General features: G+C 38.0%; 5 protein-coding genes and 1 long non-coding RNA gene across 16 annotated transcripts; 3 read left to right on the top strand and 3 right to left on the bottom strand.

The window, feature by feature from the left end:
• The first annotated feature begins 7,996 nt into the window (after nt 1–7,996).
• On the top strand, nt 7,997–14,623 carry LOC129723250 (transcriptional repressor p66-beta). Of its 8 annotated transcripts, none has more exons than XM_055677347.1 (10): nt 7,997–8,123; nt 9,117–9,789; nt 9,848–10,052; nt 10,206–10,361; nt 10,427–10,528; nt 10,603–10,837; nt 10,931–11,256; nt 11,318–11,777; nt 11,840–11,944; nt 12,177–14,622. In XM_055677347.1, exons 2-10 carry the CDS (start codon nt 9,143–9,145, stop codon nt 12,368–12,370), a joined length of 2,430 nt encoding a protein of 809 aa, XP_055533322.1. In that variant the 5' UTR covers nt 7,997–8,123; nt 9,117–9,142; the 3' UTR covers nt 12,371–14,622. The 8 variants fall into 8 exon arrangements, with proteins under 8 accessions (XP_055533322.1, XP_055533324.1, XP_055533326.1 ...); XM_055677349.1 differs by having other exon boundaries at nt 8,039–8,280; nt 10,603–10,801; nt 12,177–14,623; XM_055677351.1 differs by having other exon boundaries at nt 8,039–8,280; nt 10,269–10,361; nt 12,177–14,620.
• A 619-nt stretch (nt 14,624–15,242) lies between these two features.
• Nucleotides 15,243–16,543, top strand: LOC129723253 (uncharacterized). 2 transcript variants are annotated; one of them, XM_055677355.1, is made up of 3 exons: nt 15,243–15,689; nt 15,751–15,940; nt 16,388–16,543. In XM_055677355.1, exons 1-3 carry the CDS (start codon nt 15,648–15,650, stop codon nt 16,426–16,428), a joined length of 273 nt encoding a protein of 90 aa, XP_055533330.1. In that variant the 5' UTR covers nt 15,243–15,647; the 3' UTR covers nt 16,429–16,543. The 2 variants fall into 2 exon arrangements, with proteins under 2 accessions (XP_055533330.1, XP_055533332.1); XM_055677357.1 differs by having other exon boundaries at nt 15,247–15,689; nt 16,168–16,540.
• LOC129723252 (NADH dehydrogenase [ubiquinone] 1 alpha subcomplex subunit 5) lies at nt 16,473–17,228 on the bottom strand. Its single transcript, XM_055677354.1, has 3 exons — nt 17,069–17,228; nt 16,812–16,973; nt 16,473–16,751 (listed from the first exon to the last, which is right to left on the bottom strand). The coding sequence occupies exons 1-3, from the start codon at nt 17,087–17,089 to the stop codon at nt 16,563–16,565; spliced, it is 372 nt and encodes a 123-aa protein (XP_055533329.1). The 5' UTR covers nt 17,090–17,228; the 3' UTR covers nt 16,473–16,562.
• An 18,726-nt stretch (nt 17,229–35,954) lies between these two features.
• Nucleotides 35,955–37,494, top strand: LOC129722878 (tax1-binding protein 3 homolog). The gene is made up of 3 exons (XM_055676688.1): nt 35,955–36,248; nt 36,604–36,732; nt 36,796–37,494. The coding sequence occupies exons 1-3, from the start codon at nt 36,195–36,197 to the stop codon at nt 36,982–36,984; spliced, it is 372 nt and encodes a 123-aa protein (XP_055532663.1). The 5' UTR covers nt 35,955–36,194; the 3' UTR covers nt 36,985–37,494.
• An 11,475-nt stretch (nt 37,495–48,969) lies between these two features.
• On the bottom strand, nt 48,970–194,027 carry LOC129722080 (BMP-binding endothelial regulator protein). Its single transcript, XM_055675312.1, has 7 exons — nt 192,843–194,027; nt 151,376–151,589; nt 140,532–140,608; nt 99,823–99,922; nt 87,383–87,559; nt 53,705–54,144; nt 48,970–53,642 (listed from the first exon to the last, which is right to left on the bottom strand). The coding sequence occupies exons 2-7, from the start codon at nt 151,467–151,469 to the stop codon at nt 52,500–52,502; spliced, it is 2,031 nt and encodes a 676-aa protein (XP_055531287.1). The 5' UTR covers nt 151,470–151,589; nt 192,843–194,027; the 3' UTR covers nt 48,970–52,499.
• Nucleotides 82,678–84,199, bottom strand: LOC129722081 (uncharacterized). Of its 3 annotated transcripts, none has more exons than XR_008727548.1 (5): nt 83,754–84,199; nt 83,583–83,701; nt 83,339–83,508; nt 83,205–83,272; nt 82,678–83,131 (listed from the first exon to the last, which is right to left on the bottom strand). It is a non-coding gene; the product is annotated as an uncharacterized LOC129722081 (long non-coding RNA). The 3 variants fall into 3 exon arrangements; XR_008727546.1 differs by having other exon boundaries at nt 83,583–83,688; XR_008727547.1 differs by having other exon boundaries at nt 83,583–84,199.
• Nucleotides 194,028–246,857: the final 52,830 nt, after the last annotated feature.

Below are 246,857 nucleotides of genomic sequence, written 5' to 3'. Positions count from 1 at the left end.
TTTAAATTTTATATGCATGCAAAATACAACAAAATAGTTTAAATAAATAATTCATATAAACAAACAATAGAAATAATTTATATACAAAAACTAAGCAAAATGACACCAAACGAGGCTATTAAACAAAAATTAAACAAAACTCAAACATAACAATGGAGTATGTATATGCAAAATTTTTGCTTAGACATTTACTGACAATTATTTATACGCGTAAACAAACAACAGGCATCGTCAAACACAAATTGTGGACCTGGCACTGCGGTTTGCTGACACTAAAAAATAATACAATATAAATAGGAGTAAAGATCAAGCTGGCTCAGCGACCAGAGGATTTTATTGTGACCGTCGAAGAGTTTGGTCACAATTTTCCCGGAGTCGGATAAAAAAACTGAAGGTTTTTTTTTTCTATTTTGAGTGTTAACTTTAGGTGCGACTACTGCTCTCTTAGAGTCAGGGCAATTTGTGGAATGATTTTTCATGACAATAAGAGGATGTCTTTCCCACAAATTATATGACGCTAAGACAGTGAGCCTGTCCACCATCCGTCACTGTTCGATGCGACTACTGCTCCCTCAGTATCAGTTCAATTCATGAGATGATTTTTCATAGGAACCAGAGGAGCTCTTTTTCATGAATTGTGTGACACTAAGGCAGTGAGCCTGTCCACCTACCGTCAGATGCGACTACTTCTCTTTCAGTATCAGTTCAATCCGTGAGATGATTTGTCATGGAAACCAGAGGAACTCTTTCTCAAGGATTGTATGACACTGAAACAGTGAGCCTGTCCACCATCAGGGACAGCCGGATGCGACTACTTCTACGCCAGTTCCAGTACTCTTCGTTGAATGATTTGTCATGGTATTCAGAGGAACTCTTTTTAACGAATTGTATGAGGCACTGAAGGAGTGAGCCTGGCCATCCTGCCCTACACTCCATCCGAAATCTGTCCAAATTAGAATCGACTATAATCTCCTGATTTTCCATACTAGAGATCTTACATGCTTCTTATCGAAGTGGCTGGTGTTGCGTCAGATAAAAACCTTTTTTTTCGTCATCACCGTACATGTTGAGTAGAAATGTCTTACAGAACCAAGAACCGAACCGATTAAACCTATCAACCTTACTTTTTACTTTATCCTTTTCGTCACAAACATATTTTGGACGGATAAACAATTCTTGCTATCATCTCATTCAGGTCACTCAAACATTCATCTCATTCAGTCAAACACTCATTCCTACTTGCAATCGCAACTCTCAAAATTAATACATATAGATCATTTATGCTAGGGGCCCCCAAAACTTATTATTTTGCATCTAATTTTGATGCACATTGTGAGTTATCTCACTCTTTACGCGCTTCCAAAGACTCTCTCGACTTGCGAGAGAAAAATGAGTAAGAAGTACGCAGAATTATATAATTCACGAATAAGAGTGTTATGTCGACATGGCTGCGTACGTGCGCGAAGACTACCGATGTAGCCTGACACAACACAACCTTGTCGATGTCGACTTATGCTTATGCGGTTTGGAACTGTCAAAATCATCTCAACATAATAACAAGCATGACAAATTAGCAGAAGCAACAAAACATGGTAAGTATAATTGTTTAATTTTTTTCTACTCTTTGGTAGGATCTAGGAATAATTCGATTCCACAAGAGCTTTCGACTAGTTCGAATTGGATGGAGCAACGATGGCACGAAAGACAGCTAAGACGCAGAGGTTATAAACATTGAAATCGGAAATTAAATACAGTGATGTTTGTCGTGGATGTGTTTTTGTTTCGTGCTATTTACATAATTAACGACATACCGCTGATACATATCTGAGTACCCCAATTTTTTATTATATATATTAAAGTACTGGTTCTGCAACATTTTAATATTAACACTTTTTTTTTCATTCAAATCGAATAAACCCTGAAACTTGTAAGTAGGAGGAGAAACAAACTTTCAATATACGTCTCTCAAATACGTCTTATACGACCCTACCGCGAACTTAGGGAATGTATTCGAGTGCACTAGAAAGAAGATACTATCGTTCACTAGCTGTCGAGAGGGTCAGAAACATGGTTCAAACGTGGAAACTATTTCCAGTAAAACGATCGAGATGATCACTATAGGCTAACATTCTGGTTCATAAGATACAATGAATAAGTCGATGGTTCGTGGAGTGTTTATAAACAGTCGATTAGGAAATAACCCACTACGAATCAACTAATATTTACATAGATCGAACAAAGAGTGACTATAAGTTTGGACTATCCTAACTATAACCGGTACTTTATAGCTCGGTTGAATATTGTTCCGAGTTGAGAGAAAACTTTCGCCAGAAAATATGATCCGGCTGGCCGTTGCTAATAAAGATATCCCGATTGTACCCTTCTTTTTCCGCTTTTAGCTGATTTCTCAACCATTTACGTTTGTGCAATCTGTCGAGACCTGTTGAGGGATTAACTGCACGAGAAACCAATTCGTGATCTAATTCCTCATCAGTCAAATATTCCACTTTTATCCCATAGTACCATTCAAACAACAGCTCACTAGCTTGATCAAACGTGAGACGCGCTACAGCCATCTCAAAATTTTTTTAATCATTCACTACTAAATTAGGAACGGAATTATGAATTTTTCACAGACAATTTAAATAATAAAACACAAATGCACTTATAACGATTCGTTTTTTCACACATAATGACCTTTTTTCCACAAAATCTTTTAATTATTAAATCGATCTAATGACAATGAATGAACGATTGTGAAATGAATTTTCTCCAGGAGACCGTCTGAAAAAGGGATTTGCTTCTGGTCTAGGAAGCAAATCACTTTTTCTTGAATTTTGCGTTGGGCGCCAATTGTTACAGATCACTGCTTCTAGCTGCTTTTTATTCCCAGCTTTGGGTCGTTACTTTGGTCTCCTGTAGAAAATTCAATCGGGTGGACTTTCAACCCACCTATACCGTTGGTCACTGAGCGAAATTCACAGATTATACACTAATACTGAGCGGAAACAAGTCAAAAGGACTCACAATTAATTTAACAAAGAACAGCTTGAAAATTACAAGACCATACAAAATTTTTATTTAAATTGCTTTTCGCGGGAAGGGAGAGTTAGTAGGGATTTATTTTTACTTGCGCATATCTTTTTTCACGATGAGACGTCCGTCGGGCACTCCGCTCGGTGGGGGTGTAGATGTTGATTGGGTGGCTTGGCTGCGTTGCTGTTTTAGAGTTGCGGTGATTTCGCTGGTCGGATCCGGTCTTCTGGCCAACTGGGCGTTGTAGTATCGGACATTGCGGCCTCGGTGGTTATAGGTGAGGCGTCACAAGGGTAGCAACGGCTTGTCGATCGCTGGATAATCGGCTGGCGGGTAACCCGGAGGGTGTCACTGTTGCACTATGGATGACTTCAACTGGCTTTAACTCGCCTTTCACCACGGCCGCGGTTTTCAACGACGCGCCAAAACTTTGCGTACAAAATTGTTTTCCAATTTGGCCACAAAAGGTCTCACTTAGGGCGTTATTCCGCCAAAACTTCGAAACTGGATATTCAACGCGCGACTACACTCCTCCGGGTTATAATCAAAAATTCTCCCGCATATTTGCTATCCGACCTTTTTATTTACAACCTGTCCGCTTTCCATCGTAGACCCTCCCTGCCGCGTAGCGCAGTACCCCGTTGTTTGTATCCGACGACTCGAAGCTTTTATAAACTTATCGTTTAGTTTGGTGCCAGGGTTTCATTTATCATTATTTGATTTTTTTTTAGAACAATTTATTGACTTGACCTAATCTACGACTTGTTTTCTCCTAAATTTAAATTTTATATGCATGCAAAATACAACAAAATAGTTTAAATAATAATTCATATAAACAAACAATAGAAATAATTTATATACAAAAACTAAGCAAAATGACACCAAACGAGGCTATTAAACAAAAATTAAACAAAACTCAAACATAACAATGGAGTATGTATATGCAAAATTTTTGCTTAGACATTTACTGACAATTATTTATACGCGTAAACAAGCAACAGGCATCGTCAAACACAAATTGTGGACCTGGCACTGCGGTTTGCGGACACTAAAAATAAATACAATATAAATAGGAGTAAAGATCAAGCTGGCTCAGCGACCAAAGTATTTTATTGTGACCGTCAAAGAGTTTGGTCACATACCATAATTTAACTACGTTTTTCATTGTGAATACATCAATTTTACATTAAATATCATTGTCCAGAACAATAAAAAACCTAAAAAACATTGTTTTTGTCCTTTTAACCATGAAAAAATGGGTGTTGTAATGTATCTTAACAGCATTTTTCCCACACATTTAGAAGTCACTGGCTATGTTTTTCATGGTAAAGTGGGAATTAGCACTCTTCGTGAAGTCTTCGGCTTTCAGGCGAGCATTCGAAGCGACCACGCTTCACGTAGTAGGGAACAAACGGGTGAGTTGTAATTATTCGGTTTGCCGAGAGAAGCACTTGGCGAAGAATGAGAGAATGTAAGTAGAACGGAAAATAAAAACATTCTAGCCCACACTCATAGCAGGCATACTCTCGCACACAAGAGGAGAATCTCTCCGTTATACCCTGTTCACACTACACCGCATATCACCTGATATCAGGCGATTCGTGCTATCGAGGCCATATCGAGCTGTCAACGGATATCAACTCGGCTATATGCTATCGCGGATATCATGTTCGAAAACCAATAATAACCACATTTCCAGCAGTTGGCAACACGGCCAACAGACGTTTGACGCGTTTGACGGTCTTAGGTTTGACGCAAATTTCGCAACTCGCGTTGCATGCGAGGAAAAGGGAGGGAAATATTTTTTGCTGGAGTGCCTGTAAATATATAGAGTACACTGTCAAAATTCACATTTAACATTCAGAAGAAATGTATTAATTATATTTTGTATCACTTAAGCAGGTATTCAACGAAGCAAATATTTGCTATTTTTGGTACGGATTTTATTTTCTGCAAATAAAAATCGTACCAAAAATAGCAAATATTCGCTTCGTCTAATACCTGCTTTACCATTGCTTGAATTGAATAAATCTACTGGAAGAACCGATTTTTCTAATGCAAATGCTGCTAGCTCAGTTCTATTCACCATTTTCTCAGAAGAAAATAACATCAGAAATAAGGCCATGCATTGATTATAACTTTGATACACGATATTATGTTGTACTCTGGCATCAAAACGTTTAAAGGCTGTTGATAATATTTTTATTGGTTTTGAATGAAAGATGAGGGATTTTTCGTCAGGTTTGGTGTATGCACTTAGTGCAACTTCTTTACTGCGAACATGAATTAAAATTTCTAAATAATAATATCGATTTTCCTTATTGCTGTTTCCAGTCAAAAATATGTGTCTGGGAATTACATCCTAGTGTAACCTTAAATATATTTAAAAACTGCTACACATACGATTTATGTTTTTAGATTCATTGCCTGCATCGATAGTAGATTACATTTTAATTTTATGTGTAGTTCAATCAAGCTGGAATCGCGTATGCACTATACGTTTCAACTCAACCAATATAATCAATAGTATATCTTGTATTTCATTACATGTAATAAACTATATCAATACAGTTTAAAGTAAGACATTTCCATTTAAATCCTTCAACTTATTGTTATAAAAAGAAACATAAATTTTCAATTGGTTATGCAATAATGAATCAAAACTATGTAACGCACTTTCAAAGTGAATGTGCAGTTTTTATAATTATCAAAATATTCACACTTAGATTTTATTGCCGAGAACTCAACAGCTGATAAATTCAGCGAAATTTTCTACAATTTTTCGGTAGAATTTTCAAGAACTTCGGCAAATGAAATGTTAATACTTGCTGGTTGACGGTAAATCGATATATTTGCTGAATGTTCGTCGAAATATATTGCTACAAATGTCAGCTCTATCAGCTGTTGCACACTTAAAACTGGATCTCGTGCTCGGCAAAAAAGCATCCGAGTTCACTCGGCAACTTTGGATTCAACCGGTATTTCAGCAAAAAAAAATGCCGGTTGCCGACAGTTGTCAGATCATTTTGCCGAGACTTCGTCCAAAAAACTAAGATTGACGAATCTCGTCTCTATTTTTGCCGAATTTATCGTTAAACACTGTTGATGCCGAGGTCAGCAAAAACATTACTGGTATCTCGGCACAAATTTTACTCGTTGCCGTGTTTCGGCAATACAGCTGTCATTCTCATGAACGAGCTGCCGCCTTTTTTCTTAGTGCAAATTTATGCGTGTTACGGGTGAGCAAACAGGAATCGGATACAAGTTTGGCTGAAATTTGTGCAAATTAAAAGTGTTTACAATCCGGTAGCCGAAAAAAATGTAGTACAGTTTGGTGGGAAGTGGCTGGAACTCAAAAAGTGTAGTTTCAAATCGTGTGAATACAATATTGTATTTATTTTAGGGATAGGCATTAGACATAATTTTAGATTAGATGTTTAGCTCAATGCCCTACTGGCGAGCAAGATAAAGATAAGTATTCAAGATTTAGTATGAATAAATTTCTTTACTTACTAAAACTCATCGAGCTTATAATTTATCATTTGAAAGAAAACTACCTGATTCACAGCAAAACTGTTTTCTGCGATTGGATTCCACTGAAAAAACGGCTCTTTACTGTGCCGAACATTCAGCTTATATAACCGAAAGGTCGTTAGACTGGTTTGCCGCTTCTCGGCTGGATTTGCCGAGAGCACAGTCAACTGTGTATCGCGATTCTCGGCATAAAATGACATCTGTCAAATATTGGTTTTCTGAGATTCTCGGCAAAAGAGATTCAGCCGAGATGGTTGCCGAGCACTCGGCTGTCCAAATCTCGGCACAAACAATACCGAGATTCGGCGAAATTTTTTAAGTGTGTGGGAAGTTTGCCGAGATAAATCAAGGCTGTTGCTTAACATAAAATTAAAAACAGTAATCTCTTGAAAAATATTATGTGACATACAATAATAAGAACGTTTCAATTTCTTCGAGTGACTGAATACCATATAATCAAAATACATTACTATTTGAAAAAGCTAAAACATATTCGAATTTGAAATTAGTTTCTTCTAATTGGGTTGTTTAGCTATATCAGTTTTTTATATCATCTGAAAGCTCTGCATTTTCTGAGTAAAACGTGATTAAAAAAAAATTTCTATCGTTGTCCTTCGTTTTTTAAATCAAGGTTTAAAACTGCTCGAAATCTGATCGAAATCGCTACAATGACAGTTCGCCCATATACCTACTGTGATTGTAGCGATTTGGAGCGAATTTTAATTCTTCATTTAAAAATCGAAGGATAATGACATAAAGTTTTAAAAAATCACGTTTTGCTCAGAAAATTACACTCTTTCAGATGATATATAAAAATCGGAAATCCGTGAATAGCTAAACAACTAAATTACCAGAATTGGGTTGTTTAGCTATACACGGATTTCGGATTTTTATATATTAGCTGGAAGAGTGTATTTTCTGAGCAAAACTAGAGTTTTAAAATTTTATATCATTGTCTTCGATTTTTAAATGAAGAATAAAAATCGCTACAATGACAGTTGGTATATGTGCGAACTGTCATTGTAGCGATTTCGAGCAGATATCGAGCAGTTTTAATTCGTGATTTAAAAATTGAAAGACAGTGATAGAAAATTTTTGAAAACCACGTTTTGCTTAGAAAATGTAGCTCTTTCAGATAATATAAAAAACTGATATAGCTAAACAACCCAATTATTTAAAATAAAATAACGTAACCGTAACTATAGTAATAGACCATTTTACGAACTGACAGGTGTCACGGATCCTGCTGATATTGATGCTGCTTTTTCGTGCGTTATGTCAACGGTTCCGAGTTTTCTGTCAAAATTTCATTCATGAATTGAGTTCAGAAACGTCTCGTAAAATGGTGTATGTTCTTTGATAAATGTCAATTTAAAAAAATGGCAACTCGGACTAAGAGCAGAGTGATTACCTACAGATGAAATACCTTGGTGTGTAGCTCTGAAGGCAGTCTAAAATCACGGAGAAAATGCAAACGTCGCTTTTGTGAGAGAAAGAAAAACAAGCACTTGAGCCGTGGTGTTTTAAAATTGAAAAAATATCCCAGTAAAAGTGTAAGTTTCATATTGAAAATGTTACCAATGTGTCGGGAAAAGTGCCCTGTAAACTTTGCGCTAGTTGAACTCAGCTTTTGTGCCTGAAAAATCTGGAAAAAGTGTGATTAAAAAGTGATTCTATTATCAGTGTTCTACATTGCACATACATTAGCGGGTTGGTATACTTCTCCTAGGGCGATGGACTTTTCCTCCTATGGCTTTCGTTTGATTTTTTTTGTTTCGACTGGACGGTGGTGGCGCAGGGGCGCAGCTCTACCGTTTCGTTCGCCAGTGGTGTGTTGGGTAAGGGGGAATAAGGGTGGCATGCGTGAGAGCGATGAAAAATGTATAATGTTGACCTCACACACTGTCTCGCGAGTCGCGATTAGCAAAATGAGTAGCGTTTTCGCGATCTGTACCTGTGAAATCTATCGATGCTTATGCATTTACTATATTGATAGATGTAATTGACCGGCGTTGTTTTCACCATTTAAATGTTTGTAGTGTCAATTTTGTTGCACAACATATTCATTGCTAATACATATATGTAAAGTGCTATGACTGTATTAAATTTACAATAAAAATAAAAAACAGTTGACTTTTGCGTGGTTTTATCATTTATTGAAACAATAAATGAACGGAAACATCAATTAGTAACTGATCTTGTTTGATTTAATATTTAGTATTTCGGAATGTTTACAGAAAAAATATGTTTATTGAAGAGTGTTAATTGGAGATAATCAGCAATGTTATCCAAATTTTTCATGTGTATTTTCTACAAGAGCTTATGTTTACTTGTGTTTTTGTTGCGTTTATTGTTTTTTTTTGTGGTAGTTTTCATCAAACCACAAAGAGAAAATGAGTAGTAGAAAACCCTCTGTTGAGGAATCTCGTAAGTGCATGTAGCTTTTTCTCTATATTTTAGTATAAAGGTGAATTATAAAAATTGATGTTTTTAAAATGACGTGTTTTTGTGACAACAAATGTATTATACAAAAGTTTGCATTTCAGGGTTTACCTAAGGAAAACGGCATACAATGGAAAAAATGGAAGTTGACGATACTGTGGTAGATCTAAGCGTTGCTTCCGGTCGTGACTCTCTCACTATAACTCCAGCTACTGCTCGCGATTTGCGTGCGCTTACGCAAAATTCTGGTTTAACCATCACTCCCGCATTACCTCCCGCTACTTCGTCTTCGTCGGTATCCGGTAGCACATCGCCAATTCCGGGACGGCGTGTGTTACGACCTCGCACCGAACCAAAATCATATGCCGAGGTCCCGGACATTGTACTTCTGCCTGCTAAAGTGAACGGCCGTTCCTATAATGGTGCAGCCGCAACCGCTTTATCCGAATCGGAGGATGACGAAATGCCACCGGTATTTCCAATCAAAGAGCTTACGGCTGCTGAAATTTGGGAGCGGGAACGGGGGTTGCGTAAACTTCGGGAGGAACTGCGCAGCGAAGAAACTAAGTTGGTGCTACTGAAAAAGCTAAAGCAATCTCAACAGGTTATGATGAAGGAAAATTTAATCGTAACGCCCAGCAATCCCAACATGAACAATCCATTGGCTTCAATTCCGGCTTCTTTAACTAAAGGATCGCTCAGTGTAACACCTACAAATGCAGTTCCTTTGCCGGCCCATTCAAAATCATCTAAAGCTGTTACGGCTGCTCCTGTGAAGTAATGACTTTATAATAAGTGCTTTGTAAAGACTAGTTTAACTTTTTGTTTGTTCCAGTCGCGGCTCACCTATTAATATTACTCCGGTAACAAAACCACCCCAACGACAGCCGTCGCTACCGGGAGGCGCTACATTGACGCCAAGCACTCCAGGTCAACGTCATGCGATTGGACTGTCCCGAGCAGGGTCCAACCTCACCATAACACCATCGGTCACGATAACTCCAACAAATGCCCCTTCCAATAGCATGAAGCAGCGTAATGTGAGTTAAAGACTGTAAAGTTTCTCCCAGTAACATTCCTAATTGCAACAACCCACAGTATTCTTTATTAATGTAACTAATATCTTACTTCCTATCTATACACTGCTTTTTTAACACTCGCTCGATTCCTTCACGCACATGAATAATCCCTAGCAGCTGTCTGGTAACAGCAATGTCAGCTGCAATAACCTAATGGATACTAATTTGAAGGTACAGTCTGGTCAGATCAGCAATTCAGTATCTATCACACCAGCACCACCGATTCCTGCACAAATCAGTTGCACAACTGTGGAACCGATCTCTTTAAAAGTAAGCAATTGTTTTTTACTCAGCCTAAAATTACAAGCGTTACAACTTACTTTCAACCACTGCAGCGAGATCGTGAGTCTAATAGGGATGATCATCAGACACAAGCCCAACGACAGGCTGCGGCAAAACTAGCTCTTAGAAAGCAGCTGGAGAAGACTTTGCTTCAGGTATGTTCCGATATTGTTGAATCGCTGGATGGAAACCGAACAGTTTTATCTACAACAACTACTATTTCTGTTAGATTCCACCCCCGAAACCTCCACCACCGGAGATGCACTTTATACCGAACCCAAGCAATACTGAGTTTGTGTACTTACTTGGATTAGAATATGTGGTGGATTATTTGACAAAGGACAAGAAGCAAGGCCCTCCGCAGCAGCCGTATCGTTGTGCCCAGTGCAAAATTGATTTCACCCCAGTCTGGAAATGGGACAAACAGGGTAAACGAGGAAATCCCACATTTCAGAACAGTCCAGGTTTTGTGTTTTTGTTGTTTTTTGTTACGCCACCAACATATCACACATTTCTTATATATTAACACATTTGAAATCGTTTCCTGTTGTTTGTAGGTGGAAAAGATCTCAAAGTTATCTGTGAACAATGTGTTACAAGCAACGTTAAAAAAGCTCTTAAAGCAGAGCATACGAACCGTCTGAAAACTGCTTTTGTGAAAGCACTTCAGCAGGAACAGGAAATAGAGGCCAGATTAGCTACTCAAAGCAGTCCATCCCCTGTGGATATTCGACCTACACCGTCTTCAACGCCAAATCTTCGCGAGCAACGGGAAATGTTACTTGAGCAACAACAGCAACAAGAACGACAGCAAGCTCAAGAGAGGCAACAACAACGCGAACGTGAGTTGCAACAGCAACAAGAAAGACAAGCCGCTGTGCAGGTAACCAGCGGATCTTATTATAAATATCGGATACGTTCATACAACTTTTTTTTTCTGCAAGGCTCAACGCCAAAAAGAGCAGCAGGAACAGCTTCGGCAACAGCAATTACAACAACTGCAGCAGCAACAGCTTCAGCAACAGATTCAACAACAACAATTACAACAGTTGCAACAACAACAACAGCAACAACAGCAAGAGCAACAACAACGTCACCATCAGTTGCAGCAGCAACATGCCCATCTTCAGCAGCAGCCATCGAAATCGAAGACACCGACACCAACTCCTAGACCAACGCCAACTCCGCCAAGTCAGCAGACTCCCCCGCCGGCTTCAAGCTCACGATCTAGCCGACATAGTGCTACGGCGAATGCCGCTGCTGAAGCGGCAGCAGCACAACTTACTGCGCTCGCCGGGCTCAGTGGTCTTGGCCAGCTTGGAGCTCTCGGAAATCTGGGAAGTTTAGGCAATACAACAGCCGCGGCGGCTGCGATGCAAGCTTTCCAACAGCAGCTATTCAGAGGTAGTACAATGCGATCGGTCGTATGTGTGGTAATAACGACGAAGCTTTCATTTTATTTTCAGGAATACAACAAGGACTTTCAACAGGCAATCTGAATAACCTGCAGCACATGATGCAGTTCTCACCACTATTGTATTCATATCAACTGGCGATGGCTCAAGCCGCAGGTGAGGTTTTATAGCCAGATTAACATTTTGGGATTATTTTTACGAAAGACCCTTGATACTAGCTGCAAAATTTTAAAATGTGGCAAAGCTACATTATTTGTTCGACACTTTCGCTATTGATTCAGTTTGCGTTAGAGCAAAATCTCTTGACATGAGCCCATTAGTTGATTTTAGCTTTAGGACCTATCAAGGACAACAACTTTAAAAATTTTATATTTTTCTTTTGTTCCAGCTTTATCGGCAGCGGGCAGTAAAAGTGGTAATAGTGGAAGTGGTGGTGGAAATAGTAATGCGAGCGCAGCAGCCGCTGCAGCCTCCCTAGTGGATATGCAACGTGCGATGGAAATTCAGCGCCAATACTTAGAAATGTTGCCGCAGAATGGACCAGGGTCGAGCAGCAACCGTCAGACGAACTGGAAGTCCTAAAAAGCGCACATTTGCCACGAAGCAAAGAGGGGCTGAATCATACGGAAGCGACTGAGCAACAAACGCTCGAGCTGTGCTCCGTTATTATTATAAATGACAGCTTATTCAAACTATGGTGCGTAACACTTCTTTATTATATACCTACATTTTTTAGTTATATTTCAGTGCTTTATTATCGCGAGTAGGCATAGCAGTTGTTTTGTTTTGTAATGAATTTTGATACTGGTGGTAATTTATATTCAGTCAATTATAGCCTCTTGCCCATTTAGATTCATCTATGCTTGGTTCAGACGATAAAGAAAAACAATCAATTAAGAACATAGCAATCATATTTAGCTCTTAGCCCCCAACGTTGGTTTCGTCTGTTATTTAAAAATTCCAAACTTACTTCCTTTACTGAAGAGTAGCTTGGTTAATAAAAAAAATTAATTTCAATTGAATTCAGTGCAGAACATAACCAGCGCGTTATAGTAGCTGCTATGATTTGTTTCAAATTGACCTTGTAACTCAACTTACTTCGATATATGAAAAACTATGACGATAATTTGGAAATACGACGTCTGGCATGTTGGACCAGTATCGCGAAGCGATACGAACTGGGCTAATGTTTTCAAGATTAGATAAACTGAAAGTGTGGAAGCCCATTGACCCAACCATAGTAACGATGAAAGAACACTATTAGTGTAAGTAGGATTGCGACAGTAGGTTCTGTGCACCAAGAATTGACGACGAGGTTTGCCTAGAAATGAAACATTTGTTGAAACGACGCAGCGGGCGTTTATGACACGTTGCTCACATTCGTAAAAAAGCATCATGATTCGATTTACAAAACAGAAATTCTTTTCGTTATTTTTTATTATTCAAAGTACAAAGTTGCGGTGTGAGTAAAACTTGCGTAAAATTGATGCGCATAATTCACTTGAAAAATCTGAATTTTCCATAATCAAAATACTATAATTACAGTTTTAGTTGAATGTTGGTTAAACAGGTGGAATAAAATGCAGTTGCGAAAAAAAAACTATCGAAGTTTTTTGACGTAACTGTTTCAAATTTCATGTTATCATGTTATAAGGTAGTGATTTAGGGCTTGTTTTCCAACAGTAAACGTCTTAGTTGAGTTCAATATTATAACATTTATTGTAAATACCACGAAAACGAACGTCCCTAATCGAGGAAAAAAGCAATTTGGTGTGCTTTTGCAAAACTGCGAACTGAGAGACCATGAACTTGAACGCGGAATATTCTAACTGAATATTAAGGGGCACAGTCTAACATAATATCATATTATTCTCAGTGTTCTTGGGCATGGATGTTTCAAGTTGAATGCGAGCCAAACTTAATTATGATTAAAAATAAAATTAATGCGCATCTGTTTGAAAACCGAAAACGCATTCAACAGTAGTAATGAAATGCATCATCTTAAATTACACGTAACGTTTGAATAACTTTCTTATATCAAAACAAAGGATAAATAAATGTGTGTTTTATCGAGTCCGGAAAAGTCACCATAACACAAAAGTTGGGCAATACTCACGACAGCTTGAGTATTAGGCATCTTTTTTGGCGAAAACGTGATAATTACAGTTTTATGTAAGTCTACGAAGATTGACAAAAGTTTTGGAATTGTAAGTGAGAAGAAAAAAAAAAACAAATAAAAATAAAGCGCGACTTTTTGGTCTGAATCGTGAAAATGGCGCAAAAGTTTAGGCAATGTAACAAAATTCTAAATATAGGAAGAAACCCGTAAGATTAAGGAAGGAAACAGTTGTAGACAAATTGTAACATTTACAAGGCGAAACAAATGTTGTGAACTATATTGTCTGAAAATTTGAACGAAAAATCTCATTAAATCATAATAGTTTAACTAATTAGAGTGAAATAATCAGTTTTTATTTTGGTTTGTTTTCGAAAAGTGACAGCACTGCTCAATTCTGGTTCTTTCGAATCATACTATTTTGTATGGTTGAAAAAAGAATTCATACATATGTATCTACCATTTAGTTTGCCTTGCTAGTGCTCATGCAGTAGAGAAACGACATGTACGATCACGTCTTGTCTTATGGAGCTCAATGGAATGTTCGCCAAAATTAAATGTTTCCTTTTCAAAGATCGATTGAAAAGGTGGAAAATATATTGTCTTATTTCACTAATTCACATAAGGGATTTGTGTTATTGTAATATATCCGAATCACTATATACACAAAAAACTAAACCTTCAAGGAAAACCCTGGAGAACCGATGGTATCAAAAGATTTGTTTGGGTTTTCTCTACTACATACTTTAAAATCAAATTGGCAAGTTTCTTTAAGTAAACTGCGCATAATTGATGATACATTTATTGAACCTTGCATAGAAGTAATTTGCCTAATTTTTAGCAGACAAATAGTCTACAAATTTTCAAATTTATTTAATAAATTTAAAATCTGGCAGAACTTTCCACATGGCTCCGCGTAACGTACTGGGCGCAAGGCGCTTTCTGGATGCGTAACGTGCTTTCTGGATTGGATGTCACCTAATGAGTCCTAATGAATGTTCATATCAAATTTATATTTAGACTTTGACTACAAGATTTACGATTGCTTCAAACTTTATTTTCGCTGATAGTTTAATAAACTTCAGCAATGTTTTCTTTCGAATTCTAAACAGTAATAAAAATACCGCCAAAATCAGAATTTTCGATGAGAGTTGCTAGTGGTTTTCCAATATTTTTGTTAAAGGATATTCCGAAATATTTTTATACTTTAATAAACAATAAAAACATGTAGGCACGACAGTCGTGACGTTGCAACACAGTAACAGGAATTAATCAATGTACCTAATAAGACGAGGTTATTATTTAGTGGAAATACAGTCATCTACAACTGTTTTTGTGAGAATCATGAGAATGCGTTAGTTTTGAACAGGGTGCAAAATATTTTGTTTTTATATTTTGCTGTGATATTGTTCTTCATCAAATTTCATCACACTTGTGAACTCAAAATTATTTCTGTTGAAAATAAGCGATGAATTGGGTCACCCTCATCACTGGGTTAGAATTTTTGTAATCATCACTGTGAAATTACCATTCTCTACACAATCGTGACGTAAGATTGGATTATTCCCATGTTAAGGTTAGTGCAAGCTTTGAGAATCTGTGTGCGATTGATAAGAATTTTAAAGGAACAACAAAAGTATTGAGCGATGATCGAGTATTTCTCCCTCTCAATCGAGTAACCAGTGTGTCTCGTTTGCTCAAACTCATAAAGTGTACCATAATTTGCATCTTTCGATCATCAAAATGGTTAAAATTGTGTTTTTGCTGTTACTGATTATTGTACAGGTAGTAGGAATGTTTTTTGTTTAAAATATTTATGATTAATCTGGGCGATATTTTTTTCAAGTACTCTTCTGGGCATCCACCGCGAGTTAAGCGGCAATTTTCGTTGAACCTAGGAGCCACACATCAAGAAGGCGAAGGTACAGATGTGACAGCTGAAGCAATTGCTCGATTGTGGCGCAGTAGGAGCGGTGCAACGGAAGTGCAGGGTTCGGCTGCCTATAATCAACATTTCGGAGGATTTGAAGGGAATGGTAAAGCAAAGATCAGCGGAATGCTTACATTGACACATAATTATTAATGCGGTGAGCGTTGCTGCGAGGCTTCTTTGTCATCAGATGTCGTGAATCATGCAATGGCTTCATATGCTTTTGTAATAAACATGGCCTTTGCTATTCGCTGACCAATGTTTTTCGCATAGTTCTCAATTGGTTGCGTTTTTGTGCAATTGATTTCTATTCATGAATTTCTGGTTTTTTAGATTGATCTGCGTAGTGCCGTTTGTTCGAGCTTTTGATAGAATCACTATAAACTTTACATTCCACTTTTAATCTACTTAACTTTTCCATTCTATCAGTTTCACTTATTCACGATATGGAAATACGTATGTCGACGCTTACTTAGTAAAGAAGAAAAGTGAAGTAGATTAAAAGTGGAACGTAAAGTTTCACAGTATTTCATGTGATGTTTTCACTTCACAGATCGCGACTACCGATTAAAACTGAAAATTGTCTTTACATAGCGTGGAAATTTCTCAACCGGCAGTTAGCCTAGATAAGATATAGGTTCGGGTTCGGCTACATACTCTATTTACAAGTTTGATCTTGATCAGCCAACAATGTTTCGACATTTAATAAACAATGTTAATAAAGTTTCTTACTTAAGTTCGTGTATCTTTGCTGGTGGCCAAGCCCATTGAGTGGCCGGTGCTTGCTTAACTAGGGGTTCCCACGGCTTCCATCCGAGCATCTTGCGAGCCAATGTCAACTCGTTTTCCGCCTGAACGATAAGTTCTTCTACCTGGCCACAGTTGATTTTTTGCTCTATTTCTCGAACGGTCGGGGACTGCATAGGGAAAAAGTACTAAGATCTTGCAAAATTTAGAGCATATATATAATGGCTTACGGAGGCAACAATTTTGGCCCTATCGGATACAACCTGCTCCGTATAGCGGCGGTATGCTGCGTCTTGAGGCATTTTGGCGACGGCACGGAGAATTTTGTTGTACAGAGCCGTCAAAGTGTGATGCGGATTTTGGGCTACAGTTAGTCCGGTCAATCCGGTTGCCTAGAAAATAACATTGAGCTATGACATAATCGATTCCTAATTCATGTGTTACTTTGTCTCGCATTTATGTCGGAAATTAAGTAATGCATGGTTACCTTTTTGATAGCGCCAGACATATTAGCACGTTTGGTGGTGCTTTACTGCTTGTTAAAATGGTTTATTAGCGTAAAATTTATTCGAAAAATTAGTTGTGTACAAGAAACTTTTACTCATGCGATTACTGTCAGATTTGTGTCGATGTTAAAAATTAAACAACAAATACCATTATATCTGGCACTAGAAATTTGAGGAAGAAAAAATTATAATCGATTCAAACGCTACCTACATTTGAAAATAATGCAGAGTTAATGCATTCCACAGACTATAGAGCTTTCTGCGCCAGATCTAACCAATACAGGTTTAGTCGTGTATCCTTATAAAATCGATTTGTTTTCAACCAAAAAATCAGCTGATATTCAATATCGAAAAATATTTCTCGCTAAACATTTGAAAAGGGCCCATGTGCCATATGTAAACAAGCCACAATTTCACGTTTTTCAATGAATACAAGCTTATTCTACTCGTACAAATAAGATTTTTTGATAAAGAGTGAATTCTTTTATCAATAAATCTTTTTGGTAAGAGCAGATTTCGCTTGTATTGATCAAAAAACGAGAAAATTTGGCTTGTTTACATATGGCACATGGGCCCTTTTCACATGTTTGGCGAGATTTCACTTATGAATCCTAGTTCATTACTGTTACCTGTTTTAACAAACTTTGTTTTTGTGGAAAAATAGATGAAATAAAACTAAAAATCGGCTTACAACTTGAATAAAAGTTCGGGACAAGAGGAAATGTTTTGTTGATTATTTGCAATAAAAAATAAAACTTGTATTAGTGAAATCGGCCACTAATACTAGCGCAGATAGGGCGATAGGAAGGTCTATGTTACTGATACAGAGCGGTCTCATTGAGGCCGTTATAAATTGCATTTTCGTTTCATGTAACCTCCTTCAAAAATGTTGAAAATTTAAAGGTGAAGAAAAAAAAATTTAACCTTTTTTTATGTTATTAGTTTTTTAACAGCGTATATGCTCAGTTCAGTAACAAACATTCCTACTATTAATAAAAAATGTTTTTTTCTCCAAAAAACAACAATTATTTCTGAATAAAAGTAGAAAGAAAACCTTACCCAAGGTGTAGGGAAAGGGGAGAATAAAAAAACTTACTAAACCTTATTATGTGCAGAGGGGGTCGAAAATGACGAAAAAAAAATTCCACCTAGTTTGTGTATGACGCAAATATACAATGGAGACGGTGTCACCAACAAATTTCAAAGAAAATCTAAAGGATCGAAGAATTGAAATGTTAAGCCTGTAGTACACTCTTTGTCTAATGGTCAAATATTTGACCTTCTGACATAATGGTCAAATTTATTCGACATCATGGTTGTTGTTTACCCGTGTTTGCCCCATGTTAAAATTGGAGAGTGACAAATAATTATCTTTGACCAAATTTTTATTCGTCAAAAAGTGACAAATATTTGACGCTCGGTCAAAGAGTGAACTACAGGCTTTAGACTTCGAATGAAAATAGTATGCGAACCTAGGGGCAAGACACTATTCATATATTTCGAAATATTTCCAATATTCAATATTACGAAATATTTATCGGTGCATTTTTGGGCATCCCTCTATCTAGATCATAACTCATTGATGTTATATTATCGTTAGAAAGATGTCAATTGACAGATAAACGATAAATATCAAAATATATCAACCAATATTGCGTAATATTTTCGAAATATTTTTCATGAAAACAAAGGTGTCTAGCCCCTAGATGCGAATCCACCAGAAATATGGAATGAAGACAGTTTGTTGTATCTTTGTAGGCGTGCTGTTAACACGCCTCGATCAACCATACACATTGCCTTATGAAAGTTATGTCGAATTCGTTTTCGCGGTGTAGCTACACTCGGACTACACTTTTTAACCTGTGATGTTTTTTTCATTTTCCGGATTACACTTTTTCTGTCTGTGATTACACTTTTTCTGTCTCAGACTACACCTGAAAGAAGCAGTGTACTTTTTGGGTTACCAACACATTCACATGCATGTGTTAAAACTGGTTTTTTTAAACTGCAAAATGTAGTCCGGGACGGTGCAGCTTCACCGCGAAAACGCATTCGACATTATTTATGTAGCAAAGAGAGTGATATGACCGATGTGAAAAAATTCAGCGAAAATTCCATTCAAATTAAAGTTATACACGCTCCTTCAATTTTACCCTAAACTGAGTAATATCTACTCTGTTTTCTATTTCTATGCTAAACGTCAAAAACCGAGTAACACCGATTGTTTGAACTGAGTAATATCTACCCAGTTTTTCTCGAAAGCCGTATTTACTCATTTTTGCGTAATATGAGTGAATGTCAAAATTTTTCAAGTTGAAAAAGCAGTAGTTGTTCTAAAGCTAATATTCGACGTTTTGTCAGTCGTTTTTAAAGTGTTACTCATAACTGGAAATTGGTTAGAGCCCGAAAGACAACAAATTGCAGCGGCTGTGGATGCGGAATCATCCCGTAAACTGAGAGGTGAGAAAATTGTTGAAAGTTGGAATAACTTTGATTAAAAAATATGCAATCGGAAGGATTTCGCTGCCATCTTCCTCTCTGTGGAAAGTTGATTCCCGGTTACATAAACGAGCTGAAACCAGCGTTGCAAATCGAGCGAGTAGCAGAACCTTTCATCTCCTTTCTGCTGGAGAACGAGACATATGCTACGCTTCTCAAGTCTATTGCACACACGCTTTGGAAATACTCTTTCTTCTTCATGCATTTCCCTGAGTGGCAGCAATCACGCACCGACACGAACAAACTCTTGCGTATTGTTACTCAGCTACCGTAAAAGAGTACGTCAGTTCCTGCTAGTGAGTAGGAGTACTGGACTAAAATTGCTTGACTGTTTGAGTGCTTGAAAAACTGTGCTCGAAAACGAAAATGCTTTCTTCCCGACAGCCGACAGTGCGGCAACGTGAAGGGTATCGGACTGCTTCAGTAAGTTTTTTACAGCAGTCTAATGCAAAACCAGCCGAAGTTTGCTGCCGAAGTAGTCCGATACCCTATCATTTTTTTTCCTCTGCAACCATCGCAAAGCATCTTGAATCAATTGTCTTCGGCTGGTCGTTCTCGCGAGTTGGGGAGTAGGTATACACGAGTACACACGAGAAGAGTAGACGGGAGTGTGTGCATATGATCTCGGGAGTAAGAAAGAAAGCAGGAAAGAACGAGAAAAAGCTTGATTGGAGAATTCTCTACTGTGTGAAAGCGGCGACACCGAGAACCTCACATGAGGTGTTGTATGCTGGTTACGAGCGAGACTAACAACACTGGCTGAAACTGCACTTCCAAGATGAACACAATTTAAACACTAGTAACGACAATAGTTTACCTTTCAAGTGCTCCGAGTGCGGAATTTTATATAAACGATTCAAACATTTGAAACACCATATAATAAAAACACATGAACCACAAAATTATGACGCGATCGAGAACTCATCAAATGTTCATTTAGTGGTAGAATCTACTGTTTCAAAATCGCCTACCTCAGAAGAAGTAAAAATGGAACCGAACTTTTCGAGCATCACAAACGAAAACTTTTTTAAAACCCCTGTTTCTATCAAGCAACTGGCCCATATAATCAACGAGTTTGTAACCAAAATGCGGTGTGATGTTGTTGTACCAGAGTCCAAAACGCAGCAGTTAATCGAAACTACATGTTCCTTGTTAGAAAACTACGAGCTATAAAGTGAAAAGCATAAGCTTTGATGACATCATGTTATAGAGACAATCAATAACTTATCGACGAAAAATGTATTTTGCAATGTTCTAACATCCGAAGACAGTTTGGCTTATCTGTCTAGAGTGGCTCGATGTGCTATACCGACCCCGAAAGAAGACATTCTAGGAAGCACCAAGGTAACGAATGGTACGACTATTTCCTCGAAAGCCAATCGTCAACCCGCACGGATATGCCACAAGACCAAGATAAGGAAGCATGTCGCTCATTATATATCCGTGAAAGATACGTTGGCACTTATCATGCAAAATCAGCAAGCACGACAGATGATATTGAATGTGAAATCCGAAGAAGGTATTTTACGTGGGTTCAAAGATGGAGTTCGATTCCAGCACCATCCTTTTCTACAAGCCCACCCAGAGGCGTTAAGACTATCGTTGCATCTCGACGACGTAGAGTACCAACACCCGTTAGGATCCCGTGAAAATATAAGAAAAATGACAATTTTTAGTTTTAAAATCGAAAAGATTGATCCTGTCGTGAACTCCAAACTAGATCGCATTTATTTGACGCTCACTGTTAACGTAGTTGATTTAAAAAAATACGACTACAATCGAATCCTTCGTCCCTTGATAAATGTAACCAAAGCCTTAAATCCAGAGAAGTGCAAGTTTAATAATCGAAGTACGCTAGCATGATTATTACTTAAAGCTTATGAAATTTATTATTTTACGTAAAAACAAACCAAAATATTTTGTGAAATGACAATGAATGCAAAACCGGTTTGTGTTGAATATTTTATCGATTAACTGAAAGATATCAGTTATAACAATACTCAACGCAAAAAAATGCTTTTTTCCCCTCAAATTGACAGTCGATGACAGCTCATTCTGGTTCATTTTGACACTTACACAGCTTTGTATCCGTTTCTCCCTCCCAGGTCCAGTCCACATAAGCACTGAGGATGACTGTATGTCACAGTCGAAATATATATTTGCGCGGAACTCGGTATAGATTTTCCAAATATGAGAAAGAGAACGAGAAACATTTCGACAGTCCCGCATAATCAATAACCATAAACGGATGATAATTCATATGATTTAACTATAGCCCATACAGTCGGGATTATTTCCCGAACTAGTTGTTAGGCACGTTTTATGGTTATTGATTATGCGGGGTAGTACCACAGAGAACAGACTAACAGGCGACGAACAAACGGTCTGAAAAAAGTGTGTAAAATTTTGCATGTGTGTTATGCAAAATGGTAAAGTAAAGTGTGATGTCGCTACCATCGCTAAACAGACTGTATTTTCATCAGTGTATGTACTTTTCACTCCCGTTGGTACTGACGTTAAAATATATTTGCTAGGCCGTTCGCTATACGGCGACGGTAGCGACCAGGCATGTCCAAACCCACCACACCACTGCGGGTGTGTTTTAGGCGATGCCACGAAGGGTATTTTCATTGCCCTTCAGTGCTTATACAAAACGGAAACCCACAGTGTTCTAAATAAAACAGCCCTTCAGAAGCTTCGGCAAACACACAGGCCCGAGTGTTCCCGAATTCGCGAGCCCTCGGAAGCCCGCTTGCTAACACGTGTTTTCTCAAACGCATCATGTTTACAAAAGTACATATGAAAAAATATTGCAGGTGGTTGTATGCGATGGCTACCGTCAAGCTTTCCAATATTATACATTGTCGATCTCGCCGTGGCGACCAATGTTTGTGTGTTCCCCGAAACTGCGAGCCCTCGGTTGCCTCATGTGCCGAAGTTAAAACCCCTCGGCTCGCATGTTCACGAATGGCTCTCCAGTGTTTTGTCTTTAGCTAGCGACGGAGGGTATTACGAATAGCCCTGCGTGGTGTGTTTGTTAGCAGATGGGCCCAACGCGCTTTGGTGTGCTGTGTTTTCCCCATGCCTGGTAGCGACATCACATCTTAGTTTACCACGCAGCATGACGGGGGGTGTAATTAGGAGAGTATATTTTTGCGTGCGCAATCTGTTTCACAGACTTTTTATCGTTTGCTTGTTAGTCTGTTCTCTGTGGTAGTACCTCTAGTGTGAGATTTCGGTAGCAGCGAGAACGCCACTCTCATCCTTTATTCGAGCTGGTTTAACAACACGGCTACCAACTCCTGTTAAAACATAACCTCAAATCAGAAACGAAACCGGATCTCATATATTTGCAATTTCATTTGTATTTTCTTGGCAGTTATCAGTCTACTAGTTGCTACTGAAAGTTTCTAACCAGCTGCATTGTTATTAACTTCAAGAGCATCCATTTTACGCAAATATCGCAAGAAAAGAGGCACAATGGGTACGTTTGCGTTGCGTTGACGTTAATTCGACAGAAACGTCTGGGTTAGCTGCCAAATTGTCGCTAACGCAACCGCAATGTATCTATTGTGTTTGGGCCTAACCAGTCTCCTGTGTATACATATAAGCAAAGACGAGATAACAAGATACACAAGTGTCAGATCTTCTTATATACCTTGCGAACTTCGAGTAATGTGCATAAACTATCAAAAACGAGCTCGACAATAACAACTACAGTGCTAACATGCTAAATCGATAGCACGCATACAGATACAATTGATGTTTCTTGGATGCGTTGAGGGCGTTTCGATCTTGTTTTCAGCCACATGCTGGGAGCTGTGCGTCTTGTTATTGCTAGTCTTAAATATAAGCAAAAACATCATATCAAGAAGACTGGGAACTCAGCCTGAGATTGAGCGACAGTTCTGGCAGCGCAGTCTTTCGAGTAAAAGTGGAACTGACGCATGCTAGTGTGTGTGCTGGCGATGCGAATGCAAGCCGATCGGACAGGTTGGACCACCACATACGCCCACTCTGTCTTCGCAGCGAGTTATCACGAGTTTATGTAGCGAAAAACTTCAAAAAATTAGATTTTTTTTTCACTAAACGGTAGATTTAAACTAAGAAAATACAATTCCAACACGCTAGGTACCTACCCACTCCTGTAGAAGCATAACCACAAATTGGAAACGAAACCGGATCTCATATATTTGCAATTTCATATGTATTTTCTTGACAGTCTTCTAGATGCTGCTGAAAGTTTCTAACCAGCTGTATTCTTTTTGACGCCAAGAACATCCATATTACGCAAATATCGCATGAAAAACAGTCTACTGTGTATATCAGCCCAGACTAAAAATTTAATCTATCATCATTTTCCTAGTTCTGAAGTTCAAATCCAGAAGTCGCACGGTCGTTTTTAGTTTTGCGTTAAATCGCCAATGGGCGATTGAAATGACTGTTCGACTGACAGCTGGCGCTGCAGTAAAAACAGCTAGCTGGCATATCTCTATCTCATTTGCTTTGCTTTATCGCAGCTAACATTGCAGCGGGTCCACGATTTGCGGGCCCCGCTGCGGATGCTGCGTATGAAAAGTGAAGATGATATGCTATCTCATCTACCCACACGCTGAGATGTTAGCCCTTGAAACATGGCGGAATGCCAGCTAGCTGAGTAACAATGATGATGATGATTTGTAGACAGCATTTTAACCAAAGGAGGGAAACATGCTATCTCTTTCTATGTTGAATGAGTGAAGAGTCTTCCCGACAAAAGTGATAAGTATATGGAACTTTTGCCTGGCGTCTGCCTCGGGGCTTTATTTTTAAATAAAGCCCCGATATGTTACCTACTGTCAAAGGCGTGTAGAGTTTAGATAGGGCTGCCATCCCCTTGACTTCAGACGGTGTTATGTTATGAACAGATACGCAAAGAGTTGTGGAGAACGATGCACACCCCTGCAATGTTGTTACAGTGTATTTGCACAACCCCCGATCTACGTAAACCTTTACGGCAACACTGCCTATTGATGATTTCTCATTCGCGCTAAAACTAGTGATGGGAAATATCGCCCAAAACGGACATCGATAACAATCGATAATTTCGGGGATATTATCGGTATTATCGATAAGTATCGATAATTTGACAACTAACGTTTGCGGTAAAAAAATTTTTTTTAGATGGTGATGAAAAAAAACTATTTCAGATGGTGATGAAAAAAAACTATGACAGATAATTGAGTTGGATAAATTTTCAATGGAAGGTTATCATGTTAGCTTCCTCGTAAAAAAATATTACGTCCTTGCGTGCGGCCTTCCGGCAGTTAACCGGAACATTCGCCATGGCAGACAAAAACATGCGTGTTGCCATGTTTTTAAGCTCTTTTTTCTTTTTTTTTATTCCTCCTCCGTTTTCGCGACAAAATTGTTGGTATAGATCTTGCGCTTCAAGTTTGCCCAAAAATCCTCGATGGGAAGCAGGTGGGGGACATTGGGCGGATTCGCCGACTTCGGTACCACATCGATATTCAGCCGCTCCATCTCCTCCAACGATCGCTTCGAGTAGTTGGCCGACGTCAAATCTGGTCAGAAAACCGTGTCTTCGTGCGTATGGTATTTCTTGATGAACGACGCAACTTCTGTCAGGCACTTCGTACTATGAATTTCCCCGTTCACGGCCAGCCCGGAGCGAAAGAAGAGCAACTTTGACATCCCTTTCTCGCTGATTGTCAGCCACAGCCGCACCTTCTTGGGGAACTTGGTCTGTGAAATAAACTTTACCTCGGTGCTCACTTCCTTCGTGGGGGAGGTAAAATACGAAGAGCCCTGCTAGTCGTTGCCATCCAGGGTGAGATAGGTCTAGTCGTCCATCACCACTGCCACGTCGCGATTCGCCGGGAAAATTGACTTGACCATCTTATTCAACCGCTGTCGCTGCGTCATTGCCTGCAGCTCCGAGACCAGTGGACGGGACTGCCGCTTCCTGCATATATGTCCATGTTCTCCAGATACTTTTTCACTGTTTTAGAGCATGCACCAACCTCTCGTTAAGTGCACGCAGTGATTTAGCCACTTCTCCCTCGGTCTTCCTCTTCAGCATCCTTCGAAGCTTCTTGTCGCTCAGGGTCGTTGGCCGTCCGAACCGGGCTTTCTTTCGATACTCTGATCGTTGTCCAATAGTGCAAGATGTTGTAGATGCCAGAACCGGCATACCCGACGTCCACAAAGTGCCGCACGATGTCCGTTTCTGACGCGGCGGTTTTTTGAACGCGCACACTTCTGAACGGAGTAGCTTCACTTTTTTCGCCATCACAGTTAGAGTTTGACTGATAGAGCTGTTAATTTTTTTTGCTAGCTCATGGGTTACTACGATTGATGATGCATGAGTAGTTTCGTCAGTGCGATTAAAGGTAAACCCATGAAAAATCGGCAATTTTTGTCCATTTTTTTAACGCAAACGTTATTCGACAAATGCAATTTTGCTATATCAATTTGTTAAAAACAGAGACAATGATGGCCCATATAGAATGGATACGTTTGCGTTGCGTTGACGTCAATTGGACAGTAAATGTATGGGCTAACTGTCAAATTGCCGCAAACGCAGCCGCAACGTATCCATTGTGTTAAGGCCTTGAATGACAAATCTTACTGTGAATTAGATACTGTGAATGAAATTCAAACAACCGGACGAGTAAAACAGTTTGTTTTGGAAAGTCTTCGGGTTTTACGCCGGGAGTACTTTTCAAGTCGAAGTTCATTTTGAAGGTTGCATAATGAGGGAAATAATTGAAGCAGGCAAAACTCTATCAAATGGCCAAAACTTCACGAAAAATGAATCAATTCTGACAAAACAGGTTTCATTTTACTGGAAAACGGTCCTAGTTTCCTAGTATTACTTGAGAACTGGACATGACCACTAGAAATGTTTCGGATTTCCGGAGTGTGTGCCAAAGTGTACATTTTTGCAACGCGTAGAACTTTTTCTGACATTCTGTTTCACTCAGGTTTATATGTTGTCAATAAATCAAAATTTATTTCGGGTTCATTGGTAGCCAAAGATTGAAAGTTCGCCAAGGAATCATCGAGGTATGAATTTTATAAGTATGGAAGTTGATTTTGGTGCTTTTTTCCCTGTTGGGTACTAATTTTCTTTGAGCTTGCAGCACTAGCAGAATTCAATCGAACATTGTGGGTGTGTAGGTCTTATTAAACCAAGCAACTTTGCAAACTTGCGTTTGAAAATTTATCTGGATTAACATTTAAAAAGGTCAGATTATTTCACGCGGATTTTCTCTAAAAGGTTAGTTATGCAGATTTTCAAATTAACGTGGTTTTTTACGCGAATTTTTTAATTAAAGCGGTTTATTAAGCGGATTTCTAAATTACCATTTTTTTTTCACGAGGCATGTATCCCCCGCGTAAGAAAGCCTAACTGTATTTGAACCTTTTTCTTATGAATCAATATATCTTAGTAAAAATTATCTGAACTTTCCTTCAAAAATATAAAAAAATGAGTTTAAGATCCTTCTCTGAAAAAATATAATTTTAAAAACAAAAAATGATTTTAGAATAAATCGGTGATCTCAGATTTTTTTAAATGAAGTATTTTAGATAGACAATTTTGTTGCCGTTCTATGCGTTGCAAAAATGTACACTTTGACACACACTCTTGAAATCCGAAACATTTTCGGTGTAGGTTGGTCACACCAAGTTCCCAAGTAATACTAATATAATACTGTTTTCCAGTGAAATGAAACCGGTTATCAAAATTGATTCATTTTTCGTAAAGTTCTGGGCATTTAAAATTTGAGAGAATTTTATTATCTCAATTATTTTGTCTACCCCCTGTATAAATCAGCATACTTTTTTGGCGCAACAATTTCGTTGATTTGGATTTTTAGTGGAACTAAAAATTGGGTAACAGATACTTAAACTTAAACAGTTCCAAGTTGAACTAAACAATTACCAAAGAATTACCAATAGACTGCCGCTACGCATGTCCATCATATTATAAGAGTTGGTAAGCCAAAGAAAATGCGTTTTATTACAATTTCGTATCATTGCTTTTTATGAGATGGTGCAAAAAATTGGGATATTTTTTTAAAGTTCTCCAGTACTAAGTTGTCGAATTCATCTGTTCTTAGGAAACTAAAAACTATAAATACCTTTTTAGTTACCATTATTTCTCAGAAACTCAGTGTCACCCGGGGCGAACCTTTACACCACCCCCAACAATGCTAAATCTTGTCGAATAACAGCACCCAACAAATATTGTGAGTTTCACTGAAACTTATTCGCCGCGCTATAAACCGAAACTCTGAAACCAAATGCCCTTCTTGGTTGCCGAATCGATTTTATTTTCCTCGGGACACTGTAAGCAACAGCCAAAATTAAATCTACCTGTCTTGGCAACCCTTTCCAAAATCAAAACAAACTTCGATTCTGGCAGCACACTGAATGCGGCGTCAGGGGTGCCATTTTTACAGATTACTCTAATATAGATTGATATCATAATGCTTAAAACAGAAACAACGAAGTGAGTATATGATCCAATAGATTTTCCTCTGGTGATTAGTAATCCTTTTTAGTCTCCACTGTCTCCAGCAGTGATTTCTTCAAGGATTTTTCCGATTTTTTAACAATGAAGGTTGATGCAATTAAAAACAGCATACATCTGGCAACTTAGCGCGGCCTTTGATTCAAGCGCGGTGTTTGGATTAGGGACGTTGCGATACCATTAAACATCGATACTTAGGATCGATACCTGTATCGAGAGCAGGTACTGATATTCCGATAGTATCGAGGCTAACGTATCGATACCTAAATGTATCGTTGTGCGATACCAATTCATTCAAAATATAAGTCATAATTTTTTTTATTATTTATTCCTCAAGATAAAACGTTTCATTCAATTAAACCATTTATATAGACCATTTTACGAGACGTTTCTGAACTCAATCAATGAATGAAATTTTGACAGAAAGCTCGGAACCGCTTACATAACGCACGTAAAAGCAACATCATCAACAGCAGAATACGTGACACCTGTCAGTTCGTAAAATGATCTATAAATTTTACTGAATCTAGAAACACCAGCTTCTGCAGAAACTTAGTCAAAAGTCGATTACGCTTTTCCTTAATAATTGATCCTGTTTTCGAAAAGAGCCGCTTGCATGGCTCTGTAGATTTTACCTTCGGATCTGCATGACCGTAGAAAAGGATTGTTCCCGTAGGTTAATCTACAGAAATTTCTGTTAAATTGGAATAAGGAATAGTGATGGGAAACTTATCGATACTCATCACTAATATCGATAAATGATGGTCATCGATATTATCGTTAATTTTTTGACGTTAGCGATAATTATCGATATTATAAGGGTGAGCACAAGTCAGTGCGGCTGGTTACTGGAGGAGACCCAAAAGAAGGAGGCCTCACCTACCCTATCCCAGGAGTTGCTTCTGCCGCTAGGTATTTGTTGGGTTGCTGCTATTCGACAAGTTTTAGCATTGTTGGGGGTGGTGTGGGTGAACCTTTAGCCCCGGGTGTCACTGAGTTTCTGAGAATTAATGGTAACTAATAAGGTATTTATTAGGGTGGGGAATCGTTATATGGAAAAAACGAAACTCGATAGCAGAAAGCCAGAACCAAGTTTTTTGTTCTATTTGGGGCCCCAAACAATCCTGAATTTATTGGAAGTCGATTGGTTTTGTCTCCGCTTGGCGCATTGCATTTTAAATTTAAATGGAGATTTGTATGGAAAAACCAACTTTTTTGCATTTTCCATTCTAAAGAACTCAAAATGGCACAAACCATAGGTTTCATGAATTCAAATGGTAGGTTTTTTGAAAACAAGATTTTCTACATTTAAATCGACATACTCAACTTTCACACTTAGGTTTTATTGCCGAGAACTCAACAGCTGATAAATTCAGCGAAATGTTCTACAAATTTTCGGCAAAGTTCTCAAGAACTTCGGCAAATGAAATGTCAATACTTGCTGGTTTACGGTAAATCGATATATTTGCTGAATGTTCGTCGAAATATATTGCTGACATTTGTTAAAAACTTTACCGAGCCTAATCAGCTGTTGGGAAATTTGCCGAGATGAATTAAGTGTGTTGAACAGCTATAGCTCTTCTTAGGGACATTCTAGATCTTCAATGTCTTCTGCAAAGTGGGTCTCCTACGAAAGGCAGAAAACCAAAAGGCAGAATCACGAAAGGCAGAATCACGAAAAGCAGAATCACAAAAGGCAGAATATTCCATAAGGCAGAATAACGAATGGCAGAATAAAAAAAACCCGAATGGCATAATCAAAAAATGGTCTTTTTGCTTTTTAACAATACACACTCGCGGCCTTTGGCCGACTCTATTGTCCAAGTGTATGCTGTCCTTACTCGCTATCGCTCGTTCGACTTAACTAAGGGAAAGAAAACCTGTTTGAATAATTCTAGAAAACCAGTAGATCAGTTGTTTGTATGCGAGAGGCCGCCGCTTCCGACGGCGGGTCGGCGGCCGGCTCGGACCGCGGAAACCACGGCGGCTTTGTGCCGCCTCGGTTCCTTGCCCTCGATTATGCGTCTTCGCCGCATGAATTGTGTTATGTTAATTATAATAAACTAGCCGTTGAGGCTAGTGTAAGTTATACCTACCATCGAAAAATTACTCTCCGCGATGCCGTGAGACTCTTTAGGACCTAAGCCAAACCAGTTTACGCCTTTCTGATCTAATAATTATGCTTGATTTGCACCTCCCATCAAAACTGGTCATTGCTTGTGACCAGTTATTATGTCTGGTTACCAAATAATATTAAATAATAAAGGTAGAGTAGCAGCTTCGATACCGTGACCAGGATTCGCACCAATTTGTCATCAGGCACTTGGCTATCGTGAGGTTTTGCTACCAGTGATTCTGCCTTTCGTGCCCCTCGAAATTCTGCCTTTTGAAATATTCTGCCTTGTGTGTACGGTCATAGAGTTCTGCCTTTCATGATTCTGCCTTTCGTGCTTCTGCCTTTCGTGATTCTGCTTTCTGTGGCGAACCCTGCAAAGTTGTTAGGCATCTAATATACTATACTTCAACATAATGTAGTGCATTATTAGAGCATTATTGAGCTCTCTAGAAAGGTAAATGCAAAAAAGTAGGTTTTCCCATATGAGTTTTCATACAAATTTGAAATGCAATGCGCCAAGCGGATACAAAACCAATCGACTTCTGGTAAGTTTAGGGTTGTTTGGGGCCCCAAAAGGAACCAAAAAAACTTGGTTCTGAAAAATCGATCAATTTTCCCCACCCTAGTATTTATAGATTTTAGTTTCCTAAGAACAACTTAGTACTGGAGAACTTTAAAAAAATATCCAAACTTTTTGCACCATCTCATAAAAAGCAATGATACGAAATTGTAATAAAATGCATTTTCTTTGGCTTTCCAACTCTTATAATGTGATGGACATGCATAGCGGCAGTCTACTGGTAATTCTCTGGTAATTGTTTAGTTTAACTTGGAACTGTTTAAGTTTAAAGTATCTGTTACCCAACAAACAATTTTTAGTTCCACTAAAAATCCAAATCAACGAAATTGTTGCGCCAAAAAATATCCTGGGGTAGACAAAATAATTGAGATAAATAAAATTCTCTCGAATTTTAAATGGCCAGAACTTTACGAAAAATGAATCAATTTTGATAGCCGGTTTCATTTCACTGGAAAACAGTATTATATTAGTATTACTTGGAAACTTGGGACTCATGTGAGGTTCTCGGTGATGCCGCTTTCACACAGTAGAGAATTCTCTATTCAAGCTATTTCTCGTTCTTTTTCGCATTTACTCCCGAGATCATATGCACACACTCCCGTCTACTCTCCTCGTGTGTACTCGTGTGTACCTATTCCCCAACTCGCGAGAACTACTAGCCGAAGACAATTGTTTCAAGATGCTTTTCGATGGTTGCATAGGGAAAAAAAATGATAGGGTATCGGACTACTTCGGCAGCGGTTCGCTTCGGCTGGTTCTGCATTAGACTGCTGTTAAAAACTCACCGAAGCAGTCCGATACCCTACACGCAGAGTTGCCAATAAAATTTTCGATTTAACTGGAAAAAGGCTGAAGAAAAAACTGGGAGAAACTGGATTCCGAATAAATTTAAAAAAGCAAAAAAATGATTGTGAGTGTGCATTTCTGTTATGGGGACTGAATCCAGTGACAGTTTTTTATGAAGCAACTAAAGAGATAACACTTCGTAAAAAATTACTCATTTTAATCATAACTGTTTTGTTTTGGGCTTACATTTTGTTAAAATTATGGACTGAAAAATTTCTTCTAACAGCAGTGCAATTTAAAATTACGCAATCAATCTATCTCAAAATTAAGAAAATACACAGGGGTGTTTTTTTACGCGGTTGATCTTTTCGCTTTTTAAAGGTTAGATTATATATACTTAAACTAAACTTATTTGATACCGAGTACAAATAGTCTTCTAAATCACCTAAAAATAATCCGCGTTATTGTAAAAAAATCGCGTTTAGTAAAACGCATAAAAACGAACCGCGTAAAAAAGACCCCAGTGTAGAGCAACATTTTCTTCCGTTACAACAGTGAAGTTTAAATTTCAATTATTTCTGACTTCGCTATCTTTTGGTATCTGATTCTTTTAATAATTTTTTAACTGCTAGGTAACAGAAAATAAATTGAAATGTTTTTGCATGGTCTGGTAAATTCTATTTGTTTGGTTTTGTCTCAACCATGCAGTCTTTAATTTGATTCGATTTGATGTAAGATAGCATACTGAGAATGCTGTTAAGAATTGTCAAAATAATTTATCAATCTACAATATTAACGTTTATAAAATATTTTTGAAAATCAATCAGAGCTTCAGTGAATGAAAAACTGGATAAAACTGGCAAATATCTGAAAAACTGGAAGATTTTGGGAAAAAACTGTTTGACTGGATCACTTGAAAAAAACTGGAAGAATCCAGTTTAAACTGGAACATTGGCAACCCTGCCTACACGTTACCCCACTGTCGGTGCATGAAGCTAAACCGGGAAGAAAGCATTTTCGTTTTCGAGCACAGTTTTTCAATCACTCCTAGTCGAACAATTTTAGTCGAGTCCTCCTACTCACTAGCAGGAACTCGCGTACTCTTTTACGGAAGCTGAGTAGCAATACGAAAGAGTTTGTTCGTGTCGGTGCGTGCTTGCTGCTACTCAAGGGAATGCATGAAGAAGAAAGAGTATCTCCAAAGCGTGTGTGCAAAAGACTCGAAAGCGTAACATATGTTTCGTTTTCAAGCAGAAAGGAGAAGAAAGGTTTTGCTTCTCGCTCGATTTGCAACGCTGTGTACACTTTGGCGCACACTCCGGAAATCCGAAAGATTTCCAGTGACCCTTGGTCACCTCCAGTTCTCAAGTAATACTAGGAAACTAGGACAGTTTTCCAGTAAAAGGAAACCTGATTTGTTAGAACTGATTCATTTTTCGTGAAGTTTTGGCCATTTAAAAATTGACAGAAATTTGCCTGCTTCAATTATTTCCCTAATTATACAACCTTCAAAATAATCCCGGCGTAAAACCCGAAGACTTTCCAAAACAAACTGTTTAACTCGTCCGGTTGTTTGAATTTTCATTCGCAGTATCGTAAAATTCGTCATTCAAGGCCTTAACACAATGGATACGTTGCGGCAATTCGACAGTTAGCCCATACGTTTACTGTCACATTGACGTCAACGCAACGCAAACGTATCCATTCTGTTTGGGCCATCACTGTCTTTAACAAACTGTTTTTAACAAATTTATATAGCAAAATTGCATTTGTCGAATAACGTTTGCGGTAAAAAAATGTACAAAAATTGCCGATTTTTCATGGGTTTACCTTTAATCGCACTGACGAAACTACTCATGCATCATCAATCATAGTAACCCAAGAGTTGGCAAAAAAAAATTGACAGCTCTATCAGTCAAACTCTAACTGTGATGGCGAAAAAAGTCAAGGTACTCCGTTCAGAAGTGTGCGCGTTCAAAGAACGATACCCCGCCGCGTCAAAAACGGACATCGTGAGGCACTTTGTGGACGCCGGGTATGCCGGTTCTGGCATCTAAAACATCTTGACACTGTTGGACAACGATCAGAGCATCGAAAAAAAGCCCGGTTCCGGACGACCAACGACCCTACGCGACAAGAAGCTTCAAAGGATGCTAAAGAGGAAGACCAAAGGAAAAGTGACTAAATCGCTGCGTGCACTTGGCCGAGAGGTTGGTGTATGCTCTAAAACAGTGAAAAAGCATCTAGAGAACATGGACATATATGCAGGAAGCGGCAGTCCCGTCCACTGGTCTCGCAGCTGCAGGCAATGACGCAGCGACAGCGGTTGAATAAGATGGTCAAGTCGATTTTCCCGGCGAATCGCGACGCGGCAGTGGTATTGGACGACTAGACCTATCTCACCCTGGATGGCAACGACTAGCAGGGCTCTTCGTATTTTACCTCCCCCACGAAGGAAGTGAGCACCGAGGTAAAGTCTATTTCACAAACCAAGCTCCCAAAGAAGGTGCGGCTGTGGCTGACAATAAGCGAGAAAGGGATGTTAAAGTTGCTCTTCTTTCGCTCCGGGCTGGCCGTGAACGGGGAAATTTATAGTACGAAGTTGCGACGTTCATCAAGAAATACAATAAGCGCGAAGACACGGTGTTCTGGCCAAATTTGACGTCGGTTAACTACTCGAAGCGAGCGTTGGAGGAGATGGAGCGGCTGATTATCGATGTGGTACCGAAGTCGGCGAATCCGCCCAATGTCCCCCACCTTCTTCCCATCGAGAATTTCTGGACAAACTTGAAGCGCAAGACCTATTCCAACAATTTTGTCGCGAAAACGGAGGAGGAATCAATAAAAAAACGAAGAAAGAGCTTAAAAACATGGCAACACGCATGTTTTCGTCCGCTATGGCGAATGTTCCGGTTAACTGCCGGAAGGCTGCACGCAAGGACGTAATATTTTTTGTGAGGAAGCTAACATGATGACCTTCCATGGGAAATTTATCCAACTCAATTATCTGCCATAGTTTTTTTACATCATCATCTGGAATAGTTTTTTTTCAGTTTTTTTTAAATTTTTTTTTTACCGCAAACGTTAGCTGTCAAATTATCGATACTTATCGATAATATCGATAAAGGCCCCGGAATTATCGATTGTTATCGATGTCCGTTTTGAGCGATATTTCCCATCACTACACAGGAAACAGCAAGTTTGCTGCTTCGTTCGTTCTTCTTTACAGGGTTGTTTTGAGTCTTTTCGATACTGAGAGGTGTGTATCGATATTGATGAAGTATCGCTGGTAAAACATCGATACCAAATATCCGAGTATCGGAAGCAGAAGGATCGATTCTGTATTAGCATCGGTGGTATCGCAACGTCCCTAGTTTGGATTAGACCGCGTTCAGTTTTGGGCAAATCTCTTAATACCTAGCGGCAAAAGCAACTCCTGGGGTAGGGTAGGTGAGGTCTCCTTCTTTTGGGTCTCCTCCAGTAACCAGCCGCACTGACTTGTGCTCACCCTTATAATATCGATAATTATCGTTAACATAAAAAAAATAACGATAATATCGATGTCCAGCATCTATCGATATTATCGATAAGTATCGATAAGTTTCCCATCACTAGCTAAAACCTCAAAGAGAGCACAAGTGTTTTCCATACGCTAATAATAAAGATTCCGTTCAATAGTTTACCGCGTGTTTGTTAGTTCTCTATTCTGATCTCAATCTGAATTCCCATACGCGGTTTGTTCCACTCGTTGTAACTCTGCTTTGTACATTCCGTCAAGAGTGAGGTCGAAAACTCCAAGTGAACCGTCAAATCGAGGCTCCAAGTGTGCAAAGTAAACAAACTCATGCGTGTTACTTTTCGTACAGAATGTGTGTTGCGATCAGTTTTAATTCTGTGAATCACGTGCAATTATGGTTCCAACGAAAAATGTGTTCGTCATGCTCATGTTATGAGTGATGCATTGGAAATTATTATAATTGTATGAACAAGCACTGAAACTCAGTAATATATCCATACAAAGTTTCGAAATTTCATTACATTTTCTAGTGCGTATGAAAAGTCATGCGAAAATAAATGTGGTTGCCAGAATTGTTTGAAATAAAATATTAGCAAAGGGTTGCCATATTTACTGCTTTTCTCTGTGCGTAGCTCTTTATAACACAGTCTCTACCCTTGACCACCTGGGAGTTTTTGGGGGAATTTTCCCAGTTCTGATGTTCAAATCCAGAAGTCGCACGGTCGTGTTTAGTTTTGCGTTAAATCACCCTCTTCACACCAGCGCCAGCTGTATATCGTACAAAAGTTTTACTCACTAGCTCATCGAAAATGCACAAACAAGTTGACCTTTTGGCAACGTTGCGTCAAATCGCGTCGCAAACGCAAGTTGCAGTACATGTTTCTCTTTCTTTGTGGTTGGTTTTCGAGTTGTTTGCTTTAAGAAAAACGGACAAAATCCCGTGAATTTAGTCACCTATCCAACAGAAAAAGTTGTACGTTTTGGCCCGTTCTTTGCTGGTAAAAAATCAAGTTCCCAACGTGTGATTTGGTACTGCAAGTCAGCTGAAAGCTGAATTCCAAGTAGCAATCATGGCAAAAATGGCGTTTCAACACCAGGCGGGTACCGCAATGGAGTGCCTAAGCGTAAGTACCCTTCTGAAAAAGCATTCTCAATGTTGCCAAGGGTGCATGTGATGCGGATTGCTGTTGCTTGAATTTTGCAACAGGTTAAAGCCGTGACGGTCGTGACAGTCAATTTCCATAGGTTATAATCTGTTGTCGGATATCATCTTCGGCGAATGGTTTGGCCAACTTTCGATTGTGTTGGACTGCATAAAAGTTAGAAGTATATGCCTGTATAATTAATTCTGTTGTTTATGCACTTGGTTGGATACACGATGCATTCGATCAGTTTGAAATTAGTGTTGAATTCTAAAACAATTAGAATTCTTAGAAATTTCAAACTGTAGATCATTAAATATTTACTTATATATTGCAGATTCCTATAACATTGCACAAAGAAAAAGACGTAGATGAGGAAGGGCGCGAGGTTCTCAAATGTGGGTTCAAAATCGGTGGCGGAATCGACCAGGACTTCAAGAAGAGTCCTCAAGGATATACGGATTATGTGAGAATTTGTTTGCTTGGCAAGTTCAATATTGTTAGTGTTTACTTCTTCTTTTAATCAAAGGGGATCTATGTAACCGAAGTTCACGAAGGCAGTCCGGCGGCGAAGTCAGGGCTGCGAATGCATGACAAAATTCTACAGTGCAATGGGTATGATTTCACTATGGTCACACATAAGAAAGCAGTGAGCTACATTAGAAAAAATCCTGTACTCAACTTGTTGGTTGCACGGAAAGGAGTTACCTCTACATAAATTTGTTGGTTGGTTAGGAAGGAAAACCGTGATGTGTTACTGTAAGTATTTTAGACAGTGGAAAGAAGTTGGTTCACTAGGGAAATCATCTTCGCCAACGCTACGTTTCGCAATTCAGTTGAATTTCCCAAACGATTCATAAATCTGTGTCACCCGATGGCACATTCTAGTGGCAGTGATATAGTTAAGGGTTAATACAGTGCTGCCAAATTCCATCCATATATTGTCGTCTGGTTGGACTTTAACGTTGTTTATAGTACGTAGTATTATCTTCAGTTACAATGTATTGAGCGACATAACATTAAACATTCGCAACGAAAAGCAGTGGTTTAAGTAGGAATCATTCATAAAGAAGCAATCAAAGCGGAACACTTGCTGTTTTCTATTTTGTTGCATTGGTACTAGTAGAATTACGTGACATTACATTAAGTTTTATACAGGTAATAGATATAGTGTGTGCATATATTACACAAACCTATTTTTTAACAAAAATAAATTATGCCAAAGGAATGATATCCAGTTCTATAACATGAAAATTTGAGAAATCATTTTGACATTAAAAACATATGCTTCTATCACGAAAGCAGAAGGAAGTATTAACGCAATCGCTTTTATGTTAGGCAAAGTCAGGGGAATGGCAACATGATATCTCTTTCTATGTTGAATGAGTGAAGAGTCTTCCCGACTAAAGTGAAAAGTATATGGAAGTTTTGCTGGACGCCTGCCTCGGGGCTTTATTTTTAAATAAAGCCCCGATATGTTGGCTACTGTCAAACGTGTAGAGTTTAGATAGGGCTTCCATCCCCTTGGGCAGAGTCTATGTGTATATAGAATCGCGCAAAAAAAAAATCTATCGTTTCGGCAACACAGGTTTTGTGCTGTTTGTTGCCAGTTCTGTTTTTCACCATGCATAATCGAATATCATTTTTTGATATTCTTCACAAGGTACACAGTTTTGAAAGATTACACCGGTGATGTTTTGTTAAATTTAACTGACCAGTGAGGCGAATGCCAAATTAGGCAAAGCCTCTATAAAACAAAACAAAACAAAAAACTGACCAGTGTACAGGGGTGACATTGCGCATTTCGTTTCGAGCAACTCGAACAAAACTAAATGATCGCTGGGGGGCGTTATGTTTCGTTTTTCATGTTTTTTTTTCGACTTTGCGCGTTAGATGAGCCGCAGGAAAAATGACTATGACAGCTCATTTTAAGCTTAAAGCATAACTGGCAGTTTGTGACCTACTCGAAAGTAGCGAAAATCGTTCGAATCGAGCTGCGCAATGCCACTCCAGGTTTAATGTTGGATTAAAATGTGTAGTTGAAACTTCGGAAAAACAAATATTCTTTATCACGCTTAATTACAACACTTTTCATCCACTCCTAACATTATCACTTTGTTTATTTACGTTGCTCGATTGGTACCCTCGTTTGACACTGATTTGGTTCCTTTGGTTTCATCTTTGCGCGACTCTATATTATAAACATAGACTCTGATGTTAGTAGAGTTTTTAGTAACATCAGCAGTCTTGGCATACTCATCGTGTGTAACAAAGAGACTCATATAATTTGCACAGAACACCGAAGCATGTTGAAAAAACGGATGAGTTGATTATTTTTTTCGCACGCTGGAAGCAAATGCACATTGTGTAAAGAAAGCAAAATACGCAACATCAGAAAGCTTGTATTGTGAAGAGTAAGCGCATAAAGCTCCCGCAAAGAGACTTTCTCGATTGCAACTGATAAAATATAGATAGCGCACATTTATTGCTCATTGATAAGGGCACTATGATGAAAATTCTAGCTAGTTGAAAACTTTTGTAGCTGTTTTCTTAATAAAGTATTCTGTAGCGTTTACGTAGGGCTCTGCGCTATGCTCACTGTGTTATGCTCACAGAGTTTTTTGTTATTATCACGGTGTAGGTCTATGATAAATTTAGCCCAGACACAGTTAATTTATTGAACAGCACGCAGCTTTGGCTCGGCTACTCAAATGTGTAGTTATATTTCACGCCCCATACGCGCAAAGGCACCGCTCAATAAGGTTGTGCATTTTTTTCTGCTCATCGCAATGCCTACTAAAAAACCTAAATTAATCCACCTAGCGGTCAGACTCAGCCTTTCTCATTCAAACTTATTATTTGTAAAAATAAATTCACATGAATGCTTAAATCCAATAAAGGTATATTCACTCTTTGGGTTCTAAAATATTGATGTTGTAATTGAAGTATTTTTTTTTTAAAGGTGGCGGGGAAATCTGCAAACAGACACCTGAGAAGAGAACTCAGGGTGTGGGGATGAGACTAGGGGAGAGATGCTGGGGTAGTTACACTCGCCCAGACACCTACTGATCCCTGTCCCGACCCACTAAAACCCCTCCAGTCTCCAGCCCTGGTCTTCCCGGAACGACGGTTAAGTATTACGTCGGGGAGTGGCTTTTGTGCGTGATGCATCCTCTTTACTCTTATAACCTCCTAGCTAACTACCTGGAGACTGGTAATTAGCTACCACTGGCGTGTTGGTGGTTGACCCGCCACACACGTTGCAGCTCCAGAACAATCTGAGAGGCGGCCGCACAGACCGCGTTCCAGATGTCCGGGTCGTCGCATATCCTCCGGACTAGATTGTCCGGAGTAGTGCCAGGCCCGCTCACAGCCATCATGTTGCTCCTCGCTCTTGCGAAACGGGGGCATACGAAGAAGACATGCTCAGCAGTCTCCTCCTCCTCCACGCACTCGGGACACATGGGGGACACCGCGTGTCCGAACCTGTGCAGATATTGCCTGAAACAACCATGGCCTGACAGGATTTGTGTCAGGTGGAAGTTCACTTCACCATGTCGTCTCCCGACCCAGCCGGATATCTCCGGTATGAGTCGGTGCGTCCATCTGCCCTTTGTGGAGTTGGACCATTCCCGCTACCAGCGGAGCATCGAGAATGACCTTCTGGTACCTCGTATGCCCCTTGTGTCACGTTGGTCGAAACACTCTCTGTCCTCCTTGATGGCGATGCTGATAGGCATCATGCCGGACAAGACACAGATTGCATCGTATGACACCGTACGCTGAGCTATTGGACATCATACGAGATAGTGCTGCAATAGCCGATGAGGCCCTCTTACAGGCATAGTCGACGTGACTCCCGAACGTGAGCTTGTCGTCCACCATAACCCCCAAGAGCTTCAGGGATCGCTTCGAGGTGATGGTGCAGTCTCCGACTCTGACCACCGCCTGTTGCTCCGATTTACGGTTGTTCACAACCGTGACCTCCGTCTTATGATGCGCGAGCTCCAGTTTCCTGGAGCGCATCCAGTCCTCGACCTTGCGTATACAGTGCGCGGCCGTCAACTCGACCTCCTCGATGGACTCGCCGTAAACCTCCAGCGTTATGTCGTCTGCAAAGCCGACGATCACAACCCCTACAGGGGTAATTGAAGTATGAAATATGAAATTTGACGTAATGTTAGTGCTTAAGAAATAGCGAAATAAAAGAAATGACTCTGAATTTCGAACAATTTCATCGTTCAAATAGTACGATACCACATTTAAATCATGTTGAGGCTATATATATCGATCAAAGCAGGTATAGCTTTGAATAGTCTTTGAATTTCATTTCTTTCCAAAACTTTTGAACCACATATCAAATTGTTATGAAGTTTGATATTTGTAAGTTTGAGAGATGACTCGTTTGTATGACACTAGTTATGTTCAAATAAGTCGTGTAATACTTGAGATAATAGACTTTCGTTGTTTTAACAATTTAATACATAACGATTGCTTAAGTTCGATTATAATCAAATGAAAAGGGAATGTATAGGGAAGCCAAACTTTTAAACCACGTGTTCAATCATAATTCATCAGGTAACCCTTATCTAGCCCGCTCATCTGATATCAATATTGTTCAAATCGGTTGTGTAGTTTCTAAGATAATGAAGTTTCGTGATTTTCACATTTCGATACATTACAAATGAAGTTACAGTCCGATTACAGCAAAATTCAATAGGGTGTTATGAGGCAGCTAGACCTTTCATTTGACACTAATTTTGTGGAAATCGGTTCAACCATCTCTGAGAAAAGTGAGTGAGTCTAAGTAGTCTTCGGAATAAGTTTCTTTTCGTAGCTGGATTTCACATTTTTTAACATAACATTCAAAGTAATAATCCGATAGCAAAAAAAAATCAATAGGGTCTTATGGGGTAACAAGACCTTCCATATGACACTGATTCTATTAAAATCGGTTCAGCCATCTCTGAGAAAAATGAGTGAGTTTAAACAACCTCAGGATAACTTTTCTTTACATAACTTTTGAACCATATGTTCAATCATAACGAAATTCAAAAGTTAAGGGTTCTGGAGACAGCCCAATCATTTGAAACCAGTTTTATTGAAATCAGTTATGTGGTTTCTGAGATATTGATGTTTCGTGATTTTTACATTTTAATACATTGCCTCTAAACTAAAAATCCGATTACAATGAAATTCAATAGCAACCTATGGCGCAACTACACCTTTCATTTGCAATTAATTTTATGAAAATCGGTCCAGCCATCTCTGAGAAAAGTGTGTAAGAAAAAAAGTTGCACATACACACACACACACACACATATGCATATATACATACAGAAAAGGCTCAGTTCGTCGAAAGGGATCGAGTGGTATATGACTTTCGGCCATTGGGACCACTTTTATACCTTTGGTTTTTCCAGTGGTTGCTATACCTTTCTAGGAGAAAGGCAAAAAGGCAAAACTGATGTGATGCAATTTATGTGTTGATAGATGCACAGTGATGAGTGACTGGACAAGACTGAACATCAGGAATTCGCGTTGACAATGTTGCTGATATTTGTTTGGTTTTTGCGTGCGAAAAAGAAAGAAGGAAATATTTTTTGCTTTTGTCATCACGCACATTTTGACAATTACATATGAGAGCTCACATAAGTGCGAACAGCCCTCAAAATCTTTTTCAACGCCAATAACGTGCAAATTTTACAGACGAATTTTTCGAGTCTGTGTTTTTTTTTCAATTTGCCGTTGCATAAAACTTTTTTCAGAGTTTTGAGTTCGATCGTAGTGAAGTATGTTCGAAAATGTAATCAAAGCCTTAAATCCAGAGAAGTGCATGTTTAATAATCGAAGTACGCTAGCATGATTATTACATAAAGCTTATGAAATTTATTATTTCACGTAAAAACAAACCAAAATATTTTGTGAAATGACAATGAATGCAGAACCTGTTTGTGATGAACATTTTTTCGATTAACTGAAAGGTACAGTCGCCGTTCGATAACTGCAAGTCTTTTAACTGCAACGCTTTTTAACTGCAAGACCGATAACTGCAACAACTTTGCAGTTATCGGACCGAAATCCGTCAAATCTGAAGTCAAAGTCATATTTGACATTGAAGTGACAAATCTCGCGGGGGATTCTAAATGCATTCGAAAATGAAAATTGTTGAATATGTAGAAACATTTCAAAAGGACTTTTTCATTTCGATTTCGTTTACTTGTTGTCTCTTCGTTCTCTACTATTAAGGGGTTATATACCTTTTTGGTCGAGAAAAATGAGGGAAGTTTGAATTTATTTTTAAGTGCATAGCACCATTTTCATTGCATCAAAGTGGTATATTTCTGAAAGTACAGTTTATCAACAAAAAAAAAAATACGTTTGATTTTGAGATATACCAATTATCACTGGAGTAATGGGCGTCCTGATAGAGACTCAGCGGGTCAACCTTAATCAAAAAACTCATATTATTTCATTAGTTTAGAAGTGTGCCGTGTCCTTGAACGATCGCTTTTATGAGTATTTTGTTTTCAGTGCAAATGGGAACGTTTTTCCCAAAAAATGCACGTTTGAGCGCTAAAAATTGCATTAAATTTTATTTTGCGGCAAAATGTAACTGTATGTTTCAAAAAGCGATTGTTCAAGGACCGGTGAATTTAATAACGAAAATTAAAAAAAAAGATGAAAGAAATCGGTTCAGTAGTTTTCCCGCAATCAGGATTATGGCAAAGTCATTTTTCGGAAAACACTATTCCGAGATAATCGCGTGTTAAGTTTCAAGTTTAGCTTATGCGGCCGTGGCGAGGCGCCCTGCAAATCGCTCTAACTTTCTTCCTTTTGCTCAGATCTTTATGAAAATTTGTAAAAATGTTCTCAAGATGTTGTATTTGAAGATAATGCAACAATTTTTTTTTAGGTTTTTTGAAAGCTAAAAAGATATATAACCCCTTAATCAATGAAGCAAAATCACCATGTTATGTGGTTCACTTTCCGTAATTATTATTCGGGTTATTCGCGTTGAAAGAGATTTTGAAGGCTGTTCGCACGTACGTGAACACTCATATGTAATTGTCAAAATGTGCGTGATGACAAAAGCAAAAATATTTTCTTCCTTCTTTTTCGCATGCAAAAACCAAACTAATATCAGCAACACCGTCAACGCGAATAAGAGAAAAAAATATTCCTTGTGCATTGTTTGACTAGCTCTCACTACTCAGTGAGGCAGTGCATAGTAGATCACAAACAATATTTTGTGAACTAGCGTTAAAAAGACCATTTTAGGAACTGATAGGTGTCATGGATCCTGCTGACATTGATGTTGCTTTTACTTGCGTTATGTCAGCGGCTCCGAGCTTTTTGTCAAAGTTTCATTCATGAATTGAGTTCAGAAACGTCTCGTAAAATGATCTTCTGTAGTGATGAACTTTATCTTCGCCTACATATTGGTTATGTAAAGTAGTAACTAAAACGCAATAAATTATGATGCGGAAATATGAATATCAAATTGATTAATCAAAAAGCTTGCCTATTTTAGTTTTCTGCTATTTTTTGCCACTATTCCATTAAAAAAATACTTTTCGACATTATTGAAAACAATAATGGTAATGACGGACCCCCCTCTAAATTTTGGCATGTGTCAAGTGTTGCAGTTATCGAACAGCATTCGATAACTGCAATGTAAACATGTTGCAGTTAGCGAACGACGACTGTATCAGTTATAACAATACTCATCGCAAAAAATGCTTTTTTTCCTTGGTTCAAATTGACAGTCGATGACAGCTCATTCTGGTTCATTTTGACACTTACACAGCTTCGTATCTGTTTCTCTCTCCCAGGTCCAGTCCACATAAGCAGAGTCTATGTTTATAATAAGAGTCCCGCAAAGATGAAACCAAAGGAACCAAATCAGTGTCAAACGGGGGTACCAATCGAGCAATGTAAATAAACAAGGTGATCATGTTAGGAGTGGATGAAAAGTGTTGTAATTGAGCGTAATAAAGAATATGTGTTTTTCCGATGTTTTACTTACACATTTTAATCCAACATTAAACCTGTACACTGGTTTACTTAAATTTAACAATACTACAAGGTATACAGCCCTAGGGTTGTATGAAATGGAGACGTGGGACTAAACACTGTAATTAGGGGATTTTTTGTTACAAAATATACAGAGTCTGCAGACAGAATCAATGTGTTTGCTCAGCGACTGTACGTATTTTTATTTTCAGCCTCCCCTGGAAATCAATTTTTAAAATATATTCAACAACACTCGAAAGAATATCGTTTATATCTGACGATATTATGCCTGTAGTATTTTTTTGTTCAAACAACATGTATTTGACAAGGCACAAGCATATCGTGCTTGTTGAAGAAGCACCAAGAATTTCGCGTAATGCGTCAAAGTCAGAATTAACTCTATATCCTCAAAAACCAAATCCAATAATACTGACGTTATCATAATGAAAGGTTTTGTCTTATTAAACTCCGATTAAATCAAATCTATCTTACTTTCAAAATATTATGGAAGACCTTACAAAGGTTCATTAATTGGCGAACAGAAGAAGATATGGTAAACAAAATTAATAACAAGTTCCAACAAAAAATCGTTACAATCAACAATTCCATTTTTGTTTTTTGTTTGACAATTTTTTTCATTTGCCTAGAACTACATTCGCTGTATTACGATGACGTCTAATATACGTTCATTATGGAAAAGCTTAGAATAATAATATATCATCTAACAATTTTGAAATATAAAAAGAGATTCTGAATGAATCTTAGTGAATAAACCAAAAATTCACAAATTCACATTTGCAGGTTCTTACTCTTTTATGAATGTGTATATTTGGGAATTTACTCTTTCGATACTATCCGGTAACGATTATTTAGTGAATATCGAAAATAAAATTAAATAAATATCCGTTGCAAAAATTTACAATTCTTGTTGAGTAATTTATGGCAATCATATTTATTAGATAAAGCTTCAATCACCATCAACAACAGCATTGTAGTTTTTCCTCGATTGTACACGAATAAGAATGTACGAACAAAAGTGTACCACTGCAATACGAAAAGTACCGCTGCAGTACGAATAGAAGTGTACCGCTGAATGTACGAAACGAAGAGTACCGCTGCAGTCATAGACGACGAGAGACCTGCGGTTCTTTACTCCACTGGTATTGTTGCTTTCACCGGCATGTTTTCTTTCAAGACATCAGTTTTTATTAGGTTTTAAAAGCAGGTTTAGAAATTGTTCAAGAATGGGGTTTGTTTCAAACTTTTAGGAAAACTTTTACCTTCGAGACATCATGTTAGCCTAAGGTCATGGAAGCAAAAATTAGTCGACCTATTGGGACGGGGTGACTCTGTCAATTTTTATTTCGATATTGGTACAGAGAATATCACAGGGAACGAATGGTGTCCATTCACGTCGTCTGTGCTAGGAATGCTCGCATGTAATTGGTTCATTGTTCGCGTAAATTTGTCATTGAAACTTTTTATCAATTTTACAGCTCAGCAATTAAATTTGAGTGATAACTAGCATATTACAAAATTGTTACACATTTTATCTATCCAACAACATATTGGTTATTGTTATCCGTCATGTGGTTATGCTGTTATTAACGTTTGAAATCTGACGCAACATTTGCTAGTTTCATTTCCAATTTTACAGAATGCATCCCAGTATAGTAAACAAAGACGTAGTCCCACGTCAAAAACATCACCGGTGTAATCTTTCAAAACTGTGTACCTTGTGAAACATTTCAAAAAATGATATTCGCTTATGCATGGTGAAAAACAGAACTGTATAGTTCTTGGCAACAAACGGCACAAAAACTGTGCTGCCAAAACGATAGATTTTTTCTTCGCGCGACTCTATATACACATAGACTCTGCACATAAGCACTGATGATGACTGTATGTCACAGTCGAAATACGTATTTGCGCGGACTGAATTTCAATATTTATTTCTCAAATTTCTAGTAAAGTCTAACGGGATACTTATAATTCTTTCTTCTGATTTCTTCAATCTGACCTTTCATCAAAGTGTTAAATGACTCAAACATTTCACCCAATCATTGTCGTTAACATTCACTCTATTACGGCTGTTGCAATGTAGAATGTAATAAGCTTTATAGACTTTAAAATTATTTTACAATGGTCATGCAGTATGTCATTAGGTTAAATTTTGTTGCTTCCTTATTATGATTGCAACCGAAAAGCCCATCAAAGTTTTTTCAAAGAAGGTATGAGGTGTTTTGCAACTAGCATCTGCCTTATTATCCTGGATATAGCTTGTATAATACATAAACGAAAAGAGTATGTTAGTTCGCGAATTTTAACCAGACATTACTAATTGCAAAACCGTCAAGCCCCTCAACCTAGGAGAGGGACTTCACGGCTCATATCGTTTTCACAAGCTTACCAAGACAAATTCTTCAACCGCTTCAAATCTTTTCTCATCAATAACCACTTCAGCGCCAACACCACCGGAACTGTCACGATTCCTGTCAACTAGTATGTACTTTGTTTTGGCAGAGTTAATGATAAGACCAAAGCTTTCCTTTTGAAAGGTCTTAAGGCCTTCTCCACGGCTCTAGGGTCGATAGGGGCCGTTCCTAAACCACGGGGTCATGTTTTCATCACTTTTTATACCCCCCGTGGTCTTTCGTGTTTCCTCTTCGTACTGGACCGCGATGTTGAACAGTAAAGACCCAAACACAATAAGGCAATCCATGAGACAGTTGCGATCAGCTGATTTCAGTCTGTTTTCAACTCATGACAGCTTTATGTATGTTCGATCGGTCTCAACTTGGATGCAATCCGGATTCAGAAGCGTGAAAAACAAATGTTATTCGATCGGTAGCTAGTATCGCGAGTGCCAATCCTAAATACAACAATAAAAAATCACTTTTGATATTATTGCCGACATTACAAGATTTCTGTTTTGGTCATGTTTTGGTTTTGCAGCTTGAAAAACAGCAACAATAAAAAAAGTACAAGCAAAGAAACGTCACCCGTGGATTGCCTTATGGATACGTTTGCGTTGCGTTAACGTTAATTTGACAGAAAATGTATGGGCTAATTGTCAAATTGCCGCAAACGCAGCCGCAACGTATCCATTGTGTTTAGACCTTAAGTAATCCATCGTGGAGCGCCCTTGCCGAAAACCAGCGAGGTATTCGCCGGCGAAGTCGAGTAACGTAGTGCCTCGATAGTTGCAACAATCCAGTCGATGGCCCTCCTTGTTGATTGGGCATATGAGACCTGAACATTAACGGTCATCTTCGGGCCTCCACCGGATGACTCTTGTTTTCTGCCTTCCAGCACTACGAAACCGACGCCCCGTTCTGCTGCTTTGGCGCCACTGAAGTAGACGTGGAACTAGAAATAGTTGCAATAGGGTCTACTGCACGGAATTCGCTTCTTTCAAAATTTGGCCATCGAACCTCTTGAATTGCTGCGATTTCGACTCCCTGCTGAGCTGTAGTTCTCGAGCAAGCAATCATTTCATGATTCAGCTGCCCGCTCCGGGTTAGACGCTGTGGTACGCCGCCCCTAACAGGGACACAGCCGCGAAGGGTATCGTTTCTATTATTGTTGGATGATAATAGAACAAACCTGACTATAAAAGTGCCGATACCTTACGTGATTGTTTATATCTGTTTAACCCCTAAATGCGCAATGTTGTTTTGAAACAACATTACTAAAAACGTTTTAAAATATACGTTTTTTAGTATTTTTCAGAAATATAATTCATTAGAACAGCTCTCTAGACTCTAACGAAGAAAACTGAACAGCTGGAAGTACTGTATTCGAATGTTTTGTTTTTATTTTTGCTGTCAAAATTTCGGAAACGAAAAAACATGGCGAGATTTCCGACTGGTGGTGACTGTCTTTGAAAATAAATTTTAAAATAAGGTTAGGGGTTAGTGAAAATGTCTGAATTATCGGTAATTATACTAACAAAAGGTCAAGTTTAAAGTTACTATTAACAAAAGTAATTGTTTAGACTTTATTCTGCGATAAAGTCACAGTGTTGTTTAAAAACAACATGATAATATTTGCACATTAATAAGTAAATCTTTCAATTTTTTTATGCATATTGGTTAGTTTTAAGGCAGTAAATCTGTTAAACATAGATTTTATGTTTTCAGATGATTTTTAAACGTCGTGCGCCTTTAAGGGTTAAACGAACCCCGATTTTTTTCCCTTGTATGCTTCAACTTACTTGGAGTGCGTACGAGCAGGTACAGGTGCTATATTGCACATTTAACGATTCCCGATTAGTTAGCTGCTGGGCGAATATTGAATGGTTCACGTTAATAAAATAGAGTTTAGACATAACCACAAATTGGAAATTGCAGGACAATGTTTTCTTGTGAGGTGTACAACCAGGCACTCGCTTTTCTATTCGGAATAACTTGGAAAAATTAACAAAATTTCATAAATATTTTTTTGTATTTATATTTCATACCATGTTGTCGTGTATTGCAAATGTAGAAATGTTAAATTTTGCTCATATTCGAAGAAGCCCAAAAAGGTTTCAAAACACAGAATGAGATATTAATTACTAGTCTCAGTAGAAAAGAATTTTTGTTCGGGTTATAAATACTACTCGTTTCTTTATTATTCACTGCTCATCAACTATTTATTTTTAATGCAGTTTCTTTCAGTTTTCCATTCATTCAAATTGCAGCTCTGCTGGCTCCAATTACTTTTATATTCTTGGCGCACAAATATAACATAGGAACAATGCAATCGCGTTTACTAATAAATTCTAAACCACGGTAGGTAGTTTTATTTCTTCCGCTTATCTTCGCTCGTTGGTTTTCCCTTTTTCCAGTTCCACCCAATCTGCTGGTATAGTGTGTGTGAGAGTGTTTTTACCTATAAACACCTGATTTTTTTTTTATCAATTACAACAAACATTGAAACAGCAAAGACTTATATAAACATATCCTTTCTGCTGTTCTGACACTCTTTTCTGTTTTCATTCCGGCTCTCACTTAAATTACTAGAGTTTTGTAGGCATTCACTAAACATATTACATTGTTTTATATCAAGAGATCATTTTTACGTTGCTCGAATCGTCACTTGCTACCGATAGATCTGGAAAGCAAACTAGATTCATTTAGATAAGAATTTAATCGCGTTTTCCTTTTCGGAATCAATAGTTGTTTACTTCTGTTGTTGTCGCTTCTAGTTTAAATAAACTGTTTGGCTAAGGGGTAGTGTGCATGTGTTTGTATGGGTGCAGATGTTTGTGTGATGATTGCTGGTTCTATTCTAGTAAAATTACGACGACGATGACGACGAGGGCTGGTAAACATTAACTGGCAATTTACATTATTTATTGATTGTGCGCTTGTTTTTTTATTGTCTGCAATGGTAAATAGCAACTTAAGCCTTTTTTTGTAAGTTGGAAGGTTGAATCTGACTGATTTGTTGACGCTCTGTATATAGATCAATCTTGGATGATTTCGTTGTGCTGAGTTTACATTCACTGTTGATCATTATGAAGGATCACTGGGATTTTTTTCGTATCTGGTTGTTTACTGGTATATGAGTCTTAAATTTTACGATTTCTTATTGTCCGAAGAATATTTGAGTTTTTTTTTGTTCTCACATTTGTGTTATCCTAAAGTTTTAATTGTATACGTATGACTGCAAGAAATTAAATGGAATGTGAAAGTTGCTCACGTTTCGAATTTGATTTGAGTTCGGTGTTTTGCAGCAAATTTTGTTGTCGGAAATTCGCCGCAGTGATTCGTTTAATACTTGTTTTTCTGCTGCATGTGGGATGTATATTTGTTTCGACGTAGTATGGTCTGGTATTTTAGTTACAAATTTGAGAGAGAGCTAACAAGTTTTCTTTCGGTTTAGCGGTAATTTTCAGTTATTGACTTATTCTGATTTTCCTATATGCTAGTTTTCTGCTGTTGTTTTTCTACTACACTGTGATATAATTTTGCAAAATTGCTAAGCGCATAGAACAAAATAAAAATTGTGCTATTTTTGTCAGGTAATAATACTTTTTGTATGATTCTTACTCTCATGTAAGTAACATTCGTTTACCTGTATGGTGCTGTCTATCGAGAAATATATTGATTCATATATTGAAATTTAGCAATATTTCAAAAACAATTCTCATTTTTACACTTAGCATACGAATTTAGAGACAACAACAGTGTATTTGTTGTTGGTCTAATGAAATTTAAACATTTAAACCGTGTCATGTGAGCTTTCTGTGAACAAAAAATATTTTAGATTGCTATATAAATGAATACTGCTCAAGTTACTGATAGTTAAATCAGAACTATGAATTGCAAGCTTCGAATGTATTAAACTACATGACATGTATAAATAAAAATCTACCAACTCATGTCATAAATAAAACATGTTTCATTGGAGTTGCGAGAAAGATGTTCAATTTGTTATAAACTGTAACAACAAATACCGAGAGACTGTCTGTTTGCCTGTAATTAATTGTTTTCCTTCATCCCAATTGCAGAAACTGGAGCACTGGTTTTCGAAAGAACAGCACTTGAGTAACACAGAACACCTGTTGGCGGGTGTCGGTTTCACTTTTTTTGTTAAACTCCCAGCGCCAGACGGCGGCGGCAAATAAACCTGTCGGAAGTGGTGAAATGGACTTTGAGCTGCGTACGATTCGCCGCTCGAAGTTGGCCACAATTTGGTGCGGGAAAATCATTAGCAAAACGCCCCCTGAGTCATGCTGGCAGCGCCGAATTGTTGGCGGTCTGCCGCGCCGGCTTCGCGAGGTGCGGTGATTTGTTTATAAATTCACACACTGCACTGATGCGCTGGCTTGCCGGAGGTGAAGATTCACAGTTTAAAATTGATGTTTTGATACACCTCAAACATAACAATGTGGAGTGATTTTTGGTTTCGCAGAAAAGGGATTGCAATCTATCTCATAAGGTACGTAATATTGTTTACTTCTGTATAAACGATTTCCGATTAATTAGATACCGGGCGATTATCGAGCGGTTCACGTTAAAAGGATAGAATTTAGACATAACCACAAATTGGATAATTTTAGAAAAGATGTTTTCTTGTGAGATATACAAACAGTCACCTGGTATTCTTTTTGAAATTACTTTTGCTTAGAAAAAATTAACAAATGTTTCGGACTAAGTAACAAAATACATTTAAAATTAACTCACCATTTCTAGAATTCGAAAATCGCCCTATTCAATTTTTTATCTGACGATTTTGAAACCATTCGGCACTCAAAAACATTATTGACAATTTTGACACTAGAAAGCACTCCGTGTTCGTGGTTACTTGGACCTTATTCGACGCGTTATATTTTTCAGTGAACGTTGACTAAACTATATTTAATGGAGTTGCATGGTGACTACAAATTTTTTTTCATGAAAGTTACTACCGATTAAAAAGTCGTGAAACAAGTTGAAAAAAATTGTGCTACAGGAATCCAACCTATTTTCGATTGGTTATTTGCAAAATTTAGAAACAAAGGTTTGTTGTGTACCTGCTGCAGAACTCTTGCGAATGAGATAGTTGAGGTACCACAAATTACGAATCAGTACATTTCTCGACATACCGCACCAATAAGGTATTTTTTTAAAGTATAATCAGAGGCAATGATTTAACGTAAAGCTTACTTTAAGTTGTTCGGTGAATAATAAATACTGATGAAATTTAGCAACATCTAATCATAAACTGTACACTAATACAATAGAAATAGGTGAATAAAAAACCGCACTAACTACAATGAGACAAATGTACAAAAAAAAAAAAAAATGTCGATAATCCCCGCAAATAGGATGAGATTTTCGTCTAGCAAAACTAAAAGCTATATTTACAAAACGAGAACGATTTGTACGGGCTAGTGAGTTTCGTTCGCTTTGCATCACTTCTTTTGGCATTCAATTGTCAAAACAAATACAACTATAAAACTGTACTACAAAGTCTGTCTTATGCAACTAGGCTGGTCAAAAGCAATAAGTTACGCGTGGGAATTATTAAGTTAAAATCGCTGATACAAACTTATTAGAAAAGAAAAAGCGTTTTTTTCTAGGTTGTAAACAGCGGTTCAAAATGGCCTCGCAATCATTCGATCTCTCATTGAGTTGATTCCATCCTGCTGTAACTCACACGTTTCATCGTCACTAGTCGGTTTTACTGTATTACTCACGCGATACCAGCGCGTAACCTACTTGTTGGTCATGTTGCTTGAACCATCTATGAATACAAGGGGGGTGGAGCTTTTCGGCTGACCGGATCCGGCAAAAGTTTTGGTCTCCGCTGTTTCTTCCGATGTCGCTGGCTAGGCCGGACAATTGCATTTTTGTTCTGTTGTTTACCACGTAGAGCTGGCTGCTGTTGCATCAGCAGGTGGTGATGCGGAGAAATCAAAGAATTGGTTGCGTTTGGATAACAGTTGGTTTCTCGCCTCCAATTGGGAAGTCTTATACCTTGTCGTTGGCACTCATGAGCGTAAGCCGCTAAACTGTCGCAGTAGCACTGCTTGTGAGGACACTCGCACATATCAAACTTACATGATTCGAAGTAATGCTCCGGGTTCAGCTGAGAGTTACAGCTTCCGAAGACATCTGTTTTCAGGATTTTGCAGAAAGTGAAAAACTTTTTGGTTTTGCACTGAGCATTTTTAGCGGCAAGTTCCTTCTTCCTCGGTCGTGTGCAGACTTTCTCTCCACCAACCGCCCACGACTGTGCAAATTTCCATACGTTATCCGTCATGTTGACACCGGTTCTCGACACCAGATCATCCCGAAATACACCGTTGTAGTTTCCGCACAATCCACACAATTTGTTTTTATAAATAGTAGGAACTTCGACCTGTATAAAGTTACTGCCATCCCAGGTTAGTTTGATACCCAATTCGGTAGCCACAATCACTTCGGTGCCTTCCTCACTTTTGTAAACTTCCAGCATGTTTTCCAGCTTGTAAGGTAAATCTACTTTCGTTCCGTTAACCTTAATCCGCATTTTCTGTCCGAGATTCACCTTAATGTTGGCCAATTTCAGAGTGACGGTTTTAGTCCACGAAGATGACTTGGTAAGTCGCGCGTCATTAGTAACCCTGATCGAGAAACTATGATCCCTGCAGTCGCCCGTTAGTCGGTACTTACAGGATCCCTGGAAGCTGTAGAAGTTCCCGTCAAATGTTTTATAGTGTGGATCGCCAAAAACCGTACAAACACCCGGACTCTCGACGCACTTAGGACAGCATTCTCCCTTCGGAGTAACCAAAGTTTCGTTAGGCTTACACTTTGGTTTCGGGCATTGGATTTTCGCACAACGAACCTCTCCAGAACGACATTCGCAGGAAGCACATGCATTCAAACTCCAGGTTTCGCCGTTCTGAAAAATTGGTGTTTTATTCTCAATAATTTTTTTTTATTTAATGATAGTTCCAAGCTTACCTGGTACACCTTCCCCCTAACACTGCATGTGGATTTAACCTCCGCTTGCATAGGACATGACGGGCAACAATCAGCAAGTCCCTGGGTTTGATCTTCTACGGCACATTCTAGCAGAGGGCAGGTGTTTTTCTCGCAATACGACGTTCCGTTGCGGCACTCACACGTCGCACATTGATCGGCTGGGTATGTTTTTCCGTGTAGATGGACGGCCTTTCCAATGATGCAATGCGTTTGAAGGTTCCGTTTCATTTCTTCCCTTCGTTCCTTGCAACGGGCACAACATTCTCCGGGATAGCGTATCTGCTTCGAAGCAGGACATTGCAACACTGGACAGGATTTTTTCATGCAGGTCAGCTTCTGCCCGTCGCAGGTGCATTTGACACATGGATCCTCGCTTAAGGTGGCCTCCCCTGTCACTTGCTGACCGTTGAGTTGGCAGCCTGAAAAACGAGAAAAAAAAACGTAATGCAAGATAGGTGAGTTGTTCAGATAAATTGATTTAAAGTATTTAATGCACCGAAATCAGTTGATAAATTGCACTGTGTGGTAGAAGCTAGCAATACGAACTCAAAGTGCCGCTTAGTAGACAGAAGCTAGTATACGTTCAAAATTCGAAGTCAGTTAGAATTTGAAACCACTTTACAGCAGCGCTTAGTTCGATCCGATCCGTTTCAAAATAGTTGGGCGGTTACTCACTGACTAATGTTTGTGCTAATGCTTTACATTTTACTTTCACCCTCAAACGAAACCAATAATGAGTTGACAACAAAGCAAAACAATCGATGCAAGTTAGTTTATATTGGGATGGGGAAAAGCTTCCCTATTGAAAAGAAAAGACAAAAGGCATGAAACAAAAAGAACTTTATTAAAATGGAATTGCAAACAGAACTACTTTTTTGTCATTTAGTTCGATTCGGCAATGAACCAAATTTCCAGACAGCGTCTCCACGCCTTTGGGAAGCATTGAAAAATATTTTACGAGTCATCCAGTGTCCTGTTGTTTTTATTTGTGTATATCTCGTAGAACTGTGACGTATACGACGCTCCGCCATTCTCTGGTCTGCCAAAAAGCGTGGGCTGAGCTGATTTGAAACTATTAACGTTTCGCGGGCATACGGTAATCAATCATCATCGTCGCATTTTGAAATTGATTCGTGGCTGGGCTGTGAAGAGTTTATCAAGGTCGCGGAAACGTGCTCCGAAACAAAGTTTGGAGAGCGGAACAACCGAAAGAGTGATTTTTACAACTGCGATAAAGCAGGAAAAACATTTTATTTGATGTATTGCAAAGATTATGTTCCTATGGCAACATTGTTTTGGTTGGTGAATAATAAATTATAAGAAGAAGTAGTAAATATATTTGTTGTGATTTGAAACAGAGTCTATGAGAAAAAAGTATGTACCTAGGTATAACTTACAGTGACGAGTTTGCGAAACATAACTATACGATAATTCTACATTTTAATTTTTCCAGTTAAAATGATATGAAAATAAGTGAAGCTTTGCAAAAACTGCAGACGTATTACATGAATAGTTGCAGCATTTTTGCATACACGCTATTCAATTATTGTAGCTCAGAATCCTTTGGCTGTATATGAAAACTGTGCAACAAACTAATTTTGCTTCTGATGCTGATCATTTCTTCGTGTTCTAAATGTAGTACGTATGATTTTTTGTTGTTTCTCTGTGTATATTTTTGTCATAAAGCATTATCAGTTCATTATAACTCGACCTTAGGTAGTTTTCTAATACGTGCCCTGAGCTTGATACAGATCAGAGCCACTCGAAATGGTCGATCGTTCATTCCGATGCGGATTAACTATGTGGCTTCCCGGTGTGTACGACAATAAAGTTTATTTGCCACAGCAGCGCTTGCCTTAAGAACCAATTTCCATGCCATGGTTCGTACAACACCTTTTTTCTGCCGATAGTAAATAACTTAGCAGCATATAAAAATAAAGTCATATTTTTTGGTAATCTATGGAATCCCACATGCTGGGGCAATCGCGTCGCAACGCGCGATCGGTTAGTAAATATTGTTTCAAAATTTTCCATTCCGACCGCGCGCGTCGTGCGGAAGGCGTTTGATAATTAGCGTGTGAATTATGATAGCACATAAATTGAAAGCTGTACAAGCGTTCAAAGTGGCGCTCTGTTGTGGTATCCCTCAATGCCGAGATATATATGAGCGTCGCGCTCAGCGCAGATGATAAAGCAAAGAAAAATGAGAAAAGAATTTTGTCTATAAAATTAAATAACAGGCTAATGATATCGCGATAAATAATGCAAATGAGATAGCAGAGTCTTTTTAGATTTGCTTCCGTTATCTGTGCAATCGGAAGCAATCAGTTTGCAAGAACTACTCTTAGTAATATTTGACGTAATATTTATTTACGGTGAAAATCGTGTTTTGAGCAACAATTAAAACATTAAAAAAAATGTGTTTCAGATGAGAAGCTGAAAAGTAATATATTTGTAGCAAAACAGTGCATGACCATTTCTTGTTTTTGGACATCTTTATGCTAAGGACCGATGGTTTAAAAGCAGGACGGCGTATTGAGATAATATTTTACTTTATGTTGTCATCAACACTGCTGCTATCGAAGGGAAGGAAAGATTTCACTACTCTTAAATGACACGGAAATAGGTTTTTGAAACAGGAAGAATCGAGATATGCAGAAAATTTCGATCATCAGAGCCATGAAAGTGATGAATGATGTTTTTACTTTTAGCGTTTTTTGAACATAGCAGAATGATATTACGCACAGAGTAAAGACTACTGTCTCAAGCGAATTTTAGCTTTTCTGCCTAATTTAAAAATTAGCATCAAATCGAGAAAAACGCATTTTAAAATTTAGCCGGTACAAAATATTATGACTGTCCATGCCAACTGTTTAATTGAGTATATCACCTTTCATATAGGCTGGTACCTTGTCGTTCAGTTGAAACAGAGAAATCTGCAGGAAAACTCCACCCACCAAGCATTTTTAACGCAGTAGCCGTTTTATCAAAAGGTCAGTTGACAAACCGGTGTGAATTTGGTTAATATGCATACGCTGTGAATTATATCGTGCTCGTTGGTGATAAAAATGGCTTTAAATTTAATAAAACAATACGGAAGCACAAGTGAGGATGAGAAGGACGGCAAGACAATTGTTTTGTGCAACAATATAACAAAAATATTGTAAATTCATGATAACCTCACAATCCACTTTCCTGTTTTTTCTCATCAAATTCATGATGAAATCTGACTCTTTTATATTACTTCTAATCAAAGAGTTAAAAAGCATTTCTAAGAATGTGAATATTCATGACAGAAGGAAACAGTCACGTTTTTTGATCGTTGGGTTTTGCGGCATAACAAATGAATTCTTGTTGCCTCAAATATGCTTCGTAAAAAAAGGCAAAATTTGATGCAAGGGCCTTACGATCGCTTACCTGACGCCAGTAACCACCAGACTACAGCACACTTTTGAAAGTTAATCGAGAAAAAGTACAGTAATAACACTCTGGTTCGTGTACATACCACAGGTTGAAACATATTGGATATTAGCCAACTTCTCAATTATTTTGGATATTAGCCAAAATTGTTTTACATTTGCTGCCTACCCAAATGCATTTTTTGACAATCGGCTTCCATAGGGACCTTGTATAGGGTGTTTACCATCACGAGAAACTGTTATTTTTTCGATTTTGGTAAAAAATGGCATATTAGCCAATTTTGAAATTATTGGCAGTGTATTAAAAACGGTACTTTTAATCTGATTAGGATCTTAGAGGATTAGAGGATAGATGAACGATTGGCATTGGTTGTACCTTTTGACTAAGTGAAGTAGGTCGGATAAAACACAAATTACAAAAATAGATGATCCTGTTTAGTCTAGTCATAGGGCTGATTAACTCTATTTAGTTGGTTTAAATGCATTTTGTTGTCTTCTTTTGATAAATTGTATTATTTACATTCAGTTACAAAAAAAAAAAAAACAATAAATGGGTATTTCAAAACGTGCAAACATGAGAGCACCCCCCGCCCCCCTCACGCTACGCCAGTGCTTCAGTAACTTTACCTTCTTTTAATGTCAAAAATCAAATTCAGATAATACTACTAATTTGAAAACTTACCGAATGGTCTACAAATTCTATTTTTCTATCCAAACGGTTCTAAAAACATTTTTATCATCAATAGGCACTCGATCAGGAAAAACTCTTAAACTTAGTGGAGTTTCCGTTAGCACAAAGTACTTAGTAATCTGAGCCATGTGGTTATTAAGGATAAAAATATTTTTTAAGCCAAAACGGTCAAGTTGATTGGTATAGTGTCTTCAATAAAGTAGATCTACAAACAGTGATCTTTTGCAAGATTTTATTTGTAATTATATTTTTTTATTTGACAAAGACAAAGACATTACATTAATCATACAAACCCTTCTGGTTAGTTTTTCTTTTTTTTGAAAAGCTAAAATTTCACTTTGCCCTATTTCCCCATGATCAGACAACTACCAATGTTTAGCAAACCGTTTAGAGCTTTGTGAAAATAAAAATAAAAAAAAAATAAAAAAAAAATAGGTTATTGAGATGGTTATTTTTTTTTAATTTTAAAATTTTTATCTACAAACATTCTCGAATACGTCACACCGATCAAACAAACCGTTCTGGCTGAGTACCAAATTTCACAAAAAAAAACCGTTATAGCACTAAAAATATATGTCTGCATTAATACTCTTTTTACATAAACCCTTTTTACAAATGACTCGTGATATACTCAAAAAAATACTAAAAGCACGAACGGCCCTCTGCTCACAGGAACATCTCTGAAAATTCTCAGCCGGATCAGAAATGGTCGATTAAAAAGGTTGCCGTTTTTTGTTGAAAGTGCACCATAGCATAGCGTTCCAAAAATACTGATGTTGGATGATTTTCCATGCAGTCCGCCATTAAGAAATTTAAAATAATTTGTCTTATTCTCGCTTTTTGGAACCGATGCTTATCGAAGTCAGATACCGTTTTGACATTTAAAATTGTTTTCCATACAGTATGTTTGATTGATTGTTATCTTCTGCGTTTCATAGCGCAACTGTTAAGGTCTAAACACAATTGATACGTTGCGGCTCCGTTTGCGGCAATTTGACAGTTAGTCAATACATTTTCTGTCAAATTAATGTCAACGCAACGCAAACGTATCCATTGTGCTTGTGCATTCACTGTTACAAACATAAAGTTGAAGGACAAAAACCCGCACAGATTCAAGCTGGTTTGGATTAAACTAACTATAACACTTGACCGTAGTACTTTCGCAGTGCAAGGAACGCCCTTCACGCTTCAGACTGCTATCCTTTCCACAAAGTATGACAACTAACTTGCTGCTGTACTTACGCTATAAAAATGACAAATCGTTTCCGTGCTTAGCTGGTGTGCTGTGTGTTCAGTTGTTAGCTGGTGAACTTTCGTCTTAACTCAATCTTGACGCGGATTGATACCTATTCTGTTGCATGCCTACAGCTAGGTCATAAGGTGGACAGCTCGGAGGCCGTCAAACCCCGCACCCGGTCGATATAAAACAGACGCAAAGCTTGGAATCTACTGGATACGCATTCCGAACAGGCTGGTGTTGTTTGACAATTTTTCATCAGTGGGCGACCAATATGATTTACATCTTTATTTGTCTCAATTCATTAGCATTACAAAGAACTTTGAAATAGGCCAGCCACACTACGTGAAGTGCCTCCTTCAGCTCGCGCTGGAATTCAATGCCAAGTGCGCTTGCGTACAGACAAATCAATTGGATGCTTGTAGCGCACAGATCACTTTCAGCCTTCGCGTTGATCTCTAATTTATCGTTGCTCACTTCCTATTACCACGCGCCACTTGTCCTGTAGCACAATTAGTTTTGCCGCAGTAGGCAGAGACGCGGACAGGCTTTTTGTTCGTTTGAAAGAGGTTCTGTAATTTCGATCGTTTCTGACGTTGATTATTTGTGGAACTTTTTGCTATGAATTGCGATTTAAATCCAATTATCATATTGGTATTTCAAATCCGAAATTATCATAATAGAAACCATCAGGAATAAGCCTTCTCAATCTCGGGTAATCCGATTTAGAATATTGTCTTCTCATCAAAACAAACTGGCACCAATTCATTATATCGGGTGCTAAGCGACTCAGTGTTGTCATAGGGCATCCGGTTGAAACGAGATGATCACTCATTAACAGATCCCAAACAACACCTCTTGTGGCATCTAATGTCTAGTTTCGTTAATGTAAATAGCACAGTACATTGACAGTCGTTTTGCACATCTGAAACGGAAGGCATTATAGTATTTATAAATATACATAGCTGAATACGATGCCGTAAACATTCTCCGCTATTCTTACTCGCCGGGAAACTTTTAAAAGCACTTGCGGTCAACATCCTTGCTGATATAACCGAACCGTTTTGTTGCATAACGAATTCCATAACCGAGTGTGCTCTCTCTATCTCTGTGGTTGACATTGAACGTATATCTAAGCTTTGGTATTTTATCTCGATGTCGTTAAACTCTCTTTGTTTATAAATATGTAGGTACGGGCAAGCTACACGAGCGTACGACCTCATCATCATGCGCTGGCAGTGGGAAAGATTTTGCAGTGACATGATAGTCGACGGTGCAGTGAAGACCCTTGAAGCGAAAACGTCTTTGCATTTGTCACAGCCAAATACCGGGTGGATAAACATCTACCCTTTATGGAACAAATTCCATATTTTATTCGAGATTTGACATTGAATTTTTCAAGTCCGAGAACCATCTCGATTTTTTTGTGTTTAATGCTATCTTTTTTTCTGATTTTGGTTCAAGAATGAAAGATAAATAAAAGCGCAGCTTTACGACTGTGTGAAGATTTACCAATTACAAACCTTTGCCAGGAAGAAAATCGGCTAGCCTTATTGTTCAACAATGTTGTATTAGGAAATTTCACAAACAACTCAATACAGTTTAGTTAATGTTTCTCGTTTCTTTTGTATGCTTACTCAAACCCTCTAGTGCTCAAGGCCAAATCTCGAAGCTGATCTCGAAATACGATGCTGGTCTAACAAGCCAGTCGTCTTAGGCTCGAGTCTCGGCTCGGGAGAGACTGTTAGTGTCAGTAGGATCGACAGGACACTCATGTACACAGCAGTTGGCTGCGAAGTCTATGTATCAATCAACAGAAGACCGAGTTTCGAATCGTGGAATGTAGCACCAACGCTTCTGTACAGAACATGTACAGAAAAACGAAAAATGAAAGAGAGAAACTTATTACAGCAAACAGTGGTCGTGTCTATCCATTGCAGCCAATCCATTGCTTACGCTTCAAATCATTACAAAGTGAAATATAAAAAGCATGAAGAGTAACGTTCTCCATTGGTACGGATATTACTCTCGCACAAGATCACTTTTCGCGATTTGTTTGAGAATTTACGCCTGCACTATGAATATTCTTCGTTGTTCACTTTCACTTTCACTTTGATTCTAAATGCGAAAAAATTAAAGAAAATATTTACGATTACATGTAAAAATCATTTTTTCTCACATTCTTTTCAAGAATACATGAACCACCGCAATTTAGAAACGAATTGATATGGAAGTGCTGTCGAAATGAATCACAAAAGGTTATTTTTTGATATTTGTGTATCGTTTATAAGCATATCTTTAACCATTGATCGTTGTCAATTTTTTTGTTAATGAATAAATTGTTTTTATTTAAACAACAAACTTCAGTTCATAGCTACCGTTTTGTCAACTATAAATTAATCTTACCCAGTTTTTTTTTTTTAATTTACCATGATGAAAAATAATAAAAATAACAAATCTGGTTATTACAAAATTGTCTCCAGTTCTGCTCAATCGAAAAGTACTGAGGGAAATGAAGAAGACTGGAAAGGTGATGTGGGATTAAATCACTGTGAAAGATTTTTTAGTGTGCCTACAATTACAAAAATAGATCAATCAAATAATATCGTAGTATTCGGATAAAAGGCATTTGGCAAAGTGAGAAAGTTTGGTTCCATTAATAAGGAAATGCTTATGATCTGGCAAGATTTTTAAATGTAAGTTCATGAAAAGTTAGGTGGTTAACTTATCATTTTAAGAACATGGGGAATACGTTTAGTTACAATGGAAATAATAAAACCTAAATTAGTCCACCTAGCGGTCAGACCCAGCCTTTCTCATTCAAACTTTTATTTGTAAAAATAGATTTACATGAACGCTTCAATCCAATAAATGTATATTCACTCTTTAGGTTCTAAAATATTGATGTTGTAATCTATACATATAAAAATGTAGTCCGGTCTGTCTGTCTGTTTGATCCATATAGGCTCGAAAACTACCGAACCGATCGACGTGAAAATTTGTATGTAGGGGTTTTTGGTCCCGATAAAGGTTCCTATGATAGTTTGAGACCCCTCCCTCTTCTGGAAAGGAGGGGTCCAATACAAATGAAACATACATTTCTGCACAACTCAAGAACAAACCAAGCAAATGAAACCGAATTTGGCATGTGGATGCTTTAAAGGGTAATTAATATGTCCATAATGGTTCGACGCCCCTCCCTCTTATGGAAGCACATGTTTCTGCACAAATTCCTGCACATCTCGCGAGCTAATCAACTAAATGGAACCATATTTGGCAGGTGAATGTTTTTAGTGGTAACAAATATGTTCCATAATCGACCTCAGGCAACATTTTGGATATTGTTTTTGGCACATTTTGCATGTGTGGGATAAGTACAACGATACACCGTGCCCCAGTGCTGAGTCGAGAAAATTTCCAGTTCAAAAAGATCCTCGACATCGCTAACCACAGAGCCACGGGGACCACAAGAAAGATACACAGGAGCTAAATTAGACCACAGATACCATGTTGAATTCTAATATGGCGACTTCCGGCTACGGAAAACCAGCGGCAAACGACCAAATACCACCCAATATGGGTATTTTCGGAATCGTAATGATGCACTGGAGCCACAAATCGACTCCAGACACCATTATGAATTGTAGGATGGCAACTTGTGGTTTCTGGAAAACAGCCAAAAATGGCCGATTTCCGTCTAACATGAGTATCTCCGGATCTAGAATGATACACAGCAGCTGAAATCGAAAATGATCAAATTACACCCAATATGGGTGTTTTTTCAACCAGAATGACGCTCAGAGGCCAGAAATTATATGAAATACCATTTTGAAATCCAAGATGGCGACTTCCGGTTTGTGAAAAACAGCCTAAAATAACCAAATACCATCCAATATGAGTATCTCTGGAACCAGAATGATGCAATGAGCTAACAATTGACCTCAGGCACCATTTTGAATCACTAAATGGCAACTTATAGGAAACAGTCGAAAAGGACCAAATAATACTCAACATGGATATTTCCGTAATCGATATGATGCATAGAAACCAAACATTGACCCTTGACACCATTTTAATTAAAAGACGACCACTGTTAGTTTCTGGAAAACAACAAAAATAACTAAATACCTTCCAATATGGGTATTTCCGGTGTTAGATTGATGCCAGAAAATTTGCTGAAAATGACCGAATACCACCCAATATGAATATATTCAGAATTAGGGCGATGTGCAGAAGCCAAAAGTCGAGAATGTTGTCATTTCGATAAAACCAATAAAATCGATAAACCAAACGATTTGTCTTTTGACTTTGATCATATCCTATGGCCGGTTCGTCGTGCATTTGCAGACTTTGAACACATCGCAAGGAATCAATGACTTTGGAACGTTCAAATAGCACAAAACCACATTTAAATTATGTTGAGTCCACATAAATGTATCAATCAAAGCAGGTATAGTTTTAATTAGTCTTTGAATTTCTTTTCTTTCCATAACTTTTGAGCCACATATCAAATTGTTACGAAGTTTGTTATTTGTAAGTTTGAGAGATGACTCGTTCGTATGACACTAGTTATGTTCAAATAAGTCATGTGAAATAATAGACTCTCATTGTTTTTTTAACAATTTAATACATAACGGTGGCTTAAGTTCAATAATAATCAAATAAAATGGGAACGTATAGGGCAGCCAAACTTTGAAACTACGTGTTCAATCATAACTCATCAGTTAACCCTCAACTAGCCCGCTCATCTGATAATGATATTGATCAAATCGGTTGTGTAGTTTTTGAGATAATGAAGTTTCGTGATTTTCACATTTTAGTACTTTACAGACGAAGTTACAGTCCGATTGCAGTAAAATTCAATAGGGTGTTACGAGGTAGCTAGATTCATTAGTTGACACTAATTTTGTGGAAATCGGGTCAGCCATCTCTGAGAAAAGTGAGTGAGTTCAAGTAGTCTTTGTAATATGTTCCTTTTCATAGCTGGATTTCACATTTTTAAACATAACAGGCAAAGTAATAGTCCGATTACAAAACAAATCAATAGGGTCTTATGGGGCAACTAGACCTTCCATTTGACACTGATTTTATGAAAATCGGTTCAGCCATCTCTGAGAAACATGAGTGAGATTAAGTAGTCTTCAAAACACGTTTATTGTCATAACTTTTGAACCACAAGTTCAATCTTTATGAAATTCAAAATTTAAGGGTTTTTCAGGTAGCCCGTTCATTTGAAATCAATTTTGTTCAAATCGGTTGTGTAGTTTTTGAGATAATGATGTTTCATGATTTTTACATTTACCTCTAACATAGCCTCTAAACTAAAAATCCGAATACAATGAAATTCAATAGGGTCTTATGGGAAAAAGAGACCTTTCATTTGCAATAAATTTTATGAGAATCGGTCCAGCCATCTCTGAGAAGAGTGAGTGAGAATAAAAATCTGCACATACACACACACACATACACACACACACATACAGAAAATGCTCAGCTCGTCGAGCTGAGTCGAGTGATATATGCCATTCGGCCGTTTGGAGCACTTTTATACTTTCGGTTTTGCAAGTGATTGCTATACCTTTCTAGGAGAAAGGCAAAAAGAAAGAAAGTCAAACATTTCGTTTTCGGTGGTACTTGATAAAGCCCAAGTTACCAAGGCCATGTGGCCAAATATATGGTACAGGTCCAAAATAGGGATGAACGGTGGAATGAAAAAAAAAGAACAAAAACAAAACTCAGGCCAATATTTGGTTAAAATTTTAAGAAACAGCAACAGAATATTTATGAAATAGTTTTATGCAAGGTTTTCACTTCCGACAAAAATAAGAAAATAATTGAAAGAATCAGGCTTGTAAACGGTTACAGTAGAACAACTTTTCACTGCGATCATCGCGCAGAATCATTGATCTTGTAATAATGTTTCCCAACAGAAATAGAATGAAGTAGACAGAAATTAAACGAAACAACATTGCCAAAGAATAACAGTGCATTTTTTCGACATGCGATTGTCAAATAACCATTTTTTCTATGTACGAGGGCTGACGATCGCTCTACCTTTATGAGCGAAGGCCTACTGCAACGCACACTAACCAAGCGAATTACTGACAGTTTACATGCCTGGAAAGGATTACACTGACCGACAAAACCGAAAAAATGTTGCCCTACAGCTCAAAATAGTTGCCCTAAAATAAATTATAACCATTTGTGTGAATTTTTGTGTCCTTGGTTTTGTTATAAGTGCGTCAAAAGGCCGTAGAGTAATTGCTTTCTGGGTTATTTGTGAAGAAAAAAAAATTGCTTTCTGGGTTCGTCGATTCTACGTTGGCTTACGACCAAATTTACAGGAATGGTTAAAAAGCTATGGTCTTCCTTTTTTTTCTGTGTTCACCAGAGTTTTCTAGCTTTAAGGTTAAACTCGCATATGTTTTGCTCACATTGGTTGATACGTACTTTTTATAAACATCTAGTAACATCCGGGGTGGACGTAACCAAGGAAATGAAACTCTCAACCCAATCTAAGCCCGAATGGCTTCCGAGACTCGTTTTGTTGACTTCTTAAAAACAAAGAATGGATAGAAAAGGAGATATAAGAATAGTCTTATGTCGGGCAGAGGGCTGACGGAGACGGAAGGGCGAAAAACGAGCTTTTTTCGTGCTGTTGCCATCGCATCACGGTTGGTGCATCAGCAGCAGTCGACTGGCTTGTACCCGTTAAGCAGTACCAAGCCGAAGATCATTGGCGATCGTTCGTTCAGACCACCGACGGTGAGCGAAATTCCCAAGCCTTCTGCGGGTCGTTCTCTGCTATCAATCTCCGAAGCTGCAGGACGGAAAAATGCTCATGTTGGCAAGGTACGCAAACGAGCCGACGCACACACACGGGTATGAATCAAGTTTGCATGGTTGCATCGGGGTAGCTTCAGCTACATTCGAGCTTTTGTCTTAGAGTTTATCTTATTGTTTCTTTTAATCTCTTCTTTCGAAAGGCAGAAACAGATTTTACTTTACTTTATATCTTAATTGCATGTTTCAAACTGGACACGAAGTTATCGCGAGGGGAGCATAAAAATTCTTTTCACCTAAGGTCGACTCTCCCGCCTGAGGAGATTCTCATGCTACCTTTGAGTTTGTCCATTTAACCAGTCAACTGCTCGAGCTGCGCAACATGAGAAACGATTTCTGCTGTTTGTTAACGAATTCGAATAATAATAATAATAATAATAATAAAAACACAGCAAAAACAAAATAAAAGGAATCCTATTGTTCTACTCGAAACATCTTCAATCGGCGATGTTTTTCTTTTTTTGACTGAGAAGACCCCCAAAGAACTTGTATTTCGCTTTGATCTCCTGATCCGCAAAATCCAAATACCAAAAATTTATACCTCCTCGAACCTCAGCCAGCCGGCTAACTATAGCTTAATTTATGATAAACTGCTGCAAAATGTCTAATAAAATCACGCCTTTCCTTGTAGAAAATCAATTTATCGATTTGAAATACCACCTCATCGATCGCACCAAAACTTGTCCCCGACGGAAAACCAGCTTTTCTATGTGTGGCCATCGTCGTGCTCGTGCAGTTGTAATACGGAACGCGGAGCCGAAAGATTCTCCACACCCTGCTGGTACGAAACTTTTTATTTATATAGGTAGGAATAGCCACTTTCGGCATTCGAATGTTCCATCTGCAATTTGTGGAATGTAGTTCTGATCACCAATAATTCCGTAGTCTCGACGAAACTACCGCACAGCCGGCTGTCGTGTCGCCATCCATCGGCGTTGTCGCCGTGCGTCGCCGTTATCGTAATCGCTTTAGTCGCGGGTGTGGTTGTCGAGTTGTGTTGTGTGTCGTCGACTGCTCCTGCTGTTGTTGCTGCTGCTGTGGAACGGTGAACCGGACTGATCTTCTGTTTTGCCGATGTATAAACATATATTCCAAATTATAATGCTATTTACATATTTCGGCTACGCTATCGGTTTGAAAATTGTGTTGTTCTCCGATAACCACTTTATTTTGGGATGTGTAGTTACGGAGAAATAACCAAACAGTTGTCAATATGTTGCGATCGTGATAAACAGTTTGAGGACTGCTCAGTTCGCAACCTTTTTGCCGGAATAAAGAAAAAAACTTTGGCTGGAATAGAACATAAGTTGTGTAGCTAACTGCTTCTCAAGCAGCGAAGCGAAATCGCAGCGCAACAACAATGAGAAGCCGGAATCTGAAGAAAAATGTGCTCTCATTATTGAAACAAATTAGCAAAGATATTCACTTAATGGATTTTGAATCCTTTAACATAAATATAGATAACCATAATAAATCACATAATTTGTTTTCAATTTAGATTATGCGAAATCTGCATTGTATAAATATAGTCCCACATTTGGTACTTCCCCGAGGGGGAGAAATCGACACCAGTCAAGTGACTGATTTCTGCCAGCATCGAGAATAACACGGAGAAAAAGTCGGATTATATCCAATCTAATTTATGTCACAGACGTTTCTCCGCGTGATGTTAAGCTGTTATTAATACCTTCTTTCTCTTCATTTGGAAGTCTCGGTTGGCGAAAATTTCGAGTGCGGGAATCCCTTTGGAATGTGCGGGGGCGTTCAATAAAAAAAAACAGAAACAACAGTGCCGATTCGATCCGGTTAGTTGACTGGAGCAACAAAAACAGTCAAACCAGAAAGCAATCCTCGGTATTAAGTAGGAGCCATGACCGATAGACGACCGGCCACAGATTAATTCGATTGTCCAGAGTCGGGTTTACTCTGGCGGGCTAATTGATTCACATCATTTCCCAAATTCGGCCGAGTCATTCTCCCGACGATCGTGTTTTCCTGCACACAAGACTGCACACCTGGCAATTATATTGTAGGAACAATTGACCAGACCGCCTACACTGGTGGACAATATATTTGAAACTCATCATAATTCAGAAAAATATATAGCTTAATTTGAACATTAGCATATTTCAACATTTTTAAAATCACAGAAAAAAACGATAAATAATTCTACATGTATAAATTATCATTCTGTGAATAATCTGCAAAATTAATACACAACAGAGTTTAATAAATGACAAAAATAACACAAAATGGCTAAAACAAAAATGAAAAGAGGAACAAAATTGGAAACTTTTCCAATTATATGAAAACAATAGAGTATAAAAATAAATCATTATGATTGTTGATCATAAAAATAACAAAAAAAGTAAGCAGAAGCTGAAACTTGGAAATAAACACTTTAAAACATGCAAAAACACGATTCAATGACAACAGAAACATAAAAATAACAAAAAAATGAGGAAAAACGTAGAAAGAAATGAATAAGATAATTCATTAAAAATAACTACGTGTACATTGGAATAGATACAACAAAATAAAAATCGATTGGAATGAATAAAAAATAGAATATGGGAAACATTTTACGAAACCACGAGCTCTGATTAAAATTTACTGGACAAAAAATAGAATGAAACCTGAAATATAGAAATAAAGAATACCGACAGAAAGACAAACCTATTTACAGAACACATGTAGGAGGATGTCGAAAAAATATTACAAAACTGAAATTGAGAATATAAAAATAATTGACTAAATTTTGCAACGGATAAAATTTACAAAATGTATTTTTATGGAGATATATAATTACAAACGGGCAATAAACTGCGGACAAATAGAGTAAAATAAAAATATGTTAAAATTAAAAAAAAACGAAACAAAATATCACAACTGTATGAAGAATGAAAGTGAATTGGACACTGCAATACAAAAGTCTGACTGGAGTTGTTAGGTTTTCGAGTTATTTGCACACTAGAAATACTAACAGAGTACTAAAAGTCCTCATAGTTGGAGTGAAGAGTTTAAATACGGGTCCCTTGTTTTTGACAAATACCTCATACTCTAATCAACATAAAGTATGAGTTTTTCAACAGATTTTGTTCACCCGTGCTAAGAATACGTGATCGTAACTCCAGTCTATACGAAAGCCTAGCATTCATCTAACTGGAATAACAACAGGGTCGCATTGTTAGGAATCTTCGACTATCGATATTTGTTTACGGTAATTTGTCTGTAAAGTTTTTATTCCTAAATTTGACCCTGGCAACGAACATCACCGGACGATCTTTGAGTGGTTCTTGGCCTTCTGTTCCACCCATTCAGGCTTCTTTTGATGCCTTTGTGCTGATTGAATGGAAAATTTCAAAACAACTCATCATTATTGTAAGTGACTTCGATGCCCTTTAGAACTCCGTCATACAACCAGCCGATCGATCCGCAGCTTTCGGGTTTTGTTTGTTTTTCTTACCGAATGCCACCAGCCAGCCCAACGAAGGTAGGTTTCTGCGGTATTCCAGCTTTGATTCGCTTCAGTCGTGAGGCATACCATCAACGTCGCCATCATCACCATCATCATCAACCAGAACAACAGGTATGTAATCAAATTTGATGATTTTATTGCGGTGCCGTTCGACAGTCAACCAGCCGCAGTTATTCTCAGCACCCTTTGCTTGTTCAGAGGCTTTAATCTTGCTTGGATTTAATCGAGCTGGGGCTAAAGAAGTTGAAATAGAAGGGTTGGCTGTGTACTGCCTGGCATTATTATCGAATGATTACTTCTTTTGTTTTTAGCGTATCATTATGCATCTGAGCTTGCTCAAAAATATGTTCATAGTTTGATTAACTCGCTGTAGTAGTTTACACGGTGCTAGAATATTTAATTGCATCGATGCTATTACCTCTTGAGACCTATTTGTTTGAATATTTTCTTCTGTTGCAATTTGACTTGTAAATGGGGAAAACCCGTTTCTATCAATCTCTCGACGGAGTAATTCAGATATCAGAAACAGATTACATTATAATGTACAGCAATTTTTAACTGTTCTTATATTCGGGATGCCCTGCCTGTACCACCTACGACGAGGCGGTCGAAAATAAATAAAATGAATCATCGGCCGTTGGGCTCCGGGCGCACATTCCCTAACATTGGTGGCCCTGATTCATGTATGACAGTAAAATATCTTCTCTTCATGTTCCCAAATTCCTCCCGCTTTGCCACACAACCCCGGCGTTTGCAGTTGATGTGTGTTCCTGTTTGTTCTGTTCATCCATCATTACCGGGACGCGGGGCATTATTATATTCTACATCATCATTTAGTTATTAACATTTTTATGTTCTCAACCTTTCAAGACATAATTTGCTTCTCTTTTCGGACGATACGTTAGCGATCAACCGGTCAGGTCTTAACGAAGATCACAGGATGGACCGCCAGCTGAGTCTGGTTTCGGTTGCTCTCGTCGTTCATTTTGCTTAAAGAATGGAAACAAACTGTTTGTTTGACTAAGTGCCCTCTTGTGTGGACTCGCGGCACTGAAGAGTCACCGATGAACGATAAACGGCCGACAGTCGAAGTGAGATGGAGAACGAGACAGAGAGAGAGAGAGAGAGAGAGAGAGAGAGAGAGAGAGAAGAACTACTGCATTTGACCTGTGGCTTCTGATGATGACTCCCGTTCGGAAAAGTGGTTGCATTGCTATCAACCGGAATTGTGAGCAAACCGCCCGTGTTGCGTTTCGGTTTGAATGCAACGAATCAATTTTAGGTAGGTACATAATTAGAGTAGCATGGTAAACTTAAGATTTATAATTTATCGATTCTTTATAAACTACCTTTAAATTTACAGTTTCGGGTCTTAGCTTAGAGAAACGAAGTCATCAATCACGTGCTGGGCCGGACAGGTCACAACAAGTAATAATTTAAAATTGTAAACAGTTACTGCAGCATAATTATGAATGAGTCAAGTAAAACATCTTGGGGCATTTTCAGCACAACTTTTATGATACGAAGATTTTCATTGCTTTAGTAATCTAGCTGGAGTTATAAAAGACAGCACTTTGAGCAAAGTGCAAATTGAAGTTTTCTATATTTAGTTCGCTTTATATTTTTCCTTGTCTATTTTTGTGTGAAGAAGTGAATTGTGAAAGCAATCATTAGTAGTGCATAGTGGTTCAGGAGTTAGAATCACATAAAAGTTTACTTTTGCGACCGAGTCCAACTGAAGGCATAAAGTATATGTAAGGCAGATCAGAGCATATTTTAGATAATGTAACATAAGATGCAACGAACATCTGTTCAGAAAAATGTGAACATATCAACAAAAATATTATCTGTTCAGTCTCAATCGCACAGATTATTTCCCTTCTTTTTTCAAACCAATTGAAAACGCTATTTTTTCGTGATCCCTTACCCTCCCAGCTGGTCTTGAGGTGCGATGCTGGCCTAACAAGGCAGTCGTCGTAGGCAGTTAGTGTCAGTAGGATCGTAGCGCTAGCCCCGCAATTATCCTGTAAACTAAGCAGTTGGCTGCGAAACCTGTGTATAATATATAAAAAGGAGGTCGAGTTCCGAATCGGAATGTAGCACCAAGGCTTTGCTTTGATCCCTGATTTTATCATTCTATAAAAAGTTTCAAAACAGATTTAAAATCATTTCTTTACAATATTTTAGTAATAAAGCAGTAAAAGTATGCTTTTGTAAAAGTGTGAGCAGTTTCTAATCATTGAATGATTAAAAGTGTTATAAGGTTTGCAAAAGCCTAATTAAAATTCGCTCGAAATATTTCAGGCAAACTCTTACATGAAATCAGTAAACGAAGAACATGTTTTATGGGTGCTTGATATAAATCAATCGATAAACAAAAATCCGTTCAAAATCAGCGGAAAGCAAAGCGAACGCTCCGCTTGTTTTTACATCCGACTTCGAAACAGTTCGAAATTTGCTTGCCTCTTCCACATTTCGACCACTTTGTCTGCGACGTGAGTTAATCACAGATTAAACGTATAATCAAGATCTCAACAAGCAGATAAAAGTTAAGCTTGATATCTCTCCCGGTCCGGTAACCGGCAACCGTCTGTTTAGATGACAACATCGGACGAATGGTTCATGTGACTGGGTTCATCAAAGAATTAGTCTCTGCCATACCTTTCGCGGGATACGTATACTAGTGTAGTGTAGTTCATGGTTGCTTACGGTAGGATTCTTTTAAACGAGTCTGCATAAAAGAGGGCATCCAAATGTGAACCAACCTAGCGTTAACGTTAAGTTACGACACCTTCTGCCTCTGCTTGGAGACTAGCCCCGGGTGCAAAGTGTAGCTAGAAGAGCGATGGTCATATTCGGAAGAAGAGCCACAGTAGAGATGTGGAACAATAATGAATGGGAAGAAATTCCAATTTGGGTGCTGCTTGGATTTCCATTGAGGAAGGGAAGTGATGAATAATTTGTTTTATTAAGTTATTAGTAGGTTATGGATCGATCAGAAGTTGAAAAGTGTTTTCAACGATGGGAAGAGTAATTTAAACAAGTTGTTTTCCCATTCGAGTGATGGCGATTCCCACGGGTGGTGGTAGAGTTTGTAGCTCTTCGAGGAACCTAATTGTACGCACCGTGTCGATACTTCAGTATGTATGCTCGATTCGATGGTTTGTTTGCGAACTACTTCTTGAAGGTAAAGTATCTGCCAGCAGGTAAAATTGTTGTTTGCGAGTATCAGTGCAAGTATACTCAGCCGGATACTTGGGGTGAGCTGATTGAGCATATGAACAGATTTTGAAAAACAAAAGAGAAATCGTTAATGAAAATTGAATGGATCTAAACTTTTGGATAGGATGCTTTTAAGAAAAATCGGTGGTTACGATTATTTTTGTTGGAACGTTGAATTTTCTCTCGTGATTTTCCTGTTTATTATACATAGCACAAAACAACAGACTTTGTGATTTTTCAAAACATGTTCCTGTTTTGAATAAAATCGCGCATCCGAAAAAGTTGAAGAGGTTGTTTATAAGACACGACCGCAGAGTTAACGTAGAATACGACAGCCTGTCTTATGTCAATGTCTTTCTTGGAATAGGTTTGGGAATACACTCAATTGGGATTAAATCGGAATATATATAATTGCTGTGAGCACACAGCAATTAGTAAGTGTAGAATGTTGGAGTATAAAATTATAATTTGACTAAATAATAAATATTTTAGGCGTCTGATGATGGTCGAAGCAAAGTAGACCGAAACGCGTTACGCAAATGATAGCTATTTTTTAATTTTCTCACCGAAAAAAGCCAATAAAAAAAGAAAAGTACCTGTTGTAGTTCATTGAGGAAAGACTATGATAAAGTCAAGAGAATAATGGGGATTATAAACCATTTAGCTCGAAAAAATAAGCAGTTTGGTTTTTTTAAAGTGTGTAGCAATTTTTATATGCATTGAAATTGTAATTTTTCAATAGTACAGTTATTCGATAGCAAAAAGTTGTTTGTTTATTAAAAATATCAATTACGACCGAAGACGTTAATAACGAACATTTATAAAAAATTGAAGAAAACCGACTGTAACTCCCCAAAGGCGACATCCATAAATTACGTAACGCAAAAACCCAATTTTTGGACCCCCACCCCCCCATGTGTAACGAAACGTAACGCCAACATCTTCCCCCCATAAAAATTACGTAACGCTGCAGAAGGATTTCCTTGATAAACATGCTCGTTTTTGAGAGTCTCTCCAGAGATTTTTCGTTACGTAACGCTGAACTCACCTCCCCCCCTCCTCTGTGTAACAAATCGTAACGCCCAAGTATACTCCCCCTCCCCCTTATGAGCGTTACGTAATTTAGGGATGCCGCCAAAGCCATTTTATGCAAAACATCATATCGAGTTTTAAGTTTAGCTTATGGCACGTGACAAGCCGCACTTGAAATCTATCCAACTTTCTCCCAATTACTTAAAGCTTCAACAAAATTTACAAAAATGTTTTCAAGAAGTTGTACTTAAAGTTTTAAAAAAACTTAGAGTATAAGATAAACCCGAATGACATTCAAACTTTGATTCAAGTTCAACAATTATACTTGAAAGTTTTCACGATGAAATTATTCAGTAAGGTACAGATTGATTTTTAATTTGCAATACAGTTTGTGTTAATTATGTTTATAGTTGATGAGTAATAAGAGTTTGAAGTTCATTTTTTGAAGTGAAAACTGATTTCTCTGCACCGGGATCGGGTTAAGCTATTTGCCATTATTTTTGAACATTATGTAAAATCTGATCAACAGTTTTGATTTAAGATATTTTGATATATCGACATAAAAGTTTCAAATTTTCAAAATTAAACATAGGTTTATCTACTATCCTGCAAATGCGCTACAGTGAGCCATCTTTTTAATTTTGTATCCAATAGTATTTGTTTGTTTATGTAGAAGAAGACGAAAACAAAGGAGTAGACAAAGGTGGTTGTGCTGAGATGAGGATTGTTATGTTCTTACGCAACACTAAAAAAGGTTTCTGTACTGGAACGCAGATGACAGATGTTTCATGCGCGTCATTTATCATAAGTGGAGTTATATCGAAGAATTAGAGAGGGATTTGAACTACCCATCAATGTTTAAAAGAGGGCAGTACTTCGTTGTTCCAAGCTTTGCTATTGTTAATAACAAATTGCAGAGACAAACTTTTGCAAGTGTGAATATTTTTTTTGAGCAATCCAGCATTTTTTCATGAGCAATGGTTTATGTAAATTGTTTTTTTTTTCAATCACATTCATTTTTAGTTATTTTTTCAAGTTTTGTTTGAATATGACATATGTAATATCAAACAATTAAAAAAATTAACTATTATTTAAGTTATGAAATTAAAAAAAAAAAAAATTAAATCGTTAGAAAACAATTTTTCGAAAATAATCATATAATGGAGAAAAAGTCTTTAGATATTGGAGAAAACAGCTGTGCAGTGGATCCGCATAAGAAGCGAGATGCAGATTCGTTCTCGAGTAAGCAATCAATCCACGATCTACTGAACGAAGGATTTATCGCAGTTTAGATAATTAATTAAGTTTTAAACCAGCGCTGGCCATCTGCATCGAATTGTCGATAGTGTCATAGTTACATCCTGAACTTCAACTCGATATTTCAAAAAAAAAAATTTCATTTTAGATTAAATACCAACTTTTAATAGTTCAAAACGCATTTGAAAGTGGCTAGCCACTACGGGCCAATTAGTAATTTAATAGTCTCTTTGCTCCAAATGACGTTTACCTCTGTAGCCGGCATCGCGGTTCCACTTGCTGCCGTATCCAAAACAAGAATGAAATTGAATTGTTTTGTGGCTGTCTTTTGTATCAAGTTGCACTAAGATTTTTAATTTAGGCAGTGGCTACGAAGAGGCTATAGACAAGGGCAAATAGTGCATTCTAGAAACAAAAAATACGAAAAAAAAGAGTTGTACAATTTTTTTTTTGTATAGTTCGAAAGCATCATCTATGATATAACAGTTCAAATAACAATTTTCTGCATTTTACGATAGCGTAGATAATTTTACTACTGTTTGCAGCAATTCGTAAGACTTGCGCGAAAAATTATGTGACGCAGGATCACTAGCTCAGAAATTCTTCAGATAAACTTTGAGGTTAATTGTTTTTGTCAATGCCATTTATTGACAAGTGAATATTTTTTCAACATGGCAAATTTTTTATTTAGTTTTGGATGATTTACAGTGATGATTAAATTCTACATGAGGTGATTCATTAGCAATTATGTATATATGAAAATTTCAATCGCTATACGCTAGCCACACACGCTATATAGCAAGCCACGTATGCTATATAGCAAGCCACACAAGCTATAGACATGCACATACACTCTATAAACATACACACACGCTATACAGCTAGCCACGCACTCTAGCCACACGCTCTATAGAAAGCCACACACGCTGTATAGCAAGCCACACACGCTATATAGCAAGCCACACAAGCTATAGACATGCACAGACACGCTAGACATGCACACGATATATAGCAAACCACGCACGCTATATAGCAAACCACACACGCTACAGACATGCATACACGCCATAAACATACACACACGCTATATAGCAAGCCACACACGCTAGCCACACACTTTATATATTAGGGACACACGCAACAGATATTCACACACGTTATGTGCACACACCCTATATATACATACGCTGGATGATGGTGGCTTCTCAAACCACCTGGCGGTGCGAGTCTCTTTCAGTTTCGGGTTGTATTAACCCAACGATATCTGAATCGGATCGAAGGGAAGCCGAACTGAAAGAGGTAAGAACTGCAGCTAACCACTACCACCGCCGCTGTTGCCCGCTGCTGATCCACTTCGCCTACTGCCATCAGTGTTGATGTTCGCTGCTGTTGCCTGCAGCTAGTAAACTGTTTCGCTTGAGGAGAAACAGTCTCTTATATAGCCCGAAGAGTGCATTCCCGGCTAACTAGGTACTCCATTCTGTCGTCCTTTTAAGAGAAAGGCAGCAAGCGACCAATCAAAAGTCGACATTTGCGTTTCGACAATGTTCAACAATTTTCAATATTACAATAGTTTGAACAATCAGATTACAATTTTCTGCATTTGGACGGGTGCTTAAATGATTTTCCAATCGATTGTTGCAAAAATGACAGATATCGGTTGGAAACTGACTGGGTTTAAAACGTTTGAAATTGGACAATTTTTGTGACGCTCTCGATGTTTTCGGTTTTGAAATTGGATCCCTGAATTGATATTGGGTCCCCGTTTTTGTTGCCGTAAGACGTATTCTACGTCAAAAAATCTTGGCAGTCAAAACCCTTAGACGTCAATTCTAGGGATTTCAGCGCTGTCAAAGAGTACAGCCAGAACTTTTCAGAAATTTATAAACTTATTGAGGATAGTCAATTTTATCAATTTTAAATTTGTTATGGGGCTATTACTCACAAATTGAAAAAGACGCTGAAACAATGGTTGAAAAAGAAATAATAAAAGAAAAAACATCAATTAACTACATGAAAACCAATATTTTCACATAGCTTAATACGCAAGCAAAGCTCATAAGAGATCTCGAAAAAATTGCAAAAAAGAGGTGACAGGATTTTTTTTTTGAAAATTATCATGAGACCTCTAACAACCAGAAACTACATATGGGTCGTTCCATACCAAGTGACCACGAAAAAGCACAAACTTGGACACGACCATCACCGATTTTGCTCAAAGTTGGGAGAATTATTCATCTACTGTCACTTCGAAAAATCCCAAATTTGGTGTCGATTGAAATACCCCCCGCTCTGTGGGACCCCCCTGTTTATTGCAAAGTCACGCATTTTTCGTTCAAAATCTCTTTTTTCTTTTTCTTACAATTCATAGACGGAAGATGTCCGAAAAATACTGATAGATGGTTTTTGAAGAAGTATGTGGTCCCCGTGGCTGCATTGGCCGAAAAATGCAAATTTAGTTTTAAAATACAAAAATAATCTATCTGGCAACACTTCCGGTCAAAAACAATATTTTTTCTGGATTCCTTGGTTTATTTTCTTCAAAATTCACCTATCACTATTTTTCGGGTGTCTTACGTCTATAAATTATAAAATAAAATAATTACGAAGTTTACAACTTTTTTCGTGAAAATGTTATATCTCGAGATTGGCTCATATTACCTCGGGATGATAGTTGTTTCTTATGTGAAATTTTCCAAGGAATACGATGAAATTATCAAATTTAAAATCAAACTGGCTGCATCGGCCGAAAAATGTAAATTAAGTTTTCAAATACAAAAATAATTTATCTTGCAACACTTCCGGTCAAAACTTATATTTTTTCTGGATTCCTTGGTTTATTTTCTTCAAAAATCATCTATCAGTATTTTTCGGACATCTTACGTCCGAAAAAAAAAAGAGATTTTGAACAAAAAATGCGTGACTTTGCAATAAACAGGGGGATCCCACAGAGCGGGGGGTATTCTGATCGATACAAAAATTAGGATTTTACCAAAGAGACACTTCGTATGGAATGACCCATATATAATGTATATAAATGAATATAATCGAATTCCAAATAAGTTCAACATCGAAACTTGAATAGAAATGCTGAGGGGATAGAATTTAACAATCCGGGAGAAACCGTCCAAGCCTTAGTGAATAAATAATTGCAAAGCAACTATGCGATTTTTGTATCAGTTGTAGTCAAACCCTGCGTTTACAATTTTCTTGAATCGTTAAGTAGGACAAATTCGAACTGCAAATTATTCTATTTTTTACTTGAGTTCCGTTTTAAACTACAAGGTTGGTTCACTAATTGTTGAGAAAATTTAGTGAATTTTAATTGGTACGCGTTTATGACATTCTGTTATAAATAATTCAATACAGCTCACTTTGGAAGCTAAAATAGCGCTGATTTAAATGTGTCCTAGTAAATAAGATCTTTTTACAATATTATTTGTTTAGGGTTATGGATCTAATTTTCGTCGTACTAAGGACATACTGCTCAATATGTCTTTATTGTGGTCTCATTGGTACGAACAACTGGACTGTCTTAATTGGAATCTCTCCCAAATTAACCTGCATTTCGATCAATACAATTTGATTTGATTAAAAATTCAATAATATCCGTATTTTCTCAGAATAACTTCAATGCCTTTTTCTTCCATTTTCGTCGTAGCAGTTTTAATTTCGCCCTACGGAGATTTTCTTCGTTCACATCGAAAATCGCATCAATGTTTATGAAATAAGCATATTAGTATTAGTGTGACATGGAATGACAATTTTCATCTGCACGTGTTTTTTTCAAGCGAGAAACTTTTTTTCAAAGGGTCAAACTGATTATTCATAACCTTTCAAACTACAGCCGAACTTGAACTAAACATAAACCGATATTTTATGTATTTTAAATTGGGCTATAGTTTTGTATATCACATTCAATATTAATGTAAGAAACCGGTAATTTAAGATGGAAATTTCTTCACGGTTTCTGAATTATGTAATTTGAATTGTATAAAACTCATAACGTGACTATGCTTTGTGACTACTCGCCAAAATATAGTCATATCTGAAAATCCGATCGACACAATGTGTAGAAGTCATATCTACTTTAATTTGACAACTCACAACAAGAAAATATACCTTATCTAATTAAAAGGGTTTAAACGCATCAACTTCTCATTTTATGCGATTTCCCTTTACGTACATTTTTGCTAACAAGTTATTTTATGTAAACGTACAAAAAGCATAACTTCTCATTTTATTCTAGCAGTAGCACGGATTGCTTTTGCATGGTCCTTCAAAGCAACAAGAACGATTATTCCTTTAAAAAAATTAATCCACCTAGCGGTCAGACCCAGCCTTTCTCATTCAATTTTTTATTTGTAAAAACAGATTTACATAAACACTTTAATCCAATAAATGTATATTCACTCTTTAGGTTATGAAATTTTGATGTTGTAATCTATACATATAAAAAAGCAGTCCGGTCTGTCTGTCTGTCTGATCCATATAGGCTCGTAAACTACCGAACCGATCGACGTGAAAATTTGTATGTAGGGGTTTTTGATGCCGATAAAGGTTCCTATGATAGTTTGAGACCCCTCCCTCTTCTGGAAGGGAGGGGTCCCATACAAATGAAACATAAATTTCTGCACAACTCAAGAACAAACCAAGCAAATGAAACCGAATTTGGCATGTGGATGTTTTAAGGGGTAACTAATATGTCCATAATAGTTAGATGAAACACAAATTTGTGCACATCTCGAGAACTAATCAACCAAATGGAACAAAAGTTGGCAGGTAAATGTTTTTAGTGGTAACAAATATGTACATAATGGTTTGACACCCAAATCCCTCTTCTATAAGGGAGGGGTCCCATAGAAATGAAACACAAATTTCGCACAGTTCAAGAACCAATCAAGAAAATACAACCAAATTTGGTATGTGAATGTTTTTAGAGGTAACAAATTTGTCCATAATGGTTCGACGCCCCTCCCTCTTCTGGAAGTACATGTTTCTTCACAAATTTCTGCACATCTCGCGAACTAATCAACTAAATGGAACCATATTGGCAGGTGAATGTTTTTAGTGGTAACAAATATGTTCCATAATCGACCTCAGACAACATTTTGGATTGTAAGATGGTAACTTCCGGTTTCAGGAAAACAGCTGAAAATGGCCGATTTCCACCCAATATAATAATATCCGGATCTAAAATAATACACAGGAGCTAAAATCGACCACAGATAGCATTTCAAATTCTAAGATGGCGACTTCCGGTTTCTGAAAACAGCTGATAATGACCAAATACCACCCAATATTAGTTTTTATTTAGCCAGTATGCCGTTAAAAATCCAGATATTGTCTCCAAATGCCATTATGAAATCCAAAATGGCGACTTCCGGTGTCAGAAAAACAGCGCAAACGACCAAATACCACCCAATATGGGTATTTCCGGAACCGTAATGATGCACTGGAGCCACAAATCGACTCCAGACAACATTTTGATTTATAAGATGGCAACTTCCGGTTTCTGGAAAACAGCCTGAAATGGACGATTCCCATTATATATGAGTATTTCTGGAACCAGAAAGATGCACAGAAGCTAAAAATTGATCACAGACACAGTCTTGAATTTCAAGATGGTGACTTCCGGTGTCTGGCAAACAGCCGGAAATGACCAAATACCATTCAATATGAATGTTGGAACCAGAATTACGCCCAGATGACAGAAAGTGATTTCACAGGCAATTTTAAAGTCCAAAATGACGACTTTCTTTTTCTGAAAAACAGTCCAAAGTGACCAAATATCACCCCCCTAAATAACATTTTGAAATACAAAATGGCGACTACCGGTTTGTGAAAAACAGCCTAAAATACTATCCAATATGAGTATCTCTGGAACCAGAATGATGCAAGGAGCTAACAATTGTCCTCAGGCACCATTTTGAATTGCTAAATGGCAACTTCTAGGCAACAGTGGGAAATGACCGAATAATACTCAATGTGGATATTTCCGTAAACGTGATGATGCATAGAAACCAAACATTGGCCCTGGACACCATTTTGAATTTAAAGACGACCACTTTAATTTTTGGAAAACAACCTAAATAACTAAACACCCCCAATATGGGTATTTTCGGTGTCAGATTGATGCCAGAAAATCTGCTGAAAATGACCGAATACCACTCAATATAAATATATTTATAGTTAAAGCGATGTACACAAGCCAAAAGTCGAGGATGTTGTCATTTCGATAAAACCAATCATTTCAAACGAGTTGTTATTTGACTTTGATCATATCCTATGGCCGATTGGTTAAGCATTTGCAGACTTTAAACACATCGCAGGGAATCAATGAATTTGAAACGTTCAAATAGTACGATACCACACTTAAATTATGTTAAGGCCACATATATCGATCAAAGCAGGTATAGTTTTAAATAGTCTTTGAATTTCTTTTCTTTCCATAACTTTTGAGCCACATATCAAATTGTTATGAAGTTTGTTATTTGTGAGTTTGAGAGATGACTCGTTCGTATGACACTAGTAATGTTCAAATTAGTCATGTACTCTTTGCGATAATAGACTTTCCTTGTATTGTTAACAATTTAATACATAACAGTTGCTTAAGTTCGATTACAATCAAATGAAATGGGAACGTATAGGGCAGCCAAACTTTGAAACCACGTGTTCAATCATAATTCATCAGTTAACCCTTAACTAGCCCGCTCATCTGATATCAATATTGATCAAATCGGTTGTGTAGTTTCTGAGATAATGAAGTTTCGTGATTTTCACAAGTCGGTACATTACAGATGAAGTTACAGTTCGATTACAGTAAAATTCAATAGGGTCTTCTGAGGCCGCTAGACCATTCATTTGACACTAATTTTGTGGAAATCGGGTTAGCCATCTCTGAGAAAAGTGAGTGAGTCCAAGTAGTCATCGGAATATGTTCCTTTGCATAGCAGGATTTCACATTTTTAAATATAACAGGCAAACTAATAGTCCGATTGCAAAACAAATCAATAGAGTCTTATAGGGCAACTAGACCTTCCATTTGAAAATGATTTTATGAAAATCGGTTCAGCCATCTCTGAGAAACCTAAGTGAGATTAAACAGTCTTCAAAACACGTTTCTTGTCATAACTTTTGAACCATAAGTTCAATCTTTATGAAATTCAAAATTTAAGGGTTTTTCAGGTAGCCCGTTCATTTGAAATCAATTTTGTTCAAATCGGTTGTGTAGTTTTCGAGATAATAATGTTTTATGATTTTTACTATTTGATACATAACCTCGAAACTAAAAATCCGATTACAATGAAATTGAATAGGGTCTTATGGGCCAACAAGACCTTTCATTTGCAGTTAATTTCATGGAAATCGGTCCAGCCATCACTGAGAAAAGTGAGTGAGAATAAAAATCTGCACATACACACACACACACATACACACACATACACACACACATACACACACACATACACACACACATACAGAAAATGCTCAGCTCGTCGAGCTGAGTCGAGTGATATATGCCATTCGGTCCTTTGGAGCACTTTTATATTTTCGGTTTTGCAAGTGATTGCTATACCTTTCTAGGAGAAAGGCAAAAAATACTAACATTAATATTGAGAGTATTCTAAATCGAAAAAATATTGACAATGTATTTCAGAAAGAAATTAAATCAAAACACAAAACAACTTGTTTGAAATTTTTTATGAATTTGATTATTAAGTTGATATTGACATTGGTAAGTTAGAGTGAGTGAAACGCACCAGAACTACTTTATAAGCTGCTGTGTTATAATTATCGCTTCTTCGAGTGCTTCTCTCACATTTATGTCATTTTGTATTTCGCTCATGGTTTTATTTCGCTGTTTGCATGTTTTTTCTTCTCTTCTAATTTAGTTTTTTTGCCTTCTCCTTCAGACGTCTAGTTTCCTCTCTAGCTGTCTTTTTCTGTAGTGCGTTGTCGTCTGGGTTGTCGTCTTGTTTTTTGTTCTTCAATCTGCATTTTTTTTCCTGTTTCGCATCTCTGTTTTTTTCAATCCGTTGCCTCGCTGATTCTTTTTTTATATTTGCAGCTAATTCTAATTCGCCCAGTCGTTCCACGGCTGTCAAAACAGCAAAGGTTTTCCGTTTGTAGTTACGGTAAACTGTTGAGCGTGATGGAGGTTTAGGGAACTAAAAGAAATTCTTAAGTGCCTCTGTCGTAGTATTGCCACATCTCGGCATATCGTCTGTGAATAAAAAAAAATTGAAACTAGAACAAAGCATTTTTGTTTAAATTTTCGAAAAAATCATCAAACTTACCATCTAACATGGATGTTAACATCAGCTCCCTGCTTACGACAAAATTTTGCTGATATATAATTGGTTTGCTGTGGAAAAAATAACTTGGGATAAAAACAATTTCTTCTTGCTAGACCATTTTTGAAATCGCTTACTTTTGATTTCCGAACCAGTGATACTTTCAGTGGCTGTGTTGGCAACGATTTGCTCATTAAAAACGATATCCAGCGTACTCGATGCTTTATAAGTAATCGAAGACAATTTCGATTTATCTAACTCAGTCCCAGGCGATGTACCGAATTGTTAATTGGATGACTCAGTGAACCTGTTAGATAGGATTGTGTGGGAAATTTATAGTTGTCAATCTCAAACAGATAAAAGAAACAATATTTTACAAACCTGGGCGTTGTAACGATAAGTCCAGTGGGACATCCCGCCGAACCGGCGATGACGGCTGAAGTTTTTCATTTCGCATTTCGTGTTCTTCGATATACCTACATCAGATCTACGTTGGTACACTATACGTTGGTATTGTTTACCTGGTTAAATTGATAAAATGCAATTCCTCACCATGATAAACTCATCAAATCTTCAGCGACTAGATTGTTACAGTTCAGCACACTTTTCTTAGTTTTATCACGAATAAAAATATGAGCTACAAAGCAAACAAAAATGTTAGCAATAAACTTCCTGCAACGAGACTAACAATCGACCGAATGACAGTTAAGCAAAGGAGACGGTGTGGCAGAACATACTTTAGGATTGTAACGGTGTATGAATAAAATTTTAAACTATGAAAAAGAGTACTATATACAAATAATGTAATAAGAAAAAACTCTTTTCTTGAACAACAAGTACAATTCAAAACAATACAGTGGAGCAATAAGCGTTTTTGTATTCATTTTTGGACACCACAGAAACAGACGACTACGCGCTTTTCTGCCAGGCCTGTTTATATATGACTTTTTCGGGCTGATCAGACCCTTTTAGATTGACGCGTCACTAGGCTTTACTCACACAACAAATATGTGTACGTATACGAGAAAGTGTTGCCAAATTTTATAAGTTTAATATTTGAAGTTATTTTTAATTTCAAATTATTATGTCAAATATTACACGTTTTAAAGATATTTTTTATAAAAAAAGCACAAGCGCTTGTTTTATAGTTGAAAAGTTATGTCAAAATAGTTATATTTTGGCAATGATTTTAGAACAAAACGTGCGAAAAATTTAACAGTTAAAGATACTAATTTTACCAATTACCAATCTGGCACCACGATTACCGACACAGTTGTTTTGATCGAAGAAAATTTCAGTAGCAAATAGAAGCAATTTTGCAACATCGATTACAAAGATTTTGTTAGTTATATAGAATAATTGAGGTCACGACCTACAATATAAACATATTTTTATTACACAGTGAGAATTATGTGTTCATTTGTACTGTTTCGAGGAAATAATTCGCATTTGCAAATCGGAAAAAATAAGTTCAGCTCTAAGGTGAGTTTAAAGATTTTCTTCGTCGTACGAAAGAAGGAAGGAAAAACTGGTTGTTAGTGTGGTGTCTCATAAACTTACTCAAAAACGAGTTTTAAATTAGACCTTGAAGATTTCTACCGATTACGCATTGTAGCTTACAAACTATAGTATCGAAATAATTGCCTGTATGAATTGGAGAACGTGAAAACTCAATTATTCTCTATATTTTCTGTTATATAAGACGAAAATTGGCGACTAAGACCAAGTGGCGATCTGCCCTAGTACGATGATTAACTTGTCTTTTTCGACGGGTTTCAGTAAAATCACTATAAATCTTTATAATCAATGTTTAAATATTTTTTTGAAATCCGTCGAAACGCGAGCTTGGGCACTAGAGGGTTAGATGGGATTCTTCCAGCGATCAAATAGTTTTCGCTTGGAAACAACAACGAATCAGCTGAACGGAGGGTGATTGTTTTCTGTCGTCTCGTGTCGGCTTGAAATTTCCTTTCAAACCTGCGACTCATATGATAAGTTTTGATGGTTTCTGTTTTGACCTATAATAATTTTATATTTTTACGACGCTGCGGTTCGTTTTTGTGATTGGTACTATAAAAATGTCATATTATCATATACATAAGCTTGCGGGGGGATGCCCTCTCCCATTGCATAACCAGCTTCGCGGTTAAAGTCCCCAAAGTGTCCGGTACGGTTTGGCGAGGAAGTGTCAAAATGGTAATTTGTTTACAGATTTGGGAGCTTTATGGCGAAACATGGTCAGATTGACTTCTTGGAGGTCCAGTTGGAATACATGAGTGCCGGTTTCCCTTTTCCACACTGACTGACCGATGCCACAACTGTGTCGAGGACGTTCGGAGGATTAGTGTAATATTGAAATGTTTCTAATTTATGGACTTTTATACGTTGAATATGGAGATCGACATCCTATCAGTCTGGTTTTAGGAATTCCAAGATTACGAGCTAGCGGAATGCGCACTCTCGATTGGCACACAGTACATCCGCATTGTGAGTTTGACTGGGAAGATTGAACACAGTCTGACTGCGTTTTACAGATGAATTCAAAGATTTACAAAACATTCCTAAAACGAAAACTAAGTTAAAAAGTTAAAGTTAAAGACTTCATTAGATATTTCGAAATGGTCATATTCCAGAAGGTATCCTGCAAATAATCATTCTCGATTTTCGCGGGAAGCGTAAACGAGCGCTAAAAACGGCAAAAAAAGGGGCAAAAACGAATCACCTCAATTACCACACAGGAGAACATATAGCCATAATAATAACAGAAAATCGACACTGTAGCCACATCTTTATCGTATGCTCAGTGGTTTGTGAATGTTTTGACCACCCAACTAGCAGTAAATCAAAAAATTATCAACATAAAAACACATGTGTATTAATGAGATACCGCCCGTTTAGCACAAAGAATAGCCTCCAGGTCCATGGTTTGGCTCGCCTCGAAACTGAAACTCTTGTCCGCTGGATGTTGTTGCCCAACAAGGTGCAAATGGCTGTATGGAAAGCCGCCCGACTCTATATATTGTGGCTTTGGGATCATTACCTATTTTATGGTTTCGACCATCAGCAACAGCAGCAGCGGCGATTGATGGGGACGATTAAGAAGCAAACGAATGGATCTTCGGTGATTTGGGAACCAGAGTTGATAGGAATGGAGCGTCTTCATCAACCGGCATCAATCTCCGGCAAACAAGCCACAGGCCTTACTCGCTAGACCAAATTATGTGATTATGCTCAAAAATTTCTTCATTTGCATTTGGGGAGGGGCCATACTGGAACGCGGGAAAAGCTTCAAAAGTTCAGCAAAGGTTAATCGAATCGAGCTCATCTAATTTATGGTGCTGGTTGAAAGACAGTTTTACGACTTGAAACCACTTTCGGAGTGCGCTTGAAGTACTAACCGCGACTCCCACCTTCCTGATAGGGGCAGAAAAAGTTATCGTTGCAGAAGCGGTACGAAACGGGCATGCTTTTTTAGGTTATGCAGGTAACGTTGTGCGAATTCCAGATGCCCGCTGTGTTAGGTTAGAAGATAATTAATTCTAAAAAAAGTCGACTTCATCAACAAAATCAATACTCCTCAGTCAAAATATGGTACTTAAAGTGCACATGACTCAAAGGATAATAGATAATAATACACAATGGCGACCGTTTGGCACCCAAGCTTAGTACAAGTGGGGAAGTTTGGCTCGCGTCCGATATTCCATACATCATCAACATCAGCGCCAGGGTTAGCGGCATTTTCACAAGAATTCTGCCTAACCCAAGCGAAGCCCCGGACCCGGACAGAGAATGAAAGATGATCATATAATTATCGAGATTCTTCAATCGATTTTTAACTGACATGAGCATGTAAACATACCGACATGAATTTTGGATAGCGAGCGAACGAGATTGGAAGAATCGAATAGAAAGGAAACATTCAGAACACGGTTGATCTTTCCTCTCTCGCGCTTTCCGAGCAATCATTTTCTGTCGGATACTAAATTGATTATAATGAGTTGCTTAATCGATTCGTCGTAGAATTCAAAATTGAGATGCTCGAGATTGAAGGAGGCTAATCGTAGTGGATGGGTGGCCTGAAAACGCACGATGTTCGGACTCAAATCGAAACGGTTTTCGCCGGAAAGTTTTTCTACGAAAAAATCATAGTAATAGTAGAAGAAGAAGAAGTACTTACTCACCTAGGCATACCGGGCAGCACTGGCCGTGTTTTGGTTGTAGCGGGTTCGCACAGGGAGTGTAACATTTTATTTGCGATCGAGTTATCACGCCGGAGACACACTTGTAATGATCGCACGGATTGCCAGGATCGGTCCATTCCGTGCCACTGTCTATCATTTGGCCTTTGTGTAAACAACCTAAAATAGAAAGAAAAAGAAAAGTTAAAGGATTTAATATATTAAACCTTCAATTGTTTGACTTATGATCCAAATGGAACTCAAAATCATTAAAGTTATTATAGGTATAACACAAAAGTTGATGTAGAACAAGATTGCCAACTGAGAAAAAAGTCTAAGAGATTTAAATTTAACATTCACAATTTCCTCTCATTTTCGGTGTTTTTCATTTTCATCTAGTTTTATTACAACAATTATTTGTTTGTTTAAACTTATTGTTTTCCGTAATATTCTAATTGAGTAAAAAAATTGCTAATAATGAATTTATGTTTGATTTAACTTTGTTCTATATCTAATTTACTAGTGTGTGGTCTTTTCGCGAATCGCGGTCATGAGACGAATGGGCAGATTTTTTTGAGAAACTTTTGTTCCTAACCACTGGTACCAGTGCCCTCTTTAGTTTATTCAGAAGTGTTTTAGGCAACTAAATTGTTCTTAAAACCACTTTTTGCTTTTAAAAAGATTTTTTTTTAGTGCAGATAAATTTTCACAAAAAGTATTGCAACGTTGCTTATGATAGTAAGGTTTAAACAACCACAAAGTTTCAATGATTCTGAGAAGGTGCTGCCAGCAGTCGAGTTGGCACGAAATCCTTCTATGCAATTTTGGTGCCGATTGGACCACTTCTCGCTCCGTGGGACTCTACCCTTATTTAATCAAAGTGAATAGAAGAAGTTCCTCCACAATTATGGGTCAGCTACAATTATGGGTCACTTTTATGAAAATACGTTTGTTCTCACGAAACTGAGCCATTTTCATTAGCCATGGTGTTTTTTCAACTCAGTTGTAACCTTGTTTATATGATTGAAATGATTTAAATTTGCAAATGTCACAAAAAATAATAATTCTACCCGGTGCATTGAACGATGTGACCCATAATTGTAATAATGTTACAATTTGCGGTGCACAATTGTGGGTCAGTCCATATTTTGGCTATTTTTATTACTTTTGCATGATAATGCATCAAGACTGAATAAAATAATTTATTATCAAGCTTTAACGATTTTGACGATTTTATAGACTATATGATTTTGAATGCCAAAAGTGACCCATAACTGTGTCATTTGCTATGTAAATGATATTTTTCTTCCCAACCGATTTTCACACATCAGCTGCAGTGAAACTAATTGTTGATCGAAAGTTAACATCAGAACACAGAGATAGATAGTAAAACATTGTTAGTTGATAACTTTTCCGATTTTATATTTATTTTTGAACATTCAGACAACGCGTTTAATGACCCATAATTATAGAGGGACTGTATATTTTTATTTCCAATTTGTATTCTTGTGAAAATTTCACACTAAAATCACTTATCAGCTAGCGGTATTGTGAGTAAAACTTGGGTTACAGTATTTTCAAGAAGTAAAGTAAAATTTTCTCTGCTTTTAAGCAATCTTTTATTTTTCATTTCTCCGGATATTGTATATCAATATACCTTCTAGAGATTAAATTTTGAAGAAAATTAGTCAAGGAATCCAAAACATCAATTTTGAACTGCAGTGTTGCAATATGTGTTATTTTTGCATAAAGTTGAATTTTTCTGCAGTTGCATTCTGATTTCAAATTTAAATTTCATCCGGTTTCTGAGAAAATTTTACATGAGAAATATTTATCCCTCCAAGGTATGTGCAAAATTCAAGCATTTTTAAGAAATAAAGTGAAACTTACTGTGATTTTCTTACAACTTTTATTCTCATTTTGCTGTTTTAACTATAGACATTTTAAATGATGCAATTTTAAGGAAATTAACCGAAGAATTTAGAAAATATATAAATTTTATTCGGAATTGTTGCCAGTTTTTTTTAATTATTTGGAATGTCTTGGAAAACGTTCTTTTTTATTGCTGCAATTTTCTCTATGAATAGATTATCCTTTACAAAGTAAAAGTTTTTTTTTTATTTAATCATAGATAGTAGTAACATATTGTATTGAACAAATGAAACATTACACTGATCAACACAGGTGTGGTCTCGAAGCTTACACTGGAAAAATGAAAGATCACACAGTGCAACAAAAATTGACTTTTTTCCGCCTTGGCTTCTGTTACGGCAGATAAATAATTTGGGTTTTAGAACCACCACACGATCCACAGGATCACCTTAGATTACCCTGCTCATTTCACATCTGGTACCTCTCACACAATAGCGCAGTATCACTCTATCTCAGAGTATAGAGAATGAGCAATAAAACAATAGTTTGATCCACTTCCACTGCGCCCGATAGAATCAATTCAGATCAGTCTCAATTATACATCGAATGCGAACGGTCGCAATAAATAATAGCTACATTGTCCGAGTAATAAACGTGTTTTTTTTTCTACTCGTGCCGCGTGTGAATTATTGCCCGGAATATCACCACCGGACACTTAGGTGTAACCTTTAAGACATCCGTGGACACATTTTGAATCTGCATGAACAAAGTGGTCCTTCGAGCCGGATGTGTCTCGGTGTCGGTGTTCGGATAGCTTTGTGCATAGAACTTGTGGTGATAGTTTCGAGAACAATAGCCGGTGAGCACGTGGAAGAGTGCATGATCAGAGAACTCCGTTTTCGACGCAGAATTTAACGGGCAGCGACGGTACTGGTCATCGGATATCAAAAATTGCTGACTGGAAATTTGGACAGAGTGCATGCGGGCATTTTCAGCGGAATCACAGGGAAGTACTAAGTTGCATGATCGATTGGCTGGATTCTCATTGCATGTGGAGATCCACGTGGTTGACATATAGCTTTAGTGGTGATACACAGGTGGCGCTGTTTGATAATGAATAAAATTTATATTTGCATGCGAAATATTCTTTGACGATTGTGGATTGGTCCTTGTGGGTTTAAGTCGCTGGTCTTATTCTGCTGGTTTCTGGTTTGTCTGAATTTTCGATGGTCGATTCCCTCTTGCTGCTGTCAATCTGGGTGGTCTGTCAAGCCAATCTCGCGGCGCGTGGCACGTAATTGTAATTCCGTTATCGGCGATCAAGTGTTCAGTGAAAAGAAAGTGAAATAATTCACAGTGTAAACGAACTCACTTTAAACTTTGTTACAAGTGACTTACTATTGCGATAATGGTGAACGATAAAAACCCTTCTGAAACGGGAGAGACGGCTACGAAATACTACAACTGGTATGTGACTTTGTAGATAACTGTTCAGACAGTGATAGAGATGAAGTTGAGGTTCGTTTGCAACTGTTGGAAAGTGCGTTTAGTGAATTTAAAGAAGTGCGATGTTTTGTCGAAGATAAAACTGAGGAACTGGAAGCAGAAGTGACGCTAGATCCCGATGAATCAATAGACGACCGTTTAGCACGGCAGGCGGTGGCTGAAGAGAAGCGTGAGTTTGAAAATGAAGCAGCGTTTCATGACGTCGAGAATCTTTACTGCAAGCTGAAGGGTGCGCTTCTTCGGTATCGTATAAAAGAGAAGATTAACTGCAACCCAACACCAGCAGCTCCTGTGATTGCCACACTCTCAAAGGTTAAACTACCCGAAATAAAACTGCCGACGTTTTCTGGGCAGCTTCGTGATTGGGTTCCGTTCCGAGATGCATTTGTTAGCCTGATACATCGGGATGATAGACTGACTGATATGGATAGATTCACTTATTTGCGATCGTCACTCTCCGGTGAAGCCAGTGAAAACGTCAGTTCAATCGAGATCACTGCAGCCAATTACAGTGTTGCTTGGGCGCTATTGGAACAACGCTATCAGAATACAAAAATCATTGTGAAGGCGCACTTAGAGTCGATGAAGAGAGAGAATTTCGAGTCCTTGAGTAGCGTTTTAAGTGAATTCGACAGAAATCTCCAAATGTTGGAAAAGCTGGGGCAGGATACTACAGGGTGGAGTACAATACTTGTCCATATGCTTTGCGCTAGGCTTGACCCAGTGACACTCCGCCTATGGGAAACACATCACAACTCTAAAGAGGTTCCAGTTTTTGCTGAGCTGCTAACTTTCTTGAGAAGCCACTGCGCGGTGCTACAGTCGGTCAGCAATCCCAAATCCGTACAAGTTACTGAATTCCGAAAGCCAAGATTCGGTGTTAGTCATCCATCAACAACTGGGAGATGCAGGTTTTGTTCTGAGGAATTCCATTCTGTTTTCTTATGCAAGCGGTTTCAAAACCTCAATGTTTCAGAACGCTATGATTTGGTACGCAAGCAAGGTTTATGCGTGAACTGTCTGTCAGCTGGTCATCTAGCACGAAGTTGTACGAAGGGAGTGTGCCGAAATTGTGGTAGAAGACATCACACCTTATTGCATCCGTCGAACGTGTCGACGAACAGTGCTGCATCAAAACATTCCACCCCGCAGATAGCTAAACGACCCCCAAAGGATAACGTCCAGCAAACACAGCAAGTGCAGAAACCACAAACCCAGAACACAAACACACATACGATTCCAATTGAACCATCCACTTCCACCACATTAACCGTCACGAATAAGCTTTCGCATAGTACACAGTTAGCCAATAGTCAAACCACTCCCACTAAGCATGCAACCACACTCTACACCTCTGCAAGATCAAACACTTCCCAAGTTCTGTTATCAACTGCAGTAGTACGCATTAGCGACGATGCAGGAAACACTATGTTCGCCAGAGTATTACTAGACTCATGCTCTCAATATTGCTTCGTAACTGCCAGATTCTGTCGACAACTTAAGCTGAAGGAATTTTCTGACTATTTGTCAATCCAAGGAATCGGCGGATCGGGTGGAATATCGAAACGAGCTGTTCAAGCGACGGTCAATCCAAGGCTTAATCGAATCTCAGATTTCCACGAAGAAATATGTTTCAATGTGTTATCAAAGCTCACGGTTCCGCTGCCATGTGAAAACATCGCAGTAAGCAATTGGAAGATTCCTGAAAATATAATCCTGGCAGATCCTGATTTTGGCAATCGAGCTGAGATTGACATGATTATTGGAGCTGAGTACTACCTTGATCTGCTGCTTGATGGAAAGATAAAACTTTGTGACAGCGGACCAACACTTCAAAATACCGTTTTCGGTTGGATTGTGTCTGGTCGTATTACGGACCCAATGTCAGCACGAACTACTACAGTGTCTTTGTGCTCGACTGCAGTGCTTCAGGATCAATTAACTCGATTTTGGGAGTTAGAAGCTTGCCATACAAAGAGTACACGGTCTGTCGAAGAGAGTATGTCCGAAGAATTTTTCCAGCAAACTACAACACGCGATGAAACTGGTCGATTCTGCGTAACATTGCCAAAGAAGGAGCACGTCATTCAAAAACTAGGCGACTCCAAGTCAACAGCAATGCGTCGACTTCTTAGTCTTGAGCGGCGATTTTCAACTAATCCTGAATTGAAGGCCCTGCATTGCACCTTCGTTAAGGAATACCAATATGGGACATATGCGAGCAGTCGACGATGATACGCTTGGGCCAACTTACTATTTTCCCCACCACGCTGTGCTTAAACCGGATAGCACAACGACGAAATTACGGGTCGTGTTTGACGCGTCGTGTAGGTCGTCATCAGGAGTTTCTCTCAAAGATGGTCTTCTCGTAGGGCCTGTAGTACAAGATGACCTCATGTCCATAATAACACGCTTTCGAATGCATCGAGTGGCTTTAATAGCAGACATAGCCAAAATGTATCGCATGATCAACGTTGCACCAGACGATCAGAAATTACAGCGCATCCTGTGGAGAGAGTCGGAACAAGACCCCATTAGAACGTTTGAGTTAACGACGGTCACGTACGGCACATCAGCTACTCCTTACTTGGCCACAAGGTGTCTACAACACTGGCAGAAGATGGCGAGAAACCCCATCCCAGTGCTGCGAAAATACTGAGGAAAGATTTTTACGTAGATGATCTAATAACTGGTGTAGCCAGTGTACAGGAAGGAAAACGGCTCGTGAAAGAAATGAACGAGTTACTAGATAGCGCAGGTTTCACTCTTCGAAAATGGAATTCGAATTCCGATCAGGTGTTGACCAATATTCCTAAGCATTTGCGAGATGATAGAGATGTATTTGAGCTCGATTCATCCACATCCACGGTCAAAACATTAGGGCTCGTTTGGGAATCACGTACAGACTGTTTCCGCTTCGGTGCTCCGAAATGGAACACAGCAGACCCCATTACCAAACGAGTAATATTGTCCGATGCATCAAAGCTATTTGATCCACTTGGACTAGCAGGACCTGTTATAGTACAAGCCAAGGTTTTCATACAAACACTGTGGAAGTTGAAGTGCCAATGGGACGACCCTCTCCCCGAGGAGTTTCAACTCTTCTGGCACGAATATCGTCCAAATTTGATTGCTTTGGACTCGTTAAGTGTACCACGTCGGGTTGGTCCTTCCAGTGACTGCATCTCCGTTCAACTCCATGGGTTCTGCGATGCATCTGAGAGAGCGTACGGAGCTTGTCTCTATATTCGTTGCACATTTTCCGATGATTCGATTACTGTGCGTTTACTGATGTCCAAGTCAAGAGTCGCTCCGATAGAAAACCCAAAAAAGAAGACACGGAAACAATCGATTCCGCGCCTCGAATTATCATCAGCACTCGTGGATAGTCACATGTTCGAGAAGGTCAGAAGCAATCTACCGACGACGGAGAAACCATTCTTCTGGACGGATTCCAAAATAGTCCAGTGTTGGTTAGCATCCTCGCCCTCGCGTTGGCAGGTTTTTGTTGGAAACCGGGTTTCTGAAATACAGCATATTACCAAGGAAGGTTGCTGGAATCACGTTCCCGGGACTGAAAACCCGGAAGACATTATATCTCGTGGCAGGACGCCGGCTCCACTGCAATACCAGTCGATTTGGTTCGACGCCCACTCTGGTTGCGTCAAGATACATCGACGTGGCCAAATGATCGGAATGACAACAGTGAACAGATTGACTCAGCAGCATTGAAAGAACGAAGCATTATTTCTCTGCCTGCGGCGGTGCAACCACCGAGTGAAATATTCTCGTTATACTCGTCGTTTCCAAAACTCGTTCGAATGGTTGCTCTCATACGTCGTTTTCGGCACAATGCCCAAGCGATAAATCGAAATTCAGGGAAAGATGGACTAGTTTCCTCTGAGGAATACGAGAAAGCCGTAACCCATAGAGTGCGACTGTCGCAGCATAAAAGTTTTCGTCAAGAATTTCTGGATCTGTCAAGGACTGGAGAAGTTCGTGTTTCATCGAAAATTCGTTCCTTGCGCCCACGTTTAATAGATGGACTAATTCGTGTTGGCGGCCGGCTCAGTGGAGCACCTGTAACAACAAACCGCAAACATCCAATGATCCTTGATCACAGACATCCATTGTCTACCCGCGTTCTCGCTCACTACCACCTTAAGCTGTATCACGCAGGACAACAGTTACTTGTCGCGAGCGTCAGAGAAAAATACTGGCCTACACGAATTCGAGATCTAGCCCGAAAACTAATATATGGTTGCGTGATGTGCTTCCGCACTAAACCTCGTCAACTCGATCACCTGATGGCAGATTTACCCTCCGAAAGAGTCACTCCAGCACCAGCTTTCCAGAGAGTTGGGGTGGACTACTGCGGACCGTTCATGGTAAGCCAAGGTACCCGCAAGGGGAACCCCGTTAAATGCTTCGTATCAATTTTTGTTTGCTTAGTCACGAAAGCCACTCATCTGGAATTGGTAGCAGACCTTACTACAGAAGCGTTTATAGCAGCGCTAAAACGCTTTGTAGCCCGGCGAGGGCATCCAGCAGTAATAATGTGCGATAACGCGAAAAACTTCGTTGGAGCTAAACGTGAGATCGATCAGTTACATCGACTCTTTGAAACACAACAGTTCCAGCACAACGTTACGAGAGAAATAGTTACAGAACGCATCGACTCCAAATTTATCCCAGCTCGAACACCAAATTTCAGAGGCTTGTGGGAAGCAGCGGTCAAGAGCTTCAAAAATACATTTAAAAGAACCATCGGAACTAGAGTGCTGAGTTATGATGAAATGCTAACAGTTTTGTCTCAGGTGGAAGCCATACTAAATTCCCGACCGATAACGCCAATCAGTAACGATCCAAACGACTTTGAAGCCTTGACTCCAGGGCACTTTTTAGTGCAACGACCACTCACAGCAATCGCGGAACCTGAGCTAGACGACGTACCAGAAAATCGTCTGTCATTTTGGCAAAGATCACAGCTGTATGTTCAGATGCTGTGGAGGAAATGGAGTACCTTATATCTCTCTGATTTACATAACCGTACCAAATGGACTAGACAGAGGGACAACGTAGCCGTTGGGACCATGGTTCTCCTGATGGATGAACGCTTACCGCCATTGAAGTGGCGCCTTGGTCGCGTCACAGAAATCTTTCGTGGACCTGACGACAACATTCGCGTCGTCAATGTTCGTACTCAAGACGGAACGTACCAACGTGGAATAACGAAGATCTGCGTGCTCCCGATCAGGGATAACGACGGATCCAGAGATGAGGAAAATTAGTCATCCTTCAACGAAGATGCTCCGGCATCCGCGGAGGTCCAAGGAGGATCTCCGCTGTCCAGTTAAGTCTCTTGTACATACAGAATTTGCAAAAAGTAATTTTAGTTTTGTTCTCCATAGTCTGTCACCGGGGGGTTCAGCCCCTGAAAGAGTCTCTACACATCTACCTACGTTCCACTCCACCTTATTCACGAGGTACAAAATGCATGATGGTGATGGTTAGATGGAGCATGCGCATGGTACTTTGTTACGTCATTGTTGTTGGTCCAGTTACCAAGTGTCTCCAGAGGCACGTCTCCGTCGTCAATATTTTCCCGTATGAATGAGCTAATTCATTTTTCGTCACGAGTTTGTAATCGGTTCCTGTCAGCCACCCGTCTCGAGAGAGCATAACTGCTCACCAGAAGTCCAGAAGTCCCAGGAATTACCATGTCAGCCCAAGGAACGGCTTGAGCTCGCCGTTTGATATCCATATCGTCAAGTTACGTCGGAAATTCATCATCGTATTGTCCGAAATCCATCGTCGTCGCTAATCAAAGCGACCGCGGAGGCCCGGGGGCCTCCGCTCCAGGCAAGTTACTGTAATGTTCATCATTTCTGTTTAAAAAGCGCCCGATATTTTTCAGCAACATGAGAAGCGCTACCCACCAGCACGGAACCGGACAACCACCACCTCTCGAAGCAGACTGTCATCTCATATCTCGCATTGGTTGCGAATTTATCCGAAATGAACCAGAAGAAGGAATCATTACCCTTTCCAGCACAAGAAGACACGAGCATCACACAGAACAGAATGCAGTTCCAGCATGCATCGACCAAGAGCCACGAACCTCGCAAGTGACATCACTACCAGCAATCCAGCAATTATTTTCGCTTATGTAGAGCGATGATTGATAACCCCATAAGTTCCAAGATGAACAAGAAACCTCATTTATTGTTATGTGTAACATATTCGTAGCTAGATTATAGACAAGTAGTCAGTAGTTAATATTTTTGAAACCTTACATATTTCAAGGCGGCCGGCACGGCAGATAAATAATTTGGGTTTTAGAACCACCACACGATCCACAGGATCACCTTAGAATACCCTGCTCATTTCACATCTGGTACCTCTCGCACAATAGCGCAGTATCACTCTATCTCAGAGTATAGAGAATGAGCAATAAAACAATAGCTTGATCCACTTCCACTGCGCCCGATAGAATCAATTCAGATCAGTCTCAATTATACATCGAATGCGAACGGTCGCAATAAATAATAGCTACATTGTCCGAGTAATAAACGTGTATTTTCTTCTACTCGTTCCGCGTGTGAATTATTGCCCGGAATATCACCACCGGACACTTAGGTGTAACCTTTAAGACATCCGTGGACACATTTTGAATCTGCATGAACAGCTTCTATATATATATTTTTTTTTGTATTTTTACGCGAAACTAAATTTCCCCGAGTTTGAACATATTTCAACTTGGCGATCAGATCAGAACAGATCTTAAATCGGACAAAAACTTTGTGAAATATACTAAAACTATGCCAAAACCGGTTTCGTAGAATCACCGTTTTGAGCTCAGTTTTTGTCAGATTTAAGATCTATTTTTTTTCAAAAGATGGGTAAAAAAAAAGCTAATATGTGGACAAACTCTTAGAGTTTTGATATTTGGTCTTAAAACAAAATGGCGTCGAAAAAACATCAAAAATTTCCGGTTCCTCAAAAATTCAAAATGGCGCCATTGTTGCCCCTAAAGTTGAAATATGTTCAAACTCCAGGAAATTTATTTTCGCATCAAACTTCATCAAAAAATCCTACATAGAAGCCAAGGCAAAAAAATTGTTGCGCTGTGTTATAGCTTTTTTGCGATCCTTGTGAATATTGGTACCCCTGCCCACAAACATTTTTTCAGAGACTTAAATAAGTTTTCTCGTAAACACTACGTTGAAGCGACGAACCCGGTGAGCAATTACTTTGCGACACTCTAACCATTTTAACAATGGCTAGAGGCACCAAATTTCATAGGAATGCTTAAAAAGTTATAACCTCTCTAGCGCAACTATTTTGAGCTTTAGGGCAGGATTCTTTTCGCTTTTGTCAACCAGTGTTATTATTCTCCTAGGAACGATTTACAACACTGCCTCAAAAAAATATATAATCTATGAAAACATACGCTAAATAAGTCTATTGTACGGTAGGAAATTTAATGACTGGTTTAGAATCAATTTATTCCTAGAGAAAATATCATTCTTTCTAGAGAAAATTACATTTATAAAAAAACCCTTTCTTTGCTTGAACTAGAACGAACGCACATTTTGTAGTTGCTCCTCCGTGTGGATCTGAGCTAGTAAATTTGCACAAAGAACCATCGTAAGATGACTAATTTGGGATTAATTTACTATCTTCAATGTACAAAAATTCTGTAGTCTCCGTTCTGGATAGATCGATAACGGCGCCGGCTACGTCCTCATGGTGGGTTAAAAATGGAAGTGTTACAAGCATTGCTGTCAACGACATCCCTAACGACTGTTACTTGGGAAATAAGATTTTTGGAAAAAAGTTTTTAAGAATCAGCTTGTTAATGCTCTGCAAACTATATACGCTGAGCGGGGGCCTAGTGTGGTTGGTAACGTCTCCGCCAACCACGCTCGACGCCTGGGTTCGAATCCCACCACCGACATAGGTGTCGATGGTTGTGAGGTGGCGTGATCCACTCACAACCAACCCAAGTGGTCTGGATTCAATCCTAGCCGACACCGGGAGATTTTCTGAGGCGAAAAATCTCTGGGATCACGCCTTCCATCGCATGAGGAAGTAAAGCCGTTGGCGCCGGTCTGTTAATAAACGGGTCGTGAGTTAGGGTTCTGGGTGTGAAGTCGCCTCCCTGGGCGTCGGTGATTGGCCACAACAGTGGCGGAACTAAACCGACGGAAAATAAGCGAGAGTAAAAAAAAACTATATGCGCGAAAATGCTGAGAAGAAATGAGCGCCATTTTTCTATAACTTCCGATCTCCAGGATGTCCCTATAAAGGGATTCGACTGTAGTTATTTTTTCTTTGGTCGTATCAGATTTTAAAATTCATACCACGAAACGTTTTTCTTAATTATTATTTGGAGTCTAGTGCGACGCTGGCATTTAGTATCATACATCGTAATTTACTGAAGTCACCTCTTAGTAGCATCTTCTGTAGCAAAAACATACAAAATTAACCCTCTAGTGCCCATGTTTATAAAAATTCATAGTGATTTTATCGAAGTCCGTCTGAAATTTAACTTGGGCACAAGAGGGTTAAGAGAAGGTTTCAGTAACCGGCAACTCCCACCAGAATGACATCTGCTATGAGCCAAAAGAAGGACCCTACAAATACTTGGTTTAGTGAATCAAATGGGTAAAGCCGGGATGTGCTATTTGTTCAAGTCCACGGTTGGTGATAAGGAATTTAAATAAATTGAATATTTTAGCACTAACAAAAAACTTACGCATTTCTCTCGCGTCATGTCGAACATATAAATATAGTCAAAAAGCTACACGATTCTAAACCAATGCTACATGTTTTCACGTTAAACCTCGAGAACCGATTTCTATTTTACCCGATTGGACGTTTACGTGAAACCAAGGCTGCCATTCAGATTTGACAGCCAGAACCGGTTGTCAACGACAATAGCTGTAAGCCATCTACACCATGATAACTACCCCTCATATGTACTTACAAGTGTCCTCGATAACCTCCGGCTCCCATTAACTCAAAATAGAAAACACCCATGAAAGTAATTATCAACATACCTATACATCTATCACAGCATCTCCCCGGCGTTTTCTTATTATAGAAATAGCAGTCGTCCACCGCGGGACAACTTTCTTGCTCGCACTCCACGAATCCGTTCTGGAAATAAGAAAGCAAACATTCCATTAGTTTACCAAACAACAACGTAATTAGTACTTATAATTAACGGAATTCATTCATCAAATTTCCCCCCATTCATAAAATGTCCATTGAGAGCACCGCGTGCGCGTGCTTATCGCGGACTCTGCTCTTGGTGGCGGCTGGGCTACAGTTGTTCGCACTATGAGGGCTATGTTGAAGCTTATCAGTGCATATACTCTACACGGAATAACTGGCCGGCGCACGCCTTTCTCCCTTCTTTTTTTTCTCTTTCTTATCATAACACAATGTCATTGCGAATGTACAGTAACGGTCAAGTTTAAAAGCATGCAAATTCAATGGCAACCGTCTTGTGCCAGCCTCGATTATGTTTATCATAAGGAATTTAATTGTAAACATCTGGATTTGTTTGTTTAGATACTACGATTGCTTATTCCAATAATCCGAAAGAGATTGTGTAGGTGTGATAAATATTTGTTTTCTAGATGACGAATGATAATGTTTCGTACAAAAGAGAAACAATTTTCAGTTCCATTATTAGTCATCAAATTTACCTTTAATTAACACATTCCTTCTTGATTGTTGGTTTTACGACACAATTAACTAACACGAGTATGTTTCTATCTAATTCAACACGATTCGAATCTCACACAGAAACCGACCCTGGGAAGTTCGATTTATCTTCGAGACTGTGTCAGATTGATAGTAAGCTATATTTTCAGCTTGATTCATTGCCGTAAATATTCAATCAACCAAATTGCCCTCCAATGATAATCCGTTACATGATACCCATGAAAATTGAACTGCAAACAAAAGGACCTGCCAGCGGATAGCCGTTTCCGCTAGTTAGCTATGGGACAATTTCCGCTGTCGGTTTTCTGCGTTCCGTGTCCGCAGCTTACAATTCATGGTTGTCACACGCACTCAGTTTCCCGTTGATTCCCATATATCATGCTTATATTTGTTACTTACTGCGTCGCTATACTTTCCATTGTTGACTGAACTTATGGTAAGGAAAAGAAAAGAAAAACCAACCCGAATAACATCTGTCATTGTCGATGGAACATGACAATGTAGGAAAAGCTTTACAACTGCACAAGTTGTTAATAACGTAAACCTTTTGACTGGCTTCTTGATCAGCTGCCAAGAGCAGTTCTCGGGCTGAAGAAGCTTACTCTCTAGCTACCGACTGGAGCCTGTAGCGCAAACGACGGGGATACCGACTCTGTTTACATATGAACATTATGGTACTGCAGCATGCTCCCCGCTATGCGCTTATCAACAAATTCGGCGATGCACCGTCAGTATAATATACTGTTGGAGCCTCGGTAACAACTTGTTCCACTTTTGTTTCTATAGATGCTGCTGTAAATATTATTTCTTATGGCTTTATTTATTATCCATTTCAATATTTCACTTTACATGTCTAATAAAATTATTGTTATGTATTGAAAAACATGGCTCGGTAAACTTGTCTATCCCAGAGAAAAATGCAGACTAAAAAAAAGAAATGCAGACTATTTTGACTTAATTCAAAATTGTTTTACTTAGTTATTACGATTATCGTATTCATTGATGATCAAACATCCCTCTCAATAACATGTCGAAAAAATCGATTCCTCGCCGGGGAGAAATCAGTTTTAACATCCAAAACTGACTCTAAAATAATAAAAGATCGAATTGTGTGAAAATGATATTCTGTTTTGAATCAACTAGAAAAGAACGCTTAGCAAATTAACTGCATTCGACTTGCTTACCTACTACTTTCGACAAAAACCGCTTTGAAGCGAACGCAGAAACCATCAACGTGTGGTTGACGTTTTTCGACTTATTTCTACTTTCTCCGTTAATCTTCACGCTTTAATTTTTAGTTTTTCGAATATCGAATCCAAAGTTTCTCGGCTCTTGATTTCCCTACATTCGACTAATGGTTGTAGAGCAGCGTTCTCCCACAAATTTTTATCATTTTTCGGTATTGATTTACAATCAACTACCTAATCAGTTTAAACAAGTAAAAAGCGAAACCAAAAAAAAAATCCGAAACTGAAATTGACAGTTGATTATATATTTTGATTATTTATCTTCGACTTTCGGATCCCAACTTTTAACTGTAGAATTTCGACTCCTGATTTACCTCGGGTTCATTTGTTTGATAGCGGATTTTAATTTTCTATTTCTTCCAAACGTAAGAAACGGCTAATTTAGCCTTAACTTCTTTAGATGTAAATGGAACTTTGCTGATATAACATAGCTGTGGATCACTGAATGTTTTTCTTTTTGTAAAACAAAAACGCTCAGGCATTGTTTCTATTCTTTCATTGAAAATTATAAAAAGCTGTTAAGTTGTTCTGAAGTTGGACTCTGACACTGTTGTATGCCTTTATTATTCAAGTTGTTGTAGTGTCTTTAATAAAAAAGAAAATTATCTTTCAGATAGGGACGTCTTCGTCAGTGTTTTTTTTCGGCAGGTTTTTGCATAAGATTGCTGCAGAAAACCACTGACGTAGACGTTCGTCATCCTAGATAATTTTGATTTAGGAAGCATTTTTCTTATTACCGTCACGTTACTTTGTTACCTATCTGCATTGTCACATCAATAGAGGTTAAACACTTCAAAGTTCGAACAACTAAAATTTTGGCATCATTCCGTCCCGAACGCTCGACGAAAACGGACGCATTAAGTGGTTGTCTCGCTATAAAGTCGCTACTGTGTGAAGAAGAAAAGAAGCATTGCTTACTCGGTCGTGTTTCAAAGAGTGCGAAGTGCGGTGTAAAGACAAACTGATAATCCGAAGGTCATCCTGCTATTGTGCTATAGCTGTGCCGCTGCGAAGCTGCCCGTTCCAGCACCGAAAGACTCGGTGATTGTGCTATTGAAGACAACAAAAAAGAAGTACGTGATTCTTTGCCACTGTACTGTTGCGCTAGTTTGAGCGCAATGGATGTGGATCCCTTTGCCCCCGATTCCCCGATCCCCCGTCTCCAAACCCACCCGACCCTGTCCCTCCTGTTCACCCCCCCTCTGTCCCTGCCTTAGTCAATCCTCGTCCCAGGCTCTACTCAGACGGATCAACGGGTCCACTGGTTCTCTACATGAGGCCCAAACCAGGAGGAAAATCACTGAACACGTTACAAATCGCGGAAGATCTGACGTCACGATACAAGGCCGTGACCGAAATCGCAAAAGTCAGACCAAACAAGCTCCGTGTCGTGGTCAATGATCTGGATCAGGCCAACGATATAGCTCGCTCTGAGCTCTTTACACGCGAGTATCGCGTGTATGTACCTGCACGAGACGTGGAGATCGACGGTGTAATAACCGATTCGAGTCTGACTGTTGAGTGTATTCTGGGAAGCGGCGTCGGCTGCTTCAAAAAATCCACTACCGAGGCGAAAGTATTGGATGTTAAGCAATTACGGTCCATGTCGCTCGTCTCCGGTAAAAAAGTATACACTCCGTCAGACTCGTTTCGCGTTACGTTTGCCGGATCTGCACTCCCTAGCCACGTTTCTATCAACCAGGTTCGTCTGCCTGTGCGTTTGTATGTGCCCCGTGTTATGAATTGCACCAATTGCAAGCAGTTAGGCCATACAGCTGCCTACTGCTGCAATAAGGCACGATGTGGCAAGTGTGGGGAGACTCATGCGGAAGATTCTTGCAGTGTAAACGCTGAAAAGTGTATTCACTGCGGAAAAAATCTGCATGAGCTTTCCGCATGCCCGGTGTACATGCAACGCAGAGACAAAATTAAACGGTCTCTTAAGGAGCGCTCAAAGCGTTCTTACGCTGAGATTCTTAAGAAGACCGTGACCACTTCTACAATAACATCGAACCCCTTTGATCTGTTGTCTTCAGATGAAACCGACTCTGACGAACCACTAGAGGGAACTTCTTTTGCCTGTCTTGGGGAGACTAGAAAGAGGAAAAACTTTCCTCTCCTAAGCTTCCCAGGAAAGGACCTAAGGTTTCTCAAGATGGAATGAATAATACGAACAAATCTAAAAGTGCTGCGGAAAAGCCGAAGCAAACTCCTCCTGGGCTTGCAAATTTAAAGTCCCAGAAGGAGTTCCCAGCACTTCCTGGAACATCTAAAACCCCAGTTGTTCCTTTTGCACACCCAGATAATCAAATAAACTCTGGATTGGTGAATTTTTCTAACATCGTGGACTGGATTTTTGAAAACTTCAATATACCTGATCCAATTAAAAATTTTCTCACAGTACTTCTCCCAACAGTTAGATCATTTTTGAAGCAGTTGAATGCCCAATGGCCCCTCCTTGCAGCGATTGTATCCTTCGATGCCTAATTCAACTGCGTATATGAAGGATTCTATCTCTGTCTTACAGTGGAATTGTAGAAGTATTTTACCAAAAATTGATTCACTTAAAGTTTTGATAAATAAAAACAAATGCGATGCATTTTCCCTTTGTGAAACTTGGCTTACTTCAAATATTGATCTTAACTTCCATGATTTTAATATTATTCGCCTTGATCGAGACACCCCATATGGAGGAGTACTTCTAGGGATTAAAAAGTGCTATTCTTTCTATCGTATTAACCTCCCCTCGACTCCAGGCATCGAAGTTGTCGCATGTCAAATGACAATACAAGGTAAAGAGCTTTGTATTGCCTCAATATATATTCCTCCCAGAGCACAGGTTAGGTAACGGCTGCTCTTTGATTTAATAGAACTACTTCCCTCGCCACGTTTGATTTTGGAAGACTTCAACTCTCATGGTGTGGCTTGGGGTTCCCCTTACAATGATACCCGCTCCTCTTTGATCTATAACCTTTGCGATGACTTCGACATGACTATTTTGAACAACGGTGAAATGACACGTATCCCGAAACCTCCGGCGCGCCCAAGCGCTTTGGATCTATCCTTATATTCGACGTCGCTACGGTTGGATTGCACATGGAAGGTAATCCTCGATCCTCACGGTAGCGACCATTTGCCTATTCTTATTTCAATTACTAACGGTTCAACTCGCATGCGACCAATTGATATTCCGTATGACCTCACACGGAATGTCGATTGGAAGTTATACGAGGAAATGATTTCAAAAACGGTCGATTCGATTCAACATCATCCACCGCTTGAAGAATACAACCTCCTCGCGGGCTTGATTCTCGACGCCGCGTTGCAAGCCCAAACGAAGAAATACCCTGGCGTAACGATCAAAGAACCGCCTCCCACTCCGTGGTGGGACAAAGAGTGCTCCGATGCCTACACGCAAAGATCCGACGCGTATCTGACCTTCCGGGATACAGACGATGCCGACGACTTTAAACGTTATTCGGAGCTTGAAACCAAGTTTAAAAGCTAGACTAAGGCAAAGAAACGCGGATATTGGCGTCGGTTCGTAAACGAGACGTCGAGGGAGACATCAATGAGCACTCTTTGGAACACAGCCCGAAGAATGCGGAATCGCGTAACGGTCAACGAAAGCGAGGAGTCTTCAAGTAGGTGGATATTTGATTTTGCCAGGAAAGTATGTCCGGACTCTGTTCCTGCGCAAAACCTTGTTCGCGATACGTCTCCGGGCCACGACGCGATAGAATCACCTTTTACAATGGCAGAATTTTTCAGTTGCCCTCCTGTCCTGTAACAATAACGCGCCTGGGTTAGATAGAATCAAATTCAACTTGTTGAAGAATCTACCCGGCAATGCCAAGAGGCGCTTGTTGAACTTGTTCAATAAGTTCCTGGTGCAAAACATTGTACCGCAGGATTGGAGGCAAGTGAAGGTGATCGCCATCCAAAAACCAGGGAAACCAGCTTCTGATCACAACTCTTATAGGCCGATTGCAATGCTATCCTGTATCCGGAAATTGATGGAAAAAATGATACTCCGTCGCTTAGACCACTGGGTCGAATCAAATGGTCTGCTATCAGATACTCAGTTTGGCTTCCGCCGTGCCAAAGGGACGAATGATTGTCTTGCGTTGCTTTCAACAGATATTCAGCTGGCGTATGCTCGCAAAGAACAAATGGCGTCTGCGTTCTTGGACATTAAGGGGGCTTTTGATTCCGTTTCTATTGACATTCTTTCGGGTAAACTTCACTGACAAGGATTTTCTCCAATTTTAAACAATTTTTTCACAATTTGTTGTCCGAAAAGCATATGCATTTTACGCATGGTGATTTGGCAACTTTTCGAATTAGTTACATGGGTCTTCCCCAGGGCTCATGTTTAGGCCCCCTCCTTTACAATTTTTATGTAAATGACATCGACGAATGTCTGGCAAATTCATGCACGATAAGACAACTTTCCGACGACAGCGTGGTCTCTGTTACAGGAGCCAAAGCTGCCGATTTGCAAGGACCATTGCAAGATACCTTGGACAATTTGTCTGCTTGGGCTCTACAGCTAGGTATCGAATTCTCTCCGGAGAAGACTGAGATAGTAGTTTTTTCTAGGAAGCATGAATCTGCTCAGCTCCAAGCACAATTAATGGGTAAAACGATCTCTCAGGTTTTGGTGCATAAGTATCTTGGTCTCTGGTTCGACTCTAAGGGCATCTGGGGTTGCCATGTTAGGTATCTGATGAAGAAAAGTCAGCAAAGAGTAAATTTTCTTCGTACAATAACCGGATCATGGTGGGGAACCCACCCAGGAGACCTTATAAGGCTTTACCTAACAACGATATTGTCTGTAATTGAGTACGGGTGTTTCTGCTTCCGCTCCGCAGCAAACACACATTTGATCAAACTGGAGCGAATACAATATCGTTGTTTGCGTATCGCCTTAGGTTGCATGCAATCGACCCATACGATGAGTTTGGAAGTCTTAGCCGGAGTTCTGCCGTTGAAAAACCGCTTCTGGAGCCTGTCTTCTCGTATTCTTATCAAATGTGAGGTCTTGAACCGTCCTGTGATTGAAAATTTTGAAAGGTTAATCGAACTCAATTCTAAAACCCGTTTAATGACATTGTATTTCAATCACATGTCCCAAAATATTAACCCTTCTTTGAATATTCCAAATCGTGTCAACTTATCAAATACTTCTGATTCTACTGTGTTTTTCGATACATCCATGATAGAAGAAACTCGTGGAATCCCGGATCATTTACGCGTGCAGCAGATCCCTAAAATTTTTTCCAATAAATATCGAAACATCAACTGCAACAATATGTTCTACACTGACGGATCACTTCTCGATGGGTCCACTGGCTTCGGTGTCTTCAATAACAATTTAACCGTCTCCCATAAGCTCGATAATCCTGCTTCTGTTTACGTCGCAGAATTAGCTGCTATTCAGTACACCCTAGGGATTATCGAAAAAATGCCCACGGACCATTATTTCATCTTTACGGACAGTCTCAGTTCTATTGAGGCTCTTCGATCGATGAAAGATGTTAAGCACTCTCCGTATTTCCTGGGGAAAATACGGGAACATCTGAGTGCTTTATCCGAAAAATCGTTTCAGATTACCTTAGCGTGGGTCCCTTCTCACTGCTCGATACCGGGCAATGAGAAAGCGGACTCTTTGGCTAAGGTGGGCGCATCAAACGGTGAAATTTATGAAAGACCAATTGCTTTTAATGAATTTTTCGCATTTGTACGTCAGAATACGATCATCAGTTGGCAAAATTCTTGGACCAGAGAGGAACTGGGAAGGTGGTTACATTCCATTATACCCAAGGTATCGACGAATCGTGGTTCAAGGGGTTGGATGTAGGTCGAGATTTCATTTGCGTGATGTCTCGGCTTATGTCCAATCACTATAGATTTGATGCGCATCTCCGTCGTATTGGGCTCGGGGAAAGTGGTATCTGTGCCTGTGGTGAAGGTTATCACGACATAGAGCACGTTGTTTGGTCATTCCCTGTACACCGTGACGCCAGGTCTAAATTAATAACTTCCCTCCGGGCCGAGGGTAGAGAACCAGCTGTCCCTGTTCGTGATGTCTTGGCGAGTCGCGACCTACCCTAGATGTCCCTTATATACATTTTCCTGAAATCCATCCATGCCCAAGTCTAGTCCCATTCCTTTCCACCCACATTCAACAAAACGGCAAGAACACGTCGTAGACCTCGATTTTGGAACCAGCAATTGAACCCCACACGAACTCGCCAGGAAAACCCGAGGCCTTTCATTATATCTTGGCTCAGCGGCACACACCATATGGCAACTTGAACACCAGCGAACAACAACAACGAACCAAAACCAGCAACTAGACCCCGCACAATACCCTCAGAACCCGAGGATTACAAGCCCCTGTCCCAGCTAATGACATCGTGGCTTAGCAGAACAAATCCATACATGCTGCATATTCATTCGATGATCATCAGACGACCATTCAACTACAAAACACTAATTGAATAATACATGCTAGTTTTAAGATAGACTTAATTTCAGCTCGTAGTCGGCAGCGAGGATAAAAAATTTGCTTATAGATTTCAAGTCATCCGATATAATTGGCGCCGTTAAACATTGAATTGTATTTGTGCCGTGTCAAATAAATGATTTGTGAAGAAAAAAATACTAAAATTTTGTATATCCAGCATCCTTTTTAATGTCGTGCTAATTAGATTTCGATTTCGTATAATTTAATTTATTAGACTAGATACTGAACATTGTACAATTGTAAGAGCAATACGTTTAATGTCTTGTCTAACAAACCTAGTCAGAAGTTAGACTTTTTCTTGATTCAAAAGACTGTATCTTAGTCGGAGTAAATTTCAATTCCAAATTCTTTTAAAGTGAGACATTCTAAACTGTAGAATTTGAGCTTTTAAATTTCCAAATAGTAGTAAGCATATCCTTAAACGAGATGTCGGATCGAATGCAAAGGTTGTTGTGCGTGAACCGTAAATAACAACGTTTAAAATTTGCTGGCTGCTGAAGGATCATGAACGGGACGACGCTACACTAAACTGCTAAAAGAAAAGCTTCAATTTGTGGCGAATTGCCAAAACCGTTTTGGGTTGCTAAGGAGATTATGCTAAATATGAGTTTGATGTGAGTTGCTTGTGTAGAAGCCTAGCACAATAAGACACGAAGCCCGTCTCAAGGCGGGCTCGGGCACTAGAGGGTTAAGCAGTAGAAGAAATTGTATATACAGTAGTTAGGTGTGCAGAATGTGAAAACGAAAGATAAAATTGGAACTTTCGAAACACGCAATCTTTTCAGTTGTTATCTGCAAAAACTATCAAGATATGGAGAATTGTATAAATTCAAAATAAACCTTATTATGATTCAAGAAATATTGAGAAAACAAAACTGTATGACATATTACTGGATTTGATTTCAATAAAAACATTAGACAAAAAAAGCAATCGAAGTGGCGAGATCACGAGTCCAAACTTCATCAGTTTTCCGGTATCAATAAATCTTTAATTTATTTAGGTCAATGCTCAATGGAGCATGCTTGCCATCTTTGCGTCCCGACTGGAAACTTGCTTGTTACGAATAACGCTTGCCTCGCCACTGACAATAAATATTGGGTGCATTTCTATACATATATGTAGTGAAATGCGTCCAGCAGCTCTGTACGTATTTTGACGTTGATACATATATCTCGATCTATGTACAGTAGCGTGCCAGCCAGCAAAAGTATCATCTTGAATTTAAAAAAACTGCACAAAGCAAGAGATTTTTGTTTGCTTGAATTCAGGTCAAACGAATAATTAAATTCAGTTAAAAAAAGGTGGTACTTTTCAACCTAAACTTCGAGAAAGTTTATGCATATTTTCTCTCAAGAAGATCCATTAGTTGAATTGCCCGACAGCGGACTTACAAACTGCCCGTTTTTTCCGCAATTCGATGATCCTGCTTACCCATTCATCCGTTTGGCACCCATTGGTCGAATACCACTTGTGTGGCCAAAGGAACTAGCACAGAATGTCGCTTTTTTCAATGCCGAGAATGAATCTACTCGAGAATTCGGACTAAGGAGGAAAATTGCTGCAGCAGAAGAATGAAAAAAGAAACGACTATAGTGCAAAATTCGTTTTCTGTCTCAAAAGCTATTTGACAAAGAAATTTCCCTCCGAGTGTGATGGAGAATTTAAATTAATTTTTTGTCGGCAAAGTTAATAAAACGATAATACTTTTATATTCTACAGAGCACTTGTATCCCTTCCAAAACCATAACAACTATCAATTTCGCAAAGCGCATGCAAGGGCAGTGGGCGAAAGAGGAAAGGCGAAGTAACAGAAATCGTTGGAAAAGGGTTTTTAGTCGGAAAAGTGAAACTTTCTCAGGCTGATATTTATAACGCATTATTAAATATATTTATTGTCGGAAGTATTTCACCAGCAGCAACTCCGGAAGAATTGCTGGGTGTGTCAAAAATGAAAATTAAAATATATGGCGTCTTTGGTGGTTCAGATAACCCTCAGTTATTAAAGCTAAGAAGGATTTATGTTGGAACGTCGAGCCTTTGTCTGTGAAAACTAAGTAATTGATATAGTAGAATGTTGAAAATTTTAAAATTCATAATCGGTATCGTACGATATTGTGATGATAAAATTATTTAGCGGTATCAATACAAAGACTATTGAAAATTGGAAGTATATCAGAACTCATTTTTATTAAATTTAAATTTAAATTTAATTAATAAAAAACCTAGGAGAATTCGAGGGAGTATTATTTTGTTCAAAGAGCATTTATTAATAACCTATTTAGTTAGCGGCTAATACACAGTGTTATGAAGGTGTAGTCTATAATTTTCCTTGACTGTGATCGGCGATCAATTAACATATTTTATACGTTTCATATACGGCGTGTCAATCATTTTCCTGTCGAGTACCGAGCGTTCCTTTTTTTATTTCGTATCATTATATCCGCTGATATGCGGATTTTCAAGATGGCGCCATAACTGTCAGCAAATCGTTCCCCGGTGTGGCGCCTCACAGCTTCAATATGTGTGCACTGAATTAGCGCGTTATAGAACAGCAGCAGCGCAGCGCCTGTATCGCATATAACGAACCGGACAAAACATCGAATCGCTTTCCCAGTCCGCAATATGGCAACGTACGCCGAGATACTTAGAGCTCGGCAACTCGGCTGCTGTTTTCCCGGGGTGTGGAACAGTAAATTGTTTGCGTATCGTGTTGCACTACAAATATGTACCCTGGTATAGACAAATAACAGAAAATCACAACGCTCGATACAGCACAAGTCAGTGGAGTAGATCTGTGAAAGGAAGCTGTTGGGTGTCTGTGGTGGCTGTGGTGTTTTCAGCCAAACGAATCGTATTTTAATTGTGCAGTATCTGTCTATGAATACGCGGTACAAATTGACAGCAGAAATGGATTATTAAAACACATTACATTGGAAATAATCAAGACGGCAGGCAGTAATCAAGGCTGAAATTGTCGCCAGCTTACTCGGCAAAATGGTGGCGCAGTTAACAATACAGCAGTAGGTTAATCAAGGCTCACCGCGGCAACGGATGCTGTGCGGCATGTACCGTGGGACAATGCGTCAGATTACGGGAAATGCTTATGGCTTAATTTTCAATTTACGCAAACATTTTTTCCACCCTGCAAATATCCTACTGGCTGGGATTGAGTGGGAGAACAAAATAAGGTATCGTACACAAATAACGTAACGCATTAAAGGAGTGGGGTGCTTGAGTCGGCGTTACTTATCTGTAATATTTGATCAAAATTGATTTTTGGTGGGGAGTCAGGTTGTTCAGCGTTACGTAATTTTAAAGGGGGAGTCGTATCAAACGTTACTTATTGTCACACTAGCTGACCCGGCAAACTTCGTCCCGCCTATTTTTTGTGTTTAATTTGATAATTTTGAACATTGCAAATTTATTGATTCCTTGCGATTTGTTTATATCGTTTGAAATGATTGGTTTTATCGGAATGACAACATCCTCGACTTTTAGTTTTTGTACATAACCTCTATTCCGGAAATACTCATATTGGCTGGAATTCAGTTATTTTCGTTGTTTTACAGAAACTGAAAGTGGTCATCTTCGAAATCGAAATGGTGTCCAGGGTCAATGCTTGGCTTCTATATATTATTTCGATTACGGAAATATCCATATGTAGTGGTATTCGGTTATTTTCGGCTGCATCCCAGAAGTTGCCATCTTATAATTCAAAATGGTGTCTGAGGTCAATTTTCAGCTCCTTGCATCATTCTGGTTCCGGTGATGCTCATATTGTATGGTATTTGGTCACTAAAGGCTATTTTTCAGAAACCGAAAGTCGTCATCCTTGACTTCAAAATGGCATGTGAAATCAATTTCTGACCTCTGGGTGTCATTCTGGCTCCAGAAACATTCATATTGAATGGTATTTGGTCATTTTCGGATGTTTGCCAGACACCGGAAGTCGCTATCTTCAAATTCAAAAGGGTGTCTGTGATCGAATTTAGGCTTCTGTGCACCATTCTGGTTCCGGAGATACTCATATTGGAAGTCGATTTGTGGCTTCAGTGCATCATAACAATTCCCATATTGGGTGGTATTTTGGTCATTTTTCGCTGTTTTTCAGAAACCGGAAATCGCCATCTTGGATTTCAAAATGGTATTTAGAGACATTTTCCGGATAGAAACCGGAAGTTTCCATCTTAAATTTAGCAATGGCGTCTGGTGTCGAGTTTTGGCTCCTGTGCATCAATTCGATCATTTTAGGCTGTTTTTCGGAAAACCTGGTTGAAATATCTGTTTAGTTTGTATGGGAAACTTCCCTCCCGTTCCGAGGGAGTGCCAAACCATCATACAAAATAATGTTTGATTTGTATAAGAGCCCTCCCATCCAGATGTGGGAGGTGTGTCGAACCACCATGAAAATATTTTTTGCTCCCAAAAACCTCCACATCCCAAATTTGGTTCCATTTAGGGTAGGGAACATATTCTAAGCAGCTTTAGGAACCGCCTGTGTATTCAGACGAAATACTCGAAATGTGTTGGGTGAAACTCAAACAGTAGTATATCAATCTGTTCGCTATCGTTTTCTCTGTCAGAACTTGTTTTCAGATTGTAAAACTAAGTTAGCAAACTTTAACAATCATCAATCAAAGTTACCAATCGAGGGACACTATTCCAATCACCCCGAACCTATTTTAAGCAGTTTCCATCTGTTTTGCAGGCGTTTTTTTCAGCACCCGAAGTGGCTCCTGAATGGCTGCAATATAGGTCGATTTGTTTCAATTGCAATTGTTCACAGATTTCTTTGTGATTAACGGTATTTCTTATGTTCGTAAGATAGCTAGACAATCAAAGTTTTCGTTTCCATCATTGAAATTGTCGATATTGATCAAAATACAGGAGTTTGAGGCCTGTTTTCTTCGACTGATTAAAATAGGAGCTACTGCTTAAGCTGTTCCCTACCCTACCCTCATAGAGCCAAATCGCGAGAAGAGCCTCGTGCTGCTCAGATTAAATAAGAAAGACTTGAGGACATTCACAGGTCTTATTACAGGGCACTGTTCGAGTAAGTATCATCTCAAGAAGATAGGCAAACTTGATGATGATAAACGTCGCCTGTGTGGCATCGAAAGTGAAACTTCAGAACATCTACTCTGCGAATGCCGAGTATTAATACAACGCAGATTGCGTATCTTCGGTAAGAGACACATAGAACCTACCGAAATTTGGAGGGAAAGTCCTGGTGAGGTAATAAACTTTATACGAAGTGCGTTGCCCAACTGGGATAAATGTGCAATGTAGCAAGGACATCAACTCGCCAAATAGTGATGTACCTGCTCGTACGCACTTAGAGTAAGGTGAAGCATACCACAATAGATCAAACAATGGTCGCAGTGGTTCAGTCTTCTACAAAAAAAAAAACAACCCTACTTGATTAGTTCTTGAGTTGTGAAGAAATTTAAGTTTCATTCGTAAGAGCCCTCTCTCCCAGAAGAGGGAGGGGTGCCGAACCACCATGAAACTTTTTCTTACTCTCGAAAACCTCAACATATCAAATTTGGTTTCATTTACTTGATTATTTCTCGAGATGTGCAGAAATTTGTGATGGAGGGGTGCCGAACCATTATGGACATATTTGTTACCTCTAAAAACATTTACATGCATAATTTGGTTGTATTTGGTTGATTGGTTCTTGAGCTGTGCAAAATTTGTGTTTCATTTGTATGGGACCCCTCCCTTATAGAAAAGGGAGGAGTTTCAAACTATTATGGATATATTTGTTACCCGTAAAAACATCCACCAGCTAATCGTGGTTCCATTTACTTGGTAAGTTCTCGAGATGTGCAGAAATTCGTGTCTCATTTGTATGGAACCCGTCCCTTCCAGAAGAGGAAAGTTGGCACCTTGTGTTACATTTTCTTGATTACCAGTAGTGCAATGGTGTTTTATTGTTATGTGCTTGAGGTGTAGTCATTAAAGTGATTCAGGAATAGAAGAAAAAAATGAAACAGGCGCTCGTGGTAGCATCAGGACCCTCTAGCTTTTGGTAATATTTTTGGATCGGAGTCGAGTCGTTTTGGAACAAAAGCCGTAACGGAAAAATTGACAGTGACAACAGTGAAAAATTTGGAAATCAAAATGGATGGCCACCATCATTTCGTCGCCGTCGCTGCGAGCGTTGAAGGTCAAAGCATTTTTGGTTTTCATTTCAGTGGCAGTGCAGTGACAGTTTGGGTCCGTCAAGGGCGAACGTCGACAAGAACGGAACCCTGGATAGTGGGTTCGTTCCATGTTATCGTTCACAAGCGAGGGTTGACTCATGTTAGGGCCCACGTGTCACAGGGGAGCCATAAATTCTGCTTAAGAAACAGGGGATATAGGCAAATTTTTAGTATATGGGTTTGGGTCATTCTATACGAAGTGTACATGCCACTTAGACACGACCATCACAGATTTTGTTCAAAGTTGGGGGAATTATTCATCTACTGTCTCTTTGAAAAAATCTCAATTTTGGTGTCGATTGGAATACCCCCCGCTCTCCAGAACTTGTTTTCAGATTGTAAAACTAAGTTAGCAAACTTTAACAATCATCAATCAAAGTTACCAATCGAGGGACACTATTCCAATCACCCCGAACCTATTTTAAGCAGTTTCCATCTGTTTTGCAGGCGTTTTTTTCAGCACCCGAAGTGGCTCCTGAATGGCTGCAATATAGGTCGATTTGTTTCAATTGCAATTGTTCACAGATTTCTTTGTGATTAACGGTATTTCTTATGTTCGTAAGATAGCTAGACAATCAAAGTTTTCGTTTCCATCATTGAAATTGTCGATATTGATCAAAATACAGGAGTTTGAGGCCTGTTTTCTTCGACTGATTAAAATAGGAGCTACTGCTTAAGCTGTTCCCTACCCTACCCTCATAGAGCCAAATCGCGAGAAGAGCCTCGTGCTGCTCAGATTAAATAAGAAAGACTTGAGGACATTCACAGGTCTTATTACAGGGCACTGTTCGAGTAAGTATCATCTCAAGAAGATAGGCAAACTTGATGATGATAAACGTCGCCTGTGTGGCATCGAAAGTGAAACTTCAGAACATCTACTCTGCGAATGCCGAGTATTAATACAACGCAGATTGCGTATCTTCGGTAAGAGACACATAGAACCTACCGAAATTTGGAGGGAAAGTCCTGGTGAGGTAATAAACTTTATACGAAGTGCGTTGCCCAACTGGGATAAATGTGCAATGTAGCAAGGACATCAACTCGCCAAATAGTGATGTACCTGCTCGTACGCACTTAGAGTAAGGTGAAGCATACCACAATAGATCAAACAATGGTCGCAGTGGTTCAGTCTTCTACAAAAAAAAAAACAACCCTACTTGATTAGTTCTTGAGTTGTGAAGAAATTTAAGTTTCATTCGTAAGAGCCCTCTCTCCCAGAAGAGGGAGGGGTGCCGAACCACCATGAAACTTTTTCTTACTCTCGAAAACCTCAACATATCAAATTTGGTTTCATTTACTTGATTATTTCTCGAGATGTGCAGAAATTTGTGATGGAGGGGTGCCGAACCATTATGGACATATTTGTTACCTCTAAAAACATTTACATGCATAATTTGGTTGTATTTGGTTGATTGGTTCTTGAGCTGTGCAAAATTTGTGTTTCATTTGTATGGGACCCCTCCCTTATAGAAAAGGGAGGAGTTTCAAACTATTATGGATATATTTGTTACCCGTAAAAACATCCACCAGCTAATCGTGGTTCCATTTACTTGGTAAGTTCTCGAGATGTGCAGAAATTCGTGTCTCATTTGTATGGAACCCGTCCCTTCCAGAAGAGGAAAGTTGGCACCTTGTGTTACATTTTCTTGATTACCAGTAGTGCAATGGTGTTTTATTGTTATGTGCTTGAGGTGTAGTCATTAAAGTGATTCAGGAATAGAAGAAAAAAATGAAACAGGCGCTCGTGGTAGCATCAGGACCCTCTAGCTTTTGGTAATATTTTTGGATCGGAGTCGAGTCGTTTTGGAACAAAAGCCGTAACGGAAAAATTGACAGTGACAACAGTGAAAAATTTGGAAATCAAAATGGATGGCCACCATCATTTCGTCGCCGTCGCTGCGAGCGTTGAAGGTCAAAGCATTTTTGGTTTTCATTTCAGTGGCAGTGCAGTGACAGTTTGGGTCCGTCAAGGGCGAACGTCGACAAGAACGGAACCCTGGATAGTGGGTTCGTTCCATGTTATCGTTCACAAGCGAGGGTTGACTCATGTTAGGGCCCACGTGTCACAGGGGAGCCATAAATTCTGCTTAAGAAACAGGGGATATAGGCAAATTTTTAGTATATGGGTTTGGGTCATTCTATACGAAGTGTACATGCCACTTAGACACGACCATCACAGATTTTGTTCAAAGTTGGGGGAATTATTCATCTACTGTCTCTTTGAAAAAATCTCAATTTTGGTGTCGATTGGAATACCCCCCGCTCTCCAGGACCTCCCTCTTCATTGCAAAGTCGCGCAATTTTTGTCAAAAAACTCTTTTTTCTTATTCTTACAATTCATAGACGTAAGATGTCCGAAAAACACTGATGGATGATTTTTGAAAAAAATAAACCAAGGAATCCAGAAAAAATATAAGTTTTGACCGGAAGTGTTGCCAGATAAATTATTTTTGTATTTGAAAACTAAATTTACATTTTTCGTCAAATGCAGCCCTTTTTTATTTTAAATTTGATAATTTCATCGTGTTCCTTGGAAAATTTTACATAAGATACAACTATCATCCCGAGGTAGTATGAGCCAATCTCGAGATATTACATTTTTACGAAAAAAGTTGTAAATTTCGTAATTATTTTATTTTATAATTTATAGACGTAAGACACCCGAAAAATAGTGATAGGTGAATTTTGACAAAAATAAACCAAGGAATCCCGAAAAAACATTGTTTTTGCCCGGAAGTGTTGCCAAATAGATTATTTTGGTATTTTAAAACTAAATTTGCATTTTTCGGCCAATGCAGCCAATTTTATTTTAAATTTGATGGTTTCATCGTGTTTCTCAGAAAATTTTACGTAAGAAGCACTTACCACTCCGTAGTAATATGAGCCAATCTTGAGATATAACATTTTTACGAAAAATTAATTACGAAATTCAGAACTATTTTCGTAAAATGCTATATCTCGAGATTGGATGATAGTGGTTTCTTATGTGAAATTTTCCAAGGAACACGATGAAATTATCAAATTTAAAATAAAAATGGCTGCATTTGCCGAAAATTTTTAATTTAGTTTTCAAATACAAAAATAATTTGTCTGGCAACACTGCCGGTCAAAACTTATATTTTTTCTGGATTCCTTGGTTTATTTTCTTCAAAAATCATCTATCAGTATTTTTCGGACATCTTACGTCTATGAATTGTAAGAAAAAGAAGAAAGAGATTTTTAGCAAAAAATGCGTGACTTTGCAATAAACAGGGGGGTCCCACAGAGCGGGGGGTATTCCAATCGACACCAAATTTGAGATTTTTCCAAAGTGACAGTAGATGAATAGTTCTCCTAACTTTGAGCAAACTCTGTGATGGTCGTGTCCAAGTGTATGCTTTTTCGTAGTCACTTCGTATGAAATGACCCATACCTATATTGAACTCAAATTTATTTCCTAATTCATATTACTTTTAGAGAGCGAGTAATGGCGCTATAACCATAAGCTAAAAATGCTAGGAATGGAGTTAGTAGGGGAACTGCTCCATTATTCATCTCAGCCCGTATATTCATCTCATTCAACATGTAAACACAATTGAATACAGGAAAAACGCATATTTTCTTCTTAAAGCAATCTGCTAATCCATGGAATGGATTCTTTTTAGTTCACTTTAGATTTCTCATTAAGTAGAATCCTCAAAAACTCACTTGAAAGCTCTAAATTTGATATTATAGTCAGGCATCTGCACTCGAAAACTCATTTATTTCAATCACCTACCTCAGAAAACAAAATCCGCGCATTGTTCTGTACGGCTATAACGGGACTCGTTCAGCAGCCAACCAAAGTTTGTCTCATCACTAGCGGACCATTTTTTATTTTAATCACTAAACAAAATCACTCACTACACTAAGAATACTTTAATCTTTGAAACGTTCACCTCAAATTTCTAAAAACCAGCTTGAATTAGCAGAAATATATGAGATGAATTTCTACCATTCCTAAATTTCAACTGTATGTATTTTCATCTGTTTTCAGTGCCTTGATGAAAATAAAAAGTTGCCAAATCAGTTTCTGTTAATACGAACAAATCATACTGAAAACGTTGAATTATTTCGACATAATTGACATAAATGGGCAGCACTGCAGTGGTTACCTAGGTTACCATATTTGCACGTAAACAACTACAGCGGATATCTAGGTAACCTACTACGACGGGCTGCGGCTACGTTCATTCATGATAATGTGATTCATTAATGATTAACAGTGCATTGCAGTGTGATGAATATGGGGGCGTCGTGAGATGAATAATTGAGCAGTGATTCAAGTTTTGTGATGGATATGGAAGCGTTGTGCAAAATGGTGTGTTTTACAAAATTCAGGATAAATCTAGCTAAGTTTACTAAATATACAATACTGAACGATTCCATAAGAGCACGTAAGCGTATTTTGTTTATTTGTTCAATGATTTCATGAAAATTTGTTGTTTAATTCGTGCATTCTTCGTGAATATCGGCTTAAAGAGATGAATAATGGAGCAGTTGCCCTACTTAAATTTCAACCGTAACAGTTGAAGCGAGTAAAGGCGCTACATCCTTGGTTTCGTAACCCGAACACCACACAGTAGGCCTAGCTCTTGACAAGAAAAATGTATGAAAATCATTTAAAAAAGTGGGAGGTTGTATCCAAGACACGACCACATAAATGACGTAGAACTACGTACACTATTAACAAATGCATTTAGTGTTTCATTACCCTAGTAACACAACTGGTTTTATCAAAGTTTTAAAGCGCTTTTTTGGCTGAATTGAGCGCTATAAAACTTTGACAACTATGCTTGGAAAAGCAGTACACATCATACCATATCATACAGCACACACACACACACATACACACACACGCATGCACACACACACACACGCACACACACACACGCACGCACACACACACGCACGCACACATCATATCATATACACACACACATCATACCATATCATCACACCATACACACATCATTCCATATCATACACACATACACACATCATACTATATCATACACACATCACACCATATCATACACACATCATACCATATCATACACTCACAGCAAGCAAGCGACCAATCAGAGGACGTTATTTTTATTTCAACAAGGCTTGACATTTTTCAATAGTGCAATAGTTCGTAGATTCAAACAACATTTTTCTGCATTTGGGCAGATGCGTGTATAATTTTCCAATCGATTGCTGCAAGAATGAAGAAAATCGGTTGAAAACCAACTGACCTATAAGCGTTTAAAAAGGGACAAATTTCGTCCCAGTTTTTCAGTTTGCATCCCTGTGTGGTATGCTAAAGTAAAACGTAGTTCTACGTCAAAAAAATGTAGATATCATTTTCTAGGTTCCTTCTAAGCACTGGCTGTGTTAGTGTATACTAGACTAGACTAGACAAGATAATTTCACTGCAAGCTGGTAGGGTGACATTCAGGGGGAAAAAGGTGACACCCAAATTTTCCGCCCCGGATGTCACCCGTTCACTGGTACGCACTAAGCTTCTGTAGCCGTAATAAAACATGGGTTTAGTTATTAAACGATGTTTTTGTACGGGAATAACCAGAGAATAACCAATGACACAAAGGAAGGTGAAAAAAACTTTCTTCAAAGACGTAGGTAAAAATTAGATAACAGAAAAACATATTTCATTGAAGAAATTTTTCGAAAGACACTGCCGGTGCATTTAATTTCGAAGCTGTCGAACATTGGACGCGCTTCGTGCTTGTACCACGTTGATATGTTGCCATGAATTTTGCAGTGTATGCAGCAATGAATTTTGGATTCAAAATACATGCGATCTAAATTGTATTAGAATAAGGACGCAGGGAGAGGGAATTCAAATTGTGACATTTAGCCGCTAAAAAGAATTGATGCAAAATTAGAAAAAAATGGGAAATCTATACCGAGCGTCTTAGCAGAGTGCTTTAAGAAATCAAAGAAATAGTTATCGGTTTCCGTTATACTCTACTAGAAAAAAATCGTGCTATGAGGTAGATTTGTAGCAGATAACCAAAGAAACTAAATGACAAAATGAAGCGCAGTTATAGTTAGGACGTGTCGTAAATACAAGATGGTGCCAAATCGTTCATCGCTTCTACTTGGTTTTCTAGATAAAACTTTTTGTCGGAACGAGGCTGGCCAAATTGAAATGAATCTGCCCCAATGCATAATGAATGTTCTTTTTATTAGTTTTAAATTGTGTGAAGCAAACTTTCGGCAAAATTTTACTTCCGCACATTTTTAATAATTTTTATATTTAATATATGAGGAGCTAGTTGGTCACAAACTACCAGGGTTGGTTAATCATATTCAAATCAAAATTCAGAGCTAACACAACATTTTCATCTAATAAGTTTTTGTCATACAAAAAGGTACAGAACATTTTGACCAAAAATGACCCTCTCTTCTTTATCGGACAGTCCTCAATGTTTAGTTTTTATAAAATAAATTAGATTTAAAAAAAATGAACTTTTCACTTTTTTCAAAAAAAAAAAATTTTTTTGTAGTGTATATTTTTGCCGGAATGACAAAATTATTATCTACAACTTTGCCGAAGACGTCACACCGATTAAACAAACCGTTTTGGCTTTAAAAATATTTGTAATCATCAATACCTTCTCAAAATAGCATTTTTAAATAGCTACTCAGAAATGAGCTGAGTTCCAAAAAATTAAACCAATAGCAAAAAATTCGAAAAACTCTGGTAATACGTTTTAAAGACAAAAGGTTTATGGTAACAAACTTGAATTCTTTGTTATTTTTTAGCTAGAGTTCTGATGCGAAAACGAAACCGTAAACGTTCTCATTCACTCATACGATGTTCGGCGTGATTTCTCAGATTTTTGTTCTCAGAAAATCTGCCTGTACTGGGATTGAACCTAGACAATTTAGGTTGGTTGGTGTTAGTATTGAAATTACAAAGAGAAATAGAATATAAAATTCACAAATCCAGTTGATCGTTTTGTAAATAACGAAGCTAAAAAATTTCAACATTAACAAGCCAAACGAAAAACACGATCGTAACTTTTCACGCTACAAAAAGGTGCATCGAAGTACCTGCACACAATGTGGGTTAGAGTGACGAATTTGAGTGAAAATTTAGTGCTCATCATTTGGGTTTATCTCAATAGTGAAGTGGCAGCCGATTTGCTATTTATACGATAACTTTCGGTGTAATACATGCCATCTATTTTTTTTTGTTTAGATCATTAGATGAGTTATATAGTAGATTAGTTTGAGATAATCACAATCCTGCTGAAATACTTCAACTTCATCGTAGAAATGGTAGTAGTCCTTCATCGTCATCGTGTATTCCTATTCAGTAAGTTGAGCGTAAACGTGTCAAAAACACAATTTGACGATCGCTATGGCAAAGGAAATCGGTGCTAATTCGCTCGTACGGTAGGCGTTAAAAACTATTCCGCTGGAAAACTTGATCAGCGTTCCCTTCGTCGCTTAAACCGCATCCCAGGTTGATCGGACTTTGTAAACAAAACCTGTTATCTTGCACAGATCGTTGTGTTTCTCCTAATGGTATATAAATAGAATAAGCTAAAGTAATTAAGGCGTCAGTAATTATCCCCGCAAAAGTGCGCCTGGAGCTGCGAATACCGTTTACTGGTCTCCGGAGCCTGAAATATCATTATCTTTATTTACAACCGTTGGTGCATTTCGCCTCATTGCGAGGAGGAAGGTAATCTGTAATGCTTCGGTAAATAATATCGCACGTTTACGTTTACCAGTACGTAGTGTAGATAATAAGACATACGTTTAGGGGAAACCATGATTGGAAACCTGCATCCCGGCGAATCGGTGTGAAAGCAATTGCATCGGACAGTGTAAATCTGGCAGACGGATAAATGTCTGTTGGGCGTGATTTTATAATCTAATTTAAATCACCACCATATCCGCATCGTCGATGTCTAGCAGTCGTACTGCGAACTTAGCAGGATCGGTGTCCGGCTGGCGGTCGCCCTTGCCGGGAAAGATTAGTGCTATTGGTACCGAAAGGTGCAATTTGCTGCGATTTACCCTATGTTACTGGTTCGAATAATAACGAGTCATTATTACCGTAATAGCCAAGCGGATTCTTTGAGTAGTCACAGGAGATTGCCGACAAAATTATGTCAGTTAGTATATTCCATTACAAGTTGAGGGAAACTCAATGTTTTTCTTCATGAAAAATGATAGAATGCTTGGTAATTTTCAATTTGTTTTGGTAATCGGTTAGCGTTTCATAGTATGAAATTTCTTTTTTTATTATTTCGTTGATCGTCTAAACAAGGCAATGGCCTAAAAGGAAAGTTAAATCATTCATTGATACACAAATTTCACATTCAGCGGTTCAAGCGATTGCCATTTTCAGGAGGAAATCAGCATGTTTTTATTACTACCGAGAATCACTTTTTCAAACGAGGAATCTATTGAAGCCACCAATTTTTACTCAGTAATTGATGGGTGCTGATACATCTTCTCGAGGCTCATCAAACTCCTTTATTGTGAGGGTTTCCCGTCCCAATAGCTGCCATCGCGGCTGGAATTCTGTATAATCTTCGTCGCAGCCCACACGCAGAACGTGAAAGTTGAAGCAAGTTTGCTCGATTTATTTTTCTTTTCTTTTCGGTTTCGACGAACGTCGCGTCAAACGTCCATATTATTATGCTTCATCATTTCGTGCATGGATGGGTTGTCATGCAGACCATATAATAAAATGATAATAAATTCTAGGCTGGACATTATAATCAGGAAGTCTAGAGTGGGGTATTTCCCGCAGAGATTCCACGTTAGGTTTCATGATGTAATGAATTAGGAAAATTGCACATTTTAATGCTTTTACGCACAAGCGCGTTTGGCGATAAAATGTTGGAAATATTACATAAGCAAGCTCCAGAAAGAATGTGATCTGGTCAACTTTTGCAATATGAAATAAACCTTTGTCAGTCTTTCGTAAAGTTAAAATTTAAAAAATCTATTGTCTCTTATTGTAGACCAAATTTTGTTGTTTTTTGACCCTGGACATTTTATATGTCTTTTTCTCAACATTCTCTTGAATGTTACAAAGTTTTTCAAACTTTTTTTTCTGTGTTTGATTTGTGTTAAATGACATTTGTTCATTCTGCCTGTTCAAATCATGAGATATAATGTACATTTGGGGCTAGGTACGACGAATCAACTAGTTATTGAATGATCTATTAATGAAAGCATTATTAATGAGTCTATCTCGTTCAGCAAACAGTTCAACACGCCTTCATAATAAGGGGAAACCTGATAAATGCCAATCTCCCAGATGGTCTCGAGGTACGATGCTGGCCTAACAAGCCAGTCGTCGTAGGTTCGAGTCTCGTCTCGGGAGAGACTGTTAGTGTCAGTAGGATCGTAGCGCTAGCCCCGCAATTGTCCTGTACACTAAAAAGTCGGCTGCGAAGTCTGTGTATAAATAAACAGAAGGTCAAGTTCCGAATCGGAATGTAGCACCAAGGCTTTGCTTTTGATAAATGCCACAGTAGTAAAGGATGACAAATTAGTTTGCTTTTAAAACTGACTCACCGCCGGATCTGAATGTATTTATCTATTTTTATCATACTAATGACCATTCGCTTGATACCGGCTGAATGGAGATGCCTTATTACTTTTCCATGAATAGTTCACTACCGCGTTTTGCTTGCCTTTAATACTATCGCTCGAAAGAAACTGCCTGTCGGAGAAAGAGCGATTGGCTCAACAATTAATGACTGACGTTGATGGACAAAATAATAAATGGAAGAAATCATTTGCATATAATGATTTCAGCAATTTGACGAGAAATTGATCTCACGTAACCAAGCGACGATGCTATTTTTAGATAATTTCTCCAGACCAGTTTTTTTTGCTTTCCGGCATGTCTGCACCATGCGTCGGGTACTTTTCCAACTTTCTTCCTCTCTCTCACACAGAAACACGTTGATACTTTGTGAGATCAATTTGGATGTCTTACCGGCGTGGTCGCGAGGTCGGATTCCATCGAGTGCATGATACCCGGCAAAAATAATAACAAAACGCCAGAAGCATTCGAGCAACTCTCCAGCCACAGTTGCTGCCGCAGCGAGTTGTACCCGCGAAAAAGTGGATCTGTGAGAGGTTGCCTTTTTATGCTCGGCAGGTTTGCCTTGAGTTGCCTTCCAGTCTAATGGATTTTCGTGCATATTCATCGGTACTGCTCCTCAAATGAAGGCATGCACTATTTTTTGGAAAGGGAATGGCATGTAAATTTTCAGTACAGATGCATCGATCAAATAGTCTTCCATTTCCTAAGAAGTCTTAAATTGTCGAGATAGTCAGGTTTGGTATTTTCCAAACCCGTATCCGACCCGAACCAGATTTTTTTTTGGTTAAAACTTGAACCCTACCCGAATACGAATTTGTTTCGATCAAACCCGAGCTCGACCCGAACCCAAAAAATTTTTTTTTTGTGAAATCCAAACCCGAGATTTTTAGAGGGTCGATTTTTTGTACTAATTTGAGCCTGATTTAAAGGTTAGTGGTTTTTGTAACCGCTAAAGAATGTACGGAAGTAAAAAGGACCCTCAGGGTCGATTCGGTCAAATCGAATCCGGAGGTCAGAGGAACGCATTTGGCAACTCTTCAAGCTGATTGCATCATTTTTATGAAGATTTATTAGGTTAAGAATCATAATTCAATTTAACTAAAAAAAACTGAAAAAAATTCGTCACGCACTACAGAGAACAAACGGTAACTTGTAATGTACAGTGCTATTTGTTGAATTTGTCAAATAAATGCAAGTTATGCAACACAAGTTGTACCGTAAGCCGGGGTGAGATTGTACCAGTGGGGGTGAGATTGTGCCATACAAACCCATTGTGTGTCAGCCATTCCATAGCGATCACAAGACCAATCTCTCTTGAATATGTTTTCTCGAATACCTAACCAAAAAAGACTAGTCTTCTGACCCGGGAGAGATGGCCAACAAGTCACGGGTTGGATGGCTCAATCTCACCTCCACTGGTACAATATACTCCCGGTTGACGGTGGTTTAATTGGGTTGTTTAGCTACTCACGGATTTCTGATTTTTATATATTAGAGTGTAATTTTCTGAATAAAACGTATTTTTTTTTTAAATTTTATATCATTGTCCTTCGATTCTTAAATGAATAATAAAATTCGCTCTAAATCGCTATAATGGAAGTTTGTATATGGGCGAACTGTCATTGCAGCGATTTCGAGCAGTTTTAATTCGCGATTTGAATTGAAATTGAATGACAAAGATAGAAAATTTTTGAAAATCATGTTTTGTTTAGAAAATGCAGCTCTTTCAGAAGATATAAAAAACTAATATAGCTAAACAACCTAATTGTTGTTTATTCACATATCACCAAGCAGGCCATAAGAAATCAATACTTGATTGATAGATTTGAAAGAATGCCATCGATTGGTGGCGTATCGTTAGAACTTAATAAACTCGTTACCTTAAAGGTTGAATATCTCCACAACGGCGCATATTGTATCTTATGGATAAGTGGTTCTCATGTAAATTTTTTTGATGAACACATTAGTGATGTCAAATTAAAAAAAATAACAGGAGGGTTGTGTGCAAAGCCACGACCGCAAAGTTGAAGAAGAATACTTTTACAAGAAAGATAACGCGGCTGCTTGCGTGTCAGTCATTTTTTCTAGTAAATAAACGTTGACCAATCAGATCAATCGAATTTTGCGCTTTAACAAGGGTTGAACATTTTCAATAATAATAAATAATTTCAAAAATAAGTTGCTTGTCATGGTTGGGGCTTGACAATTTTTAAATTTTGAGATGAAATTTTTTCGGATGTCGTGCTCATGACTGAAGGAAAAGATAATTTAGTATGTTCTGAGACACGGGAATAAAGTAAAATTTATAACTTTTACAAATTTAAAAATGTAAATTAACTCAAGAGAAAACATTAACCCTTTAATCATCAGGTTTTTATTTCATCCTGAAAAGAACAATTTGTTGTTCAATTTAGTATCGGATAAGATGCCGATTACATCTTTGCGTAATCACTGACGGTGCGAACAAAGTATTCGTTGCGATAAAGTAAACAGTGAAATGCTAATATAACACTCCAAAATAGACGGCGTGTTGTCAAAGTGAGTCAACTTTTCATTGAATACATTTACTAGTGCCCACTATCGCATAGAGACTGCATTTCACTAAAGTGCTTCACTGCATCAGCCGCTATCGATGCTGAGATCCGCAGCAACTAGTGCATCCATCCATAGTATCCATAGCCATGCCACAATTGTGGCCGCTATACGCTGCCATTGGTATCTACTGTCCCTGCATCAGCTGGCCCAGCTGTCATCGTTGCTGGAATCCGCTGCAACTAGTGCGCTATCTATTTCTACGCCTCAGCTGCGGCCGCTTTCCGCCATCGCTGGTATCCACTGCACTACTAGTGCTGCTGCTAAGAGAGGACGACTGCTGTTGTCGCCGTCTAGAACTATTATGAGTGGCTTCGGCTAAAACAGGTTTCTATATAGGCCAAATAGCATGTTTTAAATTGCAAGGTATATGATTCTGTCGACCGTGCCTGGGAAGCAATCATATAACGACCAATCAGAGGTCGCATTTCTCGTTTCGACAAGGCTTGACTATTTTCAATAGTACAATAGAGTGAATAATAAAATTACAATTATCTTCTTTTGGGAAAATATTAGAAGATTTTCCAATCTATTGCTGCAAGAACGAAGGAAATTTTCATTTAACATCCCACATGTAGTCGAGCTTCCTGAGAGAAGTATTCTACTTCAAAAAGGGAAGTTTGAGATAAAGCAAACTTAGTTTTCAAACGCAAAAATATCAATGCTGGCAACACTGAATGCAAAATCCAATGGTGCCATTCGATTGGATGGAGTTTTTGTCATCTTTGGAAAATCGAACCATTTTCTACGGATTATCGAATGACGAAAGAACAGATCGCCGGGTAATCGAATCCGACCTATATTTCTACAGATTAAAAAATTTCGTCGTAAGTTTTTTACTTGAAATACTTGAATGAAATGCCCTTTTTCGCCTTTGATAACTGATTATTATCGATGACTTCCATATCTTTGTCAAAAGAGTCGCTCTACCAGATAGCGTTGTCTCTGGCCTGGGAAAGCGAAGTTAATCGGTACTCCGAACACGGTGTGGAAGGCTAATGATACAACAACAATTATGAATAATGCTCATTATTAACACCAGCAAATTGCTTCCCCGGACAATCTCCGCTGATGGCAAAATCTGCCTATCTTCATCACGTACTCGGCCTTTTTATGACATTTAATCATGATCGCCATGATTACAGCGTCAGTGTTTGTTGAAACATTGCGTTGCAGCCGCGTGTTGAAAAAAAAAAAAACCGGAACTGTTCACTTGCACACAGGGTTTAGCTTCTTGAACCGGACAACCTTATTTTGCAATTCATCATGCTTCAAGATAATATTTATAGCGCTCGATCAGAATCCAGTTTTTCAGGAATCATATTGCCATGTTCGGAATATTAAAGACAATATTCAAAATATATATGCAAAATTATGCTCACATCTCAAAAAGTACTCACTAAGCAATAAAACTGAGCTCAATTCAATGAAGCGATATGAAGTATAAAAGTTTCTGGATCATTGAATGCGGTTTTGATATCAACAGCATAAAGCATTTATTCTTTAGCAATTAAATTCCACGTTGACGCAATTCCAGAAAGGCATGAAATTATTGTTTTATAGCTATATCGGTGTTACGGTAAGCAAGCTTTGGAGAGTATGGTAATTTATACAACAGGAAAAGTTTTGTCTGGCGCCATCTAATCTTTCCTCACATGAGACTAACCGCATACTGATCTACGGGCCTGATCTTCACATACGCAATGTTTGCCGAAGGCGATGAAATCTGTGAGTACCTGTAGATCTACACCCCTGTTGCGGTAGATCCCTGCTCGATGAAACTGAAGCCTCAGCAACAGCAGGGTAGAAATAACATGAAACAGCATCCTGTTTGCTGGATCGATGGTAGATTTTCATGAATATTGACCTAGGTCGGAGCAATTTAACACCTCGTAGTGCCCGAGGTGATAAATCTCACCTTGATCGATGATGGTGTAGCTTCTCACGATGATTGAATTTTAGCGTTTAGACCGACATTCTTACAAAGTGATGACCTTAATCGTAAATAATACATTGAGTGTGGGGGCCAGTAGCAGTGATTGTATCGAAACCCTCAACTAAACGAAGCTTCACGTGTTTATGCAATCGCTCTGGGCTGGTTTCGATGAAGTAGAATGGTGCGGTTAAATTAGTCTCCAAGGCTATATCTGTTCAAGCCCATGCGTAAAAAGTTCGAGATCGGAATAATGCTCAAAAAAATAGACTTAAAGTGCTCAACTATAAGTGAACCGAATTTGATTCGAGAATGAGAAACTTGACACTACTTTTCTCAACAATCACCGAAAACCACAATTTCGTTCCATGCTTGATTGGATCGTTGTACAGCTAATTGATAAAGAGAAGGTCCGGCTTGGTGAAAAAATTCGTCAGCGAGGACACAAGTCATGGGACGGGGTAAAAAAAAGAAAGCAAGTTGGCATACCTTTCCGCGAGACGGCCAGAAAGTAGCGCGGCAACAACAGCACTAGCAACCAGCATCAGCAGAGTGGCCACAGCCGTAGATAAAGAAGAACAGCAAAAACATCAAGCACTGCGCGAACGGCCTTTATCGACCTTGTTCGTTGTATAATAAAGCTAAGCCGTTTCGCGTCGCTCTTAACTACGGTTTGTCTCGATCGAATATACATATGTCTGTGTGTGTATGTAAATAAATGTAGTTTCATACACGACGGGAGCGACGGCTGTAGTGCGGCTAGCGGAAGATCAACAAGACTGCGTGTCCAGCGTTACCAGGGCTGAAAATTTATTTTAATTCCCTGAGGTTGTTTTGTTATGCTACAGCTGACAACGAATGGTATCGCAATAAAACACAACATAGAGTACATATTTTCTAACAGGCTATGTCAAAAAGGAAGTAAACTGCCGGTAACCGCAAGTCAGTCCCATCTGTAAAAATATGAAATCGAGAAAACAGCTTCGAAAGATTTTTTATTCACGCTCAGTTATCACTCATTTAAGATGAATTATTTTACCATGCTGAAATATATAGTTTGCATACTAGCCTGCACTAATTACGTTGTAAAAATAACTGAAATGATTGATTTTATGATAAAAACCTTGAGTGTGACTGACTTGCCGTTACATTCTACACCGAAGAGAAAAGTAACCGCAAGTCAGTCACATTGCCATGTTGATGATATACTGCGTGTTGACGTGTTGTTATTCGTTGCCGTGGAAAACCGTCAATCCTTCGCAGTTCAAAAGTGTATGTGAACAGTTCAAAAAATGTCGGTGTTGGAAAATCTCGCGATTGAAGCTGATCCAGTGAGGATTCGGATGAAGAAACTGAAGCCGGGACTGCAGTTCGTTCATTCGACAACAAATGTCAAGATGATCAAAATCCCTTTGAGGCTTGAGCATCACCTTTGGATATATCTTAGAACGATTCTCTGGATTCCGATGGAAGTTTTTTCGATACTGAAGATTTTCCGGATAGATCCACGAAGAAGTGAACCAAGATAAAAAAATTAACTGAAATTCGTATTAGCAGGAAATTTCTGATTCTAAATTCATTACCAATTGAAACTAAAAAATAATCCCAGTCAGAGCTGCGCAAGTTCATTATCATATAACTGAATGTGCGTTACCAGTAACAACATCACATTCAACCATCAACAAGTTATAGTGCATGAAAAATTAACCGAGTCTTTTATTGTTGATATAGCATAGTAACCGATCTATCATTTGTTTTTCTTTCACTCTTCCTAGCACTCATTCGTAAAATATTGCACTGAGATTCTGTCACTATCGATATCAAGTTCATTCCTGTGTCTTTATAACATTGAGAAACAAGTTCACAATCAATACGTTTTCAGTCAAGTGATAGTAGTGATTTTTTGTATACTGTGCTAAATGTTAATTTTCACATGATGGAGGAACTTTTGTGCAGATTCCAGAAAGGTAAGTAAGATGCGTTTGGAACACAGCAACAGCAAAGTCCAGTATTTTTATCGTGATAATCTCTTTGTTCTATAGCACCAGGATGCCAGGATTACTGCATGGACATTTGACTTCCGTCTTTTCCAGTGAAGAAACCAGTGTGAAATCATATTGATCGCATCAAGATAGGCAGAAACAGAAAACTGTTCCAGAGAGAACCCGCTAAGTTCTACGTGAATTTTGCATAAGTTCTGTGTCGTCAGTGTAATCAGCGGACACCCAAGATTTTCGCAGGCAAGAAAAACAATGCGCGATCTATGTAATGCCCTTGCTTTCTGACTTAAGCCGTAACGAAGAAAAAATCAAGGAGGAGATCTACACATTGGATAGATTTTGAGTGAATACTGGAATGTTTTTACTTTTCTTCGTCTCTTCCGTTGTACCAGTATATGGGCCATATAAAATATATAATACAAAGTTTTGAATTTTTCAATTTAAATATTAAACAGTTAAACTAAAGAGAAATCCGTTGTTTTAGTTGTTATATTATTTTTAATTCGTCAATTTTATAAAGTAGAATTGCAAATGCTATCAACCCTCGCTGACATTGTTACCCTCTTTCCAGTTGTAGGCCTTTGAGATGGCCTGTTGGAACGAATCCTTATTTAAATTTATCTATAGGATGTTAGCTAAAGTGTCCTCTCCGAGGCCAGTCCGAAGGGTTCAAGAAAACTAAACCAAGCGCACTGACAACTCTTTCCACGGACACGTCTGATGGCGTGGCTAACACAATCATTGCAACTGCGTACAGCTCAAGGTTGAAGGCTTTTCGTCACAACCAGTGATCCCAAACATTGTAACTGTGGTTTTGTCTTGGCTCTAAGCATAACAAGTGAATCTGTTGCAGGAAATTTGTTTCATCTGCCTGGTGTTCCATGTTAACCGATCCGCCATACATGTCAATCAAAATGCGATCAAATTTATCACCATAGTTTGCCTCCGAAAGTGATTCGTCAAAGATCCGTAGCCATGATATTTTCTGGACCATACATTGGACGTCACTGTCGAGAGATATGAAATTTTCAATTTCACTTAGAGTGGCTGTCAATTGAGAATTGAAAATGAACTCAGTAGATTCAAGTGTAAAAAAAAAAAATCAAAATAAAAAAGGCAAGACAATGAAATGGTTATCATATATTCATGGATACCTTTGATTACGGACGGTAGTCAGTGGGTGAAAGAATCATTACACTGACAGTATATATCAATCAATTTCATATCTTTATTTCGAATTTTTGCAGCCCTGATCCCAGTAATTGATAATTGTAATTGTTAATTGTTAATTGTAACTTATATTTATATAATCGTATCAAACTTCTCTTCTCCAATCCCCATCAATTTTATTGTAGTATGCATTTGTAATTGGGACTGACTTTCAGTTATTTTTCCTCTGGGACTGACTTGCGGTTACTTTCCATAATGGGACAATTCGACTTGGTATTGATTTCCATTTTTGTTGAACAAACTACTATTTTTTATCGGTACATCTGAAAATGTACTCAAAGATAGGCCAAAATCTGATGCTAACTCAAAATTGACAAAATTACAGATGGGACTGACTTGCGGTTACCGGCAGTAAAGCCTTGGTTAAATAATCGCAATTGGCTTTTGGAACCTAATAAAACTGCTGCGTGTTGAAATAATTCACAGAAATGGGAATTAATAATTCTGATTTCTGAAAATATTTGAAAGGTATCTTGAAGTTCATTCGTAACGGTTAGCATTCTTGCCTCATCAAAAATTTGAAAAAGGAAATCAAAAATCATGAAAATATCGTATACGTATACGATATTTTCATACTTCTGAACTCTATGGAATAAAATATGTCGTTTTTTAAAACGCATTCGAAAGTTATACATACACAAAAAAAACCTAAATTAATCCACCTAGCGGTCAGACCCAGCCTTTCTCATTCTATTTTTTATTTGTAAAAACAGATTTACATGAACGCTTCTATTCAATAAATGTATTTTCACTCTTTAGGTTCTAAAATATTGATGTTGTAATCTTTACATATAAAATGCAGTCAAGTCTGTCTGTCTGTCTGATCCATATAGGCCCGAAAACTACCGAACCGATCGACGTGAAAAATTGTATGTAGGGGTTTTTGGTGCCGATAAAGGTTCCTATGATAGTTTAAGACCCCTCCCTCTTCTGAAAGGGAGGGGTCCCATACAAATGAAACATAAATTTCTGCACAACTAAAGAACAAACCAAGCAAATGAAACCGAATTTGGCATGTGGATGTTTTAAGGGGTAACTAATATGTCCATAATAGTTGGATGAAACACAAATTTGTGCACATCTCGAGAACTAATCAACCAAATGGTACAAAATTTGGCAGGTAAATGTTTTTAGTGGTAACAATTATGTACATAATGGTTTGAAACCCGACTCCCTCTTCTATAAGGGAGGGATCCCATGAAAATGAAACATAAATTTCGCACAGCTCAAGAACCAATCAAGAAAATACAACCAAATTTGGTATGTGAATGTTTTTAGAGGTAACAAATATGTCCATAATGGTTTGACGCCCCTCCCTTTTCTGGAAGTACACTGCCGCTCATAGCAAGTCCGTCCCATTTGCGTTTTGGTGCTGACGAGAAAACAGCAATTGAAAATCGTAACGCTTTGGGTGAAATTTGGCACTCAACTGCTTTTTCAATCAAGACCATCAACAGAATTTAGTACTGCAATGACAATCTAACACTTTTACATCATAAAACTTGTATAAACACCAAAATTTGACTAAAATTTGTTAAAAATCATAAGCTGGGACTCACATGCGATTACTTTTACGGTACGTAGCCAGAATGTTAGCAAGTCAGTCCCATAGCCGGCTACGACCGGTGATGAAAAACAAACTACTGCAAATCAATGGCGGTGCTATAGCTTGCGTTTGGAATGAATCCACCGCTGGTCAATTCATAAATGACCTTCTCTCGTGCCTTATTAAACAAGTTTTTTTGTGAGAAGCATAACATAATGTACCAACTGCGCCGCTCAGAATAAAATTAGATTTTGTTTTTACATTTGATACTACTGATAAATTCGAAATCAGTGTAGGTAACTTATTCTAAATTTTCCTGAGAGCGGTCACACGTTCGTGACGGCGGACAGCTTCGACGTAGCAGTGGAAGCAAATATGAAAAAACAAATATAGCTTAGGAAAATGTTTGCTCCGTTAAAAAACAGATAAGTAGCGTACCGAAGTATTTGATATGACTGACAAATTCTTCAAAACGAAATTCACGACAATAATGTTACAATTCTGGCCCACGTCTTTACATAAAATACGGATAAAATACGAAAAGTAGTATTTACTCAAGAATGCTTTAACTAACAATACAGTGACACACCTGAAGCGTTCATTGTCAACAACCAACAGCTGAAAGAAGTTACCTACTGGTGAAAACTTTGTCTTGAAGAAAACATTGTACTATCAGCTAGAGCCACACGATGTAGAACGTGTAAAATTCAATCAAACCTCCTATCGAATATCACTTGGTACATCCAATTATAAACCTGAAGACCATAAGTTGTGGTAAATGTCACATTTTTCATAATCATTATTGACTGTGGGGTTAAATTGCGAAGATTTTTGCAATGGGACCGACTTGCGATCACTTTAGCTATGGGACAAACCGACTTGCTATTGTTTTCATAGTTCCTCAGAACGAAGTATTCAAAAATATTTGTTCTATCGAAAGTAGACAACAAAAGGAATTGATTCCATAAATAAACTCAAAATTGACAAAAATACAATTGGGACGGACTTGCCATGAGCGGCAGTACATGTTTCTTCACAAATTTCTGCACATCTCGCGAACTAATCAACTAAATGGAACCATATTGGCAGGTGAATGTTTTTAGTGGTAACAAATATGTTCCATAATCGACCTCAGACAACATTTTAGATTGTAAGATGGCAACTTCCGGTTTCTGAAAACAGTGAAAATGACTAAATACCACTCAATATGAGTTTTTCTTTAACCAGTATGCTGTTCAAAATCCAGAAATTGTCTCCAAATGCCATTATGAAATCCAAAATGGCGACTTCCGGTGTCGGAAAAACAGCGGCAAATGACCAAATACCACCCAATATGGGTATTTCCGGCACCGTAATGATGCACTGGAGCCACAAATCGACTTCAGACAACATTTTGAATTGTAAGATGACAACTTCCGGTTTCTGGAAAACAGCCTGAAATAGACGATTCCCATTAAATATTAGTATTTCTGGAACCAGAAAGATGCACAGAAGCTAAAAATTGATGACAGACACAATCTTGAATTTTGAGATGGTGACTTCCGGTGTCTGGCAAACAGCCGGAAATGACCAAATACCAGTCAATATGAATGTTTTCGGAACCAGAATTACGCCCAGATGACAGAAATTGATTTCACAGGCAATTTTGAAGTCCAAAATGACGACTTTCGGCTTCTGAAAAACAGTCCAAAGTGACCAAATATCACCCAATATGAGTTTTTCTTTAACCAGTATCCTAAATACCATTTTGAAATCCAAGATGGCGACTACCGGTTTGTGAAAAACAGCCTAAAATAAACAAATACTATCCAATATGAGTATCTCTGGAACCAGAATGATGCAAGGAGCTAACAATTGACCTCAGGCACCATTTTGAATTGCTAAGTAGGACACAGGACAGGCAACAGTAGAAAATGACCGAATAATACTCAATATGGATATTTCCGTAAACGTGATGATGCATAGAAACCAAACATTGACCCTTTTTTTTGTTCATCTATAATTTATTTGACACGGCACAAATACAATTTAATGTTTAACGGCGCCAATTATATCTGGTAGCTTACTTTCTAAAGTATCTTAATAACTAAAAGCAAATTTTTTATCCTCGCTGCCGACTACGAGCTGAAACTAAATCTAACTTAAAACTATAATATTTTGCATTAAAAGCACTGGTTTACTGTGTGATGGTTTTCATTGCCATAGGTAAGCAGCATATTTAATTTGTTCCGCTGCTGGGCCAAGATATTATGGACTGGCATATTAGGTTGTCTCCCTCGGGCCTTGAGAGTATCGTGCGGGTCTGATCGCTGTTTCCGGATCCGGGGTCTTAACGTGTTCTTGTCGTTAGGTTGGATGTAGGCGGAAGGGGATAGGACTAAACTGGGGCGTGGATGGATTTCAGGAAAACGTATATAAAGGACATGTAGGATTGGTCACGGCTCGCCAAGACATTACGAACAGGAACAGCCGACTGCCTACCTTCGGCCTGCAGGGAAGCTATTAATTTAGACCTGGCGTCACGGTGTACAGGGCATGACCAAACAACGTGCTCTATGTCGTGATAACCTTCACCACAGGCACAGACACCACTCTCTCCGAGCCCAACACGGCGGAGATGCGCGTCAAATCTATAGTGATTGGACATAAGCCGGGACATCATGCAAATGAAATCCCGACTTACATCCAACCCCTTGAACCACGGGTTCGTCGATACCTTGGGGATTATGGAATGTAACCACCTTCCCAGTTCCCCTCTGGTCCAAGCATTTTGCCAACTGATGATCGTATTCTGACGTACAAATGAGAAAAATTCATTAAAGGCAATTGGTCTTTCATAAATTCCACCGTTTGTTGCGCCCACCTTAGCCAAAGAGTCCGCTTTCTCATTGCCCGGTATCGAGCAGTGAGAAGGGACCCACGCTAAGGTAATCTGATACGATTTTTCGGATAAAGCACTCAGATGTTCCCGTATTTTCCCCAGGAAATACGGAGAGTGCTTAACATCTTTCATCGATCGGAGAGCCTCAATGGAACTGAGACTGTCCGTAAAGATGAAATAATGGTCCGTGGGCATTTTTTCGATAATCCCTAGGGTGTACTTAATTGCAGCCAATTCTGCGACGTAAACAGAAGCAGGATTATCGAGCTTATGGGAGACGGTTAACACATTGACCCTTGACACCATTTTGAATTTAAAGACGACCACTGTTAGTTTCTGGAAAACAACCAAAATAACTAAATACCTCCCAATATGAGTATTTCCGGTGTCAGATTGATGCCAGAAAATTTGCTGAAAATGACCGAATATCACCCAATATGAATATATTCAGAATTAGGGCGCCAAAAGCCAAAAGTCGAAGATTTTGTCATTTCGATAAAACCATTCATTTCAAACGATTGGTCTTTTGACTTTGATCATATCCTATGGCCGATTCTTCGTGCATTTGCATACTTTAAACACATCGAAAGGAATCAATGAATTTGGAACGTTCAAATAGTACAAAACCACATTTAAATTATGTTGAGACCACATATATCAATCAAAGCAGGTATAGTTTTAAATAGCCTTTGAATTTCTTCTCTTTCCATAACTTTTGAGCCACATATCAAATTGTTATGAAGTTTGTTATTTGTAAGTTTGAGAGATGACTTGTTCGTATGACACTAGTTATGTTCAAATTAGTCATGTAATCTTTGAAATAATAGACTTTCGTTGTTTTATTAACAATTTAATACATAACGATGGCTTAAGTTTAATTATAATCAAATGAAATGGGAACGTATAGGGCAGCCAAACTTTGAAACCACGTGTTCAATCATAATTCATCAGTTAACCCTTAACTAGCCCGCTCATCTGATAATAATAATCAAATCGGTTGTGTAATTTCTGAGATAACGAAGTTTCGTGATTATCACAAGTCGGCACATTACAAATGAAGTTACAGTTCGATTTCAGTAAAATTCAATAGGGTCTTCTGAGGCAGCTAGACCATTCATTTGACACTAATTTTGTGGAAATCGGGTCGGCCAGGTATTTTTCGTGCTTCAGTTATTTCAACTGTTTAGCGTGGTTTATTCCCATAATTTCGACATGATATAATGAGATAGACATTTACCATAACTTCTCTATAAGAACGACAAGAATGCACGTGGGGCTGGTATGCGATTATAGGCAGTAGGCCAGTAAATCACAAATCGTATAGCAACGTAAATCCAATTTAAATTATGAATAAAATGAATTCAAAAGATAATTTTTAGAAGGTGAACCAAAGACGATCTTTGAACTATAGCTTGACGTGGTTTTCGCAAATGTTATGGATTATGGATGTATATGAGTCTTATTTTTTCAATCGAGAACCAATTTTTAAATGCTGGATAGAAGCAACATATTTTTTTAAAAAAACAGAAACAGTAAATAGTAATAGATAACAAAGATGCTGATTTCATACTAGAACAGCAAAGGGTATGTTAGTCCGAGGCAGTTCTAATTTTTTAATTCTCCATAATCCAGGTTTGAATACCACATTCGTATTATTTTCAGAAATCGCAGGACCTAGAATTATGAATCAGCATCAAGTCTTTTTTACGAATTGAAGCAAACTTCTACTAACCTCAGATTAGCATTACAAAGAAAAAAATATAACCATTGACGAAAGTTGTCAATTCAATTCTATCTCAAATGCATAATCTGAAAATGAAGGTTTTCGAGACATTTGAGAGATTTGGATTTTCGGAGTGTAGACGAGAAAATTATTCTTTTCGAAGGCCTAGGCTGTACGATAAAATCTGAAATAAAGACTTTATAAAACTTCCTGCGATAACGAGAAATGGAATAACATATTTGCACTTTGTCTTGAAATAGAAACCAACATTTATATCTTATATGAGCGTAGTGTATCATATCATAGGAATAAGTGACTTTCCACCTGCGCACACTAGTAAACGTGTATAGCCATGTAAAGTTGCTTCAGTTTCATCCAAACTACAAATGATCGCATCTCGATGTTCACAATTTTTTAAATTCTTGGTCACGAGTTGAAAGTATATTTAGAACCTAATATTAAACATCAAAGTTCAACTGAAAAATTTTCCAGCTGTTCAAAACGTAGCATTGCAAACAAAACAGCGATTTTTATTTTAGAGAAAGTGTGGACGGAAGCTTCGCAAGCGAGAAAAGAAGCTAAGTAAGCATTGCAATTTGCTCTAAAATTAATTTATTTACACCAGTTAAGACGCACTACGAAAAGTGTAAAAATTATGCCAAGTTGTCGATGATTGTTGCTTTCTTTTGAGAAATAAATAGCGATACGAAAAAAGAGGGATAGAGAAGAAGGAAAAGCATGGAGAGAGAGATAAATTATCCAGGAAGTAAAATTTCCCATGTCTAAAATATACTGTGGTCAAAACTCTACAGTTCAAGCAACCAATAAAAAATCGCACTCAGTATGATTTTCAAGTAGCTCCGGGGCTTTCATTTGAGCATGCGAACATCAAAATCGGAATATGCGTACTGTAAAAAGGGTGTTTTTTTGTCCGATTTTGATATACTACATATATAAACAACAAATTTACACATCTATACATACAGGCACACATTCACATACATACAGAAATTGTTCAGTTCGTCGATCTGAGTCGATTGGTATACAACACATGGCCCTCCGTGCCATTCATTTTGCCTTAAAAGTTAAATATCTCATATAAAAAAAATACTCTGATCAATAATTCAAAATCGAAGCCACTAATCAAAAATCCACTCGGTAGCATTCTGGGGAAGCACAGTAGCTTTCGTTTGCGTATAAGATCATCAAAATCGGATATTGCGTTCTGTAAGAAAGGTGCATTAGTTTTTTGCGGCACATACATACAGACAACATACATACACACACACATACACACACATACACACGAACAGACATTGCTCAGTTCGTCGAGCTGAGTCGAATGGTATATACGATTCGGCCCTCCGGATCTTGGATCTATTTTGCGTTTTTGGACCGATTTTATAACCTTTGTTTAGTATAACAAAGGTAATAGTATAACAAAGGTAAAAGTAGAAAAGTAAAACTTTCTGACTCAGCAAGTTCACAGACTAAGCAGCCAGTTCTTCCCTGCTGATGAGATACAGTTAGTTCGTTCTTTCACCTCCGTACGTATCTAAAACAGGCTAGGAAGCTATTTGTCATTCACTTAAATTGTTTATTTGAAGATGAGCTTCTTGAAAACTAGTAACATTTTGGCTGCAAGGCCAAAGAAAACGGAGAAAAACAGGTTGAGTGTGCAAAGGGAATTCCAACCTAAACTGTGCGACGATGAGTGAATAAACAAGCGATATCGCACTTCCCAGCGGGGGCAATTCTCACGTAGACCCTCCACAGGTAGCTTCGGGTCACAGAGGATGGCCAGACTATATCAATGAAACTTTTGAACTGCTTCATCTCGCCGAACAATGTCGTTCCTTCCAACCGGGCAACAAGGACTCATTTCGGTAAAGTTTTTCAAAATCATTAGACGCTGGCGCCAATGGCAGTCGACTTCTTCGGTATTGCTTTTGTTTACTGCTTTGAAACTTTTTAATTTGCTTTCTTCGCCTTTCAACCTGATGGGCTTGGTTCTTCCTTCTTTAGGTTAACTTATTGTCTTTGGTTTTCATTCACAAACTCACACCCCACACAATGATATTCACAATGTACTGTTTATTGAGCATGAACCCGAAAGGAAAAAAATCGGAAAATCCGTCTATTCCAAAGGGCACAAGTCAGAATTTAGGAACCCACTTGACTACACACATGGGATAACAGGTTAAGCGATAATGTTTCGGAGGGCAGGCAACAGAGATTATAAATTATGATCACTTATGTCGATTTCGTTTGTGTGGTGGTACACTGTCTTGCGTTACACTTTGCAGCTGGAGAATGGATATTTTCAGTGTAGCTGTCATATTTTTGTAATGGTAGAAGACTATATATATAGTTCATTAGGTGTAAAAAAAGTGTTGCTCTGGTGCAGCTCAAGAATCAAAAACCAAAAATTTTAGTCGAAAAAAAAATCTACCAAAACTTGCAACTTTTATATTGAGTAACTTAAATTCAGTTAGTTGAGAGTTTATGCAACACTTATTTAATTATGCTTACCTTACAGATACATCTGAAGCAATCCATGTTGATTTTGACCTCTTCACCTTCGTTCATGCAAGGCTCTCTAATGCCAACTAGAAAAAAAGAGAAAGAAGACAAAAGTTACGGAAAAAAACCTCAACTGGTTATGTAAAATATCAAGCTGGATAGAATAGTGTGTGCAAAAATTACGAAGGATGACTGATTAAGCGACTGAGCGCTCTGTCTGTGATGATGAACGTTTAGGTTAGAGTGCGCTGAATTATGTTTGATCTTTCACAATAGTGATGGTGCGCGGCTCGTGTGCAGTTATAGTGCTCCATCAATGCCACAGCAGCCGGCCGGAGTAGTTATCAATAGGCTTCGATGAATGCAAGCTCAGATCTATACTCTTTTAGTCGCGATACCGCTTCACCGCGCCACCACTGTTGTACCAACTGAACAGGCAGTTTCACCGGATTTCTCGCAATTTCGCGAGACACTGACACGTATTAACAGACGGCAAAATATGACGAGAAGAGTAAAAAAAAGCAACAATGTACAACTTGGGGCTCATGTTTCATTTAAGTGGTACAGGGTCAGATGTATCATTATTATGGTTGTTTTTATAATTTATCGGCAAAAATGTGCACTCTTTCAGCTTCGCAGTTTGGCCAAGCGCGACACACAGTACTGGTGAGCTGTCATAGACGCTAGGGACGCTAAATAGGACGGCTGGATGTTACAATCATTACTGTTCGAAAATTTTATTCCTACATTAAATAATCATGATTATATTTCAAATATACAAGAATGTCTACGAAAAGGAATGATCCTAAAGCTTTTATCAGAAGATAACGTTTACTTTTAATCTAACAATATGCAGCAACTTGCCCACAGAACAACAGTTGACAGATTATTTCCGTCCTGATTACTTTTTCTTCCTACTGATAGCCAATTTCAATGGTACTACAATAAAAGCTGTCAAATTTAATAGATCGTGTATAAATATTTTCAAATGTCCGCGCGTATATATTTTTAAGTGGTGACACACCCTCACAAAGTAAACATACAAAACTGGACGCTCTTTGGTTAGGCCACCGTCCGTCACATTTGCTTGGCACAAAAGATGCACAAGATACACAACACGACAGATTCACTCTTGTTTCTATAGAGAAGCACTGTAGTCATGGGAAAAAAATTGAGAATGACTTGCTTGAGATATATAACGATAAAAAACGCGAAATTATTTTAATATTTAAAAACATTATTCACTTGTTGAAGGATAACTAGAATAGATTTCTTTTCTTCGTTTTCTAGCGTGAAGTGAGCTTTTCTGTTGATTCTGTGGTAACGAATTTTAGAATTCCAACCAATGTGCTGACATGAAAACAAACATGATTTAAATATTAAAAGCGAATAAAGAATAGTAAAAAAATACTACTAAACTGATAAAAAACTGAAAACAAATTTGAGAAAAATTCACAAAATTGAACAAAATAATAAACGAGCTGAAGTCATGTTCGATCCAAATTGATAAACTATTACAAGTTGAACACCAATATATTCACCAGATATTATTTTTATCAAAATTGCCCAAGGGAGAATTTCTTTTCTTAGAAACAACTGTTCATAAAAATGTGTTCAAGAATTGGAGAATTTAATCTGTTTCAAATTAAGTTAAGGACGGTTTTCGTGCAAACTCGACTGAAGGCCTGAAGTATGCTCTCAGAATTTAATGAAAATTAGGCCTACACACTCTAAAAATTTCGTTGAACTATGAAAGGGTATTGCCAACATCTGGTTGAGTTGGCGCGAAATCCGTCGATAAATATGAAGAACAATGTGAAAAACCTGAGTTCTTCAAATAAGGCTGTTTTTGCTTTGTAATAATTTGGTAAACATAGTAACAAACTACCGTACGAGACTGATCAACAGCTCTTACTAACCGTGCTTGTTTTTTTTTTGCATTTTTTATAGGAGACCGGAATATATTAGTATGGTGAAACATCGAAGTTAGTAATTTTGGCGATATTCGCTTTGAAATCATATTAAAGATTAACTGAATTATACCCGTATGTTGTTGAAAATTCATCCTTAAACTTATTAAAAAAACATCACTCAAAGAAGAATGTAGGGTTGATTATGTAGAAAAAAAATCTACATAGTCCGTAGGTGGATGAGTTCAATATTTCAGTGGTTTAGTTTGTTGTGATTGCTTCTTAGAGCTTTGACCTCTGAGTCGAAGCCGAAAATGTAAACATACGAAAATACAATTAGTATATTAAAGTGAGTGCCCATGATGCATCATCGAAGCGTTGCTGATCTTGGCGTATTTTTGTCAAAAATAAAATAAAATATGCGTAGTTGCAATTTGCAGCGTGAGTTTCTTTCTGGGGCTTGCACTGCTGTAACGTTTCATTTCCCCATGAACTGTGAATCAAACTATTGCTCAGTCAAAACAACAAAAAGTCACTAAATTTTATAATTCCAATTTTGATTCATTAGGTATATTCTAAATAAAATATCCACAAGCCTTCTTCGTATATACGTTCATGATTGATGCAAACTACTTACTTCCAATGAGACATTTGCTTCGAGAACAGACGGCTTTTTGTCGTGTGAGTCATATGTAAACAGTACATGAACACTTTCAATCAGGTTAGGAGTGTGATGTGTTCAGCAGCCGCAAATATTTACATCCTTTCACTGTATCTACTATATCTGGTGAAAGAAACGCTTCGAACAAGTTCTCACAGAAGCAGTAAGAATGGGAACATGAAGCAAAACTCGACCAGTCAGTGCAAACTAAATATAGAGGGATTTACCGAACGCCCCATTTGAAGTGGTAATGTACGTACCGTATAAATCCTTATTGTCTGCCAGGTCTGTACAGGTATTTGTAAATAAATTGCATGGGATGATTTTGTATATTCTAGAAATGTAACCAACCATCTTCCATAACCATCTCCAGAAGTGTTCGAACGCTCTTTGGTTTAAAAGGTGATCTTTCGTTTCGCCACCCTGTTTGGTGAGTTTAACAATCTCACTAAAATGTACCAATCAACCTAAGGGATGGAGATAAACGAACAGACCATTGCGAAACGGAGCTTTTCGTTATCTGACCATCGCCATCTCAGTCCAAGCCCATCTTGTCGCGAAATTGCCAGACGTCCAGATCATCCCATAATTCAGCGCAGATCTTCTCCGTTCGGTTGGCTCTGCGCTTGCGTTCTGTACCTGCCGATGCAGGGGCTGGTCTCTCCAGGGCGGAATGAAGTTGACATCGTGTAGATTTTCATCAACATGTCTCATTGTTAATTTAATGAGTATAGTAGTACTTATCACGACACGGACTAAGATGAGGATGCTGTGAAATCCGGACGACCGACGGCCTTCAGTGCGGAAGACGGGAGATTGTTTGTCCCACCCAAATATACGACGAGATTAAATACGTTATAAAACATTCGCTTGCTAACTGACACACTGTCTGTTCGTTCCCACCGTTTCCCGACGCAGTTCATGTTCTTCGCGAGAAGAGGCGGAGGGATGCTGTGTAAGAAACTGACTGCATACATCCGGGAAGGAAGAAGGATTTGTGTTTGGCAAACTTGTCACCGTGACGTTGCCGTTTCCGTGAGAACATTGCTTCTTGGAATGAATGGTAACAAGCTTTGTGGTCTTTTGAAAAATTGTACTATTTTAAATGTTCGATAAACATAAGTTAATTATCAAGTTTTCATTATTAAATTTTTGCAGCAAAGAAAACTCGAAATTTTAATACTATTTCATTGTTTATACGGTTCAAACTTGACATTTCACATGGGTTTAATTTTGCCTCACAGCACATAGCAAGTTCGCAGATATGTCACTGCCGTTGCAATCACTTTTGAGCGTGAAGTTTATTGTGGTTTTGAAATGTGGTACTCCCCGCACTGACACCGCTTCTAGCCATCACGGCGACTGGCAATCATCATGTATGTACACCTAGACAAGTATTCCAGATACACTTTAGACAACTTTCTGAATGTCTGAAATTCACGTATCACGCATGTGTCTGTCCATACTTCAATTTCGCAAAATAATTGACGGCCGGTAATTAAAATAAAATAAAATACGTAGCACCTCATCGATCTCTTACTCTTGAGCAGAACACGCTGTTCGTACTTTTTGTATAGTATTCTGCAGCATCACGAAGATCCTATGTTCGGCCTGCGGAAAAAAACATTTTGTTTTTATTTCTGTGTAGACCTGCTGTATCGTCACTCGATAGCAAGTTCATGAAACATTTAGCTCTTATTTTTACTCTCGCACATAAAAGAGCGTTTTGGCTTCTCTCCTGATAATTCGGCAATTGGTAGAAAATCCAGTCCAGTACCTTAATCTGGCTGATTGGTATTTCAAATTTCCTGCCACTTCCGGTTGATAACCGGTTCGGTTGATGCTGCAATGTAGGTTATGCTGCATTGCACTGCTCAACGACATGCAGTTCGCATTTTTATTCATGATGGTATCGACTTTTTTATCACGTTCACGCACGAGAGGTTGGTTGTTCAGGATGTTTCGATTCGTTGTTTTGTCGGTCATGTACTGGTAAAGCTACTACTTGCAGTAGCCAGCAGTGAACCTGATTGATTGTTATTTTTCTAACCAAAAAAAATCATAAAAAAATTCGGTTGGAAGTTGATTCGCAACGTTCAATTGATTGAGTTGCAGGCCACTGTTATGTGACTTCGTATGAGAATGTTTAAGCATTTGTTGCAACGTCTCCTCAACGTCAGCGGAGGAGGACGAACAACACAGCTAGCAAAATCGAAAGGAATTTTGGACATTTTATAGCTTCTGCAAACCAGTCGTGTTGCAAAGGAAGGTCGCAAAGGGTAGTAAAACATAAACCTGGTGAAGAGTGTGGCTTTTGTAAATTCAGTAGAACCGGTCAACAACTGCACCAGCCTGTCATCTTTTTGTGACTCTTGGGAGAGAACTATCATCAACCGGTGACCGGTATGCATCCCGTCGGTTTGCAACTCAAGGTTGCGAGGGATATGAACATACACTGGTATAATTACTAGCTGTGTTAAGATTCGATATTTCAATATATCGTTTAAATATTCGTGGTTAACTTGAGCAACAAGGTATTGAGGGCTCGTGAGAAGAAAAAGTTGCAAATGCTCTGGGTGCTAGAAACATAAGCTTTAAAAAGCGAATATTTTGATCGATTTGACGCCTTTAAGCCATAAAATTTCTTGGTTATTTTTTTTATGTGTGTAACGCTCTCCCAATCTCACTTGATTTTCTCAGAGATGGCTGAACCGATTTCAATTAAATTAATTTCAAATGAAAGGTATAGTTACCCCCAAGCATGGAAAAGTTCACTCACTAGCAATATTCCATGCAAATGTGTTCTTTGATTTATCAGTTATCGTTCAACTATTTCCACTCGCGTACAAGTTTTCCATAGAAACGCTGCTGATTGTTTTTCGCTTCTAAGAGTTCCGAATACCATAGAAGGAGACTGAATGATTCAAACACGATAGTATTTATTGTATCCAAGTTCACTTGCATTCAACATTATCGCGAGAAGCTTTGAGATATTATCGCCAGTGATACGAAATTATGAATCCAAATGAACGTTCAGATTGCGTTCAATTGATTGCTTGCCGGAGCAAATAGGTATCATCAATGCTTACGGAAATTGTAGCATGGTGCATTAGCATCTAATACTTTAAATCACCAAGAATCATCGTGGTATATCACGGTGAAAGCACGACGTGGAGTAGCCGAATTACGCCTACAAGCAACCAACATTTGGAAGAATCATTGCGATCGCTTGAGTGCAATCGTTTACGATTCTTTCGTGAAACACTCGCCATATGTTGCTCGCTCCGCCTAAAGCAGGCAATACTGAAACAAAATCATCAAAGAAAGCTACCATATATTTCTTTGCTCTAAGTTGTCTCTTGCAAGCTTGAGAATGTGTAACTTTTAATAGCGATGGTATGCTAGGATTGAAAGCTTATAAATAGCACGTTCAGAAATGATACCCGAATGATTGTTATGCGATACGAGTTTTTTCATCCTTGGTTGCCCCATAAATGAATTTTATTGTAATCGGATTTCTAGTTTAGAGGTTATGTATCAAAATGTAAAAATCACTAAACATCAATATCCCAGAAATTACACAACCGATTTGAACAAAATTAATTTCAAATGAACGGGATACCTAAAAAACCCTCAACTTTTGAATATTATGAAGATTGAACTTGTGGTTCAGAAGTTATGGAAAGAAACATATTCAGAAGACTATTTATTCTCACTCACTTTTCTCTTAGATGGTTGAACCGATTTCCACAAATGAAAGGTCTAGCTGCCTCATAACACCTTATTGAATTTTGCTGTAATCGGACTGTAACTTCGTCTGTAATGTATCGAAATGTGAAAATCACGAAACTTCATTATCTTAGAAACTACACAACCGAGTTGAACAATATTGATATCAGATAACCGGGCTAGTTGAGGGTTAACTGATAAATTATGATTGAACACGTGGTTTCAAAGTTTGGCTGCCCTATACATTCCCTTTTCATTTGATTATAATCGAACTTAAGCAACCGTTATGTATTAAATTGTAATAACAACGAAAGTCTATTATCACAAAGATTACACGACTTATTTGAACATAACTATTTTCATACAAACGAGTCATCTCTCAAACTTACAAATAACAAACTTCATAACAATTTGATATGTGGTTCAAAAGTTTTGGAAAGAAAAGAAATTCAAAGACTATTTAAAACTATACCTGCTTTATATGGCCTCAACATGATTTAAATGTGGTATCGTACTATTTGAACGTTTCTGGTATCGCTCGTGATTAAACTGTTCGAAATTAAGAGTCATTTCTTTTATTTCGCTATTTCTTAAGCACTAACATTACGTCAAATTTTTAATTTTGTACTTCAATTACAACATCAATATTTTAGAACCCAAAGAGTGAATATACCTTTATTGGATTTAAGCATTCATGTAAATTTATTTTTACAAATAATAAGTTTGAATGAGAAAGGCTGAGTCTGACCGCTAGGTGGATTAACTTAGGTTTTATTTTGATGAATTTACAGTGAAACTTTGTTGTTTTAACAAATTTGAACAGCCTAAAACGACTAACATGAGTTTATAAAAATTAAAAGAGTTAATAAATCTGATAAATATAGTTTGTGGGCCATTCACATTCCACGTGACCAGTTTATGTTGGCGAATGTTCAAGATCCATACAAAATCCGTACAAAATTTCATGAGAAAAAATTGATTTTTGAAAGTATCGAGAGCTAGGTCTCAATAAACAATAGATCTACCTAGATTATTTTCATTATGAAATCATTGTATAAAAACGGTTGTCAAAAACACACATCAATTTTTCATCGTGAAATCGAGACTTTCTCTTATAATTTTCTTGATAATAATTTTCAACATTGAATCAAGTTGGTTTGCCAAGTTGAAAGTTCATTATCAATGCAACATCAATGTAAGATCCAGTTACTATTTCAAAATTATAGCAACAATACTGCTGTTTTTGAATATGGTCTGAATCAATCATCATTCAGAGGTGACTTCGATCACTTTTTTTTATTTTGATGAATTTGGAGTTGAACCTTGTTGTTTTAACAAATTTGAACAGTCTAAAACGACATAAAAGAGTTTATAAATATGACCAGTTTATGTTGGCGAAATGTTCAAGATCCATACAAAATTTCATGAAAAAAAATTGAATTTTGAGAGTATTGAGATGCAGAGTTGAGATGCAAGTAGTAACCTAAATCAATTACTATCATTTTACCAAACGGCATTAGAAGGTTTGGCGCACTCACTTCACTCACTTTCAATACGGGTTGCGTTGCAGTTGAGAAATGAGTGCGAGAGAATACGTGCTGTTTAAATTAAGGGGTTATATCTACCAAAAAAATTTTTTTTCGCCATTTATTTTTATTGGCCTAAATCATGCTAAAACTATCCAAGAATCAAAATCTACATCGCCCAAGTACAGATCTAAACTCAAAGTTCGTTTAAATCAATTTTTACCGAACAACTTTTATACTCCAAAATCACATTTTTCGTTTAATTTGGCGATGCTCGTTTTTCTTTTTATTTCGAGCAGAAGTTACCTACGATCGTTATCGTGTTTCAAATTTGAAGTATAGAGGTCTATGCATCAAATTTCGACCGTTATAGCGTCTCTACAGAACGTGTTTACTCACAATTTCTCTTTGATTAGTCGATCAGTCGTTCTCGTTGTGTACATTCTTTGTTTGAGTTTTTCTATACTTTTTAACTGTGAGTTATATTCAAAAGTACTTAAATATGAGTGACAAGTTTGAGTTTTGCGTGGGATCGGGCGCCAACTGTGTCGCATATCCGCATATCCGACATTGCGAAAGAGGCTAGGCGCAGCCATACATCAGATAACAAAAAGGAAGAAGTGGAAAATAAAACCCAGGAAGGACAATTTTACGGTGCAGGGATAGCTGACTTTAGAGCATTTTGAAACTTTAAACGCGTTTTTCTCGAAACCATGTTTTCAAAATCGGCGAGCAGTAGAACTGAAAAAGTTTACATCCGATTGAATTGAAATTTTGACTGTAGCTTCTTCATTAGATTATCTAGTGAAGTACACACGATTTAAGCGATTGATTAACAACAACTAAAGTTATAAACAATCAAAGTCGATTTTTTTGTCGAAACAGAACCTTTTTTTTTCAAACCGTTGCCATTTTGCGAAGAAAAATTCTAAAAATATAATCATGTGTACTTCACTAGCGACACTTATGTAGATAATGAAAAAAATATGGTTTTGGTTATAGGTGGAGTTGGACACGACTTCTACTGCTCGCCGCGGAGCAACTTTTAAAAAAAAGCGGTTCACGGCAATCGCTGCACAGCCGCCATTTTGTAACAAAAATAGCAATAAAAATATTTTTTTATTCTGCAAGAGTTGGTCAATCCAATGATATATTATTTATATACCTTACATCTCAAATGTCCTGTAAAAAAATCATGAAAAAGGCCTTGCTTTTTTGAGAATTTGGTAGATATAACCCCTTAACCGTTGCGTAGTTCACTCAACGATCAGTTCGAAAACAATATTCAACGTTTCGTTTTCTCAAAAAAAGTCCCCGTGCAAAATTTCAACTCAATCGTGCAGCTGTTTCTTTCCCAGAGGTACAGTCGCAAAATGCCATTCCCGCATACAGACAGTTGATGCAACCTTCTGTTGCGTAGTCTAAAAAAGTATATTATCTCGACATTAATTCGCCAGAATTAAGTGCTGATATTAGACACCTTGTTTTTCACGGGAGAAACAACGACGACCGCAAGGCAGCGCAATGAGCAGGCAAAAAAAAAATAGCTATAAAGTTTCTAAAGCCAAGAAATAAACAGCTATAAAAGGAGAGGCGGGAAGTTTAAAAAAAAAAATGTTTCTTTTCGGGGTTTCAGTAAAATTTCTTTAATAATCAATAAATTTCAGAACTGTTTGTTGGTTTAAAATGCTATGTTCGTATATTGTTCTGCTAGCTATTTTCTTGAGCTAGCAGAACAAAGCATTTTACAAAAATACGACGGAGCATTAAACTCGGCGTTATGGCATTCGAATGAGCACTAATTTTTCAGCTTGCTTGAGCTTGATGACCGCACATTGCTAGCGAAGTTGCACTACTATATGGCTACTTGGGTCTTGGGATTAGTTTGCCATCTTCAGTGTACAACAATTCAGTAGCTAGCGCTTTGTATAGATCGATATCGGCGCCGGCCACGTCCTTACGATCGTTAGGGAAGTGTCGTTGTTGTCGGAGACCAACTTTACCTCTGCATCTCCACGACTGCGACGTAAAGGAAGGGTTTGGTCACCGTGGTAAGTGACGAATCGAACAAAGTTGCGCTCGAAGTTAACTCATGCGAAGGCAAACGGCAAACGAAACCTACTCCGATTTGCAATACGCCTATATAAAAGTAACGAATGAGCAATCTCCGGCTGAACGGTCATGCCGAGACCATGTTTATTGCTAAATCACTACGACTGCGGTGAAAAGAGGTTTTTGTTATCATATCTCCGTGGTAATTGACGGAATTGAACGATGTTGCGCGTGAAACTAGCTTATTACAAAAACGAACGAACGATTCAAAAACCGCATCTTAATATCTGCTAACGAAATGCGGAACCCCAACATTGAAAAAAAATTGAAGATCAAATGCTCTGGGGGAGGTATGAACCCCAAACCACCCCCTCCACTACTCCACTGGTAGGATCAATAATAATAAATCCTAGTTTGATATAATAGTGTTCAACAATCTGCTAATACAACGCTAAACACACGAGTGGCATTGCCGTTGGACAACCGATGAGAGATTTTTCGTATCGTTGAGCTACGGCCGGTTGACGTTCGTTTTCGTGTCGTTTCTGTCACCATCGGCACCGGCCGGTGCGTAGTGTCGCCGTCTCGCGTCAGGTGACGAATTTTTGTCTGGCGACTCCCTCAAACGCAATCAGCATCGCGTATCGACAGCGACCAAAACTTCGAATCGAGCAAGAAAAATAAACAAAACTGAAAATGGCTCTGAAGATAGCTAGGCATTCTATGTACGAGTTGTTCGTTGATTAGCTTGATCAGGGATCAGGAATGTTACTAACAAAGCGAAATATTTTGTTGTGATTAAGGTATGCGGTTGCAGGTAAAAGTAATTGAACTCATAAAAAGAGTATTTGCGTACGCGAATCTCTAACAGTTGAATCGCAACAGGTAGTTTACGATAATTAATGCATCATATTTTTATGCAAACATTTAATTCTCAAGCGAAGCGTTAGTAGAAGGAAAATTTGTGATACTTACATAACACTGAATCAGCTGCAACCACGCTAGCGATGGACGACGATAAAATCACACTTAATAATACTAGTGACATTTTTACACTGACAGCAAACATGATGGGCTCACTAGGTGGTTTCACGACTGGCCTGCACTCTACGTTGAACCCAGCTCCATAAGTTTGCACTTTGATTAAACCAATGATAAATGCGGTAAATAGACGATAAATGAACTTTTCCTGAAATTAAAGAAAATTGTGATACTTGTAGAGAAATGTTCAAACAATGTTTGGTTATTGGACAGAACATGTTGAAACCTTTAGCAAATGTTTACGGGATTGCAACATCCACCGCATTAAAATTTTAGGATTTTGTTTTATTCGATTTTGTTGCATTTCTGTTGAAACACAGCGCACAAAAAAAGAATTTAAATTAAAAAAAAAATGTCAAAATGATATAATAAAATTAGTAGCTTCACTAGTGGCTCTTATTAACGATTACAATGGTTTCATTACAGGCTAACGAAAATAAACCGATGCATAAATTGGCTTACTTCAACAATACTGCGTATACAACTGGCTCCGCTATTCCACGTACGCACGTAATGCTCACGATTGCGGAGATTCCCGCTAATGCCAACAAACGTAAATTAGTAAACATAAATCTGCATACGCCCCGTATAAAGCAGTGGCGGAGTGGGCAATGAAATTAGAAAATTCGAAGAAGAAAAAACTATTCAAATTGAATCCTGCAGAAGTGGTCACTTCATCAGGCGTTAAGAGGTTTTGTGGCGTCGTTCCCCAAACAGCGATCATCTTCGAACAGCAAACTCGCGGTGTAGTGACCGCGGAACCGCGGGGAAAGACATAACCTACTCAAACTCGCGTTAAGTGGAAAGTAAACAAAATTGAGAAAAAAATCAGTGCTCATAATTTGTAGTAAAAGCAAACCCGTGTATAAACATTCTAAGCAGGTAAATCAGCCATTTCATCATACTAAATGATAAATAAACCACGTTTGGTGTATGGGGATAAAACGAACTCCTTCTAAACGCTCATTATTGTTATTTTAAGTAAAATGTCAATCAAATAACTTATAAATATTAGGTTTACTACTGACAATTTCTGTTCAAAGTGTTTTTATTCAAAATTTAGTGTTTAAGAGTTGAATATGATTTAGATTTTAAAGTATATTTTAAACCTTATTCCCTGCAATATTATTACATGCAACATGCAATATCACATGCATGCCTATTAAATTCACACGGAGGTTCTTTCGGGCAACCTCTGGTGCCACCGAATTTACCCACTATTCATTTTCAACCTGTCAGGGTTAGTTTTCTATGATGACCATCCTCTAAAGCTAGCATCTCTAAGCCCAAGACGACCAAGGTCACGTCATTCGAGCGGTCAACACGCATCACATTATTATTCATAATTCAAGCCATTTGTTCGACACAACCGGTCGGAATTGACGGGCAACGGAACCCGGATTTATACATTCCTGCGAAATTCCATCCTCGTGCAAAAATTCCATCATTAGAAAGACAAACAATTAGCCGTTGGCGCCCGTCGAAGAAACTTAAACACCATTCGTTTTTGGTGTCGCGATAATTTGTGTCATGCAATAAGGATTTGTTTTAACGTGGCGAATGCGATCAAAAACGCCACGTTTAATAGTGCTGTCACGAGCAGTGTAGTGACATGAAATGAGCAACGACAGGGTGCTGTTAATCTAGCTCTTTTTTATGTTTAGGATAACCACAAATAAATCAAAAGAACTTTGCTTTGCAAAGTGATGCGTTTAATTGCCATCAGTTTTCCGAGATCTGCAGGAGGATTGACGTTCAACGTAGATAATAATACGTATCGACTTCTACTCGAAGTTAATGGTCAAATTAACTGGTGATTATATAACGGAATCCAACGAGGGCCATGCACGATGGGAAACACTCATCCCGCTGTTCGCTAGAAATATCCAAATGTTCGATCTGATTCATACTGGTCATGTGAGTAGAAAAAAAACACAGGGCATCGTATGTTATAACAGCTGCACGTCCTTCTGAACGTCATAGCCAAATTGCTGATTAACCAGTTTACATTTTGTACGCGCAAAATTAAAAATAAATACTAACTTTTTTTAGCATCCACATCCGTTTCGATAAAAATAGAACACTCCCGCAGCGCATACGTCACGAGTGGTAATTGCCAAGTTACAGGTTGCCTATCTGCATCACAACCAACCTGCTGAATAGACACCGATCCGGTGGTGGTGCGGTTCAATTTGTTCAGCTGCGTTGCTGCCCTTTTTGGCCCCGAGAAACCACGCTGGAAACGACCACCCACTGCGCGGGGGGAAACCCCATGGAGGTAACTTTTTCGTGTACGTGTGAACGCGTATCAAGTAGCAACCGACGCACTCACGGGTTAAGTGAAGCTACTTCGAGCACCAATCGCTCACCGTAGACAATATCCCAGATCCGCCTTTACTGTTTTAGCTGGTAAATAAACATAGTCGGTCTGCTGCATCCTGCTCTTCTGTCTGGCAAGCCGTCAAGCAAGAACGTTTCCTAAGATCGCCACGGTTATGGTTAATGTATTTATTCGAAACATATGCGTAACGACAGTGAACTTTCGCCGCTCCAAAATTATGAATTCAAAGGTCGACCGGTAGCACTAAAATTAGAACCTTTTGTCCTAGATGTTGTCAACATTTAATATTTACTGTGAACATCTGTAGAAAATATTCGACAACTGCTTTTCTGATCACACCTGACAGTGGACACAACAATTGTTTGTACTTCCATCAAGCAATGGCTACTGTCGCAAAGCAATTGCTATCAGCAACGATGGCTGCTGCTGCTGTAACGCAACACACCTCCATCCTGGCTGCGATCCACACCATTCTCCCATCGTCCCTCGTGCACTACTGAATGAAGAGGCTCAATTTTCGAAGATGGAATAATTAACAGGTGTATAAATATTTACTTCCTCATAATTCAGAGGAGCGTTTCAACGCGATGATTCGCACGATCAGGTGTTTGAATATTTTTCCTCGTGCGGCATAAATTTAGACGGCTGGTGCGCAGCAGGCCGCATTCCCTCGCGCGCCGTAAGTGTGCTCAACCGTGCCGCCCCGGTGCAGATAGGGTGGTTCGATGATAGCAGCCACTGGCGATCGTACTCTTGTAATATCTTTTCTGTTTTTGTTATGACACTTGATCAAAAACTGTTGGTTGAAAACCATTAAAACCATTGCCAGCGCGTTATGGTCGAACGAATAGAATTTCGTTGTATTTACGAACATTTATGCATCGTAATGATAGAGTAGGAGATACAAAATATATTTCAGTTGTTGTCTTCTTTAAGGTTTTTGTCAGGTTAGCGATTAGAAATATTTTTGCCTTTCTCCTAGAAAGGTATAGCAATCACTGGAAAAACCAAAGGTATAAAAGTGCTCCAAAGGGTCGAATCTCGTATATCAATCGACTTAGTTTGACGAGCTGGGCATTTTCTGTATGTGTGTGCGCGTATGTGTGTGTGTGTGTGTGTGTGTGTGTGTGTGTGTATGTGTGTGTGTAACGCTCTCCCAATCTCACTCGATTTTCTCAGAGATGGCTGGACCGATCTTCATGAAATTAATTGCAAATGAGAGGTCTAGTTGCCCCATAAGACCCTATTAAATTTCATTGTAATTGGATTTTTATTTTAGAGGTTATGTTTAAAAATGTAAAAGTCACGAAACATCAATATCTCAGAAACCACACAACCGATTTCAGTAAAATTGGTATCAAATGAACAGGCTATCTTAAAAACCCTTAACTTTTGAATTTTATATAGATTGAATATGTGGTTCAAAAGTTATGAAAAGGAACGTCTTCTGAAGACTGTTTAATTTCACTCATGTTTCTCTGAGATGGCTGGACCAATTTCCACAAAATCAGTGTTATATGAAAGGTCTAGTTACCCCATAAGACCCTATTGATTTTTTTGCAATCGGACTATTACTTTGCCTGTTATGTTTAGAAATGTGAAATCTGGCTATGAAAAGAAACATATTCCGAAGAATACATAAACTCACTCACTTTTCTCAGAGATGGCTGAACCGATTTTCACGAAATTAGTGTCAAATGAAAGGTCTAGCTGACTCATGACACCCTATTGAATTTTACTGTAATCGAATTGTAACTTCGTCTGTAATGTACCGAATTGTGAAAATCACGAAACTTCACTATCTCAGAAAGTACACAACCGATTTGATCAATAGTATTATCAGATGAACGGGCTACCCGAAAAAAAAATTACGATGTATTTTGCGGTGAGAACAGTAAATGGACAATGTTTTTTGTTGTAACCATGAAAAACACGATATTATTGCTGTGAGATTGTAAACATTTTTTGTCATTATCATGTTTCAACAACATTTTTTGTTGTTGAATCTACCACCGACAATAATTTTACCATGAAAAACATTGACAGTGACTTCTAAATGTATGGGAAAAATGTCTGAAAAAATGCTGTTAAGATACATAACAACCCCCCTTTTTCACAGTAAAAAAGGCAAAAACAACTTTTTTCAATGTTCTGGAGAATGATATTTAATGTAAAATTAATGTATTTACAATGAAAAATATAATTAAATTATGGTATGACTATGTACAATTACAGCAATTTTTAAGGTTTTTTTGATGTTATTTTTTTCGGGTAGTTAAGGGTTAACTGATGAATTATGATAAACACGTGGTTTCAAAGTTTGGCTGCCCTATACGTTCCCATTTCATTTGATTATAATCGAACTAAGCAACCGTTATGTATTTAATAGTTAATAAAACAACGAAATTCTATTACCTCAAAGATTACACGACTTATTTGAACATAAATAGTGTCATACGACCGAGTCATCTCTCAAGCTTACAAATAATAAGCTTCATAACAATTTGATATAAGTTTTAATGAGAAAGGCTGGGTCTGACCGCTAGGTGGATTAATTTAGGTTTTTTAACATTGTCAGCTTCGATTTCCCTATTTATTTTATGAATAAAACTCATCCCAATTGTTTCAAAATTTTCAAAAAAGTGTTCAAATTCATATAAATCTGTCAAGCAAAACCGAAAAACAAATGCTTCAACACAGTTTAGATTCTACGTATTGTTTCTAAAGGAATTGCATATACAAATGCCGTTCCAATCGTTCACAAATTATTGAAAACAACAACTGTGATATTAAGAGACACGTGATAAACTTTGTTTTTGTTTTTGTTGTTGTTGTTTTTTTTTGTAAGAAAACTAAATTGAATAATAAACAGAATGAACGGAAGCTGAACAATGTCTGTTATGTGTTAGAAAGATTTCACTTTACATAAACTGAAATATAAATTGTATTTTAAATAAATCTTCTAATTTAAACATCATAATTTAAATAAATTTTGGAATTCTTCAAACATACCATGTGCAAAATTTAGCTTGAGAGCTAGATTATTAAACCTAGGTATATTAAGAGGTACCGTCAGCCGTGATTTGTCATTGGCTTACAAATACAATACACAAAAAAAAACGCCATACAATCGACAGTGTATGCCAAACTTTAAAAATATGAATGCAATATTATCCGATCGAAATACTGTCTTCGGCAAAATTGTATATGAATGATGTTTGTATATGCACTACTGTCTTTGTAAATTGATTTGAAAAAGGGTTCATAAAAATAATTGCAATGAAAACTCTTCAAAATGAATTCAATTCAAGTCGTGATATAAATCCATGATGCGTGTTCGCCTGATTGACGTGGTTCGTCATTATTATTCGAATCGAGATGTTTACGTTCTTTTCTCGGTATATTGCGATGATATCTCAATTTAACCTTAACCCTCTAGTGCCCAAGTTAATTTTCAGGTGGACTTTGAAAAAATCACTATGAAACTTTATAAACATTTTTTATGTATTGATTGAAGCTTTTTAGAGGTTCCACTGAGGACCGTCTAAAGGCGGCACTGGGCACTAGAAGGTTAATTCAATCCAAAGAACTTTGTTGAACAGAAGCTAACATGCGTCGAAATATTTCAACTATCATCGTGTTGTGTTATCCAAACACGTGTCACCAATTTTGCTACATTGTGCGTGCGTAATTCCGTAGAATATCTCCTTAACTTACGAAACAAATAACAGGCTCGTTAGTTCTCGTTATTTTTTTTTAACTTAATACGAGTATACAAGTATTGAGTTAGAACTGCGGTTTTTGAGCAAATTCTGTAGCTCAACTTTGTTCTTTTAGACGAATAAGAGTTAGGCCCAATAGTGGAAACGAGAAATTCAAATAATAAATATTAAAGCTCATGAAAAATCATGATTCGTTATGGCCGAGATTTGTATAATGTATATTAGACAATGTCTCAATGGCGAAGCCGCTAACGTAAATCCACTATAATTGAATTGTACGAGTGTAATTGTAATAAAAATAGCGATATTTTTTGACAATTTTAATCCTTTAAGACATATCTAGGAATAGGAAATGTTATTTCTTCGCTGCCGTGCCATGTAAAAAAGCAAAGCCTTGATGCTACATTCTGATTCGGAATTTGACCTTCTGTTTGTTACACACAGACTTCGCAGCCAACTGTTTAGTGTACAGGACAATTGCGGGGCTAGGCGCTACGATCCTACTGACACTAACAGTCTTTCCAGAGCCGAGACTCGAACGACTGGCTTGTTTTGACACCATCGTACCTCGAGACCATTTGGGAGTACGATGTAAGGGACACTAAAACTCTGTTTAATATTTTTCTACTCGGTCGCTCGTATTAATCTCTCTCCAGTCCAGATCGTTTTCATGAATAGTACATGAATAGAACAGAAATCTCCGCTAGCTTAATTCTTCCACGTGTCAGACCTCATAATTAGACAAATTAACGCAAACCAATAAATCTAGTCAACAAGTCGCATATATCATTTTCCACGAGACGACAAACGCTTCGAGTTGGCAGTAAGTCGTAAAAGTCGTTGTTTGCGGCTAAAGATGGGTGGCCGAATATCGCCCAAGGGTTTTGGTGTTCGTGTCATGTAGGACTGGACTGGGAAGTTGATTGCTAATGGTTGTTTTCAATCAGCTTAAAATATGGTATCAATTCTATTTTAATTGATAAACATCGCAGACTCTGTTGTCCAACACTTGTATGCTGGGTGGCAACATAAACCGAGAATTTGTTGAAAAAAATTCTTAGTTTGTTATCGAAGTCATATTGTTTAATAAAAATCAAATCCGAAATTTGAAAGCGTTGGAAATCAGTACCAGCTAGTAAACGCTAATTCAGCAAAACATTGACACGGCTTTGCGTGACTCATGAAAATTTCGAGACCATTGTTGGCAACTCAATTTTGTCATATCTGAATCACATCGTGTTTTCCTACGAACTGGTGATGAGTAATGATTGTATTTCCAAAAACTCAAGTAGATAGCATCTGTCTCGATTCAAAATGCTCAAGCTGCGGTGCACTTGACGCGAGCAATGCCCGGCAATTGGGGCCCACTATTAGGTTGTAGCAGGGCAGCCATCTGATGATAGTCCATATATCCCGAAGCTCAAACAAATAATAAATCTTACCAAGATCATTAAATTAATAAATTTCCCGTCACCCAAAGCGAGATGAAACACAATCACTTATAAACAACCCCTCTCACTCGACAAACCACAACTTCCCTGTTTGTCTTCTTTCAACAGCGGATGAAACAAGGGGTGGAAGATCGCCTATCAGAGTTATATTTCCACTAGAAGCGCGATTCGAAGCCACAAAACTCGGCTGGCGCCAATCATCATAATGATCTGATGTGATAAAATTATAGAAAAAAAAAACGCTAACTAATAAAAACTTTACCCAGGATCTCGACCTTCGCCGCAGCTTCAGCTCATGCTTACTCTCACGGGTTGGCCTGGCCGACTGGAACCTACGAGTGTAGCAGACAAAAACAAAAACCCAATACCCGCCATCAACGATCAGAACTGGCGCGTAAATGATGTCACGTTTGAATAATGTTCACATTTTCAATCACATGGCTGTACACTAAGTGAGCTCGGGTGCATTGAACAAAGTAGTAGATTGGTTTCAAATATCCCGCGCTGCATGGTTCGCTTCATAGTAGGGCTAGAGATGTGGTGACCTTCCGGCAACTGATCCGAACGAACTACTTGCCTCAGATTATCTGTAATAGATATTTAAAAATACTCAGCCGCACATATTACACACGCTGAGATGGGTCAGACAATTCCTGGTTGGTTGGACGCTTCTCCATCGTCGTTAAGTATGTTATATAATGTTATGTAAATACAAGTCTGTGAAGTGGCGTAATAGTTTCAATTTATCCTTAATTGATGACTAAATCCATGATGTTGTGTTGCATGAAAAAGATAAACTTCTGAAACTAGTTTTTCTGAGTGAAAGAGAGGCTGGCATCACGGCTAACTAATAATACGTGCCCCGAAAGCTATCTGTTTAAGTTATTAATTTATAAGTGAATTAAGTGGCCAAACTTGTTAAAAAGTGTCAAGTTGTGATCTGTGATGCTTTGTCTAAGTGAGAAAAGTGAAGGTTTTGTGAAAAACACAGTGTTCTTTGCGTGAAAATAGTATTTTTTCCTCGAATTGCAATTGAAAATTGTAAGGCCAGCTAAGTTGCGTGAGTGTGAGTGCCTACTTTGTGCGTCGCGCTAACTAGCGGTTCGTTATTAACATGCGAAAATGGAATGCATGGCGGTGTGAGCGAAGAGAACAATAATATCTGGCGAGAGAGCGAAGAGATTAGTGTTGCGCTGTGTTTGTCGGCGTTTGTTTCGCTGGCACAGGCATAACCAAAATAAAACAGATGAGTATAAGTTTTTGTATCAAACATTTTAAGAATGCATAGGCTCTGTGTGTAGTGGTTTTTAGCGGGTTTAGGACTTTGCCAGAAGTGTAAATGTGTCATCTGTTGGGTGCACAAAGTGTGGTAGCTTTTCGGTTGCGGGTGGAGTTTTTTTTTTATATTTACAAACCAGATTGTACGGTGCACTCTCACAGGTCAAAATTGGCAGTTTTACAATATAGTTTCAAAATTTATCATTCGAGCATGACAATGCGGCATGCGATTGATGCATCGTCTACAATTGTGAGTCCTGGCAGGGCGGTGACATTTATTCAGTTCTATGTTCTTGTTTTATGATTTTCCTAGCTTTTGGACAAATGTTGATATACATAAGTAACTTTTATTTAATTATGTTGAAATCGTTTTGGGCGTGAAAATAGTTCACGACAACTGAACTTTGATTGCAATTATTTTGGCATTTTAATAATAAACTTGGAACTCTGTTTTGTTTAATATGCTTATTTGCATTTTTTTAAGTTTTTGGGCTATGAATGCATGTAACTTTGTCAGTTTTTATATTCAGTAGGTGTCTTTTGTGCGAAACGTCGTGTCGCGTATGCGTCGGTAGGAGAAAATGGAGCGGTCGTCCATAATGCCCCGGTGAAACGCATCATCGGCCCGGGTGAGTTTTGTTTATCTAGGGGTTTCCGGAGTGCAGTGGGCACGCTATTGTTCACTTCGGGGAAGTCAGCTCAGTTTCGCGCACGTTATTTTGACAGCGCTCAGTGTAACTATCTTAATACAGCGGTTTCGGAGCTCAATGACCCTTACATCGTTTAATGCTCTGGTGTGCCTTGTGGGTTTTTTTACTCGCTCTAACGGTTCTTTGAGCTGGTACCAGTAGTTTGCGTTCGGCGTGCGGTGATTTACGAAATTCATTCGTTTCGAGGTAAATTTCAATAGTTCACGGGATGAAACGCGAAGTTTGGTGTGATACAGACTGTTAACGATTGGTTGTCGATGATACCTAGAAACTTCGATTCTCCTATATGCCGATACAGCGATCGTGATGCGGTTCTATTTATATCGTCTTCTGATGGCCGGTTGCGCAGAGACCGAGAAATATCCATATCGGGCGCGAATTTGTGTAGAAAAGATCGCACCATCAACCTCGATGGATCCAGATCAATTCCTTTCCACTAACACTAATTCCTTCCTTTGATACTTGTGGATGATGCAGAGGATTCCTCGGTCTCTAGTAGCAACAAGTATTAAACTAACACTCCCGATATCCCTTCCTCTATTGATCTGCATTGGGCGTGGCCAGCTACGTTATTGACCAGTGAAAAGAAAAATCACCAGGAATTGTACACTGAAAATGGCTTGCTACTCCTAGGCACCATTTTGACGGTTCTTTGTGCAATTTCAGCTGATTCTGGTCAATCGCGGGCAACACACGGGCGATCAAATATGCTATGCTATGCTATGCTATGCTATGCTATGAAACTAGTTTTCTGAGTGAAAGTTAATGAATTATATCAACCTATAAGGTTAATGATATTTCAATTTCAGAAGAAACATGCATGACGTGCCATTCTAATATCAAATAAAGGCAATACAACTTAACAGTTAACTAAGTTAAACTGCCGAACTAAGCCTTTATAGGCGCATTATTATTCTGTGAAGATTGTTGAATAATACATAGCAGTTTGCAACAGAAATTATTGCCACTTTAATAGAGGCTAACACACTTCTAAAGCGTTCTTGGGAGTTTTTTACGACACTTTCGTACCGTTTTATAGGTGCTCATGTAGCGTGTACAACATAATTTATAGCCAGATAGAGCGTGCATGCCAAGTGTAAACCAATTTTTTTAAAGTAAATCGGACCGGCATAATAGTAGCTTCCCGCAAGCAGCATTGAACTGTTCATAAATATAGGGTAACGGGGGTATTTTGGCCAGCTTTGGGAAGTGTTCGCACAGTTGATTAAAAACAAATACAATTTTTCAACATAAATACCAACTCTATTATACCATTGTTAAAAGCTATGTGTCTATTTTAATATACACCGTTCAACAATGTAATATATTGAAAAATATCCTAGAAATATCAAAATTTCTACGAAGTACTAAAAACATATTTTGGTCCACCAAATTTTCACTTTGGCCCTCCTTTATATCTACAGACATATATGGAAATAATTCGGACTTATTATATTTAAGATAATCATCGGTATTTTTAGAGCAAAAATAGTGGGTTTGAGGAGAACATCCTTCTTTTGTAAATTGTAGGAATCTGAAAATGAAATGATTTGGCTTATAGCGGTTTGACAGGCATTCTCATCAAATTTCATTCGTTAAATGTGATAAATTAAGAAGTAATTACCTGTAAATTGTCACAAGCTGCTTCTTTGTTCACGTGCAACGGCCGAACGGTAATCAAGGGAGATGTCAAAACTTGGCATGGCCAAAATATGTTTACCTCAGAAAGAGGCAAACATATTTCGGCCATGCGTTTAACCACATTTTCAACTTTTTCCAGCATGTTAGAGTATACAAACTGTTTTTATGACATTTTATTGATGTTACTACAATAACGAATTGTTTCAAAAGCATACATGTTTGTTACAATAGCTTCCGGACGTTGACTTGTATATTACCACTTCCTCTTGACTTTGGATTGACTCAGCCATGACTTTGAATATGTATGAACTAATTCCAAAATAGCACTACCTAGAGCTAGTTTTTCGCCGAAAATTATAGTGTAGTATGATTCTTAGGTGTGTTATTCAATGTTGCATGCATAGTTTTCTAATATTCATTGAATTTATTAGAGGAAATGCGTAAAATGTTACCGGGTGGGCCAAAATATGCATGTGGGCCAAAATACCCCCGTTACCCTATATTCTCACATGCGGATAGAAAATGGCTTACAGTCTGCAAAGTGCAACACTCTTGACGCGAAGAGTCTGGAGCAAAAAAAAGACTATGAAGATATTTTCACATTCTTTTTATGATACATAAAAGTTTTTCCTGTGATTTCAATTCGCCCATGGCGGAATATGAGTGGCTTCGCTGTCTGTTGTGGTTTGGTAATATCGTCCTGCTGCTTTGCATTTTTCTCTAACGGTTTCCTCTGCAGCTGCGATAAAGTTGTGTGTTTCGGGAAAATGTTTGCCATATCAGCTACCGCTGGACAAAGTGTCTCCTCCTATAATGATTTATGAGAAAGCTTTCAACGATTTGACAGCCACTGGACCATTATTTGATAAAGTGCTTCGCTTTTCGAAGCGGATTTTCCGTTCCCAAGCGATAAGATTTATGCTTGATTGAAATGATAAATATGATCTTAGATCAAAAAGAATGTTCTGCGATGTTTAATTATTGCTTACATTACTATCGATTGTCTGTGTCAAGAAAGTTGTTACGTTGAATGGATGTACACTTTCGCCACTGTGAATCGGTTTACTCAAACGTTTCTGGAGAGCACAGACTTTTGCTCTAGTTATGCACCATTTAAAGTGTATTTCAGAGAATAAACTCACTCCAGGTGAAATTTTTTTGAAGATTTTAATGGGTGATGAACAAAGATTGTTTGAAAAACGTTCTTTCCTTTAACACTTTTTACCAAAAATTAGATAAAACTTTCTGTTTCCCTTTTTTTTCATTATATATGGACTGCGACCAGAAACATTTGCACTATTGTGATACGTAGATGTTTCTTGTACTCCGCACTTCATATTGTTGACAATATCACTATTCAGCAGTGGTGGACACCATTCCGCTTATTCGTGAATCGCTAGTTTTCAGTTAGCGGTTTAGCGATTTCGCTAATTGTTAAGCTGTTTAGCGAACTGTTAGCGTCGCTAAAATTTTGGCCTTCGAAATACTAATCGCTAATCCACTATTTTGTAGAGAAGCGGCAAAAAACTGTGAGTTGCATACATAAATTGCTTCTAATGATAAACATGCTTCACTGTGAATGTTACTTGGAGAACGTAGGTTTTATTGAAATAATGTTTTATTGTCTAGAGTTTCTCTCTTTCGAGACAGGTGCAAGTTTGTCTTTTTATCCTAAAATAGGAATCGAGTTATCGTTCAAGATTATCTAAATAATTTTTTTGACCCTCCAATATATCAATATACATTAAATTTTTACCTTCGAATTTTGTTTAGCGGAAGAGCTCGAATAAAACCTTCATGTAAAGTTTCAGCTCAATTGGACTTTGAGAAGTCGTGCCTCAAAGCGACAAAAGTTTCACTTTTCTGACCGATTTGTGCTTCAAGACTTTCTAAAGACTAATTGAGCAGAAACTTGATATAAGGACTTGTTTCAAGAAGACGAAACGAAAAATTCGATTTCCATTAGCACCTAGTAAATAGAACTCAAATGCAATTATTACCGTTTTTTATGAGCAAATAATAAAAAAAAATGTTTCTCTAGAGAAACCAAACATTATAGCTAATTAACTTCTACTTGAAAAAATGAAAAATTAAATTTTGTGTTGTTTACGACAAATCGGCAAAATATTACACTTGTCGACAAAATGAAAAAAAAGTGCATTCCAAAAACTCAAACCGGAAAAAATGATATATTACATATAGCTATTCAACCATTCTTATAAATTTTGGTGCTAAGACATTGCTCGCCGGGTTCTTCACTTCAACGTTATGTTTACGAGGAAACACATTTGAGTTTCTGAAAAAAAAAAAAAACGGTAATGGCTAGGGACACCAAAATTCACAGAAATGGTTGAATAGCTATTCCATTTGTTTTTCGGTTTGAGCTTTTGGAGTATGTCTTCATGTGTAACATATGAAAACAATTAAAAAGAAATGATAATGTTTTCTTTGAAAAAAAAGATGGGTTGAAAAATTTTAAATTACGAAAAAACACAAAGCTTTTTAAAACGACTTCAAAGGAAAAAAAACATAAATAAAAACTTATTTTACAAACAATTTTTAGTTTTACAAAAAAAGTTGAATTCAATGAAGGATTCAATTAAGTAAAATCAAAAGAAATAGTAAAAACAAGAAAAAGATTAGCAAAAAATAATAGTTTGGACAAAAAAACAAAAAACTATGAAACATAATGAGAAGCAATAAAAACAATTTCAAAAATATTTACAAAATGCAGAAATAATGCAATAAAAAAATACTAAACTTAAATGAACATCAAAGGAAGAGTGATTTAAAACAAACGTTGTTGTATAAATAGCTAAACAAAAGAGAAGTAATATCAAATCGAAAATGTCGAAAGACTTTCAGTAACTAAAAAATAATATTATTCTCTGTATGATATTTTTGCCATAATTCTTGTATTGTGTTGTTGCTCCAGAACTAATTGTTTAATAATTAGACTTATGTAGCATCAAATTTTTGCTATTTCGGATGCAACGGGTGAAAAATGTTGAATCTTTTGGATGTGAGGAGTTTTTATATCAACTCCTAAAAATTTTACATTACTACTTGGTAGAAAACAAGACAAATGTGAAAAATTTTTCAAAAAATTTAATTACAATAACGATTATCAGAAATCAGATTACTAGACATTTCGGTTTTCGCCAAAACCGTAAGCATTCGATAATGGATTACATTAGCCACCTTGAAAGATAGTAATCTACAAGCATAATTAATATGCGCAGATTCTGTCCTCGCATGAGTCAAGTTTCGCATTTCGATATGCGGAAACCTAAAAATATCCAAACGAGAGGCGCCAATCTTGAGATGAGACAAACGAAAAACCCCGTGTTCATTTTTTTTCTATAGCGAACCATTACTCCCGCGCCATTTCTTTTTGTTTTGAGGCTAAAGCGAAAAATTATGTCAATGCCAATATCTGCTACCACTCAATTATCCGACGAAACGGAACCCTTTTCCAAAACACTAAGCCCGCGAAGCACGATTATTGTTTTCGCTTCGTTCGATCGTATTTGCGTTTTTTTGTCACTCTGCCCTTGCAGCAGTTGTGTTGCCAACCAAACAGACTTTTTGTTATTGGTATTTTGTACGCCGAAATAATACCATTTCGCGGTATCCGTATTCCTCATATAATAGCTTTGTTTAAACGTTCCACGAAATGCCGTAAAATGGTGTTAATTTGACGTTCAGCATGGGCATGTGTGCATCCAAATGGAATCCATTTACGGTTGATTGTGCCAAAACACAAAAATTGGTGGAGAAAACCAATGTCTTAAGCGCACGATTCATTACGGTTCCAGTGTTTGCTGGTTGCCGCTTTCCAGAACCAACAAATTAATTTTCGATTTGCATAACGTAAATGTTTAGATAAATGGAAAATCGATGATTTGTTTTTATGAGATGATGCTTGTGGATAACAATGCCACTGATTATACTATCGGGTTGATAAGTGTCGTCAAAACAACATAAATGTCAGCGTGATCTTAAAATCTTTCAAGCAATGTATTTTTTTTGTTTCCATTTGTTTTGTTCTGCATTGATCAACAAACATCTAGGAATCAGGTAATTTTTTACACATAACCAAGCGTCTTCATTTGCTCATGATCAATGGAGGTGCATAGTTCTTCGATTCCATAGAATTGTGACCTAGTACTACTTCAAGCAATAGAACTGCAAGAACAAAAAAAAATCACCCAGTATAATCCTTGAATGTAACCAACCTGTCGAGGTGCTTCTGCTTGCAGCCGTTTGGACTGCTGCTGGCCGGCTAGTTCAGAGTGTGTTCGCTTCTCCAAACATATGACGTTTTTCTCGGATCCGGCATTGCTAGCTGCATAGGTCCGCATGGCGTGCACGCGGTTCGTGTTTGCACCTCACAAAGTCTCACCTAATCGTAATTAGTGTGCGCTTATGCTATTAGCTTTATGTAGAGCGTTCGAAACTAGGCACATCGTTCGACTAGCTCGTTTACTCTCTGATCCAGCACCCATTAAATGGTATACACCAACGATTAAAAGTGATTTCACCAAGTGGGTTTGTGATATAAATGTACGGGAGAAAGAGTGCATTGTAAACAAGGACAGCGTGCGTTGTTAGCGATTGAAAGAGGTTGCCGCACAGAGAAGAAAGCTGACGCTGACGTCGGGCCAACTAATCAGGATACTTTGTTGTAGATGGTGAAGGTGAAGATGGTGAAAAAATGGTGCAAACTCGAAATTAAATCGAATTGAAGCTGACCAGAGCGCTAATTATATACGATATGACAGATACGGCATGGAATTTATCCTGCTCGCTATCTTACCGTGCTGTACTGCTTTTTGTCGCTTACGCGGTAAAAATTGCAACAGACTTCTTGAATAATGACTGTTGCTTGATTCTTAAATACGGAAGATGGTTTTTATCTCTCAAAATACTTTCTAGGATTCAGCAGAAAACTTGAAACAACTCGAAAAGAAAAAAAAGTAGAAAAAATAGAGTAAAACAAAATAGAAAATACAACACGATTGCTCTAAAGTGTAGAAGAGGTAAAATCACAAAAACAAGGTCAAACAGTCACTTGAAACCATTTGAAAAGCAAACTAAGAAAAATTGCTTGGGATAAAAGGTATCAATATTACTTATATTTCGCTACTCATTTAACCGTCTTGAATTTTACAATATTCTGAAGCTATTTGACTGACACATTTTGTTGGACTAACAGTAAAAAAATAAGCGGGTTTTAAAAAGTGTATGAATGCATTAGCCACCTTGAGGTTTTTTATCAAGCTTTTTTTTTATCAAAAATGGGAGTGAATAAAAAAGTTCCTCGAAAATCATTGTCTTTTCACTGGCTGTTGTGTACATTTAAAACATTTAATTTCAATTTTTTGCATATTTTCAAAAAATAATTGAAAGTAGAAGATTATTTCTTTCAGTTAGTTTCAAGGTACGATTTCGCCAGGTGTTCGAAATTGCGGTCGAGATATTGTAAATTTCAAAACTGATATTTGTAAATTCTGTTTAAAATCAGAAAATATAAAAAATCCCTAAATCATTTGGTTTATTTTTAATTTTCTATGTGAGGAAATTGAATTTATTTCCGATTCGGAACTTGACCTTCTGTTTTTTATCTATACACAAACTCCGCAGCCGACTGCTGGGTGTACAGGACAATTGCGGGGCTAGCGCTACGATCCTACTGACACTAACAGTCTCTGCCTAGCCGAGACTCGATCCTACGACGACTGGCTTGTTAGGCCAGCATCGTACCTCGAGACCATCTGGGAGGTTATTATATATATATATATATATTTATTAGGGTGCCAGGCAAAATGGTCATCTCGAATTTCAAAAAAAAAAAAACCCTATACAAAATGTTCACCTGCTCGAAAAAACACCCTGTGCAAAATTTCAGCTCAATCGGACTTAAAATGAGGTGGCGCAAAGCGATTGAAGTTTGGCTTTTTTGAAAACCGAAAAATCACCCAAGGGGGGGGGGGGGGTACGCGAAATTTCGGTTTTCGAAATTTTTTTTGATGCCAAATGACTTAAAAACGCATGAAACGTCGAGAATTGGTGTCATCTGAAAAATTTTTTTTTGCAAAAATTTACTCTCTGGGACTCTCTGGGAGTCGTTTTTTCAATCGTGGAAGACGGAGTTCAAAATGTTTAGAATTTATCTTTTGAAATTGATCACTAGTCTCTCGAAATAGCTTGTATAATGATATACACTATAACTAGCATCGAATACATTATGTTTCATTAGGGTGGTTCATCTATTCGCCATAGGGTGGTTCATAATATTGTGAAAAATGAGTATAAAATAAAAAAAGCACTTCGGTTCGTTTGATTATTGTGACGTCTTCGACAAAGCTGTAGATAATAATTCGGTCTTACCAAAAAACTTACACTCAAAAAATTATTCGTTCAAAAGTTAGAAGAAAGATTAATAATTAATTATTCAAAAGGGCTCATTTTTTAAAAACTTGATTTTTTTAATAAAACCTACGAAAGATTACCAAAACAATGCAACCAGTCCGATCATATAGAAATCAAGAAAAATAAGTTATAATAATATAAATATATTTTCAATTATTTTTTTTAAAAGGCAAATTTTTTTCGGAAGGACAAAATGTTATCTACAACTTTGCCGAAGACATTATGCCGTTCGACTGTAGACATATTTTTAATTTCCAATAGAGCACTCTATGAGGAATCAACAATATTTCTACAGTCAAAACGGTTTATTTGATTGGCATAGTGTATCTGGCAAAGTTGTAAATAATAACTTCGTTCCTCCAAAAAAGTGTACCCTGTGAAAAAAAAAATTAAAAAATATTACTTTTTTTCTGATTTCTCCATGGCCGGTTTCGTTGTTCAGGAAAACTTTCGTAGTTTTTATAAAAAAAAATCAGTTGTATTAAATGGGCTGTTTTCGATAATTAATTTATAACTTTCTTTTATTTTTTTTTAAATTAGTAATTTGTTTTTAGAGTGTGTATTTTTTTGAAAAACAAAACTATTATCTACAACTTTTCCGAAGATGTCACACCGCACACCGGCACGTTCACGTTCTGATGATGTAAACTTGACAGAAAATGTTTGGTGAACTGTCAAAACGACGCAAACCCAGAAAGAACGAGTCAATTGTGTTGCCTATCTGATCGAGATCCCTATACTCTCATTATCACTGAATAACATCGATACAGTCTTTTGTCCGATTATATAAGTCAGAGCACTGTGTGTTCAATCAACTGTTGGCAAAGGACATTATTGTGGGAAATAAAACGAATAAATTGTCTGGTACAACATTCGAAAGACGAGTGCAAGTGTCTTAGAGAGTAGATTTTTCAAACAAAGTAATATAACATATTCCATCAGTTTCCACCGTTTCATTTAAAAGTTTAAGACACTTGGAATCGGAACCTTTTTCAAATATTAAAATTCCATGTACCACCCGTGTGTGATTTTGCAAATGACATGAAGGCATTCAACTTTTTCCACGAGACACAACTTAATTTTGGTTGAGATAATTTTTTTTGCACAGAGTAGTTTGATACATTTTGTAAATTTGTTTTGTAATATTTTGCCATTTTACTTATAATTTTTCCAATTCAACATTGCCACCCTAACGACAATGATATAACAAATATTATATTTTCATGAATTTTTCTATTGGTGTTCAGTGAAAAGTGATTTTTTCCATTTTATACTCATTGTTACACAATATTATGAACCACCCTATGTCGAATAAATGAACCACCCTAATGAAAGTTATAGTGTATATCATTATACAAGCTATTTCGAAAGACAATTTCAAAAGATAAATTCTAAACATTTTGAACTCCGCCTACCACAATTAAAAAAACGACCAAGTCCCAGAGAGTAAATTTTCGCAAAAAAAAATTTTTTTCAGATGACACCAATTCTCGACGTTTCATGCGTTTTTAAGTCATTTGGCATCAAAAAAAAAATTTCGAAAACCGAGATTTCACGTGCCACCCCCCCCCCCCCCTTGGGTGATTTTTCGGTTTTCAAAAAAGCCAAACTTCAAACGCTTTGCGCCACCCCATTTTAAGTCCGATTGAGCTGAAATTTTGCACATGGTGTTTTTTCGAGCAGGTGAACATTTTGAATAGGGTTTTCTTTTGAAATTTTCTGGTCACTTTTTTTCCATACGATGATTGGCGCCCTAATATTTATATTTCATAACTGCCTGTTTTATAAGTCTAGTGGAAACTGAAATTATAATAATGCACATTTTCTAATTTGTTCAACAAATAAGTTAATGTAACTTGACTGTAAAATGTTCTTTTGTGCTAAGTTCATGAAGCAAATAAGCTCTGGTTAAGCAATTATTTGCCGAGCTCAGCTTAGCAAAATGTAATGGCACCAAAAAACGATCGAATTTGACAACGTTTTAGCAAAGCTAAGCATCTTAATTCAAACTCAATCTTCCACTACGGTGTCGAATGATTCTACCACTCACGAATGAAAATTGATTCGCTTCCTATTTGGAAGTAGGTAGGTACGACAAGCAGGAAAAATAATTTAATTGCAATGCTGAGCACGCGTGTCAAACGACACGAACTACATAATTCAATACCTACCACCAAGAAATATCAGCGATGAAAACTGACGTAGCCATTCGGAAGGGGAACACAGTGACGTATGTGCCACGAAATTCAACTCTTCTACTAAATTCTAAGGAGTATGCGATTTTTATTGCTTGATACTGTTTTTTTGCATATTTTTTTGTTCGATGTCTATGCGATGATAAGTTGGACTTGATACCCTCAGCGCACGCTGGAAACCGAAATATGAGAAGTGCGAAATACATCGGGTAAGATTTCTGTCTCTTCGCACGCAGGTAACAACAGAAAAAAAAGAGTCGATTCCTGCGGTTAACAACAAAGCTCTTTACTAGTACAATTTGATGACACGAACGAAATGATTTTTTTTTCTTCGGGTAACACACATACGCATATCAAGCAGAACACGTACGCGCCTCCCTGCGCCGGCAATCACTTCAAACGATGAAATTTGAACCTAGTTAGGCAGAGCGACAGCTTGCAGAAATTTCCACCCGGGTCAAATGATTTCACGCAAGAACGGCGTGTACTTTAGTAATTGATTTTCAATCGACAGGTGGAAAACGATGTACAGGAGTAGAATATCTGTCTAACTCTGAACAATTTTGGGCCTAACTTTCATTATGTATCTTGTGGGTAGCCGTGCACACAGGAATCGTTTTTGAGGTTCAACCTCCGCTCGACAAGATCTCCGCTTCGACAAGATATTGAGTGAAAAAAATCAACTTATGTACTGAACTATGAAAAAGTTGTGAATTTTAAAACATTGTCACATCATCAAATTGAGTACTGAAAATTATATATAACATGAGTCAAATAGAGCTTAACCGGTGTTTTCCAAAATTCACTAGAAAACTTACTCGACTACAAACTCCTCCATCCCAATGCAACCTGCGCACGGCTATGATCTTATGAGTTCGAATTGCCAGCGGTGAAATCACGTGATATTGTTGACCGAGCACGAATTAATGCAAAAGTTTAACAGCAATTTCAATGTAAACGTGCGAGCATTTTTTCTCTTCCATGATACTCCCATATTTTGATCCAAATATATGCAAACTTACAGTACACTTCTTGTGTAGAAAATTCACTGCTCTGGCCTTACCACTAATCAGAACTCAATCGGTGCTGGTAATGAGGTAGCGTATGCCATACAACAACATAGGTATGCTTTGCCTTCTCCATCGTGGCCTGTGTGAACAACCTCCAATCAGGCAGCACAACTCATTATTTTTGTTTTATTAGCTCATTGTGTTTTTGTCACCTGCTACAAAAAACGCGCTCAACAGCTCACGGAACGTGTCTGAACTGGGCAAGTATGATGGTGATCTCCGACTGTGCCGGCCGCCAGCCAGTGAAGGTACGCTCACCGAATACGTACGGCAAGGAGCGAATGAACTAGAGCACGGATTATGCACTTGTTCAACCAAATACCAGTTGAGGTTGGGTATGGGCGGAGAACCGGTGTCGGAATGGTATAGATACTCTAATGTGCGGTTTCACTCTATGGTCAATCGCAACACCGTAGAATGTCGTTGATTATAGATCTAACGCCGATATTATCAAGAAATGTAATCTCCAGTCACGTACTTGCCACGGTTCAAACAGTAATAGATGTAGTCGGTGAGAATAATTTATCGCTCTAGAGTTTGAGGATTGGACCTAACGCGGTACTTAAGAAAACAGTGTTGATTGCTTCACTCGACTCTCTAGTATTCAAATGGCGCATAGATCTCCTATGTTACTGCATAAATTAATCTACATAACAAAGCGTACTGGTCGCTGGACGAAACCTGTTTTTTCTTACAATGTAGAATTCGCTTGCCAAATCAAACAAGGTGTAAGCAAACTTACACTAGCATTAACGCAACTATCTTTTCGTAATGTTTTTGAATGGAGTCAAACATAAACCGAACCTGCATCAGCGGGGAACCGTGTTTAATGGCCAATGCGTAACTAAGCTGGTTGGAACTTCTGGGAGTGAAAATCAGTCAACGACATGACATGTACAGCTATTCCCTGTTTTCGCTGTTTTGTAAAGGGTGGTATTTAGATTAATCCACATGACAATCAGGTTGCACAAAGTGCTTTGATAAATACTAAACTTTACCGGACTGCAGTTCTACTTTTTTCACTGTGCGTGTGGTGCCGAGCTCCAGGCGGTAGCCGAAAAATTCCCCAAATCACCCCTGGCGAACAGAAATCGGAAACGTACAAGCACATCCGCCTGAAACGTACTGCGGCCGGTTTGCGGTACAAGCGGTTCGATAGCATCAGAGAGCTAGTGAAACAAACTGTTTTCACTCTTATTATGGTCGAAGATAAATTAGTATCTAGACTAGAACAAATAAATATCATTAAACAGCCGGCGGCGTTTCGCTGTATCCATAGCCACCACCGACGAGGACCGCCCGGAACGGGTGTTTGAGCTGCGACTGCGGCCTTTTATTGGAAGTGCCTTTTGATACAGATATACACTGGGAACAGACAGGGCAGGGGCAGAACTTTCCTCTTTCATCAACCGTATATCAGCTCGCTAATGTTATGAGGATCATAAACTTACTCCCTTCTACTCTTCGGACTAACTGTTGTGGAGTTGAATACCCCCACGGAACGAGCAGTACGACCGCAGCTGGTTTATATGAACTTAGCCAGCGCGTAAATTAGTTCAGTAACACACCGACCAGACGATCGAGCTCGTATATACATATACATCCAGTTTGTGTATTGCTGCCGCAGCTCACTCTGAATTGGTCTCACCGCCACTCACCGTTTGTTCGGCGAGGTCAAGAGTGAAGAAATGATGCTTATGAGAGTCTGGCCAGAAGTTGTTGGCCATCGCGCAGCTGGAGAAACGTGTGGATCATTTCGCGCGTTTGAAGCGTATTTTGGACAGCGGCGAACATCGCTTTCTGTATGGGTATTCAAAGTTTCGATGGGAATCTTGCTGATTTGCTTTGGTTGTATATGGCAACAATGAATCGGATTTTAAATGTGCTACGACCTCGGATCTTTCGCGCTCACAGTTCGGGAAGCATTTTCCAATTAATGGAGAATAGCCATTTTTAAGTCAAACTAGCCGGGAGTGCAACATAATGAAATGAATAAATAATTACATATCATCGCAAACCATTAGCTTGTTTCTTCAAACCTAATGATTACAGTGTAATGTAATTTATTGCAAAAACAAATTGAAAGAAGCTCTGAAGACGGTTTTGTTTAAGTGCATTCAATTCAGATAGACCTATTAACGTGTGGTATATTAGACGCTTTGTCAAATAGAGTTCTTATGAGTTTTTGAAAAAGTGGAAAAATATGCTTAAGTAATTATTGAACGGTAACATTTTTTTCGCTTTTTTCAACTAGGGTTATTGACCAGCTTTTAACATAGGGGCCATTCACATACCACGTGGAAGATTTTTAACGATTTTGACCCCCCCTCCTTCCCTTCCATGGACAAGTGCTTAGTTGAATTCTAAAAATTTTGTATGGACCGTGGACATTACACATACCCTCCTCTCCCAAAGCTATCCACGTGGTACGTGGATGGCCCCATAGCCTAATTAAAGGTTTTAAAACTATTGTACCGCAAACTACCTCATCAATATTGTGTACAACTTTGTTAAATATTCTCACAAAGCCATTTTTCATCATAGTATTTATTTGGGAGGTTGGATGAGAGATTCTCTGTTTCCACGTACCACGTTCAAATTTGTCGGATAAAAATGCTTTAAATCCCAAATTAGCATGAAAATCACGATAGTTAGGGATTAATTTAAGAATGTACGCGATTAAAACAACTTTAATCTGTTTTGTATATTCATCAGTAGAAGAGGACTACAAAATTGTTACGAAATTTAATGACATATATGATACACTGCTCAAAATCATGCATTTTCGCTCTCCATCATATCTGTTTTAAAAAAATGACTGCTTTTCAGAGTACTCGTAGTAGAAACTTCGTGATACCAAGGTACAATTCATCGCACTATGCGAACACGCTGTTTGTGAGTGGCATTGGACATTGGAATCAGTGACCTAACGAAATTAAAACTATTACTAATGTGGATGGGTTGCAGCGAGAATGCGTTAAATGGTTTTACAGGAGGAATCAACAAAATTAGAAAACTTTAGCAACCAAAAAAGGAGAGATTCTTCGCTACAATGATTTGTATCAAGAAATCTATCTATACCTATAAAAATGCAGTCCGGTCTGTCTGTCTGTCTGTCTGATCCATATAGACTCGGAAACTACTGAACCGATCGACGTGCAATTTTGTATGTAGGGGTTTTAGGGGCCGAGAAAGGTTCCTATGATGGTTTGAGACCCCTCCCTCTACTGGAAGGGAGGGCCGCCATACAAATGAAACACAAATTTCTGCACATCTCAAAAACTAACCAAGCAAATGGAACCAAATTTGACATGTGGGTGTTTTAAGGAGTAACAAATAAGCCCATATTGGTTCGATACCCTTCCCTCTTTTGGACGGAAGGGGTTCCATATAAATGAAACACGAATTTCTGCACATCTCGAGAACTAACCAAGTAAATAGAACCAAATTTGGTAAGTGCATGTTTTTAGGGGTAAAAAATATATTCAAAATGGTTTTACACCCCTCCCTCTTTTACAAGGGAGGGGTCCCATACAAATGAAACACGAATTTCGCACAGCTCGAGAACCAATCAACCAAATACAACAAAATTTGGTATGTGAATGTTTTTAGAAGTAACAAATATGTCCATAATGGTTCGACTCCCCTCTCTCTTCTGTGAGAGAGGGGTTTCAAACAGATGAAAGCCAAATTTCTGCTTATCTCGAGAACTAACCAACTAAATGAAACCAAATTTGGCAGGTGAATGTTTTTAGGGGTAACAAATTTATCCATAATGGTTCGACATCCCTCCCTCCTCTATAAGGGAAGGGTCTCATACAAGTTGAAACTCAAATTTCGCACAGCTCGAGAACCAATCAAGCAAATATAACCAAATTTGGCAAGTGAATGTTTTTAGGTGTAACAAACATGTCCATAATGTTTCGACACCCTTCCTTCTTTTGGCATGTCTCCAAATACCATTTCGAAATCCAAGATGGCGACTTCCGGTTTCAGAAAAACAGCGGCAAATGACCAAATACCACCCAACATGCGAATTTCCGGAATTGTTATGATGCACTGAAGCCACAAATCGACCTCAGACAACATTTGGAATTGTAAGATGGCGACTTCCGGTGTCTGGAAAACAGCCGAAAATGATAAAATACCACCCAATGTGAGTGTTTCTTCAACCAGATTGACGCTCAGAGGCCAAAAATTGTTCCCAAATGCCATTTTGAAATCCAAGATTGCGACTTCCGGTTTCCTGAAAAACAGCGGCAAATGACCACATACCACCCAATATGGGTATTTCCGGAATTGTTATGATGGCGACTTCCGGTTTCTTAAAATCAGCGGCAAATGATCAAATACCACCCAATATGGGTATTTCCGGAATTGTTTTGATGCACTGAAGTCACAAATCGATTTCAGATAACATTTTGAATTGTAAGATGGCGAACTCTGATGTCTGGAAAACAGCCGAAAATGTTCAAATACCACTCCATTTGAGTGTTTCTTCAACCAGATTGACGTTCAGTGGTCAAAAATTGTCTCCTAATGCCATTTCATTTTGAAATTCAAGATGGCGAGTTCCGGTTTCATAAAAACAGCGGCAAATGACCAAATACCACCTAATATGGGCATTTTCGAGATTGTTATGATGCACTGAAGCCACGAATCGACCTCAGACAACATTTTGAATTGTAAGATGGCGACTTCCGGTGTCTGGAAAACAGGCAAAAATAACCAAATACCACCCAATATGAGTGTTTCTTTAACCAGATTTACGCTCAGAGGCCAGAAATTGTTTCCAAATGCCATTTTGAAACCCAAAATGGCGACTTCCGGTTTCTTAAAATCAGCGGCAAATGACCAAATACCACGCAATATGGGTATTCCCGGAATTGTTATGATGGCGACTTCCGGTTTCTGAAAATCAGCGGCAAATGATCAAATACCACCCAATATGGGTATTTCCGGAATTGTTTTGATGCACTGAAGTCACAAATCGATCTCAGATAACATTTTGAATTGTAAGATGGCGAATTCCGGTGTCCGGAAAACAGCCTAAAGTGACCAACTACCACCCAATATGAGTATCTCTGGAACCAGAATGATGCAATGAGCTAAAAATTGACCTCGGACACCATTATGAATTGTAAGATGGCAACTTCCGGTTTCTAAAAAACGGCCAAAATGGCCGATTTCCATACAATATAAGTAGCTTCGGAACCAGAATGATACACAGGCGCTAGAATCGACCACAGGCACAATTTTGAATTCGAAGATGGTGACATCCGGTTTCTGAAAAACAGCCGGAAATGACCAAATAACACCCAATATGGGTGTTTCTTAAACCAGAATGACGCTCAAGGGCCAGAAATTGTCTCCAAATGCCATTTTAAAATCCAAGATGGCGAATAACGGTTTCTAAAAAATAGCCTGAAGTGACCAAATACCACCCAATATGAGTATCACCGGATCCAGAATGACGCAAGGAGCTAAAAGTTCACCTCAGACACCAGTTTGAATTGTAAAATGGCAACTTCTGGGAAACAGCCGAAAATAACCGAATACTACTACATATGGATAAGTCCGTAATCGAAATGATGGAAATGATGGAAAACAACGAAAATAAACAAATCGCAAGGAATCAATGAATTTGAAATGTTTAAAATTATTAAATTAAACACTAAAATAGGCGGGACGAAGTTTGCCGGGTCAGCTAGTAAATAAATAAATATATATAGGAGAAAATTTTAAAGTTCCACAATTAACGCCGACAACAAAAATATAATAATAAAGTTAATTGACATACCGGTTTTTATTTTGTTTGACCCATGGCAGTACAATAATTTTGGACTTGAAATTTGACAGACAGTATAGGGGTACTGGGGGTAAGCCCGGCACTGAGGGTAAGACCGTCACCTCTAGGATTTTACTAGAAAACGCTAATTAACTGTGTTTTGGAATATGTGAAGTGTTGGTATTTAATATTTTAGACATTTTAGGACACATCGAAGCCACCATGAAACGTCAAACGTCAAAATAATAGACAAAACATACGCTACTGCAGCAAATGCGCAAACGGATGTGATTGTTCGTGAGTGGAACGTAAGCTTTTATTCATTTGGAAAGACTAAAATAATTTTTCGTTGCTCTACAATTTGTTGCCTGTATTGTTAGCAATCACAGGAATTCGATCTGAAGTAAATTGAAGCAATAAATTTGTAGAAATAATCTTTTTAAACAAATGTGTGCTGTCGGGGTAACACCGTCACCCAGTGAGTGGGGTAAGCCCGACATGGTCTGAGGCTAGTTGGATGTTACTGACACATATTTCTCATGTATAACCGATGTCTTGCTGATAAATAAATTAATGTCAATTAATAAATTAATTGACTTAGAACCATGCACTCAAGCTCTTCTGTGATTTATGAATGATTCCAAGGGTTATTAGAGGTGTCAAATGTACTGAATCAAGTCACAAAACTGACGGCTTTCCCGGTGGTATTTGAAATATGCTCCGGTGTGGTCAATGTGATCCTGGCTTCGGTTAAACTAGTTAATAATATGATTTAAAGTGCCACATGATAGGCATGCCGAGTATCAAATTCTTTAATTGATTATACATAATGTTCACCGGAACTTGTTCCGGCAATTTATCCAGAACCAGTTAACCGACAGCAACCAAATTCAACAGTAACATACAGAATTGTAAGATCTCTCATTCGGCGTTTTTCGAATTCAAATTGGTTCAGTTAATTCGAGTAAATTCATGAACAAACTTAGGTGCCGGTGTTACCCCCAAGGGGTGCCGGTTTCACCCGCACTGATTGCTAAACGTCGTTTTTACCTTAGTTTCAAAACTTCACTATTCCTTGTAAAATAACAGTTTCAAAGTACTGAAAACCTTCATATCTAGTAGAAAGCCATATGGGCTATGATTTTGTGAAAGAAATATAACAATATTCGCCATCAAGTGCTACTGAAGAATCATTTCCCTTAGGGGGCCGGGCTTACCCCCAGTACCCCTTCATAGATCTACCGAACATATATTCGGAGCCGCTTCAAGACGATGCAGGAATTTTATTGATGACTTTTGATCTATATTTACACTTTTCAGATTTTTGACAGATTTTTGAGATGATTAAGATTTTTGGTATTTTTGATATATCTGAATTTTCGTAAAATATGACAGTTTTATCATTCTTAACATTTCTGACATTTTTAAGATTTTTGAAATAGGGTAGATGAGCCAGTTATGGCCATATCGTATTAGCACAATTGTGCCAGCTATGGCACTCCATTTAATTTGCAGAACGTTATAACTCTACTACCAGTGATAGTACGCTGGGTTTTACTGAAGATTCAGCCAAAATTTCAAGATCCGCACACCATTCTAATTATTGTAAATTACAGTTGTAGGATCTATTGTGGAATATATCCTCTTGCTTTCGTACACGAAGAACGCGTAGATTCTGTATTAAAACATTTTTTTATACGCGCTTCGCAACTTGAATTGGACTCCATTTCCTTTGTTATCGTATGAAGCACATTGTATGTTTACTACACTGCAAACACTCAATCTCAAAAATTTAATAGAAAATTTTTCTTCGAGATAACACCTGCTTTCGACGTATCATCAAACCAACGTTTTTGTTAATTTTAACTCATTTCACAAACCGGTCCCATAGACAAATAATTTACTGAGTCTGGCGGATTTTGATTTAAGTATGACCAACAAATTTGGAATAGGTTCCTCCGTTTGTGTAGGGAACGAATAAAGTTCTCTTATCAGATTCAAATAACGGCATGTTGAATGAAACGATCCCTTTTGCACGTCAAAAACAAAATTTGAGGAACAGGGGAAATTCCAGTTGGAGAGTCATTCTTATAAAATTCACAGTCTCATGTTTTGTGTCATAGCGTGGAGGTTTAGAGCAACGCCACGATTCCCTTATCATTAGCGTAGTCCCCTTTAGTTACGAATCAGTTAAATAGTAAGCACAAACTATTGAGTGTTACATTATTTGTATTCAATACACACAAACAAATCCGATCATAATTAATACTGTTCGACCAGTTAAAGAAAGTTGATAATTATTAGAAATTGATAATAATTTTTAAAACGTTTTCGCTGTCGCTATTGAATGTTTTGTCAAATTAGCACTTTTTTGTGAAAATAAATCTGTCTTTCATCTTTGAGGCAGTAACTGAAACCCCTCGATGCAAATCAAAGTGAACGGCTTTACGCTGATAATACCTAAACCTGCAACTGTTTTGTTGTTTGATCATAGAAATTTTAAAGAAACCACAGGCACCTCACGGTTTTGAGGGGAAAAAGTACAAGTGATAGCATTGTCTGACTGTTTCGCAGTGCAAGTTTACTTGAATCAAACCAGTTGGGGGCGACGCGCACCCACACACGCACATACACGACCAAGCGAACACAGTCGTTGATTCTCAAATCAATTAGTCTAGCGGAAATGATTCTCATTCATAAAACTAATTCAATTAGAGCCACATCGGACCACAGCAAATGTTTACTGTACTAGGGCAGCAAAAAATAAAACATACATGGCGGTTTCACGCACGTGCCAAATCGTTGCAGTCAAAAACTTGTTTAACATATTATTGGCAATATTGGCACCGTTTATCCATAGTCCCGGTTCGGCATGGTCGCTAGCTATACATGTGTGGAGTGCTATGTGAGAAGGGGCGAGGAAAACCCGTGATTCGTTGCTTGTAAACTCTTCTCACGTGCTCCTGACGAAACCACGCAATATTTACTCTAATGGAACAAAACTTGTTTGCCACACATCAACCAACTTTGCAACCATGATCAGCGCAAATCTGTACAAGCGGACGAATTTTGATTGAAAATTATTTTTTATCACTTGTGTTCTAAATATACATACTTCTAACACGGCTTAGATCGAAGAGATGTCCCATCACCCAGCCAGGCAAAACTAATCAAAGTCCATCCCGGCGTGTTGTGGATCAAATGCATTTTGTAACAACTTCCCAGAAATGACAGCACTGCCATCGCAACGAATATCTACTCTACAATTCTGTACCGTCGTTGTCATCTTATTCGCATATCCAGTCGGTCGGTCCGGCCCGGGTGCGGCACGAGGATCGGAGCAAGAACATGCTAACGACGTTGATGTCATCGGCGATAACGTCACGGACCGTCTCGTTATAGAGACTGACAAATGAAACGTTTTCCGGGTCCGACGACGGCACTGGAGTAGAGCTGAGGGGTGAGACGGCTGGTTGTGATACAAACACAACATTCGACGACGAGATTGAATCAAATTGCACACGGTGTGAGCGATCTCCCCATCAGCTGTTTCGATGAGAAAACATCTGGTACCCGATCGTACGACACATTCTCTCTTGGTAGGTTTTGGCGTATTATCAAAAAACACGAATTGATGCCAGCCAGGTGCTCTAGTACGAAGTTCAAACTATGTGTTACTTTGCGACAGAGATTGATAAACTATGAAATTATGACAACATTAATGAAACAAATCTTTCTTGTCACTTTCCAAAAGTATTTTTAAAATAATGTCATCTATTCCATGGACGAACTAAACAGTGATTGATTTCGTTAGGTTCATCGTTTTATTGGTGTTCGATTGATGAGGGAAAAGTTTATTCTTTGCACAGCATCTTCTCTACCACTTTACGTAGTTGGATTCAGAAAGGGTACAGTCACTCTAGTCGTGATATGTAGCTGGGATAGAAACAGGTTTTCCTCGGACTTTGTAGCTGCAACACGACCATCCATACCAAATACCTTCGCAGGTCGGGTTGGCACATGCCATCTAAGCTTTGCTGCTGCGTGAAACAAGACCTGTGGACTGTGTCAACTGCTAGACAACAGGTTGAAAAAATATTCGAAAAATTTCTGCAAGTGGCCGCAGGAACTCTTCGCCACCGGCAGTCGTGTCCGCAGAAAGAAAGAAGTATTAAACCACAAGAGACATATTTGATAGCTCTGAAAACATTTACATGCCAAATGTTGTTCTGTTTACTTGATTGATTCTCGAGTTGTGCTGAAATTTGTGTTTCATTTGTATGGCATCCCTCCTATTCAGAAGAGGGAGGGGTCTTGAACTATCTTAGTCACCTTTCTCGGTCCCTAAAACTCCTATATATAACCTATTTCTTTAATGCAGACTTGAAAAAGTAAACGAATTGATCGCAAGTGTACGGTCATTCACATATATTCATTAATTTATTTATTCATTTAATTCATCACATCATTCATCAGACAAGCCAGCCCTGCTGGCTGCCGTCAACCTTTTGGTGCAAGTGTCGCTTTCTAAACGAATTTTCAATCGATTTTTCATCACCTATTGATCGTCGTCCAAATCGTGTACTGGAGATTATTCGTTACTCTGTGTTATTTCGAAGCCAAATTGTGGTTATTAATTCTCAACTCCTCATTGCAATTTGGATTTATTTTTATTTGAGAAGAAACAGAACGACGCATCATCATAGAGGAACCCTCACGTTTGTCAAGAATGAAACTTTAGACAAAACGTGTCCAAAGAAGAGAGAGAGAGCAAGAGAATAGCGATCGCAAAATCAAACGGAGCTGAAGGTAGGCACACTGCTTTGTATACACACACGGGGCGTAGAGAATAACGCCGAGAAGACGAAGCTGAAATCAGTGGGAGGAGCACCGCACGTCTACATATTGGTGGGCGGGATTTTTTACCTTCTGTTCTGGTTTGTGCTCGCTGGTTATTCACTACACAATCAGGTTGTTGTGTTTTTTTTGTTGTTGTTAATTGTTTTCATAGCATAGCATAGAACTTGTTCCTGCACTTCTCGGATCAATTGTAGGCGCGAGTCACCGGGTGGGCATTGAATCCCGGTAACGACTGTAGTTAATTTTCAGGTGGGATTGAAAAATCTCCGGAATTTGAAGTTGAATTGCCAAGTGACAGTGTTTTATGTTCATACTACAAATAACTCATGTCGAATACATTTTCAAAACGAGTGTAGTTGGAAACACCATCACAACTACAAGATTATAGATTTCAATATATTGTTGAGCCAAAAATTTTCTTAAATATCATTAAAGGTTGACAGCGGCATTCCTGGAGCGATACTGTTGGTTAATAAAAAATAAAATAAAAAAGCAACGCTTTGCTAATTCTAGTTGCTTCTAGTTTAAACTGCTATACTGCAATCGTGAAAAAAGTGCGTATTTACACTGAAGTATGAAAATAATTATACGTAGAATTCAACATACTTAAGAAACTATAATTTCAAAGTGCCTCTTTTCTATCCCTATAATTTCATTTAAAATGAGCCAACATTGTGCGCATAATGCGGGTAGAAAAAAAACCGTGAACAACTTTAATTCTACGACAAAAGCGCAAACTTATCTCACTAAGAACACAGAGGTCATATTCCGAATTCTGTGGTGCAGTTTAAATCAAAGTGCCTTTAACCAGATTGAAGCGCCGCACAAAGCGGCTTTTCTTATCAGAATTCGCGCGTTCTCTGCTGCTACGTTGCTTTATGCTCAGAGGAAGTGCTTTCACTAAGGCTGGCGAAAATCTCACACTCGTTGTCTCACTGTCAATCATTTTGTAGCGCCTAACTAGAAGGAATCCTGTTCTGGGTTTGTTGAACCGAAATTCCTCCTGTCTAATTCGGTCGAGTCATAATTATGAATTAACAGTGAAATTTGAATTGATATAACGACAAAATTGCCAAACATTTTAGGTTTTTTTTCTGTGTGGACTTATCACTGCGACCATAGACATTTAATCTATTGTGATAAACACGCAACATCAAGCGAATTTGAAACCTAAACAAAACAAAGTAGATTCTAGACATTTATTTCAATTTGCCTTGGTGCTACATTCTGATTCGGAACTCGACCTTCTGTTTATTATACACGGACTTCGCAGCCAACTGTTTTAGTGTACAGGAGATTTATTCCTCAATCTTCAGGAAATTCATCTACACGTGAGGATCAATTCATTGGCGATAACGAATCTCCGAGTGAGCGGGCAAAAGTAATTACAGATCTCAGAGTGAAATTCGGTTTTGTTTTAAATACGGATCCGTATTTATTATTATTATATATTATTTGCCTGAGATTGACTTATCTATCATTAGGTCATGTGTTGTCCAAGGAGGTCGTCTAGGTCCACAGTTCTGCTATTTGCTATTTAGAACAACGTATATTTCACCGACCATTTTAAATTCTACTTCATAGTTGCAACTATCAAGTGAGTTGGGTCATTCCATACGAAGTGTACATGCCACTTGGACACGACCATCACAGATTTTGCTCAAAGTTGGGGGAATTATTCATCTACTGTCACTTTGGGAAAATCCCAATTTTGGTATCGATTGGAATACCCCCCGCTCTCTAGGATACCCCTCTTTATTGCAAAGTCACGCAATTTTTGTCAAAAATCTCTTTTTTCTTTTTCCTACAATTCATAGACGTAAGATGTCCGAAAAATACTGATAGATGATTTTTGAAAAAAATAAACCAAGAAATCCAGAAAAAATATAAGTTTGGACCGGAAGTTTTGCCAGATAGATTATTTTTGTATTTGAAAACTAAATTTACATTTTTCGGCAAATGCAGCCATTTTTATCTTAAATTTGATAATTTTATCGTGTTCCTTGGAAAATTTTACATAAGAAACAACTATCATTCCGAGGTAATATGAGCCAATCTCGAGATATTACATTTTTACGAAAAAAGTTGTAAACTTCGTGATTGTTCTGTTTTATTATTTATAGACGTAAGTCACCCGAAAAACAGTGATAGTTGAGTTTTGAAGAAAATGAACCAAGGAATCCAGAAAAAATATTGTTTTTGATCGGAAGTGTTGCCGGATACATTATTTTTGTATTTTAAAATTAAATTTGCATTTTTCGGCCAATGCAGCTAATTTTATTTTGAATGTGATGGTTTCATCGTATTTCTCGGAAAATTTTACGTAAGAAGCACTTACCACTCCGCGGTAATATGATCCAATCTTAAGATATAACATTTTTACGAAAAATTAATTACGAAATTCAGAACTATTTTCGTAAAAATGCTGTATCTCGAGATTGGCTCATATTACCTCGGAATGATAGTTGTTTCTCATGTGAAATTTTTCAAGGAACACGATGAAGTTACCAAATTTAAAATAAAAATGGCTGCATTTGCCGAAAAATGTAAATTTAGTTTTAAAATACAAAAATAATCCATCTGGCAACACTTCCGGTCAAAAATAATATTTTTTCTGGATTCCTTGGTTCATTTTCTTCAGAATTCATCTATCACTATTTTTCGAGTGTCTTACGTCTATAAATTGTAAAAAAAATTAGTTAGAAGTTTACAACTTTTTTCGTAAAAATGTTATATCTCGAGATTGGCTCATATTATCTCGGGATGATAGTTGTTTCATATGTAAAATTTTCCAAGGAACACGATGAAGTTATCAAATTTATAATAAAAATGGCTGCATTTGCCGAAAAATGTAAATTTAGTTTTCAAATACAAAAATAATTTATCTGGTAACACTTCCGGTCAAAACTTATATTTTTTCTGGATTCCTTGGTTCATTTTCTTCAAAAATCATACATCAGTGTTTTTCGGACATCTTACGTCTATGAATTGTAAGGAAAAGAAAAAAGAGATTTTGACAAAAATGCGTGACTTTGCAATAAACAGGGGGGTCCCACAGAGCGGGGGATATTCCAATCGATACCAAATTTGGGATTTTTACAAAGTGACGGTAGATGAATAATTCTCCCAACTTTGAGCAACATCTGTCATGGTCGTGTCCAAGTTTGTGCTTTTTCGTAGTCACTTCGTATGGAATGACCCATGTAAAAAATCGAACGAAAAACCCAAATTAATCCACCAAGCGGTCAGATTCAGCCTTTCTCATTCAAACTTATTATTTGTTTGAATAGATTCACACGAACACTGCAATCTTCAGAAAAAAATACATCTTGATAATATTTGCTGGATTTATTTATAACTCTAATTAACGAGTTTTTGATAGCCAGCAGAGAAACTATACCGAACATTTAAAACATACCATTCAAACACATATAAACATACATCAACACATGCAAATAACATGAAATAAATATGTTTCAAATATATGACGCGAATTTTTTTTTTTTTTGATTGTGGTATAATTGAAACCTCACTGTACTCATATTTAGGTTGGACTTGATAATATATAGACTCGATTATATATCATTCGATAAAATATCATTTTAGATTCGATTCACTGTGCAACAAAAATTAACTTTTTTTTTCTGCCTTGGCTTCTATACATGATTTTTTTGTGTATTTTTATGCAAAACTAAATTTCCTCGAGTTTGAACATATTTTTACTTAAGGGGTAACAATGGCGCCATTTTTAATTTTTGAGAAACCGGTAATTTTTAATGTTTTTTGACGCCATTTTGTTTTAAGCCCCAATATAAAAATTCTAAGAGTTTGTCCACATATTAGCATCTTTCTACCCATCATTTAAAAAAAACAGATCTTAAATCGGACAGAAACTGAGCTCAAAACGGTGATTCTACGAAACCGGTTTTGGCATAGTTTAAGTATATTTCACAAAGCAAAATAATATCGAGTATGTCTGAGCATTAATGGTCATACGCTAATATCTAAAAGTGGTAGTCCAATCATATCTTATTTTGAGTAAAAAAGTCTCAGAAATCGAATGGTAGGTGTCTGATCTACGTAAAATGTCAGCAGATAAACCTATTTTAGTATTGTAGGGGAATTGGGGCAAAATTGACATTTTGCTGACATTTTACGTAGATCAGACACCTACCATTCGATTTCTAAGATTTTTTTACTCGAAATAAGACATAATTTGACTACAACTTTCAGATATAAGCGCATGACCATTAATGCTCAGACACACTCAATATTTTTTTGCTTTGCGAAATATATTAAAACCATGCCAAAACCGGTTTCGTAGAATCACCGTTTTAAGCTCAGTTTTTGTCCGATTTAAGATCTGTTTTTTATTTCAAAAGATGGGTAAAAAGATACTAATATGTGAACAAACTCTTAGAATTTTGATATTTGGTATTAAAACAAAATGGCGTCGAAAAAACATCAAAAATTTCCGGTTTCTCAAAAATTCAAAATGGCGTCATTGTTGCCCCTTAAGTTGAAATATGTTCAAACTCCGGGAAATTTATTTCGCATTAAACTCCATCAAAAAATCACACATAGAAGCCAAGGCAAAAAAATTGTATTATTTATAGTAGGATTTTTTTTTCATTTCAAATATGACTTTCTTTTCACAACTTTTGAACCACGTGTTCAATCATTATAAAATTCATCAGTTAACTCCTAACTAGCCCGTTCATCTGATATCAGTATTGTTCAAATCGGTTGTGTAGTTTCTGAGATAATGAAGTTTCGTGATTTTCACACTCTGATACATTACAGACTAAGTTACACTCCGATTACAGTAAAATTCAATAGGGTGTTATGAGGCAACTAGACCTTTTATTTCACACTAATATTGTGGAAATCGGTTCATCCATCTCTGAGAAAAGTGAGTGAGTTTGAGCAGTCATCGGAATATGTTCCTTTTCATAGCTGTATTCAACATTTTTAAACTTAAAAAAAGTTCGATTGCAAAAAAAAATCAATACGATCTTATGGGGCAACTAGACCTTTCATATGATACTGATTTTATGAAAATCGGTTCAGCCATTGCTGAGAAACATGAGTAAGATTATATAGGGTGATTAGGGGCATAATGAGCACACGGGGCGCAATGGGCACCCCTCTTTTATGCGAAACTACGCATTTTTTAATACAATATGGTATGAGGAACTCTTCCGTAGTTACTACAGTGTCTCTCTATGTAGAACAAAAGTAGTTTGTCTGTTTAAAATATGGAAATATATTGAACAAATCAACTAGGTTCCCGGATGTTGGAAAAATTATTATTATTGCGCACTAGAAAATAAGCTTCTACGGTCGTTTAAACGGCTCAATCAAGTATGTAGACACATCAATATGACGTATGGGTCGTACCCCAAATTTCACCATCAGTGAAGTTATAATTTTAAGCTATAATTAGTATTAAAATCTCATGTTAACTTCAACTAATTCGATAGGGGCGAAATGGTCACCTTTCGGTGGGGTGAAATGAGCACACCTTGTCACATAAACTTATCTGAAATTCATCTAAGTAGACTTGTGAGTTTGCCTGTTTCCATAGTCAGTGTTTGTTTACAGTGATGGTGTAAACATATATTAGAAAATCTTTGAGACCAAATCGGCCAGAAAAAGGGACTGAAGGCAGAATTGGCCACCATAAGGCGCGACGGGACAATCACGAAACAAGCCGCCAAGTATCACAGCATCCCGCGACGAACGTTGGCCCATTTGTTGTACTTCTACACAGTTTCAAGATATGTTCTATAAGAGTGCTCATTATACCCCGTGGGTGCTCATTATGCCCCAGTGGGGTGCTCATTGTGCCCCACGCATCGACAGATTGCTAGTTTTTGATGCATGAATCTAATTGTGTTTTCACCATTATACGATAAACTTTTCAATTTGTGAATAGTGTACCTTTAATTATAAATAGTTAATTCAAGTTTTGCACTGAAGACAGCTTAATTTTTTTGTCGTTTTCCATGCTTAAATCAGCAACCAAGTTAGGGTGCTCATTATGCCCCTATTCCCCCTAGTCTCCAGAACACGTTTCTTTCCATAACTTTTGAACCACATGTCCAATCTTTATAAAATTCAAAAGTGAAGGGTTTTTTGGGAAGCCCGTTCATTTGAAATCAATTTTGTTGAAATCGGTTGTGTAGTTTCTGAGATAATGAACTTTCGTGATTTTCACATTTTGATAAATAACATGCAAACTAAAAATCCGATCACAATAAAATTTGATAGGCTTTATAGGGCTACTAGACCAAATCGTCGACTTTTAACCACCACTCCGAATTTTCAAAAGCACAAGACTCGGAAATAGTTAATGCGTCACCTGTGAAAACGCTATTCCATGTTTGCTGTGATGAGGCTTTTGAAAAAATTTTCATCATCTTATTGATTGTCATAAAAATGGTGTAGATACAGAAGATTATTCGTTACTCAGTGTTATTACGAAGCCGAATTGTGGTTATTAATTGTCTACTTCCCATTGCAATTTATTTTTGTTTGAAATGAAATAGAACAACGCATCATCATAGAGTGGTGACTCGAAGTCGGTCATTTGTGGCTTCAACACAGTTTCGACTTAACGATCAGAAACAAACACAACTTTTCAGGGTTATTACAACGTGACAGGCAAAAATTTACTAAAATTATTCGCACGAAGATTTGTTTATTCAGAATATTGGTTCAGACTACAGGGTCTCAGAATTTTGTAAAAAAAAGTAATTAGAGTTTACGTATTCCTAAATAAATATTTGCCATATTCTAATCAAGATTAATGTGAAAATGCAATAAAACTCTGAACTGCAATAGACTGTAACAATCATTTGTTTGAATAATCCTCTCTGTTTGTGGATTTTTGTGTAACATTTGAAGACTTTTTGTGGATACCATATTTAGTGTTTAATTTCTTAGCGGATGACGTTGATACCTGTTTCATGCTAGAGTGATACGTACTAATGTATTTACGAAAGACAAATGTTTCAGGCAGAAATTTAGCAGGTTCTTGAACTACAACGGTTTTCCGGCAGGTTTTCTACAGCAGTTTAACGCAAAAAAACACTGTCAAAGTGGCTTATCAAAAAAGTTCATTGGTTCAAATTACTTCATCATCAAATAAAGCGATGAGAATGATGAATATATGAAAAACAGCATTTTTGGAGTATAGTGTTCGGATACCAGGTGAGTTTTTCAACTTTGTTTTTCATGTTATCGTAAACTCGCGTACGTCTGTGAGGGATAAACAACTTTTATCTTTGCATTTGTCGTTAAATAACGTCGCAATTGCAGCATTCATTATTCAAGAAAGCAAATGTCTCACTTCTTTTATTCTAGACGACAATGAAACAATCCCTAAAGTGACGACAATGACAAAATCCCTAAAGAGCATGATTCGACGGCATGAACTATTGCTTGCAAATCAATTCAAAATTAAGTGCCTACTCAGCGCTAGTTATTCCAAGAAATATGCGGCATATTTCTTGGGAGGCGAAGGTACAAGCTGTCTCAGAAATTCCCAGCTAGCCGCAAGCTGTTTTATCTTTTCGACTGCTAATAAAACTCAGTTTTATTGTCTAAAGGCTAAATAAATTCAAGCGCATGATACACATTCACGTTACTCCAACGTTAAACTCGACATACACAAATAAGTACAGGCATACAGTGATGTAAAATGCGCTCCCTGAGAGCTCTCGTAACTGTTCGATTAAGTCGTTAATGAGGCTAGAACTATAAAAACGAATTGATAAATTGTGATTATCCGCCGGCAAAACATAACCATTCAATGTTACGGGCTATGATGTACAACGAAGTATTTTTCAGTTTAAGTACGGTTTTACGATAATGGCTGTCTTGTTGGGCACTTTTTTCGATGTTTGAATAAAGCTTTCAATGGTTTTTGTGTTGTAGAATTTTTGTGTGAACTGTTCTGTACAGAGCTTTTAAAAGGTATCTAAAAACGTCACTTTCATTCTTCAACACTTTGGAACGGAGTTTACACTATTTACATTTTGTCTCGCATTTCGTCGCATTGTCTGATGAAGGTGCGTTGATATATGCTGATCACATCAACAAAAGCAGAACATAAAACTCGTACATCGTTCATGGCGGCTGCCTGTTTTGTATATTTCGTCTATGTGCGGCGAGCGTAGCGCTAATATTGTCAAACAAAATTTATTTCCATAATATAGTTCACAAAAAGTTAATTACCTGGACTGAAATTGTTCAATTTTATCACGTCATCTACTCAGCTGCAATTCGTCATACTTTTAATGTCGTCGTGAAGGTGAACACTTCTTAGACGATCAATCTCTTCTAGGCAAAATGACAGCGCAAACCTGTTCAGAAACATTATATGCAGTTTTACTTTTTTCTCTCTCGATATCCAAGAGGAGATTGGTCATGCGCACACCTGATGCGTACGGCTTGAAAGGCTGCAGCACCGAAAAATCAATCAAAATTACAGAAATGTGCTTCAGTTGTCAATAAACGTCAGTCTTCATTATAGTAATCACATGCCCAATCATTCATTTCGCAGCAGGCTGTCAAAAAGTGTAAACACTGGAAACATCAGATCAGAAATTGGACCACATACAATCTGGCCACCGTGCAAACATCTGGCGACCCTGTTACGTGTGCGGGAAAGCAAATTTGAGCCAGGAACGAGTGCAACATCTATTACAAAGATCGATCGCAGAACCACTTTCAAGTCACATTCGCACCGACGGCGGCTGCGACGGCGATTGGCGTGCAGTGCTTAAACCAGTCGGCGCGGAAATCGGGTTGCCAGTGGGGTTCTCTGAATTGTCATCCTTTTGGATTGATTTGGAAAATATTTGCCTTTTAGAGACAGTATGTGAACGATAATTTTTTTGTTGTAATACCGGACAGTATATAGCTTGCTTTTGATGAAAGGAGCTTTGTTGTGAACAAAGTGAAGAATTACACTGGTCAACACATGTGTACTCCAAAAGCTCAAACCGGGAAAAGAGAAAGATTATCAACCATTCCTGTGAATTATGGTGTCATTACCGTTTTTTCAGATACTTAAACAAGTTTCCTCGCAAACATAACGTTGAAGCGACGGACTCGGCGAGCAATTTCTATACGATACTCTACTCGATTTGGTAATAGATGGATTAGCGATGTTGCTAATTTTTGAACTGAGAAGATCGTTAAAAACTAGGCTTAATAACTCTAGAGACTAAATTCCGCTTGATGATGATGTGCATTAACGACTACAAATGAATTCAAATGTCTTACGAATAAAACGAACTTTAAAGTTGCGATTTTATCTACTTTATTACTTAAGGGTCCTTTTAAATATGAAAACTATAGCTTGATATGTGCAGTTGCATTTACCCCAACAACGCTGAAACAGGCAGAGCAGGACAATGCACCAAATAAACTATGCTGCATACTTTTGTGATAACGACTAACGATTGCGATGATCCAGTTTGCATATTACAATGGAAGCTGTTCGCTTTCTTTAGAAACAGGCAAAGATTTAGTTTAGGGAAGATCATTCAGAGTAAGATTGTTGTTTGTTTAGACTCTCAATCTATTATAAAATTATTGAATATATAAATTAAATATCTCCAAAAATCATTTTCGTTTGCATAGTTCCTACCGAACGCTTTATTTATTTTAACATCGGTCTAAGCAAAAGAAAACAAATCTCGAATTCATATGCAGTCATATTAAAGTTTTAGTCAATGCCTAAAACACAAATTATCGTTGAGATGACATTCACTGTAAAGATTTCTAATGTATCCTAAAACATCTTTCAATTGGAAAATGCGTAGTCTTATATTATATTTAGGTACCAATAAATAGGTACAGGTCATACAACAGAATTGATTACATAATTGTTTCCTACCTAGCAACACTGTCCGGTGATACTTGGGAAAATCTCCCGCTTGGTTTCTGTGTCTACGACGGCGGCAACGACTCTGTGCTACACGCGAAACTGGTACCAATCTGATGGTGCGTACACACTGTGGCCACCACTTAACCGCCTGTCGGTTGGACGAAAAACGTCACCAGTGTTTGTATTTATGCTTTCGCATTGGATCGCCACTAAGCAGTGGTTACAATTATTGTTTAGCTTACTAGCAAATCACGGACATAAATGACCAACTAGCAAATAATTCCGATCCTGTTGCGTTTGTACCGCGCCTCGAACCTTTTCTATTCAGATTTTTTATATCTTTTCCCTTTATTGCCTTCCGAAACGAATATAATAAATGCACGTTATTTTCCACACTTCATCATTGCCAACCGTAACTCTGTCCACTATTACGCTGCCGCACGAAGGTTATTAGTCGCTAGGTTTACTGTTCGCGTTCGCGCTTGTTCAGATCGAGTGGAAATTTTGTAAACAAACAACGCTCACGACTCACTAATCAATCATAAGCGAAAATATGTACCACTCCGCTGTTCCTTCGGAATAACGTGACAACACCATGCGCACACTTCAATTGACGAATGTCTCTTCTCTTTCGCCAATCTTCATCTCCACAAGCGAAATTTCTGCCTCTAATTGATTTAACATACCCAGCTGTCGCTCGCCGAATTATAGAAATCACATTTCTTCAAGCACACAGCAGCACACAGGGAGGACGACCGGCCAGTGCGGATCGAAAGGAAAGCAGATCGAAAACGCGAGAGGGAAAAAGTTTGGACGAGACACCGGCAAACAGGCCTACTACACACCACTTGGCCCAAGCCAGTGGAATCAAACTAATCTCGCTTAGTCGTCACAACGGGGCACACGCTGGCAGCCAGATACGAATAGATCACTATAGCCTGGCCTTCTTCTCTTACTCTGGCGCTGACTGACGACTGGTTCTCAGGCCGTTCGATGGAGATATTATTTTGATGAATAAATCGATACACACTATTCGGTCCGTAGGGAGACAAGGCAAAACTATTCACATTACATACAAGTTTTCTGACATACGTCGAAGAATACTCTAGCTCGACCAACTTTATCTATCGCTATACTATTCAAAGACACCATTCCGTCTGGTACGCTGTTACGAAGCGAACTGACTCAAAGAAACGAAGCACTTGCTCCTAAAAGAATCATTACGGCCAGCCAGCCAGCAGCAGAGCAGAAGGTCCGCGCTCGAATGAACACTTGCTTCTCGGCTATCGTACCACCCGAAGCGAACCTCATGAACCTGCTGCTCGTGAATCACCGTCGCTCGGTTCGTACATACGAAAGAGACAGAACGAAAACATTGCCAGCAGGTTGGATGAATTATGCTCGGCAATCATATGCTCTCCGGCGGATGATTTAGGAATAATATATGCGCGAAAGAGATACATACAAAAAGCAGGACCCTTCGGCTGAATGAATGTTGCCACCGAATTACCAGCAGCACGAGTTGCAGTGAATGATGAATTTGGGGTGATGAGGCAAAAAATACCTAGACAGTTCATCACCACGCGGGTTTTAAGCGCTTTCTTTGTACCTGCCGCTCCAAAACGCTGGATGGCGTATTGACATTTATATGTTCATTTTTTTCGTTTGTTATGGTTCTTTAAAACTTGACTAAAAGCACGTAATTCTCGAGTTTGGTAACGCCAGTGTTGAAAAGTCTCCATTGTGATTGGCCACGCAAACTTACTATTTACCAATAATTCTCATAAATACCTAAGCTACTAAGAAACCCCCCTAGCGTTTGGTAATGCATATTACCGAGTTATCACGGTTTAACCTCATTTAAATAAAAATTCACTTAGCTGAGAGGCAATAAAATGCCGATATTCAGCGATAAATTCTAAGTGTATTGTAAAGTCACACAAAGTTTCATCCCTAAAATGATTTTCAGCGTGAAATTTAAACTACTGCAGTCTACCAAACTGCAATACATTTGTGAATATTGCGCAAATTGGTGCAAATCTTTGGAACGCGTTCACGAAAAAGTGCACCCCCTTGGTGTTGTACGACGAACTTGAGTAGTTTCTCAAAAGAATCACACGCGGCACACAAGTTGTACATCGGCATCCCGTCCCAGATCTTGGAAATGAGCTTCTAAAATTGATTCATAGTGCTCACCTTATGTTCACAATGCCTGGTCAGCATGTGCGACCGTGCATAGAAATCCAGAGGATTGAGGTCCGGGGAGCTGGAGAGCCACAAACTTTAATCGGAAAAACAGTCTTATTCTGGCGACACCACGCTTGGACGATATTCGCCACGCTTGGACGATAGAGATACCCAAGTGCTGGGGCCGAGCCGTCTTCAGAACCACGTGTTTATAGTTCGCATCGTAGATTTCCACGTTTTTCTAGATAGACACCAGTGGGAGCTTTCCACGCCAGGATACGGTCCCCAAACCATCACCGACGCGGCGTTCACGAATCGCGGGATATCTATGAAACACAAACTCCTGACCTGCGAGCCGCGAAAGTACGACGTCGCGGTACTCTTTCGTCGTGTGCGGTGAACAAACAACAAATGACAGCAAGTCGACACGTGAGCGCCACACAGTGGAGCACTAAGAACATCAAACCTGATCAAAATTGTTTTTAAGTATTTTTGGACTGGAAACGTATGATGGATCGAAAATATAGTATAATAAATAGTTGTGACTAAAAGCTTCATGGAATAACTCACCTCTGAGTGATTTGTTACTTTTCTAATGATGTAATTCGGATTCAATGGTAGCTTTTTCTCTACATTAAATGACTGAGCCTTTATGATTGAAATATAACTATTTTTTTAGATCATTGAGGTTCAGGGTGAATACTGTTTTGTTTAATAATCAATCTGAGCACTCAGAAGAATCCGAAGAGTCACTAGTATTATTATCATTGTCCGTGTACGAATATTTCACTTGTTTCGGACGAAAAAATTTGACCGTTTTTCTTATATTTTGGTCTAGAGCTCGTAATCAAAGGAATCCGAATTCAATAGCAACCGGTTAAGAAAGTCTCTGAACACTTATCCGTTACATGACAGAGGTATGTTCTTGAAACTAAGGCAACAACACTGCCGGAAGCTGAAAAGTTGAAATTTTTCGATGATTTTCACAATGATGTAACTCATGAGTTCGGATGATCTAAAACCACCAATTTGACCAGAAACATACAGGCTTTGATTTGCAATTGACTGTTGACATTGAAACTCATTGATACTTAACTTACTTTATATTATATGACATATAAAAAATCTCATTCAGAGAATTTTTGTGTTTATTAGAATGTACCCTGGCAATATCAAGACTATTTATAAGTCTTTTAAATTAATAGATTGATTAATCTAACCTTCTTTAACAATGTCCAAAGTTGGTTTGATGATAAATCACTACGTTGCACTTGATTGTTTTGAAAATAAGTGAACGGTACGGGAGCATCGAATTCAACAACAGAAAGCTAAAATTTTATCGATTTCAACCAGCTGTAACAAAGGTCTACAATACTTCTGGATGCTCATGAGCTGTCAGAAGATTCAGTAGGCATCACCCTTCAAAATGAGACTATGCTGAACATGGTCAAAAAAGCAATTAAGCTGTAAAAAAGCTATTTTTGTGCTTAATTCAGAATTGATAAAAATCCATATGGGACATTTATGCTTTTATAGTTGAGTAGTTGATGAGTAATAAGTGTTTATAGTACATTTTTCGAGGTAAAAATTGATTTCTTTTTGCTGGAAGAAGGCTAATAACATTGCATTTTTTATTTTTCCACCATCAATCTGGATTAACATTTGAAAAAAGTTGAAAATTACTGTTTTAAATGTTTTTATAGAAATATGTATGATGAAAAAATCAAAAGACCTAAATAAATGTGAAATGTGATGTGAAATGTGTGTAGTAACTTATAGAAATTAGCTGAGTTTCCCAAAACATTTGACTAATAGAAACTGAAAACTGAAATTTCCAATTTAATTTTTTTTCTTTATTGATGTTAAGAACAGACATAAAATAACTTTTTCTAACGTTGAATTTTCCTAGTTGTTAAATTTTCGGGACATCAAATTGCTAACGTAGTTAAAACGTATACTGTTTGAGAAGTATTGAACAACTGTTACAAATGCGGTTAAAGTTATGTAATTATTTTTCATTTTTACTCAAAGGTGAAGTCAGTAGAACCACGTTGAGTGATGCGAAAATTCAATCGACCATTTTTGATTTGAATGTAACTTTGTAAACGTATTCGACTTAGCAAACTGAGTATTTTTCGCGGGTAAAGCATTTTTTCAGACTTAAGAGACATTTTCTAAAAGGGTGTATGCATTTTGGCAAAAGCTTCATCCAACGCATTGTACCTCAGAAAAACTGTCTGGAAATGAATTGTAGGGAACAAATTTAGAAAAAGTATGCACCGCATTTTTTTGAATACGAAAAATTCTGAATAAACACTAAGTTTAAATTTGGAAAAAAGAGTTGAAGTTTTTTTTTTAAACAAATTTGGAATTATTTTCAAATTTTTGGCTAAAGGGAAAGATGAAATAATGAAGCCTGTTGTATTTTGACGTAGGAACACGTCTTTCTTTACTATACTAGGGTACATTTTATGAAAACTGAAGTGAACATGTAACGTTTTTGATTGGCGGGATGGAAGTTTTCAGATGCCAATAGCTCTCAAACAACTGTACCGATTTGAATAGTTAATATACCGTTAGATAGCTAAAATATACAAAATTCGTACAAATTATTACATCGTGAATATAACAGAAAAGTTTCAAGGTCAAAACTCCACACACATTTTCCATACGGTTGGCTTATTTCCCTAACGCTGATATTAAATACATAGATGAAATGGTTCCACGCATTTAGTCATTGGCTACCAATGACAGTCAATTGGCATCACATTCATCACCTGACTTAAGCGACGTGAAAGGAAAGCAGATATGCTTCCACGCGGTGATGCCACATATACAGATTTATCTGCATTTATACAGATTTTTCGTGTTCTTTTCATACAGATATCTGCATATACAGATTACAGATTTTCTGGAAATAATACAGATTTATATAGATTTTTGGTTTTCATGGGGTCGTAAATTTTACTTCTTGATATAGTTGAAAAACAAAAATTACCTCAAATGCGGTTGAGCATGTCGGAGGTTTTATTGTATTCATATGCTACGCATAAACGTGTGCATGAATGAGTCACGGGATAAATGTTAACCGTTATGTACTCGACAATTTTAACACACATAAGTACTCGGCAGGGTACCCGGGTACCCACCAAAATGAAATGCTTCTTACTTCTTCAAATCTTGACCGATTTTCAATCTTAACCCGTCAAAAGATTGGAAAATGTGTCTATTTTTATTATACGGGACCTAAAGAGCCATTGGTCCCCATATAGTTCCCATAATTCCGGATCTTCGGGACCATGTTCAAGATCGGGAATCTGCTCCGAAATGGTCATTTCGGATAACTTAACAGATGGACTCTAAATGAATGAAAATGAACTCCTGGAGTGATTTCATGAATTTTGATACAAATTTTGGTCAGTTTTAATGACAATTGTACTAATTTGTTTCACCGGAACATGCTCCCGAAAATCCGGATTTACAGGAACCAGATGTGGTCACTGGCTCATGTCGGTCTCGGATTCTAAAAGTAGACAGATTTTCCAATCTTTTGGCAGGTCAAAATCGAAAATCGGTCAAGAAATGAAAAAGCAAGAAGCATTTTATTTTGTGGGTACCCGGGTACCCTGCCGAGTACTTATGGGGTAAAAAAATTCGAAGCCTTCCCCTCCGATCCCGCCTGCTGCTATAAACAGTCTGATGATTGAAAATGGTTTGTTTCCACTAGTTGAGAGCATTCCATAAGTTTCAGCTGGCTGAGTTGAGGTTATCCTTGTTTTTTAAAGCATTAAAGTCTGAAAAGGTACCCGGGTGCCATGCCGAGTACATAACGGTTAAACAAGCTATAAAGCGTTTTTTTTTCGAGAAGGATATGTTCGAACACCTGGCAGCGATCTTTAACAAGTGTCTGGAGCTCAGCTACTTTCCGTCTCGCTGGAAGTTAGCTAAAATGATCCCTATCCACAAACCCGGTAAGGACCCTACCAACGCTAAAAACTATCGTCCCATCAGCCTATTATCGTGCATCTCGAAGTTGTTCGAAAAATTGATTCTTAGTCGCTTACTGGAATTCGTAAACAAGAATAACATCTTCCTCCCAGAACAGTTCGGGCTTAGACAGGGTCACTCCACCGTTCACCAACTGACTAGAGTTACTCAGATCCTAAAGCGGAACAAGTCCGTTAGTAAAACATCTGCTATGGCATTGTTGGACATCTAAAAGGCGTTCGATAATATCTGGCATGATGGTCTCGTGTTTAAGCTGCAGCGATTCAACTTCCCGATCTTCCTCGTGAAGATCATCAATTATCTGTCGGATAGATCATCCCAGGTCTTCCTCAACAACATTCCCTCTGATACGTTTAACGTAGATGCTGGGGTTCCACAGGGTAGCCTTCTTGGTCCCATTCTTTTCATCATATTTACCTCAGATGCTCCTACCCTTCCGGCTGGTGGCATCCTGTCTATGTTTGCAGACAACACTGCCATTATCTACAAAGGTCGAGTGATTAGAACTTTGACGTGTAGACTACAGGAGGGTCTGGATGTTCTGTCCGACTATTCCAACAGCTGGAAGATCTGTATCAATGCAGCTAAGACCCAGGCTATTCTATTCCTGCATTCAAAATCAACTCGACTTGTTCCGCCTGACAATGTGAGAATCCATCTCGATAACACTCCCATCGAATGGTCGAGTGAGGTTTTCTATCTTGGTCTCTCTCTGGGCCAAAAGCTTCTATTTCGTTTACACGTAGAGAAAACTGTTACCAAGTGCAACATTTTGACCAAATCCCTCTATACTAGGGTGTCCCAAAAAAAATCGATGTTGAAAATGTCAAGGTGCTCAGCCCTATATTGAAAGATAATTTTATTTATAGCATTTTTGTAGAACATTTCGACTTTCTAAAAAATTGTTTTCAGGTTGCCCAAACGTGATTTATGAAAAAATGACTTTTTTAAGCTACAAACCCACTCTTTTGCACTTTTTTCAATTCTGTTCGATTCCTTAATTTTTCCATATATTTTTTTATTTTTGTGCGGTTGTTTTTAAATATTTTGCATGGTTCAGCTCAGCATTGCATTCAGTTTTGTGACTTCCAGAGCCCATTAAACATCACAAAAAAAATTTTTTCTCATAATTTTAAGATAAAACCTTTCAAAACACATATAAATTCTTTTTGTGACCAAGAACTGAAACTTTCATTGCAAAGCGGAACTTAATATGAAAATTTACATGAAAAAAGATACTTGATATCTTATCGGGGAGCTGAGATATTGGCATTTTTCTATGTGATGGAAAACTATGCATTTTAACAAATATGGTAAATAACTGTTTTAATTTAGGAAATAAAATATAACAATGTTCAGAAAACAAATGCATTTTTGGATGGCTGATAACTTAGTAGAAGATTTGAAAATGTGGAAAAATCTGCGGAAAAAGTTAGAACGGAAATTGTGATTTTTAGTACCTTCTAATAGAAAACTCAATGTTACTCATAATATGTGAGAGATAGAAACATGGTGTCTTCGGTAAAGTTTCTTGTTTTAAGATAACCTAAAACTTTGTCGTACACACCTTGCATCTATCTCATTCTGATTAAAAAGTAATTTTTTTATCTTACTCATAGGTGGATTGATCACCCATCTTTCTATATTAAAAGATGCATTTTTGGATATCCTGAAACTTCTCCGAACATATCTTATGGCTATAATCAACATCTGAATCGCTATTTAGGAAATTATACGCATAAAAGGCAAAATAAAACACTGTGTAATGGAGATATTAAGCTCTAATGGCATTTTTGACAAAATGCATAGTTTTTCATCACATGTAAAAACGCCAATATCTACCCCCCGATGAGATATCAAGGATCTTTTTTCATGTAAATTTTCGTCTTGAATCCTGCTTCGCAGTAAAAATTTCAGTTCTTGATCACAAAAAATTTTTATATGTGTTTTGAAGGGTTTTATCTTAAAATTATGAAAAAAATTAACTTTTTTGTGATGTTCAATGGGCTCTGTGAGTCAAATAATTGAATGCGATGCTGAACCAAACCATGCAAAATATTCAAAAACACCGCACAAAAATAAAAAAAAAAATATGTAAAAATTAAGGAATCGAACAGATTTGAAAAAAGTGCAAAAGAGTGGTTTTGTAGCTTGAAAAAGTCATTTTTTCATAAATCACGTTTGGGCAACCTGAAAACGATTTTTTAGAAAGTCAAAATGTTCTACAAAAATGCTATAAATAACATTATCTTTCAATTTAGGGCTGAGCACCTCGACTTTTTCAACATCGATTTTTTTTGGGACAGCCTACTCTAAACTCTCATTAATAGAAAAAGGTGGTGAGGAATTCCCTCACCAACAATCTTGCCGTTCACAAGCAAATAATTTTACCGGTTATAGAAAACGATTAGGCAAATTAGCCTGTACGATTCTTTTCTGTCGCATACTGTAACTTTTGAATCATTAATCTAATTTTTGTAAATTGTAAATCCAGTATTTATTTACAATTTTTAGCAGTAAAAAACAAATTTACGATGTATTTTTTCTCTGCAAGGCATCGGCCCTACAATTCATTTTGAGACAGTTTTTCTATTCAACCAAAGGTGTCTAACCAACAGTGCATTGAATAAAACCTATGCCAAAAAAAATACTTTTTCGTCTGAAAATTCGCTCCACGCGAGGCTAGGAGATCGAAGCAAGCTGTGATCAAGAACGGACGTGAAAATGTTTCTCGTCGGAATTTTTCATCGTTTTTTCAAGTTTTTATAAGATATATTTTCTATCCGGAAAAGGGATGTGTCTACGTTTATTGAATGAAGGCCGCTGTTGTTTCGGTGTGAATTCCAAGTGTTTGATTTGAATCGCGATGAAGTGTTTTTAAGGTTGTCGTGTACGATTGAGGATAGTGCAATAATGTCGACGTATTTTATTTAGCCTTCCCGTCGCGTAATCGTTATATTTTAAGTGCAAAGGGTGGAGTAAAAGGTAATACGAAATGTGGCGGGTTCGTATTATCGGTGAGAGTGACGTCAATGTTGAAATCCGTGAAAGATTCGTGCAATTTTGTGGCTAATTTGTGAGAGCTGCATTTCTTTTTCGGTGGCGGAGCACGTTTCCCGCTAGCCCTTGCCTTGCCATAAGTGTGTGTGAGTAAGTGCAAGGTTGCTCTTGCGTGCTGCACGTTCTCGCACCAGCATGATGGTTCAGAGAGGACGCGAGAATTAAAGGATAAGTATTAGTGTTGGTGACGTTTTGCCTGTGTTTTTTTTGTTTGATTTGCATGCAAAAGGGAACAAATGTTTTTTTTTCTGCTTTTCACAATTCCTTCTGTGGGGATCCTACATTTCTGTATACTGAACATCAAAAATGTTTTACAGATTTCCAGTATAAAAGTCTGTATAAAAATTTGTAAATTTCGTAGAAAATCGTAGGAATCTATATGGCTTTACAAATCTGTAAACTGTAAACTGTATGGATGAGAAATTTATAATTCACAAATAAATTTAAATTTACATATGTGGCATTTCTGATTGTTATCGCGGTTTTTTAGATGCCGGTTTTGGAATTTTCTCACTCAATCGTTTACAGTAGGTACGGTGCGTACTGGGGCCGATGCTGTTCGGATGACTGCGTCGAAACAGTTCGGGATGTGTTTTAACGCGCGTCAGTTTTCATTGTTGTTTTTTTTCTCCTTGCGTGAGAAATGACGCATTTCGCGCCGCGTCCTTTGCAGTGTGGCGTCGGCCTAACATCGGCCTGTATTTTGAAGGGCGCGTTTGCAGTTCTGTATGTACATATACTTGCGTGGGAATTTTGTTTTGCACAGATTGGTCTGTGTTTGTGGCATCCCTGCTTGTGACCGCGGCTTCGTGGAAGCCGGTTTTGAACTTTTTTAATCTACCGATTGGGCCCAAACTGCGTCGAAACAGTTGCGCGTCAGTCTTCATTATTATTTCCTCAGGTGAACGAACGGAGACGCTGTTACGAACATTTTGAGCAGTTTTATGCCCTTGTTTTATGATTTTTCTAGCTTTTGAGTAAATACTGAAACACATAGACAATTTTAAATTTAATTAAGTAGAAATCTTGTCGGTCAGCATGGCAAATAAATTTTGGTTACGATTGTTTTGGCATTTTGTTAAATCTAATTAGTACTCGGTCTTGTTAGATATGCATATTTGCATTTTTTAAAATTTTCTAGCTATGAATGCATGAAACTTTGCCAGTTTTTCATACTCAGTAGGTATCTTCGCTTTATTATTCAAAAAGTAAGTGGTAATCAACGCGAAATACCGTGTCTCCGCGCGTATGCGTCGGTAAGAGGTAATAGAGCGGTCGCGCATAACTTTCCGGGGTAAACGTGTTTTCGGCCCAGGTGAGCTTTGCTCAAATATAGATTTTCGGTGTGTTGTGACTTACGAGGTGTACCAAACCATTTATTCGCAGACTGTCCACCCGTTGGTTCTATTCCAGCACGCAGTGATTCAGAGTAGGTTCCGTTCGTTCGATAAATATCGTAAATAATTAATCGCAACAAAACATTGTAATTAATCGCCACCAAATATCGCAATTATTTGCAATTAATATCAGGATTATACGCGACTCGTCTGCCGACGCACACATCTTTTTTTTTCTTTTTCTTTTTTTTTCGTTCGATTCTAACGGCGATGGCCAAGCAAATGGCCGTTTTTGAAGCTCTCTTGCTAACCGCTTGCAGTATGTGTTGAGGGTCTATATATTTACTTTTTTCTTGTTTTTGGTTAATGCATATCTGGTTGCTTCGTAACATTGTGTAGTCAGCTGAGATAAATCAATGAGAGATATGTTTCGGTAGTTGCATAATGACTTCATAAGCATATTTTCGAATATTTGAGTCTGTCTTGATTAGGTTATAGGTCCGGTATCCTCGCGTGCGCTTTATTTTTGCGGTGTTACATCATCAACCGGAATGAGTTCGGATCGCGTTATAATTTCCGTAGAAGATATAATAAACTCGTACGCGCGATATTTGTTATTATGAACCCGGCATTAGAACTCAGCGCATCGTTTACCAAAACGAAACCTGCTGCAAACCTATAACTTTTCTCCAACATCCCAGTGATTTCTCGTGGAAGTGCAGAGGTGTTCTCGGCTTCCAATAAAGCGAGTATCACGTCAACATATTCCCATACACATTCCTTCTTTGACCTGCATTCGGATGCGGCCGGCGCTGGTATTGCCTAATATAAAGATTAAGGTAACCAGTTTTTACACATTGAGGATGAATGTTAATCCCAAGCATCATCCATTGGTTCTCTGTGTAATTACAGCTGATCTGGCAATAACGGAGTAGCAACCGTGGGCGGTCAATCATGCTCATGCTCAACGCAAATTTTTAAATTGACGCGTTTTTTTTTTGGTTCTACAGGGTATGAATCCCCCGCGTAAAAAACCTGACTGTAATAATCAAAACATTTGACAAATGTATATTTGAATTTGGTGAGAGTTTCAATTCCAAATAATGGGTTAACAACATTAACCTAATGATAATCAATATTTTGCAATATAGGGTAACGGGGGTATTTTGGCCAGCTTTGGGAAGTGTTCGCACAGTTCATTAAAAACAAACAAAATTTTTCAACATAAATACCTACTCTAATATACCATTGTTAAAAGCCAAGTGTCTATTTTAATATACACCGTTCAACAATGCAATATATTAAAAAATATCCTAGAGATATCAATATTTCTACGAAGTACTAAAAACATATTTTGGTCCATCAAATTTTTACTTTGGCCCACCTTTATATCTAGAGACGTGTATGGAAATAGTTCGACCTAATTATATGTGAGATCATCATCGGTATTTTTAGAGCAAAAATAATGGGTTTGAGGAGAACATCCTTCTGCTGTGAATTTTTGTAAATTTTAGGCATTTAAAAATGAAATGATTTGGCTTATAGTGGTTTGACAGGCATTCTCATCCAATTTCATATCGTTAAATGTGATAAATTAAGAAGTAATCACCTGTAAATTGTCACAAGCTGCATCTTTGTTCACGTGAAACGGCCGAACGGTAAACAAAGAGATGTCAAAACTTGGCATGGCCAAAATATGTTCGCTTCAGAAAGAGGGAAACATATTTCGGCCATGCGTTTAACCACTTTTTCAACTTTTTCCAACATGTGAGAGTATACAAACTGTTTCTATGATATTTTATTGATGTTACTACAACAACGAATTGTTTCATAAGCATACATATTTGATACAATAGCTTCCGGACGTTGACTTGTATATTACCACTTCTTCTTGACTTTGGGTTGACTCAGCCATGACTCTGAATATGTATGAACTAATTCCAAAATAACATTACCTAGAGCCAGTTTTTCGCCAAAAATTATAGTGTAGTATGATTCTCAGGTGTGTTATTCAATGTTGCATGCATAGTTTTCTAATATTCATTGAAATTATCAGATAAAATGCGTAAAATGTTAACGGGTGGGCCAATATACGCATGTGGGCCAAAATACCCCCGTTACCCTATTTATCAAAAATTATTTATATTATTTTCAACTGTTTAACAGGAAATTTTTAAATTTTTTCTTCTGTTTGTTTCTTTTTTAAAGTTTTAATATGTTTAAGTGATTTAAATATATACTAAATTTTACCATAGGATTGATCCTGTAACTTATACTTTATCCAGCGTGAATATAAAAGGCTATAAAGAGTCCGGCCCATACGGGAAAATATCTTTTTCTTAATAAGCGTTCCACTTAACCAGTGATTTGCTGGCAAGTATCAAAGCACCGTGTATACTTCATTTTCATTTTTTGTGCTGTTGCACAGACAAGTATGAGAGACATCTATCACACATCCAGCTGATATGCAATTAACTTACTTGTTCCCTGCGGTACAAATAGCTTAAGCTGTTATAAATCGACAAACAATCAGTTGCCAATAAGTGTTGTTTAATATCACTTGCACTGATGACAAAAAACCAACATATGTTCTTCAGACGATTACAACCGTCTGCCTCCCTCATTGTGCAATAAAAAATAAGCGTTCGATCACTGACGACAAGTGCTGTAGTATAGTATTTCATAAGCATAATTTGAATATCGTTGCCTCGCTACCATACATCAGGATTAGGAAATCGATCGTAAATGTCATGCACAAAAGACATGACTCGTGCTGCTGCTGCGGCGCGATCACATTGTCCTACACTTCACGTCCCAGTTCCTTGCATCGGCGAAGCGGCGACGGTGTCAAATAAAACGTAATATAAAGACAACAGCAAAACAAAAAGCCAACTCGAAACCGTCACCGCACTACATTGAACTTTTGTAATCTATCCCAGCAGAATACAGCTCTCTATCTCTTGGTTTCTATGGCACGATCAGGAGAGTGAAGAATTTGTCCGCCTTAATCATAGGCGCTTCTCCAGCTCCAGCTCTCCCCCATAGTATTGAGCCACCATGTTGCCAATCGTTCAGGATAGCCAATGCAGTATGTATGTATGTACAAACGACTCGCTGCATTCTGTAAGCGACCGACCAACCATGCGGCGGGGACAGACAGCATTCCTCCATCGAAACCGCAGAGAGACAGAAAGGCAAAATACCAGCTGAAGTATGTGATACGTTGATAATAAATAAATAAATAAAATTATTTTAATGTTCCGCAAAGTGCAAACATATGATTTTACAATCTTCCATCCCATGCATGCGCGGTATGCCTTTCGAAATTAAACCGCGGCTTTATCAAGTGATGCTGAAATGTTTCATTTGCATTTGTTGGGCTTTACACGAATGGGATGTAAAAATGTGTAAAACGCATCACACCGCAAGAGGTAACCTGATAACGTTGATAATGACCGCGATAATCGTGCAGCTTGTTAGCTCTTAGGTCTTGGTGCAAGAATTATGAATTATTCATGCTTGCTTTTTCGATTATTAAAGTACCTGTTGCATATTATCCTGAAGGAGTAGAACTGATGACTGTTCGGCAAAAGATCGACTATCGCTTATCGCCCAAATTGACGCTTGGCATGGTGCAGAATAAGAAATAATGTCCGTGCATAGAAGGATTGAAAATTCAACGAAGAATACAGTAATGAAAAATAACTAGAATTTGTTTGTTTGTACTTCTGTCGTATTTTCCCAGAATAGCAGAGCGAAGCATTGGTGCTACATTCCGATTCGGAACTCGACCTTCTGTTTCTATTATACACAGACTCCGCAGCCAACTGTTTAATGTACAGGACAATTGCGCTACGATCCTACTGACACTAACAGACTCTCCCGAGCCTGGATTCGAACACACGACAACTGGTTTGTAAAGCCAGCATCGTACCTCGGGACCAGCTGGGAAAGTTCCTGGGAGATTTTCCCAGAATATTATTTCCAATACAACTAAACTGGAAGTATTTCAAATCACGTTTATTGTTATTCTGATGTCGGCGAAGTATTAATTAATCGTCTATAATTTTGAAAACACAAATCTTGTACCAATTCAAAACGACCAATCGAACATAGAAAATAATAAAAAAAAAATTAAAAAAATAGAAAATAATAATATATAAATAAAATTCGTAACACAATTTTTATTATTATTGGGATGTTGTCTGAGTTTTACTCCCAAATTCTAATCTTATCTTATCGAATGATTAGTTCACGTTTGTGTTGTTAATTGTGTGATTTTTTCTTGCATTAGGATCTCCTCCGATACCCTTACTTGCTGATTTCCTATACAATGTTATCAGATTATGCCTATACTTTTTGTCGGCGTCGGATTTTCTAGCTAGTCATAAATACTCATCCTGTAACTTAGAGGTTTTTTAAACCACAGATGGTTTCGTTCGAAAATTTGTCAAAAAACTCCATTTTGCAAATGTTCTTCAAAACAACATTTAAAAAATCTTTTAGAAACAACAGTCAAAAAATCAGCTACTCTTTGTGTTTAACAAAATGCAGAGTCTTTGCAGTTTCTGACAACTAGGTAATGAAAATCATAATAAATGCTAATACATGATTATCGAATTACTACTTGACAGAATATTCAGTTTTCATAAGTAGTAATTAAATAAACGAGCTTGATTATTTTCTAAATATTTTGAAAATCTGTAAACAAAGGTAACAGTTTTTGTTAAACTGTTAATTTTCTAAAATCAAATTGACTTCAACGTAAGAACTTTTAAGCGTCTTTTTACTATCGGAACAGAATTCTATTGGAAGACTGGTATATTGGTAGCGCAATTGTATATCGCAATAAATTTCAAAACTTGCGGCAATTACGCTACCTACCTTCATGAGCAAAACAGTGTTATTTAAATCGACCAGAAATTTCAACACAGTATGACTCTGCAGTAAAACAAATCCATTCAATTCTAATCACGTTTCAACGTGAACAAAGCTACTTACAGTTCCACTTGTATCTGCGAAGTTTTCTGAGAGATGAATCACTTCCGCGGCCGCAGTACACAGTAGCAACGTTGATGACGACAACGACGACGCTGCCAGTGGGTCACGCGCGAGACTTTCTGCGGTTGAGCTATAACGATCTTTCCCTCGAATTGCGCGCGCGCGTCCAGTGTTCATCGCCGTCATCGAAAAAGTTCATTAGATCTGATGCCCTGCAAATACAATATGGGTATTCATGTCGAGCTCGTAAACAAATACCCAGCCGTAAAAATACTCACCTGCATTGACGAGTAATGGAAGATACACAGTTTACGGCTGGATATTCGTATACGAGCTCGATGTGAAGACCCCTAATAAGATAAGTCGGGTAAGTTGCTAACCGTAACAGAGAATAAGGGCAATTCCGCTTTTCACTCGTATTAGCTCGTATTATTAGGGAAACAGAAATGTTTCCAATCCATCACAAAAGACAAACAGATGCTGGCCTCCACCAGATCAAAATTTGAGACATTTTTTATAAACAAATTCTTGAGTGCAGTTGTCACATTTCTCATTCGAATTATATTATAATCGGGTCGTAAAGTTTTACACGGTTTTCTGATTATATGTCAGCTGAAAGAGTGCAATTTTGTGGGCAAAAAGTGATTTTAAAAAATGTTTATCGTTGTCCTTCGATTTTTAAATGAAGAATAAAAACCTAAACTAATCCACCTAGCGGTCAGACTCAGCCTTTCTCATTCAAACTTATTATTTGTTTTAATAGATTTACATGAATGCTTAAATCCAATAAAGGTATATTTACTCTTTGGGTTCTTTAGGTTTTTTAGGTAGCCCGTTCATTTGAAATTAATTTTGTTCAAATCGGTTGTGTAGTTTCTGAGATATTGATATTTCGTGATTTTTACATTTTGATACATAACCTCTAAACTAAAATTCCGATTACAATAAAATTCAATAGGGTCTTATGGGGCAACTAGACCTTTCTTTTGCAATTAATTTTATTGAAATCGGTTCAGCCATCTCTAAGAAAATCGAGTGAGATTGGGAGAGCGTTACACACACACACATACAGAAAATGCTCAGCTCGTCGAACTGAGTCGAGTGATATACGACATTCGGCCCTTTTGAGCACTTTTATACCTTTAGTTTTTGTAGTGAGTGCTAAACCTTTCTAGGAGAAAGGCAAAAAGAAATGACTTTTAATATCGAACAATTTCATCACGAGCGATACCGGGAACGTTCAAATAGTACGATACCACATTTAAATTATTTTGAGCCCATATATATTTATCAGAGAAGGTATAGTTTTAAATAGTCTTTGAATTTCTTTTCGTTCCATAACTTTTAACCACATATCAAGTTGTTATGAAGTTAGTTATTTGTAAGTTTAAGAGATAACTCGTTCGTATGACACTAGTTATGTTAAGTTAGTCGTGTATTCTTTGAGATAATAGACTTTCGTTGTTATTACAATTTAATGCATAACGGTTGCTTAAGTTCCATTATAATCGAATGAAATGGGAACGTATAGAGCAGCCGAATTATGAAACCACTTGTTCAATCATAATTCATCAGTTAACCCTTAACTAGCTCGTTCATTTGATATCAATATAGTTCAAATCGGTTGTGTAGTTTCTGAGATAATGATGTTTCGTGATTTTCACATTTCAATACATTACAGACGAAGTTACAGTCCGATTACAGTTAAATTCAATAGGGTGTTATGAGGCAGCTAGACTTATTAGTTGACACTAATTCAGTGAAAATCGGTTCAGCCATCTCCGAGAAAAAAGAGTGAGTTTAAGTAGTCTTGTGAATATTTTACTTTTCATAGCTGGATTTCACATTTTTAAACATAACAGGCAAAATAAAAATCCGATTGCAAAAAAAAATCAATAGGGTCTTATGGGGCAACTAGACCTTCCATTTGACGCCGATTTTATAAAAATCGGCCCATCCATCTCTGAGAAACATGAGTGAGATTAAATAGTCTCGAGAACACGTTTCCTTCCATAACTTTTGAACCACATGTTCAATCTTTATGAAATTCGAAAGTTAAGGGTTTTTTTTGGGAAGCCCGTTCATTTAAATAAATTTTGTTCAAATCGGTTGCGTAGTTTCTGAGATATTGTTGTTTCGTGATTTTTACATTTTGATACATAACCTCTGAACTAGAAATCCGATTACAATAAAATTGAATAGGGTCTTATAGGGCAAATAGACCTTTCATTTGAAATTAATTTCATTGAAATCGGTCCAGCCATCTCTTAGTAAATCGAGTGAGATTTGGAGAGCGTTACACATACACACATACACACACACATACACACACACATACACACACACACACACATACACACACATATACACACACAGAAAATGCTCAGCTCGTCGAACTGAGTCGATTGATATACGAGATTCGGCCCTCTGGAGCACTTTAATACCTTTGGTTTTTGCAGTGATTGCTATACCTTTCTAGGAGAAAGGTAAAAACTGTTCGAAATGTCTTAAATGACAGTTCATCCATATACCTTACATGGGCGAACTGTCAGTTAAGACATTTCGAGTAGCTTTTTAGGCTGATACAAATTTTAAATAGTTTTTATGTCCACGGCTCACGGTGTTTCCACAGACCGTTATTATAAATAAAAAAAAAATGTACCAAAGAATCGGAGTACACCATTCGATTCGTTATGACGTCCAGAATATATGGTTAAAATTTCAAAATCAGCCCTTTTGAAGGTCGTAAGGTACTAAACGTGATATAAAAGGACGGAATACTTGTTGTAAAGCACGTTTTTCAACCACCATTTTATGAAATAACTTCCAAACTAGTTACTACACATTCCAAGTATTATATTTCAAGACATTAGCAGTTGGTGAAAAGATTTATTTGTAAATCCCACAGTACACAGTGGTCTAATTTCGAAAAATTGTGATCGCTTTAGATTTGGCTGTGAAAAATTGATTTTATGTACTCAATGTCTTCAGCAAAATTCTTTCATAGAACATGGCCTTACTTTTAGCGTTTTTGGTTTATCGATCAATCCACCTAACAGTAAGGTAACAAACATATTTTTTCCAATTTTCAATATACCAGATTGCTTGCTTCAGGTAAGTTGGGGAAAAGTTCAAAAGAAAAACAATTGCTGAATACTGCGATGTCCTATCTGTACGTTGGACTGTGATTGTCAAAATAATAAATTTTTCAAAGTCTTGAGGAGAGCTTAGTTGAATGAATAAAATCTTAGAACATTTTGCATTGTTTTGACCATTACAGATACAATTATAGACAAAAAACTGATTTTAAAAAGGAGTGTTCCGCAAAACAAACTCTATTTTGTTGAATCTGAACATTGTTCATATGTGTTCGAATGTTATGTTTTAAATGTTCGGTTTAGTTTCACTGCTGGCTACCAATAATTTGTTATTTAGAGTGATAAATAAATCCAGCAAATATTATCGAGGTGTATTTATTCTGAAAATTGAAGTGTTCGTGTAAATCTATTTAAACAAATAATAAGTTTAAATGAGAAAGGCTGGGTCTCACCGCTAGGTGGATTGATTTGGGTTTTTTTTTAATTTTTGACTATCAAATTTTGATATTGAAAACTGTTGACCTTTTATAATTAAAATAAATAAATAACTATTTATAAATATAGTTTTTTTTCTTGTTCATAGAACGCTGATGCTTTAAACTTAGAAATGTACTATTGATTGTAGTGCAACGTTAATTTACAACTTTAAATATATTTTCTCTCCCGCCCAGTGCACTGTGCAGTGTTTTCGTGAATCCGTATAATGTAGATTTTTGAAATTGGATTATTTCACTTATATTCTCCATGAAAAGAGGAAAAGATGTTGTTTTTAATATTTACTAGCTGACCAGGCAAACTTCGTCCCGCCCATTTTTGTGTTAAATTAAATAACCTTGAATACTCCAAATTGATTGATTCCTTGCGATTTGTTTAAAGTCTGCAAATGCACAACAAATTGGTCATAGGATATAAAGTCAAAAGTCAATATAAAGTCAAAAGACAAATCGTTTGAAATGATTGATTTTATCGGAATGACAACATCATCGCCTTTTGGCTTCTGTACATCACTTCGATTCTGGAAATATCCATATTGAATGGTATTCGGTCATATTCACCTGTTTTTCTGGCATCAATCTTACTCCAGAAATATCCATATTGGGTGATATTCAGATATTTTGGCTGTTTTCCAGAAACTGAAAGAGGTCATCTTTGAATCCAAAATGGTGTCCAGGGTCATTGTTTGGCTTTTATGCATCATCTCGAATACGGATATATTCATATTGAATAGTATTCAGTCACTTTAGGCTGTTTCCCAGAAGTTACTATCTGAAAATTCAAAATGGTGTCTGAGGTCGATTTTTAGCTCCTTGTATCATTCTGGTTCCGGAGGTACTCATATTGGGTGGTAATTGGTCACTTCGGGCTGTTTTCAGGAAACCGGAAGTCGTCATCTTGGATTTCAAAATGGCGGTGAAACCAATTTCTGGTCTCCGAGCGTCATTCTGGCTTAATAAAACACCCATATCAGATGATATTTTGTCGTTTTCGGCTGTTTTCCACCTTCTTCAAATTAGAAATGCTGTCTGTGATCGATTTTTAGCATCATTCTGGTTCCGGATATATTAACATTGGGTAAATATCGGCCATTTTTGACTGTTTTCTAGAAACCGGAAGGTGCCATCTAATAGTTCAAAATTTTGTCTGAGACCGGTTTGTGGCTTCAGTGCATCATTACGATCCCGGAAATACCCACATTGGGTGGTATTTCGTCACTTTCCGTTGTTTTTCAGAAACTGGAAGTCGCCATCTTGGATTCTAAAATGGCATATGCAGACAATTTCTGACCTCTGAGCTAGTGCTGGGACTATCCGGATTAAAATATCCGGATGTCCGACCTCGGATATCCGGCAAATATCCAAAATCCGGATCAACCCGATATCCGGATATTATCCGACAGGATATCCGGATTTTCGGATAGTCGGATATCCGGGTATCCGGATATTGTATCCGAACATAGTTTAATGAGAATTATGTAAATAATTACTTATGAAGGGGTGGAGGATTATGGAAAAAGCCATTTTTCGCGTTACATTTCATTTGAGCGGGTTTTAGGCAGCAGAAAAAAAAATCCGGATATCCGGATAGTATATCCGGATATCCGACTATTCGATTATCCGTATCCGGATATCCGGACATCCGAATAGTATTCGTTTACACATCCGTGATCCGAGCTTCGGATAACCGGATCACGAATATATCCGGTTAAAAGTCCCAGCACTACTCTGAGCATCATTCTGGTTTGAGAAACACTCATATTGGGTGGTATTTGGTCATTTTCAACTGTTTTCCAGAAACCGGAAGTCGCCATCTTTAAATTAAAATTGGTGTCTGTGGTCGATTTTTGGTGGTAGCTTTTAAACGATGATTTCAAAATATCTGTCGGGAGTCACCTGTTTTAAATTGCTGTCATATTATTGTTGTTTATTGCGCCTTTTGCGATCTCATTTCTTCGTTGTATGGAAATTCTATTTCCATGAATTTTACCTTTTTCCTTTGAATTTTCCTACTTTTCTCGCCGTAACAATTTGCCTTGGACAAAGACGAACACAACAAAACAAAGCCAGCTCAAATCAGACGCTCCGTTGTAAAGTTATAGGTGGTCGCACATATGTAACTTTATTTTATATATAAGATGTAAAACAAAGACATTATTGAGCTCCTATATTGGCCATAGTAATTTGCCAATTGAGGCTACTATGATGGTCAATCCTAATGTTCGAGTTCCGAATCGGAATGTAGCAGCACACCAAGGTTTTGCTAATTCAAGTTTAAATTACAGTAGGTTCCCGTTTTTGGCATGTTCCGTTTTTGACATGCTCCATTTTTGGCACTCTCCGATTTTAGCAACAAAAGGGTTCCGTTTTTGGCAACATTTTATAGTACATAGTATACAATAACAAACTGAGCTGGTTTTGACTCTAGTTTTGGGTTGAAACTGATTCAACTGAATCTGAAAACAATTTATGCCTGATGATTTCTAACGAGCTCAACTACCAACACTATTGATATGCCGTAGACATATGCTTACCCGGACGAACACATACGATTCGCATAGATTCTCTATGATTCCTCACATTGGATTCGTGAGCGTCCTGGAAAAGGATTCCCGAAAAATGAATCCTCAGGAATGGCCTGTATATGGCTCTAGGATTCTTGAATGAGAATCCTGAGTGGGAATTTTCTGGATCGTGTTTGCGATTCCTTTCACGATTCCGTCACCGAGTTGAAGGTATCCTGGGGATTCTTACTCAGCATTCTCTGCGTGTTAGTAAGGGTAGTTACGTGGGGGGCTGTTCTGTCAACGATTTTGTAACGATGAAACTCCCCCGCGAGGTCTCCTTGTCTCCATTTTCTGTTTGTTTACACGCAATTAATTATTAATTGTTAATTGTTTGTAGAGTTTTATTTGAATTGTTGAATTTTATTTTAACTTTTTTTTACAAACAAAAATATCTTTTTCAGAGTTTGTATTTTTTTCGAAAAGACAAAATAGTTATCTACAACTTTGACGAAGACGTCATACCGATCAAACAAACCGTTTTGGTCCTGAAAACATGTGTATTCATCAATTTCTTTCCAAACTAGCATTTTTCAATAGCTTCTCAAATTTGAGTCGTGTTCTGAAAAATTAAACAAAAAGCACAAAATGTCATTTTTTGCCCATCGAAATATCTATGCAAAGTTTCAGCCAAATAAAAAATGGTCGCCAAATAAAAAATGGTTGTCCGTTTTTTTGTGGAATTGCTCAGTGTGATTAAATGTAGTTCCCCTAGAATGATATGTCACAAAGCGCAAAATTCAAATTATGAAAATCAATTAAAAATTTATCAAATGACTAATTGGTAGCTGTTACTCGTCAAATGGGTAAAAAATTCACTCAATAAAAAGTCGTGCATGTTTTTCAAAATGGGTGAAATTTCGCTCACTAACCTGACCCATAATTTTAGAGGGACTGTATTGATAACAAAAAAGGTTTCCTTTTTTGGCACGGTTCCAGTTTTGGCAACTGAAATTAAAAATTTTGTTGCCAAAAACGGAAACTTACTGTATATTCAAACTGAATACGATGTTTTGTAAGATTGGTTCGATTTCCTTTTTTTCTGCTTTTTTAATATTATCAATCTTCCAGATAATTTTCTGGAAACTTAGCAATAACACTGGTCGATGAAAGCGGAAAAAAGCTGCCCTGAAAAGATTATAGCTTTTTCACCATTCATGTCAATGTTGGTGCCCCTGATATATCTAAAAATTATGAGAGAAATTAATTTTTCTGTGATGTTTAATGGGCTCTGTGAGTCAAATAACTGAGCGCGATGCTGAACTGAACCATGCAATATTCACACCCCACAAAAAAAAAAAAAATATATGGAAAAATTTAGGAATCGAACAGAATTGAAAAAAATGCGATATAGTGGGTTTGTAGCTTTAAAAAGTCAATTTTTCATAAATAACGTTTGGGCAACCTGAAAACATTTTTTTAGAAAGTCGAAATGTTACATTATCTTTTAATTTAGGGCTTAGCACCTTGACTTTTTCAACATCGATTTTTTTTTGGGACACCCTAATGCAGAAGTGCGTCAAGAAGCCACAGAGTAATTACTGCTCCATTATTCATCTCAGCCCATATATTCCTCTCATACAAGCCAGGGTTGATATTTGTTGACACTCTTGAATGAAAGTGAAAAAAAGCATCCATAAACGTTATTTTTTTACAATCCTTTCAGAGTTCTCCTTTCCCGCTTTTTGCATGGAAGTGAACTGTCAAAACACCTCATTATATTTTATGCGATGAAAGCGAGACAACAAAATCAGTTTATCAGTTAACAAAGATTGTCAAGGCATCGGTCAGTGTCAGTGAAAAAGTGTTTCGGTTAGGTTTATTTTGGTTGAGTGGACTGTTTGTTTTCTTTTTCGCTTTGAAGTGAAAATCATTTGGTTGGATTTGTCGTCAAATTTGATTCCGTAACCGTGAACGATGCGCGCGATCTATTTCATCTGAGTATAACAGCACGCTACTAGGACGAAAATCTAGTGTATCTGAAGGAGTGCTACGATCATTGGAAGTGAAAATTGAAAATGATTGGCTGTAATTTTCGAAAAATTATGCTGGGGGAAATGACTTTTATCAGCACTGCATACAACTTGAAAACACAGTTGAAAACAGGAAAAGACGCATATTTTCTAACTAAATCAACCTGCTAATCCATGGAATGGATTCTTCTTAGTTCACTTCAGATTTATCATAAAGTAAAATCCTCAAAAACTCACTTAAAAGCTCTAAATTTGATATTATAGTCGGGCATCTGCCTTCGAAAACTCATTTAATTCAATCACTTACCTTAAAAAACAAAATCCGCGCATTGTTCTGTACGGCTACTACGGGACTCGTTCAGCAGCCAACCAAAGTTTTTTTCATCACTAGCGAACCATTTTTATTCTAATCACTAAACAAAAATACTCACTACAGTAAGAATACTTTAATCTTTGAAATGTTTACCTCAAATTTCCAAAAACAAGCTTGAATAAGCAGAAATATATGGAATGAATTTCTACAATTCCTATATTTCAACTGTATGTATTTTCATCTGTTTTCACTGCCTTGAAGAAAATCAAAAGTTGCCAAAACAGTTTCTGTTAATACGAAAATATTATACTGAAAATGTTGAATTACTCCGACATAATTGACATAAATGTACAGCACTGCCGTGGTTACCTAGGTTACCATATTTGCACGTAAACAACTACAGCGGATATCTAGGTAACATACTACGACATACTAACATACTACGGCTGCGGCTACGTTCATTCATGACAATGTGATTCATTCATGATTAACAGTGTGATGAATATGGGGGCGTCGTGAGATGAATAATTGAGCAGTGATTCAAGTTTTGAGATGGATATGGAAGCATTGTGAAAAATGGTTTGTTTTACAAAATTCGGGATAAATCTAGCTAAGTTTACTAAATATACAATGCTGTAAGATTCCATGAGAGCACGTAAGCGTATTTTGTTTATTTGTTCGATGATTTCGTGAAAATTTGGTGTTTAATCCGTGCATTCTTCGTGAATATCGGCTTAATAAGATGAATAATGGAGCAGTTCCCCTAGGAATTCTCAACCAGAGGCACCAAAATTCACAGGAATGGTTGAAAAGTTAAAATATAGTAGGGTTTTTTCAACGCGTACGTACCTCGTAAAAAACTGCGTTAATTAAAAAATCTGCATCCAAAACCGCGATGATTCTAAAATCCGTGAAAAACCGAACAAACAAAACCGTAATAAAACGTATTTCATTTTTTTTTAGTTTGAGCTCTAGGGCAAAACCTGTGTTTACCAGTGTAATCTTTCGTTTTTTGCTGTTTCCCACGTAGAAACTGGTTCGCACTGTCCCCTAATGTCAACCTTAGTAACTCAACTACTTACTAAAGCCATCGTATTAGGGGTTCGAAACGATAGATTTGGCAATAATACAACTGAAGTTAGAGTTTTATAGATAACACTGGTAAACACAGGTTAGCCTTGTTTAATTGACTACGAAATTTAATTGTTTCTGAGATACGTAGTTCTACTCTTTTTCCTCAACTCTTTCATTAAATTGAAATTTTGTGTTTATTTTCAATTTTTTAGTCAAAAAATGTTTTACACACTGTATATTTTTTATGAGGCATTATTCATTCCCTACAACTCATTATCAGACAGTTTTTCTATACAACCCAAGGTTTCTAAGCTACCATGCTTTTAATAAAACATATGCCAAAATGCATACGCTCTTTTAGAAAATAACTCATGAGTCTAAAAAATCTCTCTATCTGTGAAAAATCATCAATTTGCTAAACCGAATACGTGTGCAAAGTTTCATTCATATCAAAAATGGTCGATTAAATATTTGTGTATTCCCAAGTCATTTGAGAAGATTTTGCTCTGCTCAGTTATTCAATCCAAGACGTCCCGCTATTTTAAACTTGTTCTCGGGACTTTGAGGAGAACATTTCAAAGATTAAAGAACTCTTAGTGTAGTGAGTGATATTGTTGAGTGATTAATATTAAAAGTGGTCCGCTAATTATATAAAAACTCTGGTTGGCTGTTGGAAGATTCCTGTTGTAGAAAATTGAGATGAGTGAATGAAATAAACGAGTTTTTGAGTACAGATGTCCGACTATAATATCAAAATTAGAGCTGTTAAGTAAGTTTTTGCGGTTTCTACCTCATAAGAAATCTAAAGCAGATTAAGTGGATTCTATAACATGGATGAGTAGGTTGATCAAAGTTAGAAAATACCTATGCGTTTTTTCCAGTTTTTATTATCCTGTATTGAAAGTATGCAAATAAATTTGGATTTGCTGTTTCCGAAAACTTTAAAATCTTTTAAATTTGAAATTACACTAACAGTGACAATCTAAAAAAGATGATAATTCATTGATTTTTTTTATACATGGAATTGACATACTGTTTGAAAGAAGAAAAGCAGAACTATAAAAACATAACATAAGTTATCCTTTCGATAACAACTGTGCAGTTAGGTAAGTGTCTGCAAAGCAACAGTTACTGCTCTATAAATATAGATAGACAACTCCGAGTTATCTTACAAGATGATGAAATCGTTTTCTAATGTTAATAGGAGTTTAACCACATTGACCTGAGTATCGGTAACGAACAGAATAAATTCCATTTCCGCACTATTGGCTGTCGATGCCCACATCTGCAGACCACCGCTGCATTGATACACCCGCAGATACAAGATACAGAGATCAGGACAGACAATTTATAAGTGCGATATAGTGACGGTTCGTAATGTTTACACCTAGCGGTAACCGTTACCACTCTGAGATAATCTGAATGGCGGCAAATTATAGGACAATTAATTCAAATCTACTACCTCGGTCTGTGACTTTTCTGGTGAATACCATAAAAAATAAACTACTCACGACAAGGTTCACTTTTTTCGCAGGCACGAGAGGTACGATACCAGTTGCAATCATAACTAATGTTCACGTGGTCAGTCGCAGCTTGCCGTGAGTTTTCACCACTGCATTGCACTGGCTAGCAACGGCAGACCGACCTGTTGCGCTTTTAAGGAAACCTCGGCAGTCGGTGTCAGTCATGGACCACTTGCTGCATGCGCCGGCGCGAAATTATCATTGTACAACCTATAAAAGGTTAATTGATTGAAATTCACAAGACACAATCGGATTGCAAAAAATGTTGAACATTTTCGCTAACAAATGACGTGTCGATATTTGATGACAGTGAGTGTGTGTGCCTGTGCAAACAGCAGCAGAAAGTAATCAGACTCGGACGAACATTCCTCAAACTCAAATGTATGGCAATTCAACTTTTTCTCATCTGTGTTGCCTTACAAGCAACTCTTGAAGTCGGCCACGCAGATCGCAGCGCCAGACCATAAGTTCTTGAGGATCGCGCAAAGTGTGCGCGACTTTATTTGTCCGTGCCAAAGGAGTCAATCTTGGCGGAGCGAGCAGCCGGCATCCAGCCAGCAGAGCCGAACCGTACGTTCGTGAGGAAGCGCACGCAGTCACTTTAGAGATTCGTATACGGTATTCGAAACGCCACGGTCCAGACTGGACAAGGGAAACGGCAAGGGCAACCCGAATCGACGGGAAGATAAATCTTGCAAAAAATGCCGTACCGTTTCATTGAACAAATATGGTTCACCGCGTTCTGGCGTCTATATTTTTTTTTTTCGCGTTCCGTCTGTAGTTTGAACACAATCGACGTGTTGTGGTTGGTGCAGGAACACGCAGTGCCGCCGGTACCATAAGAGGAATTTCGGTTTGCCGGTGCAAAATTGTTGGAATGGACTGGCGTCAATAGTGTGGTGGAGAGGCAAAACTTGACTTTGTTTCAAATTTTTCAAAACAAAGATAATATTACAAAACAAATTTCGAACTAAGGGTAATTTGTTAAATCTATTAAATTTTGCGAGTAAATTTAACAGGCTTTGACACAATCATATTTGAATTTACCTGCACTGGATACCATTCTTTATTTTATCTAGACAACGGAAGGGATTCAAAATCTAGCTTGCGACACTGCAGTTAACATCATTGTCATAATAATCCAGCAGAGCAAAGAATAAAGAGTATTTCTTCGACTATATTCTTTATGCAGATTTTTTTTCAATTGGTGTAAAAACTAGTAATCAGTACAAATTCAGAATGCTCTAACTGATACGGTGCCCTACCAAAAATAGTTACGATTGCCATTGTTATTGCCACTTTTGTCAGCTTGCACTTTAGGAGAGAAATCATCGTTCGTTTTTGCATCTCCTTTTCTTTCTACCCATGATAAATTAATTGCGCCAATTTATTTATTATTGAGTACTGTGCGACAGTACAGCACAGTTCGCGTTCATAAATCATGACTGCATTTGGTAACTTATGGGAACAACGACATCACGCGCAGCAATAACCGTTTCGAGGAAGGAAGAACGGATATCGGTAGTTTGTTATAAAAGTAAATCAATGTTGAAACTAGGTTAAGCGAAACATCTTAATGGTTTATGGTATATGCATCACTTTCGGTTGAAATTCTAGATGCATATTCGAACAAAGGAAGATAGTACATTATAAATAGTTTGCCATTATAAGATGTAAATGTAGAAAGTAAGTTTTTGGAAGGTTATTAGTCTATAAAAAATTCTTTTCGAGAATTATATGTCAACACTTTCAACAAAAAAACCTCAATAGAAAACTTCAAAGAATAAAATAGAATAGAATAGAATAGAATAGAATGGAATAGAATAGAATAGAATAGAATAGAATAGTATAGAATAGAATAGAATAAAACAGAATAGAATAGAATATATAAAAGTTGTCCAACCATAAAACGTTCATTTGATTAGCGAGAGTGCTGACAATCCTGTGGGCGAGTCATTGTGAAATTGCGATTTGAATTCATCAGCAAAAGCAAAAACTTCTGTTCCGATTCGGGATCATTGTATCTTTTAATGAGATAATACTTGATACTAACGAGAATGTGGTAAAGCGATAATTTATCGATAGTATTTAAACGAAAGTTGTCAAACAATAAAAAATAGAAGTATTTACGACTTTTAGCTCTTAGATTTATTAGCACACCATAATAACTTGCTTATGTGTTTTTCTTTCATTTACAATAAAAAACACTGGAAATCCCCATTTGCTGCAAGCAACCGTTTAATTCCATTTGGCGTCCATACTAACCAAACTAAATCGCCAACTTCCAGCACCGAAAGGGCTCATAAATACAATTGAATTAATATGTAAATAATCCGCGTTCGAATGGTGCGATAATAAAACACACAGGTGTACATTAAACCATAACAATACAATAAATATCGGTTGAGCACAAATCAAACTTTATTTATTGTTTTATTTCACTCCCTGCGATCTCCCTACCTCTTGTTTCTGTACGGAAACATTGCTCGTGCATGTGCCCGATATGCTGGATGGCAAATTGGAAAGGTGGGTGGGTACCTCGTCGTTGCGTACGCCTGCGATTCTGTATGCATAAAGTAACTTTCCACTCACATTTTCATTCACAGGTATACAAAAATTATAGAGCTTTGCCACGGTCTCCGAGAACAATGGTGGCTGCTAGAAACTACCCAAAAGGTATTGAAATTCACAATCCATCACATTAATTAATTACAAATATAACTCGAGTGAAATCATAGCACCCGAAGGTGGTACGGAACCGGCGGGGGAAACCTTCAAGTCAGCCAGACGAAGCGATCGAGTGCATGTCTATCACCTACTGTACCTTTTATATCCAGTGGACAGCAAGGCTTTTAACACTGCATTAATTGGTCAGATTGGCGTTGGCTGACGGTGCGAAAAAGATCGATATTAGTATTCAATCAATGGCATTCAGCAACGATTAGTATACGTCTTTATATTCAAATCAATCAAATTTATAGCAAAAAATAAATTACTGTACCGCCGCAACCCGATCACGCTTCGCAGTGCGACCGTACGGGCGTTCTACAGGGTGGTAGGTTCAATATTATTATACCCACCTATCAATGGGATATGCTTGCTGGATGTTGGTTGCAGCTCTGCCAAACGCGAAACGGCTGATTGAAGTTGAAATCACCACAGTAAAGAGGTACGGTAGTGAAATAATCAGTTTGATTGCAGTGACGACAATATGAATGCTAATTCGTACTGCTCTCACGATCCGTAAAAAAATACCGCAGTGTGGTTGACAGTTAATTGCTTTTTTAAGCACGCTGGATATACCAACTGAGGCCGTAGGGATATGACGTGTACGATTTTTTTCAGGAAACATTTGTTGCTGGAAGTGCACTAGTGCACTTTCGTTTATTCGTTAGGTAGAAACGCTGGAAAGCGTGATAGTTCAAAATTTGTCTTCTTTGATTGCTATCAAATTTATTTAGCACAACTATGTCACTAATCTCACTTTATTCAAGTTTGTTTCACTTCATTTCATAACAGAGTGCTTTCATGACAGTTTGTTGCGAATTGGTTTTGTTACACGTGATAGAGCATTGTCGTGAAGAAAAATGTTCTTATGTTGTCTCTTTTGATAGTCTGGTTTATTCTTCCGTAACGATTCGGAGTTTTTTCGAGACGCGATCTTCCTCTGCTTCTTTCTCAATTCCATATTTCTATTTTCTTTTAGACGAGTTTTCGTCTCTGCTACCCATGCAGCTTCAAACATAGTAACTCATGAGTCAACAGAAAAAATTGTCAGCTCTATAAGTCGAACTCTAACCATGATGGCGAAAATACGACCTTGAGCGACAGGAAGCTCCAGAGTATGTTGAAGAGAAAGTGGCTAATCGTTACGTGCGCTTGGTAAAAAAGTATCTGGCAAACCATGGGCGTAGCCAGAATTTCAAATAGGGGGGGGGCAAGCTCTTCAAAATTTTAGAAGTAAAAAAAAAATATACACTAAGGTCGCTTTTTACGCGGTTGTTTTTACGTGGGTTTTTTACGCGGCTTTTTTTACGTGGATTCCGGAATTTACGCGGTTTTTTTTACGCGGATTTCGAAATTTACGCGTTTTTTTACGCGGATTCCGGAATTTACGCGTTTTTTACGGGGCACGTATCCCTTGCGTAAAAAGCGACTTTAGTGTGTTTTGAAAAATAGAAATAAATACTAGTCTTTAGTGATTCTTACGTCAAGGCAACCAGTGAAAAGTTGTCCTTGACATCAGAGTGGAAAAGTTGATTATTCTTTGTCCAAGCCGCAACCGGGAATTCGAGATATGATTCACAAGATGGCTCAAATTTTACAGCGGATAGCGGTCCAGCAGCAGCAGCGTTAGTATCAAACTCCGGAGCAGATTTTGGAGTCCATCTCTTCGAACATCATCGAGTTTGTCTTCGACGAAGAAAACGGAGTTACGTTCGGACGTTGTTGTTTAACCGCTATTAGGACCTTTTCGAGAACGATGCAGGCCAGCTGAATGATGCGGCGAAGGTACGTTTACTTCTCCGGAAGCTGGACACCCATTCGCACAGCCGCTATCTCAACTACATCCTGTCAAAGCTTCCCAAGGACGTGAAGATTGAAGACACAGTCAATATTCTCAATAAAATCTTCGGGCATCAAACGTCAAACGTTCCGGAAGAGGTTCATGTGTCTTTTCACGATTGTTTGTTGACCATCTGCCGATGAACACTCAGCAAGCAGAGAGCACTCAACCGCTGTTCAAACATTGTTGACCTCAGCCAGGTTTTCACCCGACGTATCTCTATCTCTGATCGAACCAGCTTCAGACGTCTCGGAAAGTCGTCGCAAGCGGCGCGCACGTGCTCCATCGGCATCTCGTCCCAGATTTTCGTGATAACTCGCTTGAATTGCTCCAAATTTGTTATTTTATAGTCGTTCAGCTTCGACATCATGTATCCCCACACGAAATAATCCAGTGGATTCAGATCCGGAGACGACGGAGGCCATTCATTCTTCGAAATGAAATCGGTCAAGTTTTCCTCACACCACGCCTGAACAACCTTTGCGGTGTGGGATGGGGCGCCATCTTGCTGGAAGCAGTAGTCATCGTCTTCAAACAATAGTTCAGCTTGAGGCAGAACATTTTTATTCAAAACCGTGTCCAGGTAGTACGCTGCGTTGATTTTGAACCCTTTATCGATAAAAATAAGAGGCAGTTTACCTCTCTTGCAAATGGCTCCCCAAACCATCACTGACGTCTTATTTTGGAACCGAGAAACGTTCAGCTTGTCCGCAGGAGCTTGCTGGAGGCTCACACTCCAAACTCGATCATTTTGGCGATTGACTGTTTGCTCCAAAACGAACAGCTTCTCGTCCGAAAAAATAATCTCGTCATCTGCGTGCCAACCGAGCAACTCCCGCGACCGTTGGTACCTGTTGTCCTTTGTAGCTTTGGTAACCCCATGAACCACCGGTTTTTTGTACGGTGTAAGGTTCAAATCCTTGAATAGAAGCAGGCGGATTGATTCTCGGTTTATTTTAAGGTTCCTGGCCAGCTTCCGTGCAGATTGGGCGGGATTTCGGCGAGTCCGGTCTCGTATAATCTTTTTCAGCCTTGGACAGACCTTGGTCGTCCAGATCGTGTCTTGTCCTCGGTGCCTCCGGTCTCTAGGTACCGATTTATGGTCCGGTACACGAATTTCCGGTTGATTCCGAGCAGTTTTAGGTGTTTGAATCTGGTCCGGGTTTGTACCCTTTCACATATTCAGCGATAACAGCTGCTCTTAACTTTGCCATGGCTCACAACTCAATGTAAACAAACTGCACAGAAACGAAACTCTGCCACTTTGGGCAGCAAAGTTAACCCTTTCATTTGACATATAGATGGCACCAGAGAGATGCAATGTGTAGGCTACAGGCGACCCCAAAAAAGTGTGATCGGTTTTTTTTTGTCACCGTGTAGAAAGGTATAGCAATCACTGGCAAAACCGAAAGTATAAAGTGCCCCAAAGGGCCGTATGGCATATATCACTCAACTCAGTTCGACCAGCTGAGCATTTTCTGTATGTTTGTGTGTATGTGCAACTTTTTATTCTCACTCAATTTTCTCAGAGATGGCTGGACCGATTTCAATGAAATAATTGCAAATGAAAGGTCTTGTTGTACCATAAGACCCTATTAAATTTTATTGCAATCGGATTTTTAGTTAAAAGTTATGTATCAAAATGTAAAAATCATGAAACATCATTATCTCAGAAACTACACAACCGTTTTTAGCAAAATTGATTCCAAATGAACGGGCTACCTGAAATACCTTTAACTTTCGAATTTTATAAAGATTGAACTTGTGGTTCAAAAGTTATGAAAAGAAACGTGTTCTGAAGACTGTTTAATCTCACTCATGTTTCTCAAAGATGACTGAACCGATTTTCATAAAATCAGTGTCACATGGAAGGTCTAGTTGCCCCATAAGACTCTATTGATTTGTTTTGCAATCGGACTTTTACTTTGCCTGTTATGTTTAAGAATGTTAAATCCAGCTATGGAAAGGAACATATTCCGACTACTTGGACTCACTCACTTTTCTCAGAGATGGCTGACCCGATTTCCACAAAATTAGTGTAAAATGAAAAGCCTAGCTACCTCATAACATCCTATTGAATTCTACTGTAATCAGAGTGTAACATCGTCTTTGATTTGTCGAAATGTGAAAATCACGAAACTTCATTATCTCAGAAACTACACAACCGATTTGAACAATATTGATATCTGATGAACGGGCTAGTTAAGAATTAACTGATGAATTATGAATGAACACGTGGCTTCAAAGTTTGGCTGCTCTATACGTTCCCATTTCATTTGATTATAATCGAACTTAAGCAACCGTTATGTATTAAATTGTTAAAACAACGGAAGTCTATTATCTCAAAGATTACATGACTCGTTTGAACATAAATAGTGTCATACGAACGCGTCATCTTTCAAACTTACAAATAACAAACTTCATAACAATTTGATATGTGTTTCAAAAGTTATGGAAAGAAAAGAAATTCAAAGACTATTTAAATTTGATCAATATTTGTGGCCTCGACATAACTTAAATGTGGTATCGTACTATTTGAACCTTCCCGGTATCGCTCGTGATTAAATTGTTCGAAATTAAGAGTCATTTCTTTTATTTTGCTATTTCTTAAGCACTAATATTACGTCAAATTTCATATTTTATACTTCAATTACAATATTTTAAAACCTACAGAGTGAATATACCTATATTGGTTTGAAGCGTTTATGTAAATCTATTTTTACAAATACAGTCATACCTCGATATAAGGTAACTTTATTTTTATTTTCGTTACGTTATATCGAGTTACGTTATATCGAAGAAAGAATGTTAAGGGTTACTCAAAGATGCGCGAAAACCTATTTTCCATAACTTATCAGTATTTTTAAGCCTTTCTTGTGCCCATTTAGAAATATTTTCAGAAGCAAAAAAATTTTTTTTTAATTGATACAAGAGGTTACTCAAAGATGCATGAAAACCTATTTCCCATCACCTATCAGTATTTTTAAACCATCCTTATGCTCATTTAGGACAATTATAAATGAGCAAACAATTTTTTTTTTAAATTGATGCAAGACTGTTGATGGTTACTCAAAGATGCGCGAAAACCTATTTCCCATCCCCTATCAGTATTTTTGAACCTTTCCTATGACCATTCAGAGAAATTTTTTTAATTGATGCAAGACTGTGAGTTGTAACTGAAGGATTTGGCTGCGAAGTCTGTGTAGAATAAAACAGAAGGTCGAGTTCCGAATCGGAATATAGCACCAAGGTTTTGCTTGCTTTTTATACACCAAAAACAGTTGCTGTATCATTTATTTTCAATTTTATTACATCTTAAAAAGTTTCGTTATATCGAGGTAAAAGTCACGTTATATCGAGGTTGCCTTATAGGTATGACTGTAATAAGTTTGAATGAGAAAGGCTGGAACTGACCGCTAGATGGATTAATTAGGGTTTTTTTTATTCCAGTTGATCTGCTCTCTATCAGGTCTCTATCGTAAACGCCGCAAACCTCTGCAAAACAAAGTGTTTCGGAGAAACAGCCATTGCTCCACGAATAATTGGTATTTCTTATAAACAAATGTGTTTTTTTTGTTGTTGATCGACATAACCTTAAGAAAATTACTACTTTTATGCAATAAAAAACACGCCTAAAAATTCCAGACTTTGCTCTTTTTCTTAGAGCAAAAAGTATATAACCATTTAAGCTGACCAAAATACCCTAGTTACCCTATTGATGTCAAAATATCTGTAAAAGTTGCCGGAAATGATACTGTGATAACTTATCAGAAGCGATCACTTGTTCGAGTTCATTCGTGAAAGATGCTTCGAGCTAATCCAAATTATTCTAAACAGAAACAACTCACAACTTGCTAGCAATGGTTAAACAATAATACGAGTTTAACGTCTAAATTCAATGAAGTCATTGCAAACCGTGCATCTCAGATCGGTTGCGAGCCGTACGGTACCTCTCGCAGTGCGTTGCCGATCGTATACTTTACTTTTTCAATGAATTCATTTGTTGTGCTGCCGGCATTTAATGTTTATCAATTGCATTAATGAGAAAAACTTGCCTCGCCAAATACGGCAGCAGCTCCTTGAGGGTAAAATTTTTATCGCCAGAGTGTGCCATTTCACTGCCATATTCCGGTAGCAGCAACCGCTGCTGAAACCGGAGAACATTTACGAAAGATTGTAAATCATGCTTTCAAGCTCTCTTCCGTCAGCGCAACTGACCGGTCACCGACGACGCACTAGGGAGGTTATCCCTCGTTACTCTGCTTGGCTTAGCTATTAAAGTTGACGTTATTTTCAGTTTTGCCTTTTTAAGCCGTACGATCAAGAACAAGAAGCTTCATGCGGGGTTCGTCAGCTATGAACGAACTCTCAGTATTGATCGGGAGCATCGACACGCGTTGAAGATCGGATCGGATCGTCCGTTGAGGTGGCACTCTATATGGTAGGTTCAGACGCCAGGCGGGCTTCTCAGTGTGCCCTGTCATGGCGCAGCTATTACTGTCGAATCCCTGATGGCCCGTTGACCAGCGCAGATCAGTTAAGCAGGTTTTTACCGGCAAACAGTAGCCCATCCACGTACGACACGCGACAACGAGAGACGGATTGATACGCGCTTTTGAGAAAAAAAAAAAAAAACTGGACCATCAACTCTGATGCGCACGAGTTCGCTGTTTCCTCGATCTGTTTTGATTTGCGACGAAGCGAGCGTGTGTCTGCATTTTGATAAACGTTTGTGCTGTATAAGGCATTCGCTGAGCTTCTGCAGCGTGCCTCGATTATTAATAATTGAAACGCATCTGATAACGTTTCTTTACTGGTAAGGAAATCGTATAACATTAAGCGATGAATTCCAAATCAGATGGAATATTGAAGCTTTTGATTTCACTGTAAAATGCATCGTTTTATTGATGTAAAATATTATAAAATTATATAAAGAACTTTTCTCTGTGCTAGTAAAATTTTCATACACGATTCACACACCCTTTACTAACGTTTTTTGTAGCCTCCATTCTAAATGCCATGCGAAACGACTCACATAAATTGTCCAGTAACATGCAAAGTAGCTGTATAACAAAATACAATTTTATGTGACTTACTCTTACTATCGCACAACAATCGCTGTGCTGCGAGTTTCACGATTCCGCGGTAACACAGCATTTAGACATATGTGACTGTTTGAATACATCAATCAACGTAAAGCGTTGCTTAATGCATTAGTTATTTCCAACCCCATCCGATCAGCGATTTTAACTGTCAAATTAAGCATGAGTATGATAACGAACCGCCAATAAATCGTTGACCGAATTTTAGCTCCACTACGTTTTTTTTTTGGTTTAATTTAATTTCACTTGAATCCATAAAATAAGTTATCTTTGGCTTCCAATTTTTCAGCTCCCTCGAATCAAATCGTAGGCTAAATAATAATATAACGGCAGCTATTTTCCTTCTACTCAATACTTAACTAACGTTGAGTTATGGATTTGTCGTGTTAGACATCTCGGAGCTATACATCAGTAACCGGGCACAGCGGGTCCCGGGTAGTTCGGTTGCTGTTTACAGCGACCCGCTCGGCTCGTGAAACTCGATATTGCCAGAACGATAGAACTAATTAAATATGGCAGAATTATGAACACAATAAATTAGATATTCGCACATTGATTATACATTCAAATGTCAATTAATTGCAATTACATGCGGCGTGTGGATTCGTGTTATCGACCAACTTGTTGCTTCCCGTACAATGTGGTTAGGAAGAGCCAATGAAGTGCTTGGAAATATTCAAGAACGCGCGATGCATAGTGTGTCTCAAAAAATCACAAGTTGACTAATGTCGTGAAACACAAAAAAAAACCTTCTGAATGGCCTAAAACGTCGGTCCCGGTTTTGAGTAATGGCTTCCATTTTCTTTTATTTTGTGTTGAATCTTACTTCTTACCTTTGTTATACTAAACAAAGGTTATAAAATCGGTCGAAAAACGCAAAATAGATCCGAAGACCGGGGGAACGAGTGGTATGTACCATTCGACTCAGCTCGACGAACTGAACAATGTCTGTTCGTGTGTATATGTGTGTATGTGTATGTATGTATGTTGTCTGTATGTACTAACGCAAAATCGCAAAATACTAACGCTCCTTTCTTATAGAACGCAATATCCGATTTTGATGGTTTTATATGCAAATGAAAGTTACTGTGCTCCCTCAGAATGCTACCGAGTGGATTTTTGATTATTGGCTTAGGCTTTGAGATATTGATCATAGAGTGTTTTTTTACATAGGATATTTAACTTTAAACACAAAATGGATCTGTTGAGGGCCAAGTGTTGTATACCAATCGACTCAGTTCGACTAAATGAACATTGCCTGTATGCATGTGTATGTGTGTATGTACGTAAGTATTTGTAAATATGTTGTTTGATCCTCACAGATTTCATCAAGATTTTTGTTGATTTATTAAAATAATCATACGTATGATTCAAGCAACTTTTAAATGGTTATCAAGCATTTAACGCGTTTCTGTATAATTCTGAACTATAATTTCTTGATAGCACGTTTGTAGGACTTTGCTGCAATTCATAGGAAATAATCGATGCTAATCCATAATCTATAATCATTATGTCCTTTATGTTCTCCGCAACAGCAAAACATACCTATTTCTGAAGGTTCATGGCAAAAAGAGCAGATAAAGCAATTGAATTTGTTCCACAGTGGATATATACACAATGTAAAAACACTTACTGCTTACGCTGATGATGCAAGTGTCAAACACCTTCACTTATCTCGTGCTCAAAACTGTTCATAAAATAGGCTAACAAAAACAGCTTTTCTTCATTCTCTGATTCATGACTGATCCATTAAATCGATAATAACCAGAAAACATTAACAATTTTTTGGTCTATGGGTGAACCACTGCACTGTACGTTGCGGTATTTAAATTTGGATTATGGGGAATTATATCAATAGTATAGTGGATTATGGGGAATTATATCAATAGTATGAATTGACAAACATATTTGCTGTTCTGGAATAAAATCTGCATCATTGTTATCTTTACTGTTTCTTGTTATCCTTACTGTTCGATTATGTCAATAATTTTTAAGTTCTATTTTAACCAGTTCATTAAGCAGACAGTATAAGGAGTAGAGAGAGCGAAAAATAAGCGAACTGGAAATATGGTACAGATTTGGAAAAATATACCGCATCCCGACGGGACTTGAACCCGCAATCTCCCGGCATGGTGTTTTGACCAATTCCACAATCTATATCGTATCACATTCCACTGCCGACTTATTCTATTGCTCATTCCTAACTACACACACTGCTGTGCAAGCATTATTTATAGACTGAAGCCAGCATTACAAAATTGGGATTGAAGCAAGCTGTGATCAAGAACGGACGTGAAAATGTTTCTCGTCGGAATTTTTCATCGTTTTTTCAAGTTTTTATAAGTTATATATTTTCTATCTGGAAAAGGAATGTGTCTACGTTTATTGAATGAAGACCGCTGTTGTTTCGGTGTGAATTCCGAGTGTTTGATTTGAATCGCGATGAAGTGTTCCGAGGGTTGTCGAGTACGGTTGGGGATAGTGCAATAATGTCGACGTATTTTATTAAGCCTTCCCGTCGCGTAATCGTTATATTTTAAGTGTAAAGGGTGGAATAAAAGGTAATACGAAATGTGGCGGTTTCGTATTATCGGTGAGAGTGACGTCAATGTTGAAATCCGTGAAAGATTCGTGCAATTTTGTGGCTAATTTGTGAGAGCTGCATTTCTTTTTCGGTGGCGGAGCACGTTTCCCGCTAGCCCTTGCCTTGTCATAAGTGTGTGTGAGTAAGTGCAAGGTGAACAAGGAAAAGCGAGAGAAGTGCGAGTGCAGGATGACCGTTGCTCTTGCGTGCGGCACTTTCTCGCACTAGCATGATGGTTCAGAGAGGACGCGGGAATTAAAGGATAAGTATTAGTGTTAGTGACGTTTTGCCTGTGTTTTTTGTTTGATTTGCATGGCAAAAGGGAAGCAATGTTTTTTTTTGTTTTTTTTTCTCTGCTTTCATTTTGAGCAGTTTTATGCCCTTGTTTTATGATTTTTCTAGCTTTTGAGTAAATACTGAAACACATAGACAATTTTAAATTTAATTAAGTAGAAATCTTGTCGGTCAGCATGGCAAATAAATTTTGATTGCGATTGTTTTGGCATTTTGTTGAATCTAATTAGTGCTCAGTCTTGTTAGATATGCATATTTGCATTTTTTAAATTTTCTAGCTATGAATGCATGAAACTTTGCCAGTTTTTCGTACTCAGTAGGTATCTTCGCTTCATTATTCAAGAAGTAAGTGGTAATCAACGCGAAATACCGTGTCTCCGCGTATGCGTCGGTAAGAGGGAATAGAGCGGTCGCGCAAAACTTTCCGGGGTAAACGTGTTTTCGGCCCAGGTGAGCTTTGCTCAACTATGGATTTTCGGTGTGTTGTGACTGCCGAGGTGTACCAAACCATTTATTCGCAGACTGTCCACCCGTAGGTTCTATTTCAGCACACAGTGATTCGGAGTAGGTTCCGTTCGTTCGATAAATATCGTGTATAATTAATCGCGACAAAACATCGTAATTAATCGCCACCAAATATCGCAATTATTTGCAATTAATATCAGGATTATACGCGACTCGTCTGTCAACGCACACATCCTTCTTTTTCTTTCTTTTTTCGTTCGTTTCAAACGGCGATGGCCAAGCAAATAGGCCGTTTTTGAAGTTCTCTTGCTGACCGCTTGCAGTATGTGTTGAGGGCCTATATATTTACTTTTTTCTTGTTTTCGGTTAATGCATATCTGGTTGCTTCGTAACATTGTGTAGTCAGCTGAGATAAATCAATGAGAGATACGTTTCGGTAGTTGCATAATGACTTCATAAACAGATTTTCGAATATTTGAGTCTGTCTTGATTAGGTTATAGGTCCGGTATCCTTGCGTGCGCATTATTTTTGCGGTGTTACATCATCAACCGGAATGAGTTCGGATCGCGTTATGATTTCCGTAGAAGATATAATGAACTCGTACGCGCGATATTTGGTATTATGAACCCGGTATTAGAACTCAGCGCATCGTTTACCAAAACGAAATCTGCTGCAAACCATACCCTTTTCTCCAATATCCCAGTGATTTCTCGTGGAAGTGCAGAGGTGTTCTCGGCTTCCAATAAAGCGAGTATCACGTCAACATATGGCCGGCGCTGGTATTGCCTAATATAAAGATTAAGGTCACCAGTTTTTACACATTGAGGATGAATGTTAATCCCAAGCATCATCTATTGGTTCTCTGTGTAATTACAGCTGATCTGGCAATAACGGAGTAGCAACCGCGGGCGGTCAATCATGCTCATGCTCATGCTCATGCTCATGAAGCCAGCATTAAAAAATTGGTTTGGGATCGGAAAAAACTCATACTCCAGTGATAACATTTACAATATTTGTGAAAACCACGTCGAGGTATGATTCAATGCTCGTATTTGGTTCACCCTCTGGAAAACTATCTTTTAAATTTCATTTTAAACGATTTTTGGTTTAATGGCATAATAAATTTGTATTTAGTAATAGTTAGTATAACGAAGGTCTCTGCACTGCCAGGTGGATTAATTCAGGTTTTTTTTATATATTTTTTGCAATTTGTTTGGATATTCTCAATGTGCTCCTTGAAAGTAAGATTTTCATCATAAATTACCCCTAAGTACAGTCAGGTTTTTTTACGCGGTTTTTTTATACGCGGTTTTTTTCACGAGGTTTTTTTACGCGGATTTTTGAATTAACGCGGTTTTTTTACGCGGATTTTTGAATTAACGCGGTTTTTTTACGCGGATTTTTGAATTAACGCGGTTTTTTTTACGCGATACCGCGCTAATTCAAAAAAATTTTCACGAATTTCCGAATTAACGTGGGTTGGAACCAAAAGTGTTTATCTAGTAAAAGACTTAGTCCAAAAAATAGTCACCGGAAAGATCCAGAATGACCGTCAAAGAGGACAATTTTAAATACTGGTTCTAGAGCGTCTCGGGTTTTTTCTAAAGCCCTTTTTGCTGGACTACTTTACGCGGATTTTAAAAAAAAGGTGTTTTTTTTACGCGGATTTTTGAATTAACGCGTTTTTTTTACGCGGATTTTTGAATTAGCGCGGTTTATTGCTACGCGGATTTTCGAATTATAGCGGTTTTTTTTACGCGATTTTTTTTAACGAGGTACGTATCCCCCGCGTAAAAAAAAACCTGACTGTATTTATTTTGATCCGACCAATTTAAGATTGCACCGTTCATCTTAACAACGTGATTATTAGTGGGTTTGAGAGACGAAACTCTTGGTTCATGAGGAAAGATAATTAATTGTGTTTTTGATTAAGAGAAATCTTCCATTTCTGCCAATATGAAGAAAATATATCTAGACTTTTTTGCATATGACACGAAGGCTTTTCCTTTTACAGAAATGCTTATGTCGTCACAAAACAGAGATTTTTCACATCCTGGTGGTAAATCAGGAAGATCAGAAGTAAAATTATTATATGAGACTGGGCCCAAGATACTTTCTTGAGGTACACCAGCTCTAACAGACAATCTATCAGATTTACCATTTAAATAGTTAACCTGAAGAAGTGCGTTCAGTCAAGTAACTTTGTGTCATTTTTGTTAAGTAACGTTTGCGGTGAAAAAAATGCATCATCAATCATAGTAACCCATGAGTTAGCAAAAAAAATTTGACAGCTCTATCAGTCAAGCTCTAACTGTGATGGCGAAAAAAGTGAAGCTACTCCGTTAAGAAGTGTGCGCGTTCAAAGAACGGTACCCCGCCGCGTCAAAAACGGACATCGTGTGGCACTTTGTGGACACCGGGTATGCCCGTTCCGGCATCTACAACATCTTGACACTATTGAACGACGATCAGAGCATCGAAAGAAAGCCCTGGACGGCCAACGACCCTGAGCGAGAAGAAGCTTCAAAGCATGCTGAAGAGGAAGACCGAAGGAAGTGATGTAGTACCGAAGTCGGATACCGAATCCGCCCAACGTCCCCCATCTGCGTCTTATCGAGAATTTCTGGGCAGACTTGAAGCGCAAGATCTATTCCAACAATTTTGTCGCGAAAACGGAGGAGGAATTAATAAAAAAAACGAAGAAAGAGCTTAAAAACATGTCTACACCCAACGCAAACGGGGAACATATTATTACTTTAGGGCATTTTTTTATTACTTATTGTGTCTTATGACTGCGCATTTTACACAAATAGTAATAACCGAAAAGTAACAAAAATTATGACGGGCACACGCTTGTATATGTTTCTGCAGGAGAACATACAGCCAAGCACCGCAATGCATGCGTTAGCAAGACTTCACTCGCTGCATTTGTATTGATGCAACGATCAGATTCATTCAAATGTCTAATTAGAAACACTTTCGTTTCGCCCCCCAGTGTTTACTTGAAATGAAAATATGTTATACTGTCTGAACAGAGTTGCCGAAGTTGCGAATATTGTTCTGGATGGCCACGAGTTTTGTATTTTCAAACAGGTGCAAATGAGTTTCCATGAACCAATAAGTATGTGTTTTGGATAGCTTGCAATAAATGTTTTTGTTTTTCTCTAACGCAGTTTACAGATCGTGATGTCAGTTAAAGACGCATTGGCAGCTCTTGTCATATTTTTTCTCTACTCCGTATGCATACAACGAGCGAACTTATACACGCTCACCGGATAAATTGGAGATTGAAGAAACTTGTAACATGTGCAACATATGCGACGGTGTTGATTTTTTTTTACTTGAGATGGAAAGGGAGCAGTTCTTGACAGAAAAAATCTTGCATGTGGTTGAAACGACCATTATTAGATAGTCGTACTCCCGTAGCACGTGCTAAATATACGACAGTATGTGTTGTTACTTGACTGGGGAAGAATTTTATTGCCTTTAAAGCAATAGGTTTGTTACCTAAAAGGCAATTTTGCGCTATTGCTTCTAAAGTAATAAGGAAAAGTTTTGCGTGTACACGCATGTTTTCGTCCGCCATGGCGAATATTCCGGTTAACTGCCGGAAGGCCCACACAAGAACGTAATATTTTTTTGCGAGGGAGCTAAAATGATTACCTTCCATTGGAAATTTATCCAACTCAATTATCTGTCTTAGTTTTTTTCCATCACCATCTGAGAAAAGTCCATTTTTTTACCGCAAACGTTAAGGAGGAAAACGGAAATTGGACATTTTAGCTGCCAAACACTGTCGAATGCCTTTTCTATGTCTAGAAGAGCAGCTCCAGTGGAATAACCTTCAGATTCATTAGTACGAATCATATTAGTTATTCTAAGTAACTGATAAGTAGTCAACTGCCCATGGTGAAAACCAAACTGCTCAGGCGTCGTACACAAATTACGTAACGCTAAAAACCTAGATATCAGATACCCCCTATGTAACGATAAGTAACGTTCGATATGACTCCCCCCCCCCCTAAACTTACGTAACGCAGGGCAACCTGCCCCCTCCAAATTTGCAATTTTGAGCAAACATCACAGTTACGTAACGATCTCACCTCCCCCCCCTCCTCCCTATGTAACAATAAGTAACGCAGACTTAACCCCCCTCTCAATCTTCATGGGTTACGTAATTTGTGTACGACGCCTCATTTGCCATAATGAAATTTTTATTAATATGGGTCATCATTCTATTAAGAATCATTCTTTCATAAAGTTTGCTTATAGAAGAGAGTAAACTAATTGGACGATTACTTGATGCTTCAGCTGGATTTTTTCAGGTTTCAAAATTAGAGTGACTCACATTATTTTTAGCAACACCAACACCATTTCTCATTCTACCTTCTATCTTCATTCATTTTTTCTGAAACCACATTTTTATTGCCTATAACGTTGCCGAAGACGCTATTTCAATCAAACAAACCGTTTTTCTGCTATAGAATGTTTTATTCATCAGTCACATTTTCGGATAGGTCCTTTTGAAACAGTAGTCGTGAGTCAACATGAACAACTGATATCATATCATAAACCTTTTTCATTAAAATGGAATAAACTGTACGAAGTTTTAGTGAAATCAGAAATGATCAATCAGTATTGATTTGCGAAGTAGTGTAGACTGCTTCATACCACTAATCATATTTTAGATTATCTGTTGTATTTGCCTTCTCACTCATCTCATTCATTGCGACTTTCCACTCATCACACTCATTGGGTGTATTGATGTCCTTTTCGTTAAAACTCGACCTCGTTGACTCGAATTTGCCAGTAAACATGAATGTGAACTTGTTAGGAACATCGCGTCGCGATGGTTTTGTAAAACTTTTGTCCGAGAAGCTGCTCACAATCCAGCATCGCAAATTTTGAACTGTCCAGTACTAATCCATTAATTTGTTTGTATAATTCGAGAACATACGGAGTCTTTTACTCAGTATGCCTGAACCTTACCTATATCTAATACATGATTATAATACACTCTTTTGAAATAATTTTTCAATAATAACCAAATTATTATCAAAATCTATGGCTGACGAAAAATTTCATTTACATCAAGATTAATCCAATGACTCGTTTTGGATTGTGTTGTTTTTTTTTGGACCCAAATGCATAATATGAAAATCATTTAAGTCGTATGGTAAGCATACTATCTGTACAACATACCATACCAAAAGACGCAAGGACATCACACTGCTAAGTGGACCGGAGCCTCCGGACATTAAAAGCGATTAATGGGTTAGTTGACACCACCATCGAATACACAACTGTGAAGACGACGCGACGCACGCTTCGCTATTTATTCTTAAGTGGAGTTTTAATTTATTGGCCAAGACAGGGAACAGTGAAACAAAACTACGTCGAACACGTATGCACTGCTCCCGTCTTGAGTGGATGACTAAAAATGCTCTCCGGTGCAGCATTAATCATTTCCGTACGACCGGCAAACTATGCAATCGCGTGAGATCCTCGCAAAGCTTCTAGGCGCTTGCAGTATTCACCAACACGTTTGCGCACCTTCGGCAGAATTAGGCAGCCCTGCAGAGGTGAGCTGGCAGTTATGTCTGTACTTATTCTATCAAAATCTTATAATTTATTATAAGTAATAACCGACTCTGTTGCGCTATTTGTTCAATTTGAATTGCGGTAATTCACTGCTGCTGAGGACATAAATTTTAAACGATTTTTAAGATTCACAAAGTGTGTCGTCTGTTATTAGCTATCTACCTTGTTTCAGAGGAACACTAGAACAAATGTCAAGCTCAAAGATACACGGAGATGAGGAATTTCAGAATTTCTAAAATATGTCGTTGATTACATCCTGGTACAATTGTTATCAAATAATCATGAGGTTGGGGATTTTTTTCTCTTGTGTATCGGAGAATCTCGTTTTCCTTTTGTGGATCCCGCACGCGGTTCGAAATTGTGTCACACATTCCATACTGACCGGTAAGTATCACCAACAACAGCTGATTGTCGGAATTTCTTGTTATAGTGTCGTGTTTAGCTATTGCGCGATAAGCGTCGTCACATGCTGTTTAACAAGCGGTCGTACAACCATTTGGTTTGCGGTTGATTCCTACACCGCACCGGTTGAATCAAACAGCAAAAAAAATCTTTGGTCATCGCTCGTTTCAGCTTTTTCGTAGCCACAGCAGTAGCACGTGAACTTGTTAGCACCTATGTAGTGTAGGTGCGTTCGAGAAATATCGTTTAATTCAAATGAAGACATTATCATAGAATCAAATTAGAATACTGTTAAATCATTTCTATTGCGAACGTTGCGTGATTATATTTATTTGCGAGAGCGACATTCCTGCAGAAAGCTTAAAGCTAAATGTTTATTAATCTATAAGCGGTCAACTGTTCTGATTGCTAATGGCGAGAGAGTTAGTGTGGATTGACATGTAGTTGTGCGCTAGGTTTTTCTCTCTCTGAAGAGCCAAAGATAATAAAATATCTCAAACGGCTATTTTAAAGTAATTTATGGTCTTGCTCTCCTGTATAGAGATGACAAATTCAATCTCAATTGAATTTGATAGTCCATATAATCTAGTAATCAAATTACGACGTTTGCATACATCGATCGTAAATCTTGCAAGTACGATGGGATGCCACTGGACTAAGTGGATTATAATCATTTTTTCTGGTTTTGTTCATTAGTCAACAAGATGCTAATGCTTTAGAATATCAGACTATGAATGAGATATGTACTTGCCGTTCGAGTTTATTGTTGAGTACGTCTCACCTGCCAGCTGCACGGTACAGTAGGAATGAAATAAGCTGTATGTGTAATTAATTATCATTAAACTATTATTTACTGTTTAGGACATGAAAAATGCATGAACAGGTACTTTTAATTAGAGAGAATAATAAATATAAGTATTAAATTATTTTATTAAATCGAGGAGTCTATGCATCTTTCAAAGTAAAAAGCCTTTGGGTTTGTCACTCTTTTTCCTGAAATGATGCAAATGATTTCGACATTGATGATGATGATGATGATGGTCCCGCCACATACCCCTACAAATGTTTGAGCTGGACGATTTATCTATAGATAGTTAATGTGATCACATTTTAATCAGTTTTACAAAACAAAAAAAAACGAACTGATTTTACCTCCAGATATAAACTTCTTCAAAAACTGTATACTTGATTCATAAAGCACACAAAACTAGTACAGGGTTTTCATGACCTTCTGCAAGACCAACCACAACTATTTCATTATTTTCTCTAAGCATTCAAAGAACAATTTTAATTTGCTAAAAGAAATCATTTATATCTGAAAACCGCGCGCGAGAGGCTCAAGCTTCTGTAGTCTCTTTCTATTATTTTTAAAGCTACAACAGCATAAATGAAAAAAAAATCCATCATTATCACCGTGACGAACACAGTAGTTTTGTTGTTATAAATTTAGAAAAGTCCAATTTAATATAAACATATAAATAAAATTTTACAACACAATCAGATCCGTTCGTATAAAACTTCGTCATTTACAATCTTCAATAAAACAATCATTATATGAATAGAAACCAAACAAATAGTTCATCTAAAATAAATCCGTTTGTTATAACTTCGTCATTTAAGATCCGTTTGTTCAAACTTCGTCAGGTAAACTCTACATCATTTTGAAAAACTTAGTGTCGTTCTATACAATAGACACTTTCACGTGTGAAATACATTGTCTCTTGAACTCCGCAAGTGTTGGTGCACGTTTAACATGTCTTGGCATCGAATTGAAAAAAAATTATACCTCTATAAAACAATGAATTTCGTGAAGCTCTCGTTAGAAAGAAAGGTGTTCTTATTTCATCCGCGTTTCTAGTGTTATATCTATGAAAATCTCTTCCTCTTTCAATTCGATCACTCAAATATTGAGGTAGCAAACCATTAATTATTTTAAAAATGAACACCATAGACAAATAAACAATTCGCTGCTTCACAGATAGCCATTGCAAAGCGTCCAACATGAAAACAGAGGAAGTTAATCTATTCTGCAAACGCTGTAACCTCAATAGTTGTGTGTTATTGGCTGAGTATAAAAAAGTAGGGCAAAAATCCAAATGTGGAGAGATGATTGACTTGTATAGCTGTATTTTACTACTAATCGTTAATTCGTTTTTCAGACGGCATAGAATTCCATACTTTTTGGCAATTTTCTTGATGAAATTGTCGTTGGCGTTGAACTTTAGGTTGTCATCAATAATCACGCCAAGATATTTAATCTCCCGAACGCGACCAATTGCCTCATCATCAATCAAAACAGAGACATCATCATTCACAACGGTGCGCGAGAAAATCATAAATTTAGTTTTATCAATATGCAATTTCAATTGCTTATACTTCAACCATCTGCTTAGAGATCGTAAATCTTCGTTCAAGTGTGAAACGGCTTCTTCTACATTCTTAGCTGCAATGAATAATACGGTGTCATCGGCAAAAAGATTAATATCACAAAAACGTAAAACTCGTCGCGTGTCATTTATATACATAATGAACAAAAGAGGCCCTAATACACTATAATATAATTGCTCAAGGAACAATTGAAATTGTAATGCCGAGCCTTTGCCGCTCCCACGTCATTTCCTTTTCCATTCTATGAGGAACGCTGCAGACTTATAGACACCAAAACATTGAGGCTAGCCGTGAATTTGCAATGCATTTGCTCATCCCCCGGCAATTTTTTCCGATCCGGTCGAGTCATCATGCACGCTGCGCTCTTCTATTTCTGATGCCGATAGGGCTGCTAAAGAGGAACGATTTTACCAAGTTGTTACCCGACGACGTGACCGGTTCACCGCAGCCTGTTCCCTTCAAGTAGCACGTGCAGCTCATGGTTCATGCGTCTTCGCTATTCTTCATCGTCTATCTGTAGTCCATCGGAGATTGTTTACAGTACCTCCCGTTCGAAAACTGTTCCTTAGAGTACTACCGGTCTTATGTTGTACAGTGTCAACTTCGTGTGTCGTCGCACTCAATTCGATCGAAGTGTTTTTCGAAATGAAAAGTAGGCACGACTTTCAACCTGGATGCGTCTCTGGATCTCAAACTCAAACTCATCACCGTCTGCAGCGACTTGAGTTGGAAGGCTGATATTGTTCTACTCGATGCCTCTGGTTCGCATGTATTTCGTTTTCGATGAATTTGTCCGCAGTGCGATTCATCTGTCTTCGGTTTCAGTCGAGTATAAGTCTCCTCCGCTGTCGCTAAGTTACGTGTTATAATGTCAAAGTCATCCGCGAAGCCCGGAAGCTGAACCGACTTTGTGAAGATTGTGTCTCTCGTGTTGATGCAGTTAACATCCTCAAGGGCGATGTTGATGATCTGCCATAGCTGTTCTCGATCGACTGTATCCTAGGCCGCCGAGAATTCAATGAAGATGTGATGTGTGGGCACGTTGTATTCGCGACATTTCTGTAAGATCTATCAGATTGAAAAGATCTGGTCCGTGGTGGAGCGGGCTCTATAAAACTCGCTTGGTACTGGATCACGAACCTCCTGGTTAAATATGATATACGACGGAATAGGATCTGTGAGAGTATTTTGTAAATGTTGCAACACTCGAGTTTGTCACTTTTCCAGCGGCTTTGTTGTTTTTTAGTACATCGGGGGCTGATACTCCTAGGTTAGCTGCTGCTCCGCTTCTGTCGACCACGACGCTGGAATCCGTGAGAAGGTCCACGTCGTTGCACATGTCGGCTTGCGTCACATAGCATCTCCGACACTGGTTAACCTTCTCATAGAATTTCAACGTATAGCTGACACGGGACATCTACTCGAGCTCCTCAACCTCATGTTCACGATGCTCTATCTGTCACTGTTTTCATCTGAGAATCGTGGCCATGTTGTTCTGTTCCCGTTTGTACTTCTTCGATTCTTCTCATTCATCGCTGCCTTGCATTCCTCGTCATGCCAGTCGTTTCTGCCCTAATAGCTGTATGAATCCTGCACCAACCCTCCCCGAAAAGCGATGCACCAAGCTCCAAGCCGTAGGTAATACCGCTTCAAGCTGTTGCGCGTATTTCCTCGAAGTCTCAGAGCTGCTTGATGTTGAGCCACGGTGTTCGGCAAGGTCGTGCGTGATACACGGTCGTACGTTGGTTAACTCTGATACGAACCGACCGCCGATTGTACATGTTTTTTTTTCTGTTAGGGAATTAGAATTACGTTGTTCATTGATGTGAACTTTTGTAATATATCCCAGTCAATTGCTATAGTGTCCCCTTGCAAAATACAATGACCACTATTGTTGAGTGATCAGGTACCTGCACCGACACGCTCACAGTCAGGTAAAATATGGTTCATGAAGTTAATCACCTTCCCAGGATTCAAAGACCAAATCTCTTTGGGCTGTAAACAACCACTTCCAAGAAACCTTGATCGGCGATTAAATAATGCACCACAACTGCACAGCAGATGTTCCGATGTCTCGCTGTCCATATTACAAAAGCGACAGATATCATCCTGAACCCGGCCAATGTTTTTTAAATGATATCTACTCGGGCAGTACCCCGTTACTAGGCCAACGTATGTACAAAGATCTTTTTTATTGAGCTCTAGGAGCTTTTCCGAATGATTCTCGTTTGGTATTATAAGTCTTTTAGATTGGGAACACTTTTTGACATCCAATCAATTGGTTATCACCTTTTGTTCCTCCCAGTGTTTAAGCTCCATTTTCGATGCACAGTTTGATATACCGCAGAAAGGTTCTGGGCCGATAAACTGTGAGTTAGATCCTTGTTTTGCAAGTTCGTCTGCCTTTTCGTTCCCACCAATGCCACAATGTCCTGGAACCCAATACAAATTTACTAAGTTTGTTTGACATAGCTGTCGCAATGTGAGAGTACATTCCCAGAAAATCTTGGATGTAGGTACATTTATAAGCATCAAGTGCTTTCAGCGCTACTTGACTGTCAGAGAAAATACAAATATTTGCATGTTTGTATTTTCTAGTCAGACACACATTCGCACATTCAAAGATTGGCCAGTGTCCCATTGCCACTGAAACCATCATTCCAGGACCGAAGATTCCTGCACCAGTTTTTGTACCTATTTTTGAGCCAGTTTGCAGGCTGTACGGACCGATCACCGGCTTGTACATTTCTTCCCTTCCAATCTGAGCGTTCATGTCCCCGCTGGCGATTCTGACGAGCTAGTTGCTTTTGAGTTTCTATAGCTTCGCTTTTTTCACTACATCGAATCTTCCTCCGTGAGGGCAGTGCCCGTTGAGGATGATGTAGTTGTAGAACCGGCGTTTCCTAACATACACAACGCCCTTGCTCAGATAAGCTGTGCTACAACGAAATCAGCCCCTTGATTTATGTCTTGGGGGGTTATAATGGTAAAAAAAATGTTGAGGAGACATAGTAAGCAGGTAAAACGCAGAAAAACCTAAAGCGTTCAAAAACGCTTCTAGGTATTTTAAGAAAACGCAAGAATCGAAAAGAAAATGAAAAACAAGTTTAAGGGGTTATAAACCTTTCCGGTCGAGAAAAATGGGGGAAGTTTGAATTTATTTTCAAGTGCATAGTACCATTTTTATTGCATCAAAGAGGTGTTTTTCTGAAAGTACAGTTTATCAACAAAAAAAAAATATGTTTGATTTTGAGATATACCAATTATTACTCTAGTAATGGTCGTTTCCCCGAAACGCTTTTTTTGCAGAGGCTTGCGATGATCCTGATAACGACTCAGCGGATCAACTGAAACCAAAAACTCATATTATTTCATTAGTTTAGAAGTGTGCCGTGTTCTTGAACGATCGCTTTCATGAGTATTTTGTTTTAAGTGCAAACGGGAACGTTTTTCCCAAAAAATGCACGTTTTGAGCGCTGAAAATTGCATTAAAATTTTTTTGCGGCAAAATGTAACTAGTTTTCCCGCAATCAGGATCACGGCAAAGTCATTTCTGTAACTTTATACGCGTTTATCTCGGAATGGTGTTTCTCACACCATTCCGAGATAAACGCGTATAAAGTTACAAGTCTAGCGAGGCGCGCTGCGAATCGCTCTAACTTTCTCCTTATTGCTCAGATCTTCTTAAAAATTTGTGAAAATGTTCTCAAGAAGTTGTTATTCAAGACAACGCAATAAAAATATTTCGATTTTTTGGAAACTGAAAAGGTTTACAACCCCTTTATAGTGTTAAAATAGCACCCCTAATAGCCTATAAGGCTTTGAATTAAATATCTAATAGGGGGATTAGGGGCATAATGAGCACACGGGGCGAAATGGGCACCCCTCTTTTATGCGAAACTACGCATTTTTTAACACAATATGGTATGAGGAACTCTTCCGTAGTTACTACAGTGTCTCTTTATGTAGAACCAAATTGGTTTGTCTGTTTAAAATATGGAAATATATTGAAAAAACCAACTTGGTTCCAGGATGTTGGAAAAATTATTATTATTGCGCACTAGAGAATAAGCTTCTACGGTCGTTTAAATGGCTTAATCAAGTATGTAGACACATCAAAATGACGTATGGGTCGTACCCCAAATTTTACCATCATTGAAGTTTTGATTTTTAAGCTATAGGGGAAAGTAGGTAAAGACGGACACTGCGGGTAAGATGGACACTTTTAATATTTCACAAACTAGAATGTTTTATGATAGTTGAGTGATGCGAATACCTTCTTTATAGTGTGTTAATGCTTTTGAGTTGCATTATCGGTTTTCAGCAAGCAAACTGTCAAATTTGTAAGTAAAACAAAGAATATTTTCGTTAACGCGCAATTTGATGTAATTTTTATTCCACGGAAAATAGTGGAAACTCGTGAAACTCACGTGTTTTTATTTGTTCACAATAGTAAAGTGATTTATTAGTCTTTCCTCGGTTTTCTAGTGAAAATCCAGCAGATTTTCGATGTTCCGATGAAGAGCTACGATCGTTTGAAAAATTTACAACCAGGTCGGGAAAGACGGACACACTAAGGTAGGGAAAGATGGACACACGGATTTTCCAAGAATTTTCACATGTAGCATCTGTTGTGTACTACAGATGTTCACAAAGTACACCCGCGAGAGAAACCAGCAGATATTATTCATTTAGCAGTTAGAACAGGCCATTTAGGCGGAGAATTTTTGCCTTCATCGAAACCCATCCTCTCAGACTGTTCACGTGATGTATAGATGGACTCTAATAACGTAGAGTAATGTATGGCCATCACTTAACACATAAATCAAAAGAATACTTAACGTACTACATCTTTTTTGTGAGTGTCCACCTTTACCTTCGTAGTGTCCTTCTTACCCACCCCAAGTGTCCGTCTTTCCCAACCATGACAAAAAACAACAATTTGTAGTCTTATTTTTGAAGACCCAAAACACATAAAACTTGGAGGAAGTTCACTAAAACCAAAAATGATTATGAAAACAAATGACCTTAAGTTTCAATTTGTATGACTACTGCGATCTAAATAGCAATACCTAAGTAATTATTTAGATTAAACCTTAGGGTGTCCGTCTTTACCTACTTTCCCCTAATTAGTATTAAAATCTCATGTTAACTTTAACTAATACGATAGGGGTGAAATGGTCATCTTTAGGTTAGGTGAAATGAGCACACCTTGTCACATAAACTTACCTGAAATTCATCTCAGTAGACTTGTGAGTTTGTCTGTTTCCATAGTCAGTGTTTGTTTAGAGTGATGGTGCGAACATATATTTGAAACTCTTTGAGACCGAATCGGCCAGAAAAAGGGACTGCAGGCAGAATTGGCATCCATAAGGCGCGACGGAACATTCACGAAACAAGCCGCCAAGTATCACGGCATCCCGCGACAAACGTTGGCCCATTAGTTGTACTTCTACACAGTTTCAAGATATGTTCTATAAGAGTGCTCATTATACCCCGTGAGTGCTCATTATGCCCCAGTGGGGTGCTCATTGTGCCCCACACATCGACTGATTGCTAGTTTTTGATGCATGAATCTAATTTGTGTTTTTCACCATTATACGATAAACTTTTCAATTTGTGAATAGTGTACCTTTAGTTATAGATAGTTAATTCAAGTTTCGCACTGAAGACAGCTTAAAATTTTTGTCGTTTTCCATGGTTAAATCAGCAACCAAGTTAGGGTGCTCATTATGCCCCTATTCCCCGACGTCCTCGAAAACCCGGATATAATGTTAATGAAAGGATTATCACAAAAAAAATCACATCGTCGTTCTTGAAGATTGAAACTATTTTAACTTTTGACAGATTTTGCGAGATTTCGACCAGATTCTGGTAGCGCTCTGTCGAAATTCAATGAAACACAAACCTTACTAAACTATGCAACTTCGCATATTTTCTTCGAAATTTTATCTAGACTCATATTTGAAAAAAGGCTGAAGCTTTCCA

Source organism: Wyeomyia smithii, chromosome 2 (genome assembly GCF_029784165.1).
Source record: "Wyeomyia smithii strain HCP4-BCI-WySm-NY-G18 chromosome 2, ASM2978416v1, whole genome shotgun sequence".
NCBI lineage: Eukaryota > Metazoa > Arthropoda > Insecta > Diptera > Culicidae > Wyeomyia > Wyeomyia smithii.
The sequence above is the reverse complement of the archived record's forward strand: the minus strand, read 5'-3'. Positions and strand labels throughout refer to the sequence as shown.

Bases quoted from the DNA above. Each gene is read 5' to 3' on its own strand.
- LOC129723253 (XM_055677355.1), top strand. From the start codon at position 15,648: ATGGTTAAAATTGTGTTTTTGCTGTTACTGATTATTGTACAG. The intron at 15,690-15,750 runs GTAGTAGGAATG...ATTTTTTTCAAG, and splicing joins TGTTACTGATTATTGTACAG to TACTCTTCTGGGCATCCACC. The intron at 15,941-16,387 runs GTAAAGCAAAGA...TTCACTTCACAG, and splicing joins CGGAGGATTTGAAGGGAATG to ATCGCGACTACCGATTAAAA.
- LOC129723250 (XM_055677347.1), top strand. From the start codon at position 9,143: ATGGAAAAAATGGAAGTTGACGATACTGTGGTAGATCTAAGCGTTGCT. The intron at 9,790-9,847 runs GTAATGACTTTA...TGTTTGTTCCAG, and splicing joins GTTACGGCTGCTCCTGTGAA to TCGCGGCTCACCTATTAATA. The intron at 10,838-10,930 runs GTTTTGTGTTTT...TGTTGTTTGTAG, and splicing joins CACATTTCAGAACAGTCCAG to GTGGAAAAGATCTCAAAGTT.
- LOC129722080 (XM_055675312.1), bottom strand. From the start codon at position 151,469: ATGTTTGCTGTCAGTGTAAAAATGTCACTAGTATTATTAAGTGTGATT. The intron at 140,609-151,375 runs GTAAGTATCACA...CTTTTTTTCTAG, and splicing joins TGCAGCTGATTCAGTGTTAT to TTGGCATTAGAGAGCCTTGC. The intron at 54,145-87,382 runs GTGAGTAAGTAC...CTCGTTTTTCAG, and splicing joins GTGCTGCCCGGTATGCCTAG to GCTGCCAACTCAACGGTCAG.
- LOC129722878 (XM_055676688.1), top strand. From the start codon at position 36,195: ATGGCAAAAATGGCGTTTCAACACCAGGCGGGTACCGCAATGGAGTGC. The intron at 36,249-36,603 runs GTAAGTACCCTT...TATATATTGCAG, and splicing joins CCGCAATGGAGTGCCTAAGC to ATTCCTATAACATTGCACAA. The intron at 36,733-36,795 runs GTGAGAATTTGT...TTTTAATCAAAG, and splicing joins CTCAAGGATATACGGATTAT to GGGATCTATGTAACCGAAGT.
- LOC129723252 (XM_055677354.1), bottom strand. From the start codon at position 17,089: ATGTCTGGCGCTATCAAAAAG. The intron at 16,974-17,068 runs GTAACCATGCAT...GTTATTTTCTAG, and splicing joins TGTCTGGCGCTATCAAAAAG to GCAACCGGATTGACCGGACT. The intron at 16,752-16,811 runs GTAAGCCATTAT...TTCCCTATGCAG, and splicing joins GGGCCAAAATTGTTGCCTCC to TCCCCGACCGTTCGAGAAAT.